The 217,500-nt window shown below is 38.2% G+C and overlaps 8 protein-coding genes across 14 annotated transcripts in view; 4 read left to right on the top strand and 4 right to left on the bottom strand.

Moving 5' to 3' along the window:
• Positions 1-2,710, bottom strand: part of c1qtnf6b (C1q and TNF related 6b) — a 19,731-nt gene extending 17,021 nt beyond the window's left edge. Inside the window, exon 1 of one of the 2 annotated variants that reach the window (XM_062026504.1) lies at positions 2,629-2,710. The gene's annotated coding sequence lies outside the window, so the exon portion shown is untranslated. The remainder of the gene's footprint in view (positions 1-2,628) is intronic. The other variant, XM_062026503.1, reaches the window with a different exon arrangement.
• Positions 2,711-20,070: 17,360 nt separating this feature from the next.
• On the bottom strand, positions 20,071-50,678 carry LOC133634276 (transmembrane protease serine 6). The gene is made up of 16 exons (XM_062027404.1): positions 50,625-50,678; positions 50,452-50,569; positions 50,221-50,363; positions 50,087-50,154; positions 49,831-50,009; positions 46,829-47,033; positions 46,589-46,725; positions 46,411-46,523; positions 46,228-46,337; positions 43,052-43,188; positions 41,713-41,826; positions 37,062-37,178; positions 36,791-36,959; positions 29,200-29,477; positions 25,691-25,827; positions 20,071-20,829 (listed from the first exon to the last, which is right to left on the bottom strand). Exons 1-16 carry the CDS (start codon positions 50,676-50,678, stop codon positions 20,572-20,574), a joined length of 2,337 nt encoding a protein of 778 aa, XP_061883388.1. The 3' UTR covers positions 20,071-20,571.
• A 7,513-nt stretch (positions 50,679-58,191) lies between these two features.
• LOC133633793 (uncharacterized) lies at positions 58,192-99,881 on the bottom strand. Of its 2 annotated transcripts, none has more exons than XM_062026494.1 (11): positions 99,358-99,881; positions 87,341-87,485; positions 79,438-79,579; positions 79,220-79,349; positions 75,257-75,356; positions 74,070-74,145; positions 73,868-74,001; positions 73,584-73,785; positions 73,385-73,478; positions 73,239-73,305; positions 58,192-64,865 (listed from the first exon to the last, which is right to left on the bottom strand). In XM_062026494.1, the coding sequence occupies exons 3-11, from the start codon at positions 79,571-79,573 to the stop codon at positions 63,966-63,968; spliced, it is 1,839 nt and encodes a 612-aa protein (XP_061882478.1). In that variant the 5' UTR covers positions 79,574-79,579; positions 87,341-87,485; positions 99,358-99,881; the 3' UTR covers positions 58,192-63,965. The 2 variants fall into 2 exon arrangements, with proteins under 2 accessions (XP_061882478.1, XP_061882479.1); XM_062026495.1 differs by having other exon boundaries at positions 79,438-79,614.
• A 368-nt stretch (positions 99,882-100,249) lies between these two features.
• Positions 100,250-102,263, bottom strand: LOC133633797 (3-mercaptopyruvate sulfurtransferase-like). Of its 4 annotated transcripts, none has more exons than XM_062026501.1 (3): positions 101,641-102,263; positions 100,546-100,830; positions 100,250-100,397 (listed from the first exon to the last, which is right to left on the bottom strand). In XM_062026501.1, the coding sequence occupies exons 1-3, from the start codon at positions 102,215-102,217 to the stop codon at positions 100,276-100,278; spliced, it is 984 nt and encodes a 327-aa protein (XP_061882485.1). In that variant the 5' UTR covers positions 102,218-102,263; the 3' UTR covers positions 100,250-100,275. The 4 variants fall into 4 exon arrangements, with proteins under 4 accessions (XP_061882485.1, XP_061882484.1, XP_061882483.1 ...); XM_062026500.1 differs by having other exon boundaries at positions 100,256-100,403; XM_062026499.1 differs by having other exon boundaries at positions 100,256-100,409.
• Positions 102,264-104,569: 2,306 nt separating this feature from the next.
• rps19bp1 (ribosomal protein S19 binding protein 1) lies at positions 104,570-119,996 on the top strand. The gene is made up of 4 exons (XM_062026049.1): positions 104,570-104,815; positions 112,866-113,042; positions 113,125-113,222; positions 118,457-119,996. Exons 1-4 carry the CDS (start codon positions 104,761-104,763, stop codon positions 118,595-118,597), a joined length of 471 nt encoding a protein of 156 aa, XP_061882033.1. The 5' UTR covers positions 104,570-104,760; the 3' UTR covers positions 118,598-119,996.
• Positions 119,997-120,771: 775 nt separating this feature from the next.
• atf4a (activating transcription factor 4a) lies at positions 120,772-126,452 on the top strand. The gene is made up of 4 exons (XM_062026498.1): positions 120,772-121,029; positions 121,820-121,990; positions 122,068-122,328; positions 125,313-126,452. The coding sequence occupies exons 2-4, from the start codon at positions 121,939-121,941 to the stop codon at positions 126,152-126,154; spliced, it is 1,155 nt and encodes a 384-aa protein (XP_061882482.1). The 5' UTR covers positions 120,772-121,029; positions 121,820-121,938; the 3' UTR covers positions 126,155-126,452.
• A 14,580-nt stretch (positions 126,453-141,032) lies between these two features.
• LOC133633801 (cytochrome P450 3A40) lies at positions 141,033-174,936 on the top strand. 2 transcript variants are annotated; one of them, XM_062026510.1, is made up of 13 exons: positions 141,033-141,184; positions 147,301-147,394; positions 153,301-153,353; positions 156,073-156,172; positions 156,493-156,606; positions 158,331-158,419; positions 158,495-158,643; positions 163,458-163,585; positions 163,662-163,728; positions 163,797-163,957; positions 167,814-168,040; positions 168,106-168,268; positions 174,513-174,936. In XM_062026510.1, the coding sequence occupies exons 1-13, from the start codon at positions 141,114-141,116 to the stop codon at positions 174,588-174,590; spliced, it is 1,494 nt and encodes a 497-aa protein (XP_061882494.1). In that variant the 5' UTR covers positions 141,033-141,113; the 3' UTR covers positions 174,591-174,936. The 2 variants fall into 2 exon arrangements, with proteins under 2 accessions (XP_061882494.1, XP_061882495.1); XM_062026511.1 differs by lacking the exon at positions 156,073-156,172 and having other exon boundaries at positions 141,138-141,184.
• A 5,342-nt stretch (positions 174,937-180,278) lies between these two features.
• Positions 180,279-213,784, top strand: foxk1 (forkhead box K1). Its single transcript, XM_062026516.1, has 9 exons — positions 180,279-180,896; positions 190,744-190,959; positions 205,646-205,847; positions 205,927-206,073; positions 206,136-206,329; positions 206,494-206,666; positions 211,649-211,909; positions 211,971-212,144; positions 212,514-213,784. Exons 1-9 carry the CDS (start codon positions 180,454-180,456, stop codon positions 212,726-212,728), a joined length of 2,025 nt encoding a protein of 674 aa, XP_061882500.1. The 5' UTR covers positions 180,279-180,453; the 3' UTR covers positions 212,729-213,784.
• Positions 213,785-217,500: the final 3,716 nt, after the last annotated feature.

A 217,500-nucleotide genomic window follows, 5' to 3' on the forward strand; every position in this document is an offset into this window, starting at 1 on the left:
GGCGCGAGAAAACTGCATTCCTTTCGGAAATTGTGCTTTGAAGTCTGAAAGACCAAAGAAACATCACAGAACCGAATAAAAGGAGGACTATAACTGTGGTGAGTGTCAGAGGTGTCGCGGTACCATCTTTTCTTTTCCGATACAATGCCAATATTGCAGCCTTGACTATTGGCCGATATCGATCTGATACAATATCAGCATTAATTTTATATACTCTTGACTATTTAGGTGTTAAATCTTGTTTTCTTACGCTTGTCTCATTTGCAAGTATACACAATTTCAGTTTGTCCTCGGGTGTGTTGCTGTAGTCAGGAAGTAGTCTTTCTCTTTGCTTTGAATGCACCAGTCTTGTCTTTTGCGGCGCTCTACAAAGTGTTTATACTGTAAGTATTGTACCAAGTACAGACCAGTAAGGCTGGGCGATAAAACAATTTTGATACATATATCGCGATAGACACGTAACCGATAGCGATAAAAACGTGTACGATAAAGTAGTCTTTCTCATTGCTTTGAATGTACCAGTCTTGTCTTTTGCGGCGCCCTACAAAGTGTTAATACTGTAAGTATTGTACCAAGTACTGACCAGTAGGTCCGGGCTATAAAACAATTTTAATATATAGCGCGATAGACACGTAACCGATAGCGATAAAAAATGCGTACGATAAAAAACGCGTCAATAAAGTAGTCTTTCTCATTGCTTTGAATGTACCAGTCTTGTCTTTTGCGGCGCCCTACAAAGTGTTTATACTGTAAGTATTGTACCAAGTACAGACCAGTAGGGCTGGGCGATAAAACGATTTTAATTTATATCGCGATAGACACGTAATCGATAGCAATAAAAACGCGTACAATAAAAAACGCGTACGATAAAATAGTCTTTCTCATTTCTTTGAATGTACCAGGCTTGTCTTTTGTGACGCCCTACAAAGTGTTTATACTGTAAGTATTGTACCAAGTACTGACCAGTAGGGCTACGCGATAAAACAATTTTAATATATATCGTGACAGACACGTAACCGATAGCGATAAAAAATACGTAGGATAAAATACGCGTCAATTAAGTAGTCTTTCTCATTTTTTTTAATGTACCAGTCTTTGTCTTTTGTGACGCCCTACAAAGTGTTTATACTGTAAGTATTGTACCAAGTACAGACCAGTAGGGCTACGCGATAAAACAATTTTAATATGTATCGTGACAGACACGTAACCGATAGCGATAAAAAATACGTAGGATAAAAAACGCGTACGATAAAGTAGTCTTTCTCATTTCTTTGAATGTACCAGTGCTGTCTTTTGTGGCGCCCTACAAAGTGTTTGTACTGTAAGTATTGTACCAAGTCATATCATATCACATTTTTTTCATTGAAAAAATCTCGAGGCACACCACCAGCAGAAAACATAAACAAATGTAACTCGGTAGCCGATATTGACAATAAAAAGTCGTTCTCGCAATTGTTGTATATGAATTCAAACCGTAACCAAGCATGCATCACTATAGGTCTTGTCTCAAAGTAGGTGTACTGTCACCACCTGTCACATCACACCCTGACTTATTTTGAGTTTTTTGCTGTTATTCTGCAGTGTTTTAGTTCTTGTCTTGCGCTCCTATTTTGTTGTTGATTGTCATGTCATGTACGGGGATGTACTTTGTGGACGCCGTCTGCTGCTCCACAGTAAGTCTTTGCTGGCGTCCAGCATTCTGTTTTTGTTCAGTTTTAGCTTCGTTTTGCATAACCATCCCTACGCTTCAATGGCTTTCCTTAGCGGCACTCGCCTTTTGTTTATTTTTGGTTTAAGCGTTAGATACCTTTTTTTTACCTGCACCCTGCCTCCCGCTGTCGTCTGCATATTGTGATCACGACAAACCATGTTCCCGACATCTACAAAGCTATTAGCTACCTGCTGCCACCTACTGGTATGGAAGAGTATTACACGGTTACTCTGCCGAGCTCTAGACAGCACCGACGCTCAACAACGGCACATTTGCGGATTATAATTACTGGTTTGCAAAAACATTTTTAACCCAATTAGGTGAAATGACATCATCTCCCACGGCCGCGGCACAGTGGTTGAAAAACACTGGTATAGCAATTGTAACACCCCTGCTGTGTCGTCCATGCTCATCTTTATGAGGATTATTTAGAAAATATTTATTTAAAATATTTAGAAACTTTTACAAACTGTTAAAAGATCCCTCGACCGTGTTGGAGTTTGAACCCTTTTTAAAAATGACAACAAAGGGCGAACTCTCCTGACTGCACATTTGTGGCGGTCTGTAAACAAAAAGAGGATTATACCGTAGATCAGCAAGAATTTCCAGCCAAAACAAATACAGACTCGAGGTTGAAATCCCTAAAAAAAACAACTTGCCAAACAGTTGCAAGAATGATGTGCAAACTTGGAACATATTTAGCATGCGTAACGTCATCGATGAGTTTAACAACATCAACCCCCACCTTTGAGCGCCCCACCCCCTCACGCACTAACTACACTAACCATCACTTAGCCACGTCTACATGCCGTTACGTGCCGGACACGCGTCTCCTCAGCGGGCCAAAAACCGGTGCCAGATCTTGTGCTCCTGCATCCTTTTAAGCGGCGGGCGAGGGGAAATGTGGCTCGTCTTACCTGCTGGGAGCTTCACGGGGAGAAGGAGACGAGTGCTGGCGTTCCTCTGAGATGAGGAACTGTGGGAAACTCTCAGCCTGCCTCCCTCTTTGTCCCACACACACGCGCACACACACACACGCACACACACACATTCTGGTATTTCTTACCTTCTGGAGACCTCCAAAAAATGCCTACCTTTTTAGGACCACCCTTTCTAGATATATAAAGAAGTGTATTTACAACATTAGTAATATATACATAATATGCATACTGTGAGAAATGATTTGGAATTTCACAAGAAAAAGATCACAATTTCGCAAGAAAAACGTGGAATTTTGGCAGTATTATAATAAAAGTTGTGATTTTACTCAACGCAGGTCAAAATTTTACATTTGTGCAATATTATGATACAAGTTGAAATTTTACTCAATAACCGTCTCAATTGTACAAGAAAAAGCTTAACATTTTGGCAATTTTATGAAAAGAGTAGAGATGTTAAATGCGTTAACATGTAATATCGGAAATTATCGGTATCGGTTTTTTTATTATCAGTATCGGGTTTTTTTGTGTTTTTTTTTTTTTTTTTTTTTTTTTTATTAAATCCACATAAAAAACACAAAATACACTTACAATTAGTGCACCAACCCAAAAAACCTCCCTCCCCCATTCACACTCATTCACACAAAAGGGTTGTTTCTTTCTGTTATTAATATTCTGGTTCCTACATTATATATCAATATATATCAATACAGTCTGCAAGGGATACAGTCCGTAAGCACACATGATTGTGCGTGCTGCTGGTCCACTAATAATACTAACCTTTAACAGTTAATTTTACAAATTTTCATTAATTACTAGTTTCTATGTAACTGTTTTTATATTGTTTTACTTTCTTTTTTATTCAAGAAAATGTTTTTAATTTATTTATCATATTTTATTTGATTCATTTTTTTTTTAAAGTACCTTATCTTCACCATACCTGGTTGTCCAAATTAGGCATAATAATGTGTTAATTCCACGACTGTATATATCGGTTGATATCGGTATCGGTTGATATCGGTATCGGTAATTAAAGAGTTGGACAATATCGGCATATCGGATATCTGCAAAAAGCCATTATCGGACATCCCTAGAAAAGAGTTTTGATTTTACGCCAAAAAAGTCACAATTTTATAAGAAAACTTTAAAATGTTGGCAAAATTAGAATAATAATCGGAATTTTACTTGGCAAAATTATGACAGTCATAATTTTACTCCAAAAATGTCACTGTTTTACAAGAACAACAAAATTGGCAATATTGTGATAAAAGTCAGATTCTTATATGACAAATGTCGCCATTTTGCATTAAAAAGTAATAATTTTACATGAAAATAATAGTTTTACGAGGAAATATTGCAATATTACAGAAACGGAAAGAATATGAGAATTTTTTAGGACCACCCTTTCTAGATATATAAAGATGTGTATTTAATATATACATAATATGCAAATATAAAAAAGCTTGTTGTTAAAAATTAGTTGGAATTTTACAAGAAAAAGGTCACAATTTCGCAACAAAAACGTAGAATTTTGGCAGTATCATAATAAAAGTTGTAATTTTACTCAACGCAAGTTAAAATTTTACAAGAAAACGGAACATTTGTGCAATATCATGATAAAAGTTGGAATTTTACTCAATAACAGTCGCAATTTTACAAGAAAAAGCTTAAAATTTTGGCAATTTTATGAAAAGAGTTTTGATTTTACGCCAAAAAAGTCACAATTTTATAAGAAAACTTTAAAATGTTGGCAAAATTAGAATAATAATCGGAATTTTACTTGGCAAAATTATGATAGTCATAATTTTACTCCAAAAATGTCACTGTTTTACAAGAACAACAAAATTGGCAATATTGTGATAAAAGTCAGATTCTTATATGACAAATGTCGTCATTTTGCATTAAAAAGTAATAATTTTACATGAAAATAATAGTTTTACGAGGAAATACTGCAATATTACAGAAACGGAAAGAATATGAGAATTTTTTAGGACCACCCTTTCTAGATATATAAAGATGTGTATTTAATATATACATAGTATGCAAATATAAAAAAGCTTGTTGTTAAAAATGAGTTGGAATTTTACAAGAAAAAGGTCACAATTTCGCAAGAAAAACGTAGAATTTCGGCAGTATCATAATAAAAGTTGTAATTTTACTCAACGCAAGTTAAAATTTTACAAGAAAACGGAACATTTGTGCAATATCATGATAAAAGTTGGAATTTTACTCAATAACAGTCTCAATTTTACAAGAAAAAGCTTAACATTTTGGCAATTTTATGAAAAGAGTTTTGATTTTACGCCAAAAAAGTCACAATTTTATAAGAAAACTTTGAAATGTTGGCAAAATTAGAATAATAATCGGAATTTTACTTGGCAAAATTATGACAGTCATAATTTTACTCCAAAAATGTCACTGTTTTACAAGAACAACAAAATTGGCAATATTGTGATAAAAGTCAGATTCTTATATCAATCAATCAATCAATCAATGTTTATTTATATAGCCCTAAATCACTAGTGTCTCAAAGGGCTGTACAAGCCACAACGACATTCTCGGTGTCGAGTGGGTCTGATATAATATTGTGAAAGTCCAACACATCAGCGAAAGTCCAGTCCATGGTGGGGCCAGCGGGAACCATCCCGAGTGGAGACGGGTCAGCAGCGTAGAGATGTCCCCATCTGATGGACAGGCTAGCGGTCCACCCCGGAGCAGAGTAGAAAAGAAAAGAAAAGAAACGGCAGATCAACTGGTCTAAAAAGGGAGTCTATTTAAAGGCTAGAGTATACAAATGAGTTTTAAGATGAGACTTAAATGCTTCTACTGAGTTAGCATCTCTAACTGTTACCGGGAGGGCATTCCATAGTATTGGAGCCCGAATAGAAAACGCTCTATAGCCCGCAGACTTTTTTTGGGCTCTGGGAATCACTAATAAGCCGGAGTTCTTTGAACGCAGATTTCTTGCCGGGACATATGGTACAATACAATCGTCAAGATAGGCAGGAGCTTGACCGTGTAGTATTTTATACGTAAGTAGTAAAACCTTAAAGTCGCATCTTAGGTGCACAGGAAGCCAGTGCAAGTGAGCCAGTATAGGCGTAATATGATCAAACTTTCTTGTTTTTGTCAAAAGTCTAGCAGCCGCATTTTGTACCATCTGTAATCTTTTAATGCTAGACATAGGGAGGCCCGAAAATAAAACGTTACAGTAATCGAGACGAGATGTAACGAACGCATGGATAATGATCTCAGCATCGCTTGTGGACAAAATGGAACGAATTTTAGCGATATTACGGAGATGAAAGAAGGCCGTTTTAGTAACACTCTTAATGTGTGACTCAAACGAGAGAGTTGGGTCGAAGATAATACCCAGATTCTTTACCGAGTCGCCTTGTTTAATTGTTTGGTTGTCAAATGTTAAGGTGGTATTATTAAATAGATGTTGGTGTTGAGCAGGACCGATAATCAGCATTTCCGTTTTCTTAGCGTTGAGTTGCAAAAAGTTAGCGGACATCCATTGTTTAATTTCATTAAGACACGCCTCCAGCTGACTACAATCCGGCGTGTTGGTCAGCTTTAGGGGCATGTAGAGTTGAGTGTCATCAGCATAACAGTGAAAGCTAACACCGTATTTGCGTATAATGTCACCTAGCGGCAGCATGTAAATACTAAAGAGTGCAGGGCCAAGAACTGAACCCTGGGGAACTCCGCACGTTACCTTAACATAGTCCGAGGTCACATTGTTATGGGAGACACACTGCATCCTGTCAGTAAGATAAGAGTTAAACCAAGACAAGGCTAAGTCTGACATCCCAATACGCGTTTTGATACGCTCTAATAAAATATTATGATCAACAGTATCGAAAGCGGCGCTAAGATCAAGAAGCAGCAACATAGATGAAGCATCAGAATCCATCGTCAGCAATAGATCATTAGTCATTTTTGCGAGGGCTGTCTCCGTAGAGTGATTTGCCCTGAAACCGGATTGAAAAGGTTCACAGAGATTGTTAGTCACTAAGTGTTCATTTAGCTGCTGTGCGACAATTTTTTCGAGAATTTTCGAGATAAACGGTAGGTGGGACACCGGCCGGTAGTTCACCATGAGGTCAGGATCGAGGTTAGGTCTTTTGAGTAGAGGATGAATAACCGCTTTTTTGAATGCTAGAGGAACAGTACCAGAGGAAAGTGATAGGTTTATAATATTTAACACTGATGGACCTAATAAAACAAAAAGCTCCTTGATAAGTTTCCCAGGAATTGGGTCAAGTAAACATGTTGTTTGTTTTGTCCCATTTACACATTTTAACAATTCCTCCAATGTTATTTCATCAAAGAGAGAGAAACTATTTTGGAGGGCAATGTCCGTCGTATATACAGTCATATTTGTGTTAATAGAACCCAGTTGTGGCTGGGATGCATTGTCTTTAATCTCTTTTCTGATGAGTTCAATTTTCTTATTAAAGAAATTCATAAAGTCATCTGCTGAGTGGGTGGAGCTACTGGGAGGAGTCCCTTGTTGGGTTAGCGATGCTACTGTACTAAACAAAAATTTAGGATCATTTTTGTTGAGGTGGATGAGATTTGAGTAATATTTAGCTTTAGCTGAGGTAAGCATGCGTTTATAAGTTATTAAACTATCACTCCATGCTTGATGGAAAACCTCAAGTTTAGTCGCACGCCATTTGCGTTCCAGCTTTCTACATGATAATTTCTGGGCTTTAGTTTCTTCTGTAAACCATGGGGTACGCCTTTTAGGGGCCCTTTTTAGCTTTAGCGGTGCTACAATATCAATGGTGTCGCGCAGGGCGTCGTTAAAGTTGTTAGTGAGGTTATCATTAGAGCCCACATAATTTGGGAAAGGTGCCATTACTGAAGGCAGTAGGTCAGTAAGAGTCGTCGTTGTGGCAGTATTAATGTTGCGGCTGCTATAGTAGTTATTATTATTATTATTATTAGTTTGTTGACAATGAGTCCGAACTTCGAATTTTATAAGGTAATGATCGGACATTTCTTTAGTGTACGGGAGTATCGTAACTTTGGAGGTGGTGACACCCCTGACAAGCACTAGATCTATCGTATTACCGTTGCGATGCGTGGGTTCATTTATTATTTGTGTAAGACCACAGCTATCAATTATAGTCTGGAGCGCCACGCATGGAGGGTCCGATGGGGTATTCATATGGATGTTAAAGTCTCCCATTATGATTATATTGTCGGCGTGCGTCACTAGATCAGCAACGAACTCTGAAAATTCATTGATAAAGTCCGAATAGGGCCCAGGGGGGCGGTAGATGACAGCCAGGTGGAGAGGCAGCGGTGTGACAAACCTCATAGTGAGCACCTCAAACGAGTTATATTTATTATTTAGGTCCGAGGTAAGGCTAAAGTTTTTGTTGTATATTAGTGCAACACCCCCACCCCTTTTAATGGGGCGGGCAATATGCGTTCCCGCATAGCCAGGAGGAGACGCCTCACCCAGCGCAAAAAATTCGTCTGGTTTGAGCCAGGTCTCGGCTAAACCAACGACATCAAGATTGTTGTCTCTGATGACTTCATTAACTAATAACGTTTTGGAAGACAATGACCTTATGTTTAAAAAGCCCATATTATAGGTAGTGGGCTGTTTTGAGGAGTTTTTGTTGAAAGTATCCGTAGTAGCAATATTAATAATGTTACGTTTATTATGCATAGTGCACTTTAAATAATTTCGACCATATCTAGGAATTGATATGACAGGAATTTTTAGATTGTTTGCCACCTCAGTAAAATGCATGTCCACCTCTGACGCAGAAAAAACATTATGTGAGTTGTATATTATTCTAGAAGAATTGCTATGTGTGCAGGGATTATCCAGCCTGGCGCTGGCTAGTTCTAGCTTAACAGACTCCTTATTAGCGCTTCTTTGTGGATTAGCATTTAGCTTTTTCGTTAGCCCCGCTAACAACAAAGCATTTAGCTTTGTTGTTAGCCCCGCCCGACACCCCCGCTTCTGCTTCCGAGCGCACCGCTTACGTCTCTTTCGCTGACCGTCTCCGCTGGTAGTCGACGCCGCTGCTTCAAAGGCCACTGCTGGATGTAGCTCGCGAAGAATTCCCAAGCTAGCGAGCAGGTCCATCGTACACGCATCTATCAGCCCAAAATGGCCCGATCTCTCCACATCCAGAATTGTAAGTCGGTCGTAAGTGATCACGGAGTGAACACGCTGTGAGCCAGCCATGAAATTGACTGAATTGAGGGGTATTTTTGCCCTCACTTCCAGGAGCGCTCGCACGAAGCCGCTGCTCTGAAGCGCAGCCATCTTGGAAGATATGACAAATATGACAAATGTCGCCATTTTGCATTAAAAAGTAATAATTTTACATGAAAATAATAGTTTTACGAGGAAATACTGCAATATTACAGAAACGGAAAGAATATGAGAATTTTTTAGGACCACCCTTTCTAGATATATAAAGATGTGTATTTAATATATACATAATATGCAAATATAAAAAAGCTTGTTGTTAAAAATGAGTTGGAATTTTACAAGAAAAAGGTCACAATTTCGCAAGAAAAACGTAGAATTTTGGCAGTATCATAATAAAAGTTGTAATTTTACTCAACGCAAGTTAAAATTTTACAAGAAAACGGAACATTTGTGCAAAATCATGATAAAAGTTGGAATTTTAATCAATAACAGTCGCAATTTTACAAGAAAAAGCTTAAAATGTTGGCAATTTTATGAAAAGAGTCTTGATTTTACGCCACAAAAGTCATAATTTTATAAGAAAACTTTAACATTTTGGCAACATTATAATAATAATCGGAATTTTACTTGGCAAAATGATGACAAAAGTCTTAATTTTACTCCAAAAATGGCACAATTTTACAAGAACAACCAAAGAATTGGCAATATTGCGATAAAAGTCCGAAAATTATATGACAAACGTCTCCATTTTGCATTAAAAATAAATAATTTTACATAAAAAAAGTAATAGTTTTACGAGAAAATATTGCAATATTACAGAAACAGAAAGAATATGACAACTTGTTCCCAATTTTATAAGAAAGAAGTCGTAACACTGTGAGAAAAAGACTGCTTTTAGTAAATGTATATATTTATTTATTTTTTGTTTGTAATTGGTTTTTAATTTTCATTATTTTCTACAGCATGTCTCTATATACATATTTATTTGATTGTTTTTATTAATTTTGGCAAAAGGGGGCACATTTCAATTTCTTACACACACTTGTTATTACATATGCTGGACAGAGGGGGAGCACTTCACATTTTTACACACACTTGTTATTTCATATGTTGACCAGAGGGGGAGCACTTTTAAAACCGACACACAGTCAACTTGAAAAATCCCTCCTTTTTGGGACCACCCTCATTTTTTATAGATTTCTCCACCAGGGGTGCTAATGAGACATTCTCTATTAGATGTAATGGTTTTCCGTATTGGGACCATGATTTATGTCCTAACTGGTTCACACCTCCTTATATGGAAGGTACTTTTCCTTGTTGATGTCTCAAGAAGAGTAGAAATACAAGAACACAAACACGCGCGCACACACACACACACACACACACACACACACACACACACACACACACACACTCCCTTCCCTCCCCTCTTTAAACTTAACATCCATCATTCCTGCCTCAGGGACACATTTCTGTTTCATTTCCATCCACACGTTGTAAAATGAAGACAAAAGTCCTATTTGTTTTCCTCTTCCTCATTAAAAGCATGTAGAGGGAAACCTCCAGGGTCAAATGCAATCCATTCTGGGGCATTTATCCAATCCTGAGCAAATATTCCCCGCTGGTAATAATGGAAGCAGAAATCATCTGTTCCAGGGTCAAGATGTGGCCATACCAAAGCGAGGTCAGGGGTGTCCGGGTTTTTTTAAGGGCCCGCGACTTTGATTGATTGATTGAGACTTTTATTAGTAGATTGCACAGTACACTACATATTCCGTACAATTGACCACTAAATGGTAACACCCGAATACGTTTTTCAACTTGTTTAAGTCCACGTTAATCAATTCATGACACGTTCTAAAGACAAAAAAAAAACACACAAAAAAACTAGAATATGCAATTTTGGGAGAAATTGCATGTAAATGTGCAAGCTGAACGTATATGCTAACAGTTAGAATGTGCCGAGCACTAAGTCATATGACTATGATGGGTATGCATGTAGAATTAGCTAAAAAGGCTGCATGTTAACAGTTAGCATGTGTCAAGTACCAAGTTATATGTCTCTGAAGTGTTTGGCTGCAAAATTGGCTATAAAAGTTTGTATATTAATGTTAGCATGCTAACAGTTAGCATGTGTCAAGTCCCAAATGATATGACTCTGAGGTGGTCGGCTGCAAAATTGGCTTTAAAAGATTGTACGTTAATGTTAGCATGCTAACAGTTAGCATGTGTCAAGTACCCAGTTATATGACTTAGGTGTTCGACTGCAAAATTGGCTATAAAATGTGTATGTTAATGTTAGCATGCTAACAGTTAGCATGTGTCAAGTACCAAGTTATATGACTCTGAGGTGTTCGGCTGCAAAATTGGCTATAAAAGTTTGTATTTTAATGTTCGCATGCTAACAGTTAGCATGTATCAAGTACCAAGTTATATGACTCTGAGGTGTTCGGCTGCAAAATTGGCTATAAAAGATTGTACGTTAATGTTAGCATGTTTCAAGTACCAAGTTATATGACTCTGAGGTGTTCGGCTGCAAAATCGGCTATAAAAGTTTGTACGATAATGTTAGCATGCTAACAGTTAGCATGTGTCAAGTACCAAGTTATATGTCTCTGAAGTGTTTGGCTGCAAAATTGGCTATAAAATTGTGTATGTTAATGTTAGCATGCCAACAGTTAGCATGTGTCAAATACAAAGTTATATGACTGAGGTGTTTGGCTGCAAAATCGGCTATAAACGTTTGTAATGTTAGCATGTGTCAAGTACCAAGTTATATGACTCTGAGGTGTTCGGCTGCAAAATTGGCTATAAAAGTTTGTATGTTAATGTTAGCATGCTAACAGTTAGCATGTATCAAGTACCAAGTTATATGACTCTGAGGTGTTCGGCTGCAAAATTGGCTATAAAAGATTGTACGTTAATGTTAGCATGTTTCAAGTACCAAGTTATATGACTCTGAGGTGTTCGGCTGCAAAATCGGCTATAAAAGTTTGTACGATAATGTTAGCATGCTAACAGTTAGCATGTGTCAAGTACCAAGTTATATGACTCTGAGGTGTTCGATTGCAAAATTGGGTATAAAATGTGTATGTTAATGTTAGCATGCTAACAGTTAGCATGTGTCAAGTACCAAGTTATATGACTCTGAGGTGTTCGGCTGCAAAATTGGCTATAAAAGTTTGTATTTTAATGTTCGCATGCTAACAGTTAGCATTTATCAAGTACCAAGTTATATGACTCTGAGGTGTTCGGCTGCAAAATTGGCTATAAAAGATTGTACGTTAATGTTAGCATGTTTCAAGTACCAAGTTATATGACTCTGAGGTGGTCGGCTGCAAAATTGTCTTTAAAAGATTGTACGTTAATGTTAGCATGCTAGCAGTTAGCATGTGTCAAGTACCAAGTTATATGACTCTGAGGTGTTCGACTGCAAAATTGGCTATAAAATGTGTATGTTAATGTTAGCATGCTAACAGTTAGCATGTGTCAAGTACCAAGTTATATGACTCTGAGGTGTTCGGCTGCAAAATTGGCTATAAAAGTTTGTATTTTAATGTTCGCATGCTAACAGTTAGCATGTATCAAGTACCAAGTTATATGACTCTGAGGTGTTCGGCTGCAAAATTGGCTATAAAAGTTTGTATTTTAATGTTCGCATGCTAACAGTTAGCATGTATCAAGTACCAAGTTATATGACTCTGAGGTGTTCGGCTGCAAAATTGGCTATAAAAGATTGTACGTTAATGTTAGCATGTTTCAAGTACCAAGTTATATGACTCTGAGGTGGTCGGCTGCAAAATTGGCTTTAAAAGATTGTATGTTAATGTTAGCATGCTAGCAGTTAGCATGTGTCAAGTACCAAGTTATATGACTCTGAGGTGTTCGACTGCAAAATTGGCTATAAAATGTGTATGTTAATGTTAGCATGCTAACAGTTAGCATGTGTCAAGTACCAAGTTATATGACTCTGAGGTGTTCGGCTGCAAAATTGGCTATAAAAGTTTGTATTTTAATGTTCGCATGCTAACAGTTAGCATGTATCAAGTACCAAGTTATATGACTCTGAGGTGTTCGGCTGCAAATTTGGCTATAAAAGATTGTACGTTAATGTTAGCATGTTTCAAGTACCAAGTTATATGACTCTGAGGTGGTCGGCTGCAAAATTGTCTTTAAAAGATTGTACGCTAATGTTAGCATGCTAGCAGTTAGCATGTGTCAAGTACCAAGTTATATGACTCTGAGGTGTTCGACTGCAAAATTGGCTGTAAAATGTGTATGTTAATGTTAGCATGCTAACAGTTAGCATGTGTCAAGTACCAAGTTATATGACTCTGAGGTGTTCGGCTGCAAAATTGGCTATAAAAGTTTGTATTTTAATGTTCGCATGCTAACAGTTAGCATGTATCAAATACCAAGTTGTATGACTCTGAGGTGTTCGGCTGCAAAATTGGCTATAAAAGATTGTACGTTAATGTTAGCATGTTTCAAGTACCAAGTTATATGACTCTGAGGTGTTCGGCTGCAAAATCGGCTATAAAAGTTTGTACGATAATGTTAGCATGCTAACAGTTAGCATGTGTCAAGTACCAAGTTATATGACTCTGAAGTGTTTGGCTGCAAAATTGGCTATAAAAGTTTGTATGTTAATGTTAGCATGCTAACAGTTAGCATGTGTCAAATACCAAGTTATATGACTCTGAGGTGTTCGGCTGCAAAATCGGCTATAAACATTTGTAATGTTAGCATGTGTCAAGTACCAAGCTATATGACTCTGAGGTGTTCGGCTGCAAAATTGGCTATAAAAGTTTGTATGTTAATGTTAGCATGCTAACAGTTAGCATGTGTCAAGTACCAAGTTATATGCCTGATGTGTTCGGCTGCAAAATCGGCTATAAACGTTTGTACGGTAATGTTAGCATGTGTCAAGTACCAAGTTATATGACTCTGAGGTGTTTGGCTGCAAAATTGGCTATAAAAGTTTGTATGTTAATTTTAGCATGCTAACAGTTAGCATGTGTCAAGTACCAAATGATGTGACTCTGAGGTGTTTGACTGCAAAATTGGCTATAAAATGTGTATGTTAATGTTAGAATGCTAACAGTTAGCATGTGTCAAGTACCAAGTTATATGACTCTGAGGTGTTTGGCTGTAAAATTGGCTATAAAAGTTAGCATGCTGACCGTTAGCATGTGTCAAGTACCAAGTTACATGACTGAGGTGTTGGGCTGCAAAATTGGCTATAAAAGTTAGCATGCTGACCGTTAGCATGTGTCAAGTACCAAGTTATATGACTGAGGTGTTGGGCTGCAAAATTGGTTATAAAAGTTAGCATGCTAATGTTAGTATGCTAATAGTTAGCATGCGTCAAGTACCAAGTTTTATGAGGCGTTTGGCTGTGAGATGTTGCTAAACAAGTTAGCATGCTAACATTACAAAGCTAACAGTTACTGTGTGTTATATGACTCTGAGGTGTTCGGCTGCAAAATTGGCTGTAAAAGTTGTCATGCTAATGTTAGTAAGTTTAAGAACAACATTTCTCAACCAGCTATTGCAAGAAATTTAGGGATCTACAGTCCATAATATCATCAAAAGGTTCAGAGAATCTGGAGAAATCACTGCACGTAAGCGATGATATTACGGACCTTGGATCCCTCAAGCGGTACTGCATCAAAAAGTGACATCAGTGTGTAAAGGATATCACCACATGGGCTCAGGAACACTTCAGAAAACCACTGTCAGTAACTACAGTTTGTCGCTACATCTGTAAGTGCAAGTTAAAACTACTATAGAAAGCGAAAGCCATTTATCAACAACACCCAGAAACGCTGTCAACTTCACTGGTTTTGGATTTTGTACTAAAAACTAGTGATATTAACGAGCTGCGTGGACAGTTAATTTTACTTCTTAAAAACATCTTAAATTAAGGTTTTAAATACTAAAAATCAGCAGGACTTAAGTTAAAAAATGGGTATTTTATTCTGAAAACTTGCGTTTATTAAATCAAGCATCTTCGAGATGTTGAATAATCTTTCAATTAAATTATCTACGAGGGGGAAAACCAAAACATCTAATTTGAATAGCTATTTTCTCAATTTTAACATTTTTAAACTAGCATAGTAAACATAATTATTCTTGCTAAAACTGAGATTAATCAATGCCTAAAAATAAGTGAATAGCTCTTAAAACTAGGGAAATTTCTAGAAATAACTTTTTCAATTTGTGGCAAATAATTTGCAGTAAACATGTCAATTTAATTAATTGTTTTTAGTTTTTAACGACATATTTACATAATATTGATACACTTGACTAATTATATTGCATCACATTCATATATTTCATTCTTTTTCCCCCTCTTAATAATAATAATAGTAATGATAGATTTTATTTGTAAAAAGCACTTTATATTGAGCAAACAACCTCAAAGTGCTACAGTGTGTTAAAAAAAACCTAAATAAATAAATAACAAATAAAAAGATAATACAAATAAAAACTAGAGCAGCCTAATAGCTAGAACTAGTACGCATATATCTTACAAAAAAAAGGCTTTTGTAAAAAGAAGGGTTTTTAAGCCTTTTTTTAAAAAGCATCCACAGTCTGTGGTGCCCTCAGGTGGTCAGGGAGAGCGTTCCACAGACTGGGAGCGGCGGAGCAGAAAGCCCGGTCTCCCATTGTTTGTAGCTTTGTCCTCGGAGGTTGGAGGAGGTTAGCCTGTCCCCTTGTTCACCCCCTGGGAGGTGAGGGGAGCAGTGAGCAGCAGCGGTCGCCGTGCCCAGAAATCATTTATGGTGATTCAACCCCCAATTCCAACCCTTGATGCTGAGTGCCAAGCAGGGAGGTAATTTTAATTTTTTTATAGTCTTTGGTATGACTTGGCCGGGGTTTGAACTCACAACCTACCGATATATATATATATATATATATTTATATATATATATATATATTCTTTACATGCAGTCGATTTTCGCCCCCCGGCCAAAATTTTTAGCCCAACGCGGCCCCCAAGTCACACGGCTGTTCTAGTAAATCCGGCCCTAAGTCTTTGGTTGCTCTTTTTGGAGTTAGTCTTGCAAAAAAAGATAATAAAGAGGCAATTAAAAACCCAAACATGCACACTTGATTCCAAAGTTCCATGCAAATCAAAAGCAGTATTTTTCCACAGTTTTAACATCATGTTTGTTTTTGCGGTTGTATCATGTTGGAGACGAGCTGTCTCCAATATCTTGTGAAGATGGTCAACCTCATTGTTGTTCCCATTTTGAAATGTTTAAAAGTCAGAGACGTGGCCGTGCAGGGGGAAAAAAAGAACCCGTTATTGTTTTGTTTTGACTTTTCTCTCCTCTTGTACAGTGATCGTGCACATTTCCTGCCGGACCTGGTCTGCACCCTCCCGGTCTAACCACGGGGCCCGGATACATCTCTTGCCGCGCTGTAAACACTGACTTCAGCTGTTGGACGCATCACAGCCAGGCAGGAGAGGAGGCCAGGGCAGCCACGGAGTTGGTAAAGACAGGAGAATTATATTTCATGCACTGCAGTTGTATCTAAATCCATGCATAATTTTAAAAAATCGATTAAAAAAAAATATATATATATTTTTTTTCTGTTGAATTATTAATATTCTTTTTAACAAGAATACATTTAAACAAAAAAATGTTTTAAGGCCATCTCCATGCAACCAGAAGGAGCTTTTCTAACCTGTAACCTGTTTTGAAAAAGTTACATTATAATTATAACACCAAATAATACTTTGCAAGAATCGGTTTGAATCAAAATATGACCATAACACACCAATTCTCAAATCCCTTCACTGGCTTCCTGTTCCACTCAAGATTGAATACAAAGTCTTCCTACTAACCCACCAGTGCCTCCATGGAAATTGATTGATTGATTGTTTGATTGATTGAGACTTTTATTATTAGGTTGCACAGTGAAGTAGATATTCCGTACAATTGACCACTAAATGGTAACACCCGAATACGTTTTTCAACTTGTTTAAGTCGGGGTCCACTTAAATTGATTCATGATACAGATATATACTATCATATATACTATCATCATAATACAGTCATCACACAAGATAATCACAATGAATTATTTATGGACATCAAGTAGTGGACATAGAGAGAGAGAGAGAGAGAGAGAGAGAGAGAGAGAGAGAGAGAGAGAGATCAGAAGGCATAAGAAAAAGTATCTGCATTTGATTGTTTACATTTGATTATTAGATTATTAGCAATCCGGGGAGGGTGTTAGTTTAGGGTTGTAGCTGCCTGGAGGTGAACTTTTATTGCGGTTTTGAAGGAGGATAGAGATGCCCTTTATTTTATACTTGTTGGGAGCGCATTCCACATTGATGTGGCATAGAAAGAGAATGAGTTAAGACCTTTGTTAGTTCGGAATCTGGGTTTAACGTGGTTAGTGGAGCGCCCCCTGGTGTTGTGGTTATGGCGGTCATTTACGTTAAGGAAGTAGTTTGACATGTACTTCGGTATCAGGGAGGTGTAGCGGATTTTATAGACTAGGCTCAGTGCAAGTTGTTTAACTCTGTCCTCCACCTTGAGCCAGCCCACTTTAGAGAAGTGGGTAGGAGTGAGGTGGGATCTGGGGTAGAGGTCTAGCAGTAACCTGACTAGCTTGTTCTGAGATGTTTGGAATTTAGATTTGAGGGTTTTGGAGGTGCTAGGGTACCAGGAGGTGCATGCGTAATCGAAAAAGGGTTGAACGAGAGTTCCCGCCAGAATCCTCAAGGTGCTTTTGTTGACCAGAGAGGAGATTCTGTAGAGAAATCTCGTTCGTTGGTTAACCTTTTTGATTACCTTGGTTGCCATTTTATCACAGGAAAGGTTAGCCTCTAGAATGGAACCTAGGTAGGTGACCTCATCTTTCCTGGTGATAACAATGTCACCTACTTTTATGGTGAAGTCATTGACTTTCTTGAGGTTGATGTGGGACCCAAACAGGATGGATTCTGTTTTACCCAAGTGGATGGATAGCTTGTTGTCAGCGAGCCAGGTGCAAGTTCTACAGAGCTCAGCACTAAGGATTTTCTCCACCTGTGACTTGTCCTTGCCGGATACCAGCAAGGCAGAGTCATCCGCAAACAAAAACAATTCAGTCGCATGCCGATGACATGTCGTTTATGTATATTAGGAACAGTATAGGTCCCAATATACTGCCTTGGGGGACTCCACAGCTCACAGAGAGGGGGGGGGGACACGGTGCCGTTCACCTCTACCACCTGCTCCCTCCCCTCCAAGTAAGATTGCATCCAGCTCCATGAGTTTTTGTTAAATCCGATTGCTCTGAGCTTATCCAACAGTATAGCGTGGTTAACGGTGTCAAAGGCCTTCTGAAGGTCCAGCATGACCATGCCGCAGTATTTGCCCGCGTCCACCTCATGTTTGATGTGGTCGGTCAGATAGAGAAGGCATGTGTCAGTGGAGTGGTTAGTTCTGAAGCCGGATTGGAATTTGTACATGAGTTTATTAGTGGCAGGGTAACCATCGACCTGTTCATAAACTATTTTTTCCATTACTTTCGAAATGGAACTGAGAATAGAAACAGGTCGGTAGTTACCAGATTCCAATTTGCTTCCTTTTTTAAAGAGGGGAGTTACTCTTGCTATCTAAAAATCTTTTGGTACTTGGTCTTGTGTAATTGATAGGTTTATTATGTGCGTGATGATCGGGGCAATGATGGAGGCAGAGTCCCTGAGGAATCTGGAGGGAATATTATCAAGGCCGGTGGCCTTGTTAGGGTGGAGCGCGCTCAATTTTTTAAACACCTCATCAGCTGTGACCATTTCTAATTTGAAATCATCGTTGGATACTCCTAGCTTTCTGTAGAAGGCTTTAATGTGTTCTACACCAAAGCGACCAGAGTGGTGGGACAGCTTGTTGACAAGAGTTGCGGCTATGCTGGTGAAAAAGATGTTAAGTTTGCTAGCTACCGCCATTTTGTCTGTAATGAGGGAGTCACCCTCCTTGATGCTGATGTTGGTGAGTCTTGTTTTAAGTTTCTGGCTGCAACCTCTACCTCAAAGAACTGCTCACACCCAAATCCTCCACACGACACCTCCGACCGGGCTTTCTGCTCCACCGCTCCCAGTCTGTGGAACGCTCTCCCTGACCACCTGAGGGCACCACAGACTGTGGATGCTTTTAAAAAAGGCTTAAAAACCCTTCTTTTAAAAAAAAAAAAAAAGCCTTTTTTTAGATATATGCATACCAGTTCTAGCTATTTGGCTGTTCTAGTTTTTATTTTTATTTCTTTCTTTCTTTAATACACTGTAGCACTTTGAGGTTGTTTACTCAATGTAAAGTGCTTTTTAAAAATAAAATCTATTATTATTATTATTATTATTATTAAACAAGAATCGATTCTGAATCGAATCGTCACCCCAGGAGTCGTAATCGGATCCAATCTTTTGATGCCCAAAAATTCACCCCCTTGTAGGAGTGCACAAAAAAATTGATTCACATCCGAATCGTGTTTTTTATTCATCCCGATTCTAAATCTATTCATAATTTTCAAATATCGATTAAAAAAAACTACAAACTTTTGAAAAATCATAATTTTTATTTTATAACAATCTATTTTTAAAAATGTTTTTAGGCCATCTCCATGCAACCAGAAGATGTTCTAATATGTAACCTGTTTTGAAAAAGTTCTATATAATTAATATACCGAATAATGCGAGAATCGGTTTGATTCTGGAATTGTGTTCAATCAAGAATCGATTTTGAATCAAATCGTCACCCCAGGAATTGTAATCGGATCCAATATTTTGGTGCCCAAAAATTCACCCCCCCCCCCCCCCTTGTAGGGGTCCACAAAAAAAACGATTCACATCCGAATCGCGATTTTTATTCATCCCGATTCTAAATCGATTCATAATTTTCAAATATCGATTTACAAAAAACTACAAACTTTTGAAAAATCATCATTTTTATTTTATAAGAATCTATTTTTAGAAATGTTTTTAGGCCATCTCCATGCAACCAGAAGATGTTCCAATATGTAACCTGTTTTGAAAAAGTTCCATTATAATTAATATACCAAATAATGCGAGAATCGGTTTGATTCTAGAATTGTGTTGAATCAAGAATCGACTCTGAATGGAATCGTCGCCCCAGGAATCGTAATCGGATCCAATCTTATGGTGCCCAAAACTTCACCCCCCTCGTAGGGGTGCACAAAAAATCGATTCACATCCGAATCGCGATTTTTATTCGTCCCGGTTCTAAATCGATTCATAATTTTCAAATATCGATACAAAAAACTACAAACTTTTGAAAAATCATCATTTTTATTTTATAAGAATCTATTTCTAAAAATGTTTTTAGGCCATCTCCATGCAACCAGAAGACGTTCTAATATGTAACCTGTTTTGAAAAAGTTCCATTATAATTAATATACCAAATAATGCGAGAATCGGTTTGATTCTAGAATTGTGTTGAATCAAGAATCGATTCTGAATCTAATCGTCACCCTAAGAATCGGGATCGAATCGTTAGCTGTCCAAAGAGTCACACCCCTACTGCCTAATCTAAAATGTGTCATTAGCTCAGACTTTAGTGTGGTGCATTAAACGTAGCTGTGCTAGAATGGCGACTCATGCTAGCCTAAATGTTAGCATTTAGCGCAAAGAACCAAAAATAAACATGGTGATAGGTGTCAGAATGGCAAGCATGTTAGTTTGATTAGCAATTAGCAAGTGAACATTAGATTTTTTAGGACCCTTGAGGCGTTCTACCTAAAACTGGGGACCTATTTAGTTCCGAAGTTCTGGTTGTTGATGTCCATGTTGACGTGACGGAGGCACCTCCGGAGGCACCGATGACCATCCCTATCCAATCGCTCAGACTGGTGATGCGAGTGTAGACGCCATAGTAGTCTGGGCGGCCGCAGCCTTTGCCCCAGCTCACCACCCCGACCAGGAACCAGCGACTGGACTTCTCCTGACACACCAGAGGCCCACCAGAGTCCCCCTGGTAACACACAATGACAGCAACTTGGACTTTACAAACACATTTTTGTGGATTTTACAATTGTATAATATAACATTTCAAACACTTCCGTTCTAACTATAGAATTAATGAATGTTATATTCATTGTTATCATTATTTTTAAGGACCTTGATCCACCACCACCACTATTTACCAGTGAGTTTTAGATGCAGTTACTGCAGCTCGCCAGTGGATGTCATTGTCGCCATTAAACATTGCATTAATTAAATTGACAAAGTTGACTATAAAGTAGTAAATTAAAGTAGTACAATGTTACTTACAGGTAAGACGTTGATGGAAAAAATACGCTTGACAGACGTTTTAATGTTTATGTGAGACGATTCGACCATGTTTATGTTTGTGGGATGGATAATGAGACATTAGCTTTGTGTGAAACAGTCTTTTGATTGATTGAAACTTTTATTAGTATATTGCACAGTACAGTACCGTATTTTTTGGATTATAAATCGCATTTTTTTTTATAGTTTGGTGCGATTTATACTCTGGAGCGACTTATGTGTGAAACTATTAACACATTACCGTAAAATATCAAATAATATTATTTATCTCATTCACGTAAGAGACTAGGCGTATATCAGCAATCGTCACACACACACGTGAACCAATAAAAATTTGGCGGGGGCGGGTCATGGCAGAAGTGCATTGTGGGAAAAAAAAGATGCTACCTGCTACTACTATGGCTTACAAAGTGCTACATTAAGCGTCCGGATGGGTTCTTTAGAGCAGTGGTCTCCGATTGGTACCGGGCCGCGGCCGCACAAGAAATTAAAAAAAATGAAAAATAAAAATAAAAATTATTTTTAATTTTTAATTTTTAATTTTTTTAATTAAATCAATATAAAAAACACAATATACACATTATATATCAATATAAATCAATTCAGTCTGCAGGGATACAGTCTGTAAGCACACATGATTGCATTTCTTTATGACAAAAAAAAAAAAAAAAAAAAGTTTTATTTTTTTTTACTACCCCCCCCCCGGTCCGTGGGACAAATTTTCAAGCATTGACCGGTCCGCAAGTACAAAAAGGTTGGGGACCACTGCTTTAGAGCACGCAAAGCTCTTGAAAATTATGAATCAATTTAGAATCGGGATGAATAAGAGTCGCGATTCGGAAGTGAATCGATTTTTTTTGTGCACCCCTATTTGGCAGACTCATGGATAAATGTACAACTTACCGCATTGTTCCGCACTATAGAGCGTACCGGCATATAAGCCGCACCAACTAAATTTTAGAAAGAAAAATTATTTCCCCATATTCTAGCCGCACCGGACTATAAGCCGCAGATACACTATATTGCCAAAAGTATTTGACCACCCATCCAAATTATGAGAATCAGGCGCCTTAATCACTTGGCCCGGTGTATAAAATCGAGCACTCAGGCATGGAGACTGGTTCTACAAACATTTGTGAAAGAATGGGCCGCTCTCAGTGATTTCCAGCGTGGAACTGTCATAGGATGCCACCCACCTGTGCAACAAATCCAGTCGTGAAATTTCCTCGCTCCTAAATATTCCAAAGTCAACTTTATTATAAGAGAAGTGAAGAGTTTGGGAACAACAGCAACTCAGCCAACAAGCGGTAGGCCACGTAAACTGACAGAGAGGGATCAGCGGATGCTGAAGCGCATAGTGCAAAGACTTTCTGCACAGTCAGTTGCTACAGAGCTCCAAACTTCATGTGACCTTCCAATTAGCCCACGTACAGTACGCAGAGAGCTTCATGGAACGGGTTTCCATGGCCGAGCAGCTGCATCTAAGCCATACATCGCCAAGTCTAATGCAAAGTGTGGGATGCAGTGGTGTAAAGCACGTCGCCACTGGACTCTAGAGCAGTGGAGACGCCTTCTCTGGACTGAAGAGTCACGCTTTTCCATCTGGCAATCTGATGGACCAGTCTGGGTTTGGAGGTTGCCAGGAGAACGCTACATTTCGGACTGCATTGTGCCGAGTATGAAATTTGGTGGAGGAGGAATTATGGTGTGGGGTTGTTTTTCAGGAGTTGGGCTTGGCCCCTTAGTTCCAGTGAAAGGAACTTTGAATGCTCCAGGATACCAAAACATTTTGGACAATTCCATGGGATGGCACTTCAAGTTCATATGTGAGTAAAGGCAGGTGGCCAAATACTTTTGGCAATATAGTGTATATACATTGCGAAATGAGTTATTTACACAGAAAGATTTTGTAAATGTTTATTTACATAACTTAATTGTTTCCAAACGGTGTCTGTAACACGGCAGTAAAACGGCTGATCAAACAAAACAGAAGTAATAATAATAATAATAATAATAGATTTTATTTGTAAAAGCCCTTTATATTGAGCAAACAACCTCAAAGTGCTACAGTGCATTTAAAAAAACAACAACAACGCTAGAACCACAAATAGCTGCCCCAACAAGTAAAATAAATAGTAAAAATAAAATTAAAATAAAAACTAGAACAGCCTAATAGCTAGAACTAGCACACATATATCTAAAAAAAAGTTTTTTTAAAAAAAAGAAGGGTTTTTAAAGGCCTACTGAAACCCACTACTACCGACCACGCAGTCTGATAGTTTATATATCAATGATGAAATCTTAACATTGCAACACAATAACTTATAAAGTGCAATTTAAAATTTCCCGCCACACTTCCGCTTGAAAACGTCTCGGTATGATGACGTATGCGCGTGACGTAGCCAGTTTAACAGAGGTATGGCTTCCACATTGAAGCCAATACGAAATAGCTCTGTTTTCATCTCATTATTCCACAGTATTCTGGACATCTGTGTTGGTGAATCTGTTGCAATTCGTTCATTGCATTATGGAGAAAGAAGCTGAGCAAGCAAAGAAGAAAGTTGTCTGTGCGAAGCGGATATTTTGCGAGGGAAGTCAGCAACACAACACAGCCGGTGTTTGTTTACATTCCCGAAAGATGCAGTCAAGATCGAAGAACTCGGACAACAGAGACTCTAACCAGGAGGACTTTGATTTGGATACACAGACGCGATACCGTGAGTACGTAGCTGCGCTTCCAAACATTTGATCGCTTGCTATAACTAGCTCGAGCTAGTAGCTAGGAGCTAGGAGCTAGCATAACAAACACCTAGGTGTTTGTTATGCGGGATTCATTTGTGGCATATTAAATATAAACCTGGTTGTGTTGTGGCTAATAGAGTATATATATGTCTTGTGTTTATTTACTGTTGTAGTCATTCCCAGCTGAATATCAGGTCCCACCCGCGCGCTTCCAAACATTTGATTGCTTGTCCGTACGTGCGTGTCATGTACGTAACTTTGGTTAAATATATAAGCTTTATGAACCTTGGGTTAGGTGAACGGTTCTTTGGGCTGAGTGAGTATGTGTGTTGTGCAGGTGTTTGAATTGTATTGGCGGGTTATATATACGGGATCCCGTCCATATGTCCCGCTCGAGCTATAACTAGCTCGAGCTAGTAGCTAGGAGCTAGGAGCTAGCATAACAAACACCTAGGTGTTTTTATGCGGGATTAATTTGTGGCATATTAAATATAACCCTGGATGTGTTGTGGCTAATAGAGTATATATATGTCTTGTGTTTATTTACTGTTGTAGTCATTCCCAGCTGAATATCAGGTCACCCCCGGCTCTCACAGCATCTTCCCTATCTGAATAGCTTCAACTCCCCACTAGTCCTTCACTTGCATTTTCCTCATCCACAAATCTTTCATCCTCGCTCAAATTAATGGGGAAATCGTCGCTTTCTCGGTCCAAATCTCTCTCACTTCTGGCGGCCATCATTGTAAACAATAGGGAACTTTGCGGATATGTTCAATTGACTACGTCACGCTACTTCCGGTAGGGGCAAGCCTTTTTTTTTATCAGATACCAAAAGTTGCGATCTTTATCGTCGTTGTTTTATACTAAATCCTTTCAGCAAAAATATGGCAATATCGAGAAATGATCAAGTATGACACATAGAATAGATCTGCTATCCCCGTTTAAATAAAAAAATGTCATTTCAGTAGGCCTTTATTAAGCCTTTTTTAAAAGCATCCACAGTCTGTGGTGACATCATCATGGACCCACTAGCTGTGGAAGCTAGCTCTCCAATCAGCTAAACGGACTCAATAACTCCACGGTGGCGTTTTGGTGAATTTACTGAGAAATTTGGGAAACTGAAACAATACAAAAAGGATGCCGTTGTAAGTTAAATGGGTTATACTTGTAACTTAACAATACTGACAGAGACACTCGTAAATGTGTTAGCATTAGCTACTATAGCACGTACAAATAGGCGTGAAAACACTAACCCTACACATTGGACGGTTTAGTGAGTAATAATTGTTTTAGTTATATTGTAAAACCCACAAACGTTGCTTGGAGCGATGAATGAAGAATCCACAAGAATGACTGACTTCTTGCTAAATAAAAAAACGACTTCTGGGCTTCCTCTGAAAAAAAGACGTAGCTACATGCACCTGCTAGCTCATGTACGCCCCCCTTTTCATGGTGACTCAGAGTACTGCAGCGCCTTGCAGTACAGTCCCATTAGCAAGAATAATGATGTCACACTTACATGAATTACTTTACACAGATGTAGAATCTACAGAAAGTCAAGAAATACATTTATAACGCAGTTTAATGGACAAATATTAATATTTTGTTATTAAGAATCCTTTCCTAGACTAAATACATGAATAAATGCTAACATGGGAAGGTACAGTGTGTTGTATTAATGTTAATGTGTGTTTAAATTTACATTTGCATGTGGAGTATAACAAATATATATATTTTTTAAAGTTTTTTCCGGGGTAAGAAATATTGTGACAGATTAGTAAATGTGTTTTGTTGTCGCGTACCTGACAGGAGTCCTTGCCTCCGCTGCGGTATCCAGCGCAAAGCATTCTGGGAGTGACCAGGTGGCCGTAGGACCGAGCGCAGACCTCCTCGCCGACCAGGTGGACGTCCACCTTCTGGAGCACCACTCCCGTTTGACCTGGACAGAAAGCGTGACGGTCAGCAATCATTACCTTTTTTTTTTTTTTTTTTTTTCAGAACTGCTTGTTGTTGTTAATATGACACAAACCTAAGAAATACAGTAAATATAGTACACTGTCATACACATTAAATGTGCTTAAGGCATGTTTCTGCTTGCCAGAGGACTCCTCCCTGTCATCATGAAGTTCGCAAACCACACACTTCCTTCCTCTCCTACACTACAAAAAAAACCCTCCTTTTTCTCCTGGTGGGTCTGCTTTAAATAGAGACCACGTCCACCTCACTAAACACTCCACTCGTGTCCTTCTTTTTATCATGAATTATTATCCACTCATTAGCAAACTGACTGGCGGTTCCCTGGTGTAAAGCCATTGAACTATTCAAAAGGAAGGAGAAGGTATTTTATGTTGCCATTTTGTTCCCTTTGTAATCAAATCTGTCATTGTAGGATATTGTGATAATGGCCACCGTTACATGACTAGTAGAGATGGACCGATTATCGTCCGGCCATCATATCGGCCTTTTTTCATCAGTATAGGCCTTTTTTACAGCAGATACAATATCGACCGGCGTCCCCAAACTTTTTGACATGGGGGCCACAGTTTTCTATCTATCTATCCATCCATGTTTATCTCATATACTGTGTGTGTATGTATATATGTATATATAGTGTGTGTGATATATTTAGTATGCATGTGTGTGCGTCTATAAAAATGTGTGTACATGTACTGTATATGTGTATATATATGCATATATTTTGTATATGTATGTAAATAATGTTGTTATTAATGTTTTTTTTGTTGTTTTTTTGTTTTGTTTTGTTTTTGTTGTTGTCTTGTCCCCCTCTTGTCCCACTTCCTTTTCTTCTTATTTGTTCTTTCTCCTCCTGCTCCTGTCCGGCTGCACCAAACACTGACTATGTCTCAACATTTAATAAAGTCAAATACAGATAAGACAAGAGAAATATCTGTCACTTCTCTTTAGTAAAGTAAATCTGTTATATATATATATATATATATATATATATATATATATATATATATATATATATATATATATATATATATACATACACACACACATGTATGTATATACATATATATATATATATATATATATATATATATACATACACACACACATGTATGTATATACATATATATATACAGTGTTTCCCATAAACTGCCAAGATACCTGTGGCGGTGGGGGCGTGGCTATGGGCGTGGCTATGGGCGGGGTCACCCTGAATTTATCGAGTAATTTGCATAATTTACTACAATGATATGATTTTCTCTAAAAAGGCTCAAAAAATGTATACTTACTAATTAATAATAACAGTTTTGTTTTAAACGTCCATCCATCCATCCATTTAACAATATAATTACAACACTTTATGTACATATTTATATACAGATTTGAACAATAAGTTATTCACTGAAATATATTTATTAATTGTGGTTCTTACAAAAAATATATCTTATAAAATATAAAAGCTAAAATGTTTAAAGCTCTGCCCCCTTAATTAGTGCATACTAAATAATTTTACTTTAGCCTACTACTACAACCATATTATTTACCAGCAACATAAAGTGAAACAGAGGCAGAGGTGTCCTGCCACAGTCAGTAACAAATAAACAGAAAACAGTAGTGGTCAAATACAAATAAGGCAACAAGAGAAGTATCCTACACTTCTCTTTTGTAAAGTAAATCTGAACAGCCTATATGGGCATCTACATCAACTATATGATTTGCCTGAGAAGCTGGACAGGACAAAAAAAAAAAAAAAAATTTATTTTTATCTTTTTATTTGTGGTGGACGTAATTCTTTCGTGGCGGGCCGCCACAAATAAATGAATGTGTGGGAAACACTGATATATATATGTATGTATATATATATGTATGTATATATATATATATATATATATATATATATATATATATATATATATATACATATATATATATATATATATATATATATATATATATACATATATATATATATATATATATATATATATATATATATATATATATATATATATATATATATATATATATATATATATATATATATATATATATATTAGGGATGTCCAATAATATCGGACTGCCGATATTATCGGCCGATAAATGCTTTAAAATGTAATATCGCAACTTATCGGTATCGGTTTCAAAATTATCGGTATCGGTTTCAAAAAGTAAAATTTATGAGTTTTTAAAACGTGTGCACAGATGTAGGGAGAAGTACAGAGCACCAATAAACCTTAAAGGCACTGCCTTTGCGTGCCGGCCCAGTCACATAATATCTACCGCTTTTCACACACACAAGTGAATGCAAGTCATACTTGGTCAACAGGCATACAGGTCACACTGAGGGTGGCCGTATAAACAACTTTAATACTGTTACAAATACGCGCCACACTGTGAACCCACACCAAACAAGAATGACAAACACATTTCGGGAGAACATCCGCACCGTAACACAACATAAGCACAACAGAACAAATACCCAGAACCCCTTGCAGCACTAACTCTTCCGGGACGCTACAATATACACCCCCCGATACCCCCTCCCATTTCAACCTCCTCATGTCCCAAATTCCAAGCTGCTGCTTTGAGGCATGTTAAAAAAAATAATGCACTTTGTGACTTCAATAATAAATATGGCAGTGCCATGTTGGCATTTTTTTCCATAACTTGAGTTGATTTATTTTGGAAAACCTTGTTACATTGTTTAATGCATCCAGCGGGGCATCACAACAAAATTAGGCATAATAATGTGTTGATTCCACGACTGTATATATCGGTGTGGAGGTCCTGCACCTCCGGGTTCTTCGGACCACCAGGGACAGACATGACAGGCTTGACGGTTTTGTGATTTGGTTTATTTTGCAATAAACTTATCGCTCTGCTTTTCAGCAGTCGCCTCTCGTGACGGTCCGCTCTTCGGGTTGCTTTTCAGCCATCCGCTCTCGTCTCTGTCTCCGTTTCCGTCTCGCTCTCGCTCGTGCTCGTGCTCGGGTTTTCTCTTCACCATCAACAACTCCAACTTCTCCAACCTCTTCCTTCCCGGCTGCTGCTCTTAAATAGAGCAGTTCCGCTCTATCAGACCCCTCGCAATCGGTATCGGTTGATATCGGAATCTGTAATTAAGAGTTGGACAATATCGGAATATCGGATATCGGCAAAAAAGCCATTATCGGACATCTCTACTATTCATGTTTAAATAACTTTTACTGCAAATGAATATCGGTTATCGGCTTCCTTGACTAGTAATAATCGGTAGTGGTATCGGCCCTGAAAAAAAAAAAATTTCAGTCGATCTCTACTAACTAGTAAGTTAGAGATCACAAAAGCTCTTCCTCACCTCCCTCGCGGAGTGCCCCCCAGCCGGTGACCCAGCATAGCAGGCCGGGCTCTAGCCGGTGGGTGCGGGGAGGCAGGCAGGCGGGCCGGGCGTGATCGGCGGCCATGGTGTACGCCGAGCGGTCCAGCTTGAGCAGGGCCAGGTCATAGTCGTAGGACTTGTTGTTGTAGTCACGGTGAACGTGGACGCTCTGAACTCGCGCCGCTTCTTCTTTAGGGCCGCTGACGTTAAGTAGGACCTTTCCCAAATAGACGGTCCACATTGAGGGCGAGTAGAGGCTGCGGGGGGAAGAGAGATAGGAAGGAGTGGGTCATGATCCCAGTTTGGACTTTTTCTGGGTTTTGAATCATTTCCTGTCCTGTTGCGTCTACTTTCAAGTTTTAGTGTTGTGCTTCCTGCTTAGTTCCGATAGGGTTTGCTGCACCTCCATGTTCCGTTATGTTGTTCAACTGGTAATTAAGCCTGTTTTAGTTTATTCTGGTTCAACTGTCGGGCGCTGGTATTTTGTATGGTGTCGCTGTATGCCTTACTGTAGCTGCGTACTCCGTATTAGCCTTCTGTTTGCTACATTTTCTTATTTTTCCCCAGTTTAATTAAAACCGGCACGTTGCCATCTGTCTCTGCATCCCGGGGTCACGACAAGCTCAACCATGTGTTAAGCGTGACAGAGGTTACAGAGCTGACGTGTTTCCCCTTTACAGCTTTGTGATCTAGAGCCACACACTTTCACTTGCTAAGGCCTGATCTACTTAGGTCCAAATAAATAGTGCTAAATAGCGTGTGCAAACTAAAAAAACGTTATATATTATTAGTAGGAACGTAACGGTAAAAAGTATTATTGATAACCGCAATATGGTCTGCCACTCCATTTAATGTGGTCCTTCACCTCATTATCATGGCCTGCCATGTCATTCAATGTGGTCCACCGCATCATTTAATGTGGTCCTTCACGTCATTATCATGGCCTGCCATGTCATTCAATGTGGTCCACCACATCGTTTAATGTGGTCCTTCACCTCATTATCATGGCCTGCCATGTCATTCAATGTAGTCCACCGCATCATTTAATGTGGTCCTTCACGTCATTATCATGGCCTGCCATGTCATTCAATGTGGTCCACCACATCGTTTAATGTGGTCCTTCACGTCATTATTGTGGCCCGCCATGTCATTCAATGTGGTCTGCCACTCCATTTAATGTGGTCCGTCACCTCATTAAAGTGGCCCACCATGTCATTCAATATGGTCCACCACATCAATGTTGTGGTCCTTCAAGTCATTATTGTGGCCCGCCATGTCATTCAATGTGGTCCACCACATCATTTATTGTGGTCCTTCACGTCATTATTGTGGCCCGCCATGTCATTCAATGTGGTCCACCACATCATTTAATGTGGTCCTTCACCTCATTATCATGACCTGCCATGTCATTCAATGAGGTCCACCACATCATTTAATGTGGTCCTTCACATCATTATTGTGGCCCGCCATGTCATTCAATGTGGTCCACCACATCATTTATTGTGGTCCTTCATGTCATTATTGTGGCCCGCCATGTCATTCAATGTGGTCCACCACATCATTTAATGTGGTCCTTCATGTCATTATTGTGGTCCTTCATGTCATTAAAGTGGCCCACCATGTCATTCAATGTGGTCCACCACATCATTTATTGTGGTCCTTCACGTCATTATTGTGGCCCGCCATGTCATTCAATGTGGTCTGCCACTCCATTTAATGTGGTCCGTCACCTCATTAAAGTGGCCCACCATGTCATTCAATATGGTCCACCACATCAATGTTGTGGTCCTTCAAGTCATTATTGTGGCCCGCCATGTCATTCAATGTGGTCCACCACATCATTTATTGTGGTCCTTCACGTCATTATTGTGGCCCGCCATGTCATTCAATGTGGTCCACCACATCGTTTAATGTGGTCCTTCACGTCATTATTGTGGCCCGCCATGTCATTCAATGTGGTCTGCCACTCCATTTAACGTGGTCCGTCACCTCATTAAAGTGGCCCACCATGTCATTCAATATGGTCCACCACATCAATGTTGTGGTCCTTCAAGTTATTATTGTGGCCCGCCATGTCATTCAATGTGGTCCAACACATCATTTATTGTGGTCCTTCACATCATTATTGTGGTCCGCCATGTCATTCAATGTAGTCCACCACATCATTTAATGTGGTCCTTCACGTCATTATCATGGCCTGCCATGTCATTCAATGAGGTCCACCACATCATTTAATGTGGTCCTTCACATCATTATTGTGGCCTGCCATGTCATTCAATGTGGTCCACCACATCATTTATTGTGGTCCTTCACGTCATTATTGTGGCCCACCATGTCATTCAATGTGGTCTGCCACTCCATTTAATGTGGTCCGTCACCTCATTAAAGTGGCCCACCATGTCATTCAATATGGTCCACCACATCAATGTTGTGGTCCTTCAAGTCATTATTGTGGCCTGCCATGTCATTCAATGTGGTCCACCACATCATTTATTGTGGTCCTTCACGTCATTATTGTGGCCCGCCATGTCATTCAATGTGGTCCACCACATCATTTAATGTGGTCCTTCACCTCATTATCATGGCCTGCCATGTCATTCAATGAGGTCCACCACATCATTTAATGTGGTCCTTCACATCATTATTGTGGCCCGCCATGTCATTCAATGTGGTCCACCACATCATTTATTGTGGTCCTTCACGTCATTATTGTGGCCCGCCATGTCATTCAATGTGGTCCACCACATCGTTTAATGTGGTCCTTCACGTCATTATTGTGGCCCGCCATGTCATTCAATGTGGTCTGCCACTCCATTTAATGTGGTCCGTCACCTCATTAAAGTGGCCCACCATGTCATTCAATATGGTCCACCACATCAATGTTGTGGTCCTTCAAGTCATTATTGTGGCCCGCCATGTCATTCAATGTGGTCCAACACATCATTTATTGTGGTCCTTCACGTCATTATTGTGGCCCGCCATGTCATTCAATGTAGTCCACCACATCATTTAATGTGGTCCTTCACGTCATTATCATGGCCTGCCATGTCATTCAATGAGGTCCACCACATCATTTAATGTGGTCCTTCACATCATTATTGTGGCCCGCCATGTCATTCAATGTGGTCCACCACATCATTTATTGTGGTCCTTCACGTCATTATTGTGGCCTGCCATGTCATTCAATGTGGTCCACCACATCATTTATTGTGGTCCTTCACGTCATTATTGTGGCCCACCATGTCATTCAATGTGGTCTGCCACTCCATTTAATGTGGTCCGTCACCTCATTAAAGTGGCCCACCATGTATTCAATATGGTCCACCACATCAATGTTGTGGTCCTTCAAGTCATTATTGTGGCCTGCCATGTCATTCAATGTGGTCCACCACATCATTTATTGTGGTCCTTCACGTCATTATTGTGGCCCGCCATGTCATTCAATGTGGTCCACCACATCATTTAATGTGGTCCTTCACCTCATTATCATGGCCTGCCATGTCATTCAATGAGGTCCACCACGTCATTTAATGTGGTCCTTCACATCATTATTGTGGCCCGCCATGTCATTCAATGTGGTCCACCACATCATTTATTGTGGTCCTTCACGTCATTATTGTGGCCCGCCACGTCATTCAATGTGGTCCACCACATCATTTATTGTGGTCCTTCACGTCATTATTGTGGCCCGCCATGTCATTCAATGTGGTCCACCACATCATTTATTGTGGTCCTTCATGTCATTATTGTGGTCCTTCATGTCATTAAAGTGGCCCACCATGTCATTCAATGTGGTCCACCACGTCATTAAAGTGGTCCTTCATGTCATTAAATTGGCCCGCAATGTCATTCAGTATGGTCCACCACATCATTTATGGTCCTTCACGTCATTATTGTGGTCCCCAATGTCATTCAATGTAGTCCACCACATCATTTATGTGGTCCTTCACGTCATTATTGTGGCCCACCATGTCATTCAATGTGGTCCACCACATCATTTAAGTCAGGGGTGGGCAATTAATCTTTACCGGGGGCCGCATGAGCTACCCGAGCACTGCTGGAGGGCCACATCGACAATATTTCAATTAAATTTTGCTCAATATTATTTTTGATATTTACCGTAAGATAAATAATAATAATAATAATAATAATAATTAATAATAATAGTAATACTTCAACATAGTGTGTGTAACAGCATTCCATGACTAATATAAATAAATTAACATTAATAATAAATGACAGTAAAATAAGCACACGTATGACTGAGGAGTCATAGTGTAACTTTGTGTGGTGTTTGAGTTGTCCGACTTTTTGTGTGGCCATAAACGCACCAGTGGTTTAGTGCTATGCGTGTTGGTGACAGATGACAAGTTGGTTTTGGCCTGGTTTGTACGGCAGAAAATGACTAGTTTTTCGAGATAGAATTGTTTTACTCATGTTTTTGGTGTGGTTATGTCCGAATATAAACAGTTTTGCTCAATAAAGTGATCGATATAATTCCTGTCCTCGAAGCATCTCGATAGACGTTACAATAATTGAACGGTGTTCAATTGAACGGTGTTGACGAACACCTTTAGGGCCGCTTGTTGTCACTGTCACTCAAAGTTGCATTGCAAAATTCCATAGAATAAATATGTTTATTTTGTACCCCGCCTTCCGCCCGATTGTAGCTGAGATAGGCTCCAGCGCCCCCCGCGACCCCGAAGGGAATAAGCGGTAGAAAATGGATGGATGGATGGATGGATGTTTAGAATTCAGATGGGATTTGATTTGGTGCGCGGCATATACTTGCTGCGCGCAGCGGATGCTTGAGCAGTGCGCAATTGCGCAGGCACGCACCTTAGAGGGGACGTTGCTTTGGAGTTCATGTCTTGTTGAAAACACGCCATTCCTCATCAACTTTTCTCTTTTTAGCGTCTCGGGTGTAAACCGTGCATCACTTGTCGCTGCATGTGCACCTTCACTCGCAGGTTACACACGGACACACGCCCATAAATAATACTTTTCAAAATAAAAGCAGCACAGTTGTATTGCGCGCACGACATAGATGTTTTTTCAACTTTATTTTGTAATTGCAGCTGTTCACATTCACTCACTATCACGCATACGTCCACACGGAAGTAATACAAATAACGATTTTCAAAACAAAAGCAGCACCGTTGTATTGCACACTCGACATAGATACTTTTTAGAATTTATTTTGTAATTTATAATTGGCCTCACGCGGGCCGGACAGGGACGCACAAAGGGCCGGATGCGGCCCATGGGCCGCAGAATGCCCAGGTCCGATTTAAGTGGTCCACCACATCATTTAAGGTGGTCCTTCACATCATTATTGTGGCCCACCAGGTCATTCAATGTGGTCCACCACTTCATTTAATGTGGTCCTTCATGTCAAATAAAGTGGCCCACCATACCATTCAATGTGGTCCACCACATAATTTAATGTGGTCCTTCACGTCATTATTGTGGCCCACCAGGTTATTCAATGTGGTCCACCACTTCATTTAATGTGGTCCTTCATGTCAAATAAAGTGGCCCACCATACCATTCAATGTGGTCCACCACATAATTTAAGGTGGTCCTTCACGTCATTAATGTGGCCCACCAGGTCATTCAATGTGGTCCACCACTTCATTTAATGTGGTCCTTCATGTCAAATAAAGTGGCCCACCATGCCATTCAATGTGGTCCATCACATCATTTATTGTGGTCCTTCACGTCATTAATGTGGCCCACCATGTCATTCAATGTGGTCCACCACATCATTTAATGTGGTCCTTCACGTCATTATTGTGGTCCACCATGTCATTCAATGTGGTCCACCACATCATTTAATGTGGTCCTTCATGTCATTATTGTGGTCCACCATGTCATTCAATTTGGTCCTTCATGTCATTATTGTGGCCCACCATATCATTCAACGTGGTCCACCACATCATTTAATGTGGTCCTTCACGTCATTATCGTGGCCCACCAGGCCATTCAATGTGGTCCACCACATCATTTAATGTGGTCCTTCACGTCATTATTGTGGTCCCCAATGTCATTCAATTTGGTCCACCACATCATTTAAAGTGGTCCTTCACGTCATTAAAGTGGCCCACCAGGTCATTCAATGTGGTCCACCACATCATTTAAAGTGGTCCTTTACGTCATTATTGTGGCCCACCATGTCATTCAATGTGGTCCTTCACGTCATTATTTTGGCCCACCATATCATTCAATGTGGTCCACCACATCATTTAATGTGGTCCTTCACATCATTTAATGTGGTCCTTCACGTCATTATTGTGGTCCCCAATGTCATTCAATGTGGTCCACCACATCATTTAAAGTGGTCCTTCACGTCATTAAAGTGGCCCACCAGGTCATTCAATGTGGTCCACCACATCATTTATTGTGGTCCTTCACGTCATTAAAGTGGCCCACCAGGTCATTCAATGTGGTCCACCACATCATTTAAAGTGGTCCTTTACGTCATTATTGTGGCCCACCATGTCATTCAATGTGGTCCTTCACGTCATTATTTTGGCCCACCATATCATTCAATGTGGTCCACCACATCATTTAATGTGGTCCTTCACGTTATTATTGTGGCCCGCAATGTCATTGTATGTGGTCCACCACGTCATTAAAGTGGCCCACCAGGTCATTCAATGTGGTCCACCACATCATTTAAAGTGGTCCTTCACGTCATTATTGTGGTCCCCAATGTCATTCAATGTGGTCCACCACATCATTTAAAGTGGTCCTTCACGTCATTAAAGTGGCCCACCAGGTCATTCAATGTAGTCCACCACATCATTTAAAGTGGTCCTTCACGTCATTAAAGTGGCCCACCAGGTCATTCAATGTGGTCCACCACATCATTTAAAGTGGTCCTTTACGTCATTATTGTGGCCCACCATGTCATTCAATGTGGTCCACCACATCATTTAATGTGGTCCTTCACGTTATTATTGTGGCCCGCAATGTCATTGAATGTGGTCCACCACGTCATTTAAAGTGGTCCTTCACGTCATTAAAGTGGCCCACCAGGTCATTCAATGTGGTCCACCACATCATTTATGTGGCCCGCCATGTAATTCTATGTGGTCTGCCATGTCATTCAACGTGGTCTGCCACATCATTTAAAGTGGCCCTCTGAGGGCAGCCATAATTGCGATGTGGCCCCTCAATAAAAACAAATTTGACACCCCTCCTTTAGATGAACAGAGACAGATAAGAGACGATAAACTGTGAATAAATTTTGCCTTCACCGTCAACCGTCAAACCGTCATTACTTCACTTTAAATGATTACATTTTCCAAAACCGATACGAGGCTTTAAGGTTGAGGTCTGATAATGACCGGACGTTGATATCGACACCTGTATCGTCCCCTTGTGGTGGAAAATCAGAACAGTATTAACTTTGCTGCTTGCAGCTTAATTATGTTTGCATATATTCTTCAAAAGGTATCGTGCTTGCACGTGTTTTAATACACTTTAGTATATCGACTAGTCGGCCTTTTTCAGATACATGATTCTCCTTCACTGCAAGTCAGAAAGTGGCTCTATGGTAACTCACCGGTCGTCATAGAAACAGTGTGCGGCGGTTGCCACCCACTGGCTGGAAACCAGGACGCCGCCGCAGATGTGGTTGCCCTCGACCTGCAAGCTCGCCTGCCATGGCCACTCCCCCTCTGAGGCGTCCACTCCCCCCACAATGCGGCTGGAGAACTGTCTCAGGCCGCAGTCTACACACACACACACACACACACACACACAAACACACACACAATAAAACACACACATGTTGCAGGAAGTAGATGTTAACAAATGTTATTATTTCCTCTCACCGCATTGTGTCTCGTCTGAGGCGTCAGGACAGTCCATGACGAAATCACACTGTGGGTTTGGCTTCTTTAGACACGTTCCGTCACTGCAAATGTAGGTCATGTTTGTGCACTGCACACCTACACACACACACACACACACACACACACACACACACATACTGGTTATCATTTGGAATGGGGACCAAGTTTTTCATCATCACTTGTGGGGACCACCCTTTCTACAGGTTGTGGAGGCATGAACAAAATGGTGTAAAATGTCCACTGCCCAGTTAGCTCATACACGTCTTTAAATCTCTGGATTGATGAAGTAATGTGCTGATCATTCTTACTGGGGACCCTGGGGAAAAATAGTTAATAAATTTAAATATTTTTTACATAATTCACACAAATTTGTACGTGACTACTGAGGACCATTTAAAAAAATAAAAAAAGTCCAAATGAAATATGACATGATGGTCAGAATACAGCACTACAGCTGTCCTCTTTTAGGAAGTTTCACCACTTAAATGTTCAAACAAATCCTGCATCTTCTGTGACATTACTGAAAACTGCTATTTAGCAGTAATGAAGTTGTCTGCAACTCCAACTACCATATATAGAAGGATGGAACATTCTGAATGTGAATCATACTTTAAGGTTTTATAATCATGCTGCATGAAAATGTCATCCTAAGGAACACTAAACCAGATTTTGTTTTTGGAAAAATATATTAGTTTGAACTAAGGATGGATACCATACAGAATCACAGTACTATTAATGCCAGGATAACAAATGTTTCACTTTTCAAGAACATTTATTTTCTCTTTTACCAATATTTGAAACACGTAAACAAAGTCACCCAAATTTCCCTGTTGTGGGATCAATAAAGGATTATCTTATTTTACCTTAAACCAGTGGTCCTCAACCTTTTTGTAACGCTTGAACATTTGTCCCACGGACCGGAGGGGATAGTATTTTTCTATTTTTTTGTCATAAAAAATACAATCATGTGTGCTTGCGGACTGTATCCCTGCAGACTGTATTGATATATATTGATATATAATGTAGGAACCAGAAATATTAACAACAGAAAGAAACAACCCTTTTGGTGCACTAATTGTAAGTGTATCTTGTGTTTATTATGTTGATTTAATAAAACAAATAAAAACATTTTTATTTTTTATTATTTTTTATTTTTTGAAATTTCTTTCCAATCGATCCACGGACCGGTACCTGGGACCACTGCCTTAAACCACAGAATTAAAATACAAACTCATTTAAACTTTTATTTTTACTTTTTATTTTTAACAACATTGATGTGCAAATGTCTCACACTCAAACTATCCAGTAAACATGTTTTATGGGCCAAAGCTTAAAAATCACTTAGGCATCTTCAGAATGGATCTGACTATCATTTAAAAAGGTTTCCCTTTAGGGGAACCTGTTTTTTTTTTGTCCCTATACCGTCAGAAGTCCCCTAAAGGTGATTGTGTAAACCAGGGGTGTCCAAACTTTTTCCACTAAGGGCCACACACTAAAAAATCAAAGCAAGCGGGGGCCATTTTGATATTTTTTATTTTAAAAACCAATGCAATATATGTATAACAAATATACATGTAGGCCTCCACTCAGGCTTGATCCCGGGGACCCCAAAGGGTTTTGGTCCAAAAAATATTAAAAATGTGTCATTATTCAGTATTATTATTTTTATTATTCAAGTTTTAAATCTCTAGATCAACATTCGGTCTATCTGTCAATATAATGTTTTTAACGATAGAAGTTGTATGCTCTTTTTGTCAAAGAAAACCCTGTTTTTTATGGAAAAAACACAAAATATGCAATATTTTCACCCAATACATTATTTAAGTGGAATATTTGAGATTATACAATAATTTGAGCCTTAAAAAGGTCAATAACTCATAACACCATTAATTCTAATTCATTATTATTTTTTGAGCAATGACACTTGAAAACAAATCACACTAAAATTGTAAGGGATCCAAAAGTGTCCTACTCATTAAAGTGTTAAAAAAAAAATTATACATTTTTTTTACTGTTTACTTTTAACACAATAATCTCGAGATCAACTTCAGATCTATCCGTCACTTATAAGTTTTATTGTTGCTTAAGTTTTTTGTTTGTTCGTTTTAGGCCTTTCTTTAAAAAAAAAAAAACAGCTCAGTTTTTTATATGGCAGGCACAAAATATGCTACATTTTCCCCAAAAAATATCTCAAAGTGGAATATTTAACGTGACGTAATTGGAGCCTTTTGAATAGGTCAATAATTCATAATGACATTGATTTTGATTCATTATTATTTTTTCAAGAAAGAAACAGCCTGCATGGCAGCTTTGTGTTATTAAGAGTAAACATTCCAACATTTTCTTGTTACATTTCACCTGTTTGCTCTTTTATACCACTTTTTACGTTTTAACATTTTTTAAATCGTATTTTTAAAATGTGCCGTGGGCCCGTTAAAACATGACCTGCGGGCCGCAAATGGCCCCCGGGCCGCACTGTGGACACCCCTGGTGTAAACGGAGCGATGTCCCCATTAAGTAAGCATTGCCAGAACACACACACACCCACACCCACTCACACACACACACACACACACACACACACACACACACACACACACACACACACACACACACACACACACACACACACACACACACACACACACAAGCATTAAGAGCATTAGTCCACCAGATGGCACTGTTTGTTAAAATTCGAACATAAGTTCAATATTTAATGCAAAGCAGGGTATTTAAACACAAAACTATTCATGTTTGAATTATGTTTCGTTTATTTACACTTATGATTGAGCCCTCTAAAATCTGCCTAGCAACAAGTCAGCCAAAAGCAATTAATGGAGTAAAGTCTCATGAGAGGATGTTACCAACCTGAAAAAATGATTGATTACTGAAGGAAATGAGCCACTTTTTGTGTCGAGTGAGAAAAGGAAAGCTTGAGACCCCCTAAGTCAGGGGTCACCAACGCGGTGCCCGTGGGCACCAGGTAGCCCGTAAGGACCAGATGAGTAGCCCGCTGGCCTGTTCTAAAAATAGCTCAAATAGCAGCACTTACCAGTGAGCTGCCTCTATTTTTAAAATTGTATTTATTTACTAGCAAGCTGGTCTCGCTTTGCCCGACATTTTTAATTCTAAGAGAGACAAAACTCAAATAGAATTTGAAAATCCAAGAAAATATTTTAAAGACTTGGTCTTCACTTGTTTAAATAAATTCTTTTTTTTTTTTACTTTGCTTCTTATAACTTTCAGAAAGACAATTTTAGAGAAAAAATACAACCTTAAAATGATTTTAGGATTTTTAAACACATATACCTTTTTACCTTTTAAATTCCTTCCTCTTCTTTCCTGACAATTTAAATCAATGTTCAAGTTTTTTTGTTTTTTTATTGTAAAGAATAATAAATACATTTTGATATAATTCTTCATTTTAGCTTCTGTTTTTTCGACGAAGAATATTTGTGAAATATTTCTTCAAACTTAATATGATTAAAATTTTAAAAAAAATATTCTGGCAAATCTAGAAAATCTGTAGAGTCAAATTTAAATCTTATTTCAAAGTCTTTTGAATTTCTTTTAAAATTTTTGTTCTGGAAAATCTAGAAGAAATAATGATTTGTCTTTGTTAGAAATATAGCTTGGTCCAATTTGTTATATATTCTAACAAAGTGCAGATTGGATTTTAACCTATTTAAAACATGTCATCAAAATTTTAAAATTAATCTTAATCAGGAAAACTTACTATTGATGTTCCATAAATTCTTTTTTTTAATTTTTTCAAAAAGATTCTAATTAGCTAGTTTTTCTCTTCTTTTTTTCGGTTGAATTTTGAATTTTAAAGAGTCGAAATTGAAGATAAACTATGTTTCAAAATTTAATTGTCATTTTTTTCGTGTTTTCTCCTCTTTTAAACCGTTCAATTAAGTGTAAATATCATTAATTATTAATAATAAAATAGAGTTAAAGGTAAATTGAGCAAATTGGCTATTTCTGGCAATTTATTTAAGTGTTTATCAAACTGGTAGCCCTTCGCATTAATCACTACCCAAGAAGTAGCTCTTGCTTTCAAAAAGGTTGGTGACCCCTGCGTTAGAGTGTCCGCCCTGAGATCGGTTGGTTGTGAGTTCAAACCCCGGCCGAGTCATACCACAGACTATAAAAATGGGACCCATTACCTCCCTGCTTGGCACTCAGCATCAAGGGTTGGAATTGGGGGTTAAATCACTAAAAATGATTCCCGGGCGTGGCCACCGCTGCTGCTCACTGCTCCCCTCACCTCCCAGGGGGGTGAACAAGGGGATGGGTCAAATGCAGAGGACATATTTCACCACACCTAGTGTGTGTGTGTGTGTGACAATCATTGGTACTTTTAACTTTAACTTAACAAACACTTACGTACGTGTATGTTCCAGTATGTGTTTTTCTCTCACCGCATTGTGTCTCGTCTGAGGCGTCAGGACAATCAGGAACAAAATCACACTGTGGGTGTGGCTTCTTCAGACATGTCCCATCAGCACAAACGTAGGTCATGTTTGTGGACTGCATACCTACACACACACACACACACACACACACACATCCAGTACTGTTGAAGTATGCATGCAGCTTGATGATGTCACATAAAAGTGAGTGATACCTTGAGTACAGTTGATCGTGTCCGAGGTATCGGTGCAGTCTGGATGTTGATCGCACAATTTGTAGTAGTCCCCACACCGACTGTCCTCAGGGCACTGGAACTGGGCCACACACACTAAAACACACATTTCAGTCTCCGTTACTGACACCATTTTTTATGAAATAAAGAACGTAAGGTAATTAATTGCGTGTGAATGCTGCTAACGCTGAAGCCCGACCAGCAATGCCGTCAAACGACGCGCCCGGAGCACGAGTCGAAGCCGAACCGATATGCCCGCAAAATTTTTCAGTCCGCGTGTGTCAACGAATGTGAAAACGGACTGAAGTACTGTGTGCTAGCATGCTAACATGTGTTAACTACCAAGTTCTACGACTCTGAGGGGTACGCTTGTAAAATTAGCTAAAAGAGTTAGCAGGTTATATAACTCTGTGGTGTACTGAGGCAAAATTGGTTAAAGAAAGTTAGCATGCTAACATCGAGTCATACCAAAGACTACAAAAAATGGGATTAATGGGGTTAAATCACCAAAAATTATTCCCGGGCGCGGCCACCGCTGCTGCCCACTGCTCCCCTCACCTCCCAGGGGGTGAACTAGGGTGATGGGTCAAATGCAGAGAATAATTTCGCCACACCTAGTGTGTGTGTGTGTGCGTGTGTGACAATCATTGGTACTCACATGCTGACAGTTAACATATGTAATGTAATAAGTTGTATGATTTGATGGTGTGATCCCACCAAGCAAAAGGCTTGTAAAACTCCACTGTGTAGGATGGGAAGCGACATGAGGGTGTGGGTTTCTTTGATGTATTGTAATCCGCAGGAAGATTTTGTCTTTACCCGAGATGTACAAAGCGGAGAGGAAGCAGGGCCTGACTCCCCTCCAGGGACCTTTTCTTTGAACTGTTTTACGACCTTTTCTTTGAACTGTTTTGTAACCAAAGGCGACGGTTGTTTACGACCCCCCCTCCCTTAGAAACAGCTGTTGCCATGTAATTCAGGGAAAGTCCAAATAAAAGAGGAGGCGTACAATCTTTCGTCAGAGCGTGGTGAGACACTGTCCAAAGGGTACCGGTCTACACGTTTCTCCTCAATTGAGCCAAATTGAATTGTGTCTCTGTTTAATTCCTTGCTTCTTGTCTTGTTTAATAGATTTCATCAGTGTTTTGAACCTGACACATTGTAAGAGTATTAACATTAAAGGAAACAAGCTCATCTCTCACCGTGGTTACAGTGAAGCCAAGTGCTACATACGCTTCATCATAGTCTGGTACGGGAAAAAAAAGCACGTTCCCCGAGGGGGGCTCGCCCCACTATATGTTCCCCTGCTTGGGCATCTTACGTTGTGTGAGGTTGAAGATGCTGTAGTGCAGCTGCAGCCCCGGTCCCGACACCTCGGAGGTCATGACGACGCTCGCCCACGTGGAGGACGGGACGAGGCGCTCTCTGTAGGGGAGAAGACCTCGCCTGCCACAAAACCTGAGGCGAGGTCACACACAGGATCAAACTGAGATGTTTTTTCTTTCAGGGGGGGCTAACCTAAGATATCAACATTATTGACTTTTAAATAAAATGATAACTATTTGAGGAACACTCCGCTGATTGAAAGAGATTACAGCAGAGGTGTCCAAACTTCTTCCGCCCAGGGGTTGCATAGAATAATATAAGGATTAGGTGGACACTTTATAACAATATATATATATATACATACATATACATATACATACTATAATAGACTAAAATTATTTGCATCACAAACCAGTATAAACGTAGCACAAATGAATGGAACATGTTTGGGGAATGTTTGACATAGTTGGGCGGGGAGTGATCTAGTTGTGATTAATAACACGTTAAATACGCATTAATAACATAAAACCGTTAATAACTTAAAAAACTAAAATAGACAAAACATTTAGTAGCACCAAGCCGCACAAACAGCACAAAAGAATGGGCCACATTTGGGGAACGTCTAGTTATGTTGAGCCCAAATGCCCAAATGACTGGAGCACGTTTGGGGATCGTTTGACATCATTGGGGGGGTCTAGTTATGATTAATGACACCTTAATTATGTGTCAATAACATAAAAACCATAAAATTGTTAACTTAAAAACTATAATAGTTAGACAAAAACATTTTGTAGCACAAAGCTGCACAAACGTAGCACAAACTAATGGAACACGTTTGGGGAATGTTTGACATAGTTGGGCGGGGGAGTGGTCTAGTTGTGATTAATAACACGTTAAATACGCATTAATAACCTAAAAACCATAAAACCGTTAATAACTTAAACAACTATAATAGACAAAACATTTAGTGGCACAAAGCCGCCCAAATAAATGGAGCACGTTTGGGGATCGTTTGACATAGTTTGGGGGGGGGGGGGGGGGGGGGGTCTAGTTATGATTAATGACACCTTAATTACACGTCAATAACATAAAAAACTTAAAATTGTTAATAACTTCAAAATTATAATAGACAAAAACATTTTGTAGCACAAAGCTGCACAAACATAGCACACATAAATGGAACACGTTTGGGGAATGCTTAACATAGTTGGGCGGGGGAGTGGTCTAGTAGTGATTAATAACACGTTTAATACGCATTAATAACATAAAAACCATAAAACCGTTAATAACCTAAAAAACTATACTAGACAAAACATTTAGTAGCACAAAGCCGCACAAACGTAGCACAAACGAGGGGCCGGGGGGGGTCTAGTTATGATTAATAACCCGTTAATTACACGTTAGTAACATAAAAACCATAAAATTGGTAACTTAAAATCTATAATAGTTAGACACAAACATTTTGTAGCACAAAGCTGCACAAACAGCGCAAATGAATGGAGCAAGTTTGGGGAGATTTTGACAAGGTGGGGGGACTAAAATACATCACTAGTCAGAAATTGTATTTTAGAACAACCTACAAACAGTACCACCCACAAACAAAAATGCTTGCAGCACAAACGAAGCACAAATGATTGGGACACGGTTGGGGATATTTGGACAAAGTGGGAGGTTAACCTCACACAGGTTGTTGCAGCTATAAGTGATATTGACAAAAATAAAATAAAAAATATTTTTATAACAAAAAATATTATTTAGCAAATAAACAACTAAATAGTCCTTTTTCACACATATTTAAATACCTTAATATTATGTATCACCTCAGCTTGCTAACTCATTTTTATTCTCTAGGAATACATCTTGAAAAGTAAAAAAAACTACATATGATATTCTATAAAAAATACTTTTGTATTTACAGTTCACAACAATAATTATATTTTGCACATTTTTTTGGTTTAAGAGTTGACTGAAACGATTCAGAAAAAAAAATGTTGGTAATTATTTGAATTGTTCATTTAGGTCAACTTTTTTACTTTCAAAATGACTCTTGACCTTCTTTGTCCTTTGGGGCGTATTAAATTTAATCTTCTTCCTCTCGCTAGGATGCAGCAGCCACTCTGTCCCGAGTTTGTACATTAGCTCCAGAGTACAGGGTGACAGAAAGAAACGGTATTTCCATTTCTACGTATGTCTTCCATGTACTGAAAAATGGGGCAATAAAGAATCTTTGAAGTCCTGCAGACTTTGGCCACTGCTGTGTAGTATTTACAGTATGCTGGACATAGTCTGCAATGGCGCCCTCTGCTGTTTAGCACTGGAATATCTGTGCACCTTCTCAAAGATAATGCTCAATCCGACTGACACTGTTTTAGGTGTATTACGGTACAATAACTAATGAACGCATTTCCAGTGATGGGCAAGCTACTTGGAAAATATAGAAAGATAAACTGCCAGTTACTCTGGATTAAATTAATTAAATTACAGGGGAAACTATCCCCAGAGAATACTCAACATTATATACACTTACACACACACACACACACACATATATATATATATATATATATATATATATATATATATATATATATATGTGTATGTATATATTGTTGTGTAAAACGTAAATGAAAACAGAATACAAGGATTTGCAAATCCTTTTCAACCTATATTCAATTGAATAGACTGCAAAGACAAGATACTTAACGTTCGAACTGGAAAACGTTGGCTAATTGGGAACAGGTGGGTGCCATGATTGGGTATAAAAGCAGCTTCCATGAAATGCTCAGTCATTCACAAACAAGGATGGGGGTGAGGGTCACCACTTTGTCAACAAATGCGTGAGCAAATTGCCGAACAGTTTAAGAACAACATTTCTCAACCAGCTATTGCAAGGAATTTAGGGATTTCACCATCTACGCCAACTTCACTGGTTTTGGTTTTTGTATTAGACAAAACTAGTTTTCTTTTAAATTAATTAATTAATAAATTAATTAATCATAGAACTGGCACCCAATGTTATTATAAAAGTATAGATTTTGAATCGAGAATCGAATCGTTACCCCCAATAATCAAATCGAATCGTGTGGTGCCCAAAGATTCACAGCCCTACCCAACAGCTGACATTTCTTTGAAGTGAGAGTTCGGATTATATTGCAATGTTCCTTGCGCCACCTGCGGTTCTGTATGATCCACCGTTCCTGCATACAGGCCTGGTCGGAGCTGGCTCCGCTCAGGTTGTAGCCCTCAAAGGACAGAGTCAAACCCGCGTCAGGACTTGGCATCTGAAGGAAAAACAAGGGTCAGCAAAAAGCAAAGTTGTTAACTACTACTAATGCAAAGAGCCATGAATCTCACAAGGAATGTCCATGTACAGTTGGTGTTGGGGGGGTAATAGCTGGGGTAGAAAGGCGTCCTTAGCGACCCCTGGACCTCCCAGACTGCCTTCAGCTCTATGGTAAAGTTACAGTCTAAAAGACACACATCCATTGTTAACAAAACGGACTCCTGGTATTAAGGGTGCCCCTGTTTATACCTTGCTGGTCCCAGGCTTGTACATTAAGAGAAATGGGGTCCTTGTGGGCAATGACTCCAACTCGTTTCCAAATTGCCGTTATCCACTGGCCTGACGACATGAAGCTCATGACGTTATGTCTGCCACTGCCATTAACGCTGCACGGTGTAAACAAACCTTGTTAGCTAGCATCAGGCTGGTCTTATGTAGCTAGGAAAGGCATGCTTGGATGAGATCGGTGCGGAGGAAAAGGGCACTCACGGGGCAATGAGGTGAGCGTCGGAGGGCGTGACTGAGTCGTACACCAGCAGCCGGCCCCCGTGGTCCGCCGCCAGCAAGCCCACGCGGAGCGCCAGCTGGAAACCGGGGGCAGCCTGGAGATGCCACGTGCAGGAAGACTGCTGCGTGTCTGGGCCGCGGAGGGCCAAGGGGGTGACTGACGCGACATTTTCATAGTGGTAACAGTCTTGAAAAAGAAACAGAATGTAAATTTAAATTTAAGGCGTGCATGGGACCACTTAACACCTGAAGCACGGTACGTTTGGCTAATGTTAGCACATTAAATTGGTCCATCCATCCAGGCCTCTTTCCGACTTATCCAAGGTCGGGTTGGACCAACCACTTTGTCCAGATCCTCCTGGGCGGTACCGACGCGTTGGGGAGACATAATCTTCCCAACATGTTCTGGGTCTTTCCCTTGGCCTCCTACTGGCCGGACATGCCCTAAACACCACACCCAGGGAAGAATTTTGGGTGGCATCCGGACTAGATGCCCTAACAACCTCATCTGTCTCCTTTCGAAGTGGCTGAGCAGCGGCTCTACTCCGAGCTTCTCACCCTATCTCTAACAAAGAGCTCCGCCGCCCGACGGAGGAAACTCATTTCATCCGCTTGTACCCGTGATCTTGTCCTTTCGGTCACAACCCAAAGCTCATGACCATAGGTGAGGATAGTGTCAGAATAATTGAATCTAAATTATCACAAAACTTTGTGTTGCCATGAGTTCCCGGCGAGCAGACAAAAGCTGTCTTTAATCCTACCAAGCAGAAAGCTTGTAAAACTCCACTGTGTAGGATGGGAAGCAACATGAAGGTGTTCTGTTTCTTTCATGTATTGTAAGCAACAGAAAGATATTGTCTTGACCCGAGATCTACAAAGCGAAGAGGAAGCAGGACCAGACTACCCTCCAGGCACCGCTTTTTGAACTGTTTTACGACCTTTTCTGTGAACTGTTTTACGACCTTTTCTTTGAACTGTTTGTAACCAAAGGCGATGGCTGTTTACGACCCCCGTGCCTTAGAAACAGCTGTTGCCATGTAATCAGGGAAAGTCCAAATAAAAGTGGAGGCGTACAATCTTTCGCCAGAGCGTGGTGAGACTGTACAAAAAGAGTACAGTCCAGACGTCTCTCCTCAAATGAGCCAAATTTAATTCTGTCTCTGTTTAATTCCTTGCTTCTTGTCTTGTTTAATAGATGTCATCAGTGTTTGAACCTGACAGATAGGAACGTAGATCGACCGGTAAATTGAGAGCTTTGCCTTCCGGCTTAGCTCCTTCTTCACCAAGACGAATTGATACCAAGGAGTCATATTGTAGTTTTTTTCGACATTTAAAACACTTCCTTGTGGTCTACAATAAATGTGGTGCTTTGGTCTAAATTGTGAATAGATTTAGTTTTACAGATCATCTTCAAGCCTCTTTCTGGCTATCTCTCCAGAATGCGCCGTTTTGGGGGCAATCTTATTTACGTGCCGAAGTCTTCCTCCAAGATCCGTTTGACTGCATCTCCACTTCGTCAGCCATGTTGGTTTTTTTAAGCACTTCCATATGGAGTCTACTGACAGATATCTTAGAACTATACGTTGCTTTGTATTCGAAATGGCAACAGCGGAGAATGTATGTGCATGTACGAGCCAGTCTGCCCCACAACAAGGGGATAGAGAAAAAGAAGGTACCTATTGACAACAATGTCGGACTACAACTGGATAAAAATGGCGGACTGGCGCAAAACTCTTTCGGTAAACGGTTTTATATATATATATGTGTATATATATATATATATATATATAAACTCAAGCGCTAAGGCCAACTTTTGATTTTGTTGGACTGAATAGCCCCAGCAACCCCACTTGGGAGAGGTGGGAGAATGGACTATAGCACTGAATAGTGGGACGAGAGAGAACAAGCTTTGTTTTTGTAGAGTTCAGTCTTTTCTACGGCACTGTTATTGCTAATGTTTGTACTTAATTTGCAGAATAAATTGTTGGGCAGCACGGTGTCACAGGGGTTAGTGCATGTGCCTCACAATACGAAGGTCCTGAGTAGTCTTGAGTTCAATCCCGGGCTCGGGATCTTTCTGTGTGGAGTTTGCATGTCCTCCCCGTGACTGCGTGGGTTCCCTCCGGGTATTCCGGCTTCCTCCCACCTCCAAAGACATGCACCTGGGGATAGGTTGATTGGCAACACTAAATTGGCCCTAGTGTGTGAATGTGAGTGTGAATGTTGTCTGTCTATCTGTGTTGGCCCTGTGATGAGGTGGCGACTTGTCCAGGGTGTACCCCGCCTTCCGCCCGAATGCAGCTGAGATAGGCTCCAGCATCCCCCGTGACCCCAAAAGGGACAAGCTGTAGAAAATGGTTGGATGGATGGAAATTGTTAAACTTCAGTTTTAATCTTCTGCTTTGTTATTCAGACAGTTGGTAGAACAAAAGAACCTGGGAGGACTTTGCCCTTTAAAAGGGAAACACTATTGAGTGAATTAACTATTTCCATCACACACACACGAGTGAGGGAAGAGTGGATCGAGAGATCGACAGGCGGATCGGTGCGGCGTCTTCAGTAATGCGGACGCTGTATCGAGCCGTCGTGGTGAAGAAGGAGCTGAGCCGGAAGGCAAAGCTCTCAATTTACCGGTCGATCTACGTTCCCATCCTCACCTATGGTCATGAGCTTTGGGTTGTGACCGAAAGGACAAGATCACGGGTACAAGTGGCCGAAATGAGTTTCCTCCGCCGGGTGGCGGGGCTCTCCCTTAGAGATAGGGTGAGAAGCTCTGCCGACCGGTAGGAGGCCACGCGGAAGACCCAGGACACGTTGGGAAGACTATGTCTCCCGACTGGCCTGGAAACGCTTCGGGATCCCCCGGGAGGAGCTGGACGAAGTGGCTGGGGAGAGGGAAGTCTGGGCTTCCCTGCTTAGGCTGCTGCTCCCACGACCCGACCTCGGATAAGCGGAAGAAGATGGATGGATGGATGGACACTCACCAGTAACAGACAACGAGGGAATATGGAAGCGGTATCCACTGAAGTTGTCTAGTTTTGTGTCTTCCAACACAACCAGACCCTCCTCCAGGCTGCTGGTGACCCTTCCCAGGGTGACCCTTCCAACATGGCTGCTGGGGACGGACATCAGGATCCAAAAATGAGCCACGACACTCCCCTGTCTGTACGAAACACCAAAATTAGTGATGGCTTTATGCACATATGACTCACGGTTTCTGGTTAGATACAGTTGTGGTACCCAAAGGCAAACACGGTGGTGCTGTTCAGGTAATGGCAAAGAACGGACCTCCTTAGAATCCCCTCTACCTGAAAGACAGTTCTTTTTTTAAATCACCAGTCTTGCATCCAATTATTCACCTGGCTCTTTCTCACTATGTTCTGGGCACCCTTGGCCTCCTCTTCAAAAGCAGGACTGCTCTGAGAGGACAGCTCATCAGAGAAGTTCCTGTCCAAGATGGTCAAGTAGGCTGCGTAACGCTGCAGAACGCGAGGCTCCAGCACCCAAACTCTGTACCCTGTTGGCGCGAGAGCGGGAACAGTGCCACAGTCAGGATGGCTGGACAACAAGAGGATTGAAACGGTCGCTTTTTTCTATGAACGCACCCAAGAAATACCAGGCCAGCGCCATTCCTCCGGCCAAAACCAGAATGAGAAGGATGACGACTAAGGACACGGCGCGCTTGAAAGGGCGTGTCTTCCAGATGGGTAAAACCACCACTTCCTGTAGACATAAGACACTTTCAGGATGATCAAATGTTGTTGATGTCTCTCCCAACTTTTGAAGAGTCCTTCAGATGTAGCTCAAAGGACAGAAGGGTTCTAGGTTCCATTTCCCGCAAACAACACTCTACAGTCACAGCGAACTAAGCTGATTCCAATACCAATTATCCATGAGTGACCGATACCGATACCAATCAGATGTATTAAAAGGGTCATATTATGGTTTATTTTCTACATACAACACTTTCTTGTGGTGTACATAACATGTAACCGTGGTTCTTTAGTCAAAATGTTTTACAGACCGTTTTCTGACTGTCTCTTCAGGAGGTCTTATTTATTTCGACTCTGACTCTTGTATTAGAAACGGCAACAGCTGAGGATGCACGTGCATGTACGAGCCAGTCTGCCCCACAACAAGACGACAGAGAAAAAAGGGGGAGCGTTTTGACAACAGCTTTGGAATACAATGGTGGACCCGCACGAAGAACTTTGGGTAAGTTTCTACCATATATGGACAATCTGCTGATGTCACACTATTTAAATTTAAAAACGTCTCTGTAGAGGTTGCCCTCTAGTGGGTTCTTCGGACCACCACCCACGGCCAGGAGAGCCCGGAATTCAGGGTACAACACTGTTTTATTTTCATAAATAGTGCAAGTGGTTTGCTTTCCAGAAAACTGTCTTTTCTGCGTCTGTGTCTCTCGGCAGCACCTCCAACTCCAACCACTCGTCTCCTGCCTGCTGCTGCTAATCAAGGCGACAGGTGATTAGATAACAAGGCCCACCTGGGCCATCTACGCACCTGTCGCTGTCTTTAAGGCCGGTCCTGGCACACCCCGTTCCGCGGCAGGCCCGCAGGCCACGCCCCCCTCCACAGTCTCGTATGGAGGAAGTATGAAGGAAGGCAAGATTGTTTTATGAATATCTCCGCAATGCCTCCATGGTTTAATTTCACATTTTCGGGACTTATGCCGATCCCAAGTACACAACAACAGGTACCAATACGTGATAAAAGTTTGGTTTTAACTGTAAAATGTTCAATGTATTTATGGTGAGTGCTATTAACAGTTCAACAATTTCAACTCAATATTTAAACTGGCTCCGTATTGTCTTATAATATATTAAAATTTAAAAAAAAACAGGTCAACTGTACAAAACCCAAAACCAGTGAAGTTGGCACGTTGTGTAAATGGTTAATAAAAAAAGAATACAATGATTTGCAAATCCTTTTCAACTTATATTCAATTGCATAGACTGCAAAGACAAGATACTTAACATTCAAACTGGAAAACTTTGTTATTTTTTGCAAATATTAGCTCATTTGGAATTTGATGCCTGCGACGTGTTTCAAAAAAGCTGGCACAAGTGGCAAAAACGACTGAGAATGTTGAGGAATGCTCATCAAACACTTATTTGGAACATCCCACAGGTGAACAGGCTAATTGGGAACAGGTGGGTGCCATGATTGGGTATAAAAGCAGCTTCCATGAAATGCTCAGTCATTCACAAACAAGGATGGGACGAGGGTCACCACTTTGTCAACAAATGAGTGAGCAAATTGTCCAACAGTTTAAGAACAACATTTCTCAACCAGCTATTGCAAGGAATTTAGGGATTTCACCATCTTCGGTCCGTAATATCATCAAAAGGTTCAGAGAATTTGGAGAAACCAGTGCACGTAAGATGTAAAGGCCCGTGACCTTCGATCCCTCAGGCTGTACTGCATCAAAAAGCGACATCAGTGTGTAAAGGATATCACCACATGGGTTCAGGAACACTTCAGAAAACCACTGTCAGTAACTACAGTTCGTCGTTACATTTGTAAGTGCAAGTTAAAACTCTACTATGCAAAGCGAAAGCCATTTATCAACAACACCCAGAAATGCAGCCGGCTTCGCTGGGCCCGAGTTCATCTAAGATGGACTGATGCAAAGTGGAAAAGTGTTCTGTGGTCTGACGAGTCCACATTTCAAATAGTTTTTTGAATCTGTGGACGTTGTGTCCTCCGGACCAAAGAGGAAAAGAGCCATCCGGATTGTTATAGGCACAAAGTTGAAAAGCCAGCATTTGTGATGGTATGGGGGTGTATTAGTGGCCAAGACATGGGTAACTTACACATCTGTGAAGGCGCCATTAATGATGAAAGGTACATACAGGTTTTGGAGCAACATATGTTGCCATCCAAAAGCCATCATTTCCGCCCCTGCTTATTTCAGCAAGACAATGCCAAGCCACATGTTACAACAACGTGGCTTCATAGTATAAGAGTGCGGGTACTAGACTGGCCTGCATGTAGTCCAGACCTGTCTCCCATTGAAAATGTGTGGTGCATTATGAAGCCTAAAATACCACAACGGAGACCCCCGGACTGTTGAACAACTTAAGCTGTACATCAAGCAAGAATGGGAAAGAATTCCACCTGAAAAGCTTCAAAAATGTGTCTCCTCAGTTCCCAAACCTTTACTGAGTGTTGTTAAAAGGAAAGGCCATGTAACACAGTGGTGAACATGCCCGTGACAACTTTTTTGCAATGTGTTGCTGCCGTTAAATTCTAAGTTAATGATTATCTGCAAAACAAAATTAAGTTTCTCAGTTTGAACATTGAATATCTTGTCTTTGCAGTCTATTCAATTGAATATAAGTTGAAAAGGATTTACAAATCATTGTATTCTGTTTATATTTACCATTTACACAACGTGACAACTTCACTGGTTTTGGGTTTTGTAATATAGGAATTGATCAGAGCTGTTTCTTAATTTTATGGAGGAATGTAGTTAATCATGGATTTGGCATTCTGTGTTATTAAAAAAAGTATTGATTTTGAATTGAGAATCATTTTGAATGGAATTCGAATTGAATCGAATGAAGTGGTGCTCAAAGATTCACAGCCCTAGTAGAGATATACAATTGGTTGCTAGCCGCTTGTCAGTGGGGGGACTAAAGATAAATACTAGGGGTGTCCGATAATATTGGACTGCCGATATTATGGGCCGATAAATGCTTTAAAATGTAATATCGGAAATTATCGGTATCAGTTTCAAAAAGTAAAATGTATGACTTTTTAAAACGCCGCTGTGTACACGGACGTAGGGAGAAGTACAGAGCGCCAATAAACCTTCAAGGCACTGCCTTTGCGTGCCGGCCCAATCACATAATATCTACGGCTTTTCACACACACAAGTGAATAGGGATGTGCGTATCGATCCTGTGGTATCGATATATCGATACTCACACGCTACTCATTTGGCATCACTTTTCTGAAAAAAGTATCGATATAAACCAAAAAACGGCGTGTGGGGGGTGCAAGCATCACTTTCAGATGTTTTTGATGACTTACTTAACTTACTATGTGCTGGGACACCCCTGTACCTGGCAGAGTATAGAGCCGGCCCAGTCACGTGACAGGAGACAGCGAATGAGCGTCGTCAACGTGGAACACACACACAGCCAGCCGACAGCAATACAGCCAGGCATATCCAGTGTCAGGCATTGTTTATTTTATTTTTTTACTGAATATTTTTGTTTAAATGATTATCCTAAATTCAAATAATTTCCACACAGGGGAATGTACTGTTAGTTGAAAATTGCTTGAGTATTTAAAACAAGATAAGAAAGAGATACAATTTGGAGATTCTTCATCTTTGCATTACAGTTTTATTTTTTTCTAAGAAAATCTTGAAATATATGATTGAATGTGATTTTGGTTTTAATCTGTAACATGATTTCTTACATTTCGAAAACATTAGCCTATTTCATATTTCATTAATTGCTCATTATATCACAAACTTTAAAAAATAACTGCAGCTTCTTGCGATTCGGATTTGACAGTTAATTGGAAAGCCCTAATATCTAATTATTATTATATATAATATATAATTATTATTATATATAATATTTAATTTATTTTTCATATTTATGTTATTTATTTTAATTTTACTTTTATTATATATTGACCATAATACAGGTGGTATAAATGGTCTGTATTTGTCTTGTGATTTGTCTTAAATAATAATAGTAATAATATTTTTGACTGACAAAAATTGCCAATAAGAAATTAATGGTATCGGTATCGGTATCGATGAAAATGCAAGAAAAAGTATCGGTATCGTATCGAATCCTAAAAGTGTGGTATCGCCCATCCCTGCATGTGAATGCAAGCATACTTGGTCAACAGCCATACAGGTCACACTGAGGGTTGCCGTATAAACAACTTTAACACTGTTGCAAATATGCGCCACACTGTGAACCCACACCAAACAAGAATGACAAACACATTTCGGGAGAACATCCGCACTGTAACACAACATAAACACAACAGAAGAAATACCCAGAACCCCTTGCAGCACTAACTCTTCCGGGACGCTACAATATACACCCCCGCTACCCCCTAACCCTCCACCTCAACCCTCGCCCACCTCAACCTCCTCATGATCTCTCAGGGAGAGCATGTCCCAAATTCCAAGCTGCTGTTTTGAGGCATGTTAAAAAAAATAATGCACTTTGTGACTTCAATAATAAATATGGCAGTGCCATGTTGGCATTTTGTTTTCCATAACTTGAGTTGATTTATTTTGGAAAACCTTGTTACATTGTTTAATGCAGGGGTCACCAACACGGTGCCCGCGGGCACCAGGTAGCCCGTAAGGACCAGATGAGTAGCCCGCTGGCCTGTTCTAAAAATAGCTCAAATAGCAGCACTTACCAGTGAGCTGCCTCTATTTTTTTTATTTTATTTATTTACTAGCAAACTGGTCTCGCTTTGCCCAACATTTTTAATTCTAAGAGAGACAAAACTCAAATAGAATTTGAAAATCCAAGAAAATATTTTAAAGACTTGGTCTTCACTTGTTTAAATAAATTCATTATTTTTTTTACTTTGCTTCTTATAACTTTCAGAAAGACAATTTTAGAGAAAAAATACAACCTTAAAAATGATTTTAGGATTTTTAAACACATATACCTTTTTACCTTTTAAATTCCTTCCTCTTCTTTCCTGACAATTTAAATCAATGTTCAAGGAATTTTTTTTTTATTATTGTAAAGAATAATAAATACATTTTAATTTAATTCTTCATTTTAGCTTCTGTTTTTTCGACAAAGAATATTTGTGAAATATTTCTTCAAACTTATTATGATTAAAATTCAAATAAATTATTCTGGCAAATCTAGAAAATCTGTAGAATCAAATTTAAATCTTATTTCAAAGTCTTTTGAATTTCTTTTAAAATTTTTGTTCTGGAAAATCTAGAAGAAATAATGATTTGTCTGTGTTAGAAATATAGCTTGGTCCATCCATCCATCCATCCATTTCCCTTTGGGGGTCGCAGGGGCGCTGGAGCCTATCTCAGCTACAATCGGGCGGAAGGCGGGGTACACCCTGGACAAGTCGCCACCTCATCGCTTGGTCCAATTTGTTATATATTCTAACAAAGTGTAGATTGGATTTTAACCTATTTAAAACATGTCATCAAAATTCTAAAATTAATCTTAATCAGGAAAAATTACTAATGATGTTCCATAAATTCTTTTTTTAATTTTTTCAAAAAGATTCGAATTAGCTAGTTTTTCTCTTCTTTTTTTCGGTTGAATTTTGAATTTTAAAGAGTCGAAATTGAAGATAAACTATGTTTGAAAATTTAATAGTAATTTTTTTCGTGTTTTCTCCTCTTTTAAACCGTTCAATTAAGTGTAAATATCATTAATTATTAATAATAACATAGAGTTAAAGGTAAATTGAGCAAATTGGCTATTTCTGGCAATTTATTTAAGTGTGTATCAAACTGGTAGCCCTTCGCATTAATCAGTACCCAAGAAGTAGCTCTTGCTTTCAAAAAGGTTGGTGACCCCTGGTTTAATGCATCCAGCGGGGCATCACAACAAAATTAGGCATAATAATGTGTTAATTCCACGACTGTATATATCGGTATCGGTTGATATCGGAATCGGTAATTAAGAGTTGGACAATATCGGAATATCGGATATCGGCAAAAAAGCCATTATCGGACATCTCTAATAAATACAGTCAGTCAGAGGGGATTAACGTTTGCGATCGGCATTAAAAAGCATTCGTCTGCAATGGCGCGCGAGTACTTTTTCACGAAAATCGTCTGATACTGATCAACGGCCGATCGATCGGCACATCTCCAGTACTTACCTCATTTTTCAGAGGAGACGAGCTGACCTCCTGGGTCACCTTCTCACACCTGCTGATGCCGAGCACCATGGCGTCAGTCTACATCCCGTCTTCTCCCAGCGTTCAAAATGTGAAAAGGAGCAAATATTTTATCGTTTAATGTCGAGACCTTAGTTATAATTACGGGTTTTAGCGATGTTCTCCCAGCCGAGAGCTGAGTCCGCCGGCCGACGCTGACGCCTGGCAACAGCGACACTCCCGCAGGTGTCGACGCTCCCCGATGGCAACGAAGCAGGGCTCGGATGTTTGTGCCTCGTTTTTTCCCACGTGACATTTGAAAGACAACAGGGGACGCCAGATGTCAATCAATCAATCAATCAAAGTGTATTTATATAGCCCTTAATCACAAATGTCTCAAAGGGCTGCACACACCACAACATCAGATCCTACATCAGGGCGGGAAAAAACTCAACCCAATTTAAAAAATTTAAATAAATTACATTTTTTTTGTAAAAAGTAAAAACAAATATTTTTTTCTCTTTTTTCCCCAGTCTAAAATATTATGTTTTCTTGTAAAATTAAGACTTTTTGATACATAATATATTTCATAATATTTCAACATTCTCTAAAAATAGTTTGTCATCAAAATAAAGTATTTTTTATATTTTTTAAGCAATATTTCTTTAAAGATTTTGCTTTTTGTCCCCCTATTTATTTCCTAGCAATAATGTGACTATTGTCAGATAATTCCCAATAAATCCCACATAATATTGCAGATAATGTTTAATGTGCTCGCTTTTTCTCAAAATGTCAAAAAATAATATTCTCACAATAATGCAACTTTATTGTAATTTAACTTATTGTAGGCGGTAGAAAATGGATGGATGGATTATATTTTTTATTACATTACTCATACAAATAGAAATAATCCGTTCCAGGGTCAAACTGTCCATCAACCTAAAGCCTTTTAACTTTTTTTTGATGTTTTAACTGGCAAATAAGTGACAAAAATCCACTTTGTTGATTTTGTTGTACATTTTCTACAAATTGTGCTCTTCAGGAGGGGCCGAGCACCAATTTAAATGATTTCACTTCATTTCAAAAAGGAAGACGTTGATTTGAGATACAAGAGTAAAGACCTTGATCACAAAACCAATAATAGATAATAATAACAATAAATAATAATAACAATAATAATAACATATATACAATATATGTTATTAACAATAATAAAATATATTGATAATTAATAATATTAATAATAATTATTATAATAATAAATAATAATAATTAATAATAATTAATAATAAATAATAATATTAATAATAATAACAATAATAACAACAATAAAAGCTCATAAGTTAAGGTATTCCTGTACATACTTTTTTAAATAATGCAATACAATTCAGGAATGTACAATCTTAAAGCAAGTTTGAAACACACGAACAGCGTGACCAAGACATAAGCTGAATAAAATAACATGTAGGTGGAAAAACAGTTTATTGTTCATTTGCAGCATCAACCATTGCAGTAAGGATAAGAATTCTAAACACAAATAATGCAACAGAAGTATCCCACATTTCTCTTTTGTAAAGTACGTCCGTATAGCAGACAATATCCTTTGCCCTTGTGGCTTGGACAGGACAGCAACATTGCAACCACAAGCAAAATAGGTCTCCTTTAAATCCGAGCATCGAGGTAAATAACAATAATAGAACGGCTGCCATTCATAGTAGCGATACATATCGATTGTTTAAACGTATAAAGCAGGGGTGTCCAAACTTTTCCCATTGAAAACCGTATTTTTAATTTTGAAAAACAAATAGAATATATATATTTTTTTACTTTTAGGTCTCCCCTTGTCAGGTTCAAACACTGATGACATCTAATAATCTAGACTAGAAGCAAGGAATCATGCAGAGACAGAGTTCAATTTAGCTCATGAGGAGACACGTGTTTTGGGCTGTATTCTAGTTACAGATCCAAACTACGCTCTAAAAGTCAAGCCCGCGTGCTTCCTCTATTTATTTGGGAGGTCCCTGGTTACATCACTGAAGCTGTCGCTGAGGGAAGGGGGTTAATCTCCACAACTCCAGTTAGACACAATATATGATTATAGAATAAATGAAAATTAGTTGACGCTGGTGATATCGCCTTGTCTCTGCTCTGTCTGCGTCACGGCGGTGTTCCGCCTTGGCAGTCAGCAGGCCGAGTCTGGACACAACACTGATAGAGACGCTGGCAATCTTTTGAATTTGCACAGATACAAATATCTAACTTGAGCACAATAACTAATAACTATAGCAACGGACTTTAAGCATACTAAAGTTGTGTGATAACTTTACACATAATTATTCTAACACCCCCCCAAGTTTGGTCCCGGGGACCCGGAAGGGTCTCAGTCATAAAAATGTTAAAAACAAGTCCCGTATATTCTTTTAATTATAAATCTCTAGTTCAGTGTGTTAGAATAATTATTTATAAGTTATCACACAACTCTTATGCTTAAAGCCCGTTGCTCTAGTTATTATCTATTGTGCTCAAGCTGCACTTTTTCTTTTCGTGAAAAGGCACACAACTTGTTATCTTCCACTGCAATGTGAGGAGTTGCCTCGCCACAGAAGTTTCTGTCTTTCAGCCTGCTAACAGCCAAGGACGAACCTCAAGCACCTCAACGACGATAAGGCATAACAGCGGGCAGACAAAGCAGAGACAGGGCCCAATCACAAGGCCCCCAGCACATTTCCGTTCTGAATAATCACGTATTGTGCGTACTGAGCTGCTTGCATAATGTGTGACCCCTCCCTTTAGAAGCAGCCTCGGCGATGTAACTTGGGAACTCCTGAATAAAGCGTAGGGTGAGACTGTAACTGAGTGTGCAGCTCCATGCGTTCTCCTCATGGCAAAATTGAACTCTGTCTCTGCATGATTCCTTGCTTCTTGTTCTGTTTAATAGATAGTTCAGTGCTTAAACCTGACACAGTGATTCTTAAACTTCTTTCACCAAGTACCACCTCATAAAAAAACTTGGCTCCCATAATGACTAAATAAATAATGATAAATGGGTTATACTTGTATAGCGCTTTTCTACCTTCAAGGTACTCAAAGCGCTTTGACAGTATTTCCACATTCACCCATTCACACACACATTCACACACTGATGGCGGGAGCTGCCATGCAAGGCGCTAACCAGCAGCCATCAGGAGCAAGGGTGAAGTGTCTTGCCCAAGGACACAACGTATGTGACTAGGATGATAGAAGGTGGGGATTGAACCCCAGTAACCAGCAACCCTCCGATTGCTGGCACGGCCACTCTACCAACTTCGCCACGCCGTCCCCATAATGACCAATATTAACATACAGTAGCACAGTAGGCCTAAGTCTGCATTCAAAACAAGGCAGAGGTTTTATTTAACAAGTTAATGTAATATTTTTGGCCACTGTAACATTACGCACAGTTTGAACAGTAACACAGATTTAATTGACTGATTCTTTGGCGTACCACTGATAGTACCTTTACCACAGTTTGAGATTAACTTCAGGTCTATCTGTCAATATAAAGTGTTTTTTTTTTATGTGTTATGCCCTTTTTGTCAAAGAAAACCCTGTTTTTTATTGGCAAAAACTTTTCATTATTAGTTTTTGAGCAACCAGAGAGTTTAAATTTTTTTTATCCCAGACTCATAAGTGTTTAAAAAAAGTTGTGTATTTAATTTTTTTTTACTTTCAACACTTAAGTCTCAAGATCAACTTCATATTTTTTGTTTATTTGTTTGTTTGTTTTCTGCCCTTTTTGTCAAAGAAAACTTTGGTTTTTATATGACAAACCAACAAAATATGCAATATTTTCCCCCAAAAAATCTTTCAAAGTGGAATATTTGATGTGAAGTCATTGGAGCCTTACATAGGTTAATAAATCATAACAACATTGATTGTATTTCATTATTAGTTTTTGAGCAACCAGAGAGTTAAAAAAAAAAAAAAAAAATCCCAGATTAATAGAAGTGCTAAAAATAAGTCATGTATTTTATTTATTTTTTACTTTCAACCCTTAAGTCTAGAGATCAACTTCAGAACTATCCGTCGTTTAAAAAAAAAAATCTCAGACTCATAAGTGTTAACAATAAGTCATGTATTTTATTGTATTTTTTTACTTTTAACACTTAAATCTCAAGATTAATTCCAGATTTGTTGTTTGTTTGTTTTTTTGTTTTCTGCCCTTTTTGTGAAAGAAAACTTTGGTTTTTAAATGGCAAACCAACAAATTTTGCAATATTTTCCCCAAAAATTATTTCAAAGTGGAATGTTTGATGTGACGTCATTGGAGCCGTACATAGGTTAATAAATCATAACAACATTGATTGTATTTCATTATTAGTTTTTGAGCAACCAGAGAGTTTTTGAAAATAAATAAATCCCAGACTAATAAAAGTGTTAAAAATAAGTCTTTTTTTATTTTTTATTTTTACTTTCAACACTTAAATCTCAAGATCAACTCCAGATTTGTTGTTTTTTTGTTTGTTTGTTTTCTGTCCTTTTTGTGAAAGAAAACTTTGGTTTTTAAATGGCAAACCAACATAATATGCAATATTTTCCCCAAAAAAATCTTTCAAAGTGGAATATTTGATGTGAAGTCATTGGAGCCTTTCATAGGTTAATAAATCATAACAACATTGATTGTATTTCATTATTAGTTTTTGAGCAACCAGGGAGTTTAAAAAAAAAAAAATCCCAGACTCATAAGTGTTAAAAATAAGTCATGTATTTTGTTGTATTTTTTACTTTTAACACTTAAATCTCAAGATTAACTCCAGATTTGTTTTTTGTTTTTGTTTGTTTGTTTTCTGTCCTTTTTGTGAAAGAAAATTTTGGTTTTTAAATGGCAAACCAACAAAATATGCAATATTTTCCCCAAAAATTATTTCAAAGTGGAATGTTTGATGTGACGTCATTGGAGCCTTACATAGGTTAATAAATCATAACAACATTGATTGTATTTCATTATTAGTTTTTGAGCAACCAGAGTTTTTAAAAATAAATAAATCCCAGACTAATAAAAGTGTTAAAAATAAGTCTTTTTATTTATTTATTTTTTTTACTTTTAACACTTAAATCTCAAGATCAACTCCAGATTTGTTGTTTTGTTTGTTTGTTTGTTTGTTTTCTGCCCTTTTTGTGAAATAAAATTTGGGTTTTTAAATGGCAAACCAACAAAATATGCAATATTTTCCCCCAAAAAATCTTTCAAAGTGGAATATTTGATGTGAAGTCATTGGAGCCTTACATAGGTTAATAAATCATAACAACATTGATTGTATTTCATTATTAGTTTTTGAGCAACCAGAGTTTTTAAAAATAAATAAATCCCAGACTAATAAAAGTGTTAAAAATAAGTCTTTTTTTTTTATTTATTTTTTTTACTTTTAACACTTAAATCTCAAGATCAACTCCAGATTTGTTGTTTTGTTTGTTTGTTTGTTTGTTTTCTGCCCTTTTTGTGAAATAAAATTTGGGTTTTTAAATGGCAAACCAACAAAATATGCAATATTTTCCCCAAAAAAATCTTTCAAAGTGGAATATTTGATGTGAAGTCATTGGAGCCTTACATAGGTTAATAAATCATAACAACATTGATTGTATTTCATTATTAGTTTTTGAGCAACCAGGGAGTTTAAAAAAAAAATCCCAGACTCATAAGTGTTAAAAATAAGTCATGTATTTTATTGTATTTTTTACTTTTAACACTGAAATTTTTGAGCAACCAGAGTTTTTAAAAATAAATAAATCCCAGACTAATAAAAGTGTTAAAAATAAGTCTTTTTTTTTTACTTTTAACACTTAAATCTCAAGATTAACTCCAGATTTGTTGTTTTTTTTGTTTTTTGTTTTCTGCCCTTTTTGTGAAAGAAAACTTTGGTTTTTAAATGGCAAACCAACAAAATATGCAATATTTTCCCCAAAAAATCTTTCAAAGTGGAATATTTGATGTGACGTCATTGGAGCCTTACATAGGTTAAGAAATCATAACAACATTGATTGTATTTCATTATTAGTTTTTGAGCAACCAGAGAGTTTTAAAAAATAAATAAATCCCAGACTAATAAAAGTGTTAAAAATAAGTCTTTTTTTTTATTATTATTTTTTTTTACTTTTAACACTTAAATCTCAAGATCAACTCCAGATTTGTTGTTTTTTTTTGTTTGTTTGTTTTCTGCCCTTTTTGTGAAAGAAAATTTGGGTTTTTAAATGGCAAACCAACAAAATATGCAATATTTTCCCCAAAAAAATCTTTCAAAGTGGAATATTTGATGTGAAGTCATTGGAGCCTTACATAGGTTAATAAATCATAACAACATTGATTGTATTTCATTATTAGTTTTTGAGCAACCAGAGAGTTAAAAAAAAATTTTTTTTAAATCCCAGATTAATAGAAGTGCTAAAAATAAGTCATGTATTTTATTTATTTTTTACTTTCAACACTTAAGTCTAGAGATCAACTTCAGAACTATCCGTCGATTATACAGTATTTTTGTATTATTTGTTTAATGTGTTTTTTGTTTGTTGTATGCCCTTTTTGTCAACGAAAACTGTTTTTTATAATGCAAACAAGCAAAATATGCAATATTTTCCCCAAAAAATATTTCAAAGTGGATGTTTGAATTAGAGATGTCCGATATTGGCTTTTTTGCCGATTTTCCTATATTCCGATATTGTCCAACTCTTATACCGATTCCGATATCAACCGATGCTGATATATACAGTCGTGGGATTAACACATTATTATGCCTAATTTTGTTGTGATGCCCCGCTGGATGCATTAAACAATGTAACAAGGTTTTCCAAAATAAAAAACTCAAGTTATGGAAAAAAATGCCAACATGGCACTGCCATATTTATTATTGAAGTCACAAAGTGCATTATTTTCTGTCTTTAAAAAGTCATACATTTTACTTTTTGAAACCGATACTGATCATTTTGAAACCGATACCGATCATTTCCGATATTACATTTTAAAGCATCTATCGGCCGATATAATCGGACATCCCTAATTATTATGCTTAAGCAATGACAGTTTTAGAGGAAAAAAATGGTCTTTATAGCAGCTTTGTGGTATTAGAGTGAAAATTACAACTTGTTCTCCTTACATTTCACCCGTTTGCTCTTTTATCCCACTTGTTTGTTTTAATAGTATTTTCACAATTAGCCGTGGGCCGCACTTTGGACACCCCTGGCGTAATGCTTTCATGTCCAAATAAAAATTCAGTTATTGACTCATGTCGTCATTTTCAGGCGTCTTCCTGCAGACGGCCATGTAACCGCCAGTGGAGGGTTCCACTGATGACGTCGAGTCCGCATGAGACTCGAGGAGAGCTTGCAGACTTTGCAGAGGTTGACCTAAACATCCGTAGATGCCTGAAGGTGTGAACGAAGATGAGCACTGAGGTGGAGGAGGACAAGAAGGAAACCGGAATCTGCTGGACTTCTCGCCCAAGATGTCCTCCAAACTCTCCTCTTGACTTCCTTGTTCCTCACCCGCACTGCTGATGCCAGAATCCAGGCTGGGGAGCTCGGGGCTGTAGTCGTGTAGCGTGTGGACACATTCGTTGTCGAGGCAAACCTGAATGGAGCCTTCAGTGATGCTCCCCTCACAGCACTTCTGAAGAGCTCTCCATTTGCCTCCTGTCTCTTCATCACTGCCTTCTTCTGCCGCCTCGTCACTGACCTCTCCCGGCGTCTGGACGCAATCAACCTGGAGCGTCTCGATTTTGGCATAGTCCGAAATAACTGGCATGGCCTCACTGCCGTCGCTGCCTTGGGAGAGCTTCAGCAGAAGTTCCAGGACATCCTCCATGTCCTCATCCCAAACCTTGTTGAGGCCTTCACCATTCGCGGGAGTCGTAACGGGCCCGTAAGGGGAGTCGGCGGCACAGGGCTCCAGGTCGCCCACGGCGAGGGAGTGGACTGAAGGAGGCCACTGCTGGGAGTACCTGGGGTTGAAGAAGCTCAAGCCAGCGTACCTGCTCCTGGTCTTCTCCTGCAGCGACAGGTCTGGACGGCAAGGTGCAAAAACGTCCACATGGCCAACTGACTTCACCGGGAGAATTTCCTCCAGCCGGAGGAAGGTCTGCAAAGACTCGCTGCTGAAATGAGGACTCACCCAGGTCTGGAGGAGAAAAGGTCGAAGGTAAGCAACGAGGGGTGTGAACCCTTGGGCACCTAATGCAGTGTTTTTCAACCTTTTCTGAGCCGAGGCACATTGTACCTCATAATTATGAATTATCTCCTACTCTTGACTTTCTTATGTCATAATTTCGACGTATCGCATGTATATAGCTTTTTATTCCATAATTCAACTTTTATCCCATAATTATGACTTTTTATCCTATGTTTTTAAATGTTTATCACATAATCTGACTTTTTATCTATTATATATTATTTTCATAATTTCGTCTTTTCATCTGATAGTTGACTTTTTATCCCATAATTATGAATTTTTTGTCCATATTTTTTACTCTTTTTAATCATAATTATGATAAATGATAAATGGGTTATACTTGTATAGCGCTTTTCTACCTTCAAGGTACTCAAAGCGCTTTGACAGTATTTCCACATTCATCCATTCACACACACATTCACACACTGATGGAGGGAGCTGCCATGCAAGGCGCTAACCAGCAGCCATCAGGAGCAAGGGTGAAGTGTCTCGCTCAAGGACACAACGGACGTGACTAGGATGGTAGAAGGTGGGGATTGAACACCAGTAACCAGTGATTTTCTTATTGTATGATTTTGACTATTTATTTCATATTTATGACTTCATATCTCATATTTTTGACTCTTTATCTCATAATTTCGATTTTTTTATCTTATAATTTCAATTTTTTATCTCATAATTATGACTTTTTAATCTCATAATTTCAATTTTTTTATCTCATAATTTCTATTTTTTTTATCTCATAATTTCGATTTTTTATCTCATAATTTCGATTTTTTATCTCATAATTATGACTTTATATCTCATGTTTCGACTTTCTTATCTCATAATTATGACTTTTTACCTCATAACTTCAACATTATTATCTCATAATTTCGACTTGTTTTATCTCATAATTATGACGTTATATCTCATGATTTTGACTTTCTTATATAATCATTTTGATTTATCTCTTAAGTAAGACTTTTTCTCTCATAATTATGACTTTTTCTCGCATAATTCAGACTTTTTATCTTATAATTATGACTTTTAATCCCATATTTTTGATTCTTTATCTCATAATTATAACTTTTTTCAAAAAAATGTTTTACATTGTACCTCATAATTATGACTTATCTCCTAATCTTGACTTTCTTATATCATAATTTCGACGTATCTCATGTATATGGCTTTTTATTTCATAATTCAACTTTTATCCCATAATTATGACTTTTTATCCTATATTTGTACATTTTTATCTCATAATCTGACTTTTTATCTATTATATATTATTTTCATAATTTCGTCTTTTCATCTGATAGTTGACTTTTCATCCCATAATTATGAAACTTTTGTCCAAATTTTTTTTACTCTTTTTTTAATCATAATTATGACTTTTTATTTCATATTTATGACTTCCTATCTCCTATTTTTGACTCCTTATCTCATAATTTCGACTTTGTATCTCATAATTATGACTTTTTTATCTCATAATTTCCAATTTTTATCTCATAATTATGACTTTATATCTCATAGTTTCGACTTTCTTATCTCATAATTATGACTTTTTACCTCATAACTTCAACATTTTTATCTCATAACTTCGACTTGTTTTATCTCGTAATTATGACTATATAGCTCATGATTTTGAGTTTTTTATAAAATAGTTTTGAATTATCTCATAAGTAAGACTTTTTCTCTCATAATTATGACTTTTTATCGCATAATTTTGACTTTTTATCTCATAATTATGACTTTTTATCCCATAATTATGACTTCTTATCTCATAATTATGACTTTTTATCCCATATTTTTGATTCTTTATCTCATAATTATAACTTTTTATCTAAAATGTTTTACATTGTACCTCATAATTATGACGTATCTCCTAATCTTGACTTTCTTAAATCATAATTTCGACGTAGCTCATATATATGGCTTTTTATTTCATAATTAAACTTTTATCGCATAATTATGACTTTTTATCCTTTTTTTATTTTTTTATCTCATAATCTGACTTTTTGTCTATTATATATTATTTTCATAATTTCATCTTTTTATCTGATAATTGAGTTTTTATCCCTTAATTATGAATTTTTTGTCCATATTTTTTACTCTTTTTTTAATCATACTTATGATTTTCTTATTGTATGATTTAGACCAGGGGTCACCAACGCGTGCCCGCGGGCACCAGGTCGCCCGTAAGGACCAGATGACTTTTTTTTTTCTCTAAAAAAAAAAAATATATATATTTTTTTTTTTTTAAATTAAATCTACATAGAAAAAACACAAGATACACTTTCAATCAGTGCATCAACCCAAACAACCTCCCCCATGCACACTCATCCACACCCACTCACACAAAAGGGGTTATTTCTTTCTGCTACCAATATTCTGGTTCCCACAACATAGACAACACATCTGCAAGGGACACAGTCCCTGAAGCACACATGATTGTATAGGCTGCTGGTCCACTAACATTTTCATTAATTACTATTTTTTATGTAATTATTTTTATATTGTTTTACTTTCTTTTTTATCCAAAAAAATGTTTTTTATTTTTTTATCTTATTTTATTTTTTATTTTTTTTTAAAAGGGCCTTATCTTCAACAGACCAGGTTGTCAATGAAATTAGATTTGTTTAAAGGGTTTTTTAAACTAGGCCCAGTCCAGATAATGTCCAAGTCAGACTCAGCAACACACACCTTCATTCATGTACACAGAAAAAAATTAGAGAACACAACAGATTGCATATAATTTATAAACAAAATTACATTTTCAAAATAAGCATTTATGTACAGTCCAGATTATGTCCAGGTCACTCAAATTAGGGAACACAACAACAGATATCATATAATCTATAATTATAATTATACTTTTAAAATAAGCCTTTGAGGACTTCTCATCTTTTTTTTAATGTTTTTTGGCATCATTATCGTTTTCAACCATGTAACTTTCTAAAGTTAGAAAATACTGAATAAATGTTTTAAAGAAAGTAATACTAAGTGAATATCTGTTTTTGGCCTTAAAAATAAACATTTTACCGAGTACTATAATTAAATTGACTAAATCATGATTGTCAATGAACTCTCCTAAAATAACAGAAACCACATTTGTGTACCACTCAATGTTTAAATACATCTTTGGAACAATTGATGCTTTTAAAGACAGACACATAGCTTCAAGGTTGAGAAGTTTCAGGCCCCCATATTCATACTCTTTGTACAAAACCTTTCTTTTAATCTTTTCTGGTTTGCCGTTCCAGACAAAATCGAAGACCCTCCGCTCATAAATCTTAAAAAAGTTTTGTGATGGAGCTGGTAATGACAAAAACAAATAAATAAATTGAGGAATATTTAACAAGTTGGCAATAGACATTCTACCATACAAGGTTAGGGATTTCCCTTTCCATAATTGCATAATTTTGTCCAGCTTTCTTAGTCGATTATCATAATTTACTGAGCCTAGATCTTCCAGATTTTCTGGGACAACAACACCAAGTATGTTAACTGCTCCATCTGTCCACAAAACAGGCACTTTGCATTCCATTCGAAAGGACGTTCCCTTTAGATTTCCGATCCTTAATATTTTACATTCATCATAATTAAGCTTAAGGCCAGATTGCTGTGAAAATATGTCCAAAAGATTAAGAAGATTCCGCAAACAATGAGGAAAAATCTTATCTTTGTGAATCAGCCTTTTCTGACATGAACTTCATCAAGAACAAACACAGAACACGCCTCACTGATACACATCTGCAAGACTCACTCAGAGTTGCAGTGTCAAGTTACACACCAGAGTACAACACACTAGTTAACAGCATGCAATGCCAGGCTTCCCACTAACTGACAAAGAAACAGATAACAGATTTGGTGTCCAGTTCAAAGTGTGACATGATTTAAAAATTTCAGAGTTTACTTTTGTATTTTACATGAGTTATTATTTGTACAAACATGGTGCAAAGTAATTCATGATTTGTTAAAACATGTTAGTGGCTAGCTAGTTAAAATGGGATATTGTGATTTCACAAGACTGTCTTAGAAGTGATCATTTGAAAATGTTCAATTTGAAAAATGTGCACTTAGAGAAAATATAAAAATAAAGTGTTGCATATTGATATTTATCTGTTTCTATATATATTTATTGTGAGAAATCATTAAGATGATCAGTGTTTCCACAAAGATAAATATCATTAATTATTAATAATAACAGAGTTAAAGGTAAATTGAGCAAATTGGCTACTTCTGGCAATTTATTTAAGTGTGTATCTAACTGGTAGCCCTTCGCATTAATCAGTACCCAAGAAGTAGCCCTTGGTTTCAAAAAGGTTGGTGACCCCTGATTTAGACTTTTTATTTCATAATTATGACTTCATATCTCATATTTTTGACTCTTTATCTCATAATTTCGACTTTTTAGCTCATAATTATGACTTTTTACCTCATAACTTCAACATTATTACCTCATAATTTTGACTTGTTTAATCTCATAATTATGACTTTATAGCTCATGATTTTGACTTTCTTGTATAATAGTTTTGATTTATCTCATAAGACTTTTTCTTTCATAATTATGACTTTTTCTCACATAATTTTGACTTTTTATCTCATAATTATGACTTTATAGCTCATGATTTTGACTTTCTTATATAATAGTTTTGATTTATCTCATAAGTAAGACTTTTTCTCTCATAATTGTGACTTTTTCTCGCATAATTTAGACTTTTTATCTCATTAGTATGACTTTTTATCCCATAATTCTGACTTTTTATCTCAGAATTTCGACTTTTTATCTTATAATTATGACTTTATATCTCATAGTTTCGACTTTCTTATCTTATAATGATGACTTTTTACCTCATAACTTCAACATTAGTATCTCATAATTTCAACTTGTTTTGTCTCATAATTATGACTTTATAGCTCATGATTTTGACTTTCTTATATAATAGTTTTGATTTATCTCATAAGTAAGACTTTTTCTCACATAATTATGACTTTTTCTCGCATAATTTAGACTTTTTATCTCATAATTATGACTTTTTATCCCATAATTCTGACTTTTTATCTCATAATTATGAATTTTTTGTCCATATTTTTTACTCTTTTTTTAATCATACTTAGGATTTTCTTATTGTATGATTTAGACTTTTTATTTCATAATTATGACTTCATATCTCATATTTTTGACTCTTTATCTCATAATTTCGACTTTTTATCTCATAATTTATCTTATAATTATGACTTTTTACCTCATAACTTCAACATTATTATCTCATAATTTCAACTTGTTTTATCTCATAATTATGACTTTATAGCTCATGATTTTGACTTTCTTGTATAATAGTTTTGATTTGTCTCATAAGTAAGACTTTTTCTTTCATAATTATGACTTTTTATCGCATAATTTTGACTTTTTATCTCATAATTATGACTTTATAGCTCATGATTTTGACTGTCTTATATAATAGTTTTGATTTATCTCATAAGTAAGACTTTTTCTCTCATAATTGTGACTTTTTCTCGCATAATTTAGACTTTTTATCTCATTATTAGGACTTTTTATCCCATAATTCTGACTTTTTATCTCAGAATTTCGACTTTTTATCTCATAATTATGACTTTATATCTCATAGTTTCGACTTTCTTATCTTATAATGATGACTTTTTACCTCATAACTTCAACATTAGTATCTCATAATTTCAACTTGTTTTGTCTCATAATTATATGAGACATATATAATAGTTTTTATTTATCTCATAAGTAAGACTTTTTCTCACATCATTATGACTTTTTATCTCATAATTTAGACTTTTTATCTCATAATTATGACTTTTTATCTCATAATTATGAATTTTTTGTCCATATTTTTTACTCTTTTTTTTAATCATACTTAGGATTTTCTTATTGTATGATTTAGACTTTTTATTTCATAATTATGACTTCATATCTCATATTTTTGACTCTTTATCTCATAATTTCGACTTTTTATCTCATAATTATGACTTTTTACCTCATAACTTCAACATTATTATCTCATAATTTCGACTTGTTTTATCTCATAATTATGACTTTATAGCTCATGATTTTGACTTTCTTGTATAATAGTTTTGATTTATCTCATAAGTAAGACTTTTTCTTTCATAATTATGACTTTTTATCGCATCATTTTGACTTTTTATCTCATAATTATGACTTTATAGCTCATGATTTTGACTTTCTTATATAATAGTTTTGATTTATCTCATAAGTAAGACTTTTTCTCTCATAATTGTGACTTTTTCTTGCATAATTTAGACTTTTTATCTCATTATTATGACTTTTTATCCCATAATTCTGACTTTTTATCTCAGAATTTCGACTTTTTATCTCATAATTATGACTTTATATCTCATAGTTTCGACTTTCTTATCTTATAATGATGACTTTTTACCTCATAACTTCAACATTAGTATCTCATAATTTCAACTTGTTTTGTCTCATAATTATGACTTTATAGCTCATGATTTTGACTTTCTTATATAATAGTTTTGATTTATCTCATAAGTAAGACTTTTTCTCACATAATTATGACTTTTTCTCGCATAATTTAGACTTTTTATCTCATAATTATGACTTTTTATCCCATAATTATGACTTTTTATCTCATAATTATGAATTTTTTGTCCATATTTTTTACTCTTTTTTTAATCATACTTAGGATTTTCTTATTGTATGATTTAGACTTTTTATTTCATAATTATGACTTCATATCTCATATTTTTGACTCTTTATCTCATAATTTCGACTTTTTATCTCATAATTTATCTTATAATTATGACTTTTTACCTCATAACTTCAACATTATTATCTCATAATTTTGACTTGTTTAATCTCATAATTATGACTTTATAGCTCATGATTTTGACTTTCTTATATAATAGTTTTGATTTATCTCATAAGTAAGACTTTTTCTCTCATAATTGTGACTTTTTCTTGCATAATTTAGACTTTTTATCTCATTATTATGACTTTTTATCCCATAATTCTGACTTTTTATCTCAGAATTTCGACTTTTTATCTCATAATTATGACTTTATATCTCATAGTTTCGACTTTCTTATCTTATAATGATGACTTTTTACCTCATAACTTCAACATTAGTATCTCATAATTTCAACTTGTTTTGTCTCATAATTATGACTTTATAGCTCATGATTTTGACTTTCTTATATAATAGTTTTGATTTATCTCATAAGTAAGACTTTTTCTCACATAATTATGACTTTTTCTCGCATAATTTAGACTTTTTATCTCATAATTATGACTTTTTATCCCATAATTATGACTTTTTATCTCATAATTATGAATTTTTTGTCCATATTTTTTACTCTTTTTTTAATCATACTTAGGATTTTCTTATTGTATGATTTAGACTTTTTATTTCATAATTATGACTTCATATCTCATATTTTTGACTCTTTATCTCATAATTTCGACTTTTTATCTCATAATTTATCTTATAATTATGACTTTTTACCTCATAACTTCAACATTATTATCTCATAATTTTGACTTGTTTAATCTCATAATTATGACTTTATAGCTCATGATTTTGACTTTCTTGTATAATAGTTTTGATTTATCTCATAAGTAAGACTTTTTCTTTCATAATTATGACTTTTTCTCACATCATTTTGACTTTTTATCTCATAATTATGACTTTATAGCTCATGATTTTGACTTTCTTATATAATAGTTTTGATTTATCTCATAAGTAAGACTTTTTCTCTCATAATTGTGACTTTTTCTCGCATAATTTAGACTTTTTATCTCATTAGTATGACTTTTTATCCCATAATTTCGACTTTTTATCTCATAATTATGACTTTATATCTCATAGTTTCGACTTTCTTATCTTATAATGATGACTTTTTACCTCATAACTTCAACATTAGTATTTAATAATTTCGACTTGTTTTGTCTCATAATTATGACTTTATAGCTCATGATTTTGACTTTCTTATATAATAGTTTTGATTTATCTCATAAGTAAGACTTTTTCTCACATAATTATGACTTTTTCTCGCATAATTTAGACTTTTTATCTCATAATTATGACTTTTTATCCCATAATTCTGACTTTTGATCTTATAATTATGACCTTTTTATCCCATAATTATGACTTTTTATCTCATAATTATGACTTTTTATCCCATAAATTGGCCTTCTATCCCATAATCTTGACTTTTTCTGTCATAATTATAATTTTTACCTCATTATTATGACTTTCCTATTGGGGTATATTTTAGTTAGTGGCAGAAACAGGCTTCCACATGCATTAGTGTTTGTTGCAAACCTACGTTCTGCAGGAAGGACTTTGATGGGTCTGGTAGCGGTGGTCCTTTTATCTTCTTTGCAGTCTTCACCCTGAGAGACAAAAATTGTCATATCGCTTAGCACATGGCAACATGTAGTGGGAATGTAAAGTATTGATGTCCGTGCTTACCAGGTGGTCTTGTCAATTCGGAAGACGAGAACAGCCAGAAACAGGGCGAAGGCTGTGCCCGAGACTGTAACTCCTAGAACAAGCGCAAAGAAGCCTGACAGAGACAACAATGATTATTCAGACTTTTAATCAAAGTGATTGGTTTGCTATTCAAAACAAGCCGTGAAAAGTCACTCGGTTCAGGTGTAGCAACACACACCCGAGGGTGGCGCCTCGGCCACTCCAATGGCTGAAGTCCACGATGCTGTGGGGCTCCAGTCGCTCCATGACGACCAGTCAAAGTCGGACGGGCGCACTCGAGCGCGCGCCTCATAAGTCGTGCCACGCGTCAGCAATTCTTCCCTCAGCTCCGTCTGGCAGCAAGACTCACATTGCCCTTCTTCGCTCAGCACTCGTGCGCCCTGATAGCCACAATAAATGCATGTCGTCTTTTCGTGGGCCCGCTAAGACGTGGACGTGTTCTTGTGTGTATATACTACGCACGTTCCACGGCTGATCCTTTGGCTTCCACTGCAGCTGCAAGGTGTAACGGGAGATGTCGAGGTGCTTGGCTGCTTGGGGCACATAGGAGACTGTTGTCATGTTGACTTTGGGTTCTGTCGGAGGGTACATCTTGACTGCAGAATGACAGGTGTGGCGTGAGTTCAGCATCAGGCCGATGAAGTACGGTATTTACTGTACTCACCGTGGCAGTACGGTGTGTAGTTCATCCTCACAGAGGAACAGTCCAGAGAAATGCCCAACTTGTGGTAGGACTGAAACTGCAGAATTGATTGGTTATGATTGGTAGCGGTACATAGGGGATGATCACTACTCTATATACAGTCATGCTCATAAGTTTACATACCCTGGGAGAATTTATGATTTCTTGGCCGTTCTTCAGAGAATATGAATGATAGCACAAAAACCTTCCTTCCACTCACGCTTAATGGTTGTGTGAAGCTATTTATTGGCAAACAACTGTGTTTACTCTTTTTAAATCAAAATGACAAAAGAAAGTACCCAAATGACCCTGATCAAAAGTTGACATACCCTAGTGACTTTGATCTGATAACATGCACAAAAGTTGACACAAACAGGTTTGAATGGATAATCAAGGTTCCAATCCTCACCTGCGACATGTTTGTTTGTAATTAATGTGTGTGTATAAAAGGTCAGTGAGTTTCTGGGCTTCTCAGTGCTGCACAGATGTTTCTGGATTCTGAGTCATGGGGAAGGCAAAAGAATTGTCAAAGGATCTGCGAGAAAAGGTAATTGAACTGCATAAAACAGGAAAGGATTATAAAAAGATATCCAATGAATGGAGAATGCCAATCAGCAGTGTTCAAACGCTGATTAAGAAGTGGAAAATGAGGGATTCGGGTAGACCAGCAAAGATTTCAGCCACAGCTGCCAGGAAAATTGTTCCAGATGCAAAGAAAAATCCACAAATAACTTCAGCTGAAATACAGGACTCTCTGGAAAATTGTGGTGTGGCTGTTTCAAGATGCACAATAAGGAGGCACTTGAAGAAAAATGGGCTGCATGGTCGAGTCGCCAGAAGAAAGCCATTTCTGTGCAAATGTCACAAAGTATCCCGCTTACATTACGCCAAACAGCACAGAGACAAGCCTCAAAACTTCTGGAACAAAGTAATTTGGAGTGATGAGACCAAAATTTAACTTTTTGGCCACTCGACCATGCAGCCCATTTTTCTATATTCTATATTCTCCGAAGAATGGCCAAGAAATCATAAATTCTCCCAGGGTATGTAAACTTATGAGCACAACTGTATCCCACAGGACATCTTCTGGATGAACTTTGTAAAGGCTGAATATTACACTCAGCTCTTGTGGCGATCTAATTATATTGCTGTGAGTGTCACTGACTCACAATGCCGGGTTTCTTGAAGATCAGAGAACAGGTCTTAAGTCCCGGTGTGGAGACGTCAACTGGTGCCAGTACACAGGAAGCGTTGTAATAACGCCTAGAACTAAAAAAAATAGGATACAACAAATTTCACTTTCTCTTTTGACAGCAAGAAAACCGTATTTTTTCAAATCCTTTCATTTTCCCAAAATTCGACAGTGCGCCTTATAACCCGGTGCGCCTAATGTACGGAATCATTTTGGTTGTGCTTACCGACCTCAAAGCTATTTTATTTGGTACACGGTGAAATGATAAGTGTGACCAGCAGATGGCAGTCACACATAAGAGATACGTGTAGACTGCAATATGACTCAAGTAAACAACACCAAAATTGGATATGTTCCATTGAAAATATAGAACATTACACACGGCGCTCAAAAATCTATCAAAATGTTTTAGTGCGACTTTGGTAAGCTATGAAGCCACACCGCTTGATAGATTGTACTGTGCTTCAACATAGGAGTATTGTTATGGTGTGTGTATATAAGGTAAGACCAATTATCTGGCGTTTTGTTTCGCAATATTATGCAAAAGCAACTTTTCTCACTGCAAAAACTGAAATCTAAGTAAGATTAAATATCTCAAATAAGGGTGATATTTGCTTATTTTCTGTCTAATAAGATAATTCTTCTCACTAAGCAGATTTTATGTTAGAGTGTTTTACTTGTTTTAAGGGTTTTGGTCCTAAATGATCTCAGTAAGATATTACAGCTTGTTGCTGAGATTTGATGACCTATATTGAGTAAAACATGCTTGAAACTAGAATATCAACTGTTGCAAAGCTGTGTCATCAACACTCACAAGTATAAAACTACTTTTTTTAAAGTAATCATTTCTTACTTCAAGCATGAAAAAATAAATCATGATTTTGACACAATTGTGTCTCATAATTAAAACAGATGACAGCCAAATGGACTTTGCTGTTTTATTTTCAATGACTATACGTACTCATATATTAGTACAGTTGGCACAGTACAGTAAACTGACAGTTAATATTTAAACATTTAACATGTGACATTTCTAACAATTTTGAACAGAAATAGTTCATGCACATTCAAATAAATTCCTCAAAATTACAATTAAAAACATTTTAGCCGGGGGCCGGGCTGTATATATGCGCACTAATTGACTGAAAGAGCACGCACTTGGCGCGATAATATCATTTTATCCATGGAAAAATGCATTTTTAGACCATATGATTTGCCTGAGACCCCGAGAGTAACAAGATGTTGCCTTGTTGCCTTTCCATTAAGAACAATAGATTAGTTTTTAGTGTAAGTTTGCTGGTTTCAAGAAATGTAATGCCGAGCGCATATCATTATGTCAAGATAATGGCACTAGCATTTACTTCATTTAAGAATGTTTTTCAACATATTGAGCAAAAAGGTCTCTTTTTTTTCTACCAAGAAAAGTGCACTTGTTATTAGTGAGAATATTCTTATTTTAAGCTATTGTTTGGGTTCATTGAGGTTAGCTAATTTTACTTGTTTTGGAAAGTCTTGACAAGCCACATTTTCTTGTTCTATTGGCAGATAATTTTGCTTAGTTCAAATAAAATACCCTTAATTTTTGTATTATTTTTTCTTGTTTTTGGACACTGACTTTTTGCAGTGCTTACCTTCTGGTACCTGCTGATCTGTATTTGGGATCTGCGTAAATCCGGAAAATCTGCGCGTGTCCGCCTTTGTTGTCGGTGCCGACGCCATAGTCAGTAAGCTTCTTCTTTTTCTCTATCTTCTTGTTATGGGACATTCATCCTCCGCTGTTGCCATTTCTAATATAAAGTAGTGTAACGTTCTTACTTATATCTGTCAGTAAACTCGGCATGCAAGCACTAAAACATACCGGTGTAGTGAGTTTACATTATTCACCCAATGAACTCAAGCTATTAGAGAGTTCCGGTCAGACGGTTTTTCACGGGACACATTTCCGGCCTTATTGTTGCACTAGTGAGCCACGGATGAGGAGATGCTGCTCCGTTATTGATTGAAGTAAAGTCTGAATGTCATTAAAACAGTTAGCTCCATCTTTTGACACTTCTTCCACTCCCGTCCTTGCACGCTACACCGCTACAACAAAGATGACGGAGAAAAGACGCTGCCGAAGTGAACCACGTAAATAAGACCGCCAAGAAAACGGCGAATCCTGAAGCGACTGTCGGAATGAAGATGATCTGTAAAACATCATCTATGCAACATTTTGACCAAAGAACCACCAATACATGTTATGTAGACCACAAGGAAGTCTTTTACATTTAGAAAGAAAATCATAATAATATGACTCCTTTAATGCGCCTTAAAATCCAGTGAGCCTTTTGTATAAAAATAGACCTCGACTAGACCCACTCATTGGCAGTGCGCCTTATAATCCTATGGTCTGGAAAATACGGTATTGTTTCTGGTCACGAGTTTCCTTTGTTGCATGGCAGAGGTAGAAGGCTTAATCATACATACCGTATTTTCCGGACTATAGAGACTATAAACCGCACCCACTAAATTTTAGAAGAATTAGCTAACTGGGCAGTGGCTATTTTACACCATTTTTTTTTTATGCCTCCACAACCTGTAGAAAGGGTGGTCCCCACAAGTCATGATCAAAAACTTGGTCTCCATTCCAAATGATAACCAGTGTGTGTGTGTGTGTGTGTGTGTGTGTGTGTGTGTGTGTGTGTGTGTGTGTGTGTGTGTGTGTGTGTGTGTGTGTGTGTGTGTGTGTGTGTGTGTGTGTGTGTGTGTGTGTAAAGCACTTTATAAAGTTTGATTGATTGATTGAAATACATCTTTTTGCTACATGAGGAGGAGTACTTATTTAAAAGGAACAGGACTGTTTGTTCTTCATGATCAGAGGATCAAAAATGTGATAGTGATTCTTCACCTGGTTCCTCTGTACTCAGCCATGCATTCATTTGTGTGTGTGTGTGTGTGTGTGTGTGTGTGTGTGTGTGTGTGTGTGTGTGTGTGTGTGTGTGTGTGTGTGTGTGTGTGTGTGTGTGTGTGTGTGTGTGTGTGTGTGTGTGTGTGTGTGTGTGTGTGTGTGTGTGTGTGTGTGTTTGTGTGTGTTCTGGCAATGCTTACTTAATGGGGACATCGCTCTGTTTACACAGTCACCTTTAGGGGACCTCTGATGGTATGGGGACAAAAAAAACGGTCCCCTAAAGGGAAACCTATTTAAATGATAGTCAGATCATGTCATATTTAATTAGAACTTTTTTTTTTTTTTTTTAAATGGTCCTCAGTAGTCACGTACAAATTTGTGTGAATTATGCAAAAGTATTTAAATGTGGTCCCCATGAACCATATTAACTCTTTTTCCCCAGGGTCCCCAGTAAGAATGATCAGCACATTACTTCATCAATCCAGAGATTTAAAGACGTGTGTGAGCTAACTGGGCAGTGGCCATTTTACACCATTTTTTTTATGCCTCCACAACCTGTAGAAAGGGTGGTCCCCACAAGTGATGATCAAAAACGTGGTCCCCATTCCAAATGATAACCAGTGTGTGTGTGTGTGTGTGTGTAAAGCACTTTATAAATAAAGTTTGATTGATTGATTGAAATACATCTTTTTGCTACATGAGGAGGAGTACTTATTTAAAAGGTACAGGACTGTTTTGTTCTTCATGATCAGAGGATCAAGAATGTGATAGTGATTCTTCATCTGGCTCCTCTGTACTCAGCCATGCATTTATTTGTGTGTGTGTGTGTGTGTGTGTGTGTGTGTGTGTGTGTGTGTGTGTGTGTGTGTGTGTGTGTGTGTGTGTGTGTGTGTGTGTGTGTGTGTGTGTGTGGGTGTGGGTGTGGGTGTCTGTGTGTGTGTGTGTGTGTGTGTGAGAAATACTTATTTTCTTCAATCTAATCCAACTGTACGTATCGTAGTAACAAATGTAAACCAGTGTACCAAGGCAATGCGGTGTTGTGGTCAGTCTTACGTCTTCTTCTTCTCTGGAAGGCCAATTCTTTCTGCGTGTATGCGGCACGCCGTGTTGTCCGTGCGTAAAATGCGTGTGTCGTTCCACAGGCACGTGATGTTATGACTGTAGTCGTTGTAGCAGATGAGACCTGAGAGACACGGCAATTGTCGGTTTTATTTTTTGTTTTGTGCTTCTCTACAAAAAAAAAAAAAGAAGTGATTCCGGCAACAACTGACGTTCATGCTGGCGCTCGGGGCAGGTGTGTGTTTTGGCGTCGTCAACCCGTAGCAGGGAGAGGAGAGGGAAAAGCAGAACGGCCCTCATGTTTCTCTGCGGTCGATGCATGATGGAACTCACTGCTTCCTCCTCCATCTCACTCTGTGCACATGTGCAAATGAGGTGACGTTTGATTTCTGCATTTGGAAGCAGAGATAGCAGGCGATGGGAAGAAAAACAGAAGTAGACTTTTTAGTTTGTAGGCTTCACTTCCACATGCACACTTGTCACCGCACACCTGTGACTTGCTTTTTTTTATGAAAAGGAAAATAACATTTGTCAGTACCTTGCCTGCAGTTGAATTTGATTGTTTGTTTGTGAAGAGCACAAACATATATATATATATATATATATATACTACCACCACCATGCTTGACGGTAGGAATGGTGTTCCTAGGATTAAAGGCATCACCTTTTCTCCTCCAAACATATTGCTGGTTATTGTGGCCAAACAGCTAAATTTTTGTTTCATCTGACCACAGAACTTTCCTCCAGAAGGTTTTATCTTTGTCCATGTGATGTCAGATGAAACAAAAATGTAGCTGTTTGGCCACAATACCTAGCAATATGTTTGGAGGAGAAAAGGTGAGGCCTTTAATCCCAGGAACACCTTTCCTACAGCCAAGCATGGTGGTGGTAGTATTATGCTCTGGGCCTGTTTAGCTGCCAATGGACTTGGTGCTTTAAATGGGACAAATGGAAAATGTAGATTACCTCCAAATCCTTCAGGACAACCTAAAGTGATTGTTTTAGTTACCATGGCTGCTTATTATTTTCACCTGCCTCTGATTGGTGTTCGGGACGCTCACCTGTTCCCCGAGCACTAATCAGAGGCATTATTTAAGCCTGCCTTTGCCGGCCAATCGGCCTGGCTTCTTTGTTTGCTTCTTGCTACCGTCACGTGAGTATTCCCTGTCTCTAGTCTATGCTAAGTGTTAGCATTAGCGTCCAGTGCATTCGGCACGTTTTGCCTTTGACTTGTTTTCCGTTTTTTGTACTTCTTTGATTTCGACAATAAATCATGTTTTTTAGAGATGGGTTGATGAGGAGTCATGAAGCGTTTCGACACATTGCAAAACTGTATTGATACTGTGTCGATACTGTGTCACTAAATACTGACATCTGCTGGATATTAAAAATCCCTACAGGCAACCTATGGACCGACTCAACTGACACTGATTTTATAATCTAGTACAGGGGTCACCAACGCGGTGCCCGTGGGCACCAGGTCGCCCGTAAGGACCAGATGAGTCGCCCGCGGGCCTGTTCTAAAATATATATATATATATATATATATATATATATATATATATATATATATATATATATATATATATATATATATATATATATATATATATATATATATATATATATATATATATATATATTTATTTATTTATTTATTTTTTTAAATTAAATCTACATAGAAAAAACACAAGATACACTTTCAATCAGTGCATCAACCCAAACAACCTCCCCCATGCACACTCATCCACACCCACTCACACAAAAGGGGTTATTTCTTTCTGCTACCAATATTCTGGTTCCCACAACATAGACAACACATCTGCAAGGGACACAGTCCCTGAAGCACTCATGATTGTATAGGCTGCTGGTCCACTAACATTTTCATTAATTACTATTTTTTATGTAATTATTTTTATATTGTTTTACTTTCTTTTTTATCCAAGAAAATGTTTTTTATTTATTTATCTTATTTTATTTTATTTTTTAAAAAAGGGCCTTATCTTCAACAGACCAGGTTGTCAATGAAATTAGATTTGTTTAAAGGGTTTTTTAAACTAGGCCCAGTCCAGATAATGTCCAAGTCGGACTCAGCAACACACACCTTCATTCATGTACACAGAAAAAAATTAGGGAACACAACAGATTGCATATAATTTATAAACAAAATTACATTTTCAAAATAAGCATTTATGTACAGTCCAGATTATGTCCAGGTCACTCAAATTAGGGAACACAACAACAGATATCATATAATCTATAAACATAATTATACTTTCAAAATAAGCCTTTGAGGACTTCTCATCTTTTTTTTAATGTTTTTTGGCATCATTATCGTTTTCAACCATGTAACTTTCTAAAGTTAGAAAATACTGAATAAATGTTTTAAAGAAAGTAATACTAAGTGAATATCTGTTTTTGGCCTTAAAAATAAACATTTTACCGAGTACTATAATTAAATTGACTAAATCATGATTGTCAATGAACTCTCCTAAAATAACAGAAACCACATTTGTGTACCACTCAATGTTTAAATACATCTTTGGAACAATTGATGCTTTTAAAGACAGACACATAGCTTCAAGGTTGAGAAGTTTCAGGCCCCCATATTCATACTCTTTGTACAAAACCTTTCTTTTAATCTTTTCTGGTTTGCCGTTCCAGACAAAATCGAAGACCCTCCGCTCATGAATCTTAAAAAAGTTTTGTGATGGAGCTGGTAATGACAAAAACAAATAAATAAATTGAGGAATATTTAACGAGTTGGCAATAGACATTCTACCATACAAGGTTAGGGATTTCCCTTTCCATAATTGCATAATTTTGTCCAGCTTTCTTAGTCGATTATCATAATTTACTGAGCCTAGATCTTCCAGATTTTCTGGGACAACAACACCAAGTATGTTAACTGGTCCATCTGTCCACAAAACAGGCACTTTGCATTCCATTCAAAAGGACGTTCCCTTTAGATTTCCGATCCTTAACATTTTACATTTATCATAATTAAGCTTAAGGCCAGATTGCTGTGAAAATATGTCCAAAAGATTAAGAAGATTCCGCAAACAATGAGGAAAAATCTTATCTTTGTGAATCAGCCTTTTCTGACATGAACTTCATCAAGAACAAACACAGAACACGCCTCACTGATGCACATCTGCAAGACTCACTCAGAGTTGCAGTGTCAAGTTACACACCAGAGTACAACACACTAGTTAACAGCATGCAATGCCAGGCTTCCCACTAACTGACAAAGAAACAGATAACAGATTTGGTGTCCAGTTCAAAGTGTGACATGATTTAAAAATCTGAGAGTTTACTTTTGTATTTTACATGAGTTATTATTTGTACAAACATGGTGCAAAGTAATTCATGATTTGTTAAAAAATGTTAGTGGCTAGCTAGTTAAAATGGGATATTGTGATTTCACAAGACTGTCTTAGAAGTGATCATTTGAAAATGTTCAATTTGAAAAATGTGCACTTAGAGAAAATATAAAAATAAAGTGTTGCATATTGATATTTATCTGTTTCTATATATATTTATTGTGAGAAATCATTAAGATGATCAGTGTTTCCACAAAGATAAATATCATTAATTATTAATAATAACAGAGTTAAAGGTAAATTGAGCAAATTGGCTACTTCTGCCAATTTATTTATCTAACTGGTAGCCCTTCGCATTAATCAGTACCCAAGAAGTAGCCCTTGGTTTCAAAAAGGTTGGTGACCCCTGATCTAGTATATACAATAATATAAATCAAGTCATTGTATTTCATTTAGGATTATTTTATATCTTCATTTAAATAAAAATATATTTGTATCTTTTTTAGATACAGTCAATAAATAATGTGAACATGTATAATAACATGGAAAAAAAACTAAGAGAACGTGTTGTGAATGAGGATGCTTGTGGACTGGGAATTTTTATTTATTTATTTTTTACACATTTTTATTTAAAAAAAAAACAGTTTTTCCAACGTATTCAATTTTAGATGATTTCTCTTAGTTATTATTTCTCCGGCTGTAGAAAAGACCCGCTCACAGGCAATGTTCCCTCTAAATGTTCAAGTGTCTGAGCAAACACAAAAACTCCCTGAGCATTCAGTGGAGCACATGTGAGCAACATCACACGTGGCAATACCAGCAGCACACCTGTCTCAAACCAATCTTTTATAAAAACACTCAAATGAGAGGGGTCATTTTCATGAGGTTAATTTGGAATATTAGTGATTTGGCCCACTTGTAATGAAAATAAAAGAAATCTTGTTTTTCACAAGCTATGGATTAGTATTGTACAATATGTCTGGGTGGGGGTCCTGCTTTGGAAATCATTTGTACCCCTTTCAGAGATCACATTTAGTTCCCCTTAAACATCCTCATGTTGCACAATACGTCCTCATGTTGCACAATACGTCACTTCCTGTCAATGAGAAAGGACGCAAAAGAGAAAGGCTCCGCTCTTGCTACCGGAGTTTTTTGTTCAATCTGAAGATTTTGACCACGGATTTGCGATCACAGCCACAGGAGAGTACCCTGGCATCTTCAATCTGATTTTGGTCAGTTGAGAGGCACTGGTACGCTGAAAGAAGGCGAGTTGGGAGAGCCGTTAGCCTCAAGCCAAAGGCGCCTTGCCGCAGTTCAAAGCGGTTGCCTAGCAACCAAAAGCTACGGCGAGTTTACAGCTGTCTTAAAGTGACCCCGACGTCGCAGAGTGATATAAGTTGACAGGCTGACACCTCAAATTGATCTCTGAACGGCGCAAGATACGAAATTGTTGGAAAAAACAAGTTAAAGTGCCGCAAGTCGCTAAAGAAGCAACTGCCGTTAAGACACAAGCAAGAGGCAGTGACGTCAGTGACTGCCGCGATGCGAAAAGGTAAAGGAAAGATTGAAATCCCGAAACCTTCGGGGTCAGCTGTTACAGAACACAACTGGGAACAAGATTTGAGGTTGGACACAGGACATGATGGGAATCAAGAAGTGATACTACAAAAACTTGAAGAAATGAAAGAAGAAATGTAAGAAGAATTGAAAGAAATGAAAAAAGAAATGAAAGAAATGAAAAAAGAAATGAAAGAAATGAAAAAAGAAATGAAAGAATTGAAAGAATATCTGAGAAAAGTAACAACAGAACACAAACAAGATGTGAAAAGTCTGCAGGAAAATATAGAAAATCTGCAATCTCAGAACAACAGAAGAAATAATGAAGCCACTGAAATGGGCAAACGAATGAAGACCCTTCAAGAAGACAACAACATGTTGAGGAATATCATAGATGAAATGGATCAGGACAAACGAATGAATGATATCATCGTGACTGGGCACCGAATTAAACCAAGATCCTATGCGAAAGCTGTGAATAATGAAGGTGAACCAGATGAAATGGATATGATCTCAGCAGAACAGCAAGTGGTCAACTTTCTGCAATCAAAGGAAATTGAAATTGACATTAATACCATGGAAACATGCATCCCACTGAACGGAAGAAACGACAACGCCACTCCAGTCGTGCTCGTGAAACTCGTAAACAGAAAATCTAAAATGGCATTGCTGAGACAGGGAAAGAAGCTGAAGGGAACAAATGTGTACATGAATAAGCATCTCACAAAACGCAATGCTGGAATCGCCAAGAAAGCACGCGACTTGAGAAAGCAGGGAAAAATCCAGGGAACTTGGAGCATCAACTGTAAAATCTACATCAAGCTGAATGGAGGCCCAGAAGCAAGAGTAATTGTTGTCCATGACATCAAGGACCTGGACAATTTTTAAAGTTTACACAGCTACCACAACAACGATGATAATGGACTCTGACAGAAAACAAGCACCTAAATTCAGCATCGGCACTACTATGTTCCAAGGGACGACTAAACAAGAGGACCTACATTCAGGATTGCATCCACCTACACTTATTGAGATTATTGAAACAACATCAAAGTTTGTTGAACAAGAAAATATGGAACTAAGAAATTTCTGCAACAAAGATTACAAAAACCAGGATTTGGAAAATGATATAGATCCAGATACAAATTTTTTCTCCCACATCAGTAATAATTGTTTTTATTATACAGATGATCAATATAATAGCAACATTACATGCGATAACAAATAGTCAATTATTCATTTTAATAGCAGAAGCTTGTATGCAAACTACAACAACATTAAGAACTTTTTGGAACACATCAACGAACCATTCAAAGTGATTGCTGTCACAGAAACATGGATTGATGATAAAAAAAGGAATAGATTTTGATCTGGAGGGATATGAACTAAACTACATCAACAGAACCAACAAAAATGGAGGAGTAGCTGTGTACGTGATGAAGAACCTGAACTACAAAGTAGTAAAAAACATGTCATTTGCCATGGATAATATCTTAGAATGTATAACCATTGAAATATGTCAGGAAAAAAGCAAAAACATATTCATCAGTTGTATATATAGATCACCTAAGTCAAGTATAGAAACATTTGAAGAATGGATCAAGGCTACTTACATGGACAATGGTCAAAGAATAATGTTCTTATGTGGTGACTTTAATATTGACTTATTGAACCCTAACAAGCAAAAGTCTAATGTACAGCATCAGTTTATATCCAAAAATCACAAAGCCAAGCAGAATCACAGCACACTGTGCCACGCTTATTGATAATATTTTTACCAATGAGTTTGACAATAACACTACAAGTGGTCTACTTATAACCGACGTTAGTGATCATCTGCCAGTTTTTACAATATATGATGGACACTACAAGAAGAACATGGAAGACAAAAGGACATTTCGAAGACTGTGCACAGAGAAGAGGATGACTGCTTTCAAAATTGAGCTACAAAAGCAAGATTGGGACAATGTGTACAAGGAAAAAGAATAGAAAAATAGATCAGTTAGAATAATACATAATGTTGGATATAGAGAACATACAAATCCTTTATTTATTGAATCAAAGATACTGAAATTCCACGACATAGTGAATTTGCAAACAGCTAAAAGTATGCACAAAGCAAACTATAACCTGCTACCCAAGAATATACAACAATTCTTCTCAACAAAAGAGGAGAAATATAATCTTAGAGAAAAATGTAATTTAAAACATTTGTACGCACGTACAACACTTAAGACCTTCAGTATATCAATATGTGGAATTAAATTATGGAATGGATTAAGCAAAGCAATCAAACAATGTACTAATATGATCCACTTCAAGAAACTCTTCAAACTTAAAGTGTTTACAAAGTACAAAGAAGAAGAACCATGACAAACATTCTCAATTTATTTCATCCATCCATTCATTCATTCTTAAAGTAATCTTACTTATCTCATCATATGAAATAGGACTTTCTTCACCAATTATTATTAATTAAATTCTTACTATTATTTATTTATTTATTTTTATTGTGATTACCTATGGAGTTTATTGTGAATAAATTGAGAACAGGAAGTGAATGAGAAAGTTTCAGCAACTGTTATGTAAAGAAAAGGGGTAGGATTAAATAAGCTCTGCTTCTTCCTACTCCTTTTCGAACATGTTGAAAAGAGAAACTGGAAATTGTGATGTATCATGTTGTATGCTTGCATGTTCGAAATAAACTCAAACTCTAACTCTAACTCTAACAATGAAATGTAAGCATAGGATGAAGTGTGCATTCCTGTAACTTTCTCTAGTAACAGCATTCCATGATTAACATCAATATATTAACATTAAGGAGGCGGGAGTGCGACACAGTTCGCGTATCGGTCACGTGACCAAAACAGCTGATGATCGGTCACATGACTTTCTAAAAGCGGTACGCGCACCGACACAGGGTTTCGCTCTATGAGTTAGACACATGTGCCGATGCATCGGTGTTGCCGGACCCATCACTAATGTTCTTACCTGCAATCCTGGTCCGGAGTGGTCCGTCTGCATCCCGGGGGAACGAACCCCGCAGTAAGTAATGATATTGAGATGACATATTGGTAGTCACACGATCATCTATTTTGAGTCATCGTTCAAATGACCAACTTGTACAATCTGGCTAGTTTTTATTCGACACAACAAATGTAGTACATAATATCTAGAATAAACCTTTCAACATGGAAGACTTGTACGTGAAATGCACATTTCTGTGTGGCTTTACCTGTCGTGGAAGCTGCACAACGTCCCTTCCAGTCCGTCGGATGTCATGTCTATCAACGCCGCAGCCGATAAAGACTAAAAAGGTGAGGGAAACCTCATTTTATATCACATGCGCTGCTTTCATGTCCTCCTGGTCTGACTCCGCCCTAAAAACACACAGTAATTCGAGTTATGAACCCTGGCCATGACTGAATCAAAACAAGTGCTGGCAATGGTTGTGTACGTTAGGGATGTAAATGGTGTAAAGGTGACTTTAAAGAAAGATGCACGAGTCGCTTACATGTCGACATTTAAACTGTGGTGAAAAACACAACTTTTTTTGTCCTTCGCACATTTCCGTGCAGGAAGGCGCGAGCACTCGCCACACTTACCTGTTTTTGAGGTTTCGGTTAAGTTCCATTAGTGACTTCCTGCTGTACTTGTGTACTTTTAACATTGAATATAAAGTTTAAATTCAGTGGTGAAATAGTTCAGTGCAAGGATGTCCAAACTTTTTCAGGAAGGATGCAGGGGCACTTTGATACATTGTGTACATTAAATGTACTAAAACCAACACAATAAAGGTCAATAAATACAAAACCCCAAAACCAGTGAAGTTGGCACGTTGTGTAAATGGTAAATAAAAACAGAATACAATGATTTGCAAATCCTTTTCAACTTATATTCAATTGAATAGACTGCAAAGACAAGATATTTAACGTTCGAACTGGAAAACGTTGGGGTTTTTTTTGCAAATATTAGCTCATTTGGAATTTGATGCCTGCAACATGTTTCAAAAAAGCTGGCACAAGTGGCAAAAATGACTGAGAAAGTTGGGGAATGCTCATCAAACACTTATTTGGAACATCCCACAGGTGAACAGGCTAATTGGGAACAGGTGGGTGCCATGATTGGGTATAAAAGCAGCTTCCATGAAATGCTCAGTCGTTCACAAACACGGATGGGGCGAGGGTCACCACTTTGTCAACAAATGCGTGAGCAAATTGTCCAACAGTTTAAGAACAACATTTATCAACCAGCTATTGCAAGGAATTTAGGGATTTCACCATATGCGGTCTGTAATACCCTCAAAAAGGTTCAGAGAATCTGGAGAAATCACTGCACTATAAAACTCCAGCTGCGGGCCGTAAATGGCCCCCGTGCCGCACTTTGGACACCACTGGTTTACGGCTGCCATGTTAGCTCCACACACCTGCCCAATGTCACGTATTATTGTGCTTATTTTCTGCATTACGGAATTACACATGAACAATATGCTTCTAATATTTTCACCCGCTTGCAGCTTCATTTTCTCGAGAAGGGAATCGAACACGCTTATGAGAGCGACGAGGCAGAAGTGAGAGAGACAGACGGCAAGGAAGGGGAAGCGGGGAAACTCTAAATTGGGAATGAGATTATAAAGACCTACTCCGCGTCGTGATGACGCAAATCGCAACAAACTTCCCACATAGACAAACGTTGTAAAAAAAACAAGTTTCCACCACAATATCGACTATTCCATCAGATTTTGTATTTTTGTCCTCAGATTTCCCATCAAACTATAGACTATTAGGAGCTAGTAGCTACACGGAAGCTCAACACTAGCTAGACATACCTACTAATAATTGAACAATACAATTATCAAATATAGTTGCCTATTACTTACACATACACAGGCCTCCAATTTTAACTTGTTAAGGTCAAGGAAAGTGTTGCCTCAAAGGAGGGCTCATATTTTAGGGCACCAAGGCAAGTTAGAAGGACACCAAGGCCAACATGATTTTCTTTCAAGGCAGGAGATGTATATATACATAAATTAGAGATGTCCGATAATGGCTTTTTTGCCGATATCCCATATTCCGATATTGTCCAACTCTTAATTACCGATTCCGATATTAACCGATACCGATATCATACTTGCCAACCTTGAGACCTCCGATACCGGGAGGTGGGGGGTGGGGGGCGTGGTCGGGGGTGGGGCGGGGGCCGTGGTTGGGGCGTGGTTAATTACCGATTCCGATATTAACCGATACCGATATCGTACTTGCCAACCTTGAGACCTCCGATACCGGGAGGTGGGGGGTGGGGGGCGTGGTCGGGGGTGGGGCGGGGGCCGTGGTTGGGGCGTGGTTAAGAGGGGAATATATTTAGGCTCGAATTCACCAACTCAAGTATTTCATATATATATATATATATATATATATATATATATATATATATATATATATATATATATATATATATATATATATATATATATATATATTAGGGCTGGGAATCTTTGGGTGTCCCACGATTCGATTCAAAATCGATTCTTGGGGTCACAATTCGATTCAGAATCGATTTATTTTTTTTCAATTCAACACGATTATCGATTCAAAAACGATTTTTTATTTTTTTTTTCTATTTTTTATTTATTTATTTTTTTAATGAAAACAATACACAACAATACCATAATAATGCAATACGATTTCAAAACAAAACCCGACCCAGCAACATTCAGAATAGCAATAAACAGAGCAATTGAGGACACACAAACATGACACGGAACAATCTAAAAGTAGTGAGACAAAAATGAATATTATCAACAACAGTATCAATATTAGTAACAATTTCAACATAGCAGTGATTAAAAATCCCTCATTGATATTATCATTACAAACATTAATAAAAAAAAAAAATACAAAAAATGAACAATAGTGTCACAGTGGCTTACACTTGCATCGCATCTCATAAACTAAATGTCTAATGATAATGTCAATGAGGGATTTTTAATCACTGCTATGTTGAAATTGTAACTAATATTGATACTATTGTTGATAATATTCATTTTTGTTTCACTACTTTTGGTTTGTTCTGTGTCGTGTTTGTGTCTCCTCTCAATTGCTCTGTTTATTGCAGTTCTGAGTGTTGCTGGGTCGGGTTTGGTTTTGGAATTGGATTGCATTGTTATGGTATTGCTGTGTATTGTTTTGTTGGATTGATTAATTAAAAAAATTAAAAAATAAATAAATACATTTAATTTAAAAAAATAATAATAAATCGATTTTTTAAAAATGAGTATTGATTCTGAATCGCACAACGTGAGAATCCCGATTCGAATTCGAATCGATTTTTTCCCACACCCCTAATATATATATATATATATATTTATGTTATTATACATATAAATAAAATAAATACTTGAATTTCAGTGTTCTGGAGGCTATCCAGTAGATGGCAGTATTGTCCTGTTTAAGAGTGTCACAACCTTGCTGTTTACGGCAGACAAACTGCTTTACGGTAGACTAAACGTGACTGCTGTTGTTGTGTGTTGTTACCGCGCTGGGAGGACGTTAATGAAACTGCCTAACAACAAACCCACATAAGAAACCAAGAACTCGCCCTCGATCATTCTACAGTTATGACGTCATTGGGCAGGCAAGCTGTTTATATCGTGAGAACAGGCTGTCCCCACTCAGGTCTGCATTGAGCTGGAGGGGGCGTGGCCTCCAGCTCCGGCTGAATACCGGGAGTTTGTCGGGAGAAAATTTCTGCCGGGAGGTTATCGGGAGAGGCGCTGAATACCGGGAGTCTCCCGCTAAAAACGGGAGGGTTGGCAAGTATGACCGATATATACAGTCGTGGAATTAACACATTATTATGCCTAATTTTGTTGTGATGCCCCGCTGGATGCATTAAACAATGTAACAAGGTTTTCCTAAAAAATAAATCAACTCAAGTTATGGAAAAAAAATGCCAACATGGCACTGCCATATTTATTATTGAAGTCACAAAGTGCATTATTTTTTTTAACATGCCTCAAAACAGCAGCTTGGAATTTAGGGACATGCTCTCCCTGAGAGAGCATGAGGAGGTTGAGGTGGGCGGAGTTGGGGGATGCAGGGTCGAGTTGGGGGCGCGGGGGGATAGGAGGTACGGGTAGCGGGGGAGGGGGGGTTGTATATTGTAGCGTCCCGGAAGAGTTCTGTTGTGTTTATGTTGTGTTACAGTGCGGATGTTCTCCCAAAATTGTTTGGTGTGGGTTCACAGTGTGGCGCATATTTGTAACAATGTCAAAGTTGTTTATACATCCACCCTCAGTGTGACCTGTATGGCTGTTGACCAAGTATGCCTTGCATTCACTTGTGTGTGTCAAAAGCCGAAGATATTATGTAACTGGGCCGGCACGCAAAGGCAGTGCCTTTAAGGCAAGCCCCCAATATTGTCGTATGGGTGGAAATCGGGAGAATGGTTGCCCCGGGAGATTTTCGGGAGGGGCACTGAAATTTGTGAGTCTCCCGGGAAAATCGTGAGGGTTGGCAAGTATGACTGGGAGGTGCAACTGCTCTGTACTTCTCCCTACGTCCGTGTACCACTCCGTACAGCGGCGTTTTAAAAAGTCATACATTTTACTTTTTGAAACCGATACCGATAATTTCCGATATTACATTTTAAAGCATTTATCGACCGATAATATCGGCAGTCCGATATTATCGGACATCTCTAACATAATTTTTTTTTTTTTTTAATTATTATTATTTTTACAATTTTCATATGTACTCCAGCACCCCCCGCCACACCGAGAGGGACAAGCGGTAGAAAATGGATGGATGGATATAAAATCATTTTGAAAGATGGCACCTGATGGCCATAAGACGTAACTGCACTTTTTGTCCATATACACTACCGTTCAAAAGTTTGGGGTCACCCAAACAATTTTGTGGAATAGCCTTCATTTCTAAGACAAGAATAGACTGTCGAGTTTCAGATGAAAGTTCTCTTTTTCTGGCCATTTTGAGCGTTTAATTGACCCTACAAATGTGATGCTCCAGAAACTCAATCTGCTCAAAGGAAGGTCAGTTTTGTAGCTTCTGTAACGAGCTAAACTGTTTTCAGATGTGTGAACATGATTGCACAAGGGTTTTCTAATCATCAATTAGCCTTCTGAGCCAATGAGCAAACACATTGTACCATTAGAACACTGGAGTGATAGTTGCTGGAAATGGGCCTCTATACACCTATGTAGATATTGCACCAAAAACCAGACATTTGCAGCTAGAATAGTCATTTACCACATTAGCAATGTATAGAGTGTATTTCTTTAAAGTTAAGACTAGTTTAAAGTTATCTTCATTGAAAAGTACAGTGCTTTTCCTTCAAAAATAAGGACATTTCAATGTGACCCCAAACTTTTGAACGGTAGTGTAGATAAAAAATAGTGTTCATGTACGACAGGGGTGTCCAAACTTTTTCCACTGAGGGCCGCACACGGAAAAATTAAAGCATGCGGGGGTCATTTTGATATTTTTCATTTTCAAACCATAACAAAGTATATGCATTTTTTATTTATTTTACCTTTAGGGGTCCCGGTGACCATAAAGGGTCTCAGTCATTAAAATGTTAAAAATAAGTCAGATTATTTTTTTTTTTTAATTATTTAACGCTTACAGTAAATCTCTATACAAACTTCAAGTTGATATAAAGTAATACAAATTTAAAAAAAATGTTTTATGGCTTTTCTGTCAAAAACAACTTAGTTTTTTTATAGTAAAACTGAAATATGCAGTATTTAGTTATTAGAGCCCTAAAGGATCAATAATGCAGGACACCATTGATTTTAATTCTTTCATATTTTTGAGTAATCACAGTGAAAAGATAAATAAAAAATCACTAAATTTGGGATCCAAAAGGTGCCCCACTCATGAAGTGACACATTTTTATTAGGTTTTTCTTTTACTTTCAACACTTAAGTTACAAGATCAACTTCAGATATATCGGTCGATTTTATGCTGGAACTATTATTTTGTTTGCGCTTTTGTCAAAGAAAACTTTGATGTTTTTATATGGCCACTACACAATATATGCAATATTTCCCACATAAAACATTTTGAAGTAATTGGAGCCCTGAAAATAATTCATTATAACATGGATTTTTTTGTCATTATTTTTATTTTTTGAGCAATGGCAAAAAAAGAAAAATGAAGAAAGACAAAAGAAAAAAAAACAGCCTGCATGGCAGCTTTGTGTCAACATTGCAACTTTTTCTCGTTAGATTTCACCTCATTCCACTTTTTTTAATGTTCTTTTTTTATTTTTACAATACTATTTCCAGAATGTGTGGCGGGCCGGTAAACAATTAGCTGCGGGCCGCAAATGGCCCCCGGGCCGCACTTTGGACACCCCTGATGTACGAGATCTAGGGCTGCCAATTATGGCTAAAGTAATAGTTTAAGATTATTGTTATCAATATTGAAATCATGATTACTGATTGTTTGGTAAAGCAGCGTTGGGGTGTGAATGTAATACCATCATGTCATTTGGAATGTCTAATAAAAAGGCTATAGATAAACGTTATCCATATATCTAAAGACAAATATTATTTTTTTAATTCTTTATTAATATCAACTTGTCAGCTTTTTGTCATTACATGATGCCTTTATCTCTATTTTTACATTTTGATAGATGGGGGGTTTTTTTGTTGTTAGTTTTTTCCAAGTTCTGTACATTCATATGTACATGTAGATGTTGTATCAGGACAGATCCCTTAAGAGTTTGAGCAGAAATATGTCATATAGGAATTAACTATACACAATAAAACATTAACAAAATGCTGTGTCACATGAATGGTTTTTGAGACATGAAAAAAACACAAGTAATGTCAAAAAAAACATGGTGTTTACTTTTTGATATCAAAATAAAACACAAAGCAAGTTTGGCTAATGAAGATGAAATCTAATAAACAAGCTTTGTTCTTCTCCAACACCTCCCTAGTGTTTCATCAGTACAACAGTTTGGCCAACAAACAAACAAAAAAACGAAGTGACACCTCTCACATCGAATACACAATCTTCACAGCCTTCGTTCAGTTCGATGAGGTGACCAAACATTTTAGCCAGTATTGATGTTATTTGAACACTGATACAGTTTGCAGTTGAACAAAGGAGGAGTGAACATCCCAGTAAACAAAGTAAAGACTTTATAAACAAGTTGTGACAACGTTCACGACACATCACCTGCAGCAAAACATCAAATAGTTTTCTCCTTCGCTGTATACTTTTAGTGTGGGGACAAGTACATATGTCTCCAATATTGTCCACACCTGTCTCCATCTAAACACAGCGGTGTGCTCTTAAACGCACGGCGGGAAGCGACGTAAAATGACGTTAAACCAAGCGCTTGGCTCCGTTTACTCCGAGGAGAAATCTCCACAGCAAAGTCCGCGTAGTTAGTCCGCCCTGATTATCAAGCCAAACGCCGCTAGTGCGCATTCGCTTTACTTCGTGTTGCCTAAAATGCATTAATAAATTACGTTTTTTTCGGTAATTATCATTATACCGTTTACCGTTAGAGCCCCAGTCCATTAACAAGTAAAAAGTCAAGGGTGGTCACGGCATGTTCCTGCTGCAGATGTTGGTACATTTTTTGGGCATTACGGCGAAAGACGGTAACGGTTAAATTCCTGCCCTGCATACAAAGTCTTGTTGCGTCTGACCAGTCTCCCTCTCAGGGAATTTAAATCACCGGTCAATCCCAAGTTCTTTCGATGACATATATGCTGAGTAAGAAGGACCTTCAAGACAGAATAGGAATATTATCAAGTTTTACTAAAGCTTTAGGAGACCAGTCCAATTGTTCTTTCATATCGACATCTGGAAGTGGTCTGCCGTTCAAACGGGCAGAGCCAACATATTGAATACACAAACAGTCCCCCCCCCCCCCCCCCCCCCCCCCAGAAAGGAATGCATCCCCCTGCTCTAACACTGATAAGACAAGGAGGGGGATGCATCCCACCCACATTCCAATGCCGAAGAGACTACACAGATATCTGCAGACAAAGAGAGACAAGTATACAGTGTATACACTGTAAATCATACTTGCCAACCCTCCCGTTTTTAGCGGGAGAATCCCGATATTCAGCGCCTCTCCCGACAACCTCCCGGCAGAGATTTTCTCCCGACAAACTCCCGGTATTCAGCCGGAGCTGGAGGCCACGCCCCCTCCAGCTCAATGCGGACCTGAGACTGAGTGGGGACAGCCTGTTCTCACGTCCGCTTTCCCACAAAATAAACAGCTTGCCTGCCCAAAGACGTCATAACATCTAGGGCTTTTATAGAGTGCACAACTGCGCGCACAGCAAGGAGACGAAGCAGAAGAACGAGGAAATTACAGACATGGCGGCCGAAATGATATACTCATCATGAACGGAGAAGTTAAACAGGACAATACTGCCATCTAATGGATAGCCACTGGAACACTGAAATTCAAGTTTGTTTTTTTCTATGTAAATAAAATAAAAATACAAATATATATATATATAGCTAGAATTCACTGAAAGTCAAGTATTTCATACATTATATATATATATATATATATATATATATATATATATATATATATATATATATATATATATATATATATATATATATATATATATATATATATATATATATGAAATACTCGAGTTGGTGAATTCTAGCTGTAAATAACCACGCCCCCGCCCCCAAACACCCCCACCCCCGACCAAGACCACACACACACACACACACACACCCACACACACACACACACACACTTCCCGATATTAGAGGTCTCAAGGTTGGCAAGTATGCTGTAAATGGAAAAATACTAGCTGCTTCAAACATGAATAAAGAAAGAACTCTTAAACATATATGCATTCTCCACAGTCTCCAAGGCAGAGAAGTTTATAATAAAGTATCCAGTAACAAACGTGTCCGCATCATTCAGCTTAGTGTGTCATGAGCTAAACGTAATGAATTATACTGGCCACTAGATGTTGCCAAAAAAAAAAAAAAAACACTTCAACTTAAAGACAGCAAAAGTCCACACCGGATGGTTAATAATGATAATAAATAGGTTAGTGTTTTTAATACCTGCCATTGTTCTGTGTGACTAATTTCACTTGATCAAACATTTCCTAACATTGCACACATGCAAAAGAATTCATGCTGATATCGTATCGGATTAATGTCGGCATTGGCCAACACTACAGGTACCAGTATCGGAAGTGAAAAATTGTATCGGGACACCCTTCATTTTGAGTTATTCTCCACTGCTAAAATGTCGAATCAAATGAATGACAAAGATGATTAATCGGTGTTAAAAATTTTCCCGCCTCGAAAAATGGAGTAGCATGCCACACTGTGCGGTAATGTTCACTTATTGGAACCAGCAGTCACTTTCATGAAAGAGTGGGGCAGGAAGTGGTTTGTAAGGGGGTTTTATTGTGAGCGTGTAGTTCCACCCCGGTGTGTGACGGACAAGTGTCAGCTGTGACATTAAAGGAACAAGGGAAAGTCCAACCGGTAGAATACAAGCAGAAGAGGTCTGAAGGCTAACATGGTGTCACTCACCGGTTGCTGGGATTTCCGACGATTTTGACATTTTCCTATTCTATGGTGACTTGCAAGAATGATTAGTGACTGGGAGTCATGCAAACTGATGATAGTTTGACCCTAGAACAGATTATATCCATTCCCCTTATTTTCCATCAAAAGTTGTCCAAGTTCCCATAGAGTGTAAATGTACATGAGTTTCGGTACAGTGTTCCCTCCATTATTCCAGAATTCCCACAAAGTAGTATTTATTTTATGATTTTTATAACTATTATATCAAATACATTCATTTTCAGTTATAATATTACATATTGAATATTATTTGCAGTTTGTTTAGTCAACTTTAACATAAAATACAGTATACAGTAGTACCTCGGGCTACAAGTTTAATTGGTTTTGTGACGAAGCTCGTACCTTGAAAAAATGTGATTAAATAAATAAAAATTTTAATCGGAGCTTGGCTGCCCAAATCATCACACATTTAACATGTAATGTGTTTTTTAAAAGAAAAAATACATTTTAGATACAAAATTATAAATATACATACAAAAGTATATATGGTATATATATATATATATATATATATATATATATATATATATATATATATATATATATATATATATATATATATATATATATATATATATATATATATATATATACACACATATATATATATATATATATATATATATATATATATATATATATATACACACATATATATATATACACACATATATATATATATATATATATATATATATATATATATATATATATATATATATATATATACATATATATATATATATATACACACACACATATATATATATATATATATATATATATATATATATATATATATATATATATATATATATATATATATATATATATATATATATATATATATATATATATATATATATATATATATATATGCAACCTACAGGAGGTTTTCTAACTTTTAACCTGTTTTGAAAAAGTTTCATTGTAACTATTATACCAGATATTACAACACGAGAACTGGTTTGAATGGAGAATCATATCGTCACCCTAGGAATCGGAATCACATCAAATCATTCCCAAATATTCACACTCCTAGTATTTACCTTAGAGAGGGAGATATTTCTAGTATCTCCGTTCAGCTGACTGTCCTTTACCTTGTTTTACCTTCTATAATCCTTGTTGTACCTTAATTTACCTTTTATTTACCTTATTTGACCCCCTCTTACCTTGTTTTACCTGCTATATTCTTCTTTTTTTTACCTTTTATTTAACTTATTTTACCTTCTATTAACCTTCTTTGACCGTCTTTTACCTTGTTGTATCTTCTTTTACTTGCTATATTCCTTATTTTACCTTTTATTTACCTTTTATTTACCTTTTATCTTATTTTACTTGTATTTGCTACTTTTACCTTCTATAGACATTATTTTACGTTTTATTTATCTTGTTTTACTTGTATTTTCTACGTTTACCTTCTATTTACATTCTAACTTTTTTTTTTTAACCTTATTTTGCCTTTTATTCATTGTCTTTTAGATTTGGTTTACCTTCTGTTATTTACCTCATTTGACCTTTTAATTAACTTATTTATTACCCTTACCTTATTTTACCTTCTATTGACCTTGTTGTTGTTTTTTACCTTATAATGAAGTCAATAAAAGATCAAATATATTGTTGTACCTTAATTTACCTTTTATTTACCATATTTGACCCCCTCTTACCTTGTTTTACCTGCTATATTATTATTTTTTAACCTTTTATTTAACTTATTTTACCTTCTGTTCACCTTTTTTGACCGTCTTTTACCTTGTTTTATCTTCTTTTGCATGCTATATTCCTTATTTTACCTTTTATTTACCTTATTTTACCTTTTATTTATCTTATTTTACTTGTATTTTCTACTTTTACCTTCTATATACATTATTTTACCTTCTTTTACCTTTTATTTACCTTTTATTTATATTTTATTTATCTTGTTTTACTCGTATTTACTATGTTTACCTTCTATTTACATTCTAACGTTTTTACCTTATTTTGGCTTTTATTTATTGTCTTTTAGATGTTGTTTACATTCTGTTGGATTTTATCTACCTCATTTGACCTTTTATTTAACTTATTTATTACCCTCTTTTACCTTCTATTAACCTTGTTTTACTTGGTTTTATAATGAAGTAAATAAAAGATAAAATATAATTTATCTTTTATTTACTTCATTTACTTTCTGTATTCCTTCCTTTACCTTTTATATACCTTATTTTATCTTCCATTGACCTTTCTTCCCACTTTTATTTTACCTTTTCCCCCCATATTATTTTACCTTTAATACCGTTATATTACCTTCCATTTACCTTTTTTACATTATATTTACCTTTTGACCTTCTTTTACCGTCTTTTCAAATTGTCTTCCTTCTTTATGCGGTACGGATTTCATATATTTTTAATAGTTACATTCATTGAACAAATAATCGAAACAACAGAATATAAATCAAAACCTTTTTACAATCAAATTAATCGATTTAACCGATTAATCATTGCAGCCTTAGACATTCTAAAAGACGCTCGTTCCTTACTTACATTTACCCCCCTTCTCCCAGGACTCTTGTCTAACTGACAGATGTGTGAACTAACCAGCCTTGTCCCTTCCACGTCTGAAGCAAATACAAGAATCAGAAGCGTGACTTACCTGCCAAGCAGAGCTGACTCAGACTGAGCCATTGTTCCGACTTCCAAGTAGAGCTTCATTCATTATGGCCACGCCCACAGAATGTGCCTTCCGCCAATACTCGACCCGTCAGACCCTTGACGACAGAGTGTGTCCCTTCTTGTGGCTTCACTTTCCGTCACTGTGGTTGCTCGCTCTTCACAGATTACTTTGTGAATATGAAACATTGTTTCCCTTCTTTGTCCGCCTCGCATCGGCACTCAGTCTGATGCTTTGTGTTCATTGTAGTCCACTTTCATTGACAGGCCTTCAAATTCTCTTGCAACATGAACAGAAGCTATCCGGTTGAGCTTTTTGAGAAGGTCAGAATCCCAATCCGTTTCATTTGCCAGGTAGGTTTAACACACAAGAATTTGACTTGGTGCTCTTTTTTGTGATACTCTGACGGTTTAACGTTCATCAGCCTAGAAACGGTTCTTATGACGGGTTGTTCCTGACAGTGATTTGTAACGCCCGCCGAGGGGGATGAGTTTGAACTAGGGTTGTACGGTATACCGGTACTGTTATAGTATCGCGGTACTAATAAATCAAAAATGGTACTACACTCTGTTTGAAAAGTACCGGTACTGGGCATGTCATGACATTGCTGGTTTTGCGAGCAGAGGAGCATGTTCGGCAGCGCACAATCACAGAGTACTTACAAGCAGACACGGTGTGTAGACAGAAAAGAGAGAATGGACGCATTTTGACCCAAAAACCAAAGATAAATGTGAAGCTATAACTCTGAAACGCCTTCAGGAAGAGATGCTTTAAAAACATGGTGTGGAGGACTCGCACCTCCGGGTTCCTCGGACCACCAATGACGGACATGACAGGCGTGGCAGTTTTGAGATTTTCTTTATTTTGCAATAAACTCTTCTTTTCTTGCCCTTCAGCTTTTCAGCACTCGCCTCTGGTGACAGTCGCGCTCTTTGGGTTGCTTTTCAGCCTTCCGTGTCTCCGTCTCGCTTTCTCTCGTGCTCGGGTTCGTTCTCGGGTTGTCTCTCTCTTATCAGCTCCAACTTCTCCTACCCCTCCCACAAGATACAAAACACAGGAAACAAAAACCATGAAGGATCATGACTTTTAGTCTTGTTTCTCCAAAGTAAACACCATCAAACACCACGTTCTTTATTGTTCGTCACATTCCAGTCAAGCACAGGTGCTTACCGCGACCCTCCGAGACCACGTTCTCAGGCATGGCGCGCGCGTACCACTCGGACCAGCCGCCGTCGTACACCGCCACGCCCGGGTGACCGCACCGGTGGGCCGCCAGCGCCACGTGGCAGGCGGTCACGGCCGAGGCGCACGACACGCACACGGGGCGGCCCAGGTCGACGCCGGCCCAGGAAAACAGAGCCCGGAGTCTTTCCTTGGGTAGGAAGTGGCCCGACGGCGACAAGAAGGAGCGAAAGGGCATGCTGATGGAGCCGGGAATGTGGCCCGGTTCTGTGTCTGCGGGGAAGAACCAGAGAGGAGAGGGAGATTAGACCATAAGCGCTAGCCTAGTTAGCATTGTTAGCTGAAAAGTGTGTGTGGAGGGAAGTGAGTCAGCGTGTCTGCAGGACACTCTGGCAATGGTGTCGAGGGTGGAGCACCATCAGCTAGGGGCGGGGCATGTGTGGGACGGCGAGACACAGCTGACTCACTTCCCTCCACAGTGTGCTTGGATGCACACGGAGATCTGGAAAAACCGAACGTCGTACTGTACCCTGTCACACATTCCGCCTCTGTGTCTATACGGATTGACTTTGTCCCGAAGGTATTTTTCAGTGTCGCTGTTTTGTTTTACGGTATTTTCCACCGGTCCTCAAGCCGCACCCAGCCGACAATGGGTCGATCTTAAAGTAAAGTTAAAGTACCGATGATTAGGTGTGGTGAAATTTGGTGTGGTGAAATTTGTCCTCTGCATTTGACCCATCCCCTTTTTCACCCCCTGGGAGGTGAGGGGAGCAGTGGGCAGCACCCGGGAATCATTTTTGGTGATTTAACCCCCAATTCCAACTGTTGATACTGAGTTCCAAGCAGGGAGGTATTAAGTCCCATTTTTATAGTCTTTGGTATGACTCGATTTGATTTGATTTTTGATTTTTATTAAGGATCCCCATTAGCTGGTTGCCTCAACAACCCACTAGTCTTCCTGGGGTCCACAATTCAATACAATTACAAGTACTCGGCCGGGGTTTGAACTCACAACCTACCGATCTCAGGACGGACACTCTAACCACTAGGCCACTGAGTAGTTTACTTGTAAACCAAACTTACTGTCTCTAGGTTCAGGTTCCAATCCTCTGAACCTGCCCGTTGGCCTTCCGTCCACCACCTGGAACTCCTTGGAGTCCAGGTTATCCACAAGGTCCTGGTAGGTCTTGACACAACTGCGGTTTAGGGAGACCTTGAACTCGCCGGGTTGAGGTCTGACCCGTTCGTCGCTCACTGGCCGCCCCTCCCGCCGCCAGTTGCTGAGCACCTCGTCCAGCACCGACACCCGGCTGTGCCCGAACACCCGGAACATCCACCAGGCCCTCGGGGCGGAGAAGGCACCGAAGTCGCTGGCGTCATACACCACCACGTGAGTGTCCTCGTCCACACTGAGGCGGCCCACATAGTCTGCGAAGTCCCGCTCGGAGGGCAGCATGTGCTCCAGAGGGGAGGTTCTGTCACAGCACTCGTCCAGGTCCAAAAAGGCGGAACCCGGGATGTGTCCGCCGCGGAACTCGCTCTTGGCGCTGCGCCTCGCCTTGGGCCAGTACCAGGAAGTGTCCAGGATGCAAAGTTTCTTGTGGCGCAGCTTGGCGGCCTCCACAAGCCACCTGGAGGTGACCAAAGCCTGAACACTCATGACTGGTTGCAGCCAGATAAGACAACCGCCGCTTGCACGCGCTTAAACGTGTCTGCACTGATGGTGGGACGAAGGTGGACCGTGAAGGAGAGCAAAACACACACACACACACACACACACATTCTTGTATTTGTTACCTTCTTGAGACCTCTGGAAATTGCCTACCTCTTTAAGACCACCCTTTCTTTATATATAAAGATGTGTGATTAATAATATCATATTATATAATATTTCATATTTGCATAGTATGTATATACTATGCAAATATGAAAAAAGGTACGATTTTAGTTAATTATATATTTATTGGTTTTTAATCTTCATTATTTACTTCAAGTTATTACAGTATGTCTCTATATACATATTTATTTTATTTTTTTATATTAATTTTGGCCAAAGGGGGCGCATTTCAATTTCTTACAAACACTTGTTATTACACATGTTGGCCAGAGGGGAGCACTTCAAATTTTTACACACACTTGTTATTTCATATGTTGACCAGAGGGGGAGCACTTTTAAAAGCGACACACAGTCAATTTGAAAAATCCCTCCTTTTAAGGACCACCCTAATTTTGATAGATTTCACCACCAGGGGGTGCAAATGAGATCTCTATTTTTTGTTTTTTGTAATGTGCTGAAGGCCGATGACAAAGGAGTCACGGACCACAGATGGCCCCTGTGCCGCACATTGGGTAACCAAGCTGTAGAAGCTAACTGTTAATGGCCACTATAGTCTTAGTACCGTAGTGTATTTGTTCATCCTATGGTCACATATGGGACGCGGGTTGTCTTACGTCAGCACCGGAAGTCGTAAAATCAGCTTGTTCACCTGGCTGATTTTTTTACGGATGAATAGGGAAGTCCTTCTTTAGTTGCCGTCTTGTTTTATCATATATTGCTGCCTTTGCACCTGTCAATGTTTACTTTTGTATGCACATTAAATCAACAAAAAATCCTGACTTTGGAGCAATGTTCACGGACTCGAGTATTTGGCTCTCTATTAGATGCAATGGTTTTCCCATATTGGGACCATGATTTTGGTCCTAACTTGTTCACCGGTCCTCATACTTTTCCTTGTTGATGTCTCAAGAAGGGTAGAAATACAAGAACACACACACACACACACTCACACACACCAGCTGAAAGTGACATCTGCTTTATCACCACCACTTCAGTCTACAAGCACAGCAATAAACATGTTAGAAATTATTAATAACATTATGTTTAAGGCTAATTTTTTTCCAAATTAACCCATTGGATTTATGATTTCAAAATAGTAATTAAATCTTGGAAAATGGTAAAAAAAACAAAAAACAAAAAAACAACCTAGAAGAGCCCTTAAATTATTGTCTTTATTGTAGGAAGTTTTTTTTAGATAAGCCCACTTTCTGGTATTTGTATTTATTTATTTTTTTAAATATTTTTGTATTGTTTCTTGTTTCTTTTTTTATGTTGATTGCTCAACCAAGTGAATATCTGTAATATTGAGTGCCTAGGTTTGTTTGTATATTCTCAATATATGCCGTTCATGTGTTCAAATCATTAAAAAAAAAAATAGATTAAAAAAAAGTTTTTTCAACAGGAAGTGAACTCGCGGGATGTCGCATAAACCGGAAATGAGACACTGTGATCACCCAATTTTGCATTCATTGAAAAATAATTCTAAAACGTTTACAAATTAAAATGGAGGAAGATAAACATATTTAAACGCACGAATAAAAATAATATGACTCCTTTGAAGCCAGAACAATGATGTAGCGGTTGGCTATCGGGAGGGCGGGACTTCCGGGGAGAGATAGGGAAGTGACGTCAATTATAGGAATGTAGGCTCATACAACTTCTTTGTTTGTCTTGTCTTTTTTACACAAGATGCGATACAGCCACACAACAAACCCCAATGTGCGTCTCCACTCGTTTCCCGGCAATACTCGAACGCCTTACTTGATATAATTAACGTCACTTCCCTATCTCATCCCGGAAGTCCCGCCCCCAATTAAAGTCATTGGCTCACACCCTGTAGCCCGCCGCTACAATATTTAATGTTATCTCAGCCAAGAAAGTATATTGCGTGTGTATTTATTTTAGTTATCATAAAAACCTTGATTAAAATATTTTATTATGGGTATAAGTACTTTTTGAGCACATTTAACAATATTGTGATAATAAAGATAACCTTGATAATGTTGGTCACACTAACCGAGACATAAAATGTTTATATTTCATATCATAACCTTTGTCCACTTAAGTATTGCTTATTCTCAATCTGTTGATTATATATTATGTTTATTTGTTACTTCCAGGTGCTTTTTGGTCAACTGGGTATATAATCTATAAAGCTGTATTTTATTCATTCAAAAATATTCGTCCGGGGTCACGGAAGTAGAGTGTGTTTTGTTCCACACGGACCCGTTTAGCGTGTGTACACGGTGCCCCACGAACAGCTCACCGGATGTTGTCCCGAAAGCTCACATGTTGACAAGTAAAATCGTTTTTTTTTACTCTAACGGTGTTTAGGTTGTTCATTTACACGCAAGACTTTCCGAATCATGTCGGCGTCGTTGGTCAGGAGAGGACTGGAGCTGCTGAGCAAAGACATCAAAAGTAAGTTTAGACTTTCTGGCTAACGTGAGTGGGGAGGCTTTTATTTGAAATATGTATAATACCTGCCGAGTGTCCCTCTTATACTGTATTTACATTATTTCAAATTAAATAAAAGTGTCATTTTTAAAGTTCAATATATATACTTTTAATGGTTTTAGGTAGCGATGTCCGATAATGGCTTTTTTGCTGATATCCGATATTCCGATATTGTCCAACTCTTAATTACCGATTCCGATATCAACCGATACGATATATACAATTGTGGAATTAACACATTATTATGCCTAATTTTGATGTGATGCCCCGCTGGATGCATTAAACAATGTAACAAGGTTTTCCAAAATAAATCAACTCAAGTTATAGAAAAAAATGCCAACATGGCACTGCCATATTTTTATTATTAAAGTCACAAAGTGCATTATTTTTTTTTAATGTGCCTCAAAACAGCAGCTTGGAATTTGGAGGTTGAGGTTGGGGGTGGGGGGGGGGTTTGGTGGTAGCGGGGGTGTATATTGTAGCGTCCCAGAAGAGTTAGTGCTGCAAGGGGTTCTGGGTATTTGTTCTGTTGTGTTACGGTGCGGATGTTCTCCCGAAATGTGTTTGTCATTCTTGTTTGGTGTGGGTTCACAGTGTGGCGCGTATTTGTAACAGTGTTAAAGTTGTTTATACATCCACCCTCAGTGTGACCTGTATGGCTGTTGACCAAGTATGAATTGCATTCCCTTGTGTGTGTGAAAAGCCGTACATAATATGTGATTGGGCCGGCACGCAAAGGCAGTGCCTTTAAGGTTTATTGGCGCTCTGTACTTCTCCCTACGTCCGTGTACCACTCCGTACAGCAGCGTTTTAAAAAGTCATACATTTTACTTTTAGAAACCGATACCGATCATTTCCGATATTACATTTTAAAGCATTTATCGGCAGTCCGATATCGGACATCTCTAGTTTTAGGATAGGTTCTTTTAAAGCATAAAGAGTCTTTTGCATATTGCTCATCAGATTTTTGGTTTGTTTACTTAATGTATTACCAAATTAAAATATCATCACTAAAATGAATTCCTAATATAAAAAGTAATTTCAAAGTACAAAATTCCCGGGCGCAACCACGGCTGCTACTCACTGCTCCCCTCCCAGGGGGTGAACAAGGGGATGGGTCAAATGCAGAGGTTAATTTCACCACACCTAGTGTGTGTGTGACAATCATTAGTACTTTAACTTTAAAGTACACCTCCCAGTTCGACTATCCAACTAATTATGTATGTACATGAATTAGATTTATTAACTTGAGAGTCTATTCCGTTTTTGACTACAATTGAAGGGTGATAAGAGATTTAAATGGGCAACCAAATGAAGCTAAAACAAACCTTGGTTGTATGTAGGGTTGGGTATCGAGTATCGATTGGAACCGGGACTAACTTTCCGATTCTCCCGGAATCGTTCAAAAGTTTAAATTTCGATTCCTATTTTCGATGCTGTCACGCCAATTTAGTCCGCCGACCGGAAAAAAATATGTCCGCCGAACCGGAAGAAGAAGCCGCTGAACACCAACGAAGAAGCGCCCACCCCCGGAAGTGTTAGCATAGCCGAGCGAGTCAGTCAAGCTCAAGCATGGATAGCGGGCGTCGGCGGTCGAAAGTGTGGCTTCACTTTACAAAAAAAATTGAAATAACCGCGAAATAACAGAGCTCCATGTCCATCAAGAAACGAGTGGAGAGAGAGCTGCAGATGTACCAGGACGTTCCACCGATACTTATGTCTGACGACCCTGCTGCATGGTGGTGGTCCGGTAAAACCAACAAAAGACTTATCCTTTGCTGTCAGATCTCGCTTTCTCCTATTTATGCGTTCAAGCTTCTTCCACACCCAGCGAACGTGTATTTTCCACAGCAGGAGACACTATCTGTCCAGAACGCTCACGCATCCTGCCTGAGAAGGCAGATATGGTCATTTTCCTAAACAAGAACTGTCTCTGATTTTATACTGTACCTGCTGCTAATCTGGACTGGGTTTTGCAAGTGGTTTCTTATTGTTTATTTGCTTTTCTGCACCAGGTTAGCCCATCAGTGGGAGCACGGTAACATGTTTAAGTACCTGCAGCATCATACACTTGTGTGTGTTAATGTGTTTTCATGAGGTTTTCAAAAATAAAGCTCTCTTGAGGAAAGTGTACCCCTGGGAAAATGTATTCATAATTTATAATATTTATATTCAAGTTCATAGATTTGATATTTATATTCTAGTTGAAAACAGCCCTGTGAGGGATTTATAGTAAAGTTCATAAAAAGTTAATAGAATTCAAATTGATGGAGAATGTCAGACTATTTCATTCAGAAAGACTGTAGGTTAGCTAGCTCATTTAAAATATCCTAAACTTTTTTTTGACCCTGCCTCTTAAAAGAATCGGAACCGAGAATCGTCAGGAATCGGAATCGAAACAAAGAATCGGAATCGGAATCAGAATCGTTCGAATTCAAACGATACCCAACCCTAGTTGTATGTGCCGTTTGCATGCTTATATGTACTTAATGGTAAGTGTAGCATATTGTGTTTATCGGCCAAAAATTTAATTAGGATCTGTAGGAAAAAAATTATTGGTGCCTTATAATGCATTTAGAGGGAATCGTTTTTTTTAAGGAATACTAAGTGAATTCTACTAAATAGTTTTGGGGCCACATTTCCAGAAAGCTGTAAGGACCATGGGGCTGAACATCTCTCCACTATTATTATTTTGTATAATCTTGAGGACTGACTGCAAAAAAAGTTGAGACCACCTAATGTTGTGCAAAGGTGTTATTCCAGCACTTAAATGAACAAGGTGAAACTAGTATATGACACGGGCTCATAACATGCAACTCAAGATATTTCAAGCTTTGTTTTGATATCATTTTGATGATTATGGTTTAGTTTATGAAAATCTCAGAAGATCCGGGGTCGTCAAAAACTGTTATGATCACAAATACAGGCTTCGCGTATCTCACTTTGCATGTAATGAGTTTAGTCACATTCGTTTCACATTTGAAGTCGAGTTGCTGACACAAATTAATTTTGCACAATATTCATGCACCTGGGCATAGGTTGATTGGCAACACTAAATTGGCCCTAGTGTGTGAATGCTGTCTATCTGTGTTGGCCCTGCGATGAGGTGGCGACTTGTCCAGGGTGTACCCCACCTTCCGCCCGAATGCAGCTGAGATAGGCTCCAGCACCCCCCGCGACCCCGAAAGGGATAAGCGGTAGAAAATGGATGGATGGATGGATGGATGGATGGATGGAACTTAACAATTTATAGTGAAACATTGTCTAAGAGAAAGTAGTGAAAACTGGCTATAAGGGTGAGTTGTGTTGACACTTAAAGGCCTACTGAAACCCACTACTACCGACCACACAGTCTGATAGTTTATATATCAATGATGAAATCTTAACATTATAACACTAGCCAATACGGCCGGGTTAACTTATAAAGTGACATTTTAAATTTGCCGCTAAACTTCCGGTTCGAAACGCCTCTGAGGATGACGTATGCGTGTGACGTAGCCCGGCGAACACGGGTATGCCTTCCACATTGAAGCCGATACGAAAAAGCTCTGTTTTCATTTCATAATTCCACAGTATTCTGGACATCTGTGTTCGTGAATCTGTTTCAATCATGTTCATTGCATTATGGAGAAGGAAGCCGAGCAAGCAAAGAAGAAAGTTGTCGGTGCGAAATGGACGTATTTTTCGAACGTAGTCAGCCACAACAGTACACAGCCGGCGCTTCTTTGTTTACATTCCCGAAAGATGCAGTCAAGATGGAAGAACTCGGATAACAGAGACTCTAACCAGGAGGACTTTTGATTTGGATACACAGACGCCTGTAGAGAACTGGGACAACACAGACTCTTACCAGGATTACTTTGATTTGGATGACAAAGACGCAGACGTGCTACTGTGAGTATGCAGCTTTGGCTTTTTTTTGCGTATGTACGTAACTTTTTTAAAATATATAAGCTTTATGAACCTTGGGTTAGGTGAACGGTCTTTTGGGCTGAGTGATTGTGTGTGTTGATCATGTGTTTGAATTGTATTGGCGTGTTCTATGGAGCTAGGAGCTAGCAGAGGAGCTAGGAGCTAGCATAACACGTACCGTACCGTACGTGCGCGTCACGTACGTAACTTTTTAAAAATATATAAGCTTTATGAACCTTGGGTTAGGTGAACGGTCTTTTGGGCTGAGTGATTGTGTGTGTTGATCAGGTGTTTGAATTGTATTGGCGTGTTCTATGGAGCTAGGAGCTAGCAGAGGAGCTAGGAGCTAGCATAACAAACACGCAGGTGTTATTATGCAGGATTAATTTGTGGCATATTAAATATAAGCCTGGTTGTGTTGTGGCTAATAGAGTATATATATGTCTTGTGTTTATTTACTGTTGTAGTCATTCCCAGCTGAATATCAGGTACCGTGAGTATGCAGCCTTGGCTGCTAAACATTCGATAACTTGACCGTATGTGCGCGTCACGTACGTAACTTTTTTAAAATATATAAGCTTTATGAACCTTGGGTTAGGTAAACGGTCTTTTGGGCTGAGTGATTGTGTGTGTTGATCAGGTGTTTGAATTGTATTGGCGTGTTCTATGGAGCTAGGAGCTAGCAGAGGAGCTAGGAGCTAGCATAACAAACACGCAGGTGTTTTTATGCAGGATTAATTTGTGGCATATTAAATATAAGCCTGGTTGTGTTGTGGCTAATAGAGTATATATATGTCTTGTGTTTATTTACTGTTGTAGTCATTCCCAGCTGAATATCAGGTCACCCCCGGCTCTCACAGCATCTTCCCTATCTGAATAGCTTCAACTCCCCACTAGTCCTTCACTTGCACTTTACTCATCCACAAATCTTTCATCCTCGCTCAAATTAATGGGGAAATTGTCGCTTTCTCGGTCCGAATCTCTCTCACTTCATGCGGCCATCATTGTAAACAATAGGGAACTTTGCGTATATGTTCAACTGACTACGTCACGCTACTTCCGGTAGGTGCAAGCCTTTTTTTTATCAGATACCAAAAGTTGCAATCTTTATCGTCGTTGTTCTATACTAAATCCTTTCAGCAAAAATATGGCAATATCGCGAAATGATCAAGTATGACACATAGAATAGATCTGCTATCCCCGTTTAAATAAAAAAAATTCATTTCAGTAGGCCTTTAAAGGCCTACTGAAAGCCACTACTACCGACCACGCAGTCTGATAGTTTATATATCAATGATGAAATCTTAACATTGCAACACATGCCAATACGGCCGGGTTAACTTATATAGTGCAATTTTAAATTTCCCGCTAAGCTTCCGGTTGGAAACGTCTATGTATGATGACGTATGCGCGTGACGTCACGACGGCAACGGAAGTATTCGTACCCAATGTGTCACTGTACAAACTGCTCTGTTTTCATCGAACAATTCCACAGTATTCTGGACATCTGTGTTGGTGAATCCTTTGCAATTTGTTTAATGGACAATGGAGACTGCAAATAAGAAAGTTGTAGGTGCGATCGGTGTATTAGCGGCGGACTACAGCAACACAATCAGGAGGTGGTGTTGTGTTTGAGCTGGATAGCAGACGCACTGCCGTGAGTACAGCTTTGGCTTCCAAACATTTGATCGCTTGCCCGTACGTGCGTGTCGCTATGTGCATGTCACGTACGTAACTTTGGGGAAATATATGTTTCTTGCCGACTCTGATGGCGGCCGGGGTGTCGTCGAAAGCTACAACGCCCGCCGCCGCTCCATAGTTAGCTTCAATTGTTAAGCTTCGCCAAGCTGGAAATTATTAACCGTGTATTTACATGTTCATGGTTTAATAGTATTGTTGATCTTCTGTCTATCCTTCCAGTCAGGTTTTTATTTTTATTTTGTTTCTATCTGCATTTGAGCCTGATGCTATCACGTTAGCTCCGTAGCTAAGTTAGCTTCAATTGTTAAGCTTCGCCAAGCTGGAAATTATTAACCGTTTATTTACATGTTCATGGTTTAATAGTATTGTTGATCTTCTGTCTATCCTTCCAGTCAGGTTTTTTTTAAATTTTGTTTCTATCTGCATTTGAGTCCGATGCTATCACGTTAGCTCCGTAGCTAAAGTGCGTCAACGATGTATTGTCGTGGAGATAAAAGTCACTGTGAATGTCCATTTCGCGTTCTCGACTCTCATTTTCAAGAGGATATAGTATCCGAGGTGGTTTAAAATACAAATCCGTGATCCACAATAGAAAAAAGAGAGTGTGTGGAATCCAATGAGACCTTGTACCTAAGTTACGGTCAGAGCGAAAAAAGATACACCCTGCACTGCCTCTCTAGTCCTTCACTCTTAACGTTCCTCATCCACAAATCTTTCATCCTCGCTCAAATTAATGGGGTAATCGTCGCTTTCTCGGTCCGAATCTCTCTCGCTCCATTGTAAACAACGGGGAATTGTGAGGAATCCTTCCTCCTGTGACGTCACGCTACTTCCGGTATAGGCAAGGCTTTTTTTATCAGCGACCAAAAGTTGCGAACTTTATCGTCGTTGTTCTCTACTAAATCCTTTCAGCAAAAATATGGCAATATCGCGAAATGATCAAGTATGACACATAGAATGGATCTGCTATCCCCGTTTAAATAAAAAAAATTCATCTCAGTAGGCCTTTAAAGTGGTAGTAGGAATAGTTTACTTCGGCAATGTAAAGAAAATAATTAAATAATAACAATACAGCAGTGAACACATATAGGAAACAAATATTTCACTCTGAAAATGCATACAAAATGAAAAAAATACATGCGATTCGGTTTACTTATCTGAAAAGGAGTGGGACGAAGTTAAACATACAGTACAGGCCAAATGCGTTTTTCTTTATTTTCATGACTATTTACATTGTAGATTGTCACTGAAGGCATCAACACCATGAATGAACACATGTGGAGTTATGTACTTAACAAAATAAGTTACATTATATTGTAGTTTATTCAAAAATAGCCACCCTTTGTTCTGATTACTGCTTTGCACACTCTGGGCATTCTCTCGATGAGCTTCAAGAGGTAAATGGTAAATGGGTCGTACTTGTATAGCGCTTTTCTACCTTTTTAAGGAACTCAAAGCGCTTTGACACTATTTTCCACATTCACCCATTCACACACACACACATTCACACACTGATGGCGGTAGTCACCCTTTCACTTCACAGGGGTGCTTGAAGCTCATCGAGAGAATGCAAAGAGTGTGCAAAGCAGTAATCACAGCAAAGGGTGGCTATTTTGAATGTTTTAGCGCTTTCATGGCGAGTTTACTGACAGATATAAGTAAGAACTTTACACTACGTTATATTAGAAATGGCAACAGCGGAGGATGAATGTCCAATAACAAAAAGATAAGAGAAAAAGAAGCTTATCGACTACGGACTACAAAGGCGGACGCATGCAATTTTTCAGGACTTATGCAGATCCCAAATACAGATCAGCAGGCACCAGAAGGTAAGAAAAGTTGCTTTTGCATAATATTGCGAAACAAAGCAGCAGATAATGTCTTACCTTATACACACACCATAATAATACTCTTATGTTGAAGCACAGTACAATCCATCAAGCGGTGCGGCTTCATAACTTACCAAAGTCGTACTAAAACATTTATATACATTTTTGAGCGCCGTGTGTAATGTTCTACATTTTCAATGGAACATATAAAATTTTGGTGTTGTTTACTTGAGTCATATTGCAATCTGCAAGTATCTCTTATGAATGACTGCCATCTTCTGGTCATACTTATCATTACACCATGTACCAAATAAAATAGCTTCGAGGTTGGTAAGCAAAAACAGAATTATTCCGTACATTAGGCGCACTGTCAAGTTTTGAGGGAAAAAAACTATTATAAGTGTGCCTTATAGTCCGGAAAATACGGTAGTTCTGTTGTAGTTGTAAAAAACCAAAAACGATAAACGTCAAAATGCCTAATTTTGACTCCGATAGTCGGTCGATCTCTAGTTAAAACTACTAAATACTTTTAGCATGATGTTGTCTCATGTCTCTACTGGGCCTCCTGCTAGGTGACATGAGGGGGAAGAAGAAGAAGAAGCCGCCCACGCCCAGCTCCGCCACAGTGAGGACGCTGGTGAGCACCAAGCGGCAGGGCGTGACCAGGCAGGTCAAGCGGCTGCAGGGGCGCCTTGGTCCCGGCAAGAGCAAAGCCACGGTCAAAGACAAGAGGATCAAGTGTGTTGTGGGTCAGTCACCGCAAGAATGACTCTTCTTTCTCCCTTTTTCTGTGCACTGAATTATTGTTTCTCTTTTCCTCGCCGACTGAAGAGGAGTTCCGAAAGAAACAGCGGAAAAGTCTGATGAAGCAGAACCTCAAATTCCTGATGAGAGATGGATTTAAAGCCACCATGTCAGACACGTTGAAGGTGAGACAATCAAAGATCCACTTAAGGCGAAGTTGAGCGACACAAATTTGGTCGCATGTTGATGACACATTCTTGCTGTGTCTGCAAATTTGACGGAGACAAGCGAACTAACGCATCCTCAAAGCAATATAGCTGTAGAGGTGGCCCTGTAGTGGGTTCTTCGGACCATCACGCACTGCCAGGAGAGCCCGGAATTCAGGGTATAACACTTTTTTATTTTCATAACTATCAATAGGCTTCTGCTTTCCAGCACAATGTATTTTCCTCCTGCGTCCGCTCATCTCGTTCCGGCTGCTGCTAATGAAGGCGACAGGTGATTAGATAACAAGGTCCACCTGGGCCATCCACTCACCTGTCGCTGTCTTCGAGGCCGGTCCTTGCACACCCAGTTCCGCGGCAGGCCCGCAGGCCACGCCCCCCTCCACAGTAGCAATCTAGCTAGCGGCTAACGTCCCTCCACGGTGCAAAGCCACTTCTAAGTCGGCAATCCTCTCCTACGTGGCGACAAATCAGCTGTTTCTTACAAGTAGCATTATCACTGGATGACGAGAAATAGCTAAACATGCTACACGACACACCGTAGGACAGGGGTCACCAACGTGGTGCCCGCGGGCACCAGGTAGCCCGTAAGGACCAGATGAGAGCCCACTGGCCTGTTCTAAAAATAGCTCAAATAGCAGCACTTACCAGTGAGCTGCCTCTATTTTTTAAATTTAATTTATTTACTAGAAAACTGGTCTCGCTTTGCCCGACATTTTTAATTCTAAGAGAGACAAAACTCAAATAGAATTTGAAAATCCAAGAAAATATTTTAAAGACTTGGTCTTCACTTGTTTAAATAAATTCATTAATTGTTTTACTTTGATTCTTATAACTTTCAGAAAGACAATTTTAGAGAAAAAATACAACCTTAAAAATGATTTTAGGATTTTTAAACACATATACCTTTTTACCTTTTAAATTCCTTCCTCTTCCTTACTGACAATTTAAATCAATGTTCAAGTAAATTTATTTTTTTTATTGTAAAGAATAATAAATACATTTTAATTTAATTCTTCATTTTAGCTTCTGTTTTTTCGACGAAGAATATTTGTGAAATATTTCTTTAAACTTATTATGATTAAAATTCAAAAAAAATATTCTGGCAAATCTAGAAAATCTGTAGAATCAAATTTAAATCTTATTTCAAAGTCTTTTGAATTTTTTTTTAAATTTTTGTTTTGGAAAATCTAGAAGAAATAATGATTTGTCTTTGTAAGAAATATAGCTTGGTCCAATTTGTTATATATTCTAACAAAGTGTAGATTGGATTTTAACCTTTTTAAAATATGTCACCAGAATTCTAAAAGTAATCTTAATCAGGAAAAATTACTAATGATGTTCCATAAATTCTTTTTTTAATTTTTTCAAAAAGATTCGAATTAGCTACTTTTTCTCTTCTTTTTTTCGGTTGAATTTTGAATTTTAAAGAGTCGAAATTGAAGATAAACTATGTTTCAAAATTGAGTTGTCATTTTTTTCGTATTTTTTCCTCTTTTAAACCGTTCAATTAAGTGTAAATATCATTAATTATTAATAATAACATAGAGTTAAAGGTAAATTGAGCAAATTGGCTATTTCTGTCAATTTATTTAAGTGTGTATCAAACTGGTAGCCCTTCGCATTAATCAGTACCCAAGAAGTAGCTCTTGGTTTCAAAAAGGTTGGTGACCCCTGCCGTAGGAGGATAAGCTAAATGCAAGCTAGACCTCTTAAACGGAAACAAAGGTGGGCAGATCGAATGCAAGCTAGACCTCTTAAACGGAAACAAAGGTGGGCAGATCGATACAAATATCAACAGTAACGATACTGAGTATAGTATCCTTGTTTTCTCAATACTACAGTGGTTAGATCGATATTTATATTGGGGAGGTTGTTATGTTCCAAGACGGTTTCATTTCGTTGACTAATAATTTTCGACTTGGGTATTGTCAACAACCTATTTTCCCCTGACTAACATAAGATGATAACTGATCAAACAAATTCAATTTGACATTTTAGTCAACGAATAAAAACGAGACAAAAACATTGACAGAAACAAAATCTAATCATATTTAATGTTGTCTTGTAAATGGGCGGCACAAGTTGGGAATATATCCAATCACAGCTTTTTAACAACGTACTTATGCAAGAGAAGGCCGGGAGTTAGGAAGCAGAGCCAATTTAGGTGTTTAGGTGTAAGTCCGATACCCCATACTCTCTGAGCACTCCCCACAGGACTTCCCGGGGGACATGGTCGAATGCCTTCTCCAAGTCAACAAAGCACATGTAGACTGGTTGGGAAAACTCCCATGCACCCTCAAGGACCCTGCCGAGAGTATAGAGCTGGTCTACTGTTCCACGACCAGGACAAAAACCACAATGTTCCTACTGGATCCGAGGTTCGACTATCCGACGTAGCCTCCTCTCCAGCACACCTGAATAGACCTTATCGGGAAGGCTGAGGAGTGTGATCCCACGATAGTTGGAACACACCCTCCGGTTCCCCTTCTTAAATAGAGGAACCACCACCCCGGTCTGCCAATCCAGAGGTACCGCCCCCGATGTCCACGCGATGTTGCAGAGTCTTATCAACCAAGACAGCCCCACAGCATCCATCCTCACCTATGGTCATGAGCTTTGGGTTATGACTAAGGATGATACTCAAAACCGATTTTACCAGTTGTTCGATAAGAAAAGAACCGAGTCCTGGGACTCGAATCCCTTTTTGAGAACCGGTACCCGTTATCGAGACCACTATAGTAAAGAAAAAGAGTTGGTTCTTTATTCGAATCCCTGGGAACGAATCCTGTCCCGACCAGAAATGCCCCGTGGGACATCACAAGAAATGACGTCACGTGGCTCAGTCATTAGGTGCAGGAAAAACAATGGACCGGAAAAAGAGCTCCAAGGTGTAATAAAGTTCAAAACAAAAGGTACAATCCAATGAATAACTTTACTGAGAGATTTGAGCAGGGTACAAACACATGACGAACACTTTTAGACCAACCGGAAACAGCAACCAGGCTAGAAAACGCACCTCCTTTACGCCAGCTGTCGCAACGTTCTTAAAGCAACCGGAGCACATACATATATACCTGTATACAACATATATGACATGATCTCCCTTTTTTAACTTTTGTTTTTCTTTCCTTGTAAACAAAACAAAATCACACTGTACAGTGTTTCCCATAAACTACCAAGATACCTGTGGCGGTGGGGGCGTGGCTATGGGCGTGGTCACCATGACATCATCGAGTAATTTGCATAATATACTACAATGATATGATTTTCTCTAAAAAGGCTCAAAAAATGTATACTTACTAATTAATAATAACACTTTTGTTTTAAACGTCCATCCATCCATCCATTTTACAATATAATTACAACACTTTATGTACATATTTATATACAGATTTGAACAACAAGTTATTCACTGAAATATATTTATTAATTGTGGTTCTTACAAAAAATATATCTTATAAAATATAAAAGCTAAAATGTCTCTTAAAGCTCTGCCCCTTTAATTAGTGCATACTAAATAATTTAACTTTAGCCTACTACTACAACCATATTATTTACCAGCAACATAAAGTGAAACAGAGGCAGAGGTGTCCTGCCACAGTCAGTAACAAATAAACAGAAAACAGTAGTGGTCAAATACAAATAACGCAACAAGAGAAGTATCCTACACTTCTCTTTTGTAAAGTAAATCTGAACAGCCTAAATGGGCATCTACATCAACTACATGATTTGCCTGAAAAGCTGGACAAGACAAATAATAAATTTTATTTTTTTTATTTGTGGCGGACGTAATTCTTTCGTGGCGGGCCGCCACAAATAAATGAATGTGTGGGAAACACTGCTGTATATGTGTTGTCTGTCTAATTATAAATAATGCAGACGAGGCGTGTTGGCTGAGTTCTTGACGTTTACTTTCACAGCGTGCTCATAACCTCATTCTTAGCTGCCGGGTGGCGACATGCAACAACACTTTTCGGGGCTACCGCGCATGCTCGTCACTCCCGTTGCATGCTGGGTAGTGTAGTTGTTATATTCCCTAGCTCATAACATCACATCTTTCCCCCTATAAAGAAATAATGTTAACTCAATAAAGTGTATTTCTTTTTTTAGCTTTAACTTTTCATTTTTTAGCATTGTAACCACATTTGCAAACAACTTTTCTCTTCACAGAATTTTCTTTCAATAAATAAATAAAGTGCAAAAATGTCAAAGCATCGTAAAAAACCGTTATGTCAAATAGCAGCAGAAGTGCACTTTTTGGAGAGCTGTATTATTTTCAGTTTTGTGCCCAAGGGACTGATTTTATTTAAAACTATATTATTATTTATACACCTATAGTGATCACAGAGACAGGTTGTTTTTGTGTTACTGTATATATTTGTTTTTCTGAAAAATCCCATTTAATATACTTTGGTTAACAACAGTCAATATTTATTTATTTTATTTTTTTAGGGGGGTAACAGTCAATATTTATTTATTTATTAGATTTTATTTTTTCTTATATAATAAAAGTGAGCTTTTGTTAAACCAAATATTGTGTTTTTTTCCATATACAACAACCTATCTGGACTCGATAAGAAGAGAATCGATAAGCAATCGGTTCGATAACAGGATTCGATAATAGGCTCGAACTCGATAATTTCTTATCAAACATCATCCCTAGTTATGACCGAAAGGACAAGATCTTGGGTACAAGCGGCCAAAATGATCTTCCCCCGCCGGGTGGGGGGTCTCTCCCTTAGAGATAGGGTGAGAGGCTCTGTCATCCGGGAGGAACTCAGAGTAAAGCCGCTGCTCCTCCACATCGAGAGGAGCCAGATGAGGTGGTTCGGGCATCTGCTCAGGATGCCACCCGAACGCCTCCCTAGGGAGGTGTTTAGGGCACGTCCGACCGGTAGGAGGCTACGGGGAAGACCCAGGACACGTTGGGAAGACTATGACTCCCGGCTGGCCTGGGAACGCCTCAGGATCCCCCGGGAGGAGCTGGACGAAGTGGCTGGGGAGAGGGAAGTCTGGGCTTCTCTGCCTAGGCTGCTGCTCCCGCGACCTGACCTCGGATAAGCGGAAGAAAATGGATGGATGGATGGATGGATAATTCAGTTTTCAATGGGGATGAATAAGAATCGCGATGTGAATGGATTTTTTTTGGTGCGCCCATAAATATGACCCATGCCCTCTGTGCCCCCACTCAGATCCAGAGCTACAACACAGGACGGCAGTCCTGCAATCATCTCAACGAGGATCCTCAGACTCCCAAAGACACGCCGGTGTTCACGGAGGAGGAGTTTGAGCACTTCCAGAGGGAATATTTTGGCGCAAAGAAAAATAGTTGATCCGAACAATAAACTCTGAGGAGAGGCCACGCTGATCGACTGGACGGAAGAATGGACTCACTCAAGTAACAATGTCCAGTGTTGACTTATTCTCAAATTCCATTAAATAAATACTCTAGCCCAGGCCTGGGCAATTATTTTACTCGGGGGCGCAGATTTAGATTAAAAAAAGTGTATCTGGGGGCAGGTATATCTATTTTTAGGAACACTAATACAAAACCTCACAATAATGATTGAAAGCTAAAAACGTTATGACAGACCGCCTTAAAAAACGGAATGGAATTTGACATTTTTTTACTGAATGAGACACCCAGGATGTAGATGAATAAAAAGAATGTGGGGTTTACAATATTAACTATGAAGGATAAAACACTGAATATTGACAACATATTTTACAATCAACCGAAACACAACCAAAATGCAACAAACATAGTGAAATATGAACGCGAAGGGTTCTGAGATATCTGGTAGTGACCAAAGTAACTAATTAGATAATAATAGTAACTAATTAGATGACCATAGTAACTAATTAGATGACCATAGTAACTAGTATATAATGCAGCTTCCAAGCATTGAAAGACTTAGTATAGTTGAGGATTTACGCTCATTAGAAAACATCACTGCACATTATAATGGCAGCTACACTTTCCATCTTAAACATCTAAAACAATTATTTGGGGATGTCCGCCGGGCCAGATTGAAAAGCTCAACGGGCCGCATGTGGCCCCCGGGGCCTTAATTTGCCCATGTCTGCTGTAGCCTGTGAATTTTCATGCCATTCAAAGCTAATGAATTTCCTAACGTGTATTTATATTAAATGTGTAACCTCACAACTCAATAGACTTACTGTATTTATTGTACTGCCAATTTAGTTTGAAGGACTGGGAGGGAATAAACCGCGATGTTTGTGTATTAACTCAAGTTGACCACCAGGGAGCAGTGTGGTCCACCTGTCACCAACAACCATAAACTAAATTGTTGTGAAGTTGATATAAGTTGAATATACCAGAGGTGTCCAAAGTGCGGCCCGCAGCTAATCGTTTACCGGCCCCCCACACATTCTGCAAAAATTGCAAAATTGATAGTATTGCAAAAATAAAGTGGATTGAGGTGAAATCTAACGAGAAAACGTTGCAATGTTGACACAAAACTGCCATGCAGGCTGTTTTTTTTTTCTTTTGTCTTTGTTTATTTTTATTTTTTTTTGCCATTGCTCGGAAAAAGACAAAAAATCTATGTTACAATGAATTATTACTTAAAAAATGTCACTTTAAAATGTTTTATGTGGAAAAAATATTGCATATATTGTGTGGTTGCCATATAAAAACATCAAAGTTTTATTTGACAAAAGAGCATAAAACAAATAAAATAATAGTTCAAACGTAAAATCGACAGATATATCTGAAGTTGATTTTGTAATTTAAGTGTGAAAAGTAAAAAAAAACTAATAAAAATGTATCACTTTATGAGTGGGAGACCTTTTGGATCCCAAATATATTTAGTGGGATTTTATTTAACTTTTCACTGTGATTACTCAATATTAAAGAATTCAAATCAATGGTGTCCTGCATTATTGATCTTTTAGGGCTCTAATGACTAAATACTGCATATTTCAGTTTTACTATAAAAAACAAAGTTGTCTTTGACAGAAAAGGCATAAAACCTGTTGGTTTTTTTACTTGATATCAACCTGAAGTTGATAATAATAATTGACTTATTTTTAACATTTTAATGACTGAGACCCTTGACTGGTCCCCGGGAGCCCTAAAAGTTAAAAAAAAAAATCTATATATTTTGTTATGGTTTGAAAATGGAAAATATCAAAATGCTTACATTTTTCCGTGTGTGGCCCTCAGTGGAAAAAGTTTGGACACCCCTGGAATATACAGTCCTTATAATGTAATCCAAAACGTGTGTTCTGTTTTATCAATTAGTTTTTGAAAAGCAGTTCAAATAATGGACCAACGTATACGCCTTGTAGTATCTACGTCACAAAAACAATATTGACATGTCGTGTTTGACCTATATTCAATGTACACACTTCATGTATAGTCTTGTCACTGGGACTCAACCAATCAAAACACAGAAACGCTTGTTTTGGTCACCTGGGCTGTCCGACTGGGCGTGTCAGTTGAGTAGCTAAGGAGACAAACTATCCCCGCTCACCCGCACTGTGGTGTTACAAACCGCGAACGTGCCCGTGGCGGAGGAACACACTCGGCAGTGCTGCGGTGGACAAGGGGAATATAACCGGCTGTGTCAGTCCGTCTCCGTCTCTTGTGGAGTCAACAACTTCTTCGTCTTTGTGTCAATCTGCTTGCTGCGCTCCAGCGTCGAAATGGCATTTTAAAGGCGTGTGGCGGCTCTCCTTGCATCGGCAATCAACTGGCAGCGCAGCGGCGAATAGCACCGGCGGTTTCTGGCAACATGGCGTAAGTTTGTCATTTTAAAATGTTTTGTTTTGGTATTTCTGGCTTCCGTGTGTCACATTTGGAACCGACGACGGTTGACAAAGGGATGGAATGTTTATTAATGGGTCACATACTTGATATACTTGTTATATACACACCCTGTGGGACAGTTACTAGCCTCGGGTAGCAACAACTACCCCACCCCGACATTAACTACTAATTTTTAATTCAGTGAGAGTTTACCAAAACCTAATTAAACACAAGTAAACTCTCACTCAAACAGCTTGTGGCTCGTTTAGTTTGATTTTATAACTAAGCCGGTCGTTTGTGTACATAAATATAGTGACAACGTGGCGGGTCCAAGATGGCGCACACTGTCAAGTCTCTAAAAACCTGTGACGAAAATGGCGGGCGCCTTTCTTCCCCCTCCCGCTCGTCCTCCAAAAGAGGGCGTGGTTACCGGCAGCCAGCATGACCAAATTAGGAAGCGTACTCCGGGAGTGGGAGGAGCGTCGGCGTTTTAAGAGCTGCTTTGACGCCTGAGTTGAAGGATTATCTTTTTAAAATTAGCCTCAGTTCCATCACGCATGCGCTGTTGTCAGTCTTAACGACTTGACTGCCCTTTGAAGCTTTGATTATGGTGCTTAAAAGATGAATATATTTTTGAAAACGTGCAATTTGTCAACATGAAGGCAGTCTCGCCCACAAGTGTTGGGTGACAATTTAAGCTTGACTTACTGAACCATATTATTATGTATGTTATTAAAGGTATTCCAAACAGAATTTAACATCTCTCAATTTAATAATGCAGGTCTCTACTGGCAACTCCCCGCTTTGCTGCAGTCGACAGCAGTTTGGATCTTCTCGACTTACGAACTTCTCCACACGCCGTTTTATTCTCCCACACGCGACCGCTGCTGACCGGCAGCCATGATGACGCTCTCGCAGCTCGACTTGGAGGACGTGGAGGCCCTGTGCTTAGGTTGGTGTCTTGACGTCAACACAACCCGGAGTAACCGGTCCAACCAGTCGATGCTAATTCGTTGATTGGTTTTCCAGGGCCCTCGTTTTTGATGGCTGACCCAATGGGGCCCCTTCTGGACCACGATGAAGAGGAAGCGCTTTCACCCTCCTCCTCTCTCGAGGGGGAGGTCCCGGCTTCGCCACCCCTCTCCTTGTCCCCCTATCCCACCTTGCTGTTGCCCCTTTTCCCTCCACTTGACCACGCCCGCTCCTTACTGGAAGTCAAGGGGGGAGCCCTCCCCTGGCTGGGTGCTGGCGACCTGCTTGACGCTCACGTGGGAGCAGACAACAATAAAGGTGAGGCTCAGGTGGTAATTTATGGCCAGTTGGTGAAAACTGTATCGCGATATAGGTTTTATATTTTATATCGACTGAAATTGGTCATAATTGATATTTTTATGGCCAATTTAAAAATAAGGACTGGGAGAAAAAAATGGTAAATGTGTTGTACTTGTATAGCGCTTTTCTACCTTTTTAAGGAACTCAAAACGCTTTGACACTATTTCCACATTCAAAAATGTATTTCAAATGAAACCTACTGGTTATAATCCCCTCAGCTGTCAAGGCAGAAAATAAAGAAAATGTCAACATAAGCATGGAAAACAGTGTAAAATCACATTGAACACTTACAATCTCTATAAATGAAGGTGCAAAAATAAGAAGTGCTTAAAAGTGTGGAAATGTAAACGTAAGGAAACACGATAACTATTTTCTGCATGTTTAGAGCCAGGTAGTTACAGCTGTGCTCTAAAGGGTGAGCGCGGCTAAGATGGTGTGGTATTAGCTGTGTTTGTGGGGACGAGCGCTTTGCATCATTTACAAACCACGTTGGTCTGACTTTTTTTTTTAAACAAATCTAAAAGGGCCATACTCCTTTTATCCACGATTTCTGTATTTTTAGTTTCCCTTTTTACTCCTTGCAAAGAATCAACCGCCAGACAAGCAAACTGATAGTTGATACTGTTACCCGATTGGCTGTTAGCGTGTCACTTCCTGTGTTGCTCGGCTACCAGAGAGCCAGTCTTTGTTCATGCGACCAACCTTGCTTCGTAACTCCCAACAAAGAGATATATATTATTTCATTTTTAAAATGTTGATCGATAAAGATGTGGGTATGGCGATAATATATTGATGTCGTTTATCGCCCTGCTCTAGTTGTATATAGAAAAATTGAAGGATGATAAAACCTTTGATATTTAGTACACTAAAGATGAAACAAATGAATCAAATCTTCGAAACCCTATATTAGCTCTGTGTTGGAGATGACAAAGCCGTCTAATACTTTGTTCTAGCCCCGGGCTGCTCTTTGGACACGCTTGATTTAGACAGGGTGTGTGTTTACCTTCCAGACTAGGCAGGAATGTGATAAGGGCTTAAACGATCTGGTCAGACTGGCTCAAACCAGTTTTACGGAGTCATTTTCAATCTGTTCCGCCCAGTGACGTTTTCAGTTATGGTAAACTAAATGTTAGCACTTCCTGCTGAATGGCTGCCAACTCTTCCAGACTTTTTGGAAGACTTCCAGGAATTGAACTACCGGTAGTCTACCGACATACCAACTCAATTAAAAGTTTTGATGTTTTTGTGAGGATTACAAAGTACCCGTCTATGAAATCGTGAAAGTTATATTACGCTAGTGATCAAAGCGGCCATAAAGACAGCAAGAGGAAACAACAAATGTGCAGTGGCTCTCTGTGTCCCGCTGCAGCAGTACAACTGGATAGCAGTCCCGAGCAAGCTCACACCGTAGATGGGGGCTCTAACTAGTTAGCCCGCCCACCAGGATAGTTACGGTAGTTTAAAAAACCTACTTTGTGACTTTTTTGCAGCAGAACAGTCCAAAGAGCATCTTTGCATTGTATTTATATTTTTACAGCAGGTCCTGAAAACAACACACACCTGCCGTGCAGAAGATCGGACTGTTTAATTTCAATTCTTAAAAATGACAGCGTGATTTTGTCACATAAAAGAGCTTTGATGGAATGAAAACATGCAAGGTCTTTACATGTTCAAAATGAATAATACACACAGGACGTTATAGGGGTGTAACGGTACACAAAATGTTCGGTTCGGTACGTACCTCGGTTTAGAGGTCACGGTTCGGTTCATTTTCGGTACAGTAGGAAAACAACAAAATATAAATTTTTGGGTTATTTATTGACCAAATTTGCAAAAATCTTCCACCAAAAATATTTTTCTTAGTGGAATATTTGGTGTGAAGTAATCGGAACCTTGGATAGGTCAATAATTCATAATAACATTGATTTTGATTCAATATTATGTTTTGAGCAATGACAGTTTGAAAGAAAAAAAACAGCTTTGTTTTATTAGTCAACATTGCAACTTTTTCTAAATTACTTTTAAGCTTTTTTATTTCACTTTTGTTATGTTTTTGTTTATTTTAATAGTATTTTTAGAATGTGCTGTGGGCTGCAAATGGCCTCCGGGGCACACTTTTGACACCCCTGCTATAGATAATAAAAAATTAAATCTGATAAATCTATGGATAAAAAGCAGAGCCTGGCGACGCATGCGCGTTTATCATAACTCTCTCACTCTCTCTGTCTCTGCCCCTCCCTCACCAATTGTGCTGCGCGCACAATTTGTTTTGTTTTTAACCCCTTATTAACCCTGAACGTACATTGAAAATACACGCAACCCTAACTCAAAAAGTCGGACATTTGAGGCATTTAAGAAACTCCGCCCTGACAGCTCCGCAAAAGAGGACACGTCCGGTGAAAAGAGGACGTATGGTCAGTCTATTGTAGCCCGTTAGCTGCTAGCATGCCGTGTGTTGTGCCTCGGTGTGCATTGTTTACACAACGTGCGGTACGCTACTTAATATGTCCGTGTGGAAACTCGTTCAGTACACCTCCGAACCGTACCAAAACGGTTCAATACAAATACACGTACTGTTACACCCCTAGGAAGTTACAATTACTTCCCACTGGGCCTTAGCTTTTATATGCATGAATATCACCTCCATAATTAAACAGTTATCCTGATCTGATTTATTTATACAACTTTTTATTGTAACATAGACTTAACACATACATTCCAATTGGGATCAGATGGTTATGACATGAAGGGTTTATTACAAGTGTATATTATTAAAATGTTAGGAGTCAGAATGTGAATAGTGGGGTTGGCAATCCTTTAATTACATAAATTAATATTTATGTATTTTAATGCAAATATTGGGGGGTTGCAGCAGAACTGCTGGGAGTCATTCACTTCCTACGATGATCATTTTTAAAAGGAAAACACTTCCTTGTTGGCAGATGATGCGTTCACTGGCATGGACTGGATGACGGAGAAAATCGACCTCGACGATTTTGACCTGGAGTCTCTCATCGGCTCCTGCTCGTCTGAGGAGTCTCCTCGCTCCCCCGGCGACCTCCTGGCCTCCCTGCACTCCCACATGGATTTGGACGTGGACTCCTTTGACCCTCCTGCTTCCAACAACCACCCGGAGTCAGAGATGCCAAACGAGCCCACTCAAGAGGAGGCGGGGCTCGCCCAGCAGGTGGTCATGAAGTCAGAGCCCTGCTCCCCCCTTCCCCCTCTGTCTCCATGCCCCCCTCCTTCGCCAACATCTGATACGAGGGACGAGGCGGACACAAATTCTCCCCTCGCCATCATCCCAGACCCCAGCGGCGGAAGCCCCATCGTGGTGGTGCTCGCCAATGAAGACACGCCCCCCCTCGTGTCCCTCCATGAGTCCACCGTCGAGTCCTCACCGCCGTCCAGCGACTGTGACAGCGATTCCGGCATCGAGTCGGTCGCTGGCTCTCCGACGTGTGTCGCCGGCTCCTCCCGCACGAAACCATACACCAAATCCGAGCCCTCCTCCCCCCGAGGCAAGGTGAAGTCGGCGTCTGGCCCTCCCAAAGAGAAAAAGATGAAGAAGATGGAGCAGAACAAGACGGCGGCCACGCGCTATCGCCAGAAGAAGCGCGTGGAGCAGGAGCTGCTGGGCACCGAGTGCGAAGAGCTGGAGAGAAAGAACCAAGTGCTGGCCGAGAAGGCGGAGTCCATCAGCAAGGAGATCCAGTACCTCAAAGACCTGATGGAGGAGGTCCGCAAGCGTCACCGCCGAAAGGTGACCCCGCCGACCACCTAGGAGCAGGAAGTGTGCACGCCTCCACGAAGGGCTGGGAGGTCAGGTGAAGCATCCGTACATGCTTGTCTCCCATTCCCAACATGTTACCCTCGCACCCCTTATACTTCATGTAATCACTCTGTCGCCATAGCAACCATCCTCTTCTCAGCTTTAGGTCCAGAAAGGGTCCTCTGACTTCTAGCGTGTGTACATAAACAACTTCCTGTCTATTTAAGACAACTTTGTCCATGTCCGCTCTCTGGCTTGTACAAACGCTCTGCTTTCTTTTTTCTAATAAACTTTTCTCCATCTCAAGCAACTTCATCTCCTGGACTGGCCTCATTGCATCACAAAGTTAACGTGTACCTTGACCATTTTGGAAAAGTCCTTCATGCTGTATGGCTTTTAGGGGTGCACAAAATTGATTCCTATCCGAATCGCAACATAATTTTTGAAAATATATATATATTTTTTTAAGTGTTAAATGGGTTTTTAGGCCATTTCATGCAACCAGAAATAGCTTTTCTAACCTGCTTTGAAATAGTTTTATTACAGTTATGTAATTGTTAAAATCGGTTTCAATCAAAAATTGATTTTTAATTCAAGTTACTACCCCAACAATTCCATCGACTTGTTAGGGCAGTGAACCTTTCTGCACTTCACGGATTTACTATAAAATAAAATATTTCTGTTTAGAGATGTCCGATAATATCGGACTGCTGGTATTATCGGCCGATAAATGCTTTAAAATGTAATATTGGAAATTATCTGTATCTGTTTCAAAAAGTAAAATGTATGACTTTTTAAAACGCCGCTGTGTACACGGACGTAGGGAGAAGTACAGAGCGTCAATAAACAAAGGCACTGCCTTTGCGTGCCGGCCCAGTCACATAATATCTACGGCTTTTCACACAAGTGAATGCAAGCATACTTGGTCAACAGCCATACAGGTCACACTGAGGGTGACCGTATAAACAACTTTAACACTGTTACAAATATGTGCCACACTGTGAACCCACACCAAACAAGAATGACAAAACTCATTTTGGAAGAACATCCACACCGTAACACAACAAAACAAATACCCAGAACCCCTTGCAGCACTAGCTCTTCCAGGATGCAACTGAAATGTTGGAACAGTGAAGCAAGAGTTCCCCAAAGGAATCAAAGTAAACATGAACAATTGGTTTGTGCCTTGACAAAAGTCCCTATAAACAAAATAAAGGCAAATCATTCTACCTTGTGCCTGGTGATGTGTGTGGCGTCTGGGAGTTAATTTTTTTTTTTAAAGCTAGCGTTAGCACAAACTAGCAGTGTGAGGCGATCCTTTATCGTCTTGTGTCCCGGTAGTGCCTTTACCCTCGCTGTAATAAAGGTCTGCTCTGCGTCTTTTCCGGTTTCATCACAATTAAGGACTTGCTGTGGAACAAATCTCCCTTTGCTGATATAGTCCTGGAAATGAAAGTGCCACAAGCTAACGGAGGCTAACTGCGTAGCTAAAATGCTAGTTCAGTTGTCTAGAAACCTGAAGCCGTACAGCAAGACTGAGAGAGTTTGGATGCATTTAAAGCGTCTTCCGATCACACAAAGTGATTTCCTAAAGACCGGCTGACCGGCACAAGGTACGACAATTGTGGGGAATTAACTCGTCAAGACGTACCGCGAGCCTCCAAAGCTCTTCAAAATGGTGTGTACATGATGACGGAAGATGACATGGATGAGTGAAGCGGTCGTACGGCGAGAGATGGTCCGCACACGGAGGCATGTTTGGCGCCATTGGCGTTGTTAGGCCTATTTTAGGGGGGCTCAAGCTCCCCTAAAATGTTCTAAAGCCCCCCTAAATAATTTGGTGTTAAAAAAATATTTTTATTTTTTACAAATACATGCCAACATATTCATTATAAAGTGGCCCGAATATGAGTTTGAATAAATAATCATATAACCTGTCATTATTCACTCAGTTTCCCCTCACTTCATAGCGTAAGGTAGAGAGCCCCTTTAGTGCATCGGTATCCAATCCATTCCACTTGTTCATATAGAAAATGCCCACATCACTCAAAATCCAGTCTGCATTTTCTCTGCAACCTTACTTGCGGTCCTTGGACTTGTTCATATAGAAAATGCCCACATCACTCAAAATCCAGTCCGCATTTTCTCTGCAACCTTACTTGCGGTCCTTGGACTTGTTCAGATAGAAAATGCCCACATCACTCAAAATCCAGTCCGCATTTTCTCTGCGACCTTGCTTGCGGTCCTTGGACTTGTTCATATAGAAAATGCCCACATCACTCAAAATCCAGTCCGCATTTTCTCTGCGACCTTGCTTGCGGTCCTGCAGGTGTACGAAGCACATTAGCACACAGCACTGCAGAACAAGAACCTTGTGTCTGCAATTGTAAATAATTTAGTTTTTAAGTTTTGTGTTTCTTGTAGAATCTATATAAAGTAATATACCTTAGCCTATTGTTAAAATAATGAAAAAAACATTAAATATATTTGTTTTATTGTATTGTTACATTAATAGCTGTTGTATTATTATAGGATGCTTGTAAACATTTCATAGGATTTTCAGAGGGTGGAAAAACCAAGACATTTAATATAAAATGTAAAATGAATAAATACATAAAAAGAAAAAGAAAAAAAAATGGTTAAAAGCCATCGTCCCGGGGAGCATTTCATTTCGTCCCGTGCATTTTTTTTTACCGTCCCCGGGACGACGGGACTACGTTGATCCTAAACCATGGAAGTTACATTTTATTGTTTGCATTATTTGTTTCAGCATCGCACTTTGAAGACGGTCCCTCAGCTCTTTGACAGCTTTGGCTCTTTTTCACATCAGCAGACGGACTCTATAAGTCTTTCTTATTTACAGTATATATATAAAAGTTTCTCATTTCTATTCAGACTTCCATATATATTTAATTTCCTTAACGGCTTGCCATAATATATATATATATATATATATATATATATATATATATATATATATATATATATATATATATATATATTATATACAAGCCAAATTAACCCGATCCAGATATTAATTTAATTCAAGTAATTAAGTAATATTTCCAGGGCTTGAATTTACAACAATTTTAGTCACATATGTTCCCAAAATGTAATCTGTGCAACTTCAAAATATTTGGAAACAAACAATTATTGTATTGTGAGCTAAAGTGGTGGCATTAGCCTCTAAGTTGTGAATGAATAACATAGAGGCTAATGCCATGACTTTCATTGTGTTTCAGCGTATCTTGAAGGATCATGCAAGTAATTGTTTCTCGTTGATGCAGTAAACAAAATGTCACTGTGCAAACACATGTTTGTTGTTGTACTGAACACACATTCTGAAAATAAACCCACTGAAATAATAATAATGACAATTATTAATTCCTAAGTCTTTGTTAGCCGTTTGTGAAGTTTTGTGCTCGTGCGCTACCTTCGCTCGCATCCTGTGCATCTCCTGGGGGCTAAGCCCCCCCCTGTCCTTAAAAGCTAGTGACGCCCCTGTTTGGCGCGACCGAAAAGGATGCAAATAGTGGCGTTCGTCAATGGATATTCCGTCGTACATTAGAAAGTGGGAAGGAAAACGGGTATTGTGGAGAATGCATATATGTTTAATAAGAGTTCTTCCTTTATTCATTGCCATGTTTAGAGCAGCTAGTACTTTTCCCTTGTATATTCTACCAGTTTCTCTTTGTCTTCAGAGGTCTGTTTAGTGTCTTAACCATTGGAATGTGAATACATCCCCCACTTCATTCCTTATCAGTGTCGCGAGAGGGAGCGGTTGGGGGCTTTCTTTATGTGCAAGAAGTTGGCTCTTCCGTTTGAATGTCAGATCAACTCGAGTAGCCGATATGAATGTATGAAGGTATGGGCTGATCTCCTGAAATTTCAGTAAAACTTGATAATATTCCTATTCTGTCTTGATGGTCCTTCTTACTCAGCATATATGTCATCGAAAGAACTTGGGATTGACCAGTAACTTAGATTCCCTGGGAGGAAGAGCTGGTCGACGAACAAGTGTGCAACACAACCAATGTTGCAAATAGCGGTAAGAAGCAAACTGCACACTCGGCATCAGTGTTCTGAAAATTACCTTTAAAAAGTAATGATAGTTACTTTACCAAACACGTAATTGCATTACTAAGGGAATTCTTAAATAAATGAAATTACTCACTAGGGAAAGTAATCATTGTGTTACTTAAAAAAAAACTGTGCTTGTGTCTGTGCATTTAAAAGACGTGCGACGTCACAGAGGGTTTCAAGCTGTGCTTGTTAGCTTTAGCCGTTAGCAGCGGCTGTGTGTCGGCTCTGACGCCAGCTCTTTTGAATCTTTTCACCGTTCGTTACCTCTGCTTCATAGAGAGATTGAATGTGCTACCATGGCTGTCGTATCATCTTGTCAACAAACGGGGTATTGTTTGGATGGCAAGTTTGTCACTGCATTCATTGATTTGTCGTGCGCTCGTGTTGTTGTCTGCTGTGTCACGGTATGATGCCGCCTCTTCCTGTTTGATATCAAGTTCGTCGGCGTCGTAACGGATGTAAAAGTAATTCAATTACTCGTTACGAGTAAAAGTCGCGACGTTGCTAACGCCGTTATTACGGACACTGCTCAGAATTATCTCGTTTTGCAGTTTGTTGGCAATCTTCTCATGCTATTTACCTTATAGAAATAAATTATTTGTGATTATTTTATTAGAGATGTCGTACTGGAGCCGATATTTGCCGTTTTTAGCTGATCGACTGATGAGCTGCCGATATTTACCACAGCTGGTTCCCAGGTAGGGCTGCTAATATTCATCGAGTTTGATGGATTGATTGATTGATTGAAACTTTTATTAGTAGATTGCACAGTACAGTACATTTTCCGTACAATTGACCGCTAAATGGTAACACCCGAATAAGTTTTTCAACTTGTTTAAGTCGGGGTCCACGACTAAATCGATAAATTCAATCAAAAAATAGCCATTGATTTTTTTGATTCGTTCAGTGAGTACAATTAAGTGTAAGACCGCGGCAATTGAGAGCGGTCCGCCTATTGGTGATGTAGCTCCCGCTGCTCTTTCCAAAGTCCGGAAGTAAGTCTCTGGATACAGGAAGACTTTGAGGGAAAACCAAATAACTGAAATGGGGTTGTTAAGCAAATCCTTTCACACCTTACGGGCAAAATAACCACTTTAGAAGTGACAACAATGATCTCCTTGCTTCTTTTTTAGCATCCTCTCTAGTTTTTAGGATGCTGCTATGCACCATGTGCGCAGGCCATATTCAGTTCGGTCGGTATTGCTACTGTTTGTCCTTACTCCTTTGTGTAGAATGAGTTGTTCATCTTCATTTCTAGTCACCTCAGTGTAGGATAAAATAACCTCTAGAAGGGAGAGTCCTAACATTTGGTGCCGTGACCCGGATTCTTTGCCTGTCAACCACAGCCCACCTTAGGACGGCCATAAATATTAGTAGTCTTTGGTTTAGTTCTCTTTACTTATTGTTCACTAGCCACTTTATTTTGTTGGGGAAAAAAATGGTATGTCGCATTCAATATCACAAATTTTAATCCGTCAATTATCAACGATACTAACAAATCCTGAGTAAGGCAAGGATCATCACACGGATCCCTTGCAGACCAACCGGACTGCTTCATGTCAACTAAGACGTCCGGCTCGGGTTAAGGAATTAGGGACTAATTGAGCAGCTGACCAGAAGTCACCATCCCGACATTTCAAGAGCCAGTGAGGCTGCTGTAGCACGGTTCTATTTTCAGCACTTGAACCGAACGCCATCTTAATGGAATGTTTACGCTCCGTCACGCGTCAATGGTCCTGTGACCACTGTGGAAACTATGAACGCCACCTTTTGGTCCCAAAATGTCAATTATGCTAACAGCCGGAGTGTATTGCTATTAGCTTATATACCGTACTTCCCAGGCTATAGGACTCACCACATTTTAGAAGATGAAAATATTTTTACATGTATTAGCCGCACTGGTCTGTAAGCCGCAGATATATACTGGTACGAAATATTTTGTCAATGTTTATTTACGTACCTTAATTGTTTCCAAGCGGTGTTTGTAACACGGCAGTAAAACGGCTGATCAGACAAAACAGAAGTCATCGTCATTGGACCCACCGGCTGCGGAACATAGCTCTCCATTCAGCTAAACAGACTCAATAACGCCACTGTGATGTTTTAATACAAAAAAAATGGCGTTGTAGCCTAGACCCTGGTAAATGTGTTAGCATGTTAGCTAATGCCAATGACGCTAGCTTGACTACATTACGACAGCGCGTACAAATACGCATGTAAACACTCCTACAGGCATCACACATGGGACGGATTAGTAAGTAAGAATTGTTTTAGTTGTATTGTATAACTTACAAACGTTGCTTGCCGTGACGAATGAAGAATCCTTTCAAGTGCAAAAGCTAGACCCGGGCTATTCAACTGCATCATAAAGAGGGCCGCAGTTTCAAGAGCCCAAGCTCTCAGGGGCCGCACATCAAGATGTAGATGTTTCTTTAAAAATGGCCTCCTTAGGTTATATTCATTTGAGACTGTGTTTACTTAAAGTAAACACATGGACTTTCTCACTGCACTGTCAATAAATTCATTATTTTGCCATCGTTAACGCGTTTCCAGCATGTGCGGCCGGACAGTTAGTTAACAGCATGAAGAGACAGTAGCTAAGTTTTGCTGATGGTTTATGTTCCTTCTTTGGAATTATTTTTCTTCCTCAGTTTTATTTCTGTGTACGTCTTCCCTCATTGAGGTTTGTAAGACTGGAAATTAGGGATGTCCGATAATGGCTCTTTGCCGATATCCGATATTGTCCAACTCTTTAATTACCGATACCGATATCAACCGATACAGATATATACAGTCGTGGAATTGACACATTATTATGCCTAATTTGGACAACCAGGTATGGTGAAGATAAGGTCCTTTTTTAAATTAATAAAATAAAATAAGATAAATCAATTAAAAACATTTTCTTGAATAAAAAAGAAAGTAAAACAATATAAAAACAGTTACATAGAAACTAGTAATTAATGAAAATGAGTCAAATTAACTGTTAAAGGTTAGTACTATTAGTGGACCAGCAGCACGCACAATCATGTGTGCTTACGGACTGTATCCCTTGCAGACTGTATTGATATATATTGATATATAATGTAGGAACCAGAAATATTAATAACAGAAAGAAACAACCCTTTTGTGTGAATGGGGGGAGGGAGTTGTTTGGGTTGGTGCACTAATTGTAAGAGTATCTTGTGTTTTTTATGTTGATTTAATAAAAAAAAATTAAAAAAAATGATACCGATAATAAAAAAACAGATACCGATAATTTCCGATATTACATTTTAAAGCATTTATCGGCCGATAATATCGGACATCTCTACTGAAAATATAAACATTACAAAGGTATAACGTCCATTGTGTATTTTACATGAATAAAATAGAAGCTTTAGTGTTAATACACACAGCAAACATTGCACACGTGTACCTCAACACAATTAAGCCTATGGTGTCAAACTTAGCGCTACGTGTTTAACCAGTTATGATGGTAAATGGGTCGTACTTGTATAGCGCTTTTCTACCTTTTTTAAGGAACTCAAAGCGCTTTGACACTATTTTCCACATTCACCCATTCACACACACACATTCACACACAATTAAGAGGGCGAGCCCTCGGAAATAGACTTTGCATAAATATTTTGTACCTCTTTTTTTTTCTGAATGGCTCATCTGTTTAACTCTGATGGCCAGAGTTAAACAGCCAAAAAAACAACAAACACAAAAGTCATCACAAAGTCAGAAATTTCAATACATTCTTGCTTTGTTAAAAGTCAGATTTTCGCGATTTATTTTGATTTTTTTCACGGTCGATAGTGCCATCTTCTCCCACTCACCCACTGCTGCTTCACTGTGACATTGTTGCCCCCTATGGGGTGGCGGGAGTACTGCATACATGAGCAACCCTGTTTTGAATGGCTTCATCATTGCCTATTTGGGTGTTGTTCTGCAGTCAAAGTGAAAAACTCGACACATAGTAGACGAAATGAGACATACTTCCGGTTCGAGGCACCAAACAGGAAGTACATTTTCAACCCGCGGCGCCTGCAGTGAGCGAGCTCGTCCGAAAGATGGCGCCGTAGCACAAACAATAACTCACCTTTTCCGTGTGTCTATTTAATACAAAACATTACGGCCGTTAGGGAAGACAAATCCATAAAGGAGCCGCGCCGTTTTATAAGCCGCAGGGTTCAGAGCGTAGGGAAAAAAACAGCAAGTACATTTTCAACCCGCGGCGCCTGCAGTGAGCGAACTCGTCCGAAAGATGGCGCCGTAGCACAAACAATAACTCACCTTTTCCGTGTCTTTGTTGAGTACAAAACATTACGGCCGTTAGTGAAGACAAATCATAAAGGAGCCACACCGTTTTATAAGCCGAAGGGTACAAAGCGTACAGAAAAAAACAGGAAGTACATTTTCAACCCGCGGCGCCTGCAGTGAGCGAGCTCGTCCGAAAGATGGCGCCGTAGCACAAACAATAACTCACCTCTTCCGTGTCTCTATTTAATACAAAACATTACGGCCGTTAGCGAAGATGAATCCATAAAGGAGCCGCGCCGTTTTATAAGCCGCAGGGTTCAAAGCGTAGGGAAAAAAACAGGAAGTACATTTTCAACCCGCGGCGCCTGCAGTGAGCGAGCTCGTCCGAAAGATGGCGCCGTAGCACAAACAATAACTCACCCTTTCCGTGTCTCTGTTGAGTACAAAACATTACGGCCGTTAGCGAAGACGAATCCATAAAGGAGCCGCACCGTTTTATAAGCCGCAGGGTTCAGAGCGTAAGGAAAAAACAGGAAGTACATTTTCAACCCGCGGCGCCTGCAGTGAGCGAACTCGTCCAAAAGATGGCGCCGTAGCACAAACAATAACTCACCTTTTCCGTGTCTCTATTTAATACAAAACATTACGGCCGTTAGCTAAGACGAATCCATAAAGGAGCCGCGCCGTTTTATAAGCCGCAGGATTCAAAGCGTAAGGAAAAAAACAGGAAGTACATTTTCAACCTGCGGCGCCTGCAGTGAGCGAACTCGTCTGAAAGATGGCGCCGTAGCACAAACAATAACTCACCTTTTCTGTGTCTCTGTTGAGTACAAAACATTACGGCCGTTAGCAAAGATGAATCCATAAAGGAGCCGCACCGTTTTATAAGCCGCAGGTTTCAAAGTGTAGGGAAAAAGTTGCGGCCTTTAGTCCGAAAAGTAAGGCATTTACAGTTTTATATTACAACATGTTCGAAAAGGAGTATGAAGAAGCAGAGTTTATTTAATCCCATCCCCTCTTTGTTGCTAAACCATTTGTTCACTTCCTGTGTCCTTGTGCAACAAACCCATTTACAAATGTCATTTGTTTACATATTATAAACAATTTTGGTCTCAGAGTTGATCCCTGGGGTACGCCACAAGACTGTTGTTGTTGTTGAGCAACACAAAGCTCTCGCTGCACTTTATTTTGACATCTTTACATGAAACTATTAACCTAAAAAGCATCCATTTGATGGTCCAATAGTTTGTTTTGTGCAACGTGTACATTAAAATGACAAACATATAAGCACACTTTTTATATTTTCAAGAAGTAACATTTGGCGTCTTGGAGAGTTGAACTTGTTTATTACTTATATTAGGAATAAAATGGAGAGCTGCGACTATGTAAACCTTTAATTCAGTCGAAGTTTGTCACATGCGAACTTATTTAGACGCCCATGAGCTCGTTTTGTTTTTGTTTTTTTTAGCTTCGCCACGTCACATGCTTTTATTGTGGTAAATCGGAACCAAACGGACGTCCGCGTGAGAGCGCGTGTGTTGCGTCACGTGACATAAGACAATTACTTTCAGCTGACGTCGAGGGCAGGTGACCTCAGTGTGTCCTTCTATAATAACTTCATACTGTAATGTGCTTACTTCGTCTTTACTTAGTCTAACTCACTGGATTGTTCTGTTAGTTATTCCTATTTTATCATGCCTGTTATTACATTTTCTGTTCTATTTTATTTTACATTTTTGTTTGTATTTATTTTAATTTTTTGTGTATAATTATTTATTTGACTTTTTAACACTGCGCACGCTACAGTATTTACTGTTAATTTTTTGTTAGTATTAACTTCAACCTATTTAATATTTATGTATTAATTCTGATTATTTACTCTTTAATTTAACACTGCACAATCTACAGTTTATACCGTCAGTTTTTTAAAATATTAACCTCATCCTTGATGTTATATTTATTAATTTTGTCTAGTCTTATATAATTGACTTGTGTTACAATTGAATCTTAAACTTTTTCATTTCTATTTCTTATTTTTTCCTTAACACTGCAAGTATATACTGTCTTTTTTTTTTTTACATTTTTCTTCTAACTTATTTTAGTTTACAATTATGAAATACATGTAGTCCTACTTTGTTTACTCTTCTAACATTTTTATCTTTATTATTATTTCTTAATTTTTGGCACACACGAGCTACAGTAAAGACTGTCACATTTTTTTTTATTAGTATATTTTTATTCTTGCCTTTCCTATTCACTGCTTAATATTTATCCATCACGTATTTATTTCTTAAATTCTGATGCAATTTCTAAATAACTTTTTTTATTCATTCGTCCTCAATACATTTATATTTGAAATATTTACGTACACTTATATTTATAATTCATTATATTTACTCTATTTTTTTTTTACTCCTAGATTGTATTTTTTATGTTCATATTAACATTTTTCATTTTTATTTTTCATTTAATTTACTAAATATTAAATAACACTAATTGATAGAACATCAAACTAAATCCTGCATAAAAAGGAGCATGAAAATATGTATAAACGTATATTATCTGCCACTTTATCACACAAATACAACATTATTTATTTAAATCAGAAGACTATTAAACCATATTTCTATTTCATGGTGTACACACACATATATATATATTTATTATTATTTATTTTTGTAATGGATTTTTTGTTGTATTATTATTATTAATTAATTTATTTATTTTTTCCTTTGAACATGCCCACATCCTTAACCACTGTCTCAGTGGATGAGAGTACAGAGTCTGGTGGCTCATGACAATATAATCCTTTACCCAAATTATCTATGCCTACCAAGCAATCACAGACTGGTATGCATCAGTGTTCAAATTCAATACCAATGCTTGATACGATACTTCATTTCATTTTCATTTTTTTAATTTATCTCCTTCATTGATGTGCATCTTTGATCGATAGACAATTATACCACAATTATTTAATTATACATTTACACACCAATGCCTGAGAAGGAGCAGGATGAAGAAAAATCTTATATTTTTCTGCCCCCTTCAACATAATACGTAGTCTTACTTAATGATATCATATAAACCAACAATTACATCCAAATATAACGAAAACAAACAAAAAAAACACAAGTGCAAAACTTCATGAAGTACAAACCGAACAAAAAAAACAAAATAAGTAATATACACCTCACGGGATGATACAAAACAAATACAAAACCAGGCAAAAAATAAGTAAAATAATAAATATAAAGCAAAATGTAAACACTTATGGCTGTCCATATGATCTTATTGTTCTGTCTTTATATATTTTTTTCAATTGGAATATATTTTTACAATCTTTTATCTCATTGTAAAGAGAATTCCATAGTTGAACCCCCACCACTGATATACACATTTGTTTTAAAGTTGTCCTTGAATACTGATGTTGGAAATTACCTTTTCTTCTATGCTCTTCATTCTCACAAGTGATGACAAACATTTTTTGTAAATCTGCTGGTAATGTTTAACTTTTAGCCTTAAACATGACACATAATGTCTGTAACTTTACTAGCTCCTGTAATTTCAATAAACCCGAATTAATAAATAATATGTTAGTGTGTTCTAAGTAATCTACTTTATGAATAATCCGTATAGCTCTTTTCTGTAGTTGATACAGAGAAAGTTGCGTTGCACAAGGAATACAATTTGAAACGTCATTATACAACTAGACATGCTGAGGAGTACGCAAAATACCAGGGAGATGAGAGAGTGAACCGGGTTGCAAATTTTAAAACCAGTCTACTGAGGCAACAAGATTTGGTCAAGAAAGCAAGCGAAAAGAGCGATGCAGCAGTCAAAGCTAGCTACGTGGTGAGTGAGATGGTTGCTAGGGCGGGAAAGCCATTCAAAGAAGGTGAATTCATTAAAAAGTACAAAAGTTTTCTTGCGGCCCAGCCTCACCCAGTTTCTGCATCCAGTGGCCCCCAGGTAAATTGAGTTTGAGACCCCTGATCTAGCTGGTTTATCTTGCTTTAAGAGCATCTACATGCACAACAGTAATGCATTTATGCATGAATTTGTTCAGGAAATTTTGTCTATGCAAGTAGATCTATTTTTATTATGTTTAACAGTGATATGGATCTACTGCTGTTAAAGTACTAGACATTTATTGTGGTTTTTATTTTATTATTATTTCAGACTGCTATTACCAGTGTGTAACAATACTGAATATCAACCTGGAACAATACAGATTTCAGTACACCATCTTCATCGTGTCGTGACGAGTACACCAGCTTTTTTAGTTGTACTATACCTCTCCATCACAAACTAGACACCTTCATAACAATATGTACAATAAACACACTGCAAGTATATATTTAATGTAGTAACAGACACCTTCATATATATATATATGTATATATATATATATATATATATATATATATATATATATATATATATATATATATATATATATATATATATATATATACACACACACTACCGTTCAAAAGTTTGGGGTCACCCAAACAATTTTGTGGAATAGCCTTCATTTCTAAGAACAAGAATAGACTGTCGAGTTTCAGATGAACGTTCTTTTTTTCTGGCCATTTTAAACGTTTAATTGACCCCACAAATGTGATGCTCCAGAAACTCAATTTGCTCAAAGGAAGGTTAAGTTTTGTAGCTTCTGTAACGAGCTAAACTGTTTTCAGATGTGTGAACATGATTGCACAAGGGTTTTCTAATCATCAATTAGCCTTCTGAGCCAATGAGCAAACACATTGTACCATTAGAACACTGGAGTGATAGTTGCTGGAAATGGGCCTCTATACACCTATGTAGATATTGCACCAAAATCCAGACATTTGCAGCTAGAATAGTCATTTACCACATTAGCAATGTATAGAGTGTGTTTCTTTAAAGTTAAGACTAGTTTAAAGTTATCTTCATTGAAAAATAAGGACATTTTAATGTGACCCCAAACTTTTGAACGGTAGTGTATATATATATAATGTAGTAACAGACACCTTCATAACAATATGTAATATGTACAATATACACACTGCAAGTATATATATAATGTAGTAACAGAAACCTTCATAACAATATGTAATATGTACAATATACACACTGCAAGTATATATATATATATATATATATATATATATATATATATATATATATATATATATATATATATATATATATATATACATATATATATATAAATATATATATAATGTAGTAACAGAGACTTTCATAACAACAAGTGAAATGTTTTATATACATATGTTCAATATTTACTGTATTATGGTCATTGTATGCATTAATCACAAATTTTTTGTAGAAAGGGACAAACTACCTACAGGGCAGTGTGTTTTCCATGATTGTGGGGACAAAAGCAAGCCTAAATAAACAAACACATGTTCAAAAACAGGACAGCACGGTGGCAGAGGGGTTAGTGCATCTGCCTCACAATACAAAGGTCCTGAGTAGTCCTGAGTTCTCTCTGTGTGGAGTTTGCATGTTCTCCCCGTGACTGCGTGGGTTCCCTCCGGGTACTCCGGCTTCCTCCCACCTCCAAAGACATGCACCTGGGGATAGGTTGATTGGCAACACCAAATGGGCCCTATGTGAGTGTGAATGTTGTCTGTCTATCTGTGTTGGCCCTGCGATGAGGTGGCGACTTGTCCAGGGTGTACCCTGCCTTCCGCCCGATTGTAGATGAGATAGGCTCCAGCGCCCCCGCGACCCCAAAGGGAATAAGCGGTAGAAAATGGATGGATGGATGTTAAAATACAGGCCCAGAAATCTGCAACCCGCAACTCACAGACGTTCTACCTTTTGTAGAATAGGACAAACTCCCTACCTGCGCACTAGTGTTCTTGCTTTATCGTGGGGACAGAAAGCAAGCCCAAATAAACAACCACATGTTAAAAAAACAGGCCACAAAAGAGTGCATGTATAGGCCTCTCCCACCTTCAAAAACATGCACCTGGGGATAGGCCCCTCCCACCTCCAAAGGTATATATATATACAGAGAGAGAGAGCTAAACAGGCTGTATACATACATATATATACATATATATATATACAGCCTGTTTAGCTCTCTCTCTCTCTCTCTCTATATATATATATATATATATATATATATATATATATATATACATTTCAATCGAGTTAATGTATATTTGTACCTTACAAAAATTCCAAGAAGTACTAAGTTTAAAAAAACAAAACATGCCGTTAGCCACATGCTAATAACATTAGCTCCTGCCTGTGTTGTATTCTGATAAGGCTCCCTTGTGTCACAGTTCATCGCACTTCCTTTGCCTGCGTCTTTCAGCGTTCATTTACGTCCAGTAGCGTTAAACATGTGATCATGTTTTGTGTTGGAAGGCGACACAGCGGTGCAAAGTACATGAAGGCACACGCCCGCCATTCCGCCATGTTGAACACCCTTCGCGCCGCCCTAAGGTTACGTCATCATCATCGAGAAAAGCCGCCTGTGCCAGCCAATGACGGACGAGCTTTCATGCCGGCCCCCGTCTATGCTGTCCCCTGATTGGTTGACCTCCCCACCCTGACACCTGCCTACAAAAAGGTCTGCGCCAAGCGACGCGCGCACCACTTCAGCCTGAGAGGATCCAAGATGGTTCCGAGCTTGGACTTTTCGACATGGACTTGGACCCTCCTGGCGGTCCTCGTCACGCTCTTCATAGTGTAAGTACAACACTAAGTACACACTGTAGAACCAAGTTATTAGTGTCTTATGTGGCTTTATTGTAACAACACACAGGAGCAACAGTCAGGTGTTTGTTCTTCTGCCGTAAACAGCAATGTTGTGACACTTTTAAACAGGGCAATACTGCCATCTAGCGTACATGCATATTTGACACACACTTTTGGTGTACTTTCTCATTTCCTTTGCTCGCCAGTACTTTCAGACATCGTAATGTCCATCTGGTGTTTTATACTTGGTGTGTCCCCAAATAAATCCCTGTCTGCTTTTTACCAATATGGGACTTGTCCATCCAGACAGAAAGTCTGTATGGGCCGCAGCGGTGGTCAGTTGTAATACACTTTTCCACCACTTGTGGCAGTAATGCCAATATCAAACAAACAGTCCGGAGCTAAAGTCATGGAGAAATTTCGTAAGTGCAAAAAATATGACTAAAGTGGTGAAAGCTGTATCTTCATTTGCACTTAAATTTTAATTTAGTTTATTCAAGAAACATAAATATGTATACCATACCATACCATTCCAACTTTATTTATAAAGCCCTTTTAAAAACAGTTGAAAAACAAAGGGCTGTACACCACAAAGAAATAGACACTAAAAAATAACATTTAAAACAGAAATAAAAATACACATTGAAAAAGCAAATGCAAATTACCCTAAGAACAATTTGTTAGATAAAAAACAGTTTAAAAGTTAAAAACAGTTAAAAAAGTTAAAAGCTAAAACCAGTTTAAAGTCTTGTGCTGGATTAAAAGCCAGTGAATAAAAATGGGTTTTAAGGAGGGTCTTAAAAATAGGGAGAAGAGGCCTGTCTCACATGGAGAGGGAGATCGTTCCAGAGTTTGGGACCAGCAACAGAAAAGGTTCTGTCCCCTCTGAGCTTGCGCTGTATGAGTAAATAAGCTACAATATATATATATATATATATATATATATATATATATATATATATATATATATATATATATATATATATATATATATATATATATATATATATATATATATTGCACTGCGTAATTGTGTGTAAAGTTATTGTCCATCAGTTTTAGGAGTTCCTAACTCTGCAGTATATTTGATTAGTCTTAGAGCATCAATGCAGTCATAGAGAAATTTCTTAAGCGCAAAAATTATGACTAAAGTGGTGAAAGCTGTATCTTCATTTGCACTTAAATTTTGATTTAATTTATTTAAGAGACATATAAATATGTATGATTAAATATGCTAGAACACACACACACACACACACACACACACATATATATATATATATATATATATATATATATATATATATATATATATATATATATATATATATATATATATATATATATATATATATATATATATATATATATATATATTGCACTGCATAATTTTGTGTAAAGTTATTGTTCATCAGTTTTGTCGACCTTCTAACTCTGCAGTATATTTGATTAGTCTTAGAGCGTCAATGCAGTCATAGAGAATAAAGTCATAGAGAAATTTCTTAAGCGCAAAAAATATGACTAAAGTGGTAAAAGCTGTATCTTCATTTACACTTAAATTTGGATTTAGTTTATTTAAGAAACATATACATATGTATGAGTAAATATATATATATATATACACTACCGTTCAAAAGTTTGGGGTCACACAAACAATTTTGTGGAATAGCCTTCATTTCTAAGAACAAGAATAGACTGTCGAGTTTCAGATGAAAGTTCTCTTTTTCTGGCCAATTTGAGCGTTTAATTGACCCCACAAATGTGATGCTCCAGAAACTCAATCTGCTCAAACGAAGGTCAGTTTTGTAGCTTCTGTAACGAGCTAAACTGTTTTCAGATGTGTGAACATGATTGCACAAGGGTTTTCTAATCATCAATTAGCCTTCTGAGCCAATGAGCAAACACATTGTACCATTAGAACACTGGAGTGATAGTTGCTGGAAATGGGCCTCTATACACCTATGTAGATATTGCACCAAAATCCAGACATTTGCAGCTAGAATAGTCATTTACCACTTTAGCAATGTATAGAGTGTATTTCTTTAAAGTTAAGACTAGTTTAAAGTTATCTTCATTGAAAAGTACAGTGCTTTTCCTTCAAAAATAAGGACATTTCAATGTCACCCCAAACTTTTGAACGGTAGTGTGTATTAATATATATATATATATATATATATATATATATATATATATATATATATATATATATATATATATATATATATATATATATATATATATATATATATATATATATATATATATATATATATATATATGTTTATTTATATATATTGCACTGCATAATTGTGTGTAAAGTTATTGTTCATCAGTTTTTACGAGTTCCTAACTCTGATTGATTGATTGATTAAAACTTTTATTAGTAGATTGCACAGTACAGTACATATTCTGTACAATTGACCACTAAATGGTAACACCCGAATAACTTTTTCAACTTGTTTAAGTCGGGGTCCACGTTATCAATTCATGGTAAGTCTGCAGTGTATTTGATTAGTCTTTATTGTCAGTCTGACCGAAGCCTTAATAATATTTTTAGTGACTAACACCTGGTTTCATGTCATTTTGCAAGGTTTATCCTGTTAAACTATACGTAGAGGAAATATAAGTATGAAACACCATTAAAACCAAGAGTAAGATTACGAATTCAGTGATAATATTTGAGTGGGCCCTGGGCCCCTCTGTACTGGAGAAGTTGGGCCCCGAGGTCAAAAAAGGTTAAGAACCCCTGTACTAACAGGTGCCATTTTGGGGTTCTTATGCTGCGTGCACCTTAATGATACCAGTATGTTGAAGCACGGTGCTATACGTACGACTACGGTAGCCCTAATGCTCCGCGTTCCCTTGAGCAGTTCTACCAAAGGCGTACTAACACTTTTTGACAGACGTTTTCATTGAGACTGCTCCATATTCTCTCTTGGTTGCTAACTTCGAGGTACTTGCTAGCATCATTCCTTAAACAGGCGTCAACCTGCAGTCCACACGTATCTTTTGTGTGACTACCATCTACTGGTCACACTTATCACTACACTTGGTACTAAATACAATTGCTTGGATGTTGGTAACTAGAATTCATCTGTACATTAAGCGCACTGTTGATTTTTGAGGAAATTAATAATGAGTCCCTTCTTCTTCATTGGTATTTATATTTGTAATCAGCCTGACCTAAGCCTTGACAATAATCTTTGTGATTAATATGGTTTCATAGCATAAGACAAGCTTGTTAGCCTGTTCAATTTGTGAGTATGTTAGATGTAATTATTGATGACAATATAGAGTAAGATTATTAATTCAGCGTGTCAGTGTAGTGGAAAAGTTGGGCCCCGAGGTCCAAAAGGTTGAGAACCCCTGATGTAAAAGATGGTCACTTCATCATAGAACACGGAACACGAGCAAGAGTCCTGAGTGGCATTTTACTGAAGTCATGTGTGAAGCAGCTGAGTTGTTTTGGTCTTATAAATCCAGATCGGATTTTAGAATTTCGAACAAATCGATGACAAAAAGTCAAGGTGAGCGGTATTTTATCGGAGCCATCGCACTCTCAGCCCGGCTCGCCTCACAGCTGTGTGCTCTTGGCCCTACTTTTTAATCCAGTACAATATTTTACAATATTGTTTACAATGTTTGAGTGTTTTCCATGCTTGTGTAGACATCTCCTTTCTGCCTTCATAGCTGAGGGGATTATAATCATTTGAAATAGGATTTTCTCCTGCTCCTTATTTTCCATAGGCCATAAAAAGTGTCAATAATTACCCATGTCGACCGATATGAGGCACTTATATTGAGAAAGTTTTCAGCCATGTTGCCCTGCCCAAGACTCCAAAGCTGACCTTTCAGATAAACCGTGAGTTTGTGTGTGACAAGGGACAACACCCAGCAGGCACAATACATTAAAACAACATTAAGAACTTGGTGAATTAGGTCCTGACGTTGAGCAACTCACACATAACGTTGAAACAACATGCTTTTTGACGACGTTTATTCAATGTTGGGTTCTGACGTTGATTTGACCATTGAATTTTGGTCGTTTCCCAACCAATATTCTACAACACAAATACAACATAGACACAACATCTTTTTGACAATGGTTAATCAGTTTGTGACGTTGATTTGACCTTGGAAATTTGGTCATTTTCCAACCAATATTTTACAATACAAATACAACGATGAAACAACATGCTTTTTGACGACGTGTATTCAATGTTAGGTTCTGACGTTGATTTAACCATTGAATTTTGGTCATTTCCCAACCAATATTCTACACCACAAATACAACATAGACACAACATCTTTTTGACAACGGTTAATCAATGTCAGGTTGTGACGTTGATTTGACCATTGAAGTTTGGTCATTTCCCAACCAATATTCTACAACACAAATACAACGATGAAACAACATGCTTTTTGACGACGTTTATTCAATGTTAGGTTCTGACGATGATTTAACCATTGAATTTTGGTCATTTTCCAACCAATATTCTACAACATAGACACAACATCTTTTTGACAACAGTTAATCAATGTCAGGTTCTGATATTGATTTGACCTTGGAAATTTGGTAATTCTCCAACCAATATTCTACAACACAAATACAACATAGACACAACATGCTTTTTGACTACGTTTAATCCATGTTAGGTTCTGACGTTGATTTGACCGTTGAATTTTGGTCATTTCCCAACCAATATTCTACTGTAGTAGAATTTCTGACCTTTGAACTATATTTCGTGTCTATTAAGAATGTCTGCTCATTTCATTTCTCTTGTATTCTATACAATTGAATAGACCAGATGTAGGACAAAGTTCAATATGAAGTCGTGCCGACCAGTCTAAAAAATATTTTGATTGTCTAAGCGTGACTAAGGGATTCAAGGATGTTGCAAAACAAACATGTCGAAAACAATGGGACCTTGGGGCATGGGGAAACAGATAAAAATGGCCAGGAGACCAGGACTCTGGGAGATTGCTTGATTCGTGTGTCCTCCGGAGGACGTCTGTTTGTTTGCATGGACAAAACAATCCAACTTATGCACTTTTGACTATGGGTAAATAAACCTTTTGTACTAAACTCACTTTTGTTGCTGTTTAAGCTTCGGACAATCCACTACACTGCAACACAAATACAACGATGAAACAACATGCTTTTTAACAATGTTTAATCAATGTCAGGTTCTGGCGTTGATTTGACCTTGGAAGTTTGGTAATTTTCCCAACCAATATTCTACAACACAAATATAACGATGAAACAACATGCTTTTTGACGACGCGAGGTCAATGTTAGGTTCTGACGTTGATTTAACCATTGAATTTTGGTCATTTCCCAACCAATATTCTACGACACAGACACAACATCTTTTTGACAACGGTTAATCAATGTCAGGTTGTGACGTCGATTTGACCTTGGAAATTTGGTCATTTCCCAACCAATATTCTACAACACAAATACAACATAGACACAACATGCTTTTTGACAACGTTTATTCAACGTTGATTTGACCGTTGAATTTCGGTCATTTCCCAACCAATATTCTACAACACAAATACAACGTTGAAACAACATGGTTTTGACAACGTTTAATCAATGTCGGGTTGTGACGTTGATTTAACCATTGAATTTTGGGCATTTTCTAACTAATATTCTACAACACAAATACAACGATGAAACAACATGCTTTTTGACGACGTTTATTCAACGTCAGGTTGTGACGGTGATTTGATGATTTAAATTTGGTCATTTCCCAACCGACTACGTTGATCCAATGTTAGACATCAACAAGGTCTCAATTTACAAACACAACTATTTTGTAACGTTGTTTCAAAAGTCCGTTTTTAAAGGACGTATAATCAATGTTGTATCAATGTCTTGTGCCTGAGGAGACCTCCCATTGATGGAACCAAGTTGACACTCTTTCATCGCACATGTGGTTATTTCCTTCTTCTCCTTGGTGTCATAGTTGGGGTCATTTGTCCTCAAAAGACCAATATTTACTGTCCATGTGGTTTTTAACGTCTTCCTGTGTTTGTGTATGTTGTCGGCATTGACGCTGATTTGCCTTCGTGACATTTTCTCCTGCGCTTGTTTCCCACAGTTACATCTACTGGCCCTACAAGACCTTCTACACATTAGGCGTCCCGGGTCCCAAACCCATTCCCTTCTTTGGGACCATGCTGGCCTACAGAAAGGTTGGTCATTAGCCAATAAAATACCTTTTGATTTATCATACCATATTTCACACATCTCACTGTAATTGTGTTTGTCGTCGCACACTTCTTCAAACACTAAGATAAGTCAATAAATACATATTCAAATTAGTTAAGTTTTGTCAATATACAGTATATTACAAATGAAGGTCATTTTTTTAATGTCTTTTTCTGAGAGACAAGCTAAAAAAACAAGATGTTTAGGCACGGTTACAGATCTACAGATCTCTCCAAGGGCATCATCAGAGGGAGAATTCCTGGGGCCTCTGCTATCTTGTGGCTTAAAAGGCTTGACTCAGCGGGGGGTGTATATTGTAGCGTCCCGGAAGAGTTAGTGCTTCAAGGGGTTCTGGGTATTTGTTCTGTTGTGTTTATGTTGTGTTACGGTGCGGATGTTCTCCCGAAATGTGTTTGTCATTCTTGTTGGGTGTGGGTTCGCAGTGTGGCGCATATTTGTAACAGTGTTAAAGTTGTTTATACGGCCACCCTCAGTGTGACCTGTATGGCTGTTGACCAAGTATGATGTGCATTCACCTGTGTGTGTGAAAAGCCGTAGATATTATGTGATCAGGCCGGCACGCAAATATTGTTGTCTGGGTGGAATTCGGCAGAAATTCGGGAGAATGGTTGCCCCGGGAGATTTTCAGGAGGGGCACTGAAATTCGGGAGTCTCCCGGGGAAATCGTGAGGGTTGGCAAGTATGACTGGGAGACGCAACTGCTCTGTACTTCTCCCTACGTTCATGTAACACTCCGTACAGCGGCGTTTTAAAAAGTCCTAAATCTTACTTTTTGAAACAGATACCGATAATTTCCAATATTACATTTTAAAGCATTTATAGGCCGATAATATCGGCAGTCCGATATTATCGGACATCTCTACATATGAGCCTTGACATAATGATGATGAATATGTGAATAGGCGGGCATTTATTCACTCTTTTATTGTTGATAATTGTTGCACGGCCATTTATGTCGTGGGAGACATGAATGCCGATATTTCTGATAATGCTTCCTCCTTTGCCAAGCACATGATCAAGATGTGTGAAGACAATCATCTGGTACTATCTAGCCAGGTGCTTCTACCGGCGGACAGCTTCACTTATTACAGTGAAGCCCACCGAACAACGAGCCGGCTTGATCATCTGATTTGTACTGCAGATGCTCATGCAACACCTGGGTCTATGAAAGTACTGTATGAGGCTACCACGACTGATAATTTCCCTGTTTTAGATCACGCTCGACACTGGCAGTCTACCTGAGATAATGATGGAGGACAATAGCGCAAGGGAGGCCAAGATAAACTGGTCTAACCTCTCCTCAGAGGATGTGTTATCGTATTGTGGGAGATCAGATGAACTCTTGAGCAAAATACATTTACCTATGCATGCCATTCTGTGTTCCAATGTCATCTTTCACTGTGATGACCTCTGTGAAATGTACAATTGCACTGTGTATGCTTTACTAGAGCCCAGCTGACCTCTACTCACTCATTTTAGTAAAGCTAAAAACACCAAGCCTGGGTGGAACAGGTATGTAGCTGGCCCACATGCAGAGGCTAAGGCGGCCTATAAGGCCTGGGTTATTGCTGGTAGACCTTAGACCCTTAGGGACCTGTTCTTGAGCATAAAAAGCCTCACCAATACTCTATACCAGGGGTCACCAACCTTTTTGAAACCAAGAGCTACTTCTTGGGTACTGATTAATGTGAAGGGCTACCAGTTTGATACACACTTAAATAAATTGCCAGAAATAGCCAATTTGCTCAATTTACCTTTAACTCTATATTATTATTAATAATTAATGATATTTACACTTAATTGAACGGTTTAAAAGAGGAGAAAACACGAAAAAAATGACAATTAAATTTTGAAACATAGTTTATCTTCAATTTCGACTCTTTAAAATTCAAAATTCAACCGAAAAAAAGAAGAGTAAAACTAGCTAATTCGAATCTTTTTGAAAAAATTTAAAAAATAATTTATGGAACATCATTAGTAATTTTTCCTGATTAAGATTAATTTTAGAAATTTGATGACATGTTTTAAATAGGTTAAACTTTGTTAAAATATATAACAAATTGGACGAAGCTATATTTCTAACAAAGACTAATCATTATTTCTTGTAGATTTTCCAGAACAAAAATTTTAAAAGAAATTCAAAAGACTTTGAAATAAGATTTAAATTTGATTCTACAGATTTTCTAGATTTGCCAGAATAATTTATTTGAATTTTAATCATAATAAGTTTGAAGAAATATTTCACAAATATTCTTCGTCGAAAAAACAGAAGCTAAAATGAAGAATTAAATTAAAATGTATTTATTATTCTTTATAATAATAATAAAAAAAATACTTGAACATTGATTTAAATTGTCAGGAAAGAAGAGGAAGGAATTTAAAAGGTAAAAAGGTATATGTGTTTAAAAATCCTAAAAATAATTTTTAAGGTTGTATTTTTTCTCTAAAATTGTCTTTCTGAAAGTTATAAGAAGCAAAGTAAAAAAAAAATCATGTATTTATTTAAACAAGTGAAGACCAAGTCTTTAAATATTTTCTTGGATTTTCAAATTCTATTTGAGTTTTGTCTCTCTTAGAATTAAAAATGTCGAGCAAAGCGAGACCAGCTTGCTAGTAAATAAATACAATTTAAAAAAATAGAGGCAGCTCACTGGTAAGTGCTGCTATTTGAGCTATTTTTAGAACAGGCCAGCGGGCTACTCATCTGGTCCTTACGGGCTACCTGGTGCCCGCGGGCACCGCGTTGGTGACCCCTGCTCTATACAAATATGCGGTGCGCTTTGTTGGCAAGCATAAGCAAGCCCTGAGAGCTGACTCTCTGCCGTTGAAACCGCTTGACAGCAATGTCCCTGACTTCTGGAAGGAAGTCAAAAACATAATTAGGGTTAAACCAGCATTGCCATGTAACATTGAGGGCGTATCTGGTGAACTGAACTATGGAGGCAGCACTACACATACGGAAAAATTAAAGCCTGCGGGGGCCAGTTTGATAGTTTTCATTTTGAAATCATAACAAAATATATGGATTTTGTTTTTTTTTTACCTTTAGGGCTCCCGGGGACCATAAAGGGTCTAAGTCATTAAAATGTTAAAAACAAGTCAAATTATTTTTTTATTTAACGCTTACAGTACCGTAATTTCCGGACTATAAGCCGCTACTTTTTCCCCTCGTTCTGGTCCCTGCGGCTTATACAACGGTGCGGCTTATTTACGGCCTGTTCTTCTCCGACACCGACGAAGAGGATTTCGGTGGTTTTAGTACGCAGGAGGAAGACGATGACACAATGATTAAAGACTGACTTTTCATATACCGATATTCTGGTTATTTTGATAACGTACAGGCGAGCACTTTGTATTACTTTGCACCGTTGTATTATTTGTACTCTGCACGAATGCTGTTCGCCATGTCAAAGATGTGAAAGTTTGATTGAATGATTGAAAGATTTATTGTTAATAAATGGGACGCTTTGCGTTCTCAAACAGTCATCTCTGTCCCGACAATCCCCTCCGTGGTAGCAGGAACCCCTAAATACCACGGTAATTACACATCAAAACCCTGCGGCTTATAGTCTGGTGCGGCTTATATATGGAGCAATCTGTATTTTCCCCTAAATTTAGCTGGTGCGGCTTATAGTCAGGTGCGGCTTATAGTCCGGAAATTACGGTAAATCTCTACAGTATATCAACTTCAGGTTGATATAAAATTTTAAAAAACAAAAAGGTTTTATGCCTTTTCTGTCAAGACAACTGTTTTTTTTATAATAAAACTGAAATATGCAGTATTTCCCCCACTGCTCAAAACATTCAGAAAGCAATGTTTGATGTGAAGTAATTAGAGCCTTAAAGGCCTACTGAAAGCCACTACTACCGACCACGCAGTCTGATAGTTTATATATCAATGATGAAATCTTAACATTGCAACACATGCCAATACGGCCGGGTTAACTTATAAAGTGCAATTTTAAATTTCCCGGCAAACTTCCGGCTGAAAACGTTTCGATATGAAGTTTGCGCGTGACGTCAATCGTTGAAACGGAAGTATTCGGAGCCCATTGAATCCAATACAAAAAAGCTCTGTTTTCATCTCAAAATTCCACAGTATTCTGGACATCTGTGTTGGTGAATCTTTTGCAATTTGTTTAATGAACAATGGAGACTGCAAAGAAGAAAGTTGTAGGTGGGATCTGTGTATTAGCGGCGGACTACAGCAACACAACCAGGAGGACTTTGAGATGGATAGCAGAGGCACTAGCCGCCGACCTCACCTTGACTTCCTCCGTCTCCGGCCGCCGACCGCATCGGTGATCGGGTGAAGTCCTTCGTCGTACCATCGATGAGCAGATGAGAGCTGGCGTAGGTGCAGAGCTAATGTGTTTAGCATAGCTCTGTCGAGGTTCCGTAGCTAAGTTAGCTTCAATGGCGTCGTTAGCAACAGCATTGCTAAGCTTCGCCAAGCTGGAAAGCATTAACCGTGTAGTTACATGTCCAGAGTTTGGTAGTATTGTTGATCTTCTGTCTATCCTTCCAGTCAAGGGTTTATTTGTTTTGTTTCTATATGCAGTTAAGCACGATGCTATCACGTTAGCTCCGTAGCTAAAGAGCTTCACCGATGTATTGTCGTGGAGATAAAAGTCACTGTGAATGTCCATTTCGCGTTCTCGACTCTCATTTTCAAGAGGATATAGTATCCGAGGTGGTTTAAGATACAAATCTGTGATCCACAATAGAAAAAGGAGAGAGTGTGGAATCCAATGAGCCAGCTTGTACCTAAGTTACGGTCAGAGCGAAAAAAGATACGTCTTGCACTGCACTCTAGTCCTTCACTCTCACGTTCTTCATCCACAAATCTTTCATCCTCGCTCAAATTAATGGGGTAATCGTCGCTTTCTCAGTCCGAATCGCTCTCGCTGCTGGTGTAAACAATGGGGAAATGTGAGGATCCTTTCAACCTGCGACGTCACGCTACTTCCGGTACAGGCAAGGCTTTTTTTTATCAGCGACCAAAACTTGCAAACTTTATCGTTGATGTTCTCTACTAAATCCTTTCAGCAAAAATATGGCAATATCGCGAAATGATCAAGTATGACACATAGAATGGATCTGCTATCCCCGTTTAAATAAAAAAAATTCACTTCAGTAGGCCTTTAAGATGTGTAGAAAAGCCTGTCTTTTTTTTCAAGTTGTCAAGTAGTGGGCGTAGTGGGCTTTATAATTGATTATTATTTAATGAAGTATTCATGAGTAAAACATCAGGATTACAATTCAGTAAACCCTCGTTTATCGCTGTTAATTGGTTCCAGTGCTCACCGTGGTAAAGTGATTTCCGCAAATTAGGAATTATTCATTGTAAATTTTATATTTTCATAGCTAGAGCATAAAAACATTTTTACAACCTTCTAAATACGTTTTTCAACATTATGAGTGCCTTTTAGACAAAAAATAAAACCCACATAGTCACTTTCACACTTTTGTGATCCAAATTGAGAAGTGTTGTCTGAAGCTGAGCCAGTGTATTCTGATTGTGTTGGTCTCATATCCTGTAGTATTGATATTTTTACTTCATTTAGACATTTATTTGCTTGATAATGCTTGAGTTAGCCCCCAAAATAAGTGGAATATGTTTTTTTTTTTAAAAAACAGGTATAAAGTGAAGAAGTTGTAAGAATGGATGACTGTACTTAATAAAAATATCTTTCTAATGGGAGTCTAATGTGACCTAAAAGCCCCAGATGTTAAAAAGGTGAATCTTCACAACATTCCACAGAGGGAATCATTGAATTGTTTTAGAAAGAGTTTTCTCTCTGTTTGTGTTCTAGAGACACATCATTAAACATCTTTCAAATGTCCCTTGACTCTTCTTGTTTTCCAGGGCATCGTCGAATTTGACGTGGAATGTGCCAAGAAATACGGCAGGACTTGGGGGTACGTGTGTGTTCAACATGTTTGATTCGTTCAGGAAGTGCTCTTCTCTTTACACCTTTTGTTTGTTTGGGTTCAACACGTTGCTTCGTTGTTGAAGGGTTGTTCTCTGCCCGCCTTTTCTTTGTGTTCAACACGTCGCTTCGTTCTCAAAGGGCTCTTCTCTATCCACCTTTTGTTTGGGTTCAACAAGTTGCTTCATTCTTCAAGTGTTCTTCTTTGGGTGCCTTTTGTTTGTTTGTGTTCAACACGTCGCTTCGTTCTTAAAGGGCTCTTCTCTCTCCACCTTTTGTTTGTTTGAGTTCAACACGTCGCTTTGTTCTTAAAGGGTTCTTCTCTTTCCGCCTTTTGTTTGTTTGCGTTCCACACGTCGCTTCGTTCTTGAAGGGTTCTTCTCTTTCCGCCTTTTGTTTGTTTGCGTTCAACACGTCGCTTTGTTCTTGAAGGGCTCTTCTCTCTCCACCTTTTGTTTGTTTGCGTTCCACACGTCGCTTCGTTCTTGAAGGGCTCTTCTCTCTCCACCTTTTGTTTGTTTGCGTTCAACACGTCGCTTTGTTCTTGAAGGGTTCTTCTCTTTGCGCCTTTTGTTTGTTTGCGTTCAACACGTTGCTTCATTCTTGAAGTGCTCTTTTCTGTCCATTTGTTTGTTTGTGTTCAACACGTCGCTTCGTTCTTGAAGTGCTCTTCTCTGTCCATCATTCTTGTTTGTGTTCAACACGTCGCTTCTTTTTTGAAGGGTTCTTCTCTATCCGCCTTTTGTTTTTTGCAATCAACACGTCGCTTCGTTCTCGAAGGGCTCTTCTCTGTCCATTTGTTTGTGTTCAACACGTCGCTTCTTTCTTGAAGGGTTCTTCTCCATCCGCCTTTTTGTTTTTTTGCGTTCAACAAGTCGCTTCGTTCTCGAAGTGCTCTTCTCTCTCCACCTTTTGTTTGTTTGTGTTCAACATGTCGCTTCATTCTTGAAATGCTCTTTGTCCATTTGTTTGTTTGTGTTCAACACGTCGCTTCGTTCTTGAAGTGCTCTTCTCTGTCCATCTTTGTTTGTTTGTGTTCAACACGTCGCTTCGTTCTTGAAATGCTCTTTGTCCATTTGTTTGTTTGTGTTCAACACGTCTCTTCGTTCTTGAAGTGCTCTTCTCTGTCTATCTTTGTTTGTTTGTGTTCAACACGTCGCTTCATTCTTGAAATGCTCTTTGTCCATTTCTTTGTTTGTGTTCAACACGTCGCTTCATTCTTGAAATGCTCTTTGTCCATTTGTTTGTTTGTGTTCAACACGTCGCTTCATTCTTGAAATGCTCTTTGTCCATTTGTTTGTTTGTGTTCAACACGTCGCTTCGTTCTTGAAGGGTTCTTCTCCATCCGCCTTTTTGTTTTTTTGCGTTCAACAAGTCGCTTCGTTCTCGAAGGGCTCTTCTCTCTCCACCTTTTGTTTGTTTGTGTTCAACATGTCGCTTCATTCTTGAAATGCTCTTTGTCCATTTGTTTGTTTGTGTTCAACACGTCGCTTCGTTCTTGAAGTGCTCTTCTCTGTCCATCTTTGTTTGTTTGTGTTCAACACGTCGCTTCGTTCTTGAAATGCTCTTTGTCCATTTGTTTGTTTGTGTTCAACACGTCTCTTCGTTCTTGAAGTGCTCTTCTCTGTCTATCTTTGTTTGTTTGTGTTCAACACGTCGCTTCATTCTTGAAATGCTCTTTGTCCATTTCTTTGTTTGTGTTCAACACGTCGCTTCATTCTTGAAATGCTCTTTGTCCATTTGTTTGTTTGTGTTCAACACGTCGCTTCGTTCTTGAAGTGCTCTTCTCTGTCCATCTTTGTTTGTTTGTGTTCAACACGTCGCTTCATTCTTGAAATGCTCTTTGTCCATTTGTTTGTTTGTGTTCAACACGTCGCTTCATTCTTGAAGTGCTCTTCTCTGTCCATCTTTGTTTGTTTGTGTTCAACACGTCGCTTCATTCTTGAAATGCTCTTTGTCCATTTGTTTGTTTGTGTTCAACACGTCGCTTCGTTCTTGAAGTGCTCTTCTCTGTCCATCTTTGTTTGTTTGTGTTCAACACGTCGCTTCATTCTTGAAATGCTCTTTGTCCATTTGTTTGTTTGTGTTCAACACGTCGCTCCGTTCTTGAAGTGCTCTTCTCTGTCCATCTTTGTTTGTTTGTGTTCAACACGTCCCTTCGTTTTTGAAGTGATCTTCTTCGGGCGCCTTTTGTTTGTTTGTGTTGAACACGTCGCTTTGTTCTTGAAGGGCTCTTCTCTATCTGCCTTTTGTTTTTTTGCGTTCAACACGTCGCTTCGTTCTCGAAGGGCTCTTCTCTCTCCATCGTTTGTTTGCGTTCAACACGTCGCTTCGTTCTCAAAAGGCTCTTCTCTCTCCACCTTTTGTTTATTTGTGTTCATGGTTTTACCATGAATTGATTAACGTGGACCCCGACTGAAAAACTTATTCGGGTGTTACCATTTAGTGGTCAATTGTACGGAATATGTACTGTACTGTGCAATCTAGTAATAAAAGTCTCAATCAATCGATCAAACTCGTCGCTACGTTCTTGAAGTGCTCTTCTCTGTCCATCGTTTCTTTGTGTTCTACACGTCGCTTCATTCTTGAAGTGCTCTTCTCTGTCCATCGTTTGTTTGTGTTCAACACGTCGCTTCGTTCTTGAAGGGCACTTCTCTGTTCCCTTTAGTTAGTTTGTAAACAATTGCACCTTTTGTCTGCACGCTCAGCATCTATGATGGCCGACAAGCTATTCTCAACATAACTGATCGAGACATGATAAAGACGGTTATGATAAAGGAGTGTTATTCTCTCTTCACCAACCGCAGAGTAAGCACACACACACACACACACACACACACACACACACACACACACTCCTTCACTCTTGCCTGAGTCCCTTTTTTACTGGTTCACTTTTTGAACCACTTTGAATCCATTTTTGTTTTAGAGACCCTATGTAAACACCTTTTTGGAAGGACATCTGGATTGTCTTTCAAGTGATCACACAATGTGAACACAAAGTGGTCCAGGTTCACCTAACCCCGCACTGCCATTGTCTTAGATCTGAAATGGAACACAAAAAGAGCCACTTTTGTTGATGTGGTCCACTTCAGGACCGAGTTCACTTCCCATTTGAACTGTCCTAGAACGTGGGCCTGGTGGGGCCCCTGTATGATGCTGTGTCCATCGCTGAGGACCACACCTGGAAGAGGATCCGCGCCATCCTTTCGCCTTCCTTCACCTCGGGGCGACTCAAAGAGGTGTGTGTGTGTGTATGTGTATGTAAAAAATGTGTTTCTTGATGTGTGTGTGTTTATGTAAATATGTAAAAAGTGTGTGTGTGTGTGTGTAACTATGTAAAAAATGTGTTTCTTGATTGTGTGTGTGTATATGTAAAAAAAGTGTGTGTGTGTGTGTGAGTGTGTGTGAGTGTGTGTGTGTGTGTGTGTGTAAATTTGTAAAAAAAAGTGTTTCTTAGTGTGTGTGTGTGTGGTAAAAAATGTGTTTCTTGGTGTGTGTATTTTGTGTGTGTGTGTGTGTATATGTAAAAAAAATGTGTGTGTGTGTGTGAAAAATGTGTTTCTCGATTGCGTGTGTGTTTGTGTGTGTGTGAAAAATGTGTTTCTCTTGATTGTGTCTGTGTGTGAAAAATGTGTTTCTTGATTGTGTGTGTGTGTAAAAAATATGTTTCTTGATTGTGTGTGTGTGTAAAAAACTGATTGTGTGTGTGTGTGAAAAATGTGTTTCTTGATTGTGTGTGTGTGTAAAAAATGTGTTTCTTGATTGTGTGTGTGTGTGTGAAAAATGTGTTTCTTGATTGTGTGTGTGTGTAAAAAAAGTGTTTCTTGATTTTGTGTGTGTGTAAAAAATGTGTTTCTTGATTGTGTGTGTGTGTGTGTGTGTGTGTGTGTGTGTGTGTGTGTGTGTGTGTAAATATATTAAAAAAGTGTTTCTTGGTGTGTGTGTGCGCGTGTGTAAATGTGTAAAAAATGTGTTTCCTGGTGTGTGTTTTGTGTGTGTGTGCGTGTACATGTAAAAAAAAAACGTGTGTGTGTGTGTGTGAAAAATGTGTTTCTTGATTGTGTGTGTGTGTGTGTGAAAAATGTGTTTCTTGATTGTGTGTGTGTGTGAAAAATGTGTTTCTTGATTGTGTGTGTGTGTGTGTGTGTGTGTGTTTGTAAAAAATGTGTTTCTTTATTGTGTGTGTGTGTGTGTGTGTGTGTGAAAAATGTGTTTCTTGATTGTGTGTGTGTGTGTAAAAAATGTGTTTCTTGATTGTGTGTGTGTGTGTAAAAAATGTGTTTCTTGATTTTGTGAGTGCGTGTGTAAATATGTAAAAAAGTGTTTCTTGATGTGTGTGTGTGTGTTAAAAATGTGTTTCTTGATTGTATGTGTGTAAAAAATGTGTTTCTTGATTGTGTGTGTGTGTGTGTGTGTGTGTGTGTGTGTGTGTGTGTGTGTGTGTGTGTGTGTGTGTGTGTGTGTGTGAAAAATGTGTTTCTTGATTGTGTGTGTAAAAAACGTGTTTCTTGATTGTGTGTGTGTGTAAAAAATGTGTTTCTTGATTGTGTGTGTGTGTAAAAAATGTGTTTCTTGATTGTGTGTGTGTGTGTAAAAAATGTGTTTCTTGATTGTGTGTGTGTGTGTGTGTGTAAAAAATGTGTTTCTTGATTTTGTGTGTGCGTGTGTAAATATGTAAAAAAGTGTTTCTTGATGTGTGTGTGTGCGTGCGCGCGTGTGTAAATGTGTAAAAAACGTGTTTCCTGGTGTGTGTTTTGTGTGTGCGTGTATTTGTAAAAAAAAAAAGTTTGTGTGTGTGTGTGTGTGTGTGTGTGTGTGTGTGTGTGTGTGTGTATATGAATATGTAAACAATGTGTTGTGTGTGTGTATGTAAATGTTTAAAAAAAGTGTTTCTTGATGTGTGTGTGTATGTAAATGTGTAAAAATTGTGTTTCTTGGTGTGTGTGTGTGTGTGTCGCTGCAGATGTTTCCCATCATCCAACGCCACTCGGCCAACCTGGTCAGCAGCATGAAGAAGAAGGCGGACATGAACGAGGCCTTGGACCTGAAGGAGTGAGTTCCTCTCCTGGTGTCTCATTCAGATAAAAACAATTATTTGTGGCACAAATGTCTGCTTATGTGTGTCAGGTTCTTCGGGCCCTACAGCATGGACGTGGTGACCAGCACCTCCTTCAGCGTGGACATCGACTCGCTCAGCAACCCCTCAGACCCCTTTGTCACCAACATCAAGAAGATGGTCAAGTTCGACATATTCAATCCTCTCTTCCTGGCCTTAGGTAACAATAGAGGATCTTTGTCCTCATTGTAACGTAGAGGATCTTTGCTGGGTCAGTAAAAACAACCGCACACTCCTGTCATATAGAAGATCTTTGAGGAGCGTTCTTGACAACTTCAAATGACATCCATTTCATTTTTTTGTCTTTTGGGTATCTTACTTTGAAAGGATCCCCACTTCCTGCCGTGTGTCTCAATATTGCACTTGATTGCTACTCCTGCATCATTTCTGTTATCATCGTCATGTTATCACTTTCTAATAAGTCATTAAGTTGCTATTACAGTTGCAAGTCCAAGACTTTAGATGGCAGTAGTGCATAGTTTTTGTTGTTCTTGTTGCGCCCTAAAAAGTGTTAACACTGTAAGTATTGTACTTGTAACGTGCATCTTAGTTGTAGCTTTCATTAACACATTTGGAGGTGTTGAAATCGCCATGTAAAATTGCTAATGCTTGTCGATAGCATATCCAATGTGTGTTAGCATCAAGCTAGCGCATTTTTGGAAAAGTGGAGCCTTACTTTACTTAGGTTGGAGCGTTTTTTTTAGTTTTTTATCGTAAAATGGCACTGTTGGATAATTATTGTTGTTGTTGTTGTGCCCTAAAAAGTGTTAACACTGTAAGTACTGTACTTGTAACGTGCATCTTAGTTGTAGCTTTCATTAACAAATTTGGAGGTGTTGAAATCGCCATGTAAAATTGCTAATGCTTGTCGATAGCATATCCAATGTGTGTTAGCATCAAACTAGCACATTTTTGGAAAAGTGGAGCCTTACTTTACTTAGGTTGGAGCGGTTTTTTTTTAGTTTTTTATTGTAAAATGGCACCGTTGGATGGTTTTTGTTGTTTTTGTTGCGCCCTAAAAAGTGTTAACACTGTAAGTATTGTACTTGTAACGTGCATCTTAGTTGTAGCTTTCATTAACACATTTGGAGGTGTTGAAATCGCCATGTAAAATTGCTAATGCTTGTCGATAGCATATCCAATGTGTGTTAGCATCAAGCTAGCGCATTTTTGGAAAAGTGGAGCCTTACTTTACTTAGGTTGGAGCGTTTTTTTTTTAGTTTTTTATCGTAAAATGGCACTGTTGGATAATTTTTGTTGTTGTTGTTGTTGTTGTGCCCTAAAAAGTGTTAACACTGTAAGTACTGTACTTGTAACGTGCATCTTAGTTGTAGCTTTCATTAACACATTTGGAGGTGTTGAAATCGCCATGTAAAATTGCTAATGCTTGTCGATAACATATCCAATGTGTGTTAGCATCAAGCTAGCACATTTTTGGAAAAGTGGAGCCTTACTTTACTTAGGTTGGAGCGTTTTTTTTTTTTTAGTTTTTTATTGTAAAATGGCACCGTTGGATAGTTTTTGTTGTTTTTGTTGCGCCCTAAAAAGTGTTAACGCTGTAAGTATTGTACTTGTAACGTGCATCTTAGTTGTAGCTTTCATTAACAAATTTGGAGGTGTTGAAATCGCCATGTAAAATTGCTAATGCTTGTCGATAGCATATCCAATGTGTGTTAGCATCAAGCTAGCGCATTTTTGGAAAAGTGGAGCCTTACTTTACTTAGGTTGGAGCGTTTTTTTTAGTTTTTTATCGTAAAATGGCACAGTTGGATAGTTTTTGTTGTTTTTGTTGTGCCCTAAAAAGTGTTAACACTGTAAGTACTGTACTTGTAACGTGCATCTTAGTTGTAGCTTTCATTAACAAATTTGGAGGTGTTGAAATCGCCATGTAAAATTGCTAATGCTTGTCGATAGCATATCCAATGTGTGTTAGCATCAAGCTAGCACATTTTGGAAAAGTGGAGCCTTACTTTACTTAGGTTGGAGCGATTTTTTTAAAAGTTTTTTATTGTAAAATGGCACCGTTGGATAGTTTTTGTTGTTTTTGTTGCGCCCTAAAAAGTGTTAACACTGTAAGTATTGTACTTGTAACGTGCATCTTAGTTGTAGCTTTCATTAACAAATTTGGAGGTGTTGAAATCGCCATGTAAAATTGCTAATGCTTGTCGATAGCATATCCAATGTGTGTTAGCATCAAGCTAGCGCATTTTTGGAAAAGTGGAGCCTTACTTTACTTAGGTTGGAGCGTTTTTTTTAGTTTTTTACCGTAAAATGGCACTGTTGGATAATTTTTGTTGTTGTTGTTGTGCCCTAAAAAGTGTTAACACTGTAAGTACTGTACTTGTAACGTGCATCTTAGTTGTAGCTTTCATTAACAAATTTGGAGGTGTTGAAATCGCCATGTAAAATTGCTAATGCTTGTCGATAGCATATCCAATGTGTGTTAGCATCAAGCTAGCGCATTTTTGGAAAAGTGGAGCCTTACTTTACTTAGGTTGGAGCGTTTTTTTTAGTTTTTTATCGTAAAATGGCACTGTTGGATAATTTTTGTTGTTGTTGTTGTGCCCTAAAAAGTGTTAACACTGTAAGTACTGTACTTGTAACGTGCATCTTAGTTGTAGCTTTCATTAACAAATTTGGAGGTGTTGAAATCGCCATGTAAAATTGCTAATGCTTGTCGATAGCATATCCAATGTGTGTTAGCATCAAGCTAGCACATTTTTGGAAAAGTGGAGCCTTACTTTACTTAGGTTGGAGCGATTTTTTTAAAAGTTTTTTATTGTAAAATGGCACCGTTGGATAGTTTTTGTTGTTGTTGTTGTGCCCTAAAAAGTGTTAACACTGTAAGTATTGTACTTGTAACATGCATCTTAGTTGTAGCTTTCATTAACAAATTTGGAGGTGTTGAAATCGCCATGTAAAATTGCTAATGCTTGTCGATAGCATATCCAATGTGTGTTAGCATCAAGCTAGCACATTTTTGGAAAAGTGGAGCCTTACTTTACTTAGGTTGGAGCATTTTTTTTTTAGTTTTTTATTGTAAAATGGCACCGTTGGATAGTTTTTGTTGTTTTTGTTGCGCCCTAAAAAGTGTTAACACTGTAAGTATTGTACTTGTAACGTGCATCTTAGTTGTAGCTTTCATTAACAAATTCGGAGGTGTTGAAATCGCCATGTAAAATTGCTAATGCTTGTCGATAGCATATCCAATGTGTGTTAGCATCAAGCTAGCGCATTTTTGGAAAAGTGGAGCCTTACTTTACTTAGGTTGGAGCGTTTTTTTTAGTTTTTTATCGTAAAATGGCACTGTTGGATAATTTTTGTTGTTGTTGTTGTGCCCTAAAAAGTGTTAACACTGTAAGTATTGTACTTGTAACGTGCATCTTAGTTGTAGCTTTCATTAACACATTTGGAGGTGTTGAAATCGCCATGTAAAATTGCTAATGCTTGTCGATAGCATATCCAATGTGTGTTAGCATCAAGCTAGCACATTTTTGGAAAAGTGGAGCCTTACTTTACTTAGGTTGGAGCGTTTTTTTTTTAGTTTTTTATTGTAAAATGGCCCCGTTGGATAGTTTTTGTTGTTTTTGTTGCGCCCTAAAAAGTGTTAACACTGTAAGTATTGTACTTGTAACGTGCATCTTAGTTGTAGCTTTCATTAACACATTTGGAGGTGTTGAAATCGCCATGTAAAATTGCTAATGCTTGTCGATAGCATATCCAATGTGTGTTAGCATCAAGCTAGCGCATTTTTGGAAAAGTGGAGCCTTACTTTACTTAGGTTGGAGCGTTTTTTTTAGTTTTTTATCGTAAAATGGCACTGTTGGATAATTTTTGTTGTTGTTGTTGTGCCCTAAAAAGTGTTAACACTGTAAGTACTGTACTTGTAACGTGCATCTTAGTTGTAGCTTTCATTAACAAATTTGGAGGTGTTGAAATCGCCATGTAAAATTGCTAATGCTTGTCGATAGCATATCCAATGTGTGTTAGCATCAAGCTAGCACATTTTTGGAAAAGTGGAGCCTTACTTTACTTAGGTTGGAGCGATTTTTTAAAAGTTTTTTATTGTAAAATGGCACCGTTGGATAGTTTTTGTTGTTTTTGTTGCGCCCTAAAAAGTGTTAACACTGTAAGTATTGTACTTGTAACGTGCATCTTAGTTGTAGCTTTCATTAACAAATTTGGAGGTGTTGAAATCGCCATGTAAAATTGCTAATGCTTGTCGATAGCATATCCAATGTGTGTTAGCATCAAGCTAGCGCATTTTTGGAAAAGTGGAGCCTTACTTTACTTAGGTTGGAGCGTTTTTTTTTTAGTTTTTTATTGTAAAATGGCACCGTTGGATATTTTTTGTTGTTTTTGTTGCGCCCTAAAAAGTGTTAACACTGTAAATAAATAATATAATGATAAATGAGTTATACTTGTATAGCGCTTTTCTACCTTCAAGGTACTCAAAGCGCTTTGACAGTATTTCCACATTTACCCATTCACACACACATTCACACACTGATGGCGGGAGCTGCCATGCAAGGCGCTAACCAGCAGCCATCAGAGGCAAAGGGTGAAGTGTCTTACCCAAGGACACAACGGACGTGACTAGGAAGGTAGAAGGTGGGAATTGAACCCCAGTAACCAGCAACACTCCGATTGCTGGCACAGCCACTCTACCAACTTCGCCACTTGTAACATGCATCTTAGTTGTAGCTTTCATTAACAAATTTGGAGGTGTTGAAATCGCCATGTAAAATTGCTAATGCTTGTCGATAGCATATCCAATGTGTGTTAGCATCAAGCTAGCGCATTTTTGGAAAAGTGGAGCCTTACTTTACTTAGGTTGGAGCGTTTTTTTTAGTTTATCGTAAAATGTGATCGGTGTCAGTATCGGCGGATATCACAAATGGATGATGGGTATGGACTGAATAAAACCCTGATTGGAGCGTCCCTAATCTGAAGTGTTTATGTTGGTCTTTGCAGCTTTCTTCCCCTTCCTTGGTCCCATCTTCGATAAGTTGGAGTTGTCCTTCTTCCCGACGTCCGTCACAGACTTCTTCTACGCGGCGCTGCAGAAGATCAAAGTTTCCCGCGAGAACAGCAAGCAAAGCGTGAGCCCGGCGTTGACCAACCAGCGCATTTTCAATCGTTTGTTTCGTTTCCAACGAGTGCTTTGGTCTTCCTCAGAGTCGCGTGGACTTCCTGCAGCTGATGATGGACTCCCAGAGGAGCGCGGGTGGCGACAAAGATAAAGGTGCGGCGGCGTGCGAGGGCGTGGTCTGACTGTGGTCTGACTGTGGTCTGACTGTGGTGTCGGAGCAGGTCTGACCGACCACGAGATCCTCTCCCAGGCCTTGATCTTCATCTTCGCCGGCTACGAGACCAGCAGCAGCACTCTGGGCTTCCTGGCGCACAACTTGGCCACCAACCCGCACGTCATGAAGCGTCTGCAGGAGGAGGTGGACGCCACCTTCCCCAAGCAGGTGCACCCGCCCTCGCCAACATGGAGCCCTGAGCAGGGATCTTGGAGAAGCTCCACGTTTGATTCCGTTCTCCCTTTCGGAATCATTCAACACGAATCTCCGCTTAAACCCATTGTCACAATGTGGGATAATCATTATTAGGGGTGTCAAAAACATTGCTTTGCCAACGAATCTCGATTCTGAATTGTCACGATTCTTAATTGATTTAAAAAATAAAAAAAAATCGATAAACCGATTCTCACAGTTTTGGATATTATTTATTAAGAGTGTCAAAAAATTAAATTTTTGAACAAATCGCGATTTGTAATTGATAAAAAAAATAAAAATAAACCGAACCTCGCAATGTATTATTTGGGATAATAATTATTAGGGGTGTCAAAAAAAAGCTATTTTCGAACGAATCGCGATTCTGACTTGTAACGATTTTAATTGATTCAGAAATCTAAAATCGATAAACCGATTCTCCGATAATAATTATTAGGGGTGTCAAAAAATAAATATTTTTGAACGAATCGCGATTCTTACTTGGAATTATTCTTAATTGATTAAAAAAAATAAAAATCGGTAAACCGAATCTCGCAATGTATTATTTTAGATATTTACTTGGGGTGTCAAAAAAATGGACTTTTGAACAAACCATGATTCTGACTTGTAACAATTCTTAATTGATTAAAAAAAATTAAAAAATCAATAAACCGAATCTCGCAATGTATCATTTTGGATATTTATTTGGGGTGTCGAAAAATAGTTTTTTAAACGAATCGCGATTCTGACTTGTAACGATTCTTAATTGATTTTTAAAAAAATCCAACATCGATAAACCGAATCTCGCAATGTATTATTTTGGATAATAATTATTAGGGATGTTTAAAAAAAATCGATTTTTAAACGAATCGCGATTCTTACTTGGAACGATTCTTAATTGATAAAAAAAAAAAATCGGTAAACCGAATCTCGCAATGTATTATTTCGGATAATTATAATTATTAGGGGTGTCAAAAAAATTGATTTTCGAACTAATCGTGATTCTTACTTGTAACGATTCTTAATTGAGTCAAAAAAATAAAAAATCGATAAACCGATTCTCGCAATGTATCGTTTGGGATAATAATTATTAGGGGTGTCAAAAAAAAGCAATTTTCGAACGAATCGCGATTCTGACTTGTAACGATTTTAATTGATTCAAAAATCTAAAATCGATAAACCGATTCTCCGATAATAATTATTAGGGGTGTCAAAAAATAAATATTTTTGAACGAATCGCGATACTTACTTGGAATTATTCTTAATTGATTGAAAAAAATAAAAATCGGTAAACCGAATCTCGCAATGTATTATTTTAGATATTTACTTGGGGTGTCAAAAAAACGGACTTTTGAACAAACCATGATTCTGACTTGTAACAATTCTTAATTGATTAAAAAAAATTAAAAAATCAATAAACCGAATCTCGCAATGTATCATTTTGGATATTTATTTGGGGTGTCAAAAAATAGTTTTTCAAACGAATCGCGATTCTGACTTGTAACGATTCTTAATTGATTTTTAAAAAAATCCAAAATCGATAAACCGAATCTCGCAATGTATTATTTTGGATAATAATTATTAGGGATGTTTAAAAAAAATCGATTTTTAAACGAATCGCGATTCTTACTTGGAACGATTCTTAATTGATAAAAAAAATAAAAAAAAATCGGTAAACCGAATCTCGCAATGTATTATTTCGGATAATTATAATTATTAGGGGTGTCAAAAAAATTGATTTTCGAACTAATCGTGATTCTTACTTGTAACGATTCTTAATTGAGTCAAAAAAATAAAAAATCGATAAACCGATTCTCGCAATGTATCGTTTGGGATAATAATTATTAGGGGTGTCAAAAAAAAGCAATTTTCGAACAAATCGCGATTCTGGCTTGTAACGATTAATTGATTCAGAAATCTAAAATCGATAAACCGATTCTCGCCATGTATTATTGTGGATTATAATTATTAGGGGTGTTTGAAAAAAATTGATTTTCGAACAAGTTGCGATTCTTACTTGTAACGATTCTTAATTGATTCAAAAAATCAAAAATCGGTAAACCGATTCTCATAATGTATCATTTTAGATACAATTTATTAGGGGTGTCAAAAAAAAATCAATTTTCGAACAAATCACGATTCTGACTTGTAACAAATCTTAATTGATTAAAAAAATAAATAAATAAATAAACTGACTCTCACAATGTATTATTTGGGATAATATTTATTGGGGGTGTCAAAAAATTTTTTTTTCGAATGAATCGCAATTCTTGTAACGATTCTTAATCGATTTAAATAAAAATAAAAATCGATAAACCCATTTTCGCAATGTATTATTTTAGATAATATTTATTAGGTGTGTAAAAAAAAAATCAGATTTTTCGAACGAATCGTGATTCTTACTTGTAACGATTCTTAATTGAGTCAAAAAAATCAAAAATCGATAAACCGAATCTCGCAATGTATAATTTGGGATAATTATTAGGGGTGTAAAAAAAATAGACTTTTGAACGAATCACGATTCTGACTATCCAACACTTCTCTTTAGTAAATCCGATTTGCATAATTGTCTGGGCATGACAGATTTAATTCATTTTATATGAATAATGAAAATAATAGAATAGATGAATTAATAAATGATTGTAAAATTAATCTTACAATTGTAAGATTTTTCAAAAAAGTTTCAATAAAGTGGTCATTTTATAGGAATTACGTTGGAATATAACTATGAGAAATAGTTGTTATATTACAATAAAGTAAACTGTTTATTTGAATTATAAAAAAAAAAAAAAAAAAAAAATTAAAATAGATACATTCAAAAATAATTGTAGGATTTTTCAAAAAAGTTTAAATAAAGTGGTAATTTTATCGGAATCAAGTGGTAATATAACGTCGTCATTTTATTTTATTCATTTAAAATAATAAATATAATCCAATGAAATAAAAAATTATTGTTTTTAAAGACAAATTGAAAAAAGTGTTAATTTCATAGGAATAAAGTTGGAATCTAACTATAAGAAAATATTACGATAAAGTCGTCATTTTGTTTTATTTATTTAAAAAGAAAATAATCAAATGAAATATATTCATATTTTTTTGGAACAATTTAATACAATGTCATTTTATAGGAATGAAGTTGGAATATACCTATAAAAAATAGTTGTTATATTACAATTAAGTGGACTTTTTATTTTATTTATTTGAAAAGATGAAAATAGATCAATTAAAAAATAATTGTACGATTTTTCAAAAAAGTTTAAATAAAGTGGTCATTTTATAGGAATGAACTTGGAATATAACTATAGAAAACTAGTATCACGATAAAGTCGTCATTTTATTTTATTCATTTAAAATAAAAAATTTAAAAATCTTTTTTTTTTTTTTTTTTTAATCAATTAATTCTGACAAGTCGGAATCACGATTCGTTAGAAAATGTATTTATTTTTGACACCCCTAATAAATATTATCCAAAATAATACATTGTGAGATTCGGTTTATCGATTTTAGATTTTTTTAAAAAAAATCAATTAAGAATCGTTACAAGTCAGAATCGCCATATGCTCGAAAATCTTTTTTTTTTGACACCCCTAATAAATATTATCCAAAATGATACATTTCGAGAATGGCTTTGGTTTTTACTTCTTGCCATAAAAAAATAGATTTTATCATCAAAAACAGTTCATATTTAGTAACACACACAAAGTATTGAAAATTGGTACTGTTGAGCACTGGTATCGATTCCCAGGTACTGGGAATCGGTACCGTATTGGTTCTAATTTGAACAGTACCCATCCTTAAAGCTAGTAAAAAGTATGTTTGTGTGCGTGTGCAGGGTCCGGTCCAGTACCAGGAGCTGATGCAGATGGACTACCTGGACAGCGTCATTAACGAGTCCCTTCGCCTGTACCCCATCGTGCCGCGCCTGGACCGCGTCGCCAAGGCAACCATGGAGATAAACGGCCAGGTCATCGACAAAGGCATGGTCGTCATGGTGCCCATCTGGTGCCTGCATCGAGACCCAGAGTACTGGCCCCAACCGGAGGAGTTCAAACCGGAGAGGTACTTTTTTTTAGGAGGGGGGGGCAATTTTTTCTTCTTCTCTTCTTCTAATCGATCCAACTCAGGTTCAGTCGGGAAAACAAGGCGTCCATCGACCCGTACACCTACATGCCTTTCGGCTTGGGCCCTCGCAACTGCATCGGGATGCGCTTTGCTCTGCTGACCATGAAGCTGGCCCTGGTGGAGATCCTGCAGAGGTACAACTTCTGCGTGTGCGAGGAGACGCAGGTGAGGAGACCACCAGAGGTGGGACCAAGTCATTGCTTTGCAAGTCACAAGTAAGTCTCAAGTCTTTGCCCTCAAGTCTCGAGTCAAGTCCCGAGTCAAGACAGGCAAGTCCCGAGTCAAGTCCAAAGTCAAGACTGGAAAGTCTCAAGTCGAGTCCCAAGTCCTGCATTTTGAGTTTCGAGTCCTTTCAAGTCCTTTTAACCACAGACTAATATTTTTACACGGATTGTGTATGCTTTTAAAACGCTGTATTTATTTATTAAAACAAGTGCATTTGAAATTGCAGGGAAAAAAATAGTGCTGACATTGCAATTCATAATAGCACTATTAACCAGTCATTTTAATAGTTTAAACAATTTTAAACATTTAACTCATTCCTTTACAGAATAAACACATTTGCAAAAACAAACATTAACATACTATTGGTTGTATTTTATGAAAATAATATTACCACAGAGTTGAGAAGGAGCAAAGATCTTCAATATTTGTATGTGAAAATCACAAATAAATCTTCTGGGGGAGGATGACGCCCCTACAGGGGTTCGGTTTACAAACTTTCAGCCCCACCTAAAACAAAATTCACCAGCCACCACTGATTATGATGCATTCTCATTTTAGGCAAAATATAAGACAATACTTTCTTAACAGTATAATTGTAACCAGGAATAAGTCTTCAAGTAACAATATTCAAATACTAACATTGTTGGGTAAAACAGCATTTGGTTTTATTCTGAATGTAGTGAAACAAATTGGTGGTTTTAGCTGGTATAAAGACTTTCAGGTGTTTATATATGTTTAAGTATTTGGCAGACGCTTTTATCCAAAGCGACATACATAAAAAAATACATACATAACAATCACTGTAAACATGATCATTTAAGGGAAGAATGTAATACAAAATATCAATACAAAGTGTCAAGACAGAATAAACTCTCTGCTGCTGCAGCAACAGAGATACAGTCTATAAGATATATAGATATCTAATGTATTCATACATTGTTTATGTAGGATATACACATGCATATATAACCTAATCATATTGTTTCTTCAATTTAAAAATAGCTTACCGTTTTTTCCCCCTTCTCTGTGATTATATTCCCAGTTTTGATCTCGGACGTCTGGTCACTTATAGCGTATAAGAATATTATATTACTGTTAAGCAAACTATGAATAATAAAACTCGCCAAAACATGTGTCCGTTATCATAGCTACACGTATGACAAAAAAACGCGTGAAAATGAGTGGTATTCAGTGAGGTAAAATGAATTAAATGCGCTGACAGTTCATTGCTCCTGCCAAATCAATTGCACTGAGTGGAGCGGATCACCACTCCAAGATGGCGGCTCCGCGTCTCGTCTGCGCCAGTAGGCAGTAGCGCTCAATGTTGCGTACCCTTATAAGATGTCTATGGTTATAACGTTAGCAGTGAGTTTACAGCCTCACTGATTTAACTACACAGCAAATAAAAGTCACGTTACTTAGCCAATAAACGTTAGCTTACATTCAAAACTTACCCTTCTTTGTGCAACTTCAAATGTCGAAGGAAGTTGGAAGTTGTTGCGTCTCCGTCTGTAATATTCGAACTGCGTGATTTGCATACGCAATTCGTTTTTTGTTGACCAAGTCGTAGTTTTTATACCCGAACGAAACCAACTTTGGCATAATTGTTTCTCACTGCCGCATTGTTTGACAACTCATGTTCGGTGGTTGTCCTGCAATTGGATTGGATGAGAGCTGTGTGATGAAAACAACGTAGATTTAATTTGATTGGCTGTTGTACTGAGAGCACACACGCTGACAAGCAGCACACACGCTTATAGACACAGACGTATAAAATGAAAGATACGGAGCGCTCCCAAATAACTTTTTAAGCTTTGGGTTTTGGGGAAAGTAGCAAGTCATGTCAAGTCAAAAGGCTCAAGTCCAAGTGAAGTCACAAGTCATTGATGTTAAAGTCTAAGTCGAGTTGCAAGTCTCTTTACATTTTGTCAAGTCGAGTCTAAAGTCATCAAATTCATGACTCGAGTCTGACTCGAGTCCAAGTCATGTGACTCGAGTCCACACCTCTGGAGACCACCTTTAGAAGACTTGTACTAACAATGTTGGGAGAAAGTAGGGATTTCACTAGAAAATAAGGCGTTTGTTCTAAATGACCTTGAAATTATACAAGGAAAAAGTTTTTGAATTATGCAAATCAAGTTGAAAAATATATTGTAATGAAGACGTCATGTATGAGTAACTTGTAAAAATATTAAGTGGTTATTTCATAGGAATTAAGTTGGAATATAACTATAAAACATAGTTGTTATATTACAATAAAGGGGACTTTTTATTGTTTTTATTTGAAAAATGAAAATAAAATAGACAAATTAAAAAATAATTGTAAGATTTTCTAAAAAGTTTAAATAAAGTGGTCATTTTTTAGGAATTACAACTATGAGATATAGTTGTTAAATTACAATAAAGTGGACTTTTTATTTTATTTATTTAAAAAATTTAAATAAAACAGAAATTCAAAAATATTTTAGTTATTATAATATTTTCCAAAAAGTTTGAATAAATTGTTCATTTTATCAAAATCAAGTTGGAATATAACTATAGAAAAATAGTATTATGATAGTCATTTTATTTTATTCATTTAAAATAATACAAATAATCCAATGAAACAATTATTTTTTTGAACGATTTAATAAAATGTCATTGTATAGGAATAATGAAAATAATCCAATGAAAAAATTGTTTTTTTGAACAATTTAATAAAATGGCATTGTATAGGAATAATGAAAAATAATAGAATAGATGAATTAATAAATGATTGTAAAATGAATCTTAACAATTGTAAGATTTTTCAAAATGTTTAAATAAAGTGGTCATTTTATAGGATTATAGCTATGAGAAATAGTTGTTGTATTACAATAAAGTGGACTGTTTATTAGAATTATTTAAATAAAAAAAAATAAAAAAATATATTAAAATAGATACATTCAAAAATAATTGTAGGATTTTTAAAAAAGTTTAAATAAAGTGGTAATTTTATCGAAATCAAGTGGTAATATAAAATCGTCATTTTATTTTATTCATTTAAAATAATAAATATAATATAATGAATTAATTAATTATTGTTTTTAAAGACAAGTTGAAAAAAGTGGTCATTTCATAGGAATAAAGTTGGATTATACCTAAAGAAAATAATATTACGATAAAGTCGTCATTTTGTTTTATTTATTTAAAAAAAAGAAGAAAATAATCAAATGAAATCATATTTTTTTGAACAATTTAATATGTCATTTTATAGGCATAAAGTTGGAATACAACTATAAAAATAGTTGTTATATTACAATAAAGTGGACTTTTTATTTTATTTTTTTGAAAAGATGAAAATAGACCAATTAAAAAATAATTGTACGATTTTTCAAAAAGTATAAATAAAGTGGTCATTTTATAAGAATGAACTTGGAATATAACTATAGAAAAATAGTATTACGATAAAGTCGTCTATATTTTATTCATTTAAATTAATAAAAATAATCTAATTAAATATATATACTGTATATTTTTTTTAAACAAGTTTTTAAAAAAGTGGTCATTTCATAGGAATAAAGTTGAAATATAACTATAGGAAAATAGTTGTTATATTTTGATAAAGTTGTCATTTTATCTATTTAAAAAAATAAAAAATAATCTAATGAAATAAATCCATATTTTTTGAACAAGTTAATGTCATTTTATAGGATTTAATTGTAGTTTTTATATTACTATAAAGTGGACATTTTATTTTATGTTTTTGAAAATAATAAAATAGATACATTTAAAAAAAATTTAAGATTTTAAAAAAAAGTTTAAATAAAGTGGTCATTTCATAGGAATTACGTTGGAATATCACTATGAAAAATAGTTGTTGTATTACAATAAAGTGGGCTTTTTATTTTATTTATAAAAAAAAAGAAAATAACAAAATATGTAAATTAATTAAATTTTAATTAAAATGCTAAAATAATTGTAGGATTTTTCAAAAAGGTTTAAATAAATTGGTCATTTTATCGAATTTAAGTTGGAATATAACTAAAGGAAAATAGTATTACGATAAAGTCCTTATTTTATTCATTTAAAATAATAAAAATCATTCAATGAAATAATTATTTTTTATTTTTTTTAAACAAAAGTGGTCATTTCATAGAAATAAAGTTGCAATATAACTATAAGAAAATAATACTACGATAGTCGTAATTGTATTTATTTAAAAAAAAATTAAAATAATACAATTAAATAAATGTATATATTTTTAAACAATTTAATAAAAGTAAATTGTATGGGAATAACGTTGTATTGTAACTAACAAATAGCTGTTATATTACAATAAAGTTTTTATTTGTTATTTGAAAAGATGAAAATAATAAAATCGATAAGTTAAAAAATAATTGGAAGATTTTTCAAAAAAGTTTAAATAAAGTGGTCATTTATAGGAATAAAGTGAAAAATAGTATTACAATAAAGTCGTCATTTTATTTTATTAATTTAAAATAATAAAAATGATCCAATTAAATATATATATATTTTTTTTTTAAACAAGTTTTTAAAAAGTGGTCATTTCATAGGAATAAAGTTGGAATACAACTAAAGGAAAATAGTTGTTATATTACAATAAAGTCGTCATTATATTTTATTTATTTAAAAAATAAAAATTATCCAATGAAATAAATATATCCATTTTTTTGAACAAGTTAAGTCATTTTTATAAGAGTTAAGTTGTACTCTAACAAAAAAAATAGTTGTTATATTACAATAGCGTGGACTTTTTATTGTATGCAATTGAAAGGATAAAAATAATAAAATAGATCAACTGAAAAATAATTGTACGATTTTTCAAAAAAGTTTAAATAATGTGGTCACTTTATAGAAATTACATTGGAGTATAACTAAAGGAAAACAATATTACGTTAAAGTCGTTATTTTTATTTTATTCATTTAAAATAATAAAAATAATTAAATGAAATATATCTATCCATCTATCTATCTATCTATCTATCTATCTATCTATCTATCTATCTATCTATCTATCTATCTATCTATCTATCTATCTATCTATCTATCGCAGCAACTATTTTCCTATAGTTGTATTCCAACAGGAAAATAGTTGTTACGATAAAGTCGTCATTTTATTTAGAAAAAAAAATCAAATGAATAAAAAGTGGTCATTTTATTTAAAAAAATGTTGATATATATATATATATATATATATATATATGTATGTATATATATATATATATATATATATATATATATATATATATATATATATATATATGTATGTATGTATGTATATATATATATGTATGTATGTATGTATGTATATATATATATATATATATATATATATATACATATATATATATATATATATATATACGTATATATATATATACACATATATATATATGTGTATATATATATATATATATATATATATATATATATATATATATATATATATATATATATATATATATATATGTATGTATGTATATGTATGTATATATATATGTGTGTTGTTTTATTTTATTAATCATAAATAATAAAAATAGATTGAATAAATATATTTTTTTTTTTTTTACTTAAATGTGGTCACGTGGTAATTTTATATGAATGAAGTGTGAATATTATTGTAATTGCTATTTTTAAAAGATAAAGCATTTAAATAACTGTGAAAAAAATATTTCTAATATTACTATCGGGCCGCAACCTCGAAGGGAATAAGCGATAGAAAATGGATGGATGGATTACTATCGGGATAAAGTCGGATTATAACTATCATAAAATGGTTGCAATGTTTCCATAAAGTGCTCGTTTCATAGAAATACATTCAAACACAAGAAAAGAAAATACTTATATTAATAATAGTAATGTAGTTATATTACCATAATAAAGTAAAGTCCAAATGTACGTTTTCATGACAATTAAAACTTAAATTAATTAATATACTAAAGTAATTAATGTAATATTATATAATATTATGACAATCAAATCTGTATTTTAGGAGAATGGGATCATAATTTTAAAAGAAATAAATGATAAAAAATAATTCATTTTGCAGTTAAAATGCTTCAGTCAGCTTTTGTTTACCACAGCGCCCTCTGCTGGGTCAGGTATAAACAACAATAACGCTAACAATAATAATATTGCTTTTTACAAAGTGTTTTGTTGTTGTTGTTGCTGACTCGTCACATTACTGCACGTCTCCTTCCAGATCCCCATAGAGATGGACCTCTCGGGCCTTTTGGCGCCAAAGCTGCCGCTCATGCTGAAGCTGGAGCCGCGCTCGTAACACGCAAGCCAAGGAACAAGCTATAGGAGCCGGAAGTCACTGCGCACTTTTATAATGAATACAGAGCAATACATAGATAACCTCCTTAAAGGTATAGTGCAACTATTTGGCTTTTTTTCTTCATGTTGCGTTCAAACAATGTGGGAAAACACAATATCGTCACAGCAACAACTATAAAATACAATGTGGGGTTTACTTTATAATTCCAGCCACTAGATGGCAGTGTTCTTCTCTTTCTTTCCTTTACTTTCACCATACATGATCAGCAGCTTTTACACTAGGAAGGCTCAAATGCGATGTCAATCATTGTTCGCTTAATAAAGCTTTTATGACGGCCACAGCTTGACCCTGGAACAGATTATTTCATTTCACATTCATTCTTAGGGGTCGTCAACGTTTTAAGGGCCAAGGACCACCAGAAAGATGGGAAGGGGACCCCCTACTTCAGGAGTGCCCCAAGTGTGGCACGCTGCTCTAGTTTTGTTGGCCCGCAGCATATTTTCAAAATAAAACTAATTTAAATGCGTGGGGAAAAAAAGTAATGAAATACAAATGTGCAAAAAAAAACATTAAAAGTTTTTATTGAAAATTTAGAAAAATAATAATACAATAAATATATATATATTTTTAAATTCTCTAAAACAAGTTACAAAGAAGTAATTATTTTTACGAACATAATATATAACTATAAAAAATAGCGGTTATATTACGATAAAATGTTTTTTTATTTTAATTTAAAAATGTGTATATATATATATATATATATATACAAATGAATTTCAAAAATGTAAAACAAGTCAAAAAGTGGTCATTTTGTAGGAATAAAGTTGGAATATAAATATATATTATATTTGATCTATAATATAAAATGGAATAATTAAAAAAGTAACACATTTGTGGAAATTTTGCAGGAGGAATATAAAAAGTTTAATTGACCGAATATGTCACTGAACATGATTTCCTTGGGGGTTTTCAACGTTTTCCAGGTTTTCCAGGTTAAGGACCACCAGGGAGATGGAGAGGAGAACTCCTACTTCAGGAGTGCCCAAGGTGTGGCCCGCAGTATATTTTCAAAATAAAGTTCATTTAAATGTGTGGGGGGAAGATTTAATGAAATAAAAATGTACAAAAAAAAAACTTTTTATTTAAAATTTTACAAAATAATACAATAAATAATTAACAATTTTTTTCTAAAACAATTTACAAAAATATAGTCATTTTAGGAATTAAGTTGAAATATAACTATAAAAAATAGTGGTTATTTTACTATAAAATGTTTTTTATTATTTTTATTTAAATAATATAAATACATTTGAAAAATGTAAAACAAGTCAAAAAAGTGGACATTTTAGAGGAATGAAGTTGGAATATAAAAAATGAAAAAGTTTAATTGACCGAAAATGTCCACTTAACATGATTTCCTTGGATGTCTTCAACGTTTTCCAGGTTAAGGACCACCAGGGAGATGGAGAGGAGACCCCCTACTTCAGGAGTGCCCAAGGTGTGGCCTGCAGCATATTTTCAAAATAAAATTCCTTTAAATTTGTGGGAGGGAAATAAATAAAATACAAATGTAAAAAAATAAACATGAAAAAAAGTGTTTAAACATAAACAAAAATACATTTTTCAAAACAAGTTACAAAAAAGTAGTCATTTTTTAGAAATAAAGTTGGACTATAACTGCAGGAAATAGTGGTTATATTACAATGAAGTTGTCTTTTTTTTTTTTTTTTATTGATGAAATTTAAAAATATTAATGTTAAAAATTTCATTTTATAGGAATAAAGTTGGAATGTCAAATACATCATGTATTTTTATTATAATATAAAATGAACACAATTTAAAAAGTAATACTTTTGTGGAAAAATTGCAGGGGGGATATAAAAAATACATACCAAAATAGAAAAAGTCTCATCAACCAAGTGTACCCCTGCTAACCCCCTATTGAAGACCTCTGCCTTCGGGAATGAAAAAATACAAATCAAAAGTTGCTGCTGGCAATTAGCAATTAGCTACACCTGCACAAAACAATATGCGAAAAACAAAAAAAGGAATGTAAAAAAAAATATATATAAAAAAAATTAAAAAATTGGGACAAAAAATGGTGAAAGATGCGTACATTTAAATTCAAGATATTATTTTAAAAAAAGTCAACCTTGAAAATGAACATTAGTTTATATGATAAAACACTGTTATTATTATTATCTCCTAATTAGTGTTCCTAATGAAATGTCACTGGCGTCTGCTTCAACAGCACCCTCTTGTGGAGGTTACCTGTCACTGCACATCAACGTGTGTGTGTGTGTGTGAGAGAGAGAGAGAGAGAGAGAGAGAGAGAGAGAGCGAGTGAGATCCATTGTCCGTGTTTTGGAGCCGTCTTGTTCTTTCCATGTTTATAAACAGATGACAGATAATAAGAAAGAAAGGGGAGGAGCCAAGCACACACACCACATGTACTGAGGGCTGTGATTGGACGACGGCCAACGTTTACGCTTTCTCTTCTTAGCATGGCAGCTTTGTGTTATTAGTGTCAACATTTCCACGTTTTCTCCGTACATTTCACCGGTTTGCTCTTTTATAATATGTATTTATTCATTTGATAGGGAAATCATTTTTGTCCCCCCCCCCCCCGCCCCAAAAAAATACAAAAAAATTAAAAAATTACAGAAAAATAATACAAGTAAAATAACAATACCCCCTGTCCTACATTCCAGTCACAGTGGGTAGCAACGTACTGCTTCCTCTTCACCACAAGAAGATAAAGTTTTACAATAACTGACTAAAAGAAAGAAAAAAAAAAGTAACAACAAAAATAAAAATCACAAACACACAGAGAAGTGTCACTGAATAAAAACAACAACCTGTTTGCTCTTTTATTCCACTTTTTTATGTATTTTTTTTATTTTTTATAATAGTATTTTTAAAATGCGCACTTTGGACACCCGAGGTATACAGTATTAGTGTACAACAGGCCTGGGCAATTATTTTGACTTGGGAGCCAAATTTAGAGAATAAAGATGTGTCTGTAAGCCGGTATATCTATTTCTTAGGAAAACTAATACAAAACCTCACAATAAAGTCTGATTGAATGCTAAAAATGTTATGACAGACCGCCTTAAAAACGGAACGGAATTTTAAATTGTTCTATGAACGATAAAACCCTGAATATTGAGAACATATGAACGTCACACCCACTCTCAATCGACATATTTTACAATCAAGCCACAGCCACACTGCTTGGTGCCTCGTCTGACCTGCTGTGACGTAGATTACCATAGTAACTAGTAGGGTTGTACGGTATTCGGTACCATACCGCCTCTGAAAAGTACCGGTCCGCCGCACCCTAAGATTTTTTGTTAAAATAAAGCCAATAATGCCATTTTTTCTGGTCCCCTTTATTTAGAAAAGTACCGAAAAGTATCAAAATAATATTGGTATCAGGACAACACTAGTCACTAAAACAGTGGTTCTTAACCTGGGTTTGATCGAACCCTAGGGGTTCGGTGAGTCGGGCTCAGGGGTTCGGCGAAGTCAAGACACACCCGACTCATCGTGTAAATAAAAACTTCTCCCTATCGGCGTATTACGGATACGGCAACAGCTGACTGATTTGCAGGTGTGTAATTTGTTGTGAGTTTATGCACTGTGTTAGTTTTGTTGTTCGAACAAGGTGATGTTCATGCACGGTTCATTTTGTGCACCAGTAATAAAACATGGTAACACTTTAGTATGGGGAACATATTCACCATTAATTAGTTGCTTATTAACATGCAAATTAGTAACATATTGGCTCTTAACTAGTCATTATTAAGTACTTATTAATGCCTTATTCGGCATGGCCTTATTATAACCCTAACCCTCTAACCCTGACCCTAACCCTCTAACCCTAACCAAATAACTCTAAATTAAGTCTTTGTTATTTAGAATATGTTCCCCTAGTGTCCAAATAACTCTAAATTAAGTCTTTGTTACTTAGAATATGTCCCTCTAGTGTCCAAAAAACTCTAAATTAAGTCTTTGTTACTTAGAATATGTTCCCCATACTAAAGTGTTACCAAAAACATATAACTTTGTCTTGAATTTGTAAAAAACCCAACATTTTATTTTTCACTAAAGAAGGGTTCGGTGAATGCGCATTTGAAACTGGTGGGGTTCGGTACCTCCAACAAGGTTAAGAACCACTGCACTAAAATATCATGCAAAAGCACAGATTCCAACCATAGAAATACTTCGTATAGTTCAAGACTTACGGTCATTAGAAAACATGAGTGTACATCATAATGGTAGCTACACTTTCCATCTTAAAGATATAAAAAAATTATTTGGGAATGTCCGGCGGGCCAGATTGAAAAGCTCAACGGGCCGCATGTGGCCCCCGGGCCTTAATTTGCCCAGGTGTGGTGTAGAATATTGTCACTAGAATATTGAAATTTGTTATTTTTATTTTATTTATTTAATGTAGTAAAGAACAACATATATTATATGATCTCACTAGATCAGGGGTCACCAACCTTTTTGAAAGCAAGAGCTACTTCTTGGGTACTGATTAATGTGAAGGGCTACCAGTTTGATACACACTTAAATAAATTGCCAGAAATAGCCAATTTGCTCAATTTACCTTTAACTCTATGTTATTATTAATAATTAATGATATTTACACTTAATTGAACGGTTTAACAGAGGAGAAAACAAGAAAAAAAAAGAAAATTAAATTTTGAAACATAGTTTATTTTCAATTTCGACTCTTTAAAATTCAAAATTCAACCGAAAAAAAGAAGAGTAAAACTAGCTAATTCGAATCTTTTTGAAAAAATAAAAAAAATAATTTATGGAACATCATTAGTAATTTTTCCTGATTAAGATTAATTTTAGAATTTTGATGACATGTTTTAAATAGGTTAAACTTTGTTAAAATATATAACAAATTGGACGAAGCTATATTTCTAACAAAGACTAATCATTATTTCTTCTAGATTTTCCAGAACAAAAATTTTAAAAGAAATTCAAAAGACTTTGAAATGAGATTTAAATTTGATTCTACAGATTTTCTAGATTTGCCAGAATAATTTATTTGAATTTTAATCATAAGTTTGAAGAAATATTTCACAAATATTCTTCGTCGAAAAAACAGAAGCTAAAATGAAGAATTAAATTAAAATGTATTTATTATTCTTTATAATAATAATAAAAAAAATACTTGAACATTGATTTAAATTGTCAGGAAAGAAGAGGAAGGAATTTAAAAGGTAAAAAGGTATATGTGTTTAAAAATCCTAAAATCATTTTTAAGGTTGTATTTTTTCTCTAAAATTGTCTTTCTGAAAGTTATAAGAAGCAAAGTAAAACAAAATTCATGTATTTATTTAAACAAGTGAAGACCAAGTCTTTAAATATTTTCTTGGATTTTCAAATTCTATTTGAGTTTTGTCTCTCTTAGAATTAAAAATGTCGGGCAAAGCGAGACCAGCTTGCTGGTAAATAAATACAATTTAAAAAAATAGAGGCAGCTCACTGGTAAGTGCTGCTATTTGAGCTATTTTTAGAACAGGCCAGCGGGCTACTCATCTGGTCCTTACGGGCTACCTGGTGCCCGCGGGCACCGCGTTGGTGACCCCTGCACTAGATTGAGTGTATAATGTGTCAAAACAAAACAAAAAATAGGGGTCGCTGTAGTTTCCGAGCTGCACTTGAACGCAGCACCAGTCCGGTTCCTCTTCCGGGAGCTCCGTCCCTGTTTTTGCGTGGTGCCGGCCTCCATGTTGTTCCGTCAGATCCAGCTAACAAGTCCTCCTGCCCGGAAAACTCACGTTGCAACTCTTGTGTGTGTGTGTGCGCAAAGTGTTTGACCCTCTCGCGAAGCAACATGGCAGACTACCGGGACGACACGGGAGTGCGGGCCCTGCTCGCCCTGCAGTCGGCGCCGTGCAGCCCGGTGCGGGTGGCGGCGAGCAGCTCGCACGGCTTCTTCGCCCCGCAGCCCTCGCTCGCCTTCCCGGAGGAGCGCGACGCCGGCGGGATGCGCCCCGGCGTCCGGCTGGCGTCGCCGCTCCCGCAGGCCCTGGCCAGGCTGGAGGGCCGGGACTTTGAGTTTGTCATGCGGCAGCGGACGGTGACCGTCGGGCGGAACTCGTCCCACGGGCCGGTGGACATCAACATGGGCCACTCGAGCTTCATCTCCCGGCGGCACCTGCAGGTCAGCCACGACGAGGCGGGCGGCTTCTCGCTGCGGTGCCTGGGCAAGAACGGCGTCTTCGTGGACGGCGTGTTCCAGCGGAGAGGGGCGCCGCCGCTGCCGCTGCCCCGAGAGTGAGCGCCGCTTGTCACACAACATATTTAACACATATATTCATGTTTGAACACAACTTACAACGCCATTTTAATTACAACATTTCCAATACGCGAGCTAGTAAACGAAAGCTAGCCTAGCTTAGCTAGCGAGTTAGCGCGTCTCAACTTTTACAACTTTTACTCACTTTAAAATATTCACACTCGACTAAATATCAAATAAATCACTTTTTCCGCCGTCTTAAGTGGAATATGTGCTCTTAAAGTCGCTTTTATCGCCAATGCTCATGTTTTCGGGAGCTTTGGCGTGTTGCTGTCAATGTAAACAAACGCACCCCTGCGAATTCTGCGCGGAGAGGTGCGTTCGATTGTTTCGTCCCAAACGCCCGTGAAATGTGAAAAGTTGCCTTTTTAAAATGTGTGGCCATTTTATTCAGCTAGAAGTGGTGATTTAATACGTCAATGAGAGTAGCAACCGTAAACACAAGGGCGTTTACACTTGAGTTTTTTTGTGTGTGGCTGTCAATCAGCGATCGTTGCGAGGGGGTGGGGCGGGGCGGAGCTCCTCTCTGATTGGCTGCTGTACAGTGTTTTGGGGAGACGAAACCGGAAATGGAGGCTGGCTGCAAAAGCACATGGAATCAACACAGGACTGTCATGTTGGACTTAGACTTAAATCATCCACAAGGGACATTGTTCCACACAGTAGCTCAGTTACAAAGGATGGAAAGGATAATGCAGGTATAAAGTGAAGTTAAAGTACCAATGATTGTCACACACACACTAGGTGTGGCAAAATTACCCTCTGCATTTGATCCATCACCCTTGTTCACCCCCTGGGAGATGAGGGGAGCAGTGAGCAGCAGCAGTGGCCGTGCCCAGGAATCATTTTTGGGTGATTTAACCCCCAATTTCAACCCTTGATGCTGAGTGCCAAGCAGGGAGGTAATGGGTCCCATTTTTATAGTCTTTGGTATGACTCGGCCGGGCTTTGAACTCACAACTAGAGATGTCCGATAATGGCTTTTTTGCCGATATCTGATATTCTGATATTGTCCAACTCTTAATTACCGATTCCGATATCAACCGATACCGATATATGCAGTCGTGGAATTAACACATTATTATGCCTAGTTTTGTTGTGATGCCCCGATGGATGCATTAAACAATGTAAGAAGGTTTTCCAAAATAAATCAACTCAAGTTATGGAAAAAAATGCCAACATGGCACTGCCATATTTATTATAGAAGTCACAAAGTGCATTATTTTTTTTTAGCATGCCTCAAAACAGCAGCTTGGAATTTGGGACATGCTCTCCCTGAAAGAGCATGAGGAGGTTGAGGTGGGTGGGGTTGGGGGATAGCAGGGGGTGTATATTGTAGCGTCCCGGAAGAGTTAGTGCTGCAAGGGGTTCTGGGTATTTGTTCTGTTGTGTTTATGTTGTGTTACGGTGCGGATGTTCTCCCGAAATGTGTTTGTCATTCTTGTTTGGTGTGGGTTCACAGCGTGGCGCATATTTGTAACAGTGTTAAAGTTGTTTATACGGCCTGTATGGCTGTTGACCAAGTATGCATGCATTCACTTGTGTGTGTGTGTGTGAAAAGCAGTAAATGTTAAGTGACTGTGCCGGCACGCTGTTTGTATGGAGGAAAAGCGGACGTGACAACAGGCTGTCCTCACTCAGGTCCGCATGTTAAGGGGTCGAGGTTTCAGGTGAGAAAGGACGTTAAAGGCAGTGCCTTTAAGGCACGCCCCCAATATTGTTGTCTGGGTGGAAATCGGGAGAATGGTTGCCCCGGGAGATTTTCGGGAGGGGCACTGAAATTCGGGAGGGTTGGCAAGCATGGTTTGTATCCGTGTTTTACCGGATAAGTACCGCTCCGTACAACGGCGTTTTAAAAAGTCATTAATTTTACTTTTTGAAACCGATAATTTCCGATATCACATTTTAAAGCATTTATCGGCCGATGTTATCGGACATCTCTAATATACAGTATATGATATATACTGATATATTATATTTTTATATAATATATACAATATAGAGATGGAATTCATGGCTCTTTGAAGCGAGCCGTTCAAAAGACTGGCTTGTTATTATCGTTTTTTTGGGGGGGGGTTTTAAATCAAGGAACCATTCACTAGTGTCCGCTAAACGATAAAATGTAAGATCAGAATAATTTAATTTACACAAATAATACTCTACTGTTGGGAATTATTCTGAAATATTGGCTATAATATAATTTTTTGTTGTTTTCCTTGTCAGGGTGTTGCCATATTTCCATGGTTCGTAGTTTGAATTTTCCCTCATTGAAAAAAATGTGTAGCATCTTAACAATATAGAGAAAACAAAAAACACAATAAGTAAGAATAAACTGCATTAATGGATATAAAAAGTATAAATAAAACTATGTGGACATACTAAAAATGTTAGTACAAAGTTGTACTATACCATACCTGGTGTGTGTACGCTTTAACTACTACCCCAAACCTGGAAAGGGAATTCAAATAAAATGTAAATAATACAATCAAAAAATAATTTAAAAAGTATATATTTATATTTTAAAAAATGTTTATGGGAAATATGAATATACTTTTTTTTATAATTAATAATAATAATACATTTTATTAGGTATAGCGCTTTTCAGAGTACTCAGAGACGCTTTCCAGGATAAAACATTAAATTATAGAACAGTTCAAAGTAATAATATAAAATACATGAAATATAAAAGCAGCATATTGTAAAATACATAATAATACTGCACATTTACAAGACAGGACAATTAAAAATTGGGAATCTAAATGCTGCTAAGTTTCCTTAAACTCAGATTGTTATTTCTAGTCCAGTTGTCAGTGGGGTGGCACACATGTGTAGAGGGGGCAATTGCAAACGCTAAATTTGCCGGTGCAAACGGGTCACAACTGAGAATCGGGTTTCATCGTTCACTTAAGAGCCGTTCGAAAGACACGACTCGTTGGCGAAGGTCACATCATGTTCTGGGCCTTCACATTAGAAAATCATTGGAATACAAAAACCAAGTGTTCACTCCATCTCTCAGCTTTAACTTGACTTGTTGTCAAAATGAGTGTTTTTCCTGTGAGGGTTTGACGCGAGCTGGGAGCTTATTGTCTCGCTGCTGAGATTTCCTGTCCTGCCAACGCTCTTCCTTGTATTCTCCACGTCTTCGCCAGGCCCGCTGCACTAAAAGCATGATGTCCATTTTTTGTTTCTTTGCTAAATATAACGACCCAGAAAGATAGAAACGTTCTTTGGGGATTCTTTCCGCCCGCTGGGGTGTCATGAGTGCAGCAACAGTGGAATTCTGTGTGAAGCCACTTCACAGGCAGTGTTTGGACGTTTGCTTCTGGCGCGCACACTTGTGTTGAGGTACAGCAGATGTGAGGCTTGTCTATTTGTGGATTTAGTCTTGCACTGACAGCTGCAAAGAAGAGCGTCGCGGCAAGGCAGGGGTTTTGTTTGCTAGTTCGCAGGATTGGACAAAAAGCTTGCTGGTGCAATTCTTACAAAATGTCACAAAAGGGAGTAACGGGATTTCAGTGCCAGTCCACAATTGTAATAACTTATAGTGATTTTAGAGGAATAGAATTTGAATAAATGGAATGGAATGGAAAATAATGCCACTGTTTTAGTGGTAAAATTCATGCCACAGAGCTGCCAGTTGTTTTTTTTTACTGTCAAATTTTGTTGTTTCAATGGTTCTTTATTTCCAGTTTTTTAATGTTTTAGTGTCTTACTATATCTGGAAAAAACAGTACCAAAGTTGATATTACAGTAAAAAAATCAGTCGGCCGAATTTAACCGTAAAATCTATTGTCAATTTTACAGTCCACAATTTTATTCATAATTTGTTTTGAAATTATAAGTCAAGCTAGGGCTGGGCGATATGGCCTATTTTTAATATCGCAATATTTTTAGGCCATGTCACGATACACGATACATATCTGGATATTTTGCCTTAGCCTTGAATGAACACTTGATGCATATAATCACAGCAGTATGATGATTCTATGTGTCTACATTAAAACATTCTTCTTCATACTGCATTAATGTATGCTCATTTTAAACTTTCATGCAGAGAGGGAAATCACAACTAAGTCAATTGACCAAAAGTGTATTAATTAAACAGTTATTAAGCAGTGGCACAAACATTCATGTCATTTCAAAACAGAAAGTGCAAGATTGTCAGAGACATTTTAAAACAAGCTATGAGTGCACTTTTGTGCATGATGTCACTAAGATGAAATATCCAAACAACACTAAATTAAAGTGCACTTTTTGCCACTACAATAGTTTAAAACAAATAAAGTGCACTATTGTGCATGATGTCACACAAGATATTTTAATAACTGTCAGATAAAAATGAGCTGCATAATAGGAAATCAAATAGTGTATGTCCTTCGCTATGTGGTAGGTTCCTGCGGACGTTATCTCCTTCTGTTGTTGACTATTTCTTTCATACGGTGTTGATCTGGAAAGGTTGCCTCTACATTTTGTTGGTGTGGCACTGGCCGGAGATGTTGATGCGGAGTTTCAAGCACTCTTCATTCTATAGCGGGTGACTTTTCAAACGATGCTACATATTAGCAGTAATGCTACTTTTTGTAGCAACGTTTTTGCCCCACAATTGACATATTACGGTTGTCTGTTCGACATCTTCCCGCTTGAAGCCAAACCACCGCCAGACGATGGACCCCCTGCTGTTTTTTTTGGGAATTAATTCTTCCTTCATTTGTTACTAGATTTGCACCTTCTTTCTCTCGTATTACCAGTCGCACCACAGCTAACGTTACCCATGCCGCTACCTGTCTGCTCCACGAGGGCGTATACGTATGTGACGTATGTAAGAAGGTGCGCTTGTTTTATGTCTCTGTGAGAACGAGTGACAAGAAAGAGTGAGAAGAGCCTGTAGTGTAATGCCCGCAGCTAAAAGCAACTGCGTGAGAACGTATACTCCAATATCATGATATAGTCATTTTCTATATCGCACAGAGACAAACCGAGTATATCGATATATCGCCCAGCCCTAAGTCAAGCAGATATTTAAGTACAGTATTTATCTTTATTTTAACACAAATAATTTTGTAATACATGATAATATACTATTTCGATTTTTATAATATTGCATTTGAAAAGATATGCAAATGCATGCAGTACATGATTTTTAATGTCAAAAGGGAAATAAATATATTTAGTAAGAAAAGATTAAGCATTTTATTAACGCATATTATTTCTAGGCTTTCTTGGGCCACATAAAATAATGTGGCGAGCCAGATTTGGCCCCCGGGCCTTGATTTGGACACCTGTGGTGTAATACAACAGGTGCATTCAGAAGTGCCTGCGTGTAATACAATCTGTGTGTGCCTATCTATGATCTGCGAGAAGCAGGAACCCTCCATTGCAGGGCTATTCAACTACATAATGAAGAGGGCCACAGTTTTAAGAGCCCAAAAGCTTAGGGGCTATACATCGACATTTGGACGTTTCGTCAGGAAGTACCGCGGCAGGTTATATATCTTTAAGATTGCGTTTACTTAATTACAAAGTAAACACGTCGGCTTTCACACTGCACTGTAAATAAATTCATTATTCTGCCCTGGCTGCCGGATTAGACAGTTAACGGCATGAAGGAACAGAAGCTCCAGAAGTTTTGTTGGGGGTTTTGAATTATTTACCTTCCTAAATTTTATTTGTTTACACGTCTTCCTTCATTTGGGTTCGTAAGACTGAAAATATCAACATAATAAATAAATGATAAATGGGTTATACTTGTATAGCGCTTTTCTACCTTCAAGGTACTCAAAGCGCTTTGACAGTATTTCCACATTCACCCATTCACACACACATTCACACACTGATGGCGGGAGCTGCCATGCAAGGCGCTAACCAGCAGCCATCAGAGGCAAAGGTAAACATTACAAAATGATAACGTCCATTGTGTATTTTACATAAACAAAACAGAAGGTTTAGTGTTAATACAGTTACACACAAAACTAAAGATGTTCACGCAAATATAAATTAAACAACATCCACAGCAAAGATTGTAAACAATGGATGTGGCTCAACACAATTTTACCTGTTATCGCCCTCTACTGGTCAAATTAAACACTACATGTATTAAACAATATTTGATCGTCAGCCACAAAACAACACGAGCACTGGCTCGGGGGGGCAGAATATTCATACTTTGCAGTTAAAATTCCCATTTTCACAATTTATTTAGGTTTTTTTCAGGGTCGAACTTTCTGTGTGGAGTTTGCATGTTCTCCCCGTGACTGCGTGGGTTCCCTCCGGGTACTCCGGCTTCCTCCCACCTCCAAAGACATGCACCTGGGGATAGGTTGATTGGCAACACTAAATTGTGTGAATGTAAGTGTGAATGTTGTCTATCTGTGTTGGCCCTGTGATGAGGTGGCGACTTGTCCAGGGTGTACCCCGCCTTCCACCCGAATGCAGCTGAGATAGGCTCCAGCACCCCCCGCGACTCCAAAAAGGGACAAGCGGTAGAAAATGGATGGATGGATTTGACCCATTTTTTATTTGAATGAGTAGTCCCCTTCTACTCACCCCACTGCTGCTTCCTTGTGACACATATGCCTCGCTTGTGCCCCCCTGTGGGGTGGCAATAGTACTACATACATGAGCAACCCTAGTTTGAATGGTTTCATCAAGCCTATTTGGGTGATGTTCAGGGGGCCAAATGAAAAGCTTAAGGTGCGGTCTTGACATCTCTTTTTCTCACACTTCAGCTGTACATTGCTTCTGATTGGTTTAAATTGCGCGTATCTAAAACACACGTATTGACACACTCGGATTGATTGTGAGGCATTAAAAGCCACACATACCTGCATTTTGTGGCTTTTAATGCCTCACAATCAAACACTTTTATGTTAAAATACTAAACATATATTTATTGGGATAAGGTAAACATCTGTTGAGTATTTTAACATAAAAGTGTTTGACTGTGAGGCATTAAAAGCCACAAAATGCAACGGGTCCATCAGACCCACAAACGCTGGCTGAGTAACAACAATATGAACGTTGCACGGAAAAATTCTCCGCCAGTTTCTGCATCCCACAGGGTTTTTCTTTTGTGTTTCTGCACCTGCGGTTCACACACCAGGTTGCAACATTGTTTGTCAACACAGTCTGCTCTCATTTTCTCGCACATTTGACCCTCTGATGTTCTGCGTACCTACACTCTGTCCTCCTCCTGTCGAGGCCTGCCGTGTGTGTGTGTGTGTGTGTGTGTGGTACACAGAACATCAATTTCCACATTTCTCTTAGCCCCGGCTCCAGTGGACCCGGACATCTTATATGTAATAAAAATGTGTATGGTGTGTGGTCATTAAATATGTATTCTGATATATGTTCTTCACAGAAAATGAGCCAAAGTCAGTGAGTCTCAGTTTGAAAAATTAATTAATTGTATCATTTTTCTTTTAATAAAAAAATGAAAACGGGTCCCACAGACCTGAAAACCACACAAGGGTTAAATAGCCCATGAACCTTTTGATCAGTGAAGAAGTCCCACACGATTGACGCCATGTTTGTTTACAATAGGGTTGTACGGTATACCGGTACTAGTATAGTACCGCGATACTAATGAGTTATATTCGGTACTATACCGCCTCTAATAAGTACCGGTCCCCGCCCCCCTTTTTTTTAACGGGCATGACGGCGTGTCGTTACGTCATGACATTGCTGGTTTTACGAGCAGAGGAGCATGTTCGGCAGGGCACAATCACAGAGTACTTACAAGCAGACACAGTGTGTAGACAGAAAAGGAAGAACGGACGCATTTTGGCCTAAAAACTAACAATAAAGGTGAAGTTATAACACTGAAACGCCCTCAGGAAGAGGTGCTTTAAGACATGGCTAGCTAGCTAGCTAGCAGCTAGCGTCATTCCGCAATCTGCAGTGTTTTAGCTACTTCTAAATGACTAATCCTCGAGGAATAGCTAAACATGCTTCACTACACACCGTTGCCGACCGGCGTCGCAATGTAAACAACGCCATTGGTGGATCTACACCTGACATCTACTGTAATGATACCAAGTACAGGAGCGTATCTAGTCGATACTACTAGGATTACATCGATATTTTTTATCGTCACAAACAATTTTTTTTTCCTTTTTAAAATTCCTTTTATGTTTATAAAGTCAGGAAATACGTCCGTGGTCAAATGAGGACTTTGAATATGACCAATGTATGATCCTGCAACTACTTAATATCGTATCGATACCTAAATTTGTGGTATCATCCAAAACTAATGTAAAGCATCCAAACAACAGAAGAATAAGTGATTATTACATTTTAACAGAAGTGTAGATAGAACATGTTGAAACAGAAAATAAGCAGATATTAACTGTAAATGAACAAGTGGATTATTACCGGTAATCAATTTTTACAGTTTGTCCCTCACAATGTTGACAAAATAATAGAATGGAAAATGACACAATATGTTACTGCAAATGTCAGCAGACTAATTAGGATCCTTTGTTTGTTTACTTATTACTAAAAGACAAGTTGTCTAGTACAGTGTTTTTCAACCTTTTTTGAGCCAAGGCACATTTTTTGAGTTGAAAAAATGCGGAGGCACACCACCAGCAGAAATCCTTTAAAAACGAAACTCAGTTGACAGTAAAAAGTCGTCGCAATTGTTGGATATGATTTTAAAGCATAACCAAGCATGCATCACTATAGCTCTTGTCTCAAAGTAGGTGTACTGTCACCACCTATCACATCACGCCATGACTTATTTGGAGTTTTTTGCTGTTTTCCTGTGTGTAGTGTTTTAGTTCTTGTCTTGCACTCCTATTTTGGTGGCTTTTTCTCTTTTTTTTTGGTATTTTCCTATAGCAGTTCCATGTCTTCCTTTGAGCGATATTTCCCGTATCTACTTTGTTTTAGCAATCAAGAATATTTCAGTTGTTTTTATCCTTCTTTGTGTGGGGACATTGTTGATTGGTAGATGGTGGTAGATCTTTATTGTCATTGCACAAGTACAACAAAACTTATTGTCATGTCATGTTCGGATGTACTTTGTGTATGCCGTCTGCTCCACAGTAAGTCTTTGCTGTCGTCCAGCATCCCGTTTTTGTTTACTTTGCAGCCAGTTCAGTTTTAGTTTCGTTCTGCATAGCCTTCCATAAGCTTCAATGCCTTTTCTTAGGGGCACTCACCTCGTGTTTATTTTTGGTTTAAGCATTAGACACCTTTTTACCTGCACGCTGCCTCCCGCTGTTTCCGACATCTACAAAGCAATTAGCACCGGCTGCCACCTACTGATATGGAAGAGCTCTAGACAGCACCGACACATCATTTGCAGACTATAATTACTGGTTTGCAAAAAATATTTTTAACCCAAATAGGTGAAATCAGACAATCTCCCACGGCACAGTGGTTGAAAAACAATGGTTTAGTATTTTATTGAAGGACTAAATTGTTCTTTGATTGCAATAAGAAACATATGTTTCATGTACTGTAAGATCTTTTGTTAAAATAAAGCCAATAATGCCATTTTTGGTGGTCCCCTTTATATAGAAAAGTATCGAAATACATTCTGGTACCGGTACCAAAATATTGGTGTCAGGGCAACCCTAGTTTGCAATGAGCTCGGGGAAGGTTTTACAACAGGCCTGGAGTAGGGGGGAAAGGAGCGCTTGGTTCGCTCACCCTAACCTGCCTACAGCACGGGTAATCTCACCCTCATTGGAGCGTTTGTATTTTCATCTGATGTATTTCTTAATATAGTCAAATCCATCAGTATGTTGTTGTCACACTCCTCCAACCACACGAGTCGCAATTTTAGCCCAGACACTGACTACAGTTTGTTTTCCTCGTCAGGTGCGTGTTCCGTTTCCCCAGCACGGTCATCAAGATCCAGTTCGTCTCGCTCCTCGCCGCCGAGGAGCGGCGGGAAAAGGAAGCGCCCTCTCCGCCCGTGCGCCCCCTCCTGCCGCACATCTCCCCCCTCAAGATCAGCATTCCCACCATGCAGCAGCATGAGGAGCACATCAGGGCGTTCGGGTCGCCGTTGCCGTCGCCCACAGGAACCATCAGGTACACACACACACACACACACACTTGTGGGGACCACCCTTTCTACAGGTTGTAGAGGCATACATTTTTTTTTAGGTAAAATGGCCACTGCCCAGTTAGCTCATACACGTCTTTAAATCTCTGGATTGATGAAGTAATGTGCTGATCATTCTTACTGGGGACCCTGGGGAAAAAGAGTTAATATGGTTCATGGGGACCAAATTTAAATAATATTGCATAATTGACTACTGAGGACCGTTTAAAAAATAAATAAAAAATACAATAAAAAAGTTCAAATTAAATATGACATGATGCAAATGTGCAAATGTCTCACACTCAAACTATCCAGTAAACATGTTTTATGGGCCAAAGCTTAAAAATCACTTCGCATCTTCAGAATGGATCTGACTATCATTTAAAAAGGTTTTCCTTTTTTTTGTCCCCATACCGTCAGAGGTCCCGTAAAGGTGACTGTGTAAACAGAGTGATGTCCCCATTAAGTAAGCATTGCCAGAACACACACACACACGCACACACACTGGCAGAAATGTAGATCGGTGCCTATTGTTCCAACAGGACAACGACCCCAAACACACGTCAAAAGTGGTAAAGGAATGGCTGAATCAGGCTAAAATTAAGGTTTTAGAATGGCCTTCCCAAAGTCCTGACTTAAACGTGTGGACAATGCTGAAGAAACAAGTCCATGTCAAAAAACCAACAAATTTAGTTGAAATGCACCAATTTTGTCAAGAGGAGTGGTCAAAAATTCAAGCAGACTACCAAAAGTGCCTTATTGCAGTGAAACTTGCCAAGGGACATGTAAGCAAATATTAACATTGCTGTATGTATACTTTTGACCCAGCATATTTGCTCACATCTTCAGTAGACCCATAATAAATTCATAAAAGAACCAAACTTCGTGAATGTTTTTTGTGACCAACAAGTATGTGCTCCAATCACTCTATCATAAGAGTTGGAAACTCAAGACAGCCATGACTTTATGTTCTTTAGAAGTGTATGTAAACTTTTGATCGCGACTTAAAAATCACTTAGGCATCTTCAGAATGGATCAGAATCAGAATCAGCTTTATTGTCATTACGCAGGGTAACGAGATTGAGGCCATTCCATACAGTGCGATAAAACAAGTGTACACTCTATACAGAGGGTGAAATGAATATGTACATGAATATGTACATGAAACAGGGTGGTTGGTGGAATGGGTTATTGCACCGAAGAGAAGGCAGTTATGAGGGTCAATGGGGAAGTCTGTTCAGGGTGGTTATGGCCCTGGGGAAGAAGCTGTTTTTTAGCCTGTTCGTCTTGGTTTTAATGCACCTGTAGCGCTTCCCAGAGGGCAGCAGGTGGAACAGGTCAGCTGTCCTTGATGATGGCACTGGCTCTGTTGAGGCAGCGGGAGGTGTAGATGTCCATCAGAGAGGGGCGAGGGTGGTCGATGATCTTTTGAGCCGTCTTGACCACTCTTTGCAGCCTCTCCCTGTCTGCTGCAGTGCAGCTGTCGTACCATACTGTAATACAGTAGGTCAGCAGGCTCTCGATGGACGAGCGGTAGAAGGTCAGCAGCAGGTCAGGCTTCAGGTTGTACTTCCCGAGGAGTCTCAGGAAGTGTAGCCGCTGCTGAGCCTTCTTGATGATTGCTGTGGTGTTGACTGACCAGGAAAAGTCGTTAGAGATGTGGACTCCAAGGTACCTGACTATCATTTAAAAAGGTTTCCCTTTAGGGGACCTGTTTTTTTGTCCCCATACTGTCAGAGGTCCCCTAAAGGTGACTGTGTAAACAGAGCGATTGCCAGAATACACACACACACACACACACACACACACACACACACACACATACACGCGGGGGCGTGAGAGGCAATCGCGTAATAGCATTTTTAGTGTTAGTAAATAACTATCTTAAAGGATGCACATAAAAAAATAAACATTAACTTCAGGGGAGGCGTGGAAAAAATGTCCTCTAAAAGAATTGAGAACCGCCGGTTTTAAGTATTTTATTGATACTTATCTTGAATATACTTAAAAAATGACACACAGTATAAACAGTGAAGTACATTTCCCCTCAAAAATAAAGTACTTCAGTGATAAAAAAGAGTACTTTCACAGCAGGGTTGCAGCTATCAGTTATTTTGCTAATCAAAAATCTTTCAATTCGTCCGTCCGGTTAATGGAGTAATCTGATAAACACACTTTATAGCCTCAATGTGTATTTTAGGGAAAATTGTTAAAAAACAACTACTTTTTTGCTTGACATGACTTTCATTCTTTTTTTCTGATAAATAACATTGAAATTCTTTGTTCTTTTTTTCCAGGCGGCTTTTTTTTATTTATTTTTTTTAATGTAAATATATTATTAATAATGCTCCAACGATTCACGTACAAGGAGGAAATCCTTCCAGGAAGTTTGAAAATAAACACAATAAATAAAAAACAAAACCAAGCATAGAAACGACAGCTTATTCTGGCCCCCCTCCTCTCCCCCCAACTGAAACTGCACTTTTAATATGTGTGCATGAATAAAAATCATTAATTAATCCAAAAAACAGAATAAAACTCAAAGTTGCATTTTTAATTATTCATTTTATTTTTATTCACTCATTTTGAATTACAATATTTTCAATGATGCAATTTAATAATTTATTTTCATTTAATGTATTTTTTTTATTTTTTTATTTACCCTTAAGTCTGTTATTTTTGCAAAGAATTAGGGAATAAGCGGTAGAAAATGGATGGATGGAGCAATCAAATCAAAATCACATTTTCACACAACATAGACGGAAATGAGACAAGGGAGTAGGTTTGCACTTTTGAGGAAGTGTAAACTTCGCAACATGACAATTGTGATGTTTATGTGCACGTTCTTTTAAGTCTTTCCAAGATCACGCTTTATTGCAAGGTGAATCTGCTGAATGTGAGTGCTGGAGGTTATCAAAAGTGCACTGGGAGTGTGACCACCTTGTTTGTTTATTATCCGTCTTTTCTATACTTCTTTATCATGTGACTGTGGGGCTTACGTATGTTGACTTACTTCATATCTCACAAATTGTTTCCCTTCCTGGTTAAAGAGTAACTCTTTGCTTGCTGCTGTCAGCGGAATATGTTTGCAAATCTTCTTTCTTCAGTATCTTTGTGTGCTCGCCCTCTGGTGGCGCTGTAGCGTCAATGCACCGGAGCTGTGCTCCAGTGCGCATGCCTTATATGGCAACGGCTGCAGCTTCACGGCTCCTGATTGGTTCAAGATTGTTTTGCTTTTGAGGATGTTTTTTTTTTTAAAAAGAGGTGCATCGGTGGTTTCCTTGAAAGTTCCCCCTCGCACATGGACACACACAACAGTCTGTTCCAGCATGGTGGTGTGTGGGGGGGGCAATCATAGGATTGACTTGTCAGGCATACATTGTGTACAATTAGTGCACTACTTTGACTTTGTGTTACATCGTCAATAACATTTAATTTGTGATTTGAAAAGGGTATTTCCACAATTTTCGGTGACAAAATTCCACGTTTCCATTCCAACCTCAAAATGTTCGGCGAGTAATTTCCCACGCATGGAAACAATTCATCATTTTCTGTTAAAAAAATAAATCCCCCTTTTGATCTTATAAATTCCAACTTTGATAATTATCAACAGTTTACCGATATAGAATATAATAGAAAGTAATTTATTGATCCCTGGTGGAAATTCAGCACCACAGTTCGCTCACAATAAACACTTAAGTATTTTTTACATGGGAATAATATAAATACAGTCTATTATACAGCCTTATTCACATGTGAATAATATAAATACAGTCTATTATACAGAATTATTCACATGTAAATAATATAAGTAAAGTATTGTACAGCATTATTCACGTGAATAATATAAATACAGTCTATTATACAGCCTTATTCACATGTGAATAATATAAATACAGTCTATTATACAGCATTATTCACATGTGAATACTATAAGTAAAGTCTATTATACAGCATTATTCACGTGAATAATATAAATACAGTCTATTATACAGCATTATTCACATGTGAATAATATAAATACAGTCTATTATACAGCATTATTCACATGTGAATAACATAAATACAGTCTATTATACAGCATTATTCACATGTGAATGAATGAATGAAATAAGTTTATTTCGGTCATATAATCAACCATTAACCATTTTGTGTGACCAGTTTAACAGTACAGATTATACATATTTAACAATCATACACATTTACACACAAAAAGAAAGTAAAATAAAAAGAATGACCGAAAAAGGAATAGGCTGAAGCCAAAGCTTATATTTGCCTATCCTATACCTCCACTGAAAATAAGATTGCCTGGAACATGAATGTTAAATAAAAAAAAATCAATGGGATGAAAGTAATTGTTACTATATTTTATAATTTTCAATTATTTCACCTTTCAAGGTTTTCTTAAACCTTAACAAAAGAACTACATGTCTTCAACTCATCACTGAGCTTGTTCCACCATTTAACTCCTAAAACTGAAATACATTTGTATTTTATATTCGTTCTTACTTTACCTATTTCAAAAATCAATATCCCCCGTAAATTATAGTTGTCTCCTCTTAATTGAAATAACTTAAGAATACAAGCTGGAAGGCTGTTGTTCTTTACTCCAAACATAATTTCCATTGTTCTTAAAAACACAATATCTGAACATTTTAACACATTAGAACTTATAAATAATGGATTGGTATGTGAATAATATACAGCATTATTCACATGTGAGTAATATAAATACAGTCTATTATACAGCATTATTCACATGTGAATATTATAAATACAGTCTATTATACAGCATTATTCACATGTGAATAATATGAATACAGTCTATTGTACAGCATTATTCACATGTGAATAATATAAATACAGGCTATTATACAGCATTATTCACATGTGAATAATATAAATACAGTCTATTATACAGCATTATTCACATGTGAATAACATAAATACAGTCTATTATACAGCATTATTCACATGTGAATAATATGAATAGTCTATTATACAGCATTATTCACATGTGAATAATATAAATACAGGCTATTATACAGCATTATTCACATGTGAATAATATAAATACAGTCTATTATACAGCATTATTCACATGTGAATAATATAAATACAGTCTATTATACAGCATTATTCACATGTGAATGATATAAATACAGTCTTATTATACATTCAAGTACAGTCAAAAAGGAACATATGCATTATACAGTCAATTATACATATCAAGAAAACATTTTCAGGACATTCAGGCAATGTACTGTATTTTCCGGACTGTAGAGCCGCACCCACAAAATTTTAGAACAACATTTTTTTTCCATCTATTAGTCGCAGTTATATACGTTTTGAATTAAGTTATTAACACAGAAATATTTTGTAAATGTTTATTTATACCTTAATTATTTCCAAACGGCGGATGAAACAAAGCTATGACTGTGCACTAACCTCACTTAAATCAAGGCATTGCCATTTCACAAATTAATATTTAGCATTTTAAGAATAAAACAACCATACAGTTATGAAAATATTTATTTACCACTAGGGCTGGTTTGGTGGCAGCAGGATTTGGTCTCTGCTTTTTGCGGATGATGTGGTCTCGCTGGCTTCATCTGGCCAGGATCTTCAGCTCTCACTGGATCGGTTCGCAGCCGAGTGTGAAGGGACTGCGATGAGAATCAGCACTTCCAAGTCCGAGTCCATAGTTCTAGCCAGGAAAAGGGCATAGTGCCATCTCCGGATTGGGGACGAGACCCTGCCCCAAGTGGAGTTCAAGTACCACGGGGTCTTGTTCACCAGTGAGGGAAGAGTGGATCGTGAGATCGACAGCCAGAGCAGCGCAGTAATGCGGACCCTGTGTCGGTCCGTCGTGGTAAAAGAGGAGCTGAGCCGGAAGGCAAAGCTCTCAATTTACCAGTCAATCTATTTTCCGATCCTCACCTATGGTTGTGAGCTTGGGGTTATGACCAAAAGGACACAATCACGGGTACAAGCGGCCAAAATAAGTTTCCTCTGTCGGGTGGCAGGGAGAGAGAGGGTAAAAAGTAAAGCCCTGCTCCTCCACATGGAGATGAGCCAGATGAGGTGGTTCGGGCATCTGGTCAGGATGCCCCCCGGACGCCTCCCTGTGGAGGTGTTTAGGGCACATCCGACCGGTAAGACGCCACGGGGAAGACCCAGGACATGTTGGAGAGACATTGAGTCCCAGCTGGCTTGGAAACTCCCTGGTAGGAGCTAGACCAAGTAGGGAAGTCTGGGCTTCTCTGCTTAGGCTGCTGCCCCCAAGAACTGGCCTTGGAGAAGGGGAAGAAGATGGATGGATAGCTGGGTAAAATAATCAATTTGGTCGATATCTTTTTTTACATTTTGGGCACTTCTTTGCGCTTAAAGGAAACAATACTGTAATGCAATGGTGCAATTTAAGACCACTTTCTCACTGGCCATTCCTTTCTTAGTTCAAAACTGTCCAAAGTTGTTAATGGTGAAGAGAAAAAAACAAAGCTCGTTTGTATTTTTATTTTATTTTAAGTGCAGCTCGAGTCCAGTCGATTTTGAACCTTATGAATGGAAATAGAATCAATTTGTGAAATCGGCCTTGATACCAAGCCCTATCGACCACTATAATATGAAATAAAAAATAATACCTGAATACATTCATGCAGAACGTTGACACATTTTGTCATAAAAAATAATTATAATACGTCATTGAAGTTCTAGCCAATAGTCAAAGACAGTTTAGCTAAAAGCCAGTGTGTGTGTGTGTGTGTGTTTGTGTGTGTGTTGCTAATGTCAAATCAGTGCAGTGTTTGCAAACAGCAGCAGATGTTGTTGGCTTTTACTGCTATGGCAGCCGCATGGAGGCTGGCAAATAATTGACAGGAGCTTCACTGATTGTTGTGTTTATGTACTTAATGCTGACTTATCACCATGGTGCTGAAATGCTTACTATGCATTAAGTTGTGTCCTTACTGTACACATCTTACATAATACACGGCTGTGTTCCATGTGATATGTGTGCCATTCCCACCGAAATATTGGTGCAAAACAAAAAAGTATGCTTTGCTGTCATACTGTTAACAGCCACTGGGGGCTCGTGCATGCACATCCCAGCAAAAGCTACAATAATTTACACTACCGTTCAAAAGTTTGGGGTCACCCAAACAATTTTGTGGAATAGCCTTCATTTCTAAGACAAGAATAGACTGTCGAGTTTCAGATGAAAGTTCTCTTTCTGGCCATTTTGAGCGTTTAATTGACCCCACAAATGTGATGCTCCAGAAACTCAATCTGCTCAAAGGAAGGTCAGTTTTGTAGCTTCTGTAACGAGCTAAACTGTTTTCAGATGTGTGAACATGATTGCACAAGGGTTTTCTAATCATCAATTAGCCTTCTGAGCCAACGAGCAAACACATTGTACCATTAGAACACTGGAGTGATAGTTGCTGGAAATGGGCCTCTATACACCTATGTAGATATTGCACCAAAAACCAGACATTTGCAGCTAGAATAGTCATTTACCACATTAGCAATGTATAGAGTGTATTTCTTTAAAGTTAAGACTAGTTTAAAGTTATCTTCATTGAAAAGTACAGTGCTTTTCCTTCAAAAATAAGGACATTTCAATGTGACCCCAAACTTTTGAACGGTAGTGTATATGCACACAAAACATCGGAAACCGGGAGATTTGTCACTTGAGTCGGGATGTCAGTAGGAAAGGAGTCTTCCGCAGAATCCGGAAGAGTTGGCAAGTGTGAGGTTTAGGCTTTTCCCAGCATGCTTTGTTGTCGTTACAGTTATCACTTCCGAATGTTATCATGCATCTTTAATGTATCTGTGTTATTTCACAGTAGAGATGTTCCCATCTGGGATTTCTGCTGCCGATTCCAATACGATTATTGATGAGTGATATCAGCCGATACCAATACCGATCACGTCTACCAATCCATCTTCTTCCGCTTATCCGAGGTCGGGTCGCGGGGGCAGAAGCCCAGACTTCCCTCTCCCCAGCCACTTCGTCCAGCTCCTCCCTGGGGATCTCGAGGTGTTCCCAGGCCAGCTGGGAGACATAGTCTTCCCAACGTGAGACCATCCGCTCGGGATGGTCTCCTGCTGGCCCCACTATTGACTGGACTCTCACTATTATGTTAGATCCACTATGGACTGGACTTTCACAATATTATGCTAGACCCACTCGACGTCCATTGCATCCGGTCTCCCCAAGAGGGGGCGGGGGGGGGGGGGGTCACCCACATCTGCTGTCCTCTCCAAGGTTTCTCATAGTCATTCACGTTGACATCCCACTGGGTTGTGAGTTTTTCCTTGCCCTTATGTGGGATCTGAACCGAGGATGTCGTTGTGGCTTGTGCAGCCCTTTGAGACACTTGTGATTTAGGGCTATGTAAATAAACATTGATTGATTGAACGTGTCCTGGGTCTTCCCCGTGGCCTCCTACCGGTCGGACGTGCCCTAAACACCTCCCGAGGGAGGCGTTCGGGGGGGGCATCCTGACCAGATGCCCGCACCACCTCATCTGGCTCCTCGATGTGGATCACATTTATTAACTAATTCCTATTTATTTATGATAAGTGCTACTGACAGTTTAAAAATATCAGCACACTATTTACTAAATACAATTGTTGGATAAAAACAAAGTCAATAGTACACAATAACTATTTATTCCTTTTGTGTGCAGGGAACCATTCCCTGAATTTGTAAACATGAACAAAATCAACAAACATTTTAAGAAAATAAAAATATCCATCTAATCACTCTAGTATCTAATGCAGTGGTTCTTAACCCGGGTTCGATCGAACCCTAGGGGTTCGGTGAGTTGGCCTCAGGGGTTCGGTTCAAGACACACCCGACTCATCGTGTAAACACAAACTTCTCCCTGTCGGCGTATTATGGATACCCCCAAACAATGTTCCCTCTAATTTTCCATATGTGTGAGCAAACGCAAAAACTCCTTGAGCATTCGGTGGAGCACATGTGAGCGACGTCAGACCTGCAGCGCACCTGTCCCAAACCTGACTAAATAACAAGTTAAATGTTTTATTATTATATTCAAATGAAAGCAGTCATTTCCATGAGATTATTTTCTAATATAAGTGTTTTGGCCCACTTACAATGACTATAACATATTGTTTTTCATGAGCTGTGTACTAGTATTATATGTCTGGGTGGGGGGTCCTGCTTTGGAAATAATGTGTACCCCTTTCAGATATCGCATTTAGTTCCCACCAAAACATTCACATGTTGCACAATGAGATGTAAACATGGGATCATGTGTACATTCCTGTAACTTTCTGTTTGTAAAATATAACTTTATTAGTATTTCTTTAATGTAATAACATCATTTCGGATTCGGTGAATGCGGATATGAAACTGGTGGGGTTCGGTACCTCCAACAAGGTTAAGAACCACTGATCTAATGTATCAGTCATATACTAATACTTAGGGATGATACTCGAAACCGGTTTTCTCGGTTGTTCGATAAGAAAAGAACCGAGTCCTCTGACTCGAATCCCTTTTTGAGAACCGGTACCCGTTATCGAGACCACTATAGTAAACAAAAAGAGTTGGTTCTTTATTCGAATCCCTGGGAACGGATCCCGTCCCGACCAGAAATGCTCCGTGGGACATCACAATAAATGACGTCACGTAGCTCAGTCATTAGGCGCAGATAGGGAAAGCAGGAAAACAATGGACGGGAAAAAGCGCTCCAAGGTGTAATAAAGTTCAAAACAAAAGGTATAATCCAATGAATAACTTTACTGAGAGATTTGAGCAGGGTACAAACACATGACGAACACTTGTACGACCAACCGGAAACATAGCAACCAGGCTAGCAACGCACCTCCTTTACGGCAGCTGTCGCAACGTTCTTAAATCAACCGCAGCACATACATATATGACATCTCCCTTTTTTAACTTTCGTTTTTCTTTCCTTGTAAACAAAACAAAATCACACTGTATATGTGTTGTTTGTCTAATTATAAATAATGCAGACGAGGCGTGTTGGCTGAGTTCTTGACGTTTACTTTCACAGCGTGCTCATTCTTAGCTGCCGGGTGACGATATGCAACAACACTTTTCGGGGCTACAGCGCATGCTCGTCACTCCCGTTGCATGCTGGGTAGTGTAGTTGTTATATTCCCTAGCTCATAACATCTTTTCCCATATAAGGAAATAATGTTAACTCAAAGTGTATTTCTTTTTTTAGCTTTAACTTTTCATTTTTTTAGCATTGTATCCACATTTGCAAAGAACTTTTCTCTTCATAGAATTTTCTTTCAATAAAGAAATAAAGTGCAAAAATGTCAAAGCATCATAACAAACAGTTATGTCAAATAGCAGCAGAATTGCACTTTTTGGAAAGCTTTATTACTTTCAGTTTTGTGCCCAAGGGACTGATTTTATTTAACACTATATTATTATTTATTCACCTATAGTGATCACAGAGACAGGTTGTTTTTGTGTTACTGTATATATTTGTTTTTCTGAAAAAATCCCACTTAATATACTTTGGGTAACAACAGTCAATATTTATTTATTTAATTTTATTTTTTTAGGGGGGTAACAGTCAATATTTATTTATTTATTGGATTAAATTGTTTTCTTATATAATAAAAGAGAGCTTTTGTTAAACCAAATATTGTGTTTTTTTCCCCATATACAACCACCTATCTGGACTCGATAAGAGAATCGATAAGGAATCGGTTCGATAAGAGGATTCGATAATAGGCTCGAACTCGATAATTTCTTATCAAACATCATCCCTACTAATACTACCCTTGGTGTTGACACCACCAATGTATGTACTGATTTAAACTAATCGAATTAGCTAAAATGCTAGCATAAAACGTTAGCATGATGATAGAGAAAAAGTTAGCATACGTCTAACAGGGTTTCCCTTTATAGTAACTGACTGTGGCGCACCGCTACAGCAAAATTAACGCCGCCACACCTTAAAAAAAGGTTGTTTTTACTTGAAAACAAATTAAATATGTATTGTAGCCGCAAGAAGATGTCAAAAGTCTGACGCTGTTTTTAACTTTTTATGCCAATCTTATGCTAACAACCGGCCCAATTCCAGCACTTTCGTCTTTGTGCTTCCCCAGACACAACTACACTTCCTCATCCTCCACCAATCCCCTTTCAGGCACAGACTGTGTGTTTGTGATCATTAGATCAATTAACATCAAATCAAAACCACACGCACATAAAACATAACCACCAGCAGGTCGTTACAGTATGGATGGATATGTACAGCCTACTGTTTGCACGCTATTGATTAGTGATGCGCCGAAAAAAAAAGACTTTGATCAGCACTTGCGATGACGTAAACAAGACGCACGGGATTGTCTGCAGTGGATCAGCATGTCTGCGATGTGGACGTACTTTAATATATCCTAGATATACCCGCATAATGAGCAAATATTAAGGACAGTGGCAGCTTTTAAGGAGAGAAAGTCCAACTGGAGCAGCAGCGCGAAGAAATGCTCGTTGTTGGTCAGGGACATCAAGAAGTCTATATTAGCACCAGAAGAAAAATGCTACATTTGTTAATAGTCGGAGTCTTCTGATACTAGAAATAATATCAAAGTGTATTTTACAATAAGCAGCAACTATTGAAAATAGGGAAAAACGATATAATATAAAAAAATACATGTTACTAATTAACAGATTTTTAAAGAAAACTAAATTACACAGCCTTTTTAAAAAAAATCATAGCAAATGATCCAATGACGTCATGGTGCCCACGTCTGTCTAAGATAACACCAAGTATGGAACGCAATGATTTTTATGTTTATACGAATAAAACTAGCAAAACTTTTAGCATGCTAACATAAGAGATGGTGTCAAGTATCAAATCCATGATTTGTAAGTTCAAATGAAAAAATGCTAGTAAATTGTGTTAACATGCAAGCAGGTGACCAATTTATGTATGGCTCCGCCCTCCTGTGACAATGCTGACACACCAACAGTTAAAGTTAAAGTCCCAACGATAGTCACACACACACACACTAGGTGTGGTGAAATTATCCTGAGCAGTGAGCAGCAGCGATGATTTAATCCCCAATTCCAACCCTTGTTGCTGGGTGCCAAGCAGGGAGGTTATGGGTCCCATTTTTATAGGTATTGGTATGACTCGGCCGCGGTTTGAACTCACGACCTTCCAGTTTCAGGGCGGACACTCTAACCACTGAGCAGGTCTGATGTGTAAACTGTGGCCATATTATCCTCTCTCTAACTTATTACCAGGAAATGAATGAGTAGATTAGTATCTGCCTACGTTCTACTGAAACATGCTTCCGTCTACAATTCTTTAAACTTTACTTAGCACGTATTTCCTCTTTTGTTTCAAGCTAGTTGCGTTCTGCATTAAAGGCAATGGCGATCATGTACTTTTTTTTTAATGAAAATCGGCTGATACTGATTAGTGGCCGATCGATCGGCACATACCTGGTGTACGGTTAAATATTAGATTAGATTATGTCTCGTTTTTATTATTGTATAACATGTTGGTCGCAGGCAAGCAAAATGACACTGAGGCCATTGGAAACTTTTTACAAACAATCGCTCAAAATCCTTGACCGAAAACCACAACACCACCATCACTGTTTAGTTCTCCAAAAATATAGATTGTTAAATTTAGCTAACATTCAAAGATTAGCATCAATACCAATGGCCCACTTAAGCACTTTGTCCAGTTTACATTTGCTGTGACAACTAGAAACACACGAGCCTCCACCAGGGGGCAGTGTAGCGTACTCAGATGTAAAACATCTTTTGCACAATCAGCCTTTTCACATAAAGCGATAAAGTTAAAGTTAAAGTACCAATGATTGTCACACACACACTAGGTGTGGCGAAATTATTCTCTGCATTTGACCCATCACCCTTGATCACCCCCAAGGAATGGAACGACCTCACAACAAACTTGAAAAGTCTAACAGATTACTCTTCATTCACAATTGAAGTTAAAAAGTGGCTTTGGAGCAATCAAAGCTGCTCACACGGTCAATAAGGTGGGCACTATGTCTGACACATCAACTTAATGTGTATTATATTTATCCATGAGAGCATTTTTGTTGTAAACTGTGAGGTGTGTCTGTTAAAATCATGGTTGTTTTTACAAATAATGACAGATGTGAACAAGAACATGTATTGTCTTTGTGTGATGATGTAAATGAGGTGTGGTTGTATTGTATATTAAGTATGTGTCCATGAATGGGCATTTTATGACTTTTCTTAATTTGATTAAATGCTATAGTATGATTTTATTGTCATAATTTTATTGCATGATTTTTGTATCCCTTTAATTTAGGTAGCAAGGGACTGCAGATAGAAATTTGCTATTTAGCTAATCTGGTACAGAACATATCTGTCTTTGAGCTTAAAGGCCTACTGAAATGAATTTTTTTTATTTAAACGGGGATAGCAGATCTATTCTATGTGTCATACTTGATCATTTCGCGATATTGCCATATTTTTGCTGAAAGGATTTAGTATAGAACAACGACGATAAAGATTGCAACTTTTGGTATCTGATAAAAAAAAAGGCTTGCCCCTACCGGAAGTAGCGTGACGTAGTCAGTTGAACATATACGCAAAGTTCCCTATTGTTTACAATGATGGCCGCATGAAGTGAGAGAGATTCGGACCGAGAAAGCGACAATTTCCCCATTAATTTGAGCGAGGATGAAAGATTTGTGGATGAGTAAAGTGCAAGTGAAGGACTAGTGGGGAGTTGAAGCTATTCAGATAGGGAAGATGCTGTGAGAGCCGGGGGTGACCTGATATTCAGCTGGGAATGACTACAACAGTAAATAAACACAAGACATATATATACTCTATTAGCCACAACACAACCAGGCTTATATTTAATATGCCACAAATTAATCCTGCATAAAAACACCTGCGTGTTTGTTACGCTAGCTCCTAGCTCCTCTGCTAGCTCCTAGCTCCATAGAACACACCAATACAATTCAAACACCTGATCAACACACACAATCACTCAGCCCAAAAGACCGTTCACCTAACTCAAGGTTCATAAAGCTTATATATTTTAAAAAAGTTACGTACGTGACGCGCACATACGGTCAAGCTATCAAATGTTTAGCAGCCAAGGCTGCATACTCACGGTACCTGATATTCAGCTGGGAATGACTACAACAGTAAATAAACACAAGACATATATATACTCAACACAACCAGGCTCCATTGGCATGTGTTATAATGTTAAGATTTCATCATTGATATATAAACTATCAGACTGCGTGGTCGGTAGTAGTGGCTTTCAGTAGGCCTTTAATGTTTCTGTGCATTGTCCCTTCAAATAAAGACTAAACAAACAAATAATTGCTACTTTTGGTGGTAATCTGGCACCCTTAGTAAGAATGGTTGTTGCAATGCATCCTATTAATATCACTGTAGACTCTAAGGCAAATTCAATCCAATGTGTAAATATATGACATAATAGTCTCCTTTGTAGAAGCTGGGCATGCTTTTGAAATGGTCCTGCAGGCCGTGAGTTTGTTAGCATAACTTAGTGTTCCAGTGAGCAACAAGGGCTCAGTATTATGCATCATACTGAGAGCTGTTTGTAATAGTTTGACATTTTCACGTGGCCAAACCAATTATTTCCTTCCCTCCCTTTGTGGTCTCAGTGTTCCCAACTCCTGCCCGGCGAGTCCAAGAGGTGCGGGGTCCTCGGGATACCGCTACGGCCGCAACGTGACCCCTGACCTCCAGCTAGCAGCCGAGTACGCCGTCAAGGCCATTAGCGAGCACAGACGGGGCCCCACTGATCAAAAGGGCGGACCCGGCGAGTTGCGAGGGGAGTCAGCCGGCGGCGGCGACAGCCCCAAGGTGATGACAGTGTCATGAAGCCCCGCCCCCTCACAAGCCACGCCCACCACCTTGGTATGAACGTGTGTATTGTGTCCAGGATGAGTCCAAACCGCCGTATTCCTACGCTCAGCTGATCGTCCAGGCCATCTCCTCGGCGCCGGACAAGCAGCTGACACTGAGCGGCATCTACGCTCACATCACCAAACACTACCCCTACTACCGCACGGCCGACAAGGGCTGGCAGGTGTGTGCGACGCCCCCCTCCCTCACCTGAACGCCATCTTTAACCTCTTTGTGCTCCGTCAGAACTCCATCAGACACAACCTGTCCTTGAACCGCTACTTCCTGAAGGTGGCGCGCTCCCAGGACGAGCCTGGCAAAGGCAGCTTTTGGCGTGTGGACTCGGCCTCCGAGATCAAGCTGGTGGAGCAGGCCTTCAGGAAGCGGCGGCAACGGGGGGTCGCGTGCTTCCGGACGCCCTTCGGACCGCTCTCGTCCAGGTAAGCGCGCCTCTGGAGACGTCCAGACACTCAGTCTTCTGTAACTTCTTTGTTTGTCCTTTCTGCTCCTTGCTGTCACTTGATTGGACAGAACCAAGTAAGTCCACTCCTGCTGTCACAGCCAGAGGGTCCATCTTGTGATGTTCTTTTCTTTTGTTTTCCAGGAGCGCCCCCGCCTCTCCGACTCACCAGGGACTACTTTCCCCTCCTTCCAGTGGGTTGCAGACCCCCGAATGTTTGAGCAGAGAAGGGTCGCCCATCCCGCCCGACCACCACGAGCAGCTGGCCCACAAGCTGGCGTCGGTGCCAGAGTACCGCTACACTCAGAGCGCGCCGGGTGAGTCTGTAAATACTTTTAAAGACGTTGCTATGGTAGAAACAAATTGCATTTAGGGTTGTAACTATAAAAGGTAATAATGATAACCTTGGTAAAACTCGTGATGGTTACCGTATTTTCCGCACCATAAGCCGCACCTAAAAACCACAATTTTTCTCAAAAGCAGACAGTGCGGCTAATAACCTTATATATGGATTAATATTCATATTTATTTTCATAAAGTTTAGGTCTCCCAACTACGGTAAACAGCCGCCATCTTTTTTCCCTGTAAAAGAGGAAGCGCTTCTTCTTCTACGGTAAGCAACCGCCAAGGTGAGCACCCGCCCCCGTAGAAGAAGAAGCGCGCGGATATTACGTTTCATTTCATTTGTGTGTTTCTGTAAAGACCACAAAATGTCTCCTACTAAGAGACACGCGTACAAGGTTCCACTGACTTTTGATATTCATGTGAACCGCACTGTGGATACAACGGGAACACGTACGGTGAATATTCGCACCACAGGGAATGAGAAGTCGTCCTTCACTGTGGTTCTAGCTTGCCATGCTAACGGCCAGAAACTTCCACCCACGGTGATATTCAAAAGGAAGACCTTGCCAAAAGAGAACTTTCCAGCCGGCGTCATCATAAAAGCTATCTCGAAGGGATGGATGGATGAAGAAAAGATGAGCGAGTGGTTGATAGACGTTTACGCGAAGACACCGGGTGACTTTTTTCACGCAGCGCCGTTCCTGTTGATCTACGACTGCATGCGCGTCCACATCATCGATGGTGTCAAAAAACAAGTGAAGCACACCGAAGAAGAATAATTCGAGGGATTTGTGGATGAGTAATAACTTCAGAAAGTGAGCTTTAAATGTTTATTTTGTGTGTTGTGTGACACTAACGTATGAGCAACGTTGAGTTATTGATGTTGCTATTGCTCTGCACTATTTTGAGTGTTACTATTTTTGTGATTGCACATTTGCACATTACATTTTGGGAGTGAACAGAGTTGTTAGAACGCTGGTTTGTAATATATTATTAAAGTTTGACTGACCTATCTGACTGTTTTGTTGACATTCCCTTTAGCGTAGCGTAGGTGCGGCTAATAGCACGGGGCGGCTAATAGGTAAACAAAGTTTTGAAATATGCCATTCATTGAATGTGCGGCTTATAACACGGGGCGCCTTATGGTGCGGAAAATACGGTAGTATTATCGTCCAAAATTAAAATAATGGGAGAACCGTGATTGATAACTGCACTTTGATAAACTCACGAACAGACAGCGAGTCTAAATCTTAACATGAAAATAAGACACATTAATGCTTTTCCCCCATTAAGAAACGACATACCCCAATTTGAACGTATATTACATTACTCTCCGAGCACATTCAACCTACAAGCTGTGCTCTTTTAGTAGAGAACGACTGTTCTAAACTTGGAGGGAATATATGAAACGGAGGTGTTTTTACGGTGCGTTCAAGGACCGCTGAACAAAGAAGGACACCACATCGCCCGTCAGAAATAGTATTAATAGATATTATTTGTTGGTGAAAAAGGAGCTAAACAGGAAGGCAAATCTCTCGATTTACCGGTGGATCTACATTCCTATCCTCACCTATAGGTTATGACCTAAAGGACAAGCGGCCAAAATTGAGTTTCCTCCGTCAGGGTGGCGGGGCTCTCCCTTAGAGATAGGGTGAGGAGCTCAAAGTAAAGCTGCTGCTCCTCCACATTGAGAAGAGCCAGATGAGGTGATGCAGGCTTCTGGTCAGAATGCCCCCCGAACACCTCCCTGTAGAGGTGTTTAGGGCACGTCCGACTGGTAGGAGACCGAGTGGAAGACCCAGGACACGGTGGAGAGACTATGTCTCCTAGCTGGCCTGAGAACGCCTCAGGAACCCCCAGGAAGAGCCGGACGAAGTAGCTGGGGAGAAGGAAGCCTGGGCTTCTCTGCTTAGACTTACACTACTTTGGATAAGCGGAGGAAGATGGATGGATGGATGGACTAACACATCAACATGGGGCTGGACAGTTTGTTTGCTTCATGCAAATGTTAAACGTTCAACACAAAATGGACACAAACATTCTTTGACAGACACACACTTTTTCTCTCTTTCCACATCGGACACAGGCTCACATTAAAAACAAACCTACGATAAATGAACATTTAAAAAAAAAGGCTTCATGAGTTGGGTCATGTGACTGTTTAGCGTGGCCTCTCGGACGCCACAATGTCGATCAGTTGCTGAATTAGGGGCGTTTACTCTCATTTGGTCATTTCTGTGGAAATGGTCGGTTGTAGTTGTGGGGAGCTTCTCTGCGTGGGCTGGCATGTAGGACAGGACTTGTTTTGCAGCGGCAGATGCAGGTTGCTGTGGTCTTGTCAGGAGACGAGACGGATCTACTGTTGCTAGTAGGAGTGTAACGGTACGTGTATTTGTATTGAACCGTTTCAGTACGGGGGTTCAGGTTCGGTTCGGAGGTGTACCGAACGGGTTTTCACACGGACCTATTAAGTAGCGTAACGCACGTTGTGTAAACAATGCACACCGAGGCACAACACACGGCATGCTAGCAGCTAATGGGCTAGGATGGACTGTTCGTCCTCTTTTCACCGGACATGTCCTCTGTTGCGAAGCTGTCAGGGCGGAGTTTCTTAAATGCCTCAAATGTCCGGCATTTTGAGTTAGGGTTGCGTGTATTTTCAATGTACGTTCAGGGTTAAGAAGGGGTTAAAAACAAAACAAATTGTGCACGCAGCAGCATTGGTGAGGGAGGGGCAGAGACAGAAAGCGAGAGAGTTAAAGGCTCTGCTTTTTATCCATAGATTTATCAGATTTAATTTTTTATTATCTCTAGCAGTGGTGTCAAAAGTGTGCCCCGGAGGCCATTTGCGGCCCACAGCTAATGTTTTAAAGGCCCACGGCACATTCTAAAAATACTATTAAAATAAACAAAAACATAACAAAAGTGAAATAAAAAAGCTTAAAGGCCTACTGAAACCCACTACTACCGACCACGCAGTCTGATAGTTTATATATCAATGATGAAATCTTAACATTATAACACATGCCAATACGGCCGGGTTAACTTATAAAGTGACATTTTAAATTTGCCGCTAAACTTCCGGTTCGAAACGCCTCTGAGGATGACGTATGCGCGTGACGTAGACCGGCGAACACGGGTATGCCTTCCACATTGAAGCCAATACGAAAAAGCTCTGTTTTCATTTCATAATTCCACAGTATTCTGGACATCTGTGTTCGTGAATCTGTTGCAATCATGTTCATTGCATTATGGAGAAGGAAGCTGAGCAAGCAAAGAAGAAAGTTGTCGGTGCAAAATGGACGTATTTTTCGAACGTAGACAGCAACAACAGTACACAGCCGGCGCTTCTTTGTTTACATTCCCGAAAGATGCAGTCAAGATGGAAGAACTCGGATAACAGAGACTCTAACCAGGAGGACTTTTGACTTCGATACACAGACGCCTGTAGAGAACTGGGACAACACAGACTCTTACCAGGATTACTTTGATTTGGATGACAAAGACGCAGACGTGCTACTGTGAGTATGCAGCTTTGGCTTCTAAACATTTGATCGCTTGACCGTATGTGCGCAACTTTTTTTTGCGTATGTACGTAACTTTAAAAAAATATATAAGCTTTATGAACCTTGGGTTAGGTGAACGGTCTTTTGGGCTGAGTGATTGTGTGTGTTGATCAGGTGTTTGAATTGTATTGGCGTGTTCTATGGAGCTAGGAGCTAGCATAGGAGCTAGGAGCTAGCATAACACGTACCGTACCGTACGTGCGCGTCACGTACGTAACTTTTTAAAAATATATAAGCTTTATGAACCTTGGGTTAGGTGAACGGTCTTTTGGGCTGAGTGATTGTGTGTGTTGATCAGGTGTTTGAATTGTATTGGCGTGTTCTATGGAGCTAGGAGCTAGCAGAGGAGCTAGGAGCTAGCATAACAAACACGCAGGTGTTTTTATGCAGGATTAATTTGTGGCATATTAAATATAAGCCTGGTTGTGTTGTGGCTAATAGAGTATATATATGTCTTGTGTTTATTTACTGTTGTAGTCATTCCCAGCTGAATATCAGGTCACCCCCGGCTCTCACAGCATCTTCCCTATCTGAATAGCTTCAACTCCCCACTAGTCCTTCACTTGCACTTTACTCATCCACAAATCTTTCATCCTCGCTCAAATTAATGGGGAAATTGTCGCTTTCTCGGTCCGAATCTCTCTCACTTCATGCGGCCATCATTGTAAACAATAGGGAACTTTGCGTATATGTTCAACTGACTACGTCACGCTACTTCCGGTAGGGGCAAGCCTTTTTTTTATCAGATACCAAAAGTTGCAATCTTTATCGTCGTTGTTCTATACTAAATCCTTTCAGCAAAAATATGGCAATATCGCGAAATGATCAAGTATGACACATAGAATAGATCTGCTATCCCCGTTTATATAAAAAAAATTCATTTCAGTAGGCCTTTAAAGGTTAAATGTTATTTAGAAAAAGTTGCAATGTTGACTAATAAAACAAAGCTGTTTTTTTTTCTTTCAAACCGTCATTGTTCAAAACATAATATTGAATCAAAATCAATGTTATTATGAATTATTGACCTATCCAAGGTTCCGATTACTTCACATGAAATATTCCACTAAGAAAAATATTTTTGGTGGAAGATTTTGCAAATTTGGTAAATAAATAACCCAAAAATGTATATTTTGTTGTTTTCTTACTGTACCGAAAATGAGCCGAACCGTGACCTCTAAACCGAGGTACGTACCAAACCGAAATGTTTGTGTACCGTTACACCCCTGGTTGCTAGCCTAAATATTTAGTCTGTCCAATTCTGCCTGGTGTTTCTCATTGGCCGACTGTCGCACGCCTAAACTATGTAAGGAAATAAGCGTCAACTCTGACAGAAGTGTGACGAGCAAAGCGAACAAGGTCAAGTAAAAGTTGTGATGTGTCCTGCGCAGGTTCTCCAGTCAGCGTTCAGCCCGTCATCATGGCGGCGCCCTCCCACCCGACCGTAGTCCTGCCTTCCGGCTTGGGCAAGGCCCTCGCCCTCGTTCCAGGCGGCGGACAAGTGCAGCCCGTCCACTTTCTCCAGAACCCGCCTCAGTCCTCCGTCACCATGCTGCGTGTGGTCACCAGCGCCCCGCCCAACGGGTACGGCACCCCCTCTGTCGGCACCACGGCGCCAGGGATGCAGAGGATGGAACACAGCGAGCTGAGAGGTAAGGAAACCCCAAAAAGTGGGCGTGGCATGATGATTGACAGCCGTAATGTTCTCCTCAGAGGCGCAGCTCAACCGGGAGCTGGTGATCCAGACGGTGGACAGCGCCGTGCACGGGGCTGACGAACGCAACAAGGCGCTGGGTCTGCATCAACTTCCTGTCCGCGCTGTTACCCAGAATGGAAAGCACACAAATGCTGCCGTCGCCATGGCGACCAGCCCTGCTTATAACGCAGGTATGTGACGCCATGTCGAAGGCTCTGGTCACGGTGTGGTCCTGGCAAGAGGGCGATAGAATGATGAGACACAAAGGGTCGAATGGTAGAGCAGCCGTGCCAGCAACTTGAGGGTTCCAGGTTCGATCCCCGCTTCCGCCATCCTAGTCGCTGCTGTTGTGTCCTTGTGCAAGACACTTTACCCACCTGCTCCCAGTGCCACCCACACTGGTTTAAATGTAACTTAGATATTGAGTTTCACTATGTAAAGCGCTTTGAGTCACTAGAGAAAAGCGCTAAATAAATATAATTCAGTTCACTTCAGTTTTTAGAGGCTACTTCTTTATGGGTGTAAGAACAAGTCTTCCACCGTCCTCCTTCTCCTTGCAGGTCTGAGCAGTCCTCTTCAGATCTTGGCAGCCCAGGCCTCCAGCTCCCCTCCTGTCGCGCTAAACCGACAGCCTGGCGCAGAAATGATCGGGGAGTCTCAGGCCAAGCGGCCCAGGATGGAGGACGAGGGCGGGGCTAACGAGTATAAAATCCCGCCCTCTCAGCACCCTGTCATCGTTACCATGGCGTCGCAAAGCCACGACCTCAGGAAGTGAAACCTTGCCATCGCCGGACTAAAACACCTGAAGGGAATCTCATCTAGAAGATTCTCGTTTTTTTTTTAATTCAAGCAAAATTTCTGCAGCTTCACGGACTTTTAACACTACTTGTGAAACGGGAACACGCCGACTGCATCCTGTGTATGGCTCTCGGGTCCAAAGTGTGAACTTTACGAGTACTTTCTCATGCTGGCGCAGAATTAACTGCCGGATGAAGGATTTTTGTCATCAAAGGCTTCCTGAGGCAAGTGGGCGGGGTCAGAGTTGCTAACCTGAACGTAGACAAAATGATTGTTTTAATTTAGAGAGTGAAATAAGCGACGTGTGCACAGTTTTGTACGTCTCGGCACGGACATCGCGACAAAAGCCTTAAAAATATTTTTTATTTTAACCTTTCAAGCTTTTAGAATGTTAAAGTACGCGCTTCTGCCGCGCGACAGAGACGAAGCAAGTCGTCCTTTCGCTCCCTTTGGCACGTCGCTAATGTTAGTTGCTCACCGGGCTATTTAGAAGCTATTTTTACTTACATTTGGAAGAAATATTTTGTGTAAAAAACAAAAGATTAAAAAACTCTGTCATTAATACATTATTTCTAGAAGGGCTTTTTGTTTTGTTTGTTTTTTAATTGTCCCGTGGTTGTGATGAAGAAGAATGTTGTAGCACAAATTAAACCCACGTTGACTGAAACGGTTTGTCTTCTTAATGGTCTTCTCTCAGGAAGTCTTCTTGCATAAGTTGAGGTCATGTTGTTACTAGGGGTGTAACGGTATGTGTATTTGTATTGAACCGTTTCGGTACGGGGGTTCCGGTTCGGTGCGGAGGTGTACCGAACGAGTTTCCACACGGACATATTAAGTAGCGTACTGCACGTTGTGTAAACAATACTCAAAATGCCTGACATTTGAGGCAAGGTTGCGTGTATTTTCAATGTACGTTCAGGGTTAAGAAGGGGTTCAAAACAAAACAAATTGTGTGCGCAGCAGCGTTGGTGAGGGAGGGGCAGAGACAGAGAGAGTGAGAGAGTTATGATAAACGCGCATGCGTCGCCAGGCTCTGCTTTTTATCCATAGGTTTATCAGATTAAATGTTTTATTATCTATAGCAGGGGTGTCAAAAGTGTGCCCCGGAGGCCATTTGCGGCCCACAGCTAATGTTTTAAAGGCCCACGGCACATTCTAAAAATACTATTAAAATAAACCAAAACATAACAAAAGTGAAATAAAAAAGCTTAAAGGTTAAAGGCCTACTGAAATGATTTTTTTTTATATAAACGGGGATAGCAGATCTATTCTATGTGTCATACTTGATCATTTCGCGATATTGCCATATTTTTGCTGAAAGGATTTAGTATAGAACGACGACGATAAAGATTGCAACTTTTGGTATCTGATAAAAAAAGGCTTGCCCCTACCGGAAGTAGCGTGACGTAGTCAGTTGAACATATACGCAAAGTTCCCTATTGTTTACAATGATGGCCGCATGAAGTGAGAGAGATTCGGACCGAGAAAGCGACAATTTCCCCATTAATTTGAGCGAGGATGAAAGATTTGTGGATGAGTAAAGTGCAAGTGAAGGACTAGTGGGGAGTTGAAGCTATTCAGATAGGGAAGATGCTGTGAGAGTGACCTGATATTCAGCTGGGAATGACTACAACAGTAAATAAACACAAGACATATATATACTCTATTAGCCACAACACAACCAGGCTTATATTTAATATGCCACAAATTAATCCTGCATAAAAACACCTGCGTGTTTGTTACGCTAGCTCCTAGCTCCTCTGCTAGCTCCTAGCTCCATAGAACACGCCAATACAATTCAAACACCTGATCAACACACACAATCACTCAGCCCAAAAGACCGTTCACCTAACCCAAGGTTCATAAAGCTTATATATTTTTAAAAAGTTACGTACATACGCAAAAAAAAGTTGCGCACATACGGTCAAGCGATCAAATGTTTAGAAGCCAAAGCTGCATACTCACAGTAGCACGTCTGCGTCTTTGTCATCCAAATCAAAGTAATCCTGGTAAGAGTCTGTGTTGTCCCAGTTCTATACAGGCGTCTGTGTATCGAAGTCAAAAGTCCTCCTGGTTAGAGTCTCTGTTATCCGAGTTCTTCCATCTTGACTGCATCTTTCGGGAATGTAAACAAAGAAGCGCCGGCTGTGTACTGTTGTTGCTGACTACGTTCGAAAAATACGTCCATTTCGCACCGACAACTTTCTTCTTTGCTTGCTCAGCTTCCTTCTCCATAATGCAATGAACATGATTGCAACAGATTCACGAACACAGATGTCCAGAATACTGTGGAATTATGAAATGAAAACAGAGCTTTTTCGTATTGGCTTCAATGTGGAAGGCATACCCGTGTTCGCCGGGCTACGTCACGCGCATACGTCATCCTCAGAGGCGTTTCGAACCGGAAGTTTAGCGGCAAATTTAAAATGTCACTTTATAAGTTAACCCGGCCGTATTGGCATGTGTTATAATGTTAAGATTTCATCATTGATATATAAACTATCAGACTGCGTGGTCGGTAGTAGTGGGTTTCAGTAGGCCTTTAAAGGTAATTTAGAAAAAGTTGCAATGTTGACTAACAAAACAAAGCTGTTTTTTTTCTTTCAAACTGTCATCGCTCAAAACATAATATTGAATCAAAATCAATGTTATTATGAATTATTGACCTATCCAAGGTTCCGATTACTTCACATCAAATATTCCACTAAGAAAAATATTTTTGGTGGAAGATTTTGCAAATTTGGTAAATAAATAACCCAAAAATTTATATTTTGTTGTTTTCTTACTGTACCGAAAATGAACTGAACCGTGACCTCTAAACCGAGGTACGTACCGAACTGACATTTTTGTGTACCGTTACACCCCTAGTTGTTACGTCATAGGACAGTTTTCTCGTCGAGTGCTGGGAAATCCACGCTTCCATCAGAGGTCGTTGGCCGGAACAGTGATGGATTAAATGTTTTGCAGTTTGGAGACACTGGTTAATGTTTCGGCAAGGCCCTATTACGACGTACTACTGCTGAACCGGCCCAGCCCAGTGCGGAGACGGCTTAACTTCACCCGGCCTTTCCCAGAAAGTTCTGATCCAGCCGGGGCTTTGGTGTTTGGGAGGACTGTGAAATGGTCTGGACTTGTAGTTTCTTCCCATCTGCTACTGCACACTTCTAAAATTAGAGTGGCGGTGGCCCGAGGAGGCATGGGGATAGAATAGCCAATGTGATTTCAGTCTCCGGGGCCCAAAGGGTTGTGACTCAGCAACAACCAGCTGGTTTAAGAGGGTGGCTTTCATTCATGCAGCGCGCTGGGTAAGGCGGTAGCCCGAGCTTTTTCTGCGCAGAATGATGCCTGACAGTACGGGTGGGAGGTCAGAGGGGGTGGGGCGCAAACATCTGGTGCTCATCGTCATGGTATCGTTGAAGACGACGTCGACTTCAGTGGCATGTACACTGCGGCCCCACAATGGTGTTGTATATTCGGCGGTGCTGTACACAAAGCGCAAGGGCACTTGTTCGGAGTGTTTGAGTGCTAACACGCCACGATGATCCGGCTAAGCTACTCAACAGGTTTGTTTCGCGCTGCGTGTTTGGCACGTAGAGCATCCGTGTGATGTTTGTACGTAAACTGTCGGTCGCACTTCACTCCTAGGTGTCGGGGGGAATAGATTAGGTGGAAATGGGGTCCCATCAAAGTCTTAAAGGCCTACGGAAACCTACTACTACCGACCACGCAGTCTGATAGTTTATATATCAATGATGAAATCTTAACATTGCAACACATGCCAATACGGCCGGGTTAACTTATAAAGTGACTTTTAAAACTTCCCGGGAAATATCCGGCTGAAACGTCGCGGTATGATGACGTATGCGCGTGACGAAGTCAGAGTAACGGAAGTTATGGTACCCGTAGAATCCTATACAAAAAGCTCTGTTTTCATTTCATAATTCCACAGTATTTTGGACATCTTTTGCAATTTGTTTAATGAACAATGAAGGCTGCAAAGAAGACAGTTGTAGGTGGGATCGGTGTATTAGCAGCGGACTACAGCAACACAACCAGGAGGACTTTGTTGGAGCGCTAGCCGCCGACCTCACCTTGACTTCCTACGTCTCCGGGCCGCCAAACGCATCGGGTGAAGTCCTTCGTCCTTCTGCCGATCGCTGGAACGCAGGTGAGCACGGGTGTTGATGAGTAGATAAGGGCTGGCTGGCGTAGGTGGAGAGCTAATGTTTTTAGCATAGCTCTGTGAGGTCCCGTTGCTAAGTTGCTAAGTTAGCTTCAATGGCGTTGTTAGCACAGCATTGTTAACCTTCGCCAGCCTGGAAAGCATTAACCGTGTATTTACATGTCCACGGTTTAATAGTATTGTTGGTTTTCTATCTATCCTTCCATCTATCCTTTATTTTTTTGTTTCCATATGCAGTTAAAGCACGATGCTATCACGCTAGCTCGTAGCTAAAGCATTTCGCCGATGTATTGTCGTGGAGATAAAAGGCACTGAATGTCCATTTTGCGTTCTCGACTCTCATTTTGAAGAGGATATAGTATCCGAGGTGGTTTAACATACAAATCCGTGATCCACAATAAAAAAAAGGAGAGTGTGGAATCCAATGAACCAGCTTGTACCTAAGTTACGGTCAGAGCGAAAAAAGATACGTCCATCACTGTCTCTCAAGTTCTACACTGTAACGTTCCTCGTCTACGAATCTTTCATCCTCGCTCAAATTAATGGGGTAATCATCACTTTCTCGG

The sequence above is a fragment of the Entelurus aequoreus genome, linkage group LG18 (genome assembly GCF_033978785.1).
Source record: "Entelurus aequoreus isolate RoL-2023_Sb linkage group LG18, RoL_Eaeq_v1.1, whole genome shotgun sequence".
In the NCBI taxonomy this organism is placed as follows: domain Eukaryota; kingdom Metazoa; phylum Chordata; class Actinopteri; order Syngnathiformes; family Syngnathidae; genus Entelurus; species Entelurus aequoreus.

What these genes read in the sequence shown, in the direction of transcription:
- LOC133634276 (XM_062027404.1), bottom strand. Translation starts at nt 50,678, where the DNA reads ATGGAACCTAGAACCCTTCTGTCCTTTGAGCTACATCTGAAGGACTCT. An exon ending in ACCACCGTGTTTGCCTTTGG is followed by an intron (nt 50,010 to 50,086) that starts GTACCACAACTG and finishes TGTTTCGTACAG; the next exon opens with ACAGGGGAGTGTCGTGGCTC. An exon ending in TCCCTCGTTGTCTGTTACTG is followed by an intron (nt 47,034 to 49,830) that starts GTGAGTGTCCAT and finishes TTCTTTTTCAAG; the next exon opens with ACTGTTACCACTATGAAAAT.
- LOC133633793 (XM_062026494.1), bottom strand. Translation starts at nt 79,573, where the DNA reads ATGGAGGAGGAAGCAGTGAGTTCCATCATGCATCGACCGCAGAGAAAC. An exon ending in CCCCGAGCGCCAGCATGAAC is followed by an intron (nt 79,350 to 79,437) that starts GTCAGTTGTTGC and finishes CGTGTCTCTCAG; the next exon opens with GTCTCATCTGCTACAACGAC. An exon ending in CTACACACCGTACTGCCACG is followed by an intron (nt 74,002 to 74,069) that starts GTGAGTACAGTA and finishes GTCATTCTGCAG; the next exon opens with TCAAGATGTACCCTCCGACA.
- LOC133633797 (XM_062026499.1), bottom strand. Translation starts at nt 102,217, where the DNA reads ATGAGTGTTCAGGCTTTGGTCACCTCCAGGTGGCTTGTGGAGGCCGCC. An exon ending in GGAACCTGAACCTAGAGACA is followed by an intron (nt 100,831 to 101,640) that starts GTAAGTTTGGTT and finishes TCTTCCCCGCAG; the next exon opens with ACACAGAACCGGGCCACATT. An exon ending in CGTGGTCTCGGAGGGTCGCG is followed by an intron (nt 100,410 to 100,545) that starts GTAAGCACCTGT and finishes ATCTTGTGGGAG; the next exon opens with GGGTAGGAGAAGTTGGAGCT.
- rps19bp1 (XM_062026049.1), top strand. Translation starts at nt 104,761, where the DNA reads ATGTCGGCGTCGTTGGTCAGGAGAGGACTGGAGCTGCTGAGCAAAGAC. An exon ending in GCTGAGCAAAGACATCAAAA is followed by an intron (nt 104,816 to 112,865) that starts GTAAGTTTAGAC and finishes GCCTCCTGCTAG; the next exon opens with GTGACATGAGGGGGAAGAAG. An exon ending in GAGGATCAAGTGTGTTGTGG is followed by an intron (nt 113,043 to 113,124) that starts GTCAGTCACCGC and finishes CGCCGACTGAAG; the next exon opens with AGGAGTTCCGAAAGAAACAG.
- atf4a (XM_062026498.1), top strand. Translation starts at nt 121,939, where the DNA reads ATGATGACGCTCTCGCAGCTCGACTTGGAGGACGTGGAGGCCCTGTGC. An exon ending in CGTGGAGGCCCTGTGCTTAG is followed by an intron (nt 121,991 to 122,067) that starts GTTGGTGTCTTG and finishes TTGGTTTTCCAG; the next exon opens with GGCCCTCGTTTTTGATGGCT. An exon ending in GGGAGCAGACAACAATAAAG is followed by an intron (nt 122,329 to 125,312) that starts GTGAGGCTCAGG and finishes CCTTGTTGGCAG; the next exon opens with ATGATGCGTTCACTGGCATG.
- LOC133633801 (XM_062026510.1), top strand. Translation starts at nt 141,114, where the DNA reads ATGGTTCCGAGCTTGGACTTTTCGACATGGACTTGGACCCTCCTGGCG. An exon ending in GAGGCCTTGGACCTGAAGGA is followed by an intron (nt 158,420 to 158,494) that starts GTGAGTTCCTCT and finishes TATGTGTGTCAG; the next exon opens with GTTCTTCGGGCCCTACAGCA. An exon ending in TCCTCTCTTCCTGGCCTTAG is followed by an intron (nt 158,644 to 163,457) that starts GTAACAATAGAG and finishes TGGTCTTTGCAG; the next exon opens with CTTTCTTCCCCTTCCTTGGT.
- foxk1 (XM_062026516.1), top strand. Translation starts at nt 180,454, where the DNA reads ATGGCAGACTACCGGGACGACACGGGAGTGCGGGCCCTGCTCGCCCTG. An exon ending in CGGCCGACAAGGGCTGGCAG is followed by an intron (nt 206,074 to 206,135) that starts GTGTGTGCGACG and finishes GTGCTCCGTCAG; the next exon opens with AACTCCATCAGACACAACCT. An exon ending in TTCGGACCGCTCTCGTCCAG is followed by an intron (nt 206,330 to 206,493) that starts GTAAGCGCGCCT and finishes TTTGTTTTCCAG; the next exon opens with GAGCGCCCCCGCCTCTCCGA.